At 46.0% G+C, this 288,358-nt stretch overlaps 1 protein-coding gene across 1 annotated transcript; it reads left to right on the forward strand.

Moving 5' to 3' along the window:
• Nucleotides 1-59,317: 59,317 nt before the first annotated feature.
• Nucleotides 59,318-215,705, forward strand: LOC144755784 (26S proteasome regulatory subunit 8). Its single transcript, XM_078645025.1, has 12 exons — nucleotides 59,318-59,520; nucleotides 93,756-93,827; nucleotides 122,348-122,417; nucleotides 123,399-123,496; nucleotides 126,512-126,568; nucleotides 132,064-132,294; nucleotides 147,391-147,517; nucleotides 148,300-148,490; nucleotides 164,602-164,700; nucleotides 176,394-176,504; nucleotides 204,663-204,749; nucleotides 215,538-215,705. Exons 1-12 carry the CDS (start codon nucleotides 59,323-59,325, stop codon nucleotides 215,589-215,591), a joined length of 1,395 nt encoding a protein of 464 aa, XP_078501151.1. The 5' UTR covers nucleotides 59,318-59,322; the 3' UTR covers nucleotides 215,592-215,705.
• Nucleotides 215,706-288,358: the final 72,653 nt, after the last annotated feature.

The raw sequence follows: 288,358 nt of genomic DNA on the forward strand, positions 1-288,358 counted from the left end.
GACAAGCATATGCCAGGCACGCGGTGCCTCAAGACCTAATGTTAGTAATTCTTGCGCATGCGTGAGTGTTTTCCCTCTCAAACAGGTTAGTCACGTTGTTATCTACGTAATTTTGGTTTGCACGTGCGCAAAATCGTTTCCCAGTTCAAAGCGGGTTTTATTCGCGTTGCATTTTATTCTTCGTTACTCAAGCATGCATAAAGCTCACTTCCCATATGTAGAGGTTGTGCGTATATTAATTTCCTCTTGTTTACTATTTATAACAATTAGTACTGTTAATGAGGGATTTCTCCGAACAAGTTTAGTTTTCTTGAATCCTTGCTCCATCAATCCCCCCTCTGATGGCATTTTAGAGCCATCATAAAATACCCATCATTACCAAGTGCCAACTTTATTATTTAATCTTGGTATCTACGTTGTTCTCTATGCATTCTTTATTTTTCTCCTTCTTTCCTAGTTCTTTCTTTCTATCATATAGATTTTCTTTCATTTCTTCTAACTCGATTTCTTCCCTGTTGCTCTTTCTTCCCATCCTTTTATTCTTTGTTTCAATCATCAATCCAGTTCTCAATTTTCCCTTGCAACACTTATAGGTCATTATTACCATCAAAATTACTAATGCTATTGAAAGTACAGGAATTAATATTTTCCCTGATCAGCTACACTCAAAAGTTGAAAACCAGCTACCTATAGTGGAAACACTTTTACTGAGTCTTTCCCAAACACCGTCAACCTCCAGTTGGGTCAAATCTTTATGAATCCTTGTAATATTCTGGATATATCCCTCAATGCCTTTACTTTTGTCTGGGATATATGTACAGCAGTGTTGAACTTCCAACATGCCACAGACTCCCCCCTCTTTTGCCAATAAACTATCAAGGGCAAATCTATTTTGTAAAACCATAGATCTGATTACAACCATTTTGGTATTAACCATTCAGAACCCGCCAGCAGTAACTGTTGATAAACGATCAACTACTTTTGATAATTGACGTATTTTATGTGCGTTCAATACGACTCCAACTGACGGTATCAGTACACCAAATATGTCACCCACTATTTTAGAAAAACTTGCTCTTTTACTTCTTTTTAGCCCTTTACTTATTACATCCATTTCATTGTTCTTAGTTATGTGATATATCTTCGGGAATACAATGCCAAAATAACAACTACCATACCATCATGCAGGCAACCTATAATAGGCTTGTTTACCACACAAGTAATAGATACTGGGAAAAACAGGATCCGTTCCACCTTTTAGTCCACAACCCCCCATTATTAAGAAGGTATGTTCACATTCACTAGTTCCAATGAAAATACTATTATATTCTGTTTTTAGTCTATGTTGACAGAAATTCCCCAATTTTGACAAGTCTAGGGATATTGCAGCATGAGTCTCGCCTTTCTTATAATCCCCCCCTGAGTAGTCCATGGCGGTACATTTGATTTCTGTTCAACAGCCTTCTTTTGGAAATCCTGACTTCTTTCCTATATTAAATTTAGAAAATCTTTCTCTTCATCACGCGAAAGACATGTTAAGTTATTTCCATGAGCATGTGTTATATCTATGGAATTTTGTTATTAGGAACAATTCACCCACAAACTCTGCATCTTTACTACTAAGCACTGGATTCAAGTTTCTCCGAATAGGGATTTCTGAAAAGACCAAATCCATATTTGAATAATAGTATTGTAACTTGCCTGTAACATAGAACAAACTAGACACAACACTACAGGACACAGCATAAGTCAATGACAGATGGTGATATGTCACATCTTCTGAGACAGAAGGCGGTAGGTTCATGCAGACATAACAGTCATTCACGTCCATAGTATTAACATATTGATAAAGAAGTTTAGTAAATATATTTAATGACAAATCACTATTCGATTTGTCATGATGATACATGCTTTTATACATTTGTTCTAAAACTGTTGTAGTAGTTTTCCTAATCACTGCATTCAATCTTTCTCTAGTATTTGAGTTATTTTGATTGTTAGTCACCATTAGAACAGGTATCACATCAGTTAACAATAACCACATCAATATTAGTGTTCTAATACTACATATACAACATTTAACACATCTCCGTTTCAAATTAGAATTCGGATGTTCAGTCACTTTCACTTCTGCCATTTTTAGTATCTAAATTCTTTTTTTTTAAATAATGTATATATAAAATCTTTGTGTGATCCCACACTTCAAAAGCTCTTAGCTTTTAATCAGCCCTTTATTCTTTGGATCTTTTCTTCTCGCTGTTTGGTAATTTCTCAATGAATCCACCTTTGTGCAAAAGTCTCTTCTTAAGGTGGTCTCAATTCCCTTTCATCAGATCCTTCAACAGTCTCACTGTCTGGTTCTCTATTTAGATCAACCCTCACTCTTTTTGACAACCTTTAGGATCTTCTTGATTGCTCCTGCTCAACCTGACTTGACACCTCATATACTTGTTCTAATTCTTTCCCTGTTTTTCTTTTTAGAAAGTATCTCAGTCTTTTTACTTCACTAGGCCAGTGATCACCCTTTCTAACCCTTTTTTTCTGTACTGCCTTTTCACCTATTTCAAGTGTCCTTTTATTTTCTCTTTCTTTTGGTTGGACTTGTTCTTCTAGTCTTTGCTCACTCTGTTTTGGTCTTTCAAGCTCTGGCTCTTCCTCGGCCTCTACAGCAGTTTCTTCAGTCCTAGTACCTGGTGCCGACTTTACTTGGTTCAATCAATCAAGAAATTTGTCAATGCATTCTTCAGAGTCTGTTTCTCTGATTTCTTTAACTTCACAACGTTCAGCTTCTGGTTGTTTTCTTTGTTGTCGTTCAGGTGGACTTGGGACTTTTTGGGTATGACTGGCATGGATCCAATTTGGCAAGCCAGCACACTTCACTGCTGTTGTTGTGACCAATATGATTTGATGAGGTCCTTTCCACCTGGGTTCCAAACACGATTTCCTTGTTTGCTTCTTCGCCACAACACAGTCTCAAGAACACAAATCATGAACTTGATTCGGCTGTGCTGTGGTTGCATCTTCTGCAACCTGGTGAGACACAGAATGTACCAGATCATCTAGTCCTTTACAATAGTCAAACACTAGATCATCAGTCATATTCATCAATTTGTTTCCAGGTACAAATGCTTGTCTCATTGCTCTTCCCATGAGGATCTCATGTGGCCTTAATCCTGTTCTTCGGTCAGGAATGATTCTAGGCCATTTCAGTGAAGTGGATGCACACACTGTCCCAAATCTGGATTTTATTGTCGGAAGACAGAAAGGTACGAACTTCCTGCTAGTGGACTAGTAAGACCACTGTATGTGTACTCTAGGTGGGAAAGAAGAGGGGAAATCCTCCTTGGGAACTAAAACCCTCACACACTCAGTAAGCTAGGTGTCATGCTTCATCATCTGGGTTCTGCTCCTCGTCGAGCAGGCGCTGCAATGCCCAACGGGCACCCATAAAGGGGCTCTTTATCGGAGATATTTTGTTCCTTGTCGTATAGGTGCCGTGGGTGTGAGGGGCCTAGGGTGCTGCAGATGTAGGACATGAAGGTTAAAATGGGTTAGGGAACCCTTAGTGATAACTTTATTCTGATGGGAACGCACCCTGGTTAAAAGGATAAGAGGGGGGCAACTGTTTTGTTCATAAAGTGACAAAAGTTTCGCTCAATCCGCATAAGGTCAACATGTTTCTCGCCTATATAAGTCACAGGTGTGATCAGGTGGCGATTCCTCAGGACCGCATATAAAACAAACTATCTACAGTGAAAGGTATTGTGCAAATCTACCTACCCATTGTTCTGCCAGTGGGAGGTTTCCATGGAAAATGGCAATCAACCTAGAGTAACAAAAACAATATCATAACTGTGAGAGAAAGCATTATCTCCAAAGGTTTCTTCAATGTTGTGGACTTATACACACAATCTTGCAGGCTTTCTAAATAAAATAAAGCAGAGTGAGTGCTCAGTGCACATCCTTCGTGATCTCATTCAGTAAAATAAGGTGATAGTCACCGTGGTAGTCAGCAATGGTGGGCTCACCTTGTCTCAGTTGTTTGTTCTACCATATCAGTAGGCAGCGGAGTGTGAGACACTCAAATGTAGTGTCCTGTTCTGAGGAGGTATAGAGAACGCATATAAGCGGTGTGTATGCGTAGCTTAACATATGGTACTTTTCAAACATACATCAGGTAAAGCGGAAGCGGTTAGGATGGTTGTGCTTTACCGTCACAGTCTTGTAACAGGGGCCGCTAGTGAGTTACAACAGACCAGTGGGGCGTTGAAAACCGGGAAGTGGCTCTACATGCAACATCCATTGGTAGAGGCAGTCGCTAGGAGCAGTGCAAACCTCGCCAGTGGGGACATGCAGCATGAGTGCCTCCCTCCATGGATTTCAGCCTTCCTTAATGTGGTGTGCCTCCCTTCCCACTCACTACGCAGGCTCATGTTGATAGTTCAGTAGTCACCCCATATCTCTACCCGGCTAGCCCTTACCTTGAGAAGAGTTACCGGTACGAGGTCAAGCTTGCATGACGCATACTTACCAGCTCCCTTGGTGAGCTCGCTGTCTGACCTACCCAGTTCGCTGCCGCCAGGAAGGTACTATGCCGCGTAGGAGCCAGTGTGAAGTACCTGCCGTCACGAAATGGGCAGATAGGTTGCAGCTGCGGAGCTACGGAGATCACACGGTACTTGGGACATGATCTTGTTCTTAGTGTAGCTGTGGTGGCCATCTTATGATGTAGTTATGACAGATCGTGTCTGTACTGTATCTGAGTGCGCTAAAGTATCAATTATCCAAAAAAGTGACCAGAACCTACTTGATCGTGTATATGTGTAGGTCGCGTTGGCTGCGCATATGGTTCAAGTTGGCTGTGGCAGTGGAGCTATGGAGATCACGCTATGGTGGATTTTATTGAGCCATTGAGCTGCACAACCACTCCAGAGGCTTCTGGTCAATAGGCACAATGTAATTTCTGCTCAATTTTGAAAGCTGTACAAATTAATTTGATTACCTCAATATTAAAATGAGGTCCTCTATCTGATTCCAAAGTGACTGGAAATCCAAATCTTGGAATGAGCTCTCTGAACAGTAATTTGGCAACTGTGAGACTGTCATTCCTCTTTGAAGGATAAGCTTCTACCCATTGAGAAAACAGACACTCAGTGACAAGGACATACTTCAAACCGTTGCATGGTGGCACCTCAATGAAGTCAAGTTGCAATCTTGTGAATGGGGCCTCTGCTTTTCCAATTTTTCCCCAACTGACAGCTGTCTTCCTACCTGGGTTTTGCTGTTAGCAGGACAAACACCTCTGGCAGAGACTCGCTGCGATTACCCTAAACTTGGGATTATACCATGTTTGTCTGAAATGTCTAATCATGGCATCCCACCCAATGTGTGTAGTTCCATGATATACCCTAGCCATTTGTGACAATAAACTATCTGGCATTATTGGTCTACCATCTGGACACACCCACACTTCATCGTCCGCTCTTCTTTTGCAACCTGATTTGATCCAGTGTTCCTTCTCTTTTGCGCCCGCCTCATCCTGTAACTGTCTAACTTTGCCCCATGTTTCAAAATGTTTGGAGAGAATACAGAACGCAGCAGCCCTTATTCTTTTGGCACTCCCGAAATCTTGTTCTGTGTCTAAATTTCTATCTAAACTTCATTGTTTGCCAGTGGAAAAAAGAATTGAGTTCAAAACACTATGTGTGGCCCACAGAATTCTTGGGCCACCGGGACTTGCTGATCTACTAGCCTTTTATGTTCCTCTGCGTTCTTTACGCTCAGCTGACCAAGGGCCAGTTTGCATTCCTTGAATCTTAAGAGCCCGAGCTGGTGGCTGCTCTTTTAGAATGCTCGCAGCCAGGCTGTGGAATTCACTTCCAGCCTCCTACAGAGGGATTCAGAATCACCTTACTTTTCGCAGAGCCATAAAGACCTGGCTCTTCCCAGCCTAAACTCCCTTCCACCTTTAAAGTCTCTAGTCTTTGGTTGCGCTGGGACGCCCCTTTCCTGGGGCAGCCATGCGCATTACAAATCCGACAATAATAACAAAAGCAGAGAAAAACATTAGTTGGCAATTGGTAACTTCTTTTTCCATCCCTCTATCCACAAACATTGTATTTCAAGCACAAAATTGTGCAACTTGGTCAGCGTACCGATTACCCAGTGTCACATAATCATTTTCTGACTTATGTGCGGCACATTTGACCACTGCAATTTCTTTTGGCAATTGCAATGATTCCAATAGTTCTTTAACATTTTTGCCATTTCTGAGGGGAGAGCCTGAAGAAGTCAGAAATCCCCTCTGTCGCCACAATTGGCCAAAGTCATGCACAACCCCAAAACCATATTGACTATCCGTAAATATGGTTACTCTCAATTTCCTCCCAATTTTGCATGCTTTGGTTAAAGTGAACAATTCGGCTATTTGTGCAGACTTGACGCCTCTTAGACAAGAAGCTTCTAGGATACCTGACACAGTAAACACAGCATAAGCAGACATCAATTCTCTGTTCTCCCTTCTCAAGCATGACCCATCAACAAACAAGTGAACTGAAGATATTCCCCTGAATGAGAATGATTAGGAGAAGCCAAAAAGGGGTCAAGGGAAAAACAATACCACAATACAAATATATATGAAGAATTCTTACAATTTATTGAAACATACAAATGTTAAAAGGAGAGTGGTCCCAAAGATTGGAGTCCACTCAGCAAAAAAAAAACAATAAAAGGGAAGTTTCAATTTCGGCCAGCAGGATTGAATCACAAAGACAGAAAAAACAGTAAGACATAAAATGTGTACAATACTTATTGTATATTCGGACTCTATTGTATACACCTAAGCTATATGTACTATGATACAATATATCAGCGAAGATGTTGAGATCCTGAATTATACTGTGTGTAGCGTCGACGCGTTTCGGTGGTTTTCCAAATTACTGTCCACCTTTATCAAGACACCTTTTGGTTTCTGTCATGGTGTAGGGGTCTATATAATTGCCCGATAGGAGTGAACATACAATAAGGTTTGATGAGTGCATAATCTTAAACATTTGTCATACATAATACAGTTAAATGCTTGACTTTTGACAACTGTTACAAAGCTATACATGTAGATGATAGACTGTTGTAGTAACTTCTATGTAACCAGGCTTGCTGCTCTCGGTGAAACATTCTAAACTGAAAACAATTTAAGATGAAAGAACAATTTGAAGAGCTTTTGCAAATGCTCTTGCCATGTTTTGATCCGTAGATCTACCCTCCTAATACATGCATGCATACGTGTGCAAAAGTCAACTTAGTTCACAATTCCTTACAGGGTGACTATTCACACTTTTTTGACCGTCTGCTTTGTTCTCAGATCCCTCTAGTGGGTGGCCTGGTGTTTGATTGTTTATAGTTTCTTTAGCCAGTTGTCTATAAGGGGGGCTGTTTATCCTGGCCACTGAGCTAAAGAAGTCTCTACCTCGGTCTAGTTTTTTGGGGAGGTGGGAAGGAAGGTTTGTCACGAATTTTGACAGATGAAGGTATATACCAGATTGACGAGTCTAAAACACTCAGGTCTATCGTCTCAATTGTATATAACCAAAAGGGGGGATTTACCTTGAAGTCCGTGTGTTTAAGTTATATTTCTATATTATTCAATTTTTGAAAGCCAATTCTGTTGAGTTGTTTCTCTGGATAATATATCCAATTTCATACTCCTGTAAATCACAAATATGTGACAAGCTTTACACTGATATAAGTAGTGGTTTTTCAATCTCGTTTTTACTAAAGATTATATAGGTATTATAGACAGAGGTTGGACATACCTGTAAGTAAGGTACCTAGGCATATGATGAGTTCAGAGTTGTTGTGCCAAAAATCTGTATTACTGGTCGTCTTTACATAGTTAAAATCCAGAGGCGCCTAAGTCTTGTCCTTGCAGGATTAGATTCCGTTTCTCTAAACAAAGTATATAAAGATCAAATGTGGGTCAGTTGGAAACAATGTTATTGGGGAGTTGCTGGTCTGAGTGGCCATCGAATTATATACGCTTACCTAATGTTCCGCTAAGGACTGCTCACTTCTCTGGGTATATTCAATATTAAAATTGTAGAACCAGAGGCATTAGCACCATGTCCTCGTGTTATGTGGTTCTAAGAGTCAGAGAGGGAGAGAAAAAAGGGTCTGACGGTTAGAGAAACCCTGTTTGGTTCAATCACCGTTGTAGTCTATCCTCCTATCCTAATGCTGGCGCTTACCTGTTGTTTTACGATGGACTGCCTGCTTCTCTGGTTCTGCGGGAAATGCCCGGTTACAGAGAGCGCCGTCCTTAAATACTCCATCTCGTGTCTGATTCGTCCGAAAATTACCTAGTCGGGTTGATCCTAGTCGAAGCCTCTAGATTAGCATACTAGGGCTTGAGTTGTTGTGTCACTATTGGTGGGATTCTTAATGGTGTTATCTGATTGGCTTAGGGCAGAGTGTCAAAAGGATTGGGTCATATGACAGAGAGGTGGGTCTTATCCCAGGGAAAAAGTGTATGTGGAGGTCCTAAAGGCAACCTGTTTTATTTTTCTGATTGTTTTATTCTCGCGGATGTTTCTGCATTCACCGTGGATATGTTTCCAGACTATGTAAGACTTCCTCTATCAGTATATGTTGTATGGTTATGGCCATACAGTTGTATGTGCCTAGTTTGGGACCTATATAAGGGTGTTGGAGTCTAGAGATTGCGTGAGTCCGTGCGTGATCAGGCTATGGAAATTCTACAGGGCGAGTGTCATAGTCTTTAGTCAGCTATCTTCTAATACTCTTAAATGGAGTGAAGTTGGTTTAGAGTTTGATAATTCATGGGAGAAAAATAGCTCAGGCGATAGTATGATGACTCTTGTGTACTTATGATATCTTGCATGTTTACTTGGGGATGGACGCTGGTACGTGGCATAGTGATAGTTAATGGATATTGAGCACAGGTGACCAGGAATAATATTCATCTAACTAAAGTTAAGTGCCATTTTAAAGAGGGAATGTCTCTAGATATGTATATGGTGATTAGCGTGTAGAGTTATAAGGACAGGGTGGCAACTATGGGCTTATAAACTCGGGCAATCTAGATACATTTTGTCCAGTCCTCCCTGGTATTTAAACCTTTGAGGATGGTATTCAAGAAACAGAAATACCACTGTTCCCTGGTTTTTCTCAATTTGTCAGTGTCTCCGCCTCGTCTGGTAGTTCTTATCTTCTCTAGAACGAACCAGCGTAGGTCATCACAAGTGTGATTTTTTTTTTGCAGAGTTTTATATAGCGCGAACTAGAACCGAACCGAATCAGTTATCAGAGCGCTTTACATAGCACCAGTTACGTTACATGAGGACACACTTTCATTTTTAGGCACGGGATGATTAAGTGATTTGCCCAGAATCACAAGGGGTTTTTGGCGTCGTTACCGAGACTCGAACCAAGTTCCCCAGGTCCGAGGTCGAGCGCCTTAGACCTTGATTCTCCTGTTTGAAGTGTTCTGTTAAGGGCGCATTGCTTTTGTTTGTGCGGATGGCAGATTTATGCTCTAGGACTGAGTCTAAGTTCCCTACTGGTTTCCCCCACATAACCAAGGTTGCAGGGGCAGATCAGTAGGTACACAAGATTTTGGCTCCTGCAGTTGTTGAATGTCCTAGGGGTTAGAGTTTTGCCATTAAATTCCAGACTACTGCCTGTAATGCTGTAAATGGGTTTCATGATTGAAATTAATGATGCGCCAGTTCCTGTTAATAATGTTCTTAATTTGATTACTCAGGTGTGAGAGCAGTTACCCCAGAGACCCCAACCTCAGATTCACAGGCCACCAAAGTAACTCCAGGGTGGAATTTCTAGATATAGCCATTAAAGAAGAGGAGGGTTTCTTGAAAGTTGAACTTTTCACCAAACCAACGGACAAGAACTCACTCCTCCACTATTCGAGCAAAGCACAAAGGGACAATGTGCCTTTTGGAGAATTCCTTAGATTGAGACGTAACTGCTCGAACCTTGAAGATTTCTATAGACACTCCGAGAATACAACAAAAAAACTCAAGGAGAGAGGCTATCCCCATAACTTAATAAAAACTCTCTCAAACGGGAAAGATTTTACGACCGAGACAGTCTTCTCGATCAAAACAAAACACACAAGAAAAATGATCCAGACAAAATAGTCTTTGTAACCCAGTTCTCACCCCTGAGTAATCAAATTAAGAACATTATTAACAGGAACTGGCGCATCATTAATTTCAATCATGAAACCCAACTTAACAAACCTCTGTTTTCTTACCGCAGAAATAAAACCCTACGCAACAGCCTTGTTCACACATATATACCACCTACTGAAACACAACGAACCCTGACAGGGCCAATAGCCTCAGGCAACCACACATGTGGGACCTGCTCGATATGCCAGCACTGCATTACAGGCAGTAGTCTGGAATTTAATGGCAAAACTCTAACCCCTAGGACATTCAACAACTGCAGGAGCCAAAATCTGGTGTACCTACTGATCTGCCCCTGCAACCTTGGTTATGTGGGGGAAACCAGTAGGGAACTTAGACTCAGAGTCCTAGAGCATAAATCTGCCATCCGCACAAACAAAAGCAATGCGCCCTTAATAGAACACTTCAAACAGGAGAATCACACTTGTGATGACCTACGCTGGTTCGTTCTAGAGAAGATAAGAACTACCAGACGAGGCGGAGACACTGACAAATTGAGAAAAACCAGGGAACAGTGGTATTTCTGTTTCTTGAATACCATCCTCAAAGGTTTAAATACCAGGGAGGACTGGACAAAATGTATCTAGATTGCCCGAGTTTATAAGCCCATAGTTGCCACCCTGTCCTTATAACTCTACACGCTAATCACCATATACATATCTAGAGACATTCCCTCTTTAAAATGGCACTTAACTTTAGTTAGATGAATCTTATTCCTGGTCACCTGTGCTCAATATCCATTAACTATCACTATGCCACGTACCAGCGTCCATCCCCAAGTAAACATGCAAGATATCATAAGTACACAAGAGTCATCATACTATCGCCTGAGCTATTTTTCTCCCATGAATTATCAAACTCTAAACCAACTTCACTCCATTTAAGAGTATTAGAAGATAGCTGACTAAAGACTATGACACTCGCCCTGTAGAATTTCCATAGCCTGATCACGCACGGACTCACGCAATCTCTAGACTCCAACACCCTTATATAGGTCCCAAACTAGGCACATACAACTGTATGGCCATAACCATACAACATATACTGATAGAGGAAGTCTTACATAGTCTAGAAACATATCCACGGTGAATGCAGAAACATCCGCGAGAATAAAACAATCAGAAAAATAAAACAGGTTGCCTTTAGGACCTCCACATACACTTTTTCCCTGTGATAAGACCCACCTCTCTGTCATATGACCCAATTCTTTTGACACTCTGCCCTAAGCCAATCAGATAACACCATTAAGAATCCCACCAATAGTGACGCAACAACTCAAGCCCTAGTATGCTAATCTAGAGGCTTCGACTAGGATCAACCCGATTGGGTAATTTTCGGACGAATCAGACACGAGATGGAGTATTTAAGGACGGCGCTCTCTGTCACCGGGCCTTTCCCGCAGAACCAGAGAAGCAGGCAGTCCATCGTAAAACAACAGGTAAGCGCCAGCATTAGGATAGGAGAATAGACTACAACGGTGATTGAACCAAACAGGGTTTCTCTAACCTTCAGACCCTTTTTTCTCTCCCTCTCTGACTCTTAGAACCACATAACACGAGGACATGGTGCTAATGCCTCTGGTTCTACAATTTTAATATTGAATATACCCAGAGAAGTGAGCAGTCCTTAGCGGAACATTAGGTAAGCGTATATAATTCGATGGCCACTCAGACCAGCAACTCCCCAATAACATTGTTTCCAACTGACCCACATTTGATCTTTATATACTTTGTTTAGAGAAACGGAATCTAATCCTGCAAGGACAAGACTTAGGCGCCTCTGGATTTTAACTATGTAAAGACGACCAGTAGTACAGATTTTAGGCACAACAACTCTGAACTCATCATATGCCTAGGTACCTTACTTACAGGTATGTCCAACCTCTGTCTATAATACCTATATAATCTTTAGTAAAAACGAGATTGAAAAACCACTACTTATATCAGTGTAAAGCTTGTCACATATTTGTGATTTACAGGAGTATGAAATTGGATATATTATCCAGAGAAACAACTCAACAGAATTGGCTTTCAGAAATTGAATAGTATAGAAATATAACTTAAACACACGGACTTCAAGGTAAATCCCCCCTTTTGGTTATATACAATTGAGACAATAGATCTGAGTGTTTTAGACTTGTCAATCTGGTATATACCTTCATCTGTCAAAATTCGTGACAAACCTTCCTTCCCACCTCCCCAAAAAACTAGACCGAGGTAGAGACTTCTTTAGCTCAGTGGCGAGGATAAACAGCCCCCCTTATAGACAACTGGCTAAAGAAACTATAAACAATCAAACACCAGGCCACCCACTAGAGGGATCTGAGAACAAAGCAGACGGTCAAAAAAGTGTGAATAGTCACCCTGTAAGGAATTGTGAACTAAGTTGACTTTTGCACACATATGCATGCATGTATTAGGAGGGTAGATCTACGGATCAAAACATGGCAAGAGCATTTGCAAAAGCTCTTCAAATTGTTCTTTCATCTTAAATTGCTTTCAGTTTAGAATGTTTCACCGAGAGCAGCAAGCCTGGTTACATAGAAGTTACTACAACAGTCTATCATCTACATGTATAGCTTTGTAACAGTTGTCAAAAGTCAAGCATTTAACTGTATTATGTATGACAAATGTTTAAGATTATGCACTCATCAAACCTTATTGTATGTTCACTCCTCTAGGGCAATTATATAGACCCCTACACCACGACAGAAACCAAAAGGTGTCTTGATAAAGGTGGACAGTAATTTGGAAAACCACCGAAACGCGTCGACGCTACACACAGTATAATTCAGGATCTCGACATCTTCGCTGATATATTGTATCATAGTACATATAGCTTAGGTGTATACAATAGAGCCCGAATATACAATAAGTATTGTACAAATTTTATGTCTTACTGTTTTTTCTGTCTTTGTGATTCAATCTTGCTGGCCGAAATTGAAACATCCCTTTTATTGTCTTATTTTTGCTGAGTGGACTCCAATCTTTGGGACCACTCTCCTTTTAACATTTGTATGATTCAATAAATTGTAAGAATTCTTCATATATATTTGTATTGTGGTATTGTTTTTCCCTTGACCCCTTTTTGGCTTCTCCTAATCATTCTCATTCAGGGGAATATCTTCAGTTCACTGGTTAGACAACCCTATTTCCCTTGATGTTTAGTTAAGGGGTACCTCTCATATTTACCCCCATCAACAAACAATACAAAGTCTGGCTCTTCTAAGGGGACGTCAATTATGTCAGGTCTGGGCTTTGTACACATGTCTGTCACATCCAAACAATCATGATCAACTTCCTCTTTCACTTCTTCACAATAGGAATCGGGTAACAAGGTTGCTGGATTCATCATGGTGTATCTTGTCACACTTACATTCTCAGCACCCAATATTACTCTTTCATACTTAGTCAGACGATTACGGGTCAAATGTTGAGTATGAGTTCTTGTTAAAAGGATTTCGACAGAATGTGGCACATACACCTTTATAGGATGTCCCATGGCAATTGATTCACTCGGTTCCAGACTCACACAAGTAGCAGCTACTGTTTTTAAGCAGCCAGCTAATGCCGCAGCCACTGGATCCAAAGTAACAAAAAAGTATGCTACAGGACGTCGGGACAATCCGTGTCGCTGTGTTAACACTGAAAGCGCACAACCTTCCCTTTCACAACAGAACAAAGCAAACTCTTTCGTATAATCTGGCATTCCCAATGCTGTTACTTGACACTAGCAACTTCTAATTTTTCTGAATGCTTCTTCACTTTCATTATCCCACTCAATTGGATCCATCACATCCTTTCATGTCAACATTATTAAAAGTTTTGCAATCAGTGAGAATCCACTGATCAATTGATGACAGTATCTAACCACTCCTAAAAACATTTGTACTTCTTTCTTAGTTTTGGGCAGACTCATTTGTGTTCCTTCTGACGTCATTTTTCTGACTCCTCTTTCTATCTTGTATCCTAAATATTGAACTTCTTTTTGGCAAAACTGTAATTTTTCTGGTGACACCTGTGTCCACCTTCTGCTAAATGTAATGTAATGTAATTAAGCATTTATAACGCGCAGCAATCGCTCCAAGGAGCATCTAGGCGCCCTATAAAGATCCAGAGATGTAGGAAACAGGTGGGTGGTAGGTGAAGACTCATCCCACTGTTACACTAGGGCTCTAGCGCAAGTGTCCTGTAGCTTAAAAACCCAGGTTTTAAGACCCTTTCTGAAGTCTTTTTCCTTGTCTAATGCACGTAGAGAAGGGGGGAGAGTATTCCAAGCTTTAGCTCCAAGTACTGGGAGTGATTTGCCGCCTCTCGTGCTAAGTCTGACAGTGGGGACCGACAACAGGTTAGCACTGGACGATCGCAGATTGCGTGTGGGGTGGTATCTAGCAAATTTCCTCTGTAAATATTTTGGTCCTAGGGCGTGGATGGCTCTAAAGGTAATTATCAGTATTTTGAAAAGGACCCTCTTGGTTATTGGTAACCAATGCAGTATATTTAGTGCCGATGTTGCAGAGGATTTCTTAGGCCATTTGAGAACTAGCCAGGCTGCTGCATTTTGCACCATTTGAAGCTTATGGGTGGTATTTTTAGTAGTTCCTGCATATAGACTATTGCAATAGTCTAACCTCGATGTTACTAAGGCAACTGTTACAGTTTTTCTGGCCTCCAATGGAAGTAGGTCAAAAAACTTCCTGAGTCCTTTGATGATAGCAAAGCAGGTCCCTGCAACCTTCAGGGCTTGCTGCTTAAAAGACAGATTGCTGTCGAACGTAATCCCTAGGTTCCGTGCTGACTCAGTTGTGTGAGGCGGAAATTCAGCCTTTTCCGGCTAAAGCTATTGTGTCCATGACACAAGCTTCTCGTGTCTTTGATGCCACTAATAGGTCATCAATGTACTGAACCAATACCGAATTTCCTGGCATAACCAAAGTATTCAAAAAAATATATCAGAATTTGATTGAAAATCGAGGGACTCTCTGTGTATTCCCTTGAGGAACTCGGCACCATGCCAAAACACAGTCTCTGAACCAGAACGCAAAAAGATATTGGCTATCCGGATGCAATGGAATCGAAAAGAACGCTTGGCACAAATCAATCACGGTGTACCAATGGGCATCCCACGGTATCTGATAAAGAATCACTGCTGGGTTTGGTACTACTGGACAACAGGGTACTACTATTTTATTATTTTTCCTCAAATCTTGACCTGTTGTATATTTTCCACTAGGCGTTTTAAGTCCCATGATTGGCGAATTACAAAGACTGCCCAATATTTCTTTTTGAATAACCTGTTCAATCATTTGATCAATTACTGAGGCAACTCCTGCCTTTACTTCAGGACTCATTATGTATTGGGCTGTGTTTGGATATATCGAACCTTCTTTTACCACGATTTTAACTGGGTCCACCTTTGCCATTAGACTAATTTCTTTTCCTGTGAAATCCCACACATCTGACCTCACTGTGGTTTTCAATTCATCAGTTAAATCGTTTTCAGTAAGAAGTGAAAACATCTCATCCACTTCTGTTCCTTGTTTTGCTAACATCATTTTGAAAGCAACATCTTCATCAGGTGTTTGGAAAGCAACACCATCAGGCGTACAGAAGAGTGTACAGTTCATCTTACATAGCAAGTCCCTACCTAACAGGTTCACAGGACTTGAATCACATACCACAAATCGATGCATGTCTCTGAAATTACCAATGTTTACTTCTATTGGTTTTGTGACTGGGGTCCATATTTGCTTATTTGAGACTCCTACAACTTGGATAGTTTCTCCCAAGAGGGGTAAGTTTGGAATTTCTGCTGCTCTCACAGTAGAACACTAGAAAAGTGATATAATTTCCTTCAACCTTTCCATCAACAAATGGACCTGACTGCTCTACCGCCAAAGATGCCCCAGGGCACGCACTCTTCCTCCCACCTCAGGCACTGTCATTGGGACATCTCTGAATCACTCTCATTACTTTGCATCCAATATTGTAGAACCGTTGGTGTATTTTTACCACTTTCTAACATGAAATCTGGTGTTCCCACTGTATCTCTGCACCTGATCGCTCACATTGTTGGGCATAGGGGCTTGTGGCACCAGCAACTGAGGAGTAACTACCTGTTGCTGTTGTTGTTGTCTCACAACCACCTCATTCTGCATCTGTGGATTCAAAATGTGATTTACCCCATTATTCTGTTGAATATTTCTACACTCAATCTTCCAATGTCCAAGCTTTCTGCATCCATGACAAGGATATTTATTGTTTGCTTCATCTCTACTCATTCGTCCTTTTCCCCTATTTCCATTTGATACCTGACTATTCAGATTTTGCCCATTCATCTGGTTATCATTTTGAGAACCAGAAGTTGCCTCTTGGTGTTCTGCCAACTTCACTTGTTCCCACATCATTTTCTCTTTTAATCTTTTGTGCTTTGCATCAATGTCATCACAACAATACTTCGCATACTTCAAAATGTCGTCAATCGGCTTACTTTGCCAGCAAAGCATATGCTGCTGAACCATCTGACTAATTTCTGATCTTAATCCATACACAAACCTATATACAAAATGTCCCATATCTTTGTCACCAATGTTCTCAAATCCACTATATTGCTTAAACACCTGTAGCAACCTTTCGTAGTATGCATGTACTGACTCCTTGGGTTCTTGAGTTGTTCTGTCTATCTTAACCCAATCTTTAGGGGTAATATTCCCTTTTAGAAAGGTAATCACTTGAATATATTTCTTCATTACTTCCTCTGAAGGTGCCCCTGTCTTTGCGTCTCTAGGATACTCTTCAGTTGGCCAATAAACTGTAATTTAACATTCTGTCCACAAATCAGTGGGTACCAGTAAATCAAACAGGCCATCCAAATCTTTCAACAAAACTTTTGAAACCTTTATAAATCTCTCTACCTGCTTATACCATTCAATTGGTTTCTCTCTCAATCTAGGGAAGTCATTCGTAAAGGACAAAATATCCTGTCTACTCCATGGAACAAGAACATATCCACCACCAGGAACTTCTCTCATCGGACACATTCTTTTAGCCTTTTCTGCTTCCCTTAACGGGAATGTAGATACTTCTTTTGTAGCTGCTTTACCTTTCTTTTTTGCCCATCTACATCTCCATCGATCTACGTCTCCCCATTGTTTCAAAATGTGCATTAATTCTTTTATTTGCACTCTCCTTCCTCACACATTCAAACTTTCAAAATCCTTCTCAGTAAATTCTGATCTATGGGGTTTTTGTAATATTTTAGATCTTTCAACATCTATTCCAAATTCTAAAGCCGCTTCCACTATCTTCTCGTGAAGATTCTGTGTTCTCCAAGTTATACATTTGCACAAAGACAACAATTCTTCATCTCCATATGTAGCTAATCTGTCTGGACTTATCGTACCAATAATCATTTCTTCAAAATCCACTCTCAACTTGCTTACATCTATAGTTTTTGGTTGAGACGGGGTCCCGGTAGATCTATACAAAAATGATACCGACTTATGGGCCCCGATCCTGGCTAGAGTTTTTAATTTTACTTTTCAGAATGGTCCTCTGCCATCATGGCGCGAATCATTGATAGTTCCAATATTTAAACAAGCATTTGCAATGCATAAGGTCTCGCATTAGGAAAGTTTGAGCTATTGGTATTGTAAATGACACATTTTTTATATATGTGTTGGTTTTGAAAATAGCAAAAATAATAGCTTTGTCATTTACAATGCCAATAGTTATAACTTGTGACACCTATAGCATTTGTAATGCAATATGTGTTGTATTCACGTGACTTAGATGTATTGATATTACAAATAACAATGGCTTTGAATTTTTTAAATAATTAATACTTAAATAAAAGTTTTGTAATTTATAATAGCAATAGCTTAAACTTTTGAAAATAACTTTTGTGAAGAATATGTTCAGTGTATTTTATTGTGACGAAAATCCAAGAACAGAAGTGAAATACTAACCTCTTTTTGTGACATTTGTAATAAAGCTTGAAACATTGAGAGATCATATTTGACCCAGTTGTTGTTGAATGGTTGCACAGATTGATGCTGTGGTGGCGCTGAGTGATGTTGTGGTAGCGACTAGTGATGCTGTGGCATTCAATGATCCTGTGGTAGCGCATAGTGATGTTGTTGTGCCCCTTAGTGATGCTGTGGTTGTGCTGAGTGATGCTGTGGTGATGCGATAGATAGAGTGAGTGGGATAGATGGATAGAGTGAGGGCGATAGATAGATAGAGGGAGGGCGATAGATAGGAGTGAGGGCGATAGATAGATAGAGGGAGGGCGATAGATAGGAGTGAGGGCGATAGATAGATAGAGGGAGGGCGATAGATAGGAGTGAGGGCGATAGATAGATAGAGGGAGGGCGATAGATAGGAGTGAGGGCGATAGATAGATAGAGGGAGGGCGATAGATAGGAGTGAGGGCGATAGATAGCTAGACAGATAGATAGAGTGATGGCGATCAGTACCTAAATAAATAGATAGAGTGATGGCGATCAGTATCTAAATAAATAGATAGAGTGATGGCGATCAGTATCTAAATAAATAGATAGAGTGATGGCGATCAGTATCTAAATAAATAGATAGAATGAGGGCGATAGATAGATAGATAGAGTGAGGGCGATAGGTAGATAGATAGAGTGAGGGCGATAGATAGATAGCGTGAGGGTGTTAGATAGAGTGAGGGTGTTAGATAGAGTGAGGGTGTTAGATAGAGTGAGGGTGTTAGATAGAGTGAGGGTGTTAGATAGAGTGAGGGTGTTAGATAGAGTGAGGCCGATAGATAGAGTGAGGGCGATAGATAGATAGTGTGAGGGCGATAGATAGATAGTGTGAGGGCAATAGCAAGATAGATAGAGTGAGGGCAATAGCAAGATAGAGTGAGGGCGATAGATAGAGTGAGGGCGATAGAGTGAGGGCAATAGCAAGATAGAGTGAGGGCGATAGATAGAGTGAGGGCGATAGATAGAGTGAGGGCGATAGATAGAGTGAGGGCGATAGATAGAGTGAGGGCGATAGATAGAGTGAGGGCGATAGATAGAGTGAGGGCGATAGATAGAGTGAGGGCGATAGATAGATAGTGAGGGCAATAGCAAGATAGATAGAGTGAGGGCAATAGCAAGATAGAGTGAGGGCGATAGATAGAGTGAGGGCGATAGATAGAGTGAGGGCGATAGATAGAGTGAGGGCGATAGATAGAGTGAGGGCGATAGATAGAGTGAGGGCGATAGATAGAGTGAGGGCGATAGATAGAGTGAGGGCGATAGATAGATAGTGAGGGCAATAGCAAGATAGATAGAGTGAGGGCAATAGCAAGATAGAGTGAGGGCGATAGATAGAGTGAGGGCGATAGATAGAGTGAGGGCGATAGATAGAGTGAGGGCGATAGATAGAGTGAGGGCGATAGATAGAGTGAGGGCGATAGATAGAGTGAGGCCGATAGATAGAGTGAGGCCGATAGATAGAGTGAGGCCGATAGATAGAGTGAGGCCGATAGATAGAGTGAGGCCGATAGATAGAGTGAGGCCGATAGATAGAGTGAGGCCGATAGATAGAGTGAGGGCGATAGATAGAGTGAGGGCAATAGCAAGATAGAGTGAGGGCGATAGATAGAGTGAGGGCGATAGATAGAGTGAGGGCGATAGATAGAGTGAGGGCGATAGATAGAGTGAGGGCGATAGATAGAGTGAGGGCGATAGATAGAGTGAGGGCGATAGATAGATAGTGAGGGCAATAGCAAGATAGATAGAGTGAGGGCAATAGCAAGATAGAGTGAGGGCGATAGATAGAGTGAGGGCGATAGATAGAGTGAGGGCGATAGATAGAGTGAGAGCGATAGATAGAGTGAGGGCGATAGATAGAGTGAGGGCGATAGATAGAGTGAGGGCGATAGATAGAGTGAGGGCGATAGATAGAGTGAGGGCGATAGATAGAGTGAGGGCGATAGATAGAGTGAGGGCGATAGATAGAGTGAGGCCGATAGATAGAGTGAGGGCGATAGATAGAGTGAGGGCAATAGCAAGATAGAGTGAGGGCGATAGATAGAGTGAGGGCGATAGATAGAGTGAGGGCGATAGATAGAGTGAGGGCGATAGATAGATAGTGAGGGCAATAGCAAGATAGATAGAGTGAGGGCAATAGCAAGATAGAGTGAGGGCGATAGATAGAGTGAGGGCGATAGATAGAGTGAGGGCGATAGATAGAGTGAGGGCGATAGATAGAGTGAGGGCGATAGATAGAGTGAGGGCGATAGATAGAGTGAGGGCGATAGATAGAGTGAGGGCGATAGATAGAGTGAGGGCGATAGATAGAGTGAGGGCGATAGAGTGAGGGCGATAGATAGAGTGAGGCCGATAGATAGAGTGAGGCCGATAGATAGAGTGAGGCCGATAGATAGAGTGAGGCCGATAGATAGAGTGAGGCCGATAAAGTGAGGCCGATAGATTGATAGATTGATAGATAGAGTGAGGGCGATAGATAGAGTGAGGGCGATAGATAGATAGAGTGAGGGCGATAGATAGATAGAGTGAGGGCGATAGATAGATAGAGTGAGGGCGATAGATAGAGTGAGGGCGATAGATAGATAGAGTGAGGGCGATAGATAGATAGAGTGAGGGCGATAGATAGATAGAGTGAGGGCGATAGATAGAGTGAGGGCGATAGATAGAGTGAGGGCGATAGATAGAGTGAGGGCTATAGATAGAGTGAGGGCGATAGATAGAGTGAGGGCGATAGATAGTGTGAGGGCGATAGAGTGAAGGCGATTAGATAGATAGAGTGAGGGCGATAGATAGACAGATAGAGTGAGGGCGATAGATAGATAGACAGATAGAGTGAGGGCGATAGATAGATAGATAGTTGTGTGTGGTTGTGGTTGTGTGTGCGTGGTTGTGTGTGTGTGGTGTGTGTTATGCTTTGTTTTGCTATGTTTTGTTATGCTATGCTATGTTTTGTTGTGTTTGGTATGCTATGCTATGCTAGGCTATGATATGTTTTGTTTTGTTATGCTATGTTTTGTTTTGTTATGCTGTGTTTTGTTAAGCTATGCTGTGTTTTGTTATGTTATGCTATGTTTTGTTGTGTTTTGTTAAGCTATGCTAGGTTAGGCTATGCTATGCTTGGTTAGGCTATTCTATGCTTGGTTAGGCTATGCTCTATGCTTGGTTAGGCTATGCTCTATGCTTGGTTAGGCTATGCTCTATGCTTGGTTAGGCTATGCTCTATGCTTGGTTAGGCTATGCTCTATGCTTGGTTAGGCTATGCTCTATGCTTGGTTAGGCTATGCTCTATGCTTGGTTAGGCTATGCTCTATGCTTGGTTAGGCTATGCTCTATGCTTGGTTAGGCTATGCTCTATGCTTGGTTAGGCTATGCTCTATGCTTGGTTAGGCTATGCTCTGTGCTTGGTTAGGCTATGCTCTGTGCTTGGTTAGGTTATGCTCTGTACTTGGTTAGGTTATGCTCTGTGCTTGGTTAGGTTATGCTCTATGCTTGGTTAGGTTATGCTCTATGCTTGGTTAGGTTATGCTCTATGCTTGGTTAGGTTAGGTTATGCGCTATGCTTGGTTAGGTTAGGTTATGCGCTATGCTTGGTTAGGTTATGCGCTATGCTTGGTTAGGTTAGATTATGCGCTATGCTTGGTTAGGTTAGGTTATGCGCTATGCTTGGTTAGGTTAGGTTATGCGCTATGCTTGGTTAGGTTAGGTTATGCGCTATGCTTGGTTAGGTTATGCGCTATGCGCTATGTTATGCGCTATGCGCTATGGTATACGCTATGTTATGCGCTATGTTATGCGCTATGCGCTATGTTATGCGCTATGCGCTATGTTATGCGCTATGTTTACCGACGCTCCCAAATTGAATGGCAACAGGGTGCCTGCAAAAATGTTTGCAGATGACACCCTGCTGCTATCTAAAACCCCTATGGGGATACAGAGGATCCTCGACTCATTTGTGACCTTCTGCACTGACAGGGGGTTGGAAATTAACGCGACCAAAACAAAGTTCATGGTTTTGAACCCGAGCCAAAAACTGCGGCCGAACCCGATTCTAGGAGCAGTACGGCTCGAGAGAGTATCCACCTTTGAATATCTTGGTGTGACTCTTAACGAAACCATGTCCTGGGGATCCCATCAGAATAGGGCAAACCTTAAATTGACACAAACTACCGGGGGTATTGCCCGGATGATGATTGGTTCTTCATACCGCCCGCTGGGGCCACTAATCCAGATATATATGGCCCAGGCCAGGGGAGCGACATTGTACGGGGCTGAACTTTGGGGACACACATCATGCCGCAGTCTGTCACTAACAGAGAATAATTTTATTAGGCAGATAGCGGCACTCCCGCCCAGCACCCCGCTCCTTCCCCTAAGGCTTGACCTAGGTCTACGACCAATAGCCGAAGAAATAGGTCTGAGACCCATAGCCTTCTGGCGCAGGCTGTGGAGTAATAACAATCTTGCTGCCTACAGGGCAGAGTTGCTGGAATTATTGACCCATCCAAAAGCGCTCCGCATCCCGTGGATAAAACACATCCAAAACATTTGCATGGAACTAGGGCTATCCGACTTATGGTATGATCCAGCCAGCGCCGCAATAAATATCTCCAAAAGATCTCTGGCTAATGCATACTTTGAACAAAAACGAGCAAAGGCCTTAGACAGCCAGGCCAAAGGGTCACTATCATCGGCATTTGTACAAAGCAAGGACCTATATAGGTTTGAGGGGGTCCTGGATGCCATTTCCCCAGTGTTGGCCAGAAAGCTCTTCCTCCAATGGAGATACGGTACGCTGCCATTTCGATCATTTACTAGCTCCTGGTCGTCACCCCCTTCCACTAAGCAGTGTCCGGCCTGTGATGCCACGGAGGAAACTGATCTACATGTGGCTTTTTTCTGTCCAGCCTATAAGGTTGCAAGGAAATATTGGCTGTTGCCACTGATAAGAAATATGGGCTGCAGGGAATATGCACCAATGTACAGGATTTTAAAATCTGATGTTTCAGGCCCAATTGTGTTTGCTCTGGCTAAATACCTTACTAATGTCTGGCATACTCGCAATCGCATTTTAAAGACCCTGGTTTCCCCCTAATTTTAAGACTCATAGCTTTTAATGCATTTTAGTATATTATTCCAATGTTTTATATTGTAAATGCATTGATTCTTATTTTGTACATGTGTATTGTGTATCTTTTATGGCCAAATGGCCGAAATAAAGATTGGAAGAAGATATGCGCTATGTTATGCGCTATGTTATGCGCTATGCGATGCGCTATGTTATGCGCTATGCGCTATGTTATGCGCTATGCTTTGTTATGCGCTATGCTATGCGCTATGCTATGCGCTACGCTATGCGCTATGTTATGCGCTATGTTATGCGCTATGTTATGCGCTATGCTATGCGCTATGTTATGCGCTATGTTATGCGCTATGCTATGCGCTATGTGCTATGTTATGCGCTATGTTATGCGCTATGTTATGCGCTATGTTATGCGCTATGCGCTATGTTATGCGCTATGCGCTATGTTATGCGCTATGCGCTATGTTATGCGCTATGTTGTGCGCTATGTTGTGCGCTATGTTATGCGCTAGGTTATGCGCTATGCTATGCGCTATGTTATGCGCTATGTTATGTGCTATGCGCTGCGCTATGTTATGCGCTATGTTATGTTATGCGCTATGTTATGCGCTATGCGCAATGTTATGCGCTATGCGCTATGTTATGCGATATGCGCTATGTTATGCGCTATGTTATGCGCTATGCGCTATGTTATGCGCTATGCTATGCGCTATGTTATGCACTATGTTATGCGCTATGTTATGCGCTATGCGCTATGTTGTGCGCTATGTTATGCACTATGTTATGCGCTATGCTATGCGCTATGTTATGCGCTATGCGCTATGTTATGCGCTATGTTATGCGCTATGCGCTATGCGCTATGTTATGCGCTATGCACTATGTTATGCGCTTTGTTATGCGCTATGTTATGCGCTATGCTATGCGCGATGTTATGCGCTATGTTATGCGCTATGTTGTGCGCTATGTTGTGCGCTATGTTATGCGCTATGTTGTGCGCTATGTTATGCGCTATGTTATGCGCTATGCGCTATGCTATGCGCTATGTTATGCGCTATGCTATGCGCTATGCTATGCGCTATGCTATGCGCTATGTTATGCGCTATGTTATGTGCTATGCGCTGCGCTATGTTATGCGCTATGTTATGCGCTATGCGCTATGTTATGCGCTATGTTATGCGCTATGTTATGCGCTATGCGCTATGTTATGCGCTATGTTATGTGCTATGCGCTATGTTATGCGCTATGCGTTGTTATGCGCTATGTTATGCGCTATGTTGTGCGCTATGTTATGCGCTATGTTATGCACTATGCTATGCGCTATGTTATGCACTATGTTATGCACTATGTTATGCACTATGCTATGCGCTATGTTATGCGCTATGTTATGCGCTATGTTATGCGCTATGTTATGCGCTATGCACTATGTTATGCGCTATGCGCTATGTGTTGCGCTATGTTATGCGCTATGCGCTATGCTATGCGCTATGTTATGCGCTATGTTATGCGCTATGCTATGTGCTATGCTATGCGCTATGCTATGCACTATGTTATGCGCTATGCTATGCGCTATGCGCTGCGCTATGTTATGCGCTATGTTATGCGCTATGTTATGCGCTATGCTATGCGCTATGCGCTGCGCTATGTTATGCGCTATGTTATGCGCTATGCTATGTGCTATGTGCTATGTTATGCGCTATGCTATGCGCTATGTTATGCGCTATGTTATGCGCTATGTTATGCGCTATGTTATGCGCTATGCTATGCGCTATGTTATGCGCTATGTTATGCGCTATGTGCTATGTTATGCGCTATGCTATGCGCTATGTTATGCGCTATGCTATGCGCTATGTTATGCGCTATGTTATGCGCTATGCTATGCGCTATGTTATGCGCTATGTTATGCACTATGCGCTATGTTATGCGCTATGCTATGCGCTATGTTATGCGCTATGCGCTATGTTATGCGCTATGATATGCGCTATGTTATGCGCTATGTTATGCGCTATGTTATGCGCTATGTTATGCGCTATGTTATGCGCTATGTTATGCGCTATGTTATGCGCTATGTTATGCGCTATGCGCTATGTTATGCGCTATGCTATGCGCTGCGCTATGTTATGCGCTATGCTATGCGCTGCGCTATGTTATGCGCTATGCAATGCGCTATGCAATGCGCTGTTATGCGCTATGTTATGCGCTATGTTATGCGCTATGTTATGCACTATGTTATGCGCTATGTTATGCGCTATGTTATGCACTATGTTATGCGCTATGTTGTGCGCTGTTATGCGCTATGTTGTGCGCTATGTTATGCGCTATGTTATGCGCTATGCTATGCGCTATGCTATGCGCTATGCGCTATGTTATGCGCTGTGTTATGCGCTATGTTATGCGCTTTGTTATGCGCTATGTTATGCGCTATGCTATGCGCGATGTTATGCGCTATGTTATGCGCTATGTTATGCGCTATGTTATGCGCTATGTTATGCGCTATGCGCTATGTTGTGCGCTATGTTATGCGCTATGTTATGCGCTATGCGCTATGTTGTGCGCTGTTATGCGCTATGTTATGCGCTATTCGCTATGCTATGCGCTATGTTATGCGCTATGTTATGCGCTATGTTATGCGCTATGTTATGTGCTATGCGCTGCGCTATGTTATGCGCTATGCGCTATGTTATGCGCTATGCGCTATGTTATGCGCTATGTCATGCGCTATGCTATGTGCTATGCTATGCGCTATGCTATGCGCTATGCTATGCGCTATGCTATGCGCTATATGCTGTGCTATGTTATGCGCTATGTTATGCGCTATGTTATGCACTATGCTATGCGCTATGTTATGCGCTATGTTATGCGCTATGCTATGCGCTATGTGCTATGTTATGCGCTATGCTATGCGCTATGTTATGCGCTATGCTATACGCTATGCGCTATGTTATGCACTATGTTATGCGCTATGTTATGCGCTATGCTATGCGCTATGCTATGCGCTATGCGCTATGTTATGCGCTGTGCTATGCGCTATGTTATGCGCTATGTTATGCGCTTTGTTATGCGCTATGCTATGCGCGATGTTATGCGCTATGTTATGCGCTATGTTATGCGCTATGTTATGCGCTATGCGCTATGTTGTGCGCTATGTTATGCGCTATGTTATGCGCTATGCGCTATGTTGTGCGCTGTTATGCGCTATGTTATGCGCTATTCGCTATGCTATGCGCTATGTTATGCGCTATGTTATGCGCTATGTTATGCGCTATGTTATGTGCTATGCGCTGCGCTATGTTATGCGCTATGCGCTATGTTATGCGCTATGCGCTATGTTATGCGCTATGTCATGCGCTATGCTATGTGCTATGCTATGCGCTATGCTATGCGCTATGCTATGCGCTATGCTATGCGCTATGCGCTGTGCTATGTTATGCGCTATGTTATGCGCTATGTTATGCGCTATGATATGCGCTATGATATGCGCTATGTTATGCGCTATGCTATGCGCTATGCGCTATGTTATGCGCTATGCGCTATGTTATGCGCTATGCGCTATGTTATGCGCTATGTTATGCGCTATGTTATGCGCTATGTTATGCGCTATGCGCTGCGCTATGTTATGCGCTATGCTATACGCTATGCAATGCGCTATGCAATGCGCTATGTTATGCGCTATGTTATGCGCTATGCTATGCGCTATGTTATGCGCTATGTTATGCGCTATGTTATGCGCTATGCTATGCGCTATGCTATGCGCTATGTTCTGCGCTATGCGCTATGTTATGCGCTATGTTATGCGCTATGCGCTATGTGTTGCGCTATGTTATGCGCTATGCGCTATGTTATGCGCTATGTTATGCTGTGTTTTGCTATCCTATGCTTTGCTGTGTTTTGCTATCCTATGCTTTGCTGTGTTTTGCTATCCTATGCTTTGCTGTGTTTTGCTATCCTATGCTTTGCTGTGTTTTGCTATCCTATGCTTTGCTGTGTTATGCTTTGTTGTGTTTTGTTATGCTATGTTTTGTTGTTTTACTATGATATGCTATGCTTTGCTATGCTATGTTTTGTTTTGCTATCCTATGCTTTGTTTTGCTATGTTTTGTTGTGTTATGTTATGCTATGCTATGCTATGTTTTGTTTTGTTATGCTATTCTATGTTTTGCTATGCTATACTATTCTATATTTTGCTATGCTATGTTTTAAGTTATGTTATGCTATGTTTTGCTATGCTATCCTATGCTTTGTTTTGCTATGTTTTGTTATGTTCTGCTGTTTTGTTGTGTTATGTTATGCTATGCTATGGTTTGTTTTACTATGCTATGTTTTGTTTTGCTATTCTTTGTTATGTTATGCTATGGTTTGTTTTGTTATGCTATTCTATGTTATGCTATGGTTTGTTTTGTTATGCTATTCTATGTTTTGCTGTGTTATGCTATGTTTTGTTATGTTCTGCTGTTTTGTTATGCTATGTTTTGTTATGCTATGATTTGTTATGCTATGATTTGTTATGCTATGGTTTGTTCTGCTATGGTTTGTTGTGTTATGTTATGCTATGTTTTGTTGTTTTACTATGATATGCTATGTTTTGCTTTGCTATGTTTTGTTTTGCTATCCTATGCTTTGCTATGTTTTGTTATGATCTGCTGTTTTGTTCTGCTGTTTTGTTGTGTTATGTTATGCTATGCTTTGTTTTACTATGATATGTTTTGTTTTGCTATTCTTTGTTATGTTATGCTATGGTTTGTTTTGTTTTACTATGCTATGTTTTGTTTTGCTATTCTTTGTTATGTTATGCTATGGTTTGTTTTGTTATGCTATTCTGTGTTTTGCTGTGTTATGCTATGTTTTGCTATGCTATGTTTTGTTATGCTATGTTTTGTTATGCTATGTTTTGTTATGCTATGATTTGTTATGCTATGTTTTGTTATGCTATGTTTTGTTCTGCTATGTTTTGTTGTGTTATGTTATGCTATGTTTTGTTGTTTTACTATGATATGCTTTATTTTGCTATGCTTTGTTTTGTTATGCTATGGTGTTTTGTTATGCTATGCTTTGTTGTGTTTTGCTATGCTATGTGTTGTTGTGTTTTGCTATCCTATGCTTTGTTTTGTTATGCTGTGCTTTTGCTATCCTATGCTTTTGTTTGTTATGCTATGCTATGCTGTGTTTCGTTATGCTATGCTATGTTTTGTTATGCTATGCTGGTAAGGGTATGTGAGGGGGTGTGTGTGAGTGTGTGTGAGGGTGAGTGAGGGGGTGAGGGAGGGTGAGGGGGTGTGAGGGTGAGGGGGTGTGAGGGTGAGGGTGTGTGAGGGTGAGGGGGTGTGAGGGTGAGGGAGGGTGAGGGTGAGGGAGGGTGAGGGTGAGGGGGTGTGAGGGTGAGGGTGTGAGAGTGCGTGAGGGTGAGTGAGGGTGTGTGAGGGTGGGTGAGGGTGTGTGAGGGTATGTGAGGGGTGTGAGGGTGAGAGTGTGTGAGGGTGAGTGTGTGAGGGTGAGTGTGTGAGGGTGAGTGTGTGAGGGTGAGAGTGTGTGAGGGTGAGGGGGGGTGAGGGGGTGTGAGGGGTGTGAGGGTGAGGGGTGTGAGGGTGAGGGGGGTGAGGGGTGTGAGGGTGAGGAGGGTGAGGGGTGTGAGGGGTGTGAGGGGGTGTGAGGGTGAGGCAGTGTGAGGGTGAGGGGGTGTGAGGGTGAGGGGGTGTGAGGGTGAGGGGGTGAGTGAGGGTGAGGGGGTGTGAAGGTGAGGGGGTGTGAGGGTGTGAGGGGGTGTGAGGGGGTGTGAGGGTGAGAGGGTGAGTGAGGGTGTGTGAGTGAGGTGGTGTGAGGGTGAGGAGGTGTGTGAGGGGTCAGGGGGTGTGAGGGGGTGAGGGCGAGTGAGGGGGGTGAGGGCATGAGGATGAGTGTCTCCAATGAATGTCGCAGCTTCGCCTTCTTTGAAAATGTTCAGTGCTGCAAATAGAGCATGCCGCCCTAATTATCACAACATGAGGCCCCAAAGTGATAATAATCACAGCATGCAGAGAGGCGCCCCACGCTGCTGGAGCACTCAACTGTGCATTAATTATAGTTGAGTGCTCCAGCAGCCTGAGGCACCTGTTGACATGCTGTGGTAAGTGGGTCTCATGCTGTGATAAGTGTTGCGGTGCCTGAGGAAGTGGAGACTCCTGCTGGGATAATTGGTCTTGTGGGCCTCAGGAAGTAGAGTTTCATGCTGGGATAATTGGTCTGGCGGTGCTTGCGGTGCCTGAGGTCCAACAAACGTGCACAAGCTGCTCAAGCTTGAAGCACGTTCACAGACCTGGGTCGGCTCGTGCCCAGGTCTGTATCAGGCTCGTTCACAGCTGTTACTCCCTTGACAGGGATGAAGGCGGCTATAAGTCTCGTTGGCGGCAGCGCTTCGTGCTGCAACGCCAGCGAGACCTAAAAAGGGGACAGACTTAGCTGCCATCCTATTTCACTTCTGGACAGCACTATTAAAGTTTTTGGACGGGTCATTTTAAATAGGCTTCAAACATGGGCGGATGAAAACAAGATAATCAGCGATTTACAATACTGGTTCCGGAAAGGGCTTAGTACAACTGACCAGTGTTTGAACCTATATATTTTAACAGAGAAATACACAAAGGCCTTTTGATATAGCTAGGGGCGTATGACAAGGCTGCGTGCTGGCCCCATTCCTCGTCACACTTTATATTAACGATGTGGAGAAAACTCTTTTGAAGGAATGTAGGGATTTGCCTATGGCAGGAGATAGATCAGTGCTCGCATACGTTGTACACTGATGATGCTGTCCTGATGGCCCGAACCCCACTGGCCATGCAAGCCCTAGTTCCCTCCTTTGCAAATTTTATGAACTGACTAAATTTAAAGATAAATTGCTCAAAAACTTTCACCATGAACTGCGGTGGTGGCACAAATAAAAAGAGGAAAACAGTTTTTATTGGCACGACCCCAGTTGATTTTACTCCAGCTTTTTCCTATTTAGGAGTCTTGTTCGATTACACTGGCAATTGGAATATTACCATCAAGACAAGAAAACTGTTGTATTGTAAAGCCGTAACGGCTTCAAAATATTTTAGTCATAAAATGGGCAGGAAGCCTATAGGGGAAATGCTAACTGTGTATAAGGCCACTTGTCTATCAATATTGACTTATGGCGCGGGCTTGTGGGGGTATGCCAATGTGACATGTCTACAGGTGGTAGAAAATCTTTTTATGAAATACCTTCTGGCTGTCCCGAAAAGTGTATCCACGTACGCTTGCCATATAGAACTTGGGGAACCATATCTAGTAGATATTATAAGAACTGCCCCAATATTGTTATGGCACAGAGTTTGGACAACTGACGAATGTGGTCTAAATCGTCTGATTTTAAATAATGTGTTAGGCTTAGAAAAGAAGGGCAAAATTTGTTGGTTGTCGTACGTGAAATTTTTTTCGAGGATCTGGGAACCTAATATTATTTTAACGACCCAACCTCTCTAAGCAATATCTCAAGGAAAGGTTTGAAAGAAAAGTGTATGGCATTCTTACACGAACGCAGAGCACAATTAGAAATGAAAAAGAAAACTGTAGTTGCGCATGCACAAACAGTTATTTCTAATAAAATGCAGCCATATGTCAAACTCCAATTGAGCGATTACGAGACGTTTTTATTAACTCGTTTTAGGTTTAACTTATTGTTTCGGTTATTTAGGATATGAAGGACTGGTCAAAACACCTGATCAAATGTCCTTGTGATAACTTGTCAGAGCAATCAGACATGCAAATTCTTTTCTTTTGTAAATTTTACATTAAGCCTAGATGAAGATTGGTCATTCCCCTATTGAAGATTATGGAGGTAAACCGCTGTCGCCCTGACTTTTTAGCTGTACAGAAATTGGATAATATTTTAACCGATTTATTTATTTTTCTCGTTTTTAAACAATTCTTTTAAATTACGAAAAACAATGGTAACCTGAATTATAATGTACTGTATATGAAATTATGCTGAACTGTCTCTGGAATTATGTAGAAATTTATTTGGTATTATGACAAAATGTTTATGTATTTATGACAATTCGACAATGGTGCTCATGATGAATGTATTAATTGAATGTGATTTTATCTGAACTTTTATGGTTATTGAGTTTTAATAATCGAATAAAGAATTTGAATGAATGGTTGACATTTCTTCTTTTCTAATTCTTTTGCCCATTCTTCTAGATCTTTGGGTGAAAATGCAGTAGAATTTGTTAGCATTCAGTTGTTGCTCAGAGACCACAGAGAGGTGTTGTCATGGTCACAGGCTTCTGGTATCTAACTTGCTCTTGCTTCTGCAAGGTGTGTGTCCGATGAAAGAGACACTTTAAGCTCAGAGACTATCCTGCTGAACACAACTGTCAGAAGCTCAGGGAGCCAGTCCATGGAAGACAGTGACCAGATCTGTGCCATGCTCTAAAAACAGGAGAGAGAGGGATTTCCAACCACGCTATTTTTTCTTCATGCAAGCTATTTTGGGATTGAATAAACATTTCTGTCTGCAAAAACGAATTAAATATTATAATTGTTCCTACTAGATCTGGCACATTATCTGATATAATAGGGTTTTAACAGAATGTCATAGCTGCATGGTATGATCCTTGCCTTTGGCCTATGAATGCAAACTAAATAAACATGTAGAACACATAGTTGAATATATTATCGGATAGATTTTGGCTTATTGGCATAGTTAGCTCTCGGCATGGATACTGAGCATACTTACATGGCACAATTTTCTCTAAGTATCTGTATCATTGAAGACATTAATATTTACAATGTATTAAATGGTGAGTGTTATTGCTTTTACCATATGGCATGATTATTGTTAATAATGACCCACATATGTTTCTAGCCCTACTAGCATAAGACTGGGCCAGCGTAAGGGTGGTGCAACTGGTGCCACCGCACCGGGTGCTGGCTTCCTGGGGACGCCATTTATTATGTTTATTATTATGTTTTAATGCACCTGCTGCCGCTTTCCTTTCCTCCAGCAATTACCAGCCCTCACAAAAATGTCAAGTTAACTCCTGTGATTAATGTTGTTCCGGGAGAAAGATTGGAGTTTTGTATATTGTTTTGACTTGTGTGAAGGTATTGCAGAGTGTTAATATACCTGCTGCAAAGAACGTGTACCGTGTAGATTACATAGTGCATATAATGTAAATAGATCAGCAGGTTACTGCTTTTAAAAGAGACATCCTTTTGTTACTTGCCATTTATAATTTAAAACCCTAATATAGACAGTGAGTTGTTAACTTTCATCATGGAGCTGCATACACACTGCAAAGCATACTTTAGAGCATAGATTAATTTAGCAAAAAGGGTTAATTTGGTTAGAAATCGATTCTTATTAATAAAGAAAACTCCCAACTATGCTGTTTCTTTTTCCACATTGTGCTTGTTCTTCTCCACACCAAGCACTCCTAAAATAAACGTCCTACCAGTAAGGATGACATGTGACTCCTACACTTTTAGTCATTTGGCTTATGTAACATTTCCTATAAGTTGATTTACACACACATGTTTGATTGTCTCTGTGTAATGTGTGTGTGATGCAAAGTGCTCTGACATCCTTTACTGGTTTGAGTGGCGCTATATAACTAATTCAATGCATCTGAAAGAGAGTGGTTATGGAGACTTGGTCACTGTTAAAGGGTGCTAGTGAGAGAATCCGTGGTGGAGGTGGTCACTGAGAGGTGCGCCAACTAACATTGTCGCACTGGGCGCCACCAGCGCTAAAGCCGGCCCTGGCATAAGCATTCAGAGCTCTGCAGCATTATGTTGGCCACTTCCAAAATGTATCTCATTATATGAGCATATCTGGTTCGTTCTGCTTTCAATAACCTGTCACTCACATTGTCACACAAAAGGCATTGAAGAGTCACACATAAGCACACTGACGGCCCTTCCAAGTGCGCATCTCACATTATAATAATGCATTTCCGGTAATTTTCACACATTATCGTAATGCCTGATATTGTTATGCCAAAGACCCATGTCCTGCAGTGCAATAAAACTGTGTAGTACCAGTTTCTCAATTTGCTGGGATGGATGGATAAAAGCTGAGCTTCAAGTACTGTTTATCCAGAGCCACACGACGGCGTTGGTGTACAATGGGGTTCTTAATATATTATGATGTGGAAATATCCTGCTGTCATAGAAGCTCATATCTAAGCCAAACGAACTTCAGAGAGTTGAAGACCGAAACACAAAACCACACACCTGCCTAATTAATGTAAAAAAACATAGTATAAACAGATGTGGATGTCCAGCCGCAAAATAAAGCTTCTAATTACAGGCCAAAAACTTGGTCAGTCTAAACTGCCGTAAAAGAGGGGCCTAATTGGAGAACTATACAGGTAGAAGATCCCTGCTGGGGACGCTCTCATATCCTGTAGTCCACCTCCAGCCCCCTGTCACAGAGAGCTAGGACAGACTATGTCAATTGATCATAGTCTGATCATGCTATTAATTTGATTTATTGCCAGTCAGGGAGTAGCTGGCTGGCTAATGCATGGAATCTGTTTAATTTATTGTTTCTCTGCCTCGCCGCCCAGCAACAGTTGTCTGGCCTAGGCTGTGGGCTGTGCCATCCTACTACTAAGCGTGGGTGACATTTTACTGTTCACAAGGAAGTGTCACTCATAGTCGTTGAAAGTCACTGATAATTACATCTAAAGTATGAAAATGTCACACATAAGCAATCTGAAACCTTGGCAGCTATGCACTGAAATATAGAAATGTCTCACATTTGCAATCTGAAAACTTGGCAGCTATGTTAATGGAATTCAAAATTTGCAAACATTTGTGACAAGAAATTACAATTCTGTTAAGGACACGGTTGCAAGGATTATGGTTCTCTATTCTGTACTACTTTAAAACATTACATATCCCATGATACTCTATAATAACATGATCAACCATAGAGTAGGTGCCCTATATAACACCTTTCTCACATAAATGTATCCTCTTTCTTTGTAAAGATCTCAGAAAAACAGTTAATGCAATTCAAAATTATCCAACGTCAGAAACATCCAGAATCAGGATCCTGTAACGAGAGGAGGCCCTTTCTCAGGCACAGTCAAGGTAAGGCCCAATGTGGGTCTGCTTCATAACTCTGACCATCGGGAACAGAAGAACATCCAGAAGTCGATCTGACCTCTCCATTGAGAACCATGTCTTCGCCCAAAGCCCCGGAAGCTCCGCAACTACAGCAATCATTTTCCATCAGAACCTGATGAAGGCAAAAGCAAGCCATAAAACTGATTTCACCAACATGTCACGAAGCCAGGACATTCAAATTAGGGGGGAACATTAGGAAACAGATCAATTGCATACAAGAACTGTACAACACATTATACATTGGATGGGATAATCCTTGCCTCTGTGTACTTAAAGAATTGAAAATTCTTGTCACAAATGTTTGCAAATTTTGAATTCTATGTCAAGACCGTAGGCTCCAATTATGCTTGTTTAAAGCTTAACCACCAACACAGAAGCTACATCAACAATGGGATTACAATAGAATGTTTTAAACGTAGACTCTGCCGACCAGTTGCCCGCTTTCAAAATATCAGAGAGTAGAACCCAAGGCAAAAGATTTTTAAGCCATTGCACCACATCCTGAATTTCCCCCAAACACAGACACATCAATGCCTGCTTCTCCCATAAGCCAACGCACCCATCTCGCCAGCGTAGCCAGGGTCATTGGACGAGAGGGTTTCTGCAATGTGATCAACAATTGTCCTTTTATGTCAAAACGAAACTCTGAAGGACTCACCTCATACGCCTTCAAACATTGTACCACGGGCAGTTTTGGATTATCCGGAAATGCAGGATAAGTAATTGAATCAGTATTGCAATTGGTGTGTCTAGAAATGGCCAAAGGGACCCCTTCAGGGGAAAAGGTGCACCCTGCCAAATCCAATGCATGGACGTTAGAGACTCTCTTACATGAAACAAGACAAAGCAGTATGATAAGCTTGGCTGACAGCTGCTTCTGCGACAGATACTTATTGCTTGGCCACGACTCCAAGAATCGTAGGACAACTGAGACATCCCACAACACTGAGTACTCAGGAAAAGGCGGACAGACTATCCTGATGCCCCTCGAAGCTTGCACACAATAGGATGCTCCCCAATCGGTTTACCATTCACTGGAGCGTGTCCTGCCGAAATGGCCGATCTAAATTTATTAATCGTTCTGTATGCCATACCTGCTGATAAAAGGGAAGACAGAAAATTAATCGCCAAAGAGTAATGTGCTCCAACAGGATCAGCATCCCATTCACGGCACCAGCTACCCCAACGTTTCTAAGTGGAGGAATATCGTTTGTGGGTGTTAGTGGTCCAGGCCTGATTGATGAATTTTTGTTGCCTCTCGCGAAAGACCTGGGACATTCCATCTGTCCCAGGAATCCCTCAAAGCTACGAGGGAGAGGTGGCTTGACAAGATCAATCGATGTGGAAGTCCCCCTGGATAAGGAATGAGATTCCAACAAAAGGGAATCAGGATTGGGAAGGCACAAGTTAATTCCAGGAGAACTGGGAACCAGGCTTGCGCTCTCCAAAAGGGCGTTTCTAACAATCGTTCCACTCGTTGATGTCGTACTTGTGCCAACACTCTGGGAATCAAATTCAAATTCAAATTCAAAAAATAGCTTTATTCGATTTTTGCAAATGAAAATCATAAAAGCACAGTTAATACATCATAAAATTGAGTTCAAAGCTTAAACATTAAAGCAAGGAAAGAAAAATCTTTAAACTGTTCAAAAGGTGACTATCAAAGATCAGAAAAATAGTCAATTCATGGACGCTCTGCACCTTACTGCAAATTTCAAGAAACTGGCAGCTGCAGTAATCGTAAGTTCATCCTCAAGCATGGATAACTTGAGTAAGGCTGGCCTGCACTCTGGGAATCATCAAGAACGGGGGAAATGCATAACACAGCTTTGGTGCCCAGTCTTGAAGAAAGGCATCCGTCGCCAGGGCTTCTGGGTCTTGGCGCGCACTGAAGAAGACTGGGATCTGCCGATTCAGAGGTGAGGTAAACAGATCTATCATGCAAGGGCCCCAAAGATGATTCAATACATGGAAAAATGTTGGTTGAAGTCTCCAGTCGCTGAAATCCCTCAGATGTCGGGACTGCCAATCCGCCACTGTTTTGCTCTGGCCTGGAAGATATTCTGCCACCAATGAGATCCGATGCTGAAGGCAAAAGTGCCAAAAATCTTTGGCAATCTCCACCAGAATGTGAGATTTCGTCCCCCCCAGGTTGTTCACATAGCTAACCGCTGAGACATTGTCCATGCGCAGCAGGATGCAGCAATCCGTCTTCACCAGTGAGAGACTGCGAATGGCAAAGGAGCCCACCAGGAGCTCCAAGCAACTGATGTCTAGAGAGAGTTTGTCTTGAGACGGGCAGCCCCCCGTGGAAACTGGGCTGCACCTGGCTCCTCAACACCACCTCTGGCATCTGACTCTATCACAATTTCTGAAGTGGAGCCAAAGATCGCTCTGCCATTCCAGGCCTCCATGTGATCCAACCACCACAACATCTCTGACCTCGCTTCCTAGGAGAGAAAAATCTGTTCGGCATAGCAGAGGCCTTGCCTGTGATGCCGAATGTTGAGTATCTGCAGCGCACAAGTGTGAAGGGGGTGCAGGAAAAATGGCATGTATCGAAGAGGCTAGCAACTCCACTACCAAGGGAATCGATCGCAATGATACAGTCTGACTGCTCAGAATCGATCTCAACTCCTTCTTGATATTCTTGACCTTCTGAGGAGGAAGAATCAGGTAGCATTTGAGAGAGACTATCTGAAATCCCAGAAACTCTATGCTTTGGGCCAGGGTCAGAACCGGTTTCTGTGCGTTCACAATGAAACCCAATTGCCGGAGCAGGGAGATCGACCTTTCCAGGTGAGTGACCACTAGATGAGGGGATTGTGCCATGATGATGATGTCATTGAGGTAAACAATTAACTGGACACCCCAAGCCCTCAACGACTCTATTACCGGGCGTAGGAGCTTGTGAAGCACCACAGAATGGAGGTCAGGCCAAAGGGGAGGACTTTGTATTTATAGCAGACGTCTTGCCACATAAACTGCAGAAGGCGTCAGAGGGTCGGGAAAATGGAGTCGGAAAGATACTTGCCCTTCAGATCCAGCCGGCCCATCCAATCTCCCTGTCGGATATCATCCTGCAACAGATGGATGCCCTCCATCTTGAAGTGATCGTATACCACCCAGCCATTGAATTCCTTTAGATTTAGTACCAATCATGAGCCACTCCCTTTCTTCTCCATCAGGAAGACACAACTGAGAAACCCACGAGGGTGAGGGTCTATACTTACCAATGCCCCTATTTGTAGGAGGGCCTGAACCTCGGAGGAGATCAAATCTTGCTCATGACGGAAAAAAGGAATTACGGGGGAAACAGCTTTCTGGGACACATGTACAGTTCTAGTTTGTAGCCCTGCACAGTCTCTAGGACCCAAGTATCCTGCGTGATCGCTTGCCAAGCCTACAGAAAAAATATAATCCTGCCCCCCGCACCACTTTTGAACGAAGAATCAGTCTTACCTGTGGTTACTATTTATAAGGACAAGGGAACCCAAAGGCAATAAACTAGGGACTTTGGGCAGAGTAATTGTTACTAAAGACAGAGGTCCCTAGAAACGAAAATTGGTAATCAAATTAACATACACTAGATAGTCAGTAAGCTCTTTGTCCAGCCCGACAGAGTTGATTTAAGAAATGTAGGAGATAACAAAATTATTATCAATAAGTGGGCACAACCTGTGACCCACACGAACAGGGAAAACAAAACAACAATAGGAAAAAGGAAATTCAGGCAAAAAGAGGAAGAGTCTGTTTCCTAGTAGTCAGTAGGCAGACTTGATTGCATATAAGTACCATTGCACATCACAATCAGAATTTTTATAACATATGGTACATTATTGTCGACGTTTCGGTCCCCTAACTGAGATATATGGGACCATCATCAGGACAGTAGTATTAAAGCATGCCTGTCTTGAATGCATATGAATCCGTTAGAGCGGGTAAATTGCACTTCCTCGAGGAGGAAGCCGGTCAGCGATCACCGCTGCAGGACGCCGACCGGCTTCCTCCTCGAGTATCAACTCGATTCAGCCCCTTCTCGCTATAAGCGACGGCTTTTTTATCATTGAAATTTGGGATTCACAACCAGCGTATATCGACCATAATTGCTTTTGGTATACCGCTCCCACACTTCCGACAGGACCGTTTGAAACCTAATTGCATCCTTGGAGTGCAATTTACCCGCTCTAACATCGACAATAATATACCATATGTTATAAAATTCTGATTGTGATGTGCAATGGTACTTATATGCAATCAAGTCTGTCTACTGACTACTAGGAAACAGACTCTTCCTCTTTTTGCCTGAATTTCCTTTTTCCTATTGTTGTTTTATTTTCCCTGTTCGTGTGGGTCACAGGTTGTGCCCACTTATTGATAATAATTTTGTTATCTCCTACATTCATTAAATTAACTCTGTCCGGCTGGACAAAGAGCATACTGACTATCTAGTGTATGTTAATTTGATTACCAATTTTCGTTACCTGTGGTTACAGCATCCTGAATGGCTCCTTGGGATCCTCCATAGCGACCCTTCTTGAAGCGGTTTCGGTTGGCCCAGTGGGAGAGTTAGAAGGTGGGATTGTTTGGGTCCTGATACCCTCCCCGCTGTTGTCGATAATAACCCCTCTGAGGGCTCTGCTGGTACCCACGGTTGAACTGACTCCCTCTAATTCATCCGGCCCTGCCAAAAAACACTCTGAACACCTTATGAAGGGATCCCTGAACTTTATCCAGGTTGCTGAAGTTAGCAACGAACCTTGAGAGCTCCTAAAAGGACTGGCCGAACAATAACCCCTGTGCCATTGGACCTGCTTCCGAGGATGTTAGCTCGGTGTCTTTGGGGTCTAGTTTTAGCAGAATTGACCTTCATCTCTCGCTGGACATGGCACAGTTGACATTGCCCAAGTGACAGACTGCACGCTGTGCCCACCCTTTGAGCTTTTCAGGATCAATGGCCGTGGCCGATTTCTTCCCACGGAATCCTAGCTCCAGGATTTTTGTTAGAGGCCCAGACATATCCAGTAGCTTGTCTTGGCAGGATTGCCAGGCCCTGTTAATCCCTTTTTTGGGTCTTTCGTGAATTTTTTCAGATATCTGACTAGGGTAGGGTCTTCCTCGGGGGTCTCTGCGACTTTCTCCGGTAAATCAGGTCTGGGACACTCAGAGCAAAGCCTCGCCCGCACATCTTTATCGAAGGCCTGGACATAGTCTGCCACCTCCTGAGGCGGCAGCCAGGCTGAGGATTTGGGATGCATAATATGGGCAGGTTCAAACGTGAGCAGCTTCGGTTATGGGTGGGGCTTGGCGTGGCGCATTTTGTGTTTACACTTGCTGGGTCCAGGGGCCTCCTCCTGGTCTGAATCGTGGTTAGATTAAGATGTAGTTTGATCCTCCTGCAAGGGGTCTAGTACTAAAGGTTCACAAGGGGTGCAATATGCGTGTTCAGAGGCCAGTGAATCGGCCAGTTTCATACAGTCTGCAGCATGGGGGTCCTTGGGGAACTTGCTACTGGGCTTAGTCCTCACGGGAGGGTTTGGCATCCACCCTTGTTGCTCTGCGTACCCACAGAGGTGGCGTTTTAGGGGCCCGATGGCTTTAACCTGTGCCCTGTTTACTGAGTGTTGTACACCAATATCTAGTGCCTTAACCAATTCTTGCTCCAATGACTCAGTAGGGTCATCGTAGTAAAAATCTTCCTCGTAATATTCCGCCATTATACTTGGTGCTACCAAGTGCAGAAAGACATTCCCAGGTGGAAGATATAGTCAAACCAGCCCCACGGAGGGTTAATACAGAGGGAGCAGTTAATATATACACCTAAAGTATGCAAGAATTATTTACCAGAATATAATTGTGGATGGAGTGCCTGCATACACTGCTCTTGGCCAAGCCTGTCACAATTTTCCAACCCTGTGCCAGTTCTAGCTACAGGGCATCAGCAGGGAGCAGTCACACGGATCAGGGACCAGGACCAGTTTATACGCGTCTCTGTGAGCATTCAGTTTTAAGCCTCTTGGGACTTGAGGCATTTAAAATGGCTGCCGTGCATGCGCGGGGCTGCCCATCGTGTGGGAGTAATAATCAAAGAGGACCGCATGTCAGGCAGACGCACGGCCTAGCGCCCAAACTTCCAGCTCCCCGCTGGGAGGCTAATCGCTCCCTTGTAGTCACTCAGCACGGGCCTGCGCCGTGTACAATTAACGCTGAAGGGTTGCGCTGAATCTACACCACAGAAGATTTAACAAAAAAAATCAACATATGCATAAATGAGAGAGCGCCATTTACAGTGAAAGTTGTAGGGGTGCATCATATGTACAAGTAGTCAGCACCCGAATATATAGAGGACTTTTAATCATGTTTAGATGCAGTGGAGGATAGAGAACTAGATGAATTGCGAATCCACACTTGTTGTTTAACATAGAGATGTTGCTGAAATGAAATCTTTCACTAATGAGATGTGTGTTTAAACGAGCACTATTGTGCATATAGAGGCTGCTTATTGAAATGTGTAACGGTGTTTTTATATACTCAATAATTAGCTTAAAGTAGAAAATGCATTTGCTGTCAAGGTTGGAGGCCTAGTGAACCAAGAGAATTGCTCATGTAAGACGTTGGGCCTATAAACCAAGCAGAGGCCTAGTTCATGGAAATGGTGCAGGCCTGTGTGAAAATGTATTGCTTAAACATTTTAACCGTAGAAATGCTTTATGAAAGAGGCTTTTAGAAAATGTTGCAACATTATTAGACTGTGAGCCTATTTGCGTGTATTTCTTTGCAGGTGCATCACCAAGTATACTGTAGAGTAGAAGGGCCCATTGTGTAAGAGTGTTAGAAATGCTAGACTCAGACATGGAGGGGTAGACCAGGAATTCAAAGAAGCAACTTGAAGCGATGAAGAGTCTGGGACCCAAGGACGTCTGCGTGGACAAGGATGGACAAGTGCCATAGCGGAAAATTTTGAAAGTTAATACCTTCGAGAGGGGCGTACCTGAAGGCGTGTCATTCACATTGTGGGGTTTCGTATTAGGGACAGCACCCCGAGGGTGGATGCAGGGCAGATGAGCTGAGGAGCTAGAGAGAGCGGTTGTTTGGGCAAGGAGTTTAGCTGCGAATGAGGAGACTCTAGTCTGAGAGAGAATGTGGGCGAACTTCTTTGAGAAGTCACCACGGCTGACACCTTTTGGTTAGGTTGGGCTATTGTTGAGTAGGGATTTCACTTAGTATAGTGTAGGGACAGATTAATCTGAATTTATGTCTATTATCCTGATGAGTACCAGAACCCAGGTTATAGCAATCTTGTTTAGTCTGATGATTCTGGAATTGATTCTCGTATTATTCATCAGCCGCCTGAGACTTTTCCGTAGGATTATGTTTGTATTAGTGCCTATTTATCTTTTGAACCTCTTGCTGAGGTGTTTGTATCTTCAGTTGTTTTTGGTTATGTAATAAACCTTTAAACTCAGTCCTTAGTCAGTGGTTCTTTGGGGAAGGCAACTGGAAACCTTGGAAATTGAATTGACTCAATGCAAAGAGATTACTTAATTCACTCTATGACATGTAAAAAGGTTCAGTCGACCTGTGACGGGATTCTGGAGAATGGTAAGCAGACTCTAGAGGAAATTTCCCGCCTTTCCAGTTGGTAGCAGAGTAGGATGGTTTACCTTCTGGAGTGAGGGTAATCTAGAAGTAGGTTGAGATTTCCCCGAGGCCCATAGAGAACCAATGAAGAGTGTCCAGAGAGTCACGGACGGAGGATGGCGTTCCAAAGAAACTGACGGAGAGTGACAGTGCGGCAGAAAGCAGCAGGTCGGAGGAGAGTGAGTATGAAAAGGGTCATGCGTCGTTAGATTACGGTTATGTTGTGTTGTTGTGTTGTGATGTCTTGCGGAGTTGAATGCCTGTAGTGTGAAAGGATCAGGTTGTGAGCGCGCGCAACCGGAGAAAATCTTAAACAAAGGGAGTTTAAGTGGTTCAGGTGTATCGAACACCCAAAGTAATTGTCGACCATTGTTAAGGGGGTCATGAGGTACCATTGATCGCCCGAAGGACCGAGATAGGGGGAACGAATGTGTGAGTGCGTGGGTAACGGACGCTGGTCGGAAGTTGCCGTGTGTTTGTAACCTATCAGTTGAGGTGATTGTCCGGTCGTTGGTGGACAGACATTTGCCAGTTCGGTGACAATTACAGTTAGACTGTGGACGTACAGTCAAGAAAGTGGTTGCTTGGTCGGAAGTGATCATTTTCAGAGTATGATTGGGATGCATGCGTGACCGGGAGACGAGCGGAGAGAGGAGGGGAGATGCTGCAAAACGGAGGCGAGTGACGTCAGAATGGGCCGCGCTGGGATAGGGTGGTTAGTGTGAAGGCGCGCTGGGATTGGAGATTGTCATCAGGAAGTAAAACGAGCGCTGTAAACAAGGAAACGTTGTGGGTTTCATCATGAAATGTTTTAAAGTGTTGCGGAATTGTTTCAAAGGTGAAAAGATGATAGAACCTCGGGGTGGGGAGGAGGCTCCACCCGAGGATACTCCAGCTTATTATATGGCAACAAATGTTGGGTTACATACCATATTGTGGCTTGATAACTGGTGTAAGATGACAGACGGAAACGAAGAATTGACATTTCCTAAATACGGAACGTTTAGACTAGAAGTGTTGTATCAGCTGAAAGCGATTATGGCTGTGTTGCGACCTTTGCCCAGACCAACACAGTTTGAAGCGCTAAATGCATGGATCAGGGCAGCCCATGACAGGAACAGAGATAGGCGACAAAAAAGAGTGAAACGATCAGTTAGGGCGGTTCAAGATGCGAGATGGGATGCCATGGCCAAGAGGTGGAGGGTACAGACCATTGAAGGGGATAGGTTGTACCCGTTGCTGGAAAGCACAGGGGACGCACAGAGGAAAAGTACGGAGGATGAGGACAGTGAGACAGACGACAGCCTGATAGAGAGGTTGTTGTCAGAGAGACCACCTCCATACAATCCTGAGTTGGAGGGAACGCCAACATCAGCAAAGAAATGGGAAGTCTCTGACGGGGATGGTGGGGTTCAAAAGGTGAGTGGGCTGAGTACCTCAGGGGACAAGTTTTGCCAGCGGAGGGAGAAAAGGCACCTCCACCTTCCCCAGTGACGAGAGTAGTAGGGAGATTTACAGTACAAAAAGTTCGGGTTGAAGAGGGTGTAAACTCTCAGAAACTGCCAGATGCCCTTACAGTACCTGTTACCATAGGTCCCATAGTATCAGTGTACAATCCCGAACAGAGCCGAGGCGAGGATCCACCACCAAGAGAGAGTGAGAGATGCGTCAGTGAGGACAGGGGTAATGTGGCGGATGGATGGAGGCAATTACCGAGGCCAGTAGAGAGGAGCACCCCTTTGGTAGCATCGGCAGACTCCTCAGAAAACCAGGGGGGTTGGAGGGGACCGATGGACCTGAGGGGACCGCGGCCGAGATCGATGAGAGAATTAAGGCCAGATTTGAGGACTTGGGAAACCATTGTGGACACTCAGAGCGACAGATCGAGGAATGTGTTTGGGTCTGGGAATGAGGAGAATAGGATGGAGTCTCACTGTGCACCTAGCGAAAGCAGGCAGGAATGGGAACGAGGAAGTATGGGGAGCAAGGGGATGTCCCACCACACTTCCGGCGACCGTAGACAGGAGTGGGACTGCGAGGGTTGGGAGAACAGGAGGGTTCCCCCTAACACACCTGAAGAGAAAAGGAGAGAGAGTCAGGATTGTGGCGGAAGGGACTTCAAGGAAACTTCTAACCAAGGCACATTGTTATGTTATGTTATGTTAATGGGTGACTTATATAGCGCACGGCTACTCCAAGGAGTGTCCCGGCGCTTTCTGACCCATTACTGAAAAAGAAGAAGGATAACAGACATAACAGTATTATTGTTTGAAAAGCCACGTTTTCAGGGCCTTTCTAAAGGAAAACAAATTGGAAATGTGGCGGAGACCAACGGGAAGAGAGTTCCATAGTCTGGGGGCATGATGTTTAAAGGAACGTCCACCAATTCTGGCTTTCTTAATGGGAGGCACCTTTGCCAAGCCAAGATTTTCTGACCGGAGAGATCTGGTGGGCTTGTAAAAGGAAAGCCGTTTCCTAATGTAAGAAGCCCCTACCAGATGGAGTGCCTTGTGGGCCAGTGTAAGGGCTTTGAATATGATTCGTTTTTTAATCGGAAGCCAGTGCAGGGAGACTAGCAACTCAGAGGCTCTGGCTTGCCGGGGTAGGCCGAAGATGGCTCTAGCCGCAGAGTTTTGCACAACCTGGAGTTTGTGCAAAAGATAATCCGGCAAGCCCAGGTAGAGGATGTTAGAATAGTCAAGCCTGGAACAAATCAGAGCTTGTACTGTCAACTTCCTATGGGCAGCGGGGAGCATAGGAAGGAATTTACGAATCATTTTTAGCAGACCAAAACAGGTACCTGTGAGGCCTTGGCATTGAGGGCGGCAATAAAGGCAAGAAGGTTAGACGTGTTGAGACTAAAATCGGAAGTGGAGGAAATAGTGGAAGGTACACTGCCGCTAGAAAGGATTGAACTTTACGAACCAGATGAGCTGTTGTTTGTGGCGAAAGATGTTACTCGGAGGGCTAGGACAGCTCATGAGAAACTCTCTGAATTAGCAAACAAGTATACTGTCCATTTGACAAAGACAAAAGCACTGCAGGGTGGCCACAGGTTACAGTACTCAGACCAAGATCTCGAAGAAAAGAGGGTGATCGGGCTAAAAACTCACATCAGGGAGCTGATTGTGTGAATACGAACATGGTCCCAGTTGGAGAAATGGGAGGAAAGGTGGTCAAAGAAAAAGACTGTTAGACGGAGTGGTATTGAGACATCCCCGGGAGGAGGGTTGATGCATGCAGAAGCGTACCCCTTGCGGGAGGTGGCTCATGGGGGATATGTACATGTACCCTGGAGCAGGGGAGATCTGGCTGCCTTTACGAACACCTTTCCAAAGTTGCGTGAGAGTCCAGTGGAATGGTACAAACAGGTAGAGAGGTTCGTTAAAATATCAAAGGTACTGTGGATTGATTTAAACACACTGTTTGACATTGTGGTTCCAGGAGATCTGTGGATAGCATGTAAGGTTAGTGTTGAATGGCCCACGGCTGAGCCATAACGAGATGCTGCCACCAATGGACCGTCACCCAGGGTGATGGCAAAGTACGAGCAAGCGATCACATGGTTGAAGACCAAGGTACCACCACAGGACATAGATTGGGTGAAAATAGACCGGACTAGACAAGAACCAAAGGAGACAGTACATGAATATTATGAGCGATTATTGCAGATTTTTAAACAGTACAGTGGGTTAGACGTGATGGACCCAAAGGACATGGGACAGTTCGTATCCAAGTTTGTTCTGGGATTAAGGCGTGATGTCTGTCTCATGATACAGCAACATTTAATCTGTTGGCAAAACAAACCTCTGGATGAGATCTTGAGGTACGCGAGGTACTGCAGTGACGAAATAGATTCAAAGACAAGGAAGCTTAAGGATAAACTGATGTTAGTACAGATGCAAGCGGGAGGACAGGGTCAGTCAGGCAATGGCACATTGGGGAGGAAATCAGGTGGACAGAAAAGGGACAACGAGGAAGGTCCGAGACCCAGGATAGATATAGCGACCCTGAAAAAAACGACCAAGTGCCATCAATGTCATGAGGTCGGCCATTGGAGACGCGAGTGTCCCCATAACCCTGACAATCAGGTACAGGAGGAAGAGGAGGAGGAAGTTCAAGCCCCTCCGGTACGGAAGGTAACAGTGACAAAGTTCCAGACGACAAAAGGGGGGACTTCTGCCCCTAGGGCTCCAGTTCCCCAGCCGCCGAAGATTTCAGCAGGGAACAAGGTTTACAAGCAGATGCCTTTCATAGTCGACGGGGACGAGTGCTATTACTTTGACCCCGTGACAGGACGATACCTGAGTGGGGAGGAGGATTGTACCCTTGGGGCAGTTCTAGAGGTAGATCAGAGGGGACCATTCGTGGAAGCCGATGTGGACGGACACCCTACCACCTTTTTGGTTGATACTGGTGCTTCACGGTCTACTGTGCGGTCCGCAGTTGTCCCCAATTTGCCCCTGTCAGGACAGACTATCCAAGTGGTAGGAGTTGCGAACAGAAGAATGACAAACTCCCTGACTGAGCCAGTCCCAGTGAAGATCGGAAGTTTTAGAGACAGACACCAGTTTGTGGGGTGTGATTCCAGCCCCGTATGTCAGCTGGGAAGAGATCTTTTGTGTAAACTCAATTGCACCATCTATTGTACCCCCAAGGGAGTAGAGTTACAGACTAACGATAACGATGCTGACTTTAAGGTTGCAAACACGCATGTGTGCATTGAATTGTACCCTGCTATAACAGTGGAGGAACTCCCTTGGGATTTGAGAGATTTGGTCTCACCGGAGGTGTGGGATTTTACAGGAGAGGAGATCGGATTGATCAAAGGAGTAGAGCCAGTCAGAATTCAAGTAAGACTGAATGCCGAATTCCCGAGAACACCCCAGTACAAGTTGACACCGGAAACACTTGCAGGTATAAAAACCGTGATTGAGTCCATGATTAGACAGGGAATCCTGAAGGAGGTTATGGGCAGTCCCTGTAACTCTCCGATAATGGGTTTGCAGAAGCCAAGTGGGAAGTTCAGGATTGTGCAGGATTTACGAAAGGTTAACAACATAGTTGTTCCATGCTGTCCAGTGGTACCGAATCCATCAGTGATACTGTTTCAGATACCGTTCCAAGCTGAATGGTTTTCTGTGATTGATTTGTGTCAGGCTTTCTTTTCCATCCCATTGCATGAGGAGAGCCAATTTCTTTTTGCGTTCAAAATAGAGAGCCGCGTCTTAACATGGTGCCGTATCCCCCAAGGGTATACAGAGAGCCCATCGATCTTTAATCAGTTGCTGAAAAGGAATCTTGAGAGTCTGGTACTGCCGCAGAATTCCGTTCTCGTACAGTACAAAGACGACCTCCTTGTTGCGTCAGACACCGAAGATACTTGTAGGATTGACACCATTGCCTTGCTGAACCATTTGGCAGAAAATGGACACAAGGTATCCCCCAACAAGTTACAATACTGCCTACCTGAAGTGCAGTATCTGGGTCACAGAATAGAGAAGGGAAAGAGGAAAGTGTCGCCTGACAGGATTGAGACGATCATGAAGATGACAGTGCCCTCGACTCAAAGAGAGGTTAGAATGTTCCTAGGCATGGTTGGATATTGCCGACAATGGATTGCTAACTTCTCCCTGAAAGCGAAACCATTGCAGAAACTGACGCACAAGGACGTGAGTGATCCGGTACCATGGGACACAGATTGTATGATGGCTTTTCTTGAGTTGAGAGAGGACTTATGTCGTGCTCCGGCTCTGGGAATGCCCGATTACACCAAATCGTTTGCATTGTTCTGCTGTGAAAGAGAGGGGTGTGCTTTGGCAGTCTTAGTGCAGGATCATGGAGGAGTCCGTAGACCAGTTGCTTACTTTTCGGCTACCTTAGATCCAGTAGCCGCAGCGTTGCCCGGATGTCTCAAATCCGTTGCTGCAACAGGTGTCAGCATTGAAAGGTGTGAAAGCATTGTGATGGGATATCCACTGACAGTACATGTGCCTCACTCTGTGGAATTGTTGATGACCAGGACCAAGACGCAGCACTTAACCAACAACAGGCTCACACGCTACGAGCAGGTTATACTTGCTGCGGAGAATGTGACTCTCAGGAGGTGCTCTGTCTTGAATCCTGCCACCTTGTTGCCATTACCAAATGATATAGAAGATGATTGGGAAGACCATGATTGTCTTGATGTGACTGAACTATGCACCAAACCTAGACCAGATATTGTCGATGAGCCATTGACGGACCCTGATGAAATTTATTTTGTAGATGGCTCATGTGTAAGAGACAATACTGGTCAGTTGAGAGCAGCGTTTGCTGTCTGCACTATTTCTGGAATTATTGAAGCAGCCTGCCTGGAAGGAGTACACTCCGCGCAGGTGGCTGAGATAGTTGCATTAACGCGTGCCTGTCTGGCAGCCAATGGGATTCGGATCACCATATTCACTGACAGTCAATATGGATTTGGGGTGGTTCATGACTTCGGACAGTTGTGGTCTCAAAGGGGTTACATGACATCATCGGGTTCCCCAATAAGAAATGGAGAATTCATTAGTTTACTGCTGGAGGCTTTGCAAGGTCCAGCAGCGATAGCAGTGGTAAAGTGCACAGCTCATACCAAGGGCAATGATTTTGTGTTCATGGGGAATCGCTATGCTGATGAAGTCGCACGTTATTGTGCAGAGCAGGGTTACTCCTTTACTGAAAAAACTGTTGAAGGACCAAAGGAAAGAACTGAGTTGAGCATGATGCTTGAGGTGGCTGACACATGGGAGGATTTGAAGAACATGCAGGGCCAGGCGTCAGATTATGAGAAAAGGGTGTGGGAATCTGCTGGTTGTGTCAAGGGAGATTTGGACATGTGGGTTTCGGCAGATGGAAGAGCGGTGCTGCCGAATGAGCTGGTGAGTTCAATGGCACGACAGATACATGGTCCTGTGCATCTGGGAAGAGACGCGATGATGCATGTGTTCAGGCAAACGTGGTACAATCCCAAATTTAGACAGGCTGCGGAAGCAGTATGTCAGAGATGTGTGACATGTCAACAGATGAATGTGGGGAAAAGAACACCAGTTACATTGAGTCACATCGGAAGGTCTGGTGAACCTTTCTATAGGATGCAACTGGATTTCATTGAGATGCCGAGGTGCAACAGACTGAGGTATGTCTTGGTGATAGTGTGTGTGTTCTCTAGATGTGTTGAGGCATATCCCACTCGTAGGTGTGACACACTCACAGTAGCAAAACTATTGTTGAGGGAGCTAGTGCCACGATTCGGGGTTCCGACCTCTTTGGAATCGGACAGAGGAAAGCACTTTAATAGCGAAGTTGTGAAGATGCTCTGCTCTGCCCTGAACATCGATCAGAGACTGCATTGTAGCTACTGTCCAGAGGCTTCTGGCATAGTGGAGCAAGTAAACGGAACTTTGAAAGCCCGAATGGCAAAAGTGTGCTCATCCACATCCCTGAAGTGGTCTGATGCATTGCCGTTGGTACTGATGAGTATGCGTAGTACCCCAGACAGGAGGACGGGGCTCTCACCTCATGAAGTACTGATGGGGAGGGCTATGAGACTGCCATCTATTCCTACAACTGCCTTGCTGAATATCACAGATGATCTGATTCTTGATTACTGCAGGGGACTTTCTGATGTCATCCGTTCTGTGTCTCTTCAGGTGCAGGCTGCTGAAATCCCAGCTTCTAGCGACCTTTGTCACGACCTGTGTCCGGGTGACTGGGTCCTGGTGCGGAAGCACGTCAGGAAGAGCTGCTTGGATGTGCGCTGGAGAGGACCTTTCCAAGTTATTTTGGTGACAACAACTGCTGTGAAGTGTGGTGGATTGCCAAACTAGATCCATGCTTATCACACCCGACGTGTCAGGATTCGCCGCCCGATCGCGCCTACCACACTCGGAAACTACATTTCCCATGAGCCGGCGGAGTCCCGCAGGAAGTACATCTAGGAAACAGACGCGCTTCCGGTTGCGCGTTATTCTGGATTTTGTTCAGCACTCGGCGTGAGAGCGGCCGCTCTGCACGCCCGCCTTTCGTGTCTCCTGTTGGCCCCCTCCCCTAAGGCTCCGTGGGGAGAACTTCAACATTCTGTCCCTGCAGTAGACAGACAACAGCGCCCGCAGGTATTGCCGTTCTCTTCTCTCCGGCCGCACATGCGGTCAGCTGTTTGCTTTCCTGTTTCGAGAGCTCGGGGAAGTACTGTGTCTGTGGCTCACAGATCATAGCGTTGCTGATACTTTCTTGGCTAATTGGGTGTGGCGGAACACAGTGGCGGTCGAAACCACATGTTACCGTACACCCTGGTATTGTTTTGGTACTGAGAAAGCGGGGCGCTGTAGTGAGGACAACTACGCGTCTCTGTTATAAACTGGGTATTTACAAGGAACTAAGGAGCTGGGCATGTAGTGAGGAAACTACAGGTTACCCCAGTTCTCATTGTGCGGTCATCCATTGGGTGTATTGTTGACAGAATTCATTGGTGGTCGCAACTACGTTTTTCTGTTTGGCATTATTCAAGCATACTCTGTTGGGTCATTATTTAGAGAGCGGAGTGTTGTAGTTTTTGCTTCCTACACACTACCGTATCCCTCTTACTTTGTATTGGAGCAAACATCCTTACTTTGGATACCTTGGACACCCCTTGTACATTGAGTCCTCTGACAAGTCTGTGGTATGTTGTGAGTGGTGGGTTAGGTGTCTCAGTACAGTGTGTGTGTGTCTGGTAAGACAGGACTGTTTTCATTTACCATATGTCTATGTGTTCCTTAGGCCTTCCTCACAGATTGTGGCAGAAGGGTTGTAGTTATTTCCTATCCAAGGTCGGGTTTTCTTTCTGCTCAGGTACTTACCTATTTTCATGTTTTATTAGTGAGACTATATGAGAGTAGTACTGCATGCTAGTAAGCACTTAACTGATGTCTGTCTTGTCTTTTATTACAGGCGTCCTTTCCCTGCTGACCCTACCTTTACCCATCCCACATTTTTTTATTTTAGTTTGTTATTTTTCTCCCTCGCCTAATGGCTCGAACACCCTGTGTTTACACTTCAGGGTGTTGGTGACATTTGGAGGTGGAACCATACTTGCAGCGACTGGATCCCGTGGAGTAAACCTGACACGACGAGTCCCAGCACCTATGGAGGGAACAGCTCCTCTCGTAGATAAAAATAATAACGAAGAAGAGGATTCATCAGAGGGGACAAGTCAAGCTGTGGGGGTGCCGGTGGAAGTTGGGGACTCCCCTGATCAGGCAGGAAACGACCACGACAACAGTGACACTGAATCTGCCTCGGAAAGGGGAAGTGGCGACGAAGGTGATCTGAGCACAGAGGAAGCTGACAGTGGAGAAGAACTGGGTGTGCAAACGAGAAGCAGGAGAGCAAGAAGTGCAGAGGCCCGTTGGCCTGAGAGGCGGAGGCGAATGAATGTGAGATTGGCTTCCGAAAGAGATCTTGCCCCTGTGTCCGAAGAATCAGACCCGGAAGAAGGAGAACAAGCACCAGAGCAAGGGCGTCCGAGAAGATCGAGGAGGGTGAGAGTACCTTGTGGAAGATACGCCACTCCTGAGTGGACCTACCCTTTTACAAATGCCAGGTGTACTGAGATCCGGGAGGGTGAGGTCAGTGGCGGTGACCAGCACAATCCCCAATGTTAAGCTGGAAGTGATACTGTTGGTACCTGGACTTGAAATCGAAGGGGTACTGACACTCACCATTCCTAATTCCCCTCTCCTAAGCAAGATATGTGATTTACTCCTGGATAGACTGATTTTTCCTGCCTTTGGTCCTGATGTTCCATCTTATGATGCTGTTGTGCTCCGCATGGAACTTTTAGACTATGTGTTGCAGGCAATCGGAGCAAGTATCATCATTGATTATTAAAGACTTGTAAAGACTTTGAAAAGACTTTGTAAATAGCTGTTGAACTAACCTAGAGCCGAGTGGAAGAAGAAGAAATTTAGGGACTTTCCACAGAGGACGGAGATGGGTTAGGGTTGTCTGTTACTGAAGAAAAAAAGAAGAACTGAAACTGGGGTTTCTGCTTTCAAACGTGGTTCAAGAGACTCAAATAACGAAGAAAGAGACTTTGGGTGCTTTCTGAGAACGTACTACTTTGTGCTGAAACCATGGCGTCTGGAAACCCGAATCGTAGAGCTAAGTGCATAGTAGGCACCCTTTTAGGAGGAGTGATTATCCTTATAGCTATAGTAGTTTTAGTTTCCTATTTTGCACCACACGAACAGGTACAGAAGGCTGATGGGACACCGACACCTACCTCCCCTAGCCAGAAGGAAGACAGAGCAAGGGCAGAGAAGGCTTTGCTGGCTGCAGAAAGTCGTAGGCTACATGCAGATCTGTCTAAGGGAAATTTTGGACAGAATGCGTATGCAAAGCTGTTGGATGAATACATTGATGCGATGGATGCGAAGGACTGTTATGTGTGTATGCAACTCCCAGCTTCAGTAGATGAGGGTATTAGATACCATCACCTTCCATTGACATATGGAATTTCATGTAGTTTGCTGCTTAGCATATTTTATGGGCGAAATCATTTTGAATATTTCTTTTCGAATTATGATGCAGTGTTACCAGAAGTCCCTAATTATAAGCACTTGAACAAGTGGGATTATAAGTCAGAGGACAGACTTGGATATTTTTTCATCCCCACACAAGAGTTAGACACCCCGTATGCACACCGACACAATTTGACCTGCTTGTTGTCCGAGACAGAGAAGAAGTTCATCGAGCAAGTAGAAGACAAGTACACGAAGCAAAAACAGTTGCGAGATTCAGGGCAAGGAAAAGTAGATTGGACCGAAGAAGAGAAGCAGCATAGGTCAAGAGGGAGTTATGGTCCAATAGCTTCAGATGCGGTTCAGAAAGGGAAGTTGTGCCTTCACCGACCACAGACATATTATGAAAACGTATATGTGGGTCATACTACATGTGAACACACCTTCACATTGGAGTATTACACAAAAGATTTCCTGAAGAGCGTGGTGCAGGTGATCCCTACTGTGTATTTTGTCTGCGGAAAGAATGCGTATGTGAGATTGCCAGAGAAATGGTATGGAACATGCTACCTAGCAATTATTTTCCCCAAGATTTATCACACTGAGGATTTTGCACTTTTAGAGGGAGGGCCCCAAAGGAGGGTGAAGTGAGGGGAAAGTGCTGGAGCAATTGTGGGAGATGTGTTTGGAGCAGCGATACCTATGTTGGGAGTCATTTTGAATGACATAAAGATACGACGATTGGCTACTGTAGTGGATGAACTGTCAATGAATACAGCTAAGTCATTAGTGTTGGTTGAGGGTGAGATGTTGTCGATCAGGACAATGGTTTTACAGAACAGACTTGCTTTAGACGTCATCTTAACGAAAGAGGGTGGAGTCTGTAAGCGTTTGAAGGTTCAGGAATGTTGCACCTATATACCAGACAATTCTAAAGATCTGGAGACATATATAAGCAACATTACTGCAATCCATTATGAAATTGAGGATTTAACTCAAGAGAATGCGTGGGAGACGGTTGGCAAGGGATTTGGAAAAGTTGGAAACTGGTTTGCAAATTTAGGGAAGGGTTTCCTTGGGTTTGTACTGAAACCCCTCATCATAGCAGTGGCGTGTGTGATTGCTTTGTGGGGTTTAGTGAGGATGTACAAATGGTATAAGTCAACTAAATTGGCGAGATCAATGGGAGCGCAAGAGATGCGAATGGAGAGGCTGCAAGACAATCAATACCGCAGTTTGAGAGCATTGGAGATGCTCAAGAGGGGGAAAATGGCCACAAGCACTGTTTGACTAGGTCCTTACCCTGAGGATGATGTAAGGGTGATGACACGGGTCATCAAAGGGGGGGACTGAGAGAGCGCCATTTACAGTGAAAGTTGTAGGGGTGCATCATATGTACAAGTAGTCAGCACCCGAATATATAGAGGACTTTTAATCATGTTTAGATGCAATGGAGGATAGAGAACTAGATGAATTGCGAATCCACACTTGTTGTTTAACATAGAGATGTTGCTGAAATGAAATCTTTCACTAATGAGATGTGTGTTTAAACGAGCACTATTGTGCATATAGAGGCTGCTTATTGAAATGTGTAACGGTGTTTTTATATACTCAATAATTAGCTTAAAGTAGAAAATGCATTTGCTGTCAAGGTTGGAGGCCTAGTGAACCAAGATAATTGCTCATGTAAGACGTTGGGCCTGTGGAATTTTAGTTTGTGTACTAAACATTATCTACGCCATCTTGCAGACTCACGTATGAGCATACACGACAGCCATTTTAGGTACCATGGTCTCCCTGTTCACGATCGCCCCGTCAGCACACTTCCCTGACCTTGCAAGCCTTCCCCGCGCACCCTGGCTGCCCCCGCACTCGCATGCACAAGTCATGAACCCTCCCCTCCCATGACTCTGTCTCAGGGAATCGCACCCCGCGCCTGACCAACACCTCCTTTCCGTCCATGAATACCTCTCCTTTGATGACCCCTTCCTCTGAGCCTGAACGTCAGCACGGACCGCTGGTCATCCTTTAGCCCGAGGATACAGTTTATTGCCCATTACTGTATGCACTCGCCTTTCCTGAAAGGAGCCACTATTGATCACGACCTCCCCATCCCCTGAGATTTGATCAGGCGCACACATTCCAAAGGAATCGGCAGAACACTCAGCTGCGTGATAGCCCCCTCCCAATCATATGAGGGGAAAGGGCCCCTACTGTTGTCATGTGTTGGAAGGGGCCGGAACTGGGGGGGTGCCGGTGATGTCGTTCTCATGCTCTACAATGTCCCTGTTGTAATAAAGGACGTTCACATGTCTAAAACCAGTGTATAAAAGACCAGGTCTCAGAGAGGCTGAGAGAGCACCTCGAGACGATACCTTGTTGTCTGATCTGATGTGTTCTACTCCGTCGGAATAAACTTGTTTCCTGTCTTCCTGTCTCCAGCGCCTGCCTCTTTATTGAATAACTTCGTATGGTATTAGAGGCGTTTAACGCCGAGCAAATTTAACTTAGGAAACATCTACTGAAATCGCCTAACCATTTTGAATTGATCTTTATCAGGCCTATAAACCAAGCAGAGGCCTAGTTCATGGAAATGGTGCAGGCCTGTGCGAAAATGTATTGCTTAAACATTTTAACCGTAGAAATGCTTTATGAAAGAGGCTTTTAGAAAATGTTGCAACATTATTAGACTGTGAGCCTATTTGCGTGTATTTCTTTGCAGGTGCATCACCAAGTATACTGTAGAGTAGAAGGGCCCATTGTGTAAGAGTGTTAGAAATGCTAGACTCAGATATGGAGGAGTAGACCAGGAATTCAAAGAAGCAACTTGAAGCGATGAAGAGTCTGGGACCCAAGGACGTCTGCGTGGACAAGGATGGACAAATGCCATAGCGGAAAATTTCGAAAGTTAACACCTTCAAGAGGGGCGTACCTGAAGGCGTGTCATTCACATTGTGGGGTTTCCTATTAGGGACAGCACCCCGAGGGTGGAAGCAGGGCAGATGAGCTGAGGAGCTAGAGAGAGCGGTTGTTTGGGCAAGGAGTTTAGCTGCGAATGAGGAGACTCTAGTCTGAGAGAGAATGTGGGCGAACTTCTTTGAGAAGTCACCACGGCTGACACCTTTTGGTTAGGTTGGGCTATTGTTGAGTAGGGATGTCACTTAGTATAGTGTAGGGACAGATTAATCTGAATTTATGTCTATTATCCTGATGAGTACCAGAACCCAGGTTATAGCAATCTTGTTTAGTCTGATGATTCTGGAATTGATTCTCGTATTATTCATCAGCCGCCTGAGACTTTTCCGTAGGATTATGTTTGTATTAGTGCCTGTTTATCTTTTGAACCTCTTTCTGAGGTGTTTGTATCTTCAGTTGTTTTTGGTTATGTAATAAACCTTTAAACTCAGTCCTTAGTCAGTGGTTCTTTGGGGAAGGCAATTGGAAACCTTGGAAATTGAATTGACTCAATGCAAATAGATTACTTAATTCACTCTATGACAGGTAAAAAGGTTCAGTCAACCTGTGACGGGATTCTGGAGAATGGTAAGCAGACTCTAGAGGAAATTTCCCGCCTTTCCATAAACATAAATAATCCCTTAACCCCTTCGGGGCTGATGACGAGCTAAGCTCGTCATGAGCGTAACCTGCGCTACGCTGACGTAACGCGGTATTTTGAAAAACGCAGCTCGCAGCGGGAAAACCGCTAGCGCGCAGCGGGAAAACCGCTAGCGCGCATGCGATTAAAGAACAGCCTTAACCCCTCCGCTGCGCCGAACGTTCCGCTGTGGTGCAGAACGTTCTATTGCGCGTGCGGTGCCGGAACGTTCAGCGGACGTGCGCAGCACTACCAAGGTAGTGCACGTGACGTCCGCTGAACGTGCGCTGCACGGAAGGGGTTATACAACACTATAAAGGCATCACACAACAATGCTATAAGGGTACTAAAGTTGAAGTGCACTTAACTGGGTGTGAAGCAGCAAAGAAAGGTGTTAGGGTTCCTACTCTATGGCTGATCACATGAAAATAGAGTATCATGGGATATGTAGTGTTTTTTTCAAAGTTTATTGTGATTGGCTGCTGAAAAATAAAAGTGGTAAAAAACAGAGATAATCAGAGCCTCCGGTCTGACGTAGAATTGAAAATTCTTGGTGCGAATGCTAGTACATTTTTCCCTCTGCCTTCTTGTTGCAGTACATCATGCACTTTTCTTGGAAATGGAATGCTGCCATTTTTTATTGACTGAAAGCAACACATTGCGATTACCACAATCAACATTATTGTATAATACTGATAGAGCAAGATTTCGCATATTACGCGACTTGCTTAAAATCAAGAACCTCGAATAACTTATAATCCTATAATTCAACCTGTACGTCTTACTAATTTCCCTTTATTTTTGATGTGCGTGTATCTTAGTGACGCTTGCCTATGTGTTTTACTAATACGAATAACCCTTGTTCCTAAAATGGCCGCCGCTTAATGGGTTTCTTCTGCGCATGCGTTAGTCACACTCACGTGACGTGACGTAGTTGCAGTTCTGGTGGGAAACTGTGCGCCTGCGTACTTGCTTCTAAAATGGCTGTCTGTGTCCTAACGTGGTGAAGCTTGCGCAGATGCTTTCGTGTTATTGTCTGTTTGCACTAATTTCAATGCCTTAATATATTTTTCAATTTAAAGAGTATAGAGTAGCTATTCATGGTACACAATGAATTCATTTATTTCTATGTTTTAATTTGTTTTCGCTTACTTTTCATGTACCGCGGTATTGAGGGTCTGATGTGATGCTCAAGACTCCATATTGAGATGATGTTCTGCGCATGACAGTTTTCTACCGGTGGCAGTGACAGAGTGCCAACTGAAGGTCCCTGCCAAGACGTGCCTGGGAAGATGCACCTTCACCCAGCCGGAGAAACTGAAATGTACTACATTAGCAACAAATGTATTTCTTTCTATTGTATTCTGTAGAATAGGTCATGGGAACCCCAAAATCACTAGGCGGTCCCATAAAATGCAAATGTGAGCTTGTAGACGTAAATTGTGATTGGTGTGTTAACCTATCCTACTTGGGGACCAATCGAAATTGGGGATTCTGACACTTGCAACATTTGGGGGGTGGTACACTGACCCGAAAACAGTATAACTAGCCTAGGTTTAGCTAGAGAAATTGTCCGACTTGTCTCAATAGCTGACCTGTCACTGACCCAACGCACTCAATAGGTGACTGAATATAGAGCGCTGCGGAGCACTCTGTCCGAATTTGACCATAGACTCAAAGGTTTTACTAAACCTTAAGTGCTGGCGGAGCACTTTGCTGGGGAGTTCGCTAACCCAATCGGGGTTCTGACTGATAGCTGCAGAGAGGGTGGAGCGCAGGCGTTGCTTCCGAACTGCGGGTGCTGGTCGTGCCTTGGTGGTCCTGTCCTGATCCTAATCTGGTTTTCCTGTCCTGTCCTGGGGTGTCCATTCTGCACCTGCTGTCCCATTGATGACTGTCCTTCCTTGGGGTATTTTCCTGTCCTTGACTGATCCGTGGCCAGGGTTGGTTTTCACACCATTCTAGGTAAATGTATAGTGCTGAAACTCTATACTGCACCTTCTATTTTTCTGTCTTTGCTTCAATAAAGACATTCCTTTGCATACATTAATTTTCCATGCTTTCCGCAATCTACTATATGAAAAGTAAATGCATTTATTTCCATAGCATGTTCCTATGTTTCCCTACCTTTTAGAGCACATTCTCTCCATACTGTTTTGAATTATAGATGTGGTTTATAATTTTCTCCTGCAAGCTGACTTGAAGTAATGTTGCTAGAACTATAGCGTGTTCCAATGTTCCCCCTCCTATAGATGTATAGGATCTCCAAACTTTTTACTTTACCCTTGACGTATATCCCAGTAGCAAAACTCTAGTATGTGCTTTAGTTGCCCATTTGTAGTTATTCATTCTTGAATTTCATTTCTGAAAACTGTTTAGCATGTTCCCTGTTCTCACCTCACATTAGATTTATAAATGCATTGCTCTGATTTTCTTTTTATATGGTTATGTGCTGTTTATTTTTCTGATTATAGACTGCCTTCTGGTTGAAAAAATTGTATGCTTTTCGTATTCTGAATTCTAGATAAACCTTTAAAACTTCCCAGTCGTCTGTGGTCATTTTATGAATATCAAAGAAATATAAAGTTGGTATTGAGTTGCCTGCTTTTCTTTTACAGCTAGCTCCCTGATCCATTGTGGTCATAGGTACCCGTAGCGGTGGATTGGTAAGTCGGGTACACTAGAATTACATAGGAAGGAACCCAGGGTTACTGGTAGTAGAGAGTAAGGTCACCCGATTAATGTATATGATTTAATTGGAGAAAAGTACATGGGCCTGGTACGTGTATGGTGAAAGTATTGGCCGGGTGACCTGCGATCTCTATCAATACCAATGGAGTAAAAAAAATAATGTTTACATATTTCAGCAAATTATGATAAACGTAAACACCTTAAAACTAAAAAACACTTTCCTTATATTCAATCCAATGCTAAATTCACGTTAAAATGTCTTACTTGCCGTCTCATACGACGCGTGAGTGATACTGATGTTAGTCTGATATAAAAAAATGCTCCCACTTCAAAGATGGCCGCCGCTGTTACCTACCTTAGGCAGGCGTTTCGTAACTTTGGTCTTTCTTTTGTTTTCATCATTTACCCATTGTGTTTGAGCTGGGCTGGGCATGCGTGGTTTGTGCGATTTATGTTGCCTTCCAAATGTATACGGCGCTGTCACCTCTCACCGGAAGCCATCGCAAATTAAAGGAGACGCTCTACAATATTCTTACGCATGCTCTATGATTCTGCCGGAAATCGGCTGTTCTGTGTTCAAGATGGCTCCTCCCGGGGAGTACAAGATGACGATGGAGGGGCCAGAGCAGGTATGAAGGCAGGAGGTTTTATCTGACGCGGTAGTGTGCAAGTATTCACAGCTTCGTCCTCTTCGACATTTCTACCTGTCCCAAACCCCGAGTGAATACGAGCCCGGGATGCTTAGGCCGGGCCTTGCTTAGTGACTAGGACGTGGGAACGATGAGACAGCACTCTGTGATGGAGCTGGGGTTCTGAGGTGCCAAGTCACTCGAGGCTACTTAGCATATCTATTTTGAACAGTGATAGAAAAATGTTGAGTTTTAAATAAAAGATTGGCGACAACCCCGGCGCCATGTTCATGCCAGTGATAAGTAGGATTGAAGTTTTTCAATACAGCAACAATTGTGAACGTAGTAATCAACCTGCCACGGTTAAATTGAGACCGCATAAAATATTCTAGGCAAATCAGGAGGTGCCAGAACTATTACAATTTAATTTTGTGTGATGGAAAAAATGCCCAGTAAAATACAAAGGCACTCGATGTTGATTCATTATATACGTTCTGAAATGAACATGTTTATTCTGTGATATTGTTTGTATCCTAATGCTACTGTTTTCCGGGATAGTATAGGATGGAGATGGAACGAATTTTTATTTGTTTGAAATGTATGTTGCACTGAACAGTTATACTTACTAGATAATACTGCTGTCCTCAACACTTGCGCTTGTTCGTTTGGATTTCCGGATGTACATGTTTTTGTTGAGTTGTTGCTACTAATCTAACGCAGGCTCTGATCTACATTGTTATGGTTTCGTAGCCGACGAGAGAGGAAATTGCTTCTTATAAAGTGTCCGAGAAGTAGGGTGTATGTTTACGAAGATTTTGGATGTTTGACACATACTTTAAGTAAATTATTAGTCCAAAGGCTTTTATAGGATTTCTATAATTTTCTATATGGAATAGCGATTATGGTGGCGGCCGCAAGCTTTGATTTGACTAAGATGAAAAATATTTAAGTCTCCCAGTTTTCTGGTTTTACAGATTTTTACAGATGTTACAGACAGAAAAATATATATTTTCCTGTCTATTGATTTTTAAATATCGAAAAATGCAGAAATAGATTTTTCTTCTAGACGGTTCTCTCTACTGTCAATAATGCATGCTAAGTCAATAGCTGTGCAGGCTAACAGGTAGAGGATTATAACAAAATGGCAAAAGATTTCCTAATGGTGTTTACATAACTAGCAGTGGAGCTGTTCTATAATGCAAATTATTTCAGATGACCATTGTACTGTAAATAGCTCAAATTAATTGGACATTTAAACATAAGACAATCATAGGTTAAATAAACGTGGAAATATACCCTTTGTAGCTTCATTTTTAACATTAAACACAAAATAAAAATGCATAAATACAGATAAGTCCTATGTGTAAACATAATATTTTCATGTTTTTGTAACTTAAGTCTACTGAATGAATCCATGTGACATGACTGACAGTCTATCACAAGTAAAAGGGTGTTTACATTTGCTGATGGTATGTATGGCTTCTGGATGGTTCTGAATATTTGTAATTGTACATATTCTGGCTATCAGATTCTTCAAATTCTGCATTCGGGCATTTTTTTTATTTTTATTCCTAGTGTACATTTTAATTCATTTCAACACATTATTACCAGAGTTCTCGTCACTTTCATCTGGGGATATGGTTGGTATTTGGACTATCTTCTAGAAGATTATAGGTTGATGCTATGAACCACAGCTGTATTTTGGGGTAAGAACAAGTCTTTGAGTAGAATTTGCATTCTTTTTGCCTCTCCTGTGAGTTGTATTTTTTTTAAAGCAACTGGAGTGACGGTGCTCAGGTTTTGCACCATTTTACACTGGGATTTCAGGTGGAGGACACTCCTATCTAGTGTTCACAGGGTTATGTGCTCTGCGAGAACTTGGTAACAAAATGTAACTTAGTAGGTTGTGATATGTTATGAGGTGAGAGAACATACTTAATGCTGCATTTATTCAACATACTTGAGCTATGTGTTTCCACATGGGTTGTGTGTTAATCTGTCCAGGTCTTTTTAGGTCGAAGTCTACCAGAAATTGCAACTGCCTGTTTGCAAAGACAAATTGGGGACATTTTGAAAGCTGACCTAGAAATGTAGTCCTCCTATTGCCTACCATTGGCTTTGTGTTTTGTCACTCACAATTGTTTTCCTTCTATTCAGTGGCTTTGTTTGTTTTAGCTCGTCCAGCTTGTCTTTCCAATGGATTATAGCCCATTTACCACCTCTCTGAATTGCTCTTGCAATTCTATCGCCAGTGCTCCCTTTTCAGGAACTCTTATCTTTTCGTGAAGCGCCCCAGGAGAGTGCTTGTGATTCCAGCTGCTTCCCTTTTATTCTCCCGCCCCCTCCCCCCTATATTCGTGTCCCTCTCAAATGCCTGTGAGGGCCTCTCACTGGGCACCGTGCTCACTGCACTACTCAAGGCAAGAGGTTGCAGTTTGAGAAATAAAATATACACCAGGTTTCAAACATTACTCCAGGTGGGAAAATAACTCTTATTCCCACCAACAGGAGGCCATGTGGTGTAAAGTGTGAGTGTTGCTCCCTGTGTCAACATAGTGCTGTAGTGTAGTTCCTATATTCCCAATAGGCTCTGCGCATTGGAATAATATATCCTATAGATGTGACGTAGGACTTATGTTTACTAGGTCGCTATCGAATTTATTAGACTTAATTGTGAGTGCCAGCTAGCTCAGAGGTCACTAGAAACTTTCTCAAGTTCACAAGAAGGGATTTCGTTTCTGACAACCGCATAAACATGACAACTTTGTTTCCCCAAGATGAAACTGATCTTCAGAGTCGTGGAAACGATGGATAGATATTTTACTCACTCAATCGTGCATGCTTCGTTTCACCAGAGGTGCAGAGAAATATATAGACGGGCGTTTTCAATAAAAATATTTATTGAACAGTCTTCTTTCTCAAGCATAAGAAATGAACTGCTACAATCGTAAAACTGGTTGCAAAATATATTGCATACAGTAAAAAGAGTAGAATAAAATAATACTGTAAGTGCATTGTATGGTTCCTAGACCATAGATAAATACATACATTAATAACAAAGGCTAAAAAGTACTCCGCTGGTGCTTCTAAAATACGCCTACCCCGGTGTACCTAACCTAAGCTTAGTACGAGGGAAGAAGTGAGTGAAGTGTAGCATAAATTTAGTGTTCTTTGCCAAGAATCTATCCAAGATTTCTCTTAGGGTCTAATCAGCTCCATACCTTGGTTTAGAATGAAGAAGGTCAATCTCAGGACTCGATTTCCCAGCAACCCCCAAAGGGCAGCTTGGAAACACTGGAGCTGGATTTCTCGGCAGGGGAAAATACAGCGTCTCTCTGTGCATCTGCTGGAGGGTCGACTTCCTTCAGCACTTGCAGTAGCAGGGCGCGTCGGGCAAGTAGATAGAACTACTCCAAACCACCGTTTGTATGCTATGGCAAGTGTGGGCATATTTATACCTTGAATGTTCCGAGTTTGACGTAAAGGTGGACATAATAACGCCATCAAAGAGTCTCAGTTCTTTGAAAACTCCATGAGTTCTTGGACAAGTCGGTATTCGAGCAAGGGGAAGTCCCTAGCTGCTGAAGCAGAGTTTTCCAAGAAATCGCTGTAGATATTCGGAACTAGTGGAAGTAGCCCTGCCGTATTTGGACTGCATGAGCTATGTCTAAATATGGTCATGATTATTATGCCTATATAAGAATATGGTGATAGATACCTATATAAGGGCATGAATCTGGAAAATTACAATAGGGTCCTAAAATGTTATTCAACAGTGCTGGCTCATTGGTGGCTGTGACACGTGCTGTTGAACATGTTGTTTATTGCAGATTTCAGTTGTTTCCGTTGTGTTATTGCACTTGCTGACATTTAAAAATTCGAAATAATGCTTTAGGTAGGGACTCTGAGAATAGATAGCTGCAGAACAAGTTGATTTTAACTGCTACAACATTTAACTCACAAACACAGCCTCTTAAAATTAACAGAGTTCTGAGCATCCTTTGAGAATTTTTCGGAGTGGGCACTGCCCATCTTACTTTTGTTCAAGCAATCTGTGAACGAAAGAGGGTTAGCAGAGGTCCAGTGCTCATCAAAGCTTTCCACAGAGAGGCAGTAATGCTGCAGGTGGAGGCAGACCCAGCCATCTGCGACAATGATCTACTGGGGCACCCTGTGAGATTAACTTGGATGGAGGCTGAGGAAGAATTCCACAGAGAGGGTAGGACCAACCACAGCATTGGTAGGGTGGAGGGAGACGAGAAATAAGATGTTACATTGTCACAATGTACAGATTTGTGGCTGATGCACACATTGGAATTGACAATTCAAAAAGTTCTATCAACTTTTTTTTAATAAGTCAAATTATAAAATAGACATCTGCTAAACTAAAAGGATAGCATATCTTTTTAGTTATTGTTGACACGCGTGCAGTGAGCTGTGTAATGATTGAGTCAAACACAGCAGACAAGTCTAACAGATCAAGGCAGCTCACCCTCTCTGACCTAAAGCCCAGAAAAGTTAATCCATCACTGCCACAAGTGCTAATTCAGCCCTGTGAAAGGGTCTAACATCATATTGCACTAGATAAAAAATGTAGTGAGTAATTAAAATAAACATTGTCAAAACCAGTCTGTCTGGGCTTTGCCCACCAGCCTTTTGACTTTGTTAGCGCTTGTTTTATATTGACATCGTTTTTATGAAACATTTTTGTGGGAGCTGGCGATATTAAAAAATAAATAGTAGTCTATGGCTCTGAGGAAACTTCTTTGTGTACGGGAGTGCTGCTTGTGAGAGGGCATAATGTCACTTGCAGAGAAATTAGACAGTTGCTGGAGTAGATTGCCCCATGCTGTATGCTACAGTAGATCAATAGTCAAACAATGTAGAGCATTAGCTGAAAAGACTCTAATAATATAGCCTATATATAACTCACAGTGTCATAACACATCTTTCTATGAAAGTGGTTTTGTCACTGTGTGTTCAGAAACCTCTCTTTTGTGGCAGAGTTTTGTGCATTAAGTATTTCTGTGTGTCTCTGAAAGTGGATTGACTGTCTGGATCTGAGAGGTGAGAGGAGCTGGGGGAGGTCTTGACCCAAGGGAGGGGTTGAGACGGCACCAGGCTGACCTGCATCTGGAGAGTAGGCGAGGAGAAGCCCAGAGAGGTGAAGAGGCCTGGCCTGCTGCTGTAAAACAAGTGACCCGTTGCCTGCTGAGTGATTAAGGATCCAGACCCCCAGTATCAAAGGGAGAAAGGTGGCACTGGGAGGGAGAGACCCAGAACTGATTTAGGGAGGGTCAGGAACCCCTAAGCACAACAAACTTCAGACATTAAGGGGTATAACCATGAGAGCTGAAACCCCTGAACGTTGGAATGAAACAAATTGATTGACACTGAAAAGGCTTGGACCCATTTTGTTATCAAGAGGAACCTCTGCTAAGGAAGGAGCAACTGAAGAGACTGCTGGGGAAAGACCAATCCTTGCTTCGTGATCTGGGGCTGGTCTGCAGTTTGCTGTTCTAACCAAGGAAGAGGCTGTTGGGACTGTGATTGGAAGCGCTGGGTCTCCCTGCTTGACGGAGACTGTCCTTTGTGCTGTGTCTTGTAACCCCAATTGCCAGAGGTGAGCCGGCTCCCTGTTTGGAAATACAGGAACATAAAAGTTCCCGGAGTACTTTCAAGCAATGCGGTGGGCGTGTGTTGTGGCAGCTTGAGACCCTCGGAAGGTGTGACCTGTGATGTTGGACACGCAGAGAAGTGAGACTCGGACGCGCTTGGTGCGTGTCGTTGTGCACTGCAGCCGCTGGTGAAGAGCACCTGGTGAGCGTGCGCACCTAAGCTGGATTGAGATTCTGATGCGTACCGTGCGTGTCATGGTGCACCGCAGGAGCTGGTGAGGAGCTCATGGTTGGTGTGTGCATCGGCGGTGGAGTGAGTCTCGGACGCGCAGGGTGCGTGTCGTGGTGCACAGGAAACATTGGTGAGGAGCGCTTGACTAACTTGTGCATCGGAAGTGAAGTGAGTCTCAGATGCGCAGGGTGCGTGTCGGGGTGCATCGAAGGCGTTGGTGAAGAGCACCTAGATATCGGAGCACTGGAGTTGGTCTCAGTGAAGCATTGTGCGTGCTTTGGTGCAACCTTGGACTGTGGCGGTGATTGGCCGATAATCGTGTGCACAGAAAGTTAGTCTCTGTAGCGCGGTGTGCTTGTCTAGGGGCCAACTGAGACCGCAAGAGGGAGTGCCTGGTGAGCGTACACTTGGAGTAGACGTGAAGTCCCATCAGCGTTGTGTGTGTGGCTTCGTGCCAGAAGAGACCCGGAGGGTGCTGTGGTGAATGTGCACCCGGAATAAAAATATTCTCAGGGGCATGGGGTATGTGTGCCCTGAGACCTTCCTAACAGTCGGCAGCCTGGGAGGAGCTGAGCTGCCAGGCCCAGCCGCTGAGGCCCATTGAGAAAGTTCCACACGGGAGTCCCAGTTTGAGGGGGAAGGAGGAGAGGAGAGTGGGATCGCACCCCCGGGTAACTTGGATTACTGTGGGGGGCGGGCTCGGAGGGACACTCTCTCGGCCTCTCAGTCCTTTTGACAACATGAGTCTTTGCTTCGGCTCAGAGTTGGGCCCGTACTGACAAAAGGATTCGCAGTACATGGGCCAGAGTAATAAGCTGTACTCTGTGTCATCGTTGAACCGTGTGGGGGGGGGGGGGCAACTGTTATCGAAGAGGTGGGGAGGTACCGGACGACTCTGAGGAACACAGGTAAGGAGGACAGGATCGGGAACTATCAGAAACAGGCCACCCATGGAGTCACTCCCTTATTACTCCTGGCTATCAACGGGCCTGGTTAAAACGAGTGTTACAGCAAACAAATGATGGACGGAATGCCGACAATGCAAACATTCTCCCCCAGTCAAAAGATCTGGGTTAAGTCAATCGTTCTTTTGCCAACTACGCCACTCCAATTTGGACCCAGCCATATGCAAATCAGTCTTGACCCTGTGTCTCATGGGAACAGTCCTGACCGAACTGCCAGGCCAGGTCTTCCCTTGGCTAGAAACAAGCATCCTGGGACTGGTTTCAGGGCACACCACCCTTCTTCAGCCAGGCTAGCTTGAATCCAGTGGCACAGCGAAACAATGGATTTAGGCCCAGACCTCTGTACTGGGGTGAATGTATGACATTGTTCTGCATTCTGTCCATCAATTGTTCTTTTTGTATTTGTCACCCCGAGTGGGACGGGTATGCTCAGACTTGAGTACCGTGCTCTCCATGTCACTGGAGTCAAGCTATCATGGCTGATGAGGGCTGAAAGCCCGAAACCGGTCCTAGGATGCTTGTTTCCAGTCCAGGGAGGACCTGGCCGGGCAGTTCGGGCTGGACTGTTCCCATGGGGCGCAGGGTCTAGACTGATTTGCATATAGCTGGGCCAAACTGGAGTGGAGTAGTGTGGCTCACTGGTTAGAGGCGGCAGACCCGGAAGCAGTAGTCGGCCCGGGACCAGGGTTCGATTTCCCGATGCGGCAGGGTCGTGGACCAGGGTCAGCGGACTCGATAATTCTCTCCTCAGTGCCTACTCTAACCAGAGGTCCCACTCGGCAACTCTGGGCATTAGCTTGCCTAATCTCCACAACGGCCCCATCAACGCCGGGGATGCCTGGCTCCACCTTGGGGATTCCCAGCAGGGACCATCCCAAAGGGAAAGCCAGGACGGGTTCCCCAGCGGTATACAGCGCCAGGACGCCGACTGGCAACAGTGCGCTTTACAAGTATACACATTACATTACAAACTCAAATGGCCTCCACAGTGGCGTTGCTATATACTAAGCCAACGGCTCGTATACGCCTGAATGGCGCCCTCACAGAGGCGTTCTCCCTGTCCAGAGGCACGAGACAAGGGTGCCCCTTGTCCCCCTTGTTGTTCATTTTAGCGATGGACCCCTTGGTCCGTCAATTCCAGGACAACCACAGCTTCCGGGGCCTACAGTTTCGCACGGGTCCTCTGCTTGCATCGTTGTATGCGGATGATCTAATACTCTATGTCCGTGATCCGGCCGAAAACTTGGCACCATTATTAGCGGAAATCACGCGGTTTGGCACCTACTCCGGGCTGCGCAAGAACTGGCGCAAATCCCTCATTTTCCCGCTGACCGCCGCCACCACGCCCTGGGAATGCGAGTACCCATTGGAGTGGTGTGATGAATCGGTGAAATACTTGGGTATTCACGTCCATCTTAACACAGTGGACATTATTTGGCTCAACTATGGCAGAGCACTGGATTTCTTGGAGGATAACATTGCAAAATGGCTCCGGCTTCCGCTTTCAATGGTGGGACGCATTGCCATCGTGAAAATGATGGTACTGCCCCGGTTTTTGTATTTATTTAATAATATTCCAATACCTCTGACAAATTTTTTTTTCGTGCAGCTGCGAACATTACTGCTACGGTTGATATGGGGCAACAAAACCACTCGAGTTGCGTGGCATGTTTTGACCCTGCCCTACGAGAGGGGTGGCCTGGTTGTACCTGATTTTTATCGGTATTTTTTGGCGGCACAAGGTTCCTTCGCTTACCCATGGTTCCACCCAGATGCGCGCATACTATTCTTGAAACCAGAGACGGACCTGGTGTTACCCCACTCCTTGGCTTCACTGCTCCCGAGAGGGTTCCCACGCGACCCCCAGGATATCCAAACGGTATCTTCCACATGCTGGGCCTGGGAGAAAATCCGGAGGTTACTTAAACTTGATATACTATACTCCTCCCCCTCCCTAATGCACACTGGCTTCCGATCACTGGCGAGGCAGTGGTACGTACTACACTCTCTAAGTTCGGCTTACACACGGTTGGAGACCTATTCCCAGACGGACATGCCTTTAGTTTGACGGAGGACCCCCGGTTCCAGGACCGTACTTTTATGGACTCCTTTGTCCTGTCCCGACTGCGATCCTTACTGCGAGCCACATTTCCCACCTTCCCACTGGCTCCAGAGGAGGCGCAACCTCTGACTACAGTCATTCAACATCCATCAGGGGCACACATGGTTACTAAGATATACAGACTTAGCTTAGCGGCTACTCCTGCAGCAGACGCGAAGGTCCGCCTGGCTTGGGAAAAAGATCTGGGGAAACAAATCACAGATGAAGAGTGGGCTCGGTGTTGTGCTGTAACCAAGTCAGTGTCACTGAACACCCGGCACAAGCTCATTCATTTCAAATTCCTGAGGCGTTTGTACCACACCCCTGCTCTGGCCCACAGAATAGACCCCTCCCGCTCCCCTATTTGCCCGAAATGTAAAACTACAGAGGCTGATTTTGCTCATCTATCATGGACCTGCCCCCGACTGCAAGACTACTGGCTACAGGTACACAGCACATTTGGTAAAATACTGGGCGTCCCCCTAACTCCGACCCCCGAAATTGCTTTGTTAGGCTTCGTGACGAACTTCCCACCAGCGGTTCGCAGACTTGCGACGCTGGGCTTCTTATTAGCTAAGCGCGAGGTGGCCTTACTTTGGTGCTCCGCAAGAAGCCCGATGGTGCAATACTGGTTAAAGAGCTTGGCCTCCTGCAATGTCAACTGTGTAGAGTACTCCTCCACCATCCCTACATCGTCTAGACCCTTAGATATATGGGGGCCGTACCGCACATACATTGCTAAACTCGCAGCTGAGCACCAGGCGCAATTGGACAATCAACTGTATCCGGAGGGAGTGGGTTAGCTTGTGCTGATGGTACAACTTATGCGCTGCTGCTGAACACTATCTGCTGGGGCCGGGTGGGAAGGTTATTGAATCCGGGGCTATTTCATGGCTGTGATACACTGTTGAGGATATCCCCAATCCCTTTGGACTTCGCATTTGTTCATACGCCGAAGGCTGTCAATCAGGGTGTTTTGTACTGCAAGATGGGGTGTATTGTTTCCATTGCTGATGGTTTGTGTATGATGCTTCTGAAAATGAAAAATAAAGTTTAAAAATAAAAAATAAAAAAAAAAATGGCATGGTGAGCAAATAAACTATGGATTTAGGCCCAGATCTCTGTACTGGGGTGAATACATGACATTGTTCTGCATTCTGTCCATCAATTATTCTTTTTGCACTGGTTAAAACGCGTCTGGTGACCGAGGGTATGGGGTATACATGTCCTCTGCTACAGACTGCTCCTCCTACATTGCACAGACTCAACTAACAAAATTACTGGAGCAAACTGCAGCACGACTAGAAGCGAACATAACGGACTGGAGATTATGGAGGCGGTAGGGAGGCTTGTAGGAGAAGGCCCCCGACCAAGATATGTACATACCCGCCTTTTATAAGCTATATGAGGAGCTTTTATCCTCCGTTGGGGCACGGTTGTATAATTCCTGTAGCTCCCTGGGAGTGATCACAGAATCCATGCATACAGCAATCGTCCTATTGGCCTATATCCCTACTCAATCTAGATGCAAGATCTTCACAGGGATCCTAGTGCATAGACTAGGGCAGTATATTCCTGGGTTGGGAACCCCAACCGGCCCGGGTTTATACCTGGACGTACCTTTTGGAGACATCGAGCGCCTTTTCCACAGCGGTCTTGGAGCATGGTACCCGCAACCGCAGAAGAACTCTGAGGGGCCTCTGCAGGACCCCTGCCACCAAAGGCTCTCTTAAGACTCGAACACAGCAGCTGAGCAAACTGACTGCTACGGAAAGGTCTCCGGGGATTTGGTGTCCACGTACCTCTGTATGGCTATGTGGATCCTGGCGTCTAGGAGCCACTATGCAGTTAGGCGCCAGCCGAGCCACAGGTGTCCTGAGCCAATGTGCAGCCATGATTCCAGGGTAGAGAGGTCTTAAAGACCTCCGGAATATATATATTTGTCCTGCATCATATGGGATTCCGAGGCGGGTATAAGGAAATAGTCCAGCCAAGAAAAGACCCCATGATCCCAGGAGTAGAAGGTGTAACCTAGCTCTCCTATATACTTCTGTGTAAGTGGTGGTGGTGGTGGTGGTGGTGGGGGGGTGAGGGGGTAGGGAGGCTGAGGAGATTGATGCTAGTCAGTGCAGTGGTAAGCCTGTGAAAACCAGAGATTGCGATATAGCGACCAAGGTTGTCTCGCCAAATCCTGTCCACTAACACAGGACAGCGGCGATGTTTTAAAATGGCTGTCCACGCAACCCATCTTGCAAAGCCAGTGTGGAACACCTACGAGTATCTCATGCAGGTGAGGAAGGATCAGAGTCCAGCGAATGAGTCTCTTGCAGAAGAAGCACGTCTGGCAAGTAATGCTTGTCTCGCTGAAGCACTGCGCCTCTCATAATGGGGTCTAGGATGCACTTCACATTTCAGGACAGCAGACCAGCCACGCTGGGCCCGCCAGCGCCAACCTGTTGGGACATTGAGTGCACCGTAACGGTAAGTACGGAGAAGTGGTGAACCAGATACTAGGTCAGTCTTGTCTGCATATAACTGTGTCTAGAGTAGTTGCAGTGACAAGAAAACAAAACCATACCCAAAATCCCACATAACTCTTAAACATGTTGTACCTGTCATGGAATAAACTAGGAACTGCCACCGACTGGGCAACCACACCCCAACTTTGTTTCCTTGTACCATTTCCCTTGTAACTATACACGAAAAACAAGAAAGATAAGAAAAGGGGAAAAAGTGCATGTGGTCAGCCATTCATCTTTCTGCTCCAGTAACAAGGTGATTGATCGTTCCTTGGTAGGCTCAAGAGCATAGTGTGTCAGGGGGCTGAGGTAGACAATGCGGCTCAAGAAGGGAAAGCCCTGTCATGCATTATATCTGGGTCCAATGACTGTTAACGACAGGGCCCCAGAGAGTCTGCCACACCAGTTGCCGAATGACGCCTCCTCCTCCTTGTGTTCCAGAAATGGCGTGGTAACTGTCCCCATCTCCGGCTCTGCCTGCAGCATCGGAAGTCGAGCTAGGCCCAGCATGCCTGGTAAGGAGTCTCCAGCCATGTCCAAGCCACTTTCAGTGTTTCGAAAAAGACTTATTTGCTGTATTACTTTCAGCCGTGCAGTAAAAATTGTCATGTATTTAATCTGAAGGGCTCGTAGCTTCTGTTTGACAGACATATAGGTGTGTCTCTAATGTTGAACTTTGAGCGTGTAGTCAGAGAAGACCTCTATGTGTCCTGATTTCCACACCAGATTTTCCTGCAGCCTGGAGGTCCTAAGAATATTGTTGTGGTCGGCAAAGTTAAAAATAGTAGCAAGTATAGAGTGCAGCGAGGCCCCTAGTGATGGTCTCCGCACCAGGAACCTATGTGCCCTTTCCACCACTAAGCATCGAGACAGCGCCTCGCTCGGCCCCCATGAGGTCAACCGGGTAGTTACGAATTGAGTGGGGAGTCTTCCCTCAGTGCCCTATGGTACCGTTGCCAGTGGCCTTATGTGTCCTCTACCCACGACTCGAGGTAATGCACAGTTTTTTTGAATGCCTGAAATAGTATTTTGGAATGTATGGAGCATGCATTCTGTTGCAGATATTCGACACTCAACCTCTGCTACACTCGGTCGTATTGTGACCGTCGTGCTTAAGCAGAGAGAGGTCTATTTTTAGCCCAACAATTGTCCTCTTGCAGAATAGGGGCTAAAGGATCAATAGGAGCCGGCATGGCCGCCACCCAGGACTCTTTGTCAGCAGTCCCAGCTAGCCATGTGTACGTATCGATGTGACCCTGTAAAGTCTGGGCCTCAGGTTGTTTGTTTTCCCATGTTGTGTCCAGTGTGCACCTAGGCAGCAAGGGTCCTCAGACCTCAATTGGCCTCTCCCACAACGTCTGCAAGAGGGGTGAGAAGTGAGCAAGACCCTCACCGCACTGAAATTCTCTATTGTAGCTTTTCATTGCGTCTGGTGTGGGTGACCATGGTTTAGCACCTCTGAATCACTCTTGGTGGTAGAGGGGGGGGGGAGGTGTCTGGCCCCCAAGGGCTTCTTTCACTGCAAGATCACTCCACAGCCCCCCTATTCACCCCTCCACCCCCCCCCCCACTTCCCAGCCCTAGCTGTATTCCTCTGACCAGGGCCGACACCCACTGCAACCCCAGGGACACCAGTCTCGGCAGCAGTCTGGGGAAGTGGGGTGGGGTGAGTTAACCTTCGAGTCCCACACAACCGCAAACCTCATTTCTGGAGCCACGGACCGGCCAGACTGGCATCAAGGAAAACACTTGATCTTGATTGCACCTTGCGTTAATGGGCCCTTCCAGCATCTTAATGCACAGTACACAGTTCTCGGCAGGACCAGTCTTGGGGGTGGGGGGGGGGGCCTTCCAAGTGCTGCCTCCCGATCTGAGCCCAGGGCTGACACCTGCTAGTTAGTTCCTCTCAGCTGTGGTAGGCCCTCTTCATCTCAACCCCCCCACCATCACCGGGATGGATTCCGGACCACTTTAGAGAGATCTCAGTTCCCCACTGGTTCCCAAATTTGGTCAGCACGGTCTGCCAAATCCTCCCTGCTGCCCGGGGATGGACCAGTGCAAGCTCCCAATCTGGCCCTCATTGCCCTGAGTTATCCCATGCCGCATCTCTCCTCTTTGTGCTGCGGATTCTTCAGCGGTACTGCCACGGGGTCCCAAGGCCACTAGTATCTACCAGCCCATCAAAATGCCTGATGGGTGCAGAACGGTGGCGCAGCTCGAGGAAGAGCGGCTGCCATTTTTGGTGTCCTGACCACACTGCTAACAAGTTGATTTTATAGCTGCCCCACCCCGGAACTAAATTTCTAAATATTGGTGCTCTGGGAATCTGGTGGCCGTTGAAGAACCACATACATCTCTTTGTCAACTTTCTTCCAAAAGCCAATATATTAGATTTCACAGCACTATCAGCCAGTAAATCTTGCTTCCACGATACCTTGCTTTTCACTATGATGATAGAAACAGTTGGATGGCAAAATTGATCTGTATCCGCAATAATTCCAGGACAAGATGCTAGCAGGCAGGTATACTTTTGGTTCTAGACGTTGAAGGTTGGTGAAAGGGAAGAGTATTGTCAGATGGTTTAAAGTGTGAAGAGTTATGTGGAAGTTTATTGATTGAGATAATGTAATAGATTGTGGCTCGTAATTGCAGGTGAAACAGAATATACTGTTGCTTTCATAATTAGATTGTGGCAGTGTGGAGGAGAGAATAGGAAGAAAGTGCAGCATGGTGGAGTTGGAAAAGAGTACCTGCCATTTCACAGGGTTGGGACCAGAGGTAAATTGGATAGGAGAGCTAGGGACAGATGAGTGATCGACCTTTTTTGTGTAGAGGAAGCCAGGGTAAAATGGTAAGGGAAGTTTAGAAATGTTAAGAGTGATTTGTCTAGGTTAGGTTTACAGGGAGCGCAGCATGATTAGCTGTTCCCCCATAACGCTGCACCATAACAAGTTCCTGAAAAGCAGTTGCCCCTATAAAGAGTCAAGATTTCCCTGATTGGCTGTTCCCCAATTTGTTTTGAGAGTCTAAAAATGGGCTCCGTTAACCGTAAAAATGTATTTTGCAGGAATCGATGTGTGCTCCTCAGTGGCCCTTAGATGTAAATAGCAGGCCCAGGTACGATAATGAATGTGTTTCTGCAATGGGCACCCTATTGACATGGTGTGTTAGAGTCTTAGGTTTCCTTTCTAAATCTTTCTAAAGGATAATAGATTCTTGGTGGAGCGCAGCAAAGGAGGGTGCAAGTTCCATAACTGCGCGGCCTGCACCAAAACAGCCTTTTTGAATTAGGGAACAATAAGCAGAGTGCCACATGCCAAGAGGAGCATACGTGTCCAACCTGTATGATTGGTGAGGAGAGATGAGAGAGGACCGCAAGGGAGTGAGAATTCGATCGAAGAGGGCAGGGGTGAGGAGAATTGTGAAGTGCCGAAGAGAAGTGTGGACACGCAAGAAGTGAGTGAGAGCCAAAGGTGAGGGCTTCTATTAGAACAAGCATTTACAATGCAATGGTTTTGCCTTTGTTAAAGTTAGAGCTATTGGCATTGCTCTTGACACTCTGAAGCTCCACTCTGAAGCTCCACTCTGCACTCTAATCTCCACTCTGCACTCTGAAGCTCCACTCTGCACTCTGAAGCTCCACTCTGCACTCTGAAGCTGCACTCTGAAGCTCCACTCTGAAGCTCCACTCTGAAGCTCCACTCTGAAGCTGCACTCTGAAGCTCCACTCTGAAGCTCCACTCTGAAGCTCCACTCTGAAGCTCCACTCTGAAGCTCCACTCTGAAGCTCCACTCTGAAGCTCCACTCTGAAGCTCCACTCTGAAGCTCCACTCTGAAGCTCCACTCTGAAGCTCCACTCTGAAGCTCCACTCTGAAGCTCCACTCTGAAGCTCCACTCTGAAGCTCCACTCTGAAGCTCCACTCTGAAGCTCCACTCTGAAGCTCCACTCTGAAGCTCCACTCTGAAGCTCCACTCTGAAGCTCCACTCTGAAGCTCCACTCTGCACTCTGAAGCTCCACTCTGCACTCTGAAGCTCCACTCTGCACTCTGAAGCTCCACTCTGCACTCTGAAGCTCCACTCTGCACTCTGAAGCTGCACTCTGAAGCTCCACTCTGAAGCTCCACTCTGAAGCTCCACTCTGATGCTCCACTCTGATGCTCCACTCTGATGCTCCACTCTGATGCTCCACTCTGATGCTCCACTCTGATGCTCCACTCTGATGCTCCACTCTGATGCTCCACTCTGATGCTCCACTCTGATGCTCCACTCTGATGCTCCACTCTGATGCTCCACTCTGATGCTCCACTCTGATGCTCCACTCTGATGCTCCACTCTGATGCTCCACTCTGATGCTCCACTCTGATGCTCCACTCTGAAGCTCCACTCTGAAGCTCCACTCTGAAGCTCCACTCTGAAGCTCCACTCTGAAGCTCCACTCTGCACTCTGAAGCTCCACTCTGCACTCTGAAGCTCCACTCTGCACTCTGAAGCTCCACTCTGCACTCTGAAGCTCCACTCTGCACTCTGAAGCTCCACTCTGAAGCTCCACTCTGCACTCTGAAGCTCCACTCTGCACTCTGAAGCTCCACTCTGAAGCTCCACTCTGCACTCTGAAGCTCCACTCTGAATCTGCACTCTGAAGCTCCACTCTGCACTCTGAAGCTCCACTCTGAATCTGCACTCTGAAGCTCCACTCTGCACTCTGAAGCTCCACTCTGAATCTGCACTCTGAAGCTCCACTCTGAATCTGCACTCTGATGCTCCACTCTGAATCTGCACTCTGAAGCTCCACTCTGCACTCTGAATCTGCACTCTGAAGCTCCACTCTGCACTCTGAATCTGCACTCTGCAGCTCCACTCTGAATCTGCAGCTCCACTCTGCACTCTGAAGCTCCACTCTGAAGCTCCACTCTGAAGCTCCACTCTGAAGCTCCACTCTGAAGCTCCACTCTGAAGCTCCACTCTGAAGCTCCACTCTGAAGCTCCACTCTGAAGCTCCACTCTGAAGCTCCACTCTGAAGCTCCACTCTGAAGCTCCACTCTGAAGCTCCACTCTGCACTCTGAAGCTCCACTCTGCACTCTGAAGCTCCACTCTGCACTCTGAATCTGCACTCTGAAGCTCCACTCTGAAGCTCCACTCTGAAGCTCCACTCTGAAGCTCCACTCTGAAGCTCCACTCTGAAGCTCCACTCTGAAGCTCCACTCTGCACTCTGAAGCTCCACTCTGAAGCTCCACTCTGCACTCTGAAGCTCCACTCTGAAGCTCCACTCTGCACTCTGAAGCTCCACTCTGAAGCTCCACTCTGCACTCTGAAGCTCCACTCTGAATCTGCACTCTGAAGCTCCACTCTGCACTCTGAAGCTCCACTCTGAAGCTCCACTCTGCACTCTGAAGCTCCACTCTGAAGCTCCACTCTGCACTCTGAAGCTCCACTCTGAATCTGCACTCTGAAGCTCCACTCTGCACTCTGAAGCTCCACTCTGAAGCTCCACTCTGAAGCTCCACTCTGAAGCTCCACTCTGAAGCTCCACTCTGAAGCTCCACTCTGAAGCTCCACTCTGAAGCTCCACTCTGAAGCTCCACTCTGAAGCTCCACTCTGAAGCTCCACTCTGAAGCTCCACTCTGAAGCTCCACTCTGAAGCTCCACTCTGAAGCTCCACTCTGCACTCTGAAGCTCCACTCTGAAGCTCCACTCTGCACTCTGAAGCTCCACTCTGAAGCTCCACTCTGAAGCTCCACTCTGAAGCTCCACTCTGAAGCTCCACTCTGAAGCTCCACTCTGAAGCTCCACTCTGAAGCTCCACTCTGAAGCTCCACTCTGAAGCTCCACTCTGCACTCTGAAGCTCCACTCTGAAGCTCCACTCTGCACTCTGAAGCTCCACTCTGAAGCTCCACTCTGCACTCTGAAGCTCCACTCTGAAGCTCCACTCTGAAGCTCCACTCTGAAGCTCCACTCTGAAGCTCCACTCTGAAGCTCCACTCTGAAGCTCCACTCTGAAGCTCCACTCTGCACTCTGAAGCTCCACTCTGAAGCTCCACTCTGCACTCTGAAGCTCCACTCTGCACTCTGAAGCTCCACTCTGAAGCTCCACTCTGCACTCTGAAGCTCCACTCTGCACTCTGAAGCTCCACTCTGAAGCTCCACTCTGCACTCTGAAGCTCCACTCTGCACTCTGAAGCTCCACTCTGAAGCTCCACTCTGCACTCTGAAGCTCCACTCTGAATCTGCACTCTGAAGCTCCACTCTGAAGCTCCACTCTGAAGCTCCACTCTGAATCTGCACTCTGAAGCTCCACTCTGAAGCTCCACTCTGAAGCTCCACTCTGAAGCTCCACTCTGAAGCTCCACTCTGAAGCTCCACTCTGAAGCTCCACTCTGAAGCTCCACTCTGAAGCTCCACTCTGAAGCTCCACTCTGAAGCTCCACTCTGAAGCTCCACTCTGAAGCTCCACTCTGAAGCTCCACTCTGAAGCTCCACTCTGAAGCTCCACTCTGAAGCTCCACTCTGCACTCTGAAGCTCCACTCTGAATCTGCACTCTGAAGCTCCACTCTGCACTCTGAAGCTCCACTCTGCACTCTGAAGCTCCACTCTGAAGCTCCACTCTGCACTCTGAAGATCCACTCTGCACTCTGAAGCTCCACTCTGCACTCTGAAGATCCACTCTGCACTCTGAAGCTCCACTCTGCACTCTGAAGCTCCACTCTGCACTCTGAAGCTCCACTCTGAAGCTCCACTCTGAAGCTCCACTCTGAAGCTCCACTCTGAAGCTCCACTCTGAAGCTCCACTCTGAAGCTCCACTCTGAAGCTCCACTCTGAAGCTCCACTCTGAAGCTCCACTCTGAAGCTCCACTCTGAAGCTCCACTCTGAAGCTCCACTCTGAAGCTCCACTCTGAAGCTCCACTCTGAAGCTCCACTCTGAAGCTCCACTCTGAAGCTCCACTCTGCACTCTGAAGCTCCACTCTGCACTCTGAAGCTCCACTCTGAAGCTCCACTCTGCACTCTGAAGCTCCACTCTGAATCTGCACTCTGAAGCTCCACTCTGCACTCTGAAGCTCCACTCTGCACTCTGAAGCTCCACTCTGAATCTGCACTCTGAAGCTCCACTCTGCACTCTGAAGCTCCACTCTGCACTCTGAAGCTCCACTCTGAAGCTCCACTCTGAAGCTCCACTCTGAAGCTCCACTCTGAAGCTCCACTCTGCACTCTGAAGCTCCACTCTGAAGCTCCACTCTGAAGCTCCACTCTGAAGCTCCACTCTGAAGCTCCACTCTGAAGCTCCACTCTGAAGCTCCACTCTGAAGCTCCACTCTGAAGCTCCACTCTGAAGCTCCACTCTCCACTCTCCACTCTGAAGCTCCACTCTGAATCTCCACTCTGAAGCTCCACTCTGAAGCTCCACTCTGAAGCTCCACTCTGAAGCTCCACTCTGAAGCTCCACTCTGAAGCTCCACTCTGAAGCTCCACTCTGAAGCTCCACTCTGAAGCTCCACTCTGCACTCTGAAGCTCCACTCTGAAGCTCCACTCTGAAGCTCCACTCTGAAGCTCCACTCTGAAGCTCCACTCTGAAGCTCCACTCTGAAGCTCCACTCTGAAGCTCCACTCTGAAGCTCCACTCTGAAGCTCCACTCTGAAGCTCCACTCTGCACTCTGATGCTCCACTCTGCACTCTGATGCTCCACTCTGAAGCTCCACTCTGAAGCTCCACTCTGAAGCTCCACTCTGAAGCTCCACTCTGAAGCTCCACTCTGAAGCTCCACTCTGAAGCTCCACTCTGAAGCTCCACTCTGAAGCTCCACTCTGAAGCTCCACTCTGAAGCTCCACTCTGAAGCTCCACTCTGAAGCTCCACTCTGAAGCTCCACTCTGAAGCTCCACTCTGCACTCTGAAGCTCCACTCTGAAGCTCCACTCTGAAGCTCCACTCTGCACTCTGAAGCTCCACTCTGCACTCTGAAGCTCCACTCTGCACTCTGAAGCTCCACTCTGCACTCTGAAGCTCCACTCTGCACTCTGAAGCTCCACTCTGAAGCTCCACTCTGCACTCTGAAGCTCCACTCTGAATCTGCACTCTGAAGCTCCACTCTGCACTCTGAAGCTCCACTCTGAATCTGCACTCTGAAGCTCCACTCTGCACTCTGAAGCTCCACTCTGAAGCTCCACTCTGAAGCTCCACTCTGAAGCTCCACTCTGAAGCTCCACTCTGAAGCTCCACTCTGAAGCTCCACTCTGAAGCTCCACTCTGAAGCTCCACTCTGCACTCTGAATCTGCACTCTGAAGCTCCACTCTGCACTCTGAAGCTCCACTCTGAATCTGCACTCTGAAGCTCCACTCTGCACTCTGAAGCTCCACTCTGCACTCTGAATCTGCACTCTGAAGCTCCACTCTGCACTCTGAAGCTCCACTCTGCACTCTGAAGCTCCACTCTGAATCTGCACTCTGAAGCTCCACTCTGCACTCTGAAGCTCCACTCTGCACTCTGAAGCTCCACTCTGAATCTGCACTCTGAAGCTCCACTCTGCACTCTGAAGCTCCACTCTGCACTCTGAAGCTCCACTCTGCACTCTGAAGCTCCACTCTGCACTCTGATGCTCCACTCTGAAGCTCCACTCTGAAGCTCCACTCTGAAGCTCCACTCTGAAGCTCCACTCTGAAGCTCCACTCTGAAGCTCCACTCTGAAGCTCCACTCTGAAGCTCCACTCTGCACTCTGAAGCTCCACTCTGCACTCTGAAGCTCCACTCTGCACTCTGAAGCTCCACTCTGAAGCTCCACTCTGCACTCTGAAGCTCCACTCTGAATCTGCACTCTGAAGCTCCACTCTGCACTCTGAAGCTCCACTCTGAATCTGCACTCTGAAGCTCCACTCTGCACTCTGAAGCTCCACTCTGAAGCTCCACTCTGAAGCTCCACTCTGCACTCTGAAGCTCCACTCTGAAGCTCCACTCTGAAGCTCCACTCTGAAGCTCCACTCTGAAGCTCCACTCTGAAGCTCCACTCTGAAGCTCCACTCTGAAGCTCCACTCTGAAGCTCCACTCTGAAGCTCCACTCTGAAGCTCCACTCTGCACTCTGAAGCTCCACTCTGAAGCTCCACTCTGCACTCTGAAGCTCCACTCTGCACTCTGAAGCTCCACTCTGAAGCTCCACTCTGAAGCTCCACTCTGAAGCTCCACTCTGAAGCTCCACTCTGAAGCTCCACTCTGAAGCTCCACTCTGAAGCTCCACTCTGAAGCTCCACTCTGAAGCTCCACTCTGAAGCTCCACTCTGAAGCTCCACTCTGAAGCTCCACTCTGAAGCTCCACTCTGAAGCTCCACTCTGAAGCTCCACTCTGAAGCTCCACTCTGAAGCTCCGCTCTGAATCTGCACTCTGAAGCTCCACTCTGCACTCTGAAGCTCCACTCTGCACTCTGAAGCTCCACTCTGCACTCTGAAGCTCCACTCTGAAGCTCCACTCTGAAGCTCCACTCTGAAGCTCCACTCTGAAGCTCCACTCTGAAGCTCCACTCTGAAGCTCCACTCTGAAGCTCCACTCTGAAGCTCCACTCTGAAGCTCCACTCTGAAGCTCCACTCTGAAGCTCCACTCTGAAGCTCCACTCTGAAGCTCCACTCTGAAGCTCCACTCTGAAGCTCCACTCTGAAGCTCCACTCTGAAGCTCCACTCTGAAGCTCCACTCTGCACTCTGAATCTGCACTCTGAAGCTCCACTCTGCACTCTGAAGCTCCACTCTGCACTCTGAAGCTCCACTCTGAATCTGCACTCTGAAGCTCCACTCTGCACTCTGAAGCTCCACTCTGAATCTGCACTCTGAAGCTCCACTCTGCACTCTGAAGCTCCACTCTGCACTCTGATGCTCCACTCTGAAGCTCCACTCTGAAGCTCCACTCTGAAGCTCCACTCTGAAGCTCCACTCTGAAGCTCCACTCTGAAGCTCCACTCTGAAGCTCCACTCTGAAGCTCCACTCTGAAGCTCCACTCTGAAGCTCCACTCTGAAGCTCCACTCTGAAGCTCCACTCTGAAGCTCCACTCTGCACTCTGAAGCTCCACTCTGCACTCTGAAGCTCCACTCTGCACTCTGAAGCTCCACTCTGCACTCTGAAGCTCCACTCTGCACTCTGAAGCTCCACTCTGCACTCTGAAGCTCCACTCTGCACTCTGAAGCTCCACTCTGAAGCTCCACTCTGCACTCTGAAGCTCCACTCTGAATCTGCACTCTGAAGCTCCACTCTGCACTCTGAAGCTCCACTCTGCACTCTGAATCTGCACTCTGAAGCTCCACTCTGCACTCTGAAGCTCCACTCTGAATCTGCACTCTGATGCTCCACTCTGAATCTGCACTCTGAAGCTCCACTCTGAAGCTCCACTCTGCACTCTGAAGCTCCACTCTGAATCTGCACTCTGATGCTCCACTCTGAATCTGCACTCTGAAGCTCCACTCTGCACTCTGAATCTGCACTCTGAAGCTCCACTCTGCACTCTGAATCTGCACTCTGCAGCTCCACTCTGCACTCTGAAGCTCCACTCTGCAGCTCCACTCTGCACTCTGAAGCTCCACTCTGCACTCTGAATCTCCACTCTGAATCTCCACTCTGAATCTCCACTCTGAAGCTCCACTCTGAAGCTCCACTCTGAAGCTCCACTCTGAAGCTCCACTCTGAAGCTCCACTCTGAAGCTCCACTCTGCACTCTGAAGCTCCACTCTGAAGCTCCACTCTGCACTCTGAAGCTCCACTCTGAAGCTCCACTCTGCACTCTGAAGCTCCACTCTGAAGCTCCACTCTGCACTCTGAAGCTCCACTCTGAAGCTCCACTCTGCACTCTGAAGCTCCACTCTGAAGCTCCACTCTGCACTCTGAAGCTCCACTCTGAAGCTCCACTCTGCACTCTGAAGCTCCACTCTGAAGCTCCACTCTGCACTCTGAAGCTCCACTCTGAATCTGCACTCTGAAGCTCCACTCTGCACTCTGAAGCTGCACTCTGAAGCTCCACTCTGAAGCTCCACTCTGCACTCTGAAGCTGCACTCTGAAGCTCCACTCTGAAGCTCCACTCTGAAGCTCCACTCTGAAGCTCCACTCTGAAGCTCCACTCTGAAGCTCCACTCTGAAGCTCCACTCTGAAGCTCCACTCTGAAGCTCCACTCTGAAGCTCCACTCTGAAGCTCCACTCTGCACTCTGAAGCTCCACTCTGCACTCTGAAGCTCCACTCTGCACTCTGAAGCTCCACTCTGCACTCTGAAGCTCCACTCTGAAGCTCCACTCTGCACTCTGAAGCTCCACTCTGCACTCTGAAGCTCCACTCTGAAGCTCCACTCTGCACTCTGAAGCTCCACTCTGAAGCTCCACTCTGCACTCTGAAGCTCCACTCTGAAGCTCCACTCTGCACTCTGAAGCTCCACTCTGAAGCTCCACTCTGCACTCTGAAGCTCCACTCTGCACTCTGAAGCTCCACTCTGAAGCTCCACTCTGCACTCTGAAGCTCCACTCTGAAGCTCCACTCTGCACTCTGAAGCTCCACTCTGAAGCTCCACTCTGAAGCTCCACTCTGAAGCTCCACTCTGAAGCTCCACTCTGCACTCTGAAGCTCCACTCTGAAGCTCCACTCTGCACTCTGAAGCTCCACTCTGAAGCTCCACTCTGCACTCTGAAGCTCCACTCTGCACTCTGAAGCTCCACTCTGAAGCTCCACTCTGCACTCTGAAGCTCCACTCTGAAGCTCCACTCTGCACTCTGAAGCTCCACTCTGCACTCTGAAGCTCCACTCTGAAGCTCCACTCTGCACTCTGAAGCTCCACTCTGAATCTGCACTCTGAAGCTCCACTCTGAATCTGCACTCTGAAGCTCCACTCTGCACTCTGAAGCTCCACTCTGAATCTGCACTCTGAAGCTCCACTCTGAAGCTCCACTCTGAAGCTCCACTCTGAAGCTCCACTCTGAAGCTCCACTCTGAAGCTCCACTCTGAAGCTCCACTCTGAAGCTCCACTCTGAAGCTCCACTCTGAAGCTCCACTCTGAAGCTCCACTCTGAAGCTCCACTCTGCACTCTGAAGCTCCACTCTGAAGCTCCACTCTGAAGCTCCACTCTGAAGCTCCACTCTGAAGCTCCACTCTGCACTCTGAAGCTCCACTCTGAAGCTCCACTCTGAAGCTCCACTCTGAAGCTCCACTCTGAAGCTCCACTCTGAAGCTCCACTCTGAAGCTCCACTCTGAAGCTCCACTCTGAAGCTCCACTCTGCACTCTGAAGCTCCACTCTGAAGCTCCACTCTGCACTCTGAAGCTCCACTCTGAATCTGCACTCTGAAGCTCCACTCTGCACTCTGAAGCTCCACTCTGAAGCTCCACTCTGAAGCTCCACTCTGCACTCTGAAGCTCCACTCTGAAGCTCCACTCTGCACTCTGAAGCTCCACTCTGAAGCTCCACTCTGCACTCTGAAGCTCCACTCTGAAGCTCCACTCTGAAGCTCCACTCTGAAGCTCCACTCTGAAGCTCCACTCTGCACTCTGAAGCTCCACTCTGAAGCTCCACTCTGAAGCTCCACTCTGAAGCTCCACTCTGAAGCTCCACTCTGAAGCTCCACTCTGAAGCTCCACTCTGCACTCTGAAGCTCCACTCTGAAGCTCCACTCTGCACTCTGAAGCTCCACTCTGAATCTGCACTCTGAAGCTCCACTCTGCACTCTGAAGCTCCACTCTGAATCTGCACTCTGAAGCTCCACTCTGCACTCTGAAGCTCCACTCTGAATCTGCACTCTGAAGCTCCACTCTGCACTCTGAAGCTCCACTCTGAATCTGCACTCTGAAGCTCCACTCTGCACTCTGAAGCTCCACTCTGCACTCTGAAGCTCCACTCTGAAGCTCCACTCTGCACTCTGAAGCTCCACTCTGAAGCTCCACTCTGAAGCTCCACTCTGAAGCTCCACTCTGAAGCTCCACTCTGCACTCTGAAGCTCCACTCTGAAGCTCCACTCTGAAGCTCCACTCTGCACTCTGAAGCTCCACTCTGAAGCTCCACTCTGCACTCTGAAGCTCCACTCTGAAGCTCCACTCTGCACTCTGAAGCTCCACTCTGAAGCTCCACTCTGAAGCTCCACTCTGAAGCTCCACTCTGAAGCTCCACTCTGAAGCTCCACTCTGAAGCTCCACTCTGAAGCTCCACTCTGAAGCTCCACTCTGAAGCTCCACTCTGCACTCTGAAGCTCCACTCTGAAGCTCCACTCTGCACTCTGAAGCTCCACTCTGAAGCTCCACTCTGCACTCTGAAGCTCCACTGAAGCTACACACCGCGCAGGGCAGCTCTGGATGCTGATGCGAGAGGCCAGCTGGGAGGCGCGCTGCTCGTCTTCCTGCTCGTGCTGACTCGGAGAGAAAACTTGTTTTCATTGGGAGAGCGGCCTTCAAAGACCCGGTCACTGCGCCTCTCCGAGTGTTTAGCTTGGGATAAAATGGGCGCAGTGTTGTGGTGATGACAGTAGAGCAAGGGAGGTGCCGGCAATGCCGGACCAGACTCGGGGGCGTTCCCGGCGTCGCGTGACGTCGGCAAAAGGCAAAGAATGTCAGGAACGCCCCCGTGTCTGGTCCGGCATTGACGGACAGGCCCCTCGTCCAATGGCAAGGCTCCGTTTACGGAGCCAGCCAATCAATGACGAGGGCCGACCCAAAGCACCCTACAGTTCTCAACAGGATTTCGCCTGCGCGAAAAGCTGCGCAGAGCGCAGCTTTCGCTAGGCAAAACCTAAAAAGGGAAATATATGCAATTGTGGTTGTCAAGTGGTATGCTAAGTAGCCACAAATAAAAGTGGTTGAAAGTACCAAGACAGATGTTTTTGGAGGATGTTTTCTGTGTTTTCGGTAGGGAAGACCTGCCCGGCTATTTGATTTCACTTAATGGGCTGAACTTCAACACTCTGAAGCTCCACTCTGAAGCTCCACTCTGAAGCTCCACTCTGAAGCTCCACTCTGATGCTCCACTCTGATGCTCCACTCTGATGCTCCACTCTGATGCTCCACTCTGATGCTCCACTCTGATGCTCCACTCTGATGCTCCACTCTGATGCTCCACTCTGAAGCTCCACTCTGAAGCTCCACTCTGAAGCTCCACTCTGAAGCTCCACTCTGAAGCTCCACTCTGAAGCTCCACTCTGAAGCTCCACTCTGAAGCTCCACTCTGAAGCTCCACTCTGCACTCTGAAGCTCCACTCTGCACTCTGAAGCTCCACTCTGAAGCTCCACTCTGAAGCTCCACTCTGAAGCTCCACTCTGCACTCTGAAGCTCCACTCTGAATCTGCACTCTGAAGCTCCACTCTGCACTCTGAAGCTCCACTCTGAATCTGCACTCTGAAGCTCCACTCTGAAGCTCCACTCTGCACTCTGAAGCTCCACTCTGCACTCTGAATCTGCACTCTGAAGCTCCACTCTGCACTCTGAATCTGCACTCTGCAGCTCCACTCTGAATCTGCAGCTCCACTCTGCACTCTGAAGCTCCACTCTGAATCTCCACTCTGAAGCTCCACTCTGAAGCTCCACTCTGAAGCTCCACTCTGAAGCTCCACTCTGAAGCTCCACTCTGAAGCTCCACTCTGAATCTCCACTCTGAAGCTCCACTCTGAATCTCCACTCTGCACTCTGAAGCTCCACTCTGAAGCTCCACTCTGCACTCTGAAGCTCCACTCTGAAGCTCCACTCTGCACTCTGAAGCTCCACTCTGAAGCTCCACTCTGCACTCTGAAGCTCCACTCTGAAGCTCCACTCTGCACTCTGAAGCTCCACTCTGAAGCTCCACTCTGCACTCTGAAGCTCCACTCTGCACTCTGAAGCTCCACTCTGCACTCTGAAGCTCCACTCTGAAGCTCCACTCTGAAGCTCCACTCTGAAGCTCCACTCTGAAGCTCCACTCTGAAGCTCCACTCTGAAGCTCCACTCTGAAGCTCCACTCTGAAGCTCCACTCTGAAGCTCCACTCTGCACTCTGAAGCTCCACTCTGCACTCTGAAGCTCCACTCTGAATCTGCACTCTGAAGCTCCACTCTGCACTCTGAAGCTCCACTCTGAAGCTCCACTCTGCACTCTGAAGCTCCACTCTGAAGCTCCACTCTGAAGCTCCACTCTGCACTCTGAAGCTCCACTCTGAAGCTCCACTCTGCACTCTGAAGCTCCACTCTGAAGCTCCACTCTGAAGCTCCACTCTGCACTCTGAAGCTCCACTCTGAAGCTCCACTCTGAAGCTCCACTCTGCACTCTGAAGCTCCACTCTGAAGCTCCACTCTGCACTCTGAAGCTCCACTCTGAAGCTCCACTCTGCACTCTGAAGCTCCACTCTGAAGCTCCACTCTGCACTCTGAAGCTCCACTCTGAAGCTCCACTCTGCACTCTGAAGCTCCACTCTGAATCTGCACTCTGAAGCTCCACTCTGCACTCTGAAGCTCCACTCTGAAGCTCCACTCTGCACTCTGAAGCTCCACTCTGAAGCTCCACTCTGCACTCTGAAGCTCCACTCTGCACTCTGAAGCTCCACTCTGAAGCTCCACTCTGAAGCTCCACTCTGAAGCTCCACTCTGAAGCTCCACTCTGAAGCTCCACTCTGAAGCTCCACTCTGCACTCTGAAGCTCCACTCTGAAGCTCCACTCTGCACTCTGAAGCTCCACTCTGAAGCTCCACTCTGCACTCTGAAGCTCCACTCTGCACTCTGAAGCTCCACTCTGAAGCTCCACTCTGCACTCTGAAGCTCCACTCTGCACTCTGAAGCTCCACTCTGAAGCTCCACTCTGCACTCTGAAGCTCCACTCTGAAGCTCCACTCTGCACTCTGAAGCTCCACTCTGAATCTGCACTCTGAAGCTCCACTCTGCACTCTGAAGCTCCACTCTGAATCTGCACTCTGAAGCTCCACTCTGAATCTGCACTCTGAATCTGCACTCTGAATCTGCACTCTGAAGCTCCACTCTGAAGCTCCACTCTGAAGCTCCACTCTGAAGCTCCACTCTGAAGCTCCACTCTGAAGCTCCACTCTGAAGCTCCACTCTGAAGCTCCACTCTGAAGCTCCACTCTGAAGCTCCACTCTGAAGCTCCACTCTGAAGCTCCACTCTGAAGCTCCACTCTGCACTCTGAAGCTCCACTCTGCACTCTGAAGCTCCACTCTGCACTCTGAAGCTCCACTCTGCACTCTGAAGCTCCACTCTGCACTCTGAAGCTCCACTCTGCACTCTGAAGCTCCACTCTGCACTCTGAAGCTCCACTCTGAAGCTCCACTCTGAAGCTCCACTCTGAAGCTCCACTCTGAAGCTCCACTCTGAAGCTCCACTCTGAAGCTCCACTCTGCACTCTGAAGCTCCACTCTGAAGCTCCACTCTGAAGCTCCACTCTGAAGCTCCACTCTGAAGCTCCACTCTGCACTCTGAAGCTCCACTCTGAAGCTCCACTCTGCACTCTGAAGCTCCACTCTGAAGCTCCACTCTGCACTCTGAAGCTCCACTCTGAATCTGCACTCTGAAGCTCCACTCTGCACTCTGAAGCTCCACTCTGAAGCTCCACTCTGCACTCTGAAGCTCCACTCTGAATCTGCACTCTGAAGCTCCACTCTGCACTCTGAAGCTCCACTCTGAATCTGCACTCTGACGCTCCACTCTGCACTCTGACGCTCCACTCTGCACTCTGAAGCTCCACTCTGAAGCTCCACTCTGAAGCTCCACTCTGCACTCTGAAGCTCCACTCTGCACTCTGAAGCTCCACTCTGAAGCTCCACTCTGCACTCTGAAGCTCCACTCTGCACTCTGAAGCTCCACTCTGAAGCTCCACTCTGCACTCTGAAGCTCCACTCTGAAGCTCCACTCTGAAGCTCCACTCTGAAGCTCCACTCTGAAGCTCCACTCTGCACTCTGAAGCTCCACTCTGAAGCTCCACTCTGCACTCTGAAGCTCCACTCTGAAGCTCCACTCTGCACTCTGAAGCTCCACTCTGAAGCTCCACTCTGCACTCTGAAGCTCCACTCTGCACTCTGAAGCTCCACTCTGCACTCTGAAGCTCCACTCTGCACTCTGAAGCTCCACTCTGAAGCTCCACTCTGCACTCTGAAGCTCCACTCTGCACTCTGAAGCTCCACTCTGAAGCTCCACTCTGCACTCTGAAGCTCCACTCTGAATCTGCACTCTGAAGCTCCACTCTGCACTCTGAAGCTCCACTCTGAATCTGCACTCTGAAGCTCCACTCTGCACTCTGAAGCTCCACTCTGAAGCTCCACTCTGCACTCTGAAGCTCCACTCTGAAGCTCCACTCTGAAGCTCCACTCTGCACTCTGAAGCTCCACTCTGAAGCTCCACTCTGAAGCTCCACTCTGCACTCTGAAGCTCCACTCTGAAGCTCCACTCTGAAGCTCCACTCTGCACTCTGAAGCTCCACTCTGAAGCTCCACTCTGAAGCTCCACTCTGCACTCTGAAGCTCCACTCTGAAGCTCCACTCTGCACTCTGAAGCTCCACTCTGAAGCTCCACTCTGAAGCTCCACTCTGAAGCTCCACTCTGAAGCTCCACTCTGCACTCTGAAGCTCCACTCTGAAGCTCCACTCTGAAGCTCCACTCTGAAGCTCCACTCTGAAGCTCCACTCTGAAGCTCCACTCTGAAGCTCCACTCTGAAGCTCCACTCTGAAGCTCCACTCTGCACTCTGAAGCTCCACTCTGAAGCTCCACTCTGCACTCTGAAGCTCCACTGAAGCTACACACCGCGCAGGGCAGCTCTGGATGCTGATGCGAGAGGCCAGCTGGGAGGCGCGCTGCTCGTCTTCCTGCTCGTGCTGACTCGGAGAGAAAACTTGTTTTCATTGGGAGAGCGGCCTTCAAAGACCCGGTCACTGCGCCTCTCCGAGTGTTTAGCTTGGGATAAAATGGGCGCAGTGTTGTGGTGATGACAGTAGAGCAAGGGAGGTGCCGGCAATGCCGGACCAGACTCGGGGGCGTTCCCGGCGTCGCGTGACGTCGGCAAAAGGCAAAGAATGTCAGGAACGCCCCCGTGTCTGGTCCGGCATTGACGGACAGGCCCCTCGTCCAATGGCAAGGCTCCGTTTACGGAGCCAGCCAATCAATGACGAGGGCCGACCCAAAGCACCCTACAGTTCTCAACAGGATTTCGCCTGCGCGAAAAGCTGCGCAGAGCGCAGCTTTCGCTAGGCAAAACCTAAAAAAAGGGGAGATCTGAAAGATGAATGGGGGGACTGGAGAGGTGTAAGATACAAATAGGCAAAAATTTAAATGGAGAGATGCGGTGAATGAGAAGTGCTGAGGGGCACAGGAGGTGACGGGGCCAGACAGGCCATGAGATAAATGTGAGAGACTGTTAGAGATGAGGGCAGTGAAAAGACAGAATAGCAAGAGGTGATTAAAGGTGAAGTGAGAGGTTGAATGGGGAAAGTTCAGTAGTTGTAAAAAGGGGTGAAAGAAATGGCCTGCAAAGTGAGGGATTCGGGGTTTCCTAGAGGAGAGCGGGATGGAAGGGAGGGGGTGAGAGGAAAGCTGCATGGGTAAACTGCTTAACTGCACAAAACCGCCAGGGTTTTAAGGGACCCCTGCTTCTCCCTGCCAGGTCCAGATGAGCTTCTAATGTGGCAGCACGTATTCCTGCGGAGTGGAAGGCCCTTCACAAAGGTTGACTAGAAATCTTTCTGATGTCAATTGCTGTATTTTTGTTATAAACTGGTACTGATGGGGTGAAATCTTTCCTCGGTGGTACTGTGTGTAATAAATGTCAAAATAATGAAGCCAGGCTACCCCAAAATACGTGGCATCGCATAATTTAAATTTTCTTCCCACACAATTTAGTCAAGTCTGTCGCATAATTTAGCCCTCACCTGCCTCATAATTCCAGTAGCCCTGCCTACAGGTTTAGAAATTTTTGTCATGAGTGGGTGCTTGCACCTCAATGTTGGCAGGGGGGTCTCGGCATCCTAATGTTTGAAGACCTCTGCCCTAGGGTCTCATGGGGCTCATAGGATGTAACTGAAACCAAGGTGGCAAGTCCTCCTTTGGCCCTTTCCTTCCGAGAAGGGGTTGCTGGAGGTAGAAACCGAATGGAAGGCGTCCGTGTGCCAGGTTTCTTGTAACAAGATTATTCAACAGTTTTTAATAGATTCAAGCCGTCATTCATCTTGTTTTTTATGCAGGCTATATTCCATGTAGCGACAATCAGGTTTGTTTATGGTAACAACTTATTTAATTTGGTTTCTTGATTGATTTGGGCTTGTGTAGGCTTTCCGTTGTTGTTCTTGCCTGATCGATGACAATTGTGTGCTCTGTGTCCTTTTGTTGTCAATCAAGGTCGCTACATCTTCTGATGTGTAAGAATCTATTTCTCAAAGGGAGGGGGGAGTATGTCGATCAGCTAGTTTAGGCCCCATCATCAGAATAGGTGATGTGCTCAGTGCCAGGTTTGTAAAAATACCCCAATGGGACTGTGATCATATTGTCAACTTGATGATTATGGGGCAGTATACATCTATAATAGAGTTAGCTGATTAATGCTTTTACCATCACTGGTGAGCGAAAAGTGACAACACAATCCCCTTGACAGCGTTTACTAGAGTTCCAACCCCACTTTACTCTTCTTACCATAATAATGTTCTGAAAAAGGGAGTTACAGCTACAATTGCTGTTCTTAGTAAACAACCTTGTTCTTCAGGTCACCCCATGTATCTTTTGCCATATCTGTCAACTGTGGCACATATTTCAAAGAGATTGTATATGGAGTTGCCTGGGAAGGAAAATGTAGAGACTCCTGGTAGTTTCTTTTTGGAATGGAAGTAGTGGTACATGTATCATTATTATTAGTTGATGTTTTGACCTTGTCCTTAATAGAGGAAACAGAAGGCCAGTTGTGTGTAACTCTTCTCTCTCACTTGGCAAGCGGCTGCTGGATCTAATATGGTAACATTAGTGGCTACATGTTGGCAATGTCTGATAACCGAGCCGCTGGTTGAAACCTTAGGATCGGTTGCACTGAAGATTTTAACAGGTAGTAATAGATCCACAATGAGTTTTACAATCTGGGCAACCTCGCTTTTAATCGTATTTGTCTCTGACATTAATCTCCTTTCGATAGTGTCAATCTTGCTCTGAAGTTTATTGAATAAAGTTTCCATATTTTTTGAATGGTTAGATGTTCCCCATAGTGGGTTTTTTTAGGTTTCAGCTTTTTTGTCTGTTTAATAGGTTCATTGTTGTCGTGTTCTGAGGTTGCTTGTTCTTCTTGGCCAGGGGAGATATCCTATCTGTATTATTTGATAAGACTGATCCCTCCAGTGGAGAGGTCGAAACACTTGGCGCTCTTTTTGTATTCTGCCGAATCGGTGTAGTACCCTTAGTAGAGTTATTGTTATTTTATCCAGGCTCCAATGCTACTATATCAGACCTGGTATCTTTCATAACTACATTTAAGGCTGTCTTAGTGTCCGCTAAGCGCTCCTCTGCATTAACAATTTCATTATTAATTAGCCCCATCGCAGTATTTAGATAATTATGGGATCACTTTTTCTGGTAGAGTTATGGTTCTCGCCCACAGATTTAGAGGTTCGCTTCAGTTTTCCCATTTGTATAGGTGATACTACAGTAATGTGGCACTGCTTAGCAATGAATGAAGCATAATCTTCTTACCGTGGTTCTAGACTTGAGACCAAGGGGTGGCCCAGCCCGGCCTCGTCCAGCCGAGCAGTTTAATAACGCGCCTGGGGGGGGGGGGGGGGGGCATGCTGGCATGGTTGGCGGCGGCTGCTGCAACGGATGCTAGGGCTTGTGGTCCTGCCCTCTGCCTCTCTCATGCTTGGTGTATCCCTCTCTGTGAGAGCCCGAGCAGGTTAATAATTCGCCTGCGGGCGCGGAAATGCTGGTGTGGTTGGCGGCTACTGGTGCAAATGGTGCTGGGGCTTGTGGTTCTGCCCTCTGCCTCTCTCGTGCTGTGTGTCCCACATGGTGGGAGCCTTGAGCAGGTTAATAATGCACCTCCGGGGGCGGAAATGATGGCATGATTGGCAGTGTCTGCCGCAACTGGTGCTGTGGCTTGTGGTCCTGCCCTCTGCCTCTCTCGTGCTCATGTTATATGGTTAATTTTTATTGATTACTCCTAGCTTTGTGTGTTGGAACATTTAAATAGGCTCTGAACTTTCAAAAGATAACTGTGCTGAAGAATAAACATTACAGATAAATAGGATATTTTGCACCCCTTAGGTTGTTACGCACTCTGGGTGCAATAGCATACCCAAAGTCATTACTGAGCATCAGTATATTTTTTTATTAAACTGTGTAGGACCCTTCTGGTGATGTGGAGGACATGAAAACATGAACTGGAAAACGCATTGATCTCGGCCGTTATGGAGAAATCTTGATCCAGGAAGACCCCCAATTATTTAATTTTCTTCTACGGAGCAGGAAAGCAGCCCACAATAGAGCAGAGTCCCATCAGGCATTGATAAGACCCATCTGTACCCACAGCACCGCTGTGACCCCGAGGTCGCCGCTGCGCAGACTAACCCGACTGCGTTCCCTCCTGTTATTTCTTGCCTCGTACTTACGACCCCGAACTACCCTTGACTGGGTTGGAAATATCACCGGTCCTTGGATTCTGAGCCACGCCATTTCAGCCCTGATGAGTCACAGGTACCGCCCTGTTGATAAAACACGTGTCGGTTGGCGTTGTAAAATCTGAAGAAAAGATCTACATAAAGCTAACGTGTTGTTTTTACCATATCACCGGTGTCAATCGACCTTGTCTTTTACTGTTGTGTTATCAGAACTGTTGACTATACGTGTGGCCAGTACCTGTTGTGTATTTGTATGGTGCCAAGGCCTCTCCCGCCTGGCTCTTCAAAGAGGTTTTAGGGTTCCCCTCTATACTGGCAGCACCGTCCCATTATTTTCACGATCATATCCATCGCCCCCCACTACATACTGCACTGCTTGAGCGCCCCAGTCCTGCCGACCACAAAACCCACAGCTGACCGCATATTTGATAAGAAAGTTATTGCCTCTGCTTGGCTGGGTGGCTGATAACCACTTTTTTCCGGACTGGAAGGATATTCTTCCTTTCAAGCAGGATGATAAGCTGAAAATTGTTGGTGTACAACATCGTTTTACATCCAAAGAATTGAAGTAGTGATTTCAATATAGTGTCAGTATTTTGACTGACACTATATTGTAGCAAAAACGGCAGAAAGGTCCTGTAGAATGACTCTTCTCTTATCCCCCTCTTCTCTTATCCCCACCGTTAAGGATGGCTCTGATGTTACTCACCATTTGCGAGCAAAGTTTCCATCCCACTTCCTACCTGACCCCTTAACTGCCAGAAGATCTGAGATTAGTTGTTAAAGTATGGTTTCAAGGGGAACTTATTAAAAATATAGTTTAAAGGCTAGCTAGATAAAAAGCATGTTAAAACTGTTTGTATCATGTTTAATAAAAATGTTAGGGCTCATGGCTCATTTTCAGTGTACTAAAACGGAAATTGAATAAATAGAGAAGCCCATGAGAATGAGTGTGTTTTAGAATTTCACAGTGCTGTGTTCTAGCGGAAGCTGTTACCTCCACATCCATTATTTATAGACCCAAAATGCAAAGGATGAAAGCCACAAAGTACAGGAAACATGTAAAAAGGATTATAAATGCATATTTTCTAAAATTGATGTTCTTCATTAGACGAGCACAATAAATCGCAAGGCCTCGTAATATAGTATTACATTGAGTACTAAGGCATTTCAAATGAAATGAGTTTTCTCTGTCAAATCCTCACAATTCTTTTTTTGCTTATTTTTTTTAGATGGATATGGATGAAACAAAAGGTGGAACTGGCCTCCGCCAATATTATCTATCTAAAATTGAAGATCTCCAGGTAATTCTGTTGTATGAATATTGCTACTATGTATAATAAAGTGTAATACATTTATACTTGTTTATTATGTACTTTGAGTGACAGTTTCTACAAAGCACAAAAATATGCTCTTCATTCTGTGTAGGTCTGCTTTAGGGTGAAAAATGATGGAATTAAATTAGCAGCATCTCAGCACTTTTCTTAATCCCATTCCTAGCCGCCTTCTCATTTAGATTGTGAAAACAATTAGAGCTCAAATCAAAAGTCCTAAAACTGCTAGCACAGGTTAATTATCCTTTTAAATGATTCGGGTAGCCTACTTAAGAAAAGATTTCAATGTTGGTTGAATATTGAAATAAAATCAGACTTCAGCCAAATGAAATTGGGCTTTGGGGCAGCCTTATTGGAGTACTTCTTTCACTGTCCTGCTTTTAAAGAATCAGTATATAGTATCCACTTACTGGGCAGTGCTTCTATTGCAGTGCATGAGGTGCATTCAAAAATAGCAGCAGATACCATTGAAGAATGCTGAATTCATCTGGAATATAAGGCTTTCCGCCAATAAAAGCAATAAATCCTGTGTGATAATCATGTACTTGAATAATGGTGTCCGCAACTACATAAACTGTTTTTTGACATTATTTTTTTGTAGTGTCATGATTTACGAAAACGATTCTAGTTTCTTTACATACTGATTTGGATGATAGTTTTCAGGGTTCATTCCTGCTCTCCAGTGCACATCCTAACCGGTGATTGTAGCTCACTTAGTCTTCATGCTTTATGGCTTAACTCTGTTTTTATTATCAAACCCTCAAAACAGATTGCATTGCATAACTTCAGAATTAAGAAATTCAGTGAACATCAGCACAAGCGTGACGTATTTCAATGACTGTAAAGGGAAAACAATGACCCCCACAACATCCCTCCTCAGTACCATTAACTATTCAGTGATCAATCTCTCTGGTTCTGCGTGTGGATCATTCGTTGGGTATCCCCATCTCATTCATCCTGAGTTGAGTCTGTGAGTCTTAATTGTCGTGAGTAGCGGGAAAATGTCAACTCTCTGAATTCATGGGAAAGCAATGCTAAGAAGGACCGCTTAGAGGTACTAAATGTGTCCCTCGGGCGGGTTAGCGCAAGGGTGAGTTCCCATCCCCAAGACACCCCACAAACGATGCAGCCAAATCAGGTGTGTCGGTGTGGTGACCGACCCCCTCAGAGCGAGAGAATGGTCTGGTGGGCAGCGCCTAATGAGATTCCTATTTGACAACCTCTACTGGATGCTAGGGGGTAAGTTCAGGGGTTCGGAAGGCCCAGTTTTGTGTATGACGAAAGCCTAGGGATCTGCGTTGAAAGGTGGGTATCTGTCATTTAGGACTGAGTTCCAGAACGTAGTTATTTTGGGACATTTCCAGAGTATGTGGGTAAGTGTGCCCTTCGCCCCGCATTGCCGCCAGCATTCGTGGCTACGAGCCGGGTTGCCCCGGTGGAGCCGAATCGAAGTTGGGTACCAGTAGGAGGTGATTTTCACAGCTGTCTCTGTACCTAGTGTATTGGAGGCAGTATGCCGCTCTCTATAGTATACATCTTTCCATTCTGTCTGAGAAAGCTGGCCTCCCAATTCTGCTTCCCAACGGCGTTGAGCTGGGCTTTTGTCTTCAGTCTGTATGGGTCGCAGAAAAACATATAACTCTGAGATGAGGCGTTTATCTGAGCGTTTGCTCAAGAGCCATTTCTCGTAGGGAGTCCATGCACGCTCCACTCCACGTCTCATTGATGGGTGCATTAGCCAGTGTCTAATCTGAAGATATCTGAAACGTTCTTCCTCTGGGATGGCGTATTCCTTCTGAAGGAGGTTAAATGGTATGGGGCCTTCCAGATCAAAGAAATGACCAGCTGCCTTGCAGACAGTCCCCCTCCGCACTCGAAAGAACGGCTCCATCCCTGGTTTGAAGGCTGGGTTGTCAACAACTGGTGTCAGAGGTGACGGAAGGGTAGTTTGCTGCCCCCTGCGCATACATCCGTCCCACACTTTTAGAAGTGAGCTTGTGACTGGAGAAATTTAAAGTCTGGAGGCTCTGTGCTGATGCTGTAGGAATAGGACTATCTCTAAGGAGGTCCCCGCTGTAGCCCTGTCCATGAAGAACCAATGTTTCTCTGACTCTGAACTAGACCATTCGACTAAGTATCGAAGTTGGGCCACCTAAAGTATTGGAGAAGGCAAGGTATTCAAAGTCCTCCCTCCGCAGTCTGGAGCCAGCTATGTTTCTTTACCCGCCCAAACAAAGCATTGAAGGGCAGCCTGCATGGTCGATATTATACCTATTGGAGGAGTTAAAGTCCGAGCTTGAAAGAGAAAAAGTATTCGAGATAGAGTAGTTATCTTCAAGGCCGCGAAGTACCAGTAGCGAAAGTGGGTAAAGTTGCCATTGTTCCAATTCGGTGCACACCTGCGTCGCCAAATCTCTGTAGTTGAAGGCATTCATGCGCCCCAGGGTTGGACAGAGCTGGACTTCCAAATATGGAATGGACTCTGACCCCCAGCCGTCTGTATAGGATGGTTTTAAGATCTCAACTGTTGCCAGAGGAACTGAGATGTTGAGGCCTGTGACTTATGAATGTTCATGCGAAACCCGGAAGCCACCTCAAACTCCTCCATCTTTCTTAGGAAGTGAGGCAAGCTCTCTTGCAGTCGTCGAGCATGACCATTATGTCATCTGCATACAGGCTAATCCAGTGCTCCTCCTCTCCAAGGGGAATTCCTTTGATGCCCAGATGACCTGTCACTCGCTGTGCAAAGGGTTCTATGTATATAGCAAAGAGTTGAGACCGTGGGCATCCCTGTCTAGTATCCCGACGTATGTGGAAACTTTCAGAGCTATGTCCGTTCACCCTTACCAAAGCCACTAGAGTCCGAAGTGAGCCAGTGTCGCTTCCAGAAAGGGCAAGTGGACCCGGTCGAACACTTTCTCAACGTCAACTGAGAGTAGCATGCTGGACCCCTTCCTGCAGGCGTTTATTGTTATCCGGCATTGCCTCTGCGGCACAAACCCTGCCTGATCTGGGCCTATCAGACCCTGCTCAAAGGGATTCAGACGGGCAGCCAGGATTTCCGTAAATAGCTTTATGTTCGCGTTCAAAAGCGAGATGGGGCAGAAATTAACGCAAAAGCGTATATCGTTTCCAGGTTTGGGAATTACCACTATTGCTGCTTTCTGCTTTGAGTGCGGCAGGAAAGATGAGTGCGCAATATCATTAAAAAACCAAGTGAGAATTGGAGCTAGGTCTGGACATTAGGCTTTATAGAACCCTGAGGAGAAACAGCCTGACCCGCGGATTTCAGAGTTTTCTGTCTAGAAATAGCAGAAATGACTTCTTCACTGCGAATGGGGTCATCGAGGGAGGCCGCATGAGCTGCAGCCAGGTGAGATGTCTCCGCTGAGATGGTGGGAGGGGACTTCCTACGGGGATGACTGCTCCGAGTAGAGAGCAGCATGGAAATCCCTGAAGTGCGCCGCTATCTGGGCGTTGCCTTTTATCACTTCTCCCTCTCCTGAGAGGAGAGAGTCCACTCTAGCTGTCTGTCTCTGAGCTGGAAGTTTGGTTGTGTGGAGCCTTCCACATTTATTCCCATGTACATAGGAGTGTTTTAGGTAGGGAAGCGAGTATCCAGCCTTATCCAGGTCTAGGCTCGCCAGTTGTTTTCGTGTGACCTCTAACTGGCGCCATATCCTGGGAGCTCCTGTGCAATGGTGTATTTGTTCTAGTTATCGTACTTGCTCCTGGAGTTCAGCCCTCTTTGCCCTACGTTGTAGATTTTCATCAGCAGAGATTGCTATGATCTACCCCCTAATGACCGCCTTTAAGACTTCCATAGAGTAGATGTAGAGATGTCAGGCATGTCAATAAGTTGAATATAATCGCGTATCGCTTTTTGAATATGCATGGCCACCTTTGGTATTTGCAAAAGAGTCTCCCGGAGTCTCCATTGTCGCCTCATTACCCTGTGTTTGGGGTCATGCAGCTCCATTATTAGCGCTGAGTGGTCAGAGAGAGACCTGGGCTGGATCTCAACAGACAGGGTAAGTTGCAGTATGTCTTGAGTCCCCAGAAATTAGTCCATGCGGGCATGTGAAAAAGATATAGTCCCGAGTTTGGGAATGTAGGCCATTCCATAGGTAGTCAGCCAGTCTAGTCCCGCATCTGTTACAAGCCTGTCAGCTCCCGCCATGTGTTACGAGCCAATTCCTCAGTGGAGCCCAGATTTGAAGCCCTCTTTTCCGAGATTGGCTACCTTTCTGGGCATAAACAGCCCCTTCTATGTGATGAACTGAGATTAGTCAGCCCAACCATTGATTAAATGATGGAGTGGCTGAGTCGAGCCAGGCTGTCGCCAAGCACAGTCTGAGTGATACAATGGTAAGGAACAAAAAGTGGGATTGGACCAAGAAGAGGGGATTCCTGTTTCTGACCCCTAATAAAATCAATTGGGAATTGACCTCAATCCGCAATTTCAGTTTGGCCTCAAAGAAATGAGTTATATAATTCCTCAAATTCCCTAGACCCGGACAATCTGCCAACATTTGAGCCAGGTCTGCCCCAAACACCTGGCAATGTGAACAGTTTGTGCCGGAGATTCCACCCCATTTACTAATTTTAGCCATTGTAATATATAGGTTAAACCAGGTTTTATAAGGTTGTATCTGTAGGTTAGCAGATAAAAGCATTAATCAAGCTAGTTCCAGAGAGGCGAGACTGTTCCCCCTCTGTCGTTTGTAGTGCCCCCTGCCATCGGGTAGTGTGCTTCTCAATATCTTCCCCCATCCTATCATTTAAAAATTTAGAAATAATTCCAATCGAAGGCTTACTTATAATTAACAGATCCAAAAGATCGACCCTATTAAATCCCTCCCCCTTTTCTTCCCTACAAAGTCCCTGATTTGCAGAAATTTAAAGAACTCATTATTCCTAAAAGAAACCTATATTCTTCAAGCCTCTGTAGTCTGGGGGTGCTCCTCGGCCACGTACCTGCATCCACTGATCGCCACTCTCGCAGTTGCCCTCCTTCTGTCCCTCACTGTATGCTAGCCCACCTGGCTCAATTGCCCCTGCTGTATCGTAGCTCTCACCTCTCTCTCCAGGTGGCTCTTCTGAGTGCTGATTGCCCGTCTGGCCCGTCCCAGGGGCCAGAGAGTGTCAGTAGGGTCCCATGAGTATGCCCAGTATCCAATGCTGAGGGCCTCCCAAATGTCGCGGGCCCTGCTGCCAATTGCGTTGTAGTCCTCCACTGCTAGTTCATCCCACTCTAGAGCTAGGCCTCACCAGGTTCTGGGCCCTGCTGCACCTGCAGGCTCCATTGTGTCCGTCCCCAATGCAGCCCGTTTGTCCACTGCGGATCGGGCCCTCCTCGATGTCTTCAGGGTCCCTGGACCTCTAGGACCACAAATACCCCCTTTGGGTGTGCCGAGGCCGGAGCGGAGTGACCGTATTTTGCTCCACTTACTCCACCATCTTGGCCACACCCCCTAGTCTTCATGCTTTAAAAGTTGGTTTGTTGGTGCACATCTGTAATGTGGCCAGCAGGATGGCTTCACATGACAAAGTACCTTGGATGGAGAAGAGCGCTGTCTTCGAGGGTACAATGAGTCAGTTCTGATTCATACAGTCGGGTCTATGCGTCAGTCGAGCCTTTCAGTTGGGACTTACAATCTGCTTTGCTATGAAGTCTAACTGTGGATCGGTGCTGCCCCATCATCGAGCTGCGCAGCAATGTCTTTGGATTGCCACAGCGTTGAAGGGCACCATGTCTGGTCCGATCGGTGCGGTGGTGACAATACATTGGTTTTGTAGCAAAACAGCTGCAGAAACCACTTCTGAGTACCAGGGCTGGAGGGGCACCTCAGGCAAGCGTAGGACTCTCAGATGGCAGTCAAGCAGCACCAGCAGCGTTGCAAGTAGTCTTTTATGACCAAGACTTCAGAAAACAGGAGGCAAGACCTTAAAGTCACCAGGTTCAAGTGAAATGGGTCCAGTCCTTGTCTTCAGCAGGAAAGAGATCAGCAGGAACAGCTCAGCACCACAGTGAAGCAGTTCCTTGGAACAGTCAGTCAAGCAAAATGGCACTCCTTGTTGCACATCAGTCCTTACACCCAGCAGAGTTCTTCAAAGCTCCAGTAGTGTACTGCCTTAGTTGGGTCAATTCCCCAGCACTTCTACTCAAATGTTCCTTTGAAGTGGGGTGACTTCAAAGCAGATCCTTGAAGTCTATAGGTACCCTTTCATCCCAGGCCTGTCTGTCCGGCTATCTGTGAAGGGTTAACCAGCCCTTTGTGTGGGACACAGGATACTGCCTATTCAGATGTAATTGTCAACTCACCCTTCCTGCCCAGGGAGAGCTATCAGAATGTAGATGAATGCAGATGAGTTCTGTCACACTTTCCCGTTTTGTGTGTGTGGCTTTCTAGAGGGAATGCACAAAGTCTGTCCCCCATCCCAGACTGGTTATAGAGACAGGCTGCAAGGCCTACGAAACAGTAACATATTACTTCAGTTTGGGGTGTTAGGGTTATAGGAAGTAATGGCACCTGACTAATTCTGCATGTAATTATTTGGATTTCATCTTAGTACGGTGCAAAAGGTAGGGTGAAAAACCCTAAAACCCCTAAATGCTGTATACCAGAGTCCTATGCACACTTTATGAATATTTTAAGAAGCAAGTGATTCGAGCACAAATGTCAAAGATATCCGTTTCTTGTCTTTAATGTAATCAAAACACCAAGAGCATCCAGCCAACACGTGTTTTATCACAACGGGAAATATCCCTCGACTTCTTCATGGCTGTACTTCGTGTGCGTGTTCTCTCCAATGATCACTCCGCCGGTTATAATTCCGGCCCCGCTGGCCAATTATAAAGTCTTCTCAGTATTCTCAATCAAAATGCATGGTATATTCCAAAATTTGGAACAGAGAACACGCCCAGTGCCTATATAGACTACGGGGTGCTTGCTTGCGGTCAGAAGTTATTGTGCAGCAAGGAATGATTCGGCACGGTCTAGTGAAGAATTACCACAATATAGGTTTTAGCAAAACAATGGATTTAGGCCCAGATCTCTGTACTGGGGTACATGTATATGACATTGTTCTGCATTCTGTCCATCAATTGTTCTTTTTGCAGGCCCCCTAGTAGCATTTACATTACAGGCCCAAGGTATATGGTATACCACTTTACAAGGGACATGTAAGTAAACTAAATATGCCAAACAACGTGTACACCAATGTCCCCATGTTAGGGGAGAAGCGCATGCCCTTTAGATCTGGTTAGCAGTGGTAAAACACGCTAGACTCCTATGGCCAATGTGAGAAAGTGGCACTATATATACTGGACCAGAATAAGGTACAGTGTGTATAGAGTCCACAAACCCCAGAGGTATAACAGAGGTTAAAGCCAGGTGTGACCTTACTCTCTAAAGTGGTAGCTTGGTCGAGCAGTAAGGCAGTACCAGAGGACAGTGTAAAGCATTTGTTGTACACACTCAGTCAGCAAAAGGTTTCACACACTCAGACTGAACTCCAGGCCAATTGTTTTTTTTTATCAAAGATATCGTTGTTTTATTTCTAGAACCAACAGGTATCAAAATATACTGTTCTCAATATGAGAGGTCTCCGATGAGTGCTTTGCAGAAAGGTAATTAACTTTGTAAACACAATAGGTACAGGGGTTGCAGTAGGCAACACAATTCTACACACAATTTAGCATTGAGCTCAATAGATTTTCCTATATAAACACAGTTGATTACTTTGTAGATTACTTTGGTAGTTCCAGGACTGGCTCCTAGATTCAGTCCTGGGGTCTAAGCTGAAAACAGTTAATCAAAAACGTTTTAGGTATTGCAGTGATTTTTCAGGAATATAAAGCTATTTTAAAAGTTCGCACTTAGAAACTTTTCAACAGAAATCTGGCAATGTTATCCAATGGGAGAAAATTCAGCTTGCAGGTAAAGTACGATCTTGTTACTTTGGTAATCCAGTACGGGGCTCCTGGGTCCAGCACTGGGGTCTCTTTCCACCTTGTTGATGAGGTTTGGGGACCAGAACCACTGGGCTAGCCCAGGGGCTCTCAGAGGGTTCAATCACCCCTAGCTCTAGCATCTTGCTGACCTCGGCTCTGATGCTTTCCTTGACTTGGTCTGATTGTCGATAGATTTTGTTTTTGACAGGGTTACTGTCACCAGTGTCCACATCATGGGTAATCCATTTGGTCAGACTAGGGGTCAAGCAAAAGATGCTAGCAAACTGTTGCGAGACTTGCTTGCAGTCAGTCTGCTGTTGGGGAGAGAGGGTGTCTGAAAAGACTACTCCATCCACTGACCCATCTTTTGGGCTGGAAGAGAGGAGATCAGGGAGAGGTTCACTCTCTGCTTCCTGTTCCTTATCAGTCACCATCAGCATGGTGAGGTCAGCCCTGTCATTGTAGAGTTTAAGGCGGTTGACATGATTAACTCTTTTGGGTGTCCTGCTGGTGCTTAGGTCCACTAAGTAAGTGACCTCACTCTTTCTCCGGGATAGGGTAAGGGCCACTCCATCCGTCTTGGAGAGCCCTTCGTGCCACTGGCTCCAAAACCCACACCTGTTGTCCAGGTTGAAATTCAACCATGGCAGCTTTTTGGTCATGCCAGTGCTCTGCAGCTCCTGGCTGGCCTCAAGATTCTTGGATGCCTTGTCCATGTTCTCAGCCATTCTGGACCTTAGGCCGAGCACATAGTCCAAAATGTCTTGCTTGGGTTCTTGGAGAGGCCTCTCCCAACCCTCTTTCACCAGACAAAGTGGTCCCCTTACAAGTTGACCAAACAGAAGTTCAAAGGGTGAAAACCCCACTCCTTTCTGTGGCACTTCCCTATAAGCGAAAAGCAGGCATGGCAGCAGGACGTCCCATCTCCTTTTAAGTTTTTCAAGGAGTCCCATGATCCTACCTTTCAATGTCTTGTTGAATCTCTCAGCAAGGCCATTGGTTTGTGGGTGGTATGGGGTAGTAAACTTGTACTGCACACCACACTCCTTCCATATGTGTTTCAGGTAAGCAGACATGAAGTTGGAACCTCTGTCTGAAACCACTCCTTAGCGAACCCTACTCAGGTGAAGACACCCAGGATGGCCTTGGCTACCGCAGGAGCTGTAGTAACCATAAGGGGAATTGCTTCAGGGTACCTAGTAGCATGATCCACTACTTCAAGAATGAATTTGTTCCCTGAGGCTGTGGAAGGTTCAAGTGGACCCACAATGTCCACCCCTACCCTTTAAAAGGGTACCCCCACCACTGGTAGTGGTATCAGAGGGGCCTTTGGTTTGCCACCTGTCTTGCAACTGGCCTGGCAGGTAACACAGGAATCACAAATTCCTTCACCTTTTGGTTCATCTGGGTCCAGTAGAAGTGGCTAACTAGGCTTTCCCAAGTTTTGGTCTGCTCCAGATGTCCAGCTAGAGTGATGTCATGAGCTAAAGTTAGGAGGAACTCCCCATACTTCTGTGGCACTACCACCCTTCTGGTAGCTCCAGGATTGGGGTTTCTTGCCACAGCATACAGTAATCCCTCTTCCCAATAAGCTCTGTGGGTACCACTGACCTCTCCCTGTGCTTCTGAAACAGCTTGCTGCCTCAGGCTTTCAAGAGTGGGGCAGTCTCGCTGACCCTGGCATAGCTCTTCTTGCTTTTTCTCTTGGTTGGTTGGGCCATACTTTCAGGCTCCAAACCTACTTGTTCACCCTTCTTTTTACTCTGTTCTCTGGTTTGCACACACACCAGTCTAGGGATACCCAGCATGGCTGCATGGGTTACTTGCTCAACCTCAGCCCAGGCTGAGGTTTTCAGGTCATTTCCAAGCAGACAGTCATTGTGGAGAGACAACTACCAGTTTCAGGCCAGTAACCTCCCCCAACCTAATATCACCATAGCCATAGGGCGTTGGGTGGTAATGCTGTCCGCATTGGTGACTGGGTAAGTTTTCCCAATCAAGTATTGCTCTGGGGAAACCAGCATTTCCTTTACTATAGTGATACTGGCACCTGTATCCCTCAGGGCTTCTACTCTAGTAACATTAATGGAGGGGTATTGCAAATACTTTTTACAGTTGGGTGGCCAACCAGCTACAGTTGCAAACTCCATTTCCCCCAAGGAGACTAGACTAGCTTGATTGTATTCTCAGATTTGCTCTGGCACTCCTCTGATCCCATCTATAGATTCACTTTCCCTGGTGTAGCTGTATTGGGTGCCTTAGCAGCTTTATTGTAGGGTCAGTTTTTGTCTACAGTTAAATGTCCCAACTTTTTTCAGTTGTTGCAATAGGCCTTGTTAGGATCAAAGTTCTTTCCCCTATAGGGCTGAGGCACATAGGGAGTAGTTTGGGACCCACCCACCTGTACAGGTTTTTGGGGCCCTTTGGAAGACTCAGACTTTTATCTTGGGGATTCTCACCACCTTTCCCCTGGGGAGGTTTTGTAACCACCTTTTGGTCACCCCCAGTGGCTGTCCTGGTCACCCTAGTCTTGACCCAATGGTCTGCCTTCTTTCCCAATTCTTGAGCAAAAATTAGACCTAGGTCTACCAAATAGCGATGCAACTTTTCATTTGTGCAATTACTCAAAATGTGTTCCTTCATAAACAAATTATAAAGTCCAGTTAACCAACCATCCAGTGTCCTTACTGAGTAGTCCACAAAATCTATCCAGGATTGGGTCTGGGTTTTGTGAGCCCCCCTGAACCTAATTATGTACTCCTCAGTAGTGAGTTCAAATCCCTCAATCGGAGTTTTCTTCATGAGGTCATAAGACCCTGCATCTGGCCCAGAGAGGGTCAGAAGCCGGTCTCTGCAGTTACCAGAGAATAGTTCCCACAGGAGTGCCCCCCAGAGAGGTTTCTTTAGTCTTCGGATATCACAAGCCCTCTCTAAGGCTGTGAACCACTTTGTGATATCATCACCTTCCTCAAATTTAGTTACAATCCCTTTGGGGATTTTAGGATCATAAGATTGCTCTTTATCCTTATTATTGGTATTGCTGCCACCAGAGATGGGGGCTAAGCCCATCTCTTTCTTTCCTTTCTTTTTCTAGAGCCAGGAGTCTGGACTCTAGGTCTAATCTCTTGGCCAACTTTACTAGAAAGTTGTTCTCTTCATTGGGACTCTCCCCAATGTGTTCTCTGGGGCCTAGTCCATCTGTGTGGTACCCAGGCTCCCAGAAGCTGACTCTTGGAGTTAAGGGTGTAGAGACCCTTACTTCCCTAGAGATGGGGGGGGATTGGTACTATCATCCTCCTCCTCCTCCTCCTCTGACCTGGTATCACCCTGTTCAGATGGGTGGTCTTTTGCCTACTCAGCCAGGAGCTCCTGGAGCCCTTGTTTGGTTGATGCAGGCCCATGACTCTATTTTTAAGTTTACATAGGGACCTCAATTCCTTGAAATTCAAGTGCAAGTAAGGTGTTAGATCGAGCTCCTCAACCAGGTCCATGTTATAGCTGAGTTCTGTTGAGACATTCTAACCTGACAGTTCTAACCCTCTACCCTAAGTATAGTGACTCTTATTTTTCATAAATTCTAATGGGACTTAAGCAAGGTCCTACTAGACTTTTAGTATTTTGGAAAAAAACCAATTTCAGAATTCTAAAGGCAATTTATGAGTTCTGTCGTGTGATCAGATGGTAACCAAGTAGTCCAACAAATGCAAGTTAGTACCCCACCGCTGATCCACCAATGTGATAAAGTGTCTCTATATATACTGGACCAGAATAAGGTACAGTGTGTATAGAGTCCACAAACCCCAGAGGTATAACAGAGGTTAAAGCCAGGTGTGACCTTACTCTCTAAAGTGGTAGCTTGGTCGAGCAGTAAGGCAGTCAGAGAGGACAGTGTAAAGAATGTGTTGTACACAGTCAGCAAAAGGTTTCACACACTCAAAAACTGAACTCCAGGCCAATTGTTTTTAAATCAAAGATATAGTTGTTTTATTTCTAGAACCAACCGGTATCAAAATATACTGTTCTCAATAGGAGAGATCTCAGATGAGAGCTTTGCTGACTATCTCATCGCTGCTGTGAGAGGTCGCTCCCCTGGCTCCCTGCGTGTACTGGTATCGTTGTGTTGCGCTTGGGATCTGCATTTGTATCTTGTAACGTTATATCTGCACTGTGACTCTCTCGGTGGGCTGCGCTTGAGATCTGGCATTTTAACCTGCTGCGCGTTTATTGCACTTTGACTGCTGGGACGTTAAACATTAAAGTCTGCCTCACACCTTCATATTACAATTAACTGCTGCGCACTCACTCTCATTGTGCCTTCGTTTACTCTTCTCTGGCGCTTTGCTGATAGTGCTTGACCATCCGCCGCCATTTCGTCGTTGTTGTTGTTTTCACGGCAAGACCGTCCTTTAGAGCACGCCCCGCCTCCCAGCTGAGCCTCCCTCGCCCCTCCCCTTCCACCCACTTATGTCAGATGCTCTTGCGCGCAGCGTTCACGCGCAGCGACCGCGCCCCAGTCGCGCCAACGGTGCGCCAAAGGTAAGCCCATCTACGCCCGTCCGCGCCTGGACCGCGCCCAGCGCCCGTCCCCCTGCTCTATGCCGCTCCCAACCCCCCAGAGTAACTTATGATGCCGCTACTCTCCTCGCCCTCAACGCCGGACGCACCCCACTATGCTGCGAAGCTACCCCAGGACGTACTCACGGCCCATTCTCCTGCCTCTCCTGTAAGTTCAACTGCGTCAGGACCCTCACCAAACACACTTCCTCCACACACAGCTCCGAACCCAACGACTTGAAATGCATCCTACTGAACACCCGCTCGGTCCACAGACATGCAACCGAACTCTGGGACCTAATCGACACTGCGTCACCTGACATCGCCTTCCTTACTGAAACATGGATGAATGCATCTTCTGCCCCCGACATCGCCATAGCCATACCGGACACTTACAAGATCATTCGAAAAGACCGCACCAATAAAAAAAACTGGAGGAGGCATCGCCATCGTCCATAGAAACACCATCAAAATTACAACCAGCTCTGACGTAAATCTTGCAACCGCCACTTTCAGATCCACACCGACCCCAGGACTACACTTGGAGGAACACTCATTTACAGGCCCCCAGGCACCCGATCCCAATTCAGTGACGACATCACTGACTTCGTCAGCCCGCACGCCCTCGCCTCCGAGAACTACATTCTTCTAGGAGACCTCAACTACCACCTTGACAACATTCACGACAACAACACCACCACCCTTCTGGACAACCTGTCCAATCTCGGACTCAAACAACTTGTTGACACCCCCACTCACATAGCCGGACACACGCTCGACCCTATCTTCACCTCCAGCAAGCACATCTCCTTCGATCATACTACAGCCCTCCACTGGACGGATCATAGCTGTGTTCACTTCAGATACAAAACAACCCTGACCCACAACCGTCTACAACCCATTCCCCGAAGAAAATGGAACAAAATCTCCACCGAACAACTCCTCACATCACTCAGCCAAAACATTCCCACCCTGGCAACGGACCCAGACCTAGCGGCCACCAACCTTAGGCAATGGATTACCCACAGTGCGGACGAACTAGCACCCCTGAAAAAACACCAGTCGAAATCATCCAGCAAAAAAGCTCCCTGGTTCAATGATGACCTTAAAAAATCCAAGAAGACATGCCGCACCCTGCAGAAGAATTGGAGAAAAGAACCAACCTCAGACAACATGGACTCCCTCAAGACAGCCACCCGCAAACACCACCAACTGATCCGATCCGCTAAGAAATCAGCACTTAAGAACCGTCTCGACAACAATTCTCATAACAGCAAGGAACTCTTCAATATCGTCAAAGAATTCACCAACCCTCCCGCAGCATCCAACGACATCACTAACTCCCAAGACCTCTGCGATGCGCTATCCTCCTTCTTCTACAACAAAATTGCCGACATCCACAACAGCTTCAAGAATACTCCCAATGACCAACTCACCCCACCCACTTCAGATCCCACCCCTCCAACTAACTACCTCAACTCCTGGAACCCAATCACCATTGAAGACACCATTCGCCTCATGAACTCAATTCACTCTGGCTCACCTTCTGACCCCTGCCCCCACTTCATCTTCAACAAAGCTGACTCCATCATCGCTCCCGAACTCCGCGATGTCATCAACTGCTCCTTCGACTCCGCCACCTTTCCAGAAATATGGAAACACGCCGAACTCAGCGCCCTTCTGAAAAAACCAACAGCAGACCCCTCCGATCTGAAAAACTACCGACCCATTTCCCTACTCCCTTTCCCGGCCAAAGTCCTCGAGAAAGCCGTCAATAGCCAACTAGCTGCCTTCCTTGAATCCAACAACTCCCTGGATCCCTCACAGAACGGCTTTCGAGCCAAACACAGCACCGAAACCGCCCTCATTGCAGCGACCGACGACATCCGAGCACTCCTGGATAACGGTGAAACAGTGGCCCTCATTCTACTCGACCTCTCCGCCGCCTTCGACACTGTCTGTCACAACACCCTCATACAACGCCTCAACAACATCGGCATACAAGGAAAAGCCCTGGACTGGATCATCTCATTCCTAGCCGGGAGAACACAGAGAGTCCGACTCCCCCCATTCTACTCAGAGCCCACCGAAGTCATCTGCGGCGTACCTCAAGGCTCCTCACTCAGTCCCACCCTCTTCAACGTCTACATGAGTCCCCTCGCCTCCATCGCACGTCAACACAACCTCAACATCATCTCCTACGCCGACGACACCCAGCTAATCCTTTCCCTCACCAAAGACCCCAACACCGCCAAAAACAACCTTCACGAAGGTATGAAAGAAGTAGCCGAATGGATGAAACCGAGCCGCTTAAAACTCAACTCAGACAAGACGGAGGTGCTCATCCTAGGATCCTCCCCCTCAGCTTGGGACGACTCCTGGTGGCCTTCCGCTTTGGGATCTGCGCCCACACCCACAGACCATGCACGTAACCTTGGCTTCATTCTAGACTCCTCCCTCTCAATGTCCAGACAAGTCAACGCCGTATCGTCCTCCTGCTTCAACGTCCTTCGCATTCTCAAAAAGATCTTCCGCTGGATCCCCCTCAAAACAAGAGACTGTCACCCGTGCACTGGTCACGAGTCGACTAGACTATGGCAACACACTCTACGCCGGAATCACAACAAAATTGCAGAAAAAACTCCAGCGCATCCAAAACGCATCAGCGAGACTCATATTAGACATTCCGCGCCAAGAGCACATCACCGATCACTTAAAAAACCTCCACTGGCTTCCCGTCAACAAAAGAATTACTTTCCGCCTTCTTACCCACGCACACAAGTCCCTTTATAATCTAGGACCAGAATGCCTCAACACCCGACTGTCCTTCTACTATCCCACCCGCCAACTAAGATCATCCAATCAAGCCCTCGCCGCAGTCCCGCGCATCCGAAAAACCACCATGGGTGGCAGATCCTTCTCCTTCATGGCTGCCAAGACCTGGAACTCACTCCCCACCCACCTCCGCCTTACTCAGAATCACATCTCCTTCAGAAAAGAACTGAAAACATGGCTATTCGATAAAAAGTAAACCCCTCCCTCCAGCGCCTTGAGACCCTCTGGGTGAGTAGTGCGCTTTACAAATGCCTGAACTTGAACGGCAATAAACATTGTAAAAACAATAGGTACAGGGGTTGCAGTAGGCAACACAATTCTACACACAATTTAGCATTGAGCTCAATGGATTTTCCTATATAAACACAGTTGATTACTTTGTAGATTACTTTGTTAGTTCCAGGACTGGCTCCTAGATTCAACCCTGGGGTCTAAGCTGAAAACAGTTAAGCAAAAACATTATAGGTATTGCAGTGATTGTTCAGGAATATAAAGCTATTTTACAAGCTCACACTTAGTAACTTTTCAACAGAAATCTGGCAATGTTATCCAATGGGAGAAAATTCAGCTTGCATGTAATGTACGATCTCTGTACTTTGGTAATCCATTACTGGGCTCCTGGGTCCAGCACTGGGGTCTCCACTTAAAACAGGTAATTTCGTTTCAGTATTTTGTATGATTTTTAAAGAATATTTCAAGTTTTCAAAAGTAGACACTTCGAAGAAATTTCATAGAAAAGCAGTCAATGGGTTCCTATGGAGAAAATTCAGATTACTAGTAAACACTGTAAGGTTTACTTTTGCGGTTCAGTACTGGGCTACAAGGTACAGTACTAGCTTCTCTCCTGATCACAGGTGAGTAATTCGGAATTCGGTTGATTTTATATGACTATTTTAAGTTTCCAAAACTTCACACTTAGAAATTTTTTCGAGTCAAACCAGTCAGTTATCCAATGGCAGATAAGGGAGTTACCGGTTTCCAGGTGAGTACTCGACTGGTGAAGTTGTGGTTCTGGGCATAGACTCAGGGGTCCCCCAGGGTCAGGTAGGTACAGTTGGTTCACCCTCCGGGGCGGCCGGGTGCAGACGTAGTTAGGCCCAATGTTATCCAATGAGGGACAGGGGCCCTCCGGTTGGTGGATGCTGGCTAACAGGCCACGCGGCTGTGGGAGCTGGGCTCCTGTTCACTTGCGCAGGGCAAAGGGGGAAGCAGGATAGGGCAACAGTGGCACAGCCAGCGGTACTCTGGCGGCTGGGTGCAGGGTGCTTTTGAGCTGTCGGGCGCTCAATGTTATCCAATGGGAAAGAAAAAGGGAACAAAGGCTGCAGGCTCGGGGGCGCAGACTCTCCAAGGGCAACCAGTAATTCGAGAGGTAAGTTGGGATCTTGGAGCACAGGTAGGTACCCCAAAGGGAGGCACAGGGGGCTGTAGGGCACCAGGTGTCGGGGCATCTTTGGGTGTTGGAAAAGCTTACCCTCAGGTGGTCGCGGTTGGGTTGGTCCCTGGTTCGGAGTCTGCAGGCGTCATATGGTTCGTCGAGGAGGGTCTTTGGGCACTGGACTTCAGGTCCCAGTCGCCGGGGGGACGTCCTTGTGGTGTTGGATATCTCTGGCACGGGCCGGGCTCGACGGGTGCAGAGTGAACTGGTCCGGAGCTTCCTGGCTGGCACCATGCAGGTTGTTGCAGCAGAGCCTCTGCTGATGGGAGTCCCAGTCTTTAAGAGGGTCAAGGCAGGCAGGTCCTCTGGGTGTCCCAAGGTTGCTGTCCTCCGGAGTCGCCGGGATTTAGGTAGGAGCAGGTTCCAGGATCGACAGGCCGGTAGGGCTGGGGCCAAGTCAGTTGTTGTCGTCCAGTTGTTAGCAGCTGTGCGGCGGGTCTCCTTCCTCTTGGTCTTCTTTTCTTATCTGGATCTGAGGAGGAAGGTTCAGGGAACCCCCTAAATACTGAATTTAGCGGCGTTCAATCAATCAATCAAGGACATTTATAGAGCGCACTACTTACCCGGAGGGTCTCAAGGCGCTTGGGGGGGAGGGGGGTGCTGCTACTGCTCGAACAGCCAGGTCTTCATCTTCTTCCTGAAGGAGAGGTGGTCTTGGGTCAGGCGGAGGTCGGGAGGGAGGGAGTTCCAGGTCTTGGCGGCCAGGTAGGAGAAGGACCTTCCTCCTGTTGTCGTTCTTCGGATGCGGGGGACGGCGGCGAGGGCGTGACTGGCTGATCGGAGGTGGCGTTTGGGAGCGTAGAAGTTGATGCGGTTGTTGAGGTAGCTCGGGCCTTGATCGTGTAGGGCTTTGTGTGCGTGGGTGAGGAGACGGAAGGTGATTCTCTTGTTGACGGGGAGCCAGTGCAGGTCTCTCAGATGTCCGGAGATGTGGCTGCGTAGGGGGATATCGAGGATGAGTCTGGCTGAGGCGTTCTGGATCCGCTGGAGTCTCTTCTGGAGCTTGGCGGTGGTTCCGGCGTAGAGGGCATTGCCGTAGTCCAGTCGGCTGGTGACGAGGGCCTGGGTGACCGTCTTCCTGGTCTCGGTGGGGATCCACCGGAAGATCTTCCGTAGCATGCGCAGGATGTTGAAGCATGACGAGGAGACGGCGTTGACTTGTCTGGTCATGGAGAGGGAGGAGTCCAGGATGAAGCCCAGGTTGCGTGCGTGGTCTGTCGGTGTGGGTGCGGTGCCCAGGGCGGGGGGCCACCAGGAGTCGTCCCAGGCGGAGGGCGAGGAGCCCAGGATGAGGACTTCCGTCTTGTCTGAGTTCAGTTTCAGGCGGCTGGTCGTCATCCACTCGGCTACATCTTTCATCCCTTCGTGAAGGTTGGCTCTGGCAGCGGCGGGGTCGTTGGTCAGGGAGAGGATCAGCTGGGTGTCATCGGCGTAGGAGATGATGTTCAGGTTGTGTTGGCGTGCGATGGGCGCGAGGGGGCTCATGTAGACGTTGAAGAGGGTGGGGCTCAGCGAGGATCCTTGAGGGACGCCACAGATGACTTCGGTGGCCTCTGACTTGTACGGTGGTAGACGGACTCTCTGTGTTCTTCCGTCGAGGAAGGAGATGATCCATTCCAGTGCCTTCTCCTGAATTCCGACGTTGCTGAGGCGCTGCACTAGGGTGCGGTGGCAGACAGTGTCGAATGCCGCGGAGAGGTCTAGGAGGATGAGGGCCGCTGTTTCTCCGTTGTCCATCAGGGCTCGGATGTCATCGGTGGCAGCGATGAGGGCGGTCTCGGTGCTGTGGTTGGCTCGGAAGCCCGACTGTGAGGGGTCGAGGGATCCATTCGTCTCAAGGAAGGTGGCCAGCTGTTTGTTGACGGTCTTCTCGATGACTTTGGCTGGAAACGGGAGGAGCGAGATGGGGCGGTAATTCTTGAGTTCGGTGGGGTCCGCTGTTGGTTTCTTTAGTAGAGCGCTGAGTTCGGCGTGCTTCCAGCTCTCCGGGAAGGTGGCGGTGTCGAAGGAGGTGTTGATGATGTCCCGCAGGTGGGGTGCGATGACAGCGTCGGCCTTGTTGAAGACGTGGTGAGGGCAGGGGTCGGTCGGAGATCCGGAGTGGATGGAGTTCATCATGCGGATGGTGTCATCGGTGCTGATCGGAGTCCAGGCGCGGAGGGTGGTGGTGGGCGGCGTTGTTTTGGGCGTTGTGTGCGATGGTTGAATGCTGAAGCTGTTGTGTATGTCCGCGATCTTGTTGTGGAAGTAGGAGGCGAGGGAGTTGCAGAGGTCTTGCGATGGGGTGATGTCGTTGTTTCCGGCGTTGGGGTTGGAGAGCTCTTTCACGATGTTGAAGAGTTCCTTGCAGTTGTGTGCGTTGTTGTCCAGCCGGTCCTTGAATGCAGTTTTCTTGGTGGCGCGGATCAGTTGGTGGTGCTTCCGGGTGGCAAGCTTGAGGGTGGTCATGTTGTCCGGTGTTGGTTCCCTTCTCCAGACTTTCTCGAGGGCTCGGCAGTTCTTCTTGGAGCTCTTGAGTTCGTCGGTGAACCATGGGGCTTTCTTGCTGCCGGGTCTGCTGGGTGGGGTCCTCAGAGGGGCGAGTTCGTCCGCGCAGTTGCTGATCCACTTCGTGAGGTTGTCGGCGGCCTGGCTGGGGTTCGCTGAGCTGGCGGGAGGGTGCTGACTCAGGGAAGCGGCGAGCTGGTCGGCTGTGATCTTGTTCCAGCTTCTTCGGGCAACCTGTTGCTGGTGGTGGTGGATCGTCGTTCTTCTGAAGGTGAAGTGGACGCAGCTGTGGTCCGTCCAGTGGAGTCCTGTGGCGTGGCTGAAGGCGATGTCTTTGCTGGATGAGAAGACGGCGTCGAGTGTGTGTCCGGCGAGGTGGGTGGGGGTGGTCACCAGTTGCTTGAGTCCGAGGTTTTCCAGCAGGGTGGTGGTGTTGCGGTCGTCGTTGTTCTCCAGGTGGAAGTTGAGGTCCCCGAGGAGGATGTAGTCGGCTGAGGGGAGGGCGAGCGGGCTGATGAAGTCGGCGATGTCCTCGCTGAATTGTGTGCGTGGTCCCGGGGGTCTGTAGATGAGGGTGCCGCGGAGGGTGGTCTTGGGGTTGACGTGGATCTGGAAGTGCAGGTGTTCGGCGGGTGCGATGGTATCGTCGGTGTTGGTCGTGATGCGGATGGTGTTCCTGTGAATGATGGCGATGCCTCCTCCTGTCTGGTTGACGCGGTCTCTCCGGATGATCTTGTAGCCGTCCGGGATGGCGATGGCGATGTCGGGCGCTGAGGAGGCGTTCATCCAGGTTTCCGTGAGGAAGGCGACGTCTGGGTCTGTGGTGTCGAGCAGGTTCCAGAGCTCGACGGCGTGTCTGTGGACCGAGCGGGTGTTGAGCAGGATGCACTTCAGGTGGTTGCTGCTGGTGTTCTGCTTGGTGGATGCTGGTGCAGTGCAGGTCCGGATGCAGGAGAACTTGCAGGACTGGCAGATGAAGGGTCCGTGGGTGCGTCTCGGGGTGGCTCGGTAGCATCCAGGGGTTCGGCCGGCGTTGAGTGCGTTGAGGGTGGCGGCGTCGTACGTCCGGCGGGTGGGCTGGGGTCTGCGGGGGCCAGGGGTCCTGGCACTGGGCGCGGTCCAGGCGCAGACGTTACAGGTAGGGCAAGGACAGTGACCAATAGGTCCCTGTCCTGGGGTGGGTACACCCCCTAGCATGCTCCTCCCCTGTGGGAGGGGGGCAGGAGCCTGGCTGTGATTGGGCAGGGCTCCCCATCTTCAAGATGGCCAGAGCCCGGGGTCGTGCTTCACCTCGTCTCCCCCACCTGAGGGGTGGGGTTGGCACAGGCTGGCACCCCCCCCCCCTTCCTGACGTAGTTTTTCCTGCCAGAGTGAGGGTCAGGACTGGTGGGGGCCAGTTGCTGGGTACAGCAAATGGTCTGGAGAAGCTCACAGAGGCGGCATGCCTTTGAAGCTTCCCCCTACCCATCCTGGGGAAGGAGACCTAGCACCTCGCCCAGGATATGCATTGTTGCAGGCCCAGGAGAGCATGGGGCTTTCCACCCAGGGGTCCAGCAACATGTCTGCTGTGTGGCAGCTTCTGCAGCCACTCAGCCCTGACGTGGATTGTATGTTATGTTTTCAGGGGGCATCTCTAAGATGCCCTCTGGTGCATTTTACATTAAATCCCACACTGGCATCAGTGCGGATTTAATGTGCTTAGAAGTTTGGTACCAAACTTGTCAGTCTTCAGTGTAGCCATTATGGTGCTGTGGAGTACGTAATGACAACCTCCCAGCACCATATACTCTTAATGGCATCACTGTGGAGAAGTGTGGCTCACCGGTTAGAGGAGGCAGACCCGGACGCAGAGGTCAGACCCGGGACCAGGGTTCAATTCCCGACACGGCAGGGTCTTGAGCTCAAAATTTTCACGAACTCGATAATTCTCGTCTCGGCGCCTACTCGAATCATGGGTTCACACTCTGCATCTCTGGGCAATAGCTTGCTTAATCTCCACGATGGCCCCACTGCGATGGGATGCCTGGCTTTCACCTTGGGGATGCCCAGTTAGGGGTTATCTCGCAGAGAAAAGCCAGGACGGGTTCCCAAAGCAAGCGCCTTGAGACCTTACGGTGAAAGGCGCTATATAAGAACGTATGATTTACGATTTATTTACTGCACGTACAGTGCCCAGGAATGGCACTGGGTACTGTAGGGGCACAGAGCTCATGCACTCGTGCCCACACCTCTGCCATAGGGCACCCAGCTAGAGGGGTGACTGAAGTATGCTAGGGAAGCGGGCTATGTGGGCGTGTGTGGGTGTCAGGGTACAGGGCCCCTGAGGGTGGCACAATAAGTGCTGCAGTCCTCAGGGGTCTTCTCTGATCACCATGCCTTGGGTACCTAAGGTATCATTTACTAAAGGCTGGCAGGTGGCCAGAGATGCCAATTGGGTTTTAGTTTCAACACAGTTTTAGGGAAGGCACACAGGCCCTGGGTACCTGGTTGGCAGGAACCCAGGGCACACTCAGTCAAAAGCACATCAGCAGTTAATAAAAAAGTGGGGGCATACCAATGCAAGAAAGATGGCACTTTCTCACAGCCAACAAAAAGATGCAGCAAAGGCGGAGGAGGAAGGCAAAAAGTTTGGGGTGACCCTTCAGAAAGAGCTATTTTCCAACATATACTTGCCAGATGCACAGGCTGGAATCTTCTGTTTTGGGCTTTGTAGCAGTCTTGTTAGACTTGGCCCTTGTGGCAGGTCCACCCCTAAACTTTTAGCTTTTGAATGTGACCTGGTGATGGTGATTTTTGCTTTCTACACACTTTTACTGTGTCCCAGTGAAAAGTGCATGCGAACTCTGAGTGCATGTGGTGAGCTAGGCCTGCCCTCCCATAGGAATGTATGGGGAATGTATGTGTCCCTGGTAATTCCTGATGCGTGGGGTATGCAGGCTCGAGTCTGGTATGTGCGGACTTGTGTGATTGAATGCTGCGCAATGATGCATGCGGTGTGCATGTGTCTAGTATGGAAGTGCCACTTCTAGAAGTGTGCCTGTCTGTGCAGTTAGTGTGCTGGCGTGTGATTGGCTGGTGAGCCTGGCTCCAGGAGTCTGGGTGGGTCTGCCCGGTGGTGAGTGTTGAGATTAGCATGCTGATGGCTGGGGTTGGAGTGCACCTGGGTCCTGAATAGGGCTGGGCTTTCCCCACACAATGCTGGCTCCACCCCCTGTGGTGCGACTGATGACCCTAGCCCTGCCAGTAAATAGAGTGAGGGGCTGAGCGCCTTGGGTGTTGTTGCTGGGTGCGCACGCAAACACTTAACTCACATTGCCTCCGAGTTTAGCCTTACTACTCGTGCTACCTTACCAAGGGGGTGAGCAGGGGTTATCTTGGCATGTAACTCCCTTGCCCTGATGTGGAAGTGGTGGTCTCTGACTGACTTTGGCGCAAGCCCTGGCCAGCCAGGGATCCCATTTCTAACAAGTCTGATCTGCTGACAGTGCTATATACACACTGTAACATGGCAGTTCACATGGTGATACAAGTTTACATCATAACCTCCTAGAGACCCTCATCCTTAAACAAAACACTTTGTTTCTCTGTTGACATGCCTTCTCTGCCTTAACAAGTACTACTTAAGATATCAGATTGTTCAAAGTTATTGTTTGACCTCAAATTTGCCAGAAAATGTTGTTGCAAGGAATGATGCAGGTTTATTACATAGGCTTGCAAATGTTGTATGGTTGGTTACTAATAGAATTCCCTGTCAACGACTCCTCAGTATTTGGGTAGTAAAAGTGTCCAATATTATAGTAACACAATAACCACTACATTGGCAGTCCAACACAACAATATGACTGCAGAACAACAAAACCTCAACACAACAACTCAAACACAAGAGTGTAACACAGCGGAACGAAACCCCATGATTATCATTTTAAATTTTTTTTTAAAAAAGACATACCGATTAGGGCCAGAATGGCACTTTGTTGCCATACAGCCCTTTATCTCCGGTTGGAGTGACTTAACTGCATGTTAAATTGGTGCAATGTCATAAGGCGGCCCGCAAAAATCCTTATTTAGTGCATAGGCCTAGCCATGGTAATCCAAGGGGCCAGAAACTGCTCTATGACCAGACTGCGCCGAACATAAAGCAGTGGTGGTAGCATGCCGAGTGTTGTGAATTACCTGGCTGAGCCTTTTTCTTGTTTCAGAGAAGAGTGCTCTCTAGTGGATAGTTTGGCACTTAAGTGTGACCAAGGGTCTGCTACTTATTTCTTGAGCAATGCCAATTGGTCGATGCTAGGGTTGAGAGGTGGGTCCGTAGTTTGTGTCCTTAAAGGTGAGAATGTTCTAGGTAAAGTACGCCCCTTTTGTCTTTTCCTAATTGCAGCTTCAGGGAGGCTTAGAACAGCCAGATACAGAGATCTCACACTTAATTATGCACTTGTTTTGGTTACTTCACTTTGGAGCAAGCCTCATTACTAGCTGCTGTGAGAGCGAACACCTTGCACACAGCTGCTTCCCCAGTACAACAGCCAGAAAACGACATTTGAAAAGGAACAACAAAAAATCGGTTTCAAAACCTTAAGACAGTAGATCCTTGTCCTTTATCTGGAAAATGTGCATAAAGGGGGACCCGAATCTACCCAGTCTGTTCCAGTTCCAAATTCTTCTTGACCAAGGGAGTGATTCACAGAGTACTTGAAGTGCTGCTGTGGAACAAGGGCTAGTGTATGCATGACATCCTGTCTCCCAGAGATCAGGTGACCTCACCTGAAGTCTGCACAACTTGGTAGGTTAGCTGAGTCTGTCTGGAAACTAATGGTTTGTCTGCCTGCTCGGAGAGGAATGAAGAGTGTCTGGTCGTGCAGGAGAAGCCCAGCACTTTTTCGGCTGGAGGAGGTACCAGAAGCAGCTGGCCGCCATTGAGAGTGAAGCCAGAGCTGATCCTTTGATGTGAGGGGTCTCCCATTCTAGTTCCTGTGGTACTCGATCGCAAAAGCAACCTCATGCCCTCTGACAGCCCTGTGGTGTGCCCTAGGGCCTTTCATTGATAAACCTCATGAAGGAAGCCTCTGTTGTTGCCGATGTGGAAGTGCTGTTCTCGGCTCTGAGGCCACAACTACCGTCGATGAGCACCCATCTGAAACCAGCTAGAAGGCTGCAGCCGCTGAGGATCGGTGCCTGCCAAGCAGGCGTATCACGCTACTCCATCGCCAGTGGTTTCAGTGCAGAGCGAGGCCACCACTGTGATCCTTTATCCCCGGAGCCAAAGCTGAAGATGTGGATCCAAGGAGCACACCATTTAGTGCAGCACAAGCTGTCATTTCTTTGAGCAGGTAAAGCAGAATCGAAAAGTGAAAGACTGAACTTATCTTGCAGTGGTAAATCTGTCCTGAGAACACTAGCTGTTGCCTGTATGACCTATTTTGGCAAGAACGGTGTACCGATTTACAAATTATCCTATGGGGTAATCACTAGTGAGCTGCATTTGTATAAATCACCGTAGACATTGCGAGAGCTTTCTAGAATGGGGATAAGACACCTTATTGGGTGTATGGCTGAACTAGGAATCGTAGCTGAGATCGCAAATCTGAAGCTGAGCCCCAGTTCAACTTTGTAGTATTTCTTTTTACTGCGATGCTAAAGCACTTTCGTTTTACTAAGATCAGCAATGACCTGGACACTACGTTATTGTGTCTGTTTGACTGTTGAGTTCTGAGCTGCCCCTCACCCCCCCACCCACTCTACCACCCTTAGAAGCCTTTGACTGCTCACCCTCCCCACCATGAGAATTAAGTGCAGAAAGCATGTACCTGACCCAGTTCTCTGTGCCTAAGTAGGACAGGTCCCAGAAAAACTGTGTCAAATTATCTCAACAGCCACACTTGTGGCCCAGGAACTCCTGCTTTGTGGCCCCTAAAGTGGGGTCTGTCCACACCAACATCAGGACAAAACATTTGAGCTCAGCCACTCCATGCAAAAGCACAGCAAATCGTATATACACTTGCCAGTGAACAATGCACTCCCTCGCTCACCTTTTCATCCATCTGTTCGCATTATCATTCACTGAATCGTTGACTCGTTCTCGCTTTCACCCATCTACACTATCTGACTTGCACACTATCAGTAAAGAATGTTTTTCACTTTTGCCTTTGGCAAAGTTAATTTTTAAATTGGCTGTAAGAGATTGCTTTTCTCTCTAACCCTTTGACATAGACATGCATCTACCGAAGCAGATACCCAAACAATAGCCGCTGTAGAAATAACTAACTGGTTTTGCTTCCCTGAACAAAAAAGCCCATCTACAAAGAAGACCTACCAGTAAACTAAATCCTTGACGATTTCAGTTGTGGTGGCCTATGCTTTTATGAGCGGCATACCTTGCAAAACACTAGAACTAGTGATTTAGGGAGAAATATCTGTTCATCAATTAAGTCCTAAAAATGCCACGTTTTCATTATTGCGGTCTAGTGTTGTTATTAAACCATCCACATGGGGTCACCAGAACTCCATATTTCATCAATGAAAATAATAGTTTTTCACCTGTGTCCTATTACCGGAATCTATTTTGTTTAATTCTGTTAATTCTTGCTTAAGTAGAATACTCTTAATATACTGCTGTTAAGGGAAAGTAATTTAACTCGGTAATGGTGTGTTTTCCAAGATCCAAACTGGTAATTGTTTGAATTTAACTTAAGAACTTGCTTTGGTAATCAATGTTTTATTTAACGTATGAGTTCCATCTACACCATGGGTACTCACAAACTTTCTCTCGGGGGCCAAATTTTCAGTGTGGTTTGTGTCCAAGGGCCGCACCGGTGGGGGCGGGGTCAGTGGGGAAGGGGGCGGGGCTAGAGCAACAAAAAAAACTGCGACCATGAGGTTGATCACAGGTCCCTGCAGCGGACACCTTCGTCCACTGAGCCACCAGACCCGGCATACACACATCTCTCTCTCTGTCTCCCTCCCTCTCTTTCACCCTCTCCCTCCCTCTCTCTCTCTCTCTCCCTCCCTCTCTCTCCCTCTGTCTCTCTGTCTTCCTCTGTCTCACTCACTCTGACTCTTACTCCCTCTCACTTCCTCTCACTCCCTCTCTCCATCTCTCCCTCTGTCTCACTCACTCTGACTGTCTCTCTCCCTCTGTCTCACTCACTCTGACTGTCTCTGTCTCTCTCTCTCTCTCTCTCTGTCTCCCTCCCTCACTCTGTTTCCCTCTCCCTCACTCTGTTTCCCTCTCCCTCACTCTGTTTCCCTCTCCCTCACTCTGTTTCCCTCTCCCTCACTCTGTTTCCCTCTCCCTCACTCTGTTTCCCTCTCCCTCACTCTATTTCCCTTTCCCTCACTCTATTTCCCTCTCCCTCACTCTATTTCTCTCTCCCTCACTCTATTTCTCTCTCCCTCACTCTGTCTCCCTCTCTCTCCTTCCCTCTCCCTCATTCCCTCATTCCCTCTGTCTCCCTCTCTCTCCTTCCCTCTCCCTCCCTCCCTCGCTCTCCCTCTGTCTCTCTCCCTTTGCCTCCCTACTTTTCCCCCTCCCTCCCTTTGTCTCCCTCCCTCCATCTGCCTCCCTTTCCCTCCCTCCCTCTCCCTCCCTTCATATGGTCTTGGTACTCTGGGGTGCCTTGTAATATCCTTTTAATGCAAATCACAGGGTACTTTATTTCTTATAATACATGGTGACTCCATCACCCTTCCCACACACTGCTTAAAGTCCTTGGGTTGTTGCACTTTCATATGAAATCGATAGTATGTTTGCTGACCTGATGAATAAAAGTCGGACCTGTACCACAAAATTAAACACACCAAAGGGCAGTTAGACTTTTTTGCAAAAAGATATTGGAATCAGTTTAATACATGTCAGATTTTTTTAAAATGTTGTAGTGCAGAATTCAGAAGCAATATGCATGGCCAGAAACAGAGATGATATATTTTTCTACAATTTCCTAATGCATGCATGCAAAAAATATATATATGTTGCCATAAATGTCTCCGTTCTACAGATCATCGTTCATTCAGAAAATGCGAGGGTTCGTTTTTGAATGTTTAAATTGCAGCTTTAATGATGCTCCATGTCCTCCCTTTCACCTTTGCCGCTGGCTCTGGCATCAGGCGTGATGATGTCAGAGCTCAGCTGTAATAAGGCATTACAGTTGATCAGCTATGTCCGTTCTTTTTCACAGGCGACTAGAGATGTCACAAGTCGCCTACCGTATGGAAATCAGAGACACGCTTTAATAAAGGGATTCCAGTCTCTCCTATATTATCAATGCCCTTTTAATGCTATACTAATGTTGGACAAAATGAGCGTGCGTTATCCACTCCCTCCCCCTCCCACTCCCCCCTCTGAAATCTGCTCAACATAAATAAAGTGCAGGTTCTGAAATGCGGCTCCCTCCCCCCCCTCCCTCTGTCTCCTCACCCTCGCTGTGTGTGCCCGGGCTGTGACAGCTTCCAGGCGCAGGCCCACACACACAGCCGCACCCGAGCTCTTGACAGATCTTTAATAGACCATTGGCATGTTAATGAGGCCTTGATCACCTCTCCGCGCCCCTGCAGTCTCACTCGGACTATCGCGGAAATCGCCCGGGCCCCACAGAGCAGCAGAGTTGCCGAGTGGCGCTCTGGTTGCAGAGCAGACACACACTTTGAGAAAAAAAAAACTCGGGTACGATATCTGCTAGGTCCGCGGGCCGCCAGGGAAGGCTTGCCGGGCCGCCAGCGGCCCGCGGGCCGTACTATGAGTACCCCTGATCTACACCCTACTCAGTTGTGGCACTGCAAAATAAAATAAACACAGTAAAGGGCAACTACGGTTAAAATTAAACAGACCTAAACTAGGAATAGATACTGTGTGTACATTAAAAGCAACCAAATACTGAATAAACGAATTAGTGGATTTATAAAGCGCACAGCTAATCCGAGGAGTGTCTTGGCGCTACAGACTCAGTTGCAAGATATATTAGCAGACTAAAGTCAGAGTTTAAATACATTATCTAGAAAATCCAATTAAACCAATATTTTCAGGGGGGGGTTTCTCCAGAAAATGATCAAGGAATCTTTCTGTCCCAATGTCATTGATTATGGAAGTGATTTCCACAACATCATAGTTAAACCTGTACACAGTTGTTTCATAGATTAGACTGTTCATCTTAGTTTGCTGTTAAGATGTCGAGATTCTTGTTCTGAATTCTGTTAATGATAATTTTCTGATGCCTTACCTCCTAACAGCTGGTTGTCAATGATAAGAGTCAAAATCTTCGCCGGTTACAAGCGCAACGAAATGAACTTAATGCCAAAGGTACAATGATATTTCATTTTTTTCAAAAATCTCGGGGCCATATGTATCAAAGGCGTTTTGCCTATTCTGTCTCTATGGGAAAATGTTTTCGTACATGTGGGCCATCATTTTGAAAGTTTTGAGTTAAAACACATGCATGTAGCTTACCTCTGTTATCTGGCCTAATATCCTTTACTGTGCAGGTTCCAAAAGGTTTAAGAGCCTTTTAGTTTAGGTAACACTTAAAAAAATAAAAGCACTAATATCAAGTATTTGAACAGCTTGGGTTCACCTTGCCCTTGAAACGGTTGTCTACACGCTTTGTGGTTATTTTAACCCCTTCGATGCGGATGACAAAGACAGTTCGTCATGGGCGTTACCTGCGCTACGCGCATGACGAGCTGGCTTTGTCACAAACCGCGTTTTTTTTAATTTCAGCGCACAGCGGGGAAACCCGCTAGCGCGCATGCGGTTAAGACGCTTAACAGTTTTGTGTTATACCGTTGAATTAGGTGTTCGGTGCACATGGTATTGCTTGGCTATAACCAATTTCATTTTTAATTTCCATCCAAAATTAACTTCATACCATGACTATTGATTGACCTGGCTGGCAAGACGTAATTAGAGCAAAAAGTGTGCACTGCCAAACAACTGTCCTATTCCTTTGATTCACTAGTGGTTGAAACCTAAAACCTAGCCACCCCCATAACACCTGTTATCGTTTCTGGTAAGCTATACTCTTGCCATAATCTCGCATGTTACCTGACCTCCATCCTAACCTGACCTCCATTCTAAATGTAGGTTCCTACTCTCCCTAGGTAGAGTCTTTCACTTTGGAGGTACTTCTCCAAGAAGAAAACTTTAATTTGGACTTTTTTCCTGGATCTTGCAATGCAGCTATTAGTCGGAATTGAATCTTCAACAAATTCATTACCTGCAAAGCTCTAAACCATTCAGAGTGGTGCCTATGGTCTAAGAATTGTTGTGTGTTTTCTCATTTAGTGCGCCTGTTGCGAGAGGAGCTTCAACTTCTTCAGGAACAGGGATCCTATGTTGGTGAAGTGGTGCGAGCCATGGACAAGAAGAAAGTTCTGGTGAAGGTATGAAGGGCTGAAGGCACTCGCATGCATTTGATTGGACACGAAGTGTGGCCTGTGGTTTGTAGATCTCGAGTACAGACAACTTTATCAGTCTATTGTTGAAGAGCTATTGTCTCCAATATGCATTGAGCCAGCGCTTTGCTCTTCCCAGCTTTTTGTTCAGTAGCTTTACTCTCTGTTACTTGTTTGTCTCGCTTCTGGAGCATGTCTTCTTTAACACGTATTTGATCAAATGACTTGTGGCCTTCCGCATCTTAGATTCAGGTTACTACTTTTTTGCTTTTAGCACCCCATGAGAGTGTATGTGTTTTCTTGCACTCTGAATTCTCTGTAACCTGCTACCGCCTTCGCACACCTACTCCTACTATACCCATTCTCCTTGTTCTTCCACCCGCAGCTCATCTGTCCCTTGCTTCCCCTCAAAGCTCAGCATTTTTATTTATTAAAGAAACCCTTCCTCCCCTTTTGTTCTCAATGGCCATCTCGTCCTGCATTTTTTTATTTACATTTTTTATTACTAGTTTAGTTTGTCCAAGCAGGTACAATTTGCTAATGGGCTACTCATTTGTCAAAACGTACTTTTGCAATCCTAGTTTTCTTTTTTTTTTCTTTCTTTCTCCGATCCAAGGGTGTCAATCATGTTGAAATAGTAAACTAAAAGAAAGAAATTGCTGCCCTGTCAGACCTATGCACGGTGACTCCTTAATACAACATCACATCGATTTAGCAATTCTAAGACCATAGGCACCACTCTGAATGGTTTAGAGCTTTGCAGGTAATGATTTAGCAGTAGCGTCATGATGGATATAGGCATTCTTGATTATGTACGCCCATGTATACATCATCACACTTAAATAAAACAAATGTGATGTCTGCATTGGAAGCATTCCTGTTTTTTTTCTTTTTGCTGATTCTAAACCGAAAAATGTCCAATTGCTTTGCATTGGCAAAAGGCAAGCTCAGTTAGTGTTGTCAATGCTTGTTGTTAATGTCCCAGTGGCAACTCAAGCTTGAAAGTTTGGTTTAAGGAGAGCGTTGCAAGCCTATTTTTTTTAACTATACCTTTCTCATTTTGATTTTTAGTAGTACAGACTATCAGCAAAAGATTTCAGACCTTTTATTTAATTATGAAGAGCCTATGTGTCATCCGGCATCAACCAATAGTACTGGAAGCATTGCTGTATGTAACTTATTGCTGCTTGATGTACTGTTGCTCACATACTGCTGCGACGAACAATATAATTGGCTAAACCTTTTTTTTTTTTTTTTTTATTCTGACAAAATACTATATTGTTCCTTGGTATGTATTGCGGCGGAATATCAGACTGCTGTTTTCACATTATTTGGGTTTCACTTGGCAAAGTACCTATTAATTTTGTATTTCACATTAAGCATTTGCTCATCAACCTCCTCCTTTGACATCCTCCCACGGAATTTTGCTGACACTGTCAGATAGGCCGCCTCTATGTTTTAGACATCAAACATTTGCTGTGCCAATTCAGGCACAGAAAGGGCACGCTACTGTTGGCTGGCACAACTGGTTAGCGGGGCAAACCCTAGAATGAAAAAGTGCTAGTTCAGCACCTTCTGTGTAGTGACCTTTGTCCCAATTATTTCTAGCACTCCTCTGACCAAAGGCCGTTGTTGGGTTCAAAGATCTGGCCAGACGGTCCCGATCTGACAGAATCCTTTGTGCCAGGCTAGATGGACCAAGAATGCTCTGGGGACATACTTGTTACTCTCACCCTGGGCACAAGAAAATTGCTGGATCTCCAGCTCTGGCAATTCAAACGCGACCATTTGATTATTCTATTACACTCAGGGAGGAGAGTGATACCCAAGGCAGCACAGATAACACAGTTAAGCTGACAGGCTGTGCACATCCCAAACTTTGAAGTGACATACTTGTTACCACATACTTTGTAATAGACATTGATTCGCTTAAGCTGGAAGTCGCGGTCTCCATGATAGCTAGCAGTCAGATCGAGACCATGTTTGTGACTAATCACTTCCGAGAACTTGATTCCAATCTGGTTGCCGCACTGGATGTCCTGGAGATGCACTATCTCTAGAGCATAACTCTAGTCTGGTTGTTGGGAATGCTCCTTACTGTTTCGAAAGCAAGTGCTGCTCTGGTATGTATAAGAATGGCTTAAAGATTGCAGCTTCCAGTGAAAAAGCTTAATTTGATTTATTTCTATTTTAGGAGTTAAGAAAAAATGATATAAATGCTTGGAAGCATAGGTAGCTCGTCCTTACTGAGCCATTTTGATGGTACTGTATTACATTTGCTCAGTATTTCCTTTGAAATTCTTGTTTTCTATATTCAACTGGTGGTGACTTAAAATATTCTGATATGGAGTTCAATTTGCAATGAATAAAAATCAGTATATAAATTGAATTAATGCTTCTAATTATCAAAGACAGGAGTCTAAGGTGCTCACAAGGAATGCTGTCAAATCTCCACTTTACTAGGAGTGAAATGGGTGGATGGGGCACAGAGGATGAGCAAGTGGGAAAGAGAACTGGGACAGAGATTGCAGGAGGAAAGTTTCACAGCAGTGGAGCAATCGCTAGACGACCATACCTGATCAACAGTGTTTAGGCCTCGAGGAGGGACAGAGGAGGGATCCCACAGAAGGAGGCATATGGGTAGTGGGAGGGGAACGTGGGGCAGTGCATAAGAGTTGAGGTAAAGGGTAGCTGTGCAGGTACATTTATGCAGAAGGGCAAACCGGGTTTGTAGAGCTACAGTGCCAGAACCAGTTAGGGTGCGAATAGGTTCTGCTGAGACAAATACCAGGAGGGGAAGGATGCCCAGATAAAAGGACACCAAGGTGGAGTCGGATACTAATCGTTGGAAAGGTACAGCTAGTTAACATACAGATCAATTATAAGATGTCTTTAGACTTGTAAGTAAAAATGTTTTAGCTACATTTATTTGAATATGAATGGTTTTCGTTGGCCTCAAATGCAGGATATTATAACACTAAATGATTCCTCCTCTTCCTCTAGGTTCACCCTGAGGGAAAGTTTGTGGTGGATGTTGACAAAAACATTGACATCAATGATGTAAGTAAAGTTACTCCTCAACATTTTGATTTGTGATTTGTTTAATAGTGCACGTTTGTATTTTTTATAGTTGCTACCATCGTGGCAGAAAATGGGTATTGTTCAATTTTGGTTCTGAATTTTGGCATGTAAGTGACGGTGGTATAGCTAATGAATGGATAAAACCGTGTTAGGTTATCAACTTTGAAGGAAAGCTATTCTTGTAGATACATAAATATGATTGAGAAAAGTGATAACCTTCTTATGGTATTACAACTTTCTTTCCATTCATTATAATATTATTTGGAACTTTATTGAAGTTAAATTGATCGCAGTACTTATGCCATTCAATTACTACTAATAATCATGTCCATATTCCCCAAAACATTCTTTCAGTCCAAAATAAGTACCATTCACCTAAAAACATCTAAATGTTGTGTCTAATGGTCAATCTGTATTGTTCTTGTTGCTACTTTCAGTGCATATTTTAGTGCCCATTATATGCAAACAGGAATCCTTAGTACGTTTGTAGGACTGTTATAATAAAGTGGTATGTAAGTGGTAATATCAATAAAAGTTTGCCATGCTCTTAATATCCAAGAACAGTTTTCGTTTAAGTTCATTATTAGCCCATGTGGTGTTTTTTTTTGGGGGGGGGGGTTGCTTTCCGCAACCCACTAGGTATTGATTCCAGTGTTATTGCCTTTTGAATAGGGCACATTCCTCCTTTGGTATGTCTTTGTAGTGCTTGCAGCAGTTTAGCAACTTTCCACGTGGTTGGTTCCAGAGTTCCCATTGCTTACCAGAGTCTTGTTTGTGTAGCCAGCTGGTAATGCCTCCAAGTAGGGATCCAGCCAACACGTGCTCCGTGCTTCAAAAGTGTAATATTACAGTCAGCAGACTAGCTTGAAGATCTCCGGCAATTTACTTCAGCACATAACTCCAGAGTTGTATGTGGCTTGCTTACGATTCTGTACTCTATCATGTGTTTACTCATTTCTGGTTTGTTTAACATAGTCTTAGGAAGAAGGGCAGAATAAAACTGGTACAGGTGCTTCTTTGGGATGACATTGTGCTGAGTGGTGTATCATATCTTGGAGTTTTGGACGTTGAAGCAGCTGGTTTGTTAGAAAGTTCAATGTGTAGTAGTAGTACTGTCAGTAGACAACTACATGGGTTTTATTTCATTTATGGATCAAGCTAGCTTCCTTGCGCTCCATGTCCTAACACTCGGTGAAAAATATGCTTGATAACCAGGGCAGCAGTATAGAAATGCATTTTATTTTAAAGAGATGTTTGATTATGTGAAAGTTTTAATTAACGTAAGTTCGAACACCTAAATGACTAAGCAGTTAACATTCTCCTGACTGTAAATTAAAAGCTGTTTTCAAGACTTGAACATTGTTTGACATAGGTCTTCTCAGTGTTATGCTGTTTATAATTTGATTTTTTCTGTTTTACTTTTCCCATTTTTCATGCATGCTGCCTGTATTGTGCTATCTGTTCTGTTAAAAGCCTTCACATAGAATGAGTATCTATTTTAATTGGAGATCTGTTGCTGTGTAACCAGTTTAGTTTTGCACTTACCGTTGAATGGCTCTTTATTGTTGACAAACGATTTGTTTGGGGGGAGAGTTTATGCAAGCTTGAATTATGAACAGATGTTGCCCAGAGGAGGGATATTTAAGAAGTTATCATTTTTGCTTATGTTAAAGCAGTGGAAAATGAATTGCTTCATTTATCTTCATTGGTTATTTTTTTTAGCACAGCCTCTTCTGTCTATACCATTTTTGCTTACTGTTTGTTCGTAATGAGATGTGAAAATAAAACCCACATGAAAAATAGGAAGTTTATAGTACGAGAAGGGCCATTTAGTTTTCCTCACTGTTGGTATCCAGTTATAAGGAAGACTTTTCAAACTTATTGTTTTAATGCTGAGAACTCATTGGCAAATAGACACCCCGATTCTCTGTTTGTCAATGTGAAATAGCTTAGCTTTTCTTGTAGAGCCTTGATTTGCCCTAAGCTATGTCACATGTATATGAGTATATATATATATATATATATATATATATATATATATATATATATATATATATATATATATATATATATTATATATATATATCACAGGGCCCACCCTAATATAGATCCCACTCAGTTGAGTCAAGTCCCTCCTTCCGCAACTGACTCTCAGTTGGTAATGTAGCATTAGCAATCAAGGCTCCCTCGAAGGGAAGTGTCCATACAGATCAGTGAATTCAACTCAACGTGCATGCAGCGCACATAATACATCCATGTGCAGTCAAATGCTGATTTTGTATGAGAAGTATCTTAATTCTTATACTACACATGCAAAGGTAAAGGGCCTTCAATAAGCAATAACATAGTCCCCCTTCAGGTAGGCACCCTAGTAGTTGTGTCCCCTGACCCCTTGACCCCCCTCCCCCCCCCCGCTCCTAAGTTCCCATGTAACAGTAGTGTTATTTCCACCCCTCGCACGTGGCAACATTCAAGGAATGCAAACTACTAGACCCCGTTTGTGGTCTTCCCCCCCTCTTTCCCTCGGTCAATAAGGTGACTGTAGTCACTTAGAGTTCAAGTAGGACTGTGAAAACTAAAGTCTGTATATCCCCCGGGGCCTGAAAGGCCAAGTCCTCAACTTACCTGCTCTGGCAGTACGAACCTTGGGCTCAGACTTCCCTATTTATAGCTCTTTTCAGGCACAAAATTGGTTTATGGTCGGACCCTTAAAAATTTTATGTAGAGATTCTGCTTCTTTGATATTGAAATCTCTGCCCTTCATCTTTCCTTCTGAAAGATATCTGTCACAGCAGACAGGACTCCGAAACTGATTAACCCACAACAAGGTTCATGGAAGTGAGATCACACCTGGATCTGAGCCACATGTATCTGTGTATCAAAGGTTAAAGGTTGATCCCGGGCCCTCATCCCAACCCTTTCTGATTCCCTTATCTTATCTTCCTGAGAGGTTTTCAGGCCCTTTCCTTGTGATCTATCACTGAATCAAGAGCCCTTTGAAATGCCCAGGTTGCATCCTTATTGACAAAAAAAGCTTCCATCCAACCCAGAACCTTCCAAAGTATGCCCACCTCAACCAGTCTAGGGAGGGGCAGAGGATTCATTGATAGTCTCAGTATTATTGGAAGAGAAGGATGCGATAAGACGCTCAAGCTTCTCATTAAAATAAATCTGCTAATTCCAAGCAGAATGTTTGAGACGCCGAACCCACTGTGGAGATGGTTTCTGGGTCAACCAACATTTTATAGATGGAAAACACCTCCTTTGTAGGGCCTTTCGCTTTAACAATAGTTTGCTGGTAGTAATTTGTCTGCCCCTTTTTAAAAACTACTTTATAATGTTTGAATGCGTGTTTAGAAGTATGCTTCTTTTTGGTACTATAGTTGCTTGCATTTCCTCTTGACCACATTCAGTTCAGCCATATACCATGGCGCTGACAAGATAGAGCGTTGAGAGTTTAAACTTTTAGTATGTGGGATCATATTTAATGCATTAGTAAGCGTTATATGCTTCCACATAAGTATTAATATATTCATGAGATATAGGCACTGACTTCCTCAGTTGGTCCGGGTCTACTGTAGACCAAAGACGATATGTAACTATAGTCGGTGTTTTTATAACCACCTGCCCCTTCTTGCAAATGATACAAAAAAATAACCTTATGTTCAGTCCCTGACAGCTCCTGTATGGAGGCGTTACGCTTCTGCTTTCTCACCCGCATATATATGGTCTCAAATGTGTTCCAGCCACATACGTGGGCTCGTATATACTGGGGCATATTCAAAATTACTAAATTTGCACATCTCTGAGGCAGCCTTATTTGAATCGACTGCAGTCTGCAAATTAAAGTGTTCCAGAAAATTGGCATTGCTAGCCTTAAGATGGACCATAGCTGTGGCTTCTTGAATAGAAGCTATGAAACTCCCTCCTTGGTCCCACAGGTCTGTATATAAGCATTGCCTTGATTTGATTCCTTGGAATTTGTTTGAATATTTAGGGGTTGAAACTCTGTGTATAATAGTTTGTTCACTGCCCAAGGTGAAACAACCTATTCCTTTTTAGGTCTCGCGACCTATCGATGCGCGCATGCGCATCGAGCGGAGCGAGAATTCAAGTGGCGAAAACATCATGAAACCACCAGCTTTTTGCTGACGTTTTCATGGCGTTTTCATGCAGTTCATGTGAACCACGTGTTCAAACATGAACGCGCATCAGCCTCCCTCCATTTGCCGCAGAGCACATCAAAGGGCTTCGCCCAGCGTGCGCTCTGCGGCTTCTCGGCTTCTCCTCCCCTAATTAGTCATTTTCGCCGCTCCCCTGCCCGCCGTGTCGCATTTCTCCTCCCCCTCCCCTTCTCTGCCTTCTGCCTTCCTTTCCCGGCGCACGCATTTTTTTTTTTTTTTTTTTTACAAGCCAAGCCGGCGGTAAAAGGAGGTTTTTTTTTTTTTTGCCGAGTTTTATATAGCGCGAACTAGACCCGAACGGAATCGGGTATCAGAGCGCTTTACATATTTTCCTTCTTTGCTTTCCTTTCTTTAGAGTCCCCTCCTTGCAGCTCTGGAGCAGTTTAGGGTTAAACATCATCCAAGCAAGCAGTGTGACGTAGCATGTTCCCTCTTTCCCTCACTCCAATTCCCTAAAGTATTCCCCCCCATGCCCTGTCATTCCCTCTTCAATTGTGTTGCAGCGCTTTAAACGTCTTAAACGCAATAAGCACTATACAAGCCAATACATTACATAAAGTGACATCCTCCCCTCGCCACTTCTGTGTACCTTTCCCCTTCAGATGCAGCGCTTTGACCCTATCTGCATGTGGCATAAGCACTATCTATGCAAACTGCTGACCTATTACATCGGGTTTTCCGGTTCCCTCTCTCTAATTCCTTTTCTCCTTCCACTTGTTTCTCCTCACCTTTACTGCTTCCTTAAAGTACTAAGTTGCACTATAAATGTAGGGCAACTTTACTGTCGTATAATAAGCAGCCAACGTGACATAACTTCCAGGTTCCTTTCTTCGATCTCTCCGGCTCCCTCCTGTTTCCACTCCTTCCCTTGCTTGCCCCCGCTCTGCGCATGCGCCAGCTGTTTGCAAGCGTTTATTAACAAAAGGAAAACATAGTCTGGGAATCACAGAGGCGGGTAACAGGGGGTCCTCAAGCATTGGCGTTGCCAATAGGTCTCGTTTGTGGGACCTTATAAGTATTTAGTTTTGAAGCACAATATCCGATTATGCAACAAGGATATTGTGCTGCAAAACTAAATACTTATAAGGTCCCACAAATGCGAGACCTATTGGCAATGCCAATGCTTGTTTTTTTTTTTTTTTTTTTTTTTTTAATGAAGCACTGCGTTGCTTCCCTCATGCCAGCCTACACAATTTCCCGGTATTAATCTGAGGATGTGTATCTTATATTTTTTACATACTTATTTTAGTGCTGTAGAATACTAACATCTGTTTTATTTTTTTTAAATAGGTAACCCCAAACTGCCGCGTTGCCCTGAGGAATGACAGTTACACACTTCACAAAATTCTTCCAAATAAAGTGGATCCTCTGGTGTCCTTGATGATGGTTGAAAAGGTTCCAGACTCCACTTATGAAATGATTGGTGGTCTAGACAAGCAAATTAAAGAAATAAAGGAAGTAATTGAACTTCCTGTCAAGCACCCTGAACTGTTTGAAGCATTGGGAATTGCTCAACCAAAGGTACACTCATGCTAAATTACCATATTTATCATTGTTTTACTTAAAATACCATACTGGAGGGAAAGATCTAAATCTGGTGTTCTACTAAATCTAGGTGGTATCGATAATTGAAATGCTAGTTAAGGTCATCAGTGCTTGTGTGTAATGCATTATATGTAGTTGAGCAAAAGGGTTTGCTTGTGCTTACCCCTGAGGCGGAAGCCGGGGGTTCTCTTCCCTCTTTCCTTTGTTTATCCGCTATTCACAAGTACTGGCAGAATACTTTTAAAATTTGTTAAATATTTTAGATAGCTCGTTTTTACTTTTGCCTGTACCTCGGATCCCTCGGTGCAAGATTCAAGTTGCGCCGAGGCCCCTCATCCCACTTCCTGACCGGTACAGCCGAGCTTGGGGCTGACGCCGGCAGGATAGAACGGGCGCCATCTTGGGGAACTATTTGGGTTGCGGTCCAGTAGTTGGACGCTTCCCGCCCGCCCGAACGCTATTTAGCCACGAAGCCTCAGGTGGGGCGCAGATTTGCTTGTGCTCACCCCTGAGGCGGAAGCCGGGGGTTCTCTTCCCTCTTTCCTTTGTTTGTCCGCTATTTACAAGTACTGGCAGAATACTTTTAAAAATTTGTAAAATATTTTAGATAGCTCGTTTTTACTTTTGCCTGTACCTCGGATCCCTCGGTGCAAGATTCAAGTTGCGCCGAGGCCCCTCATCCCACTTCCTGACCGGTACAGCCGAGCTTGGGGCTGACGCCGGCAGGATAGAACGGGCGCCATCTTGGGGGAACTATTTGGGTTGCGGTCCAGTAGTTGGACGCTTCCCACCCGCCTCACACGGGATAAAATGATGACACCTTCCCGTCCGCGCAGCGGGCGGGCGCAGCGGGCGCGCCAAAGGCAAGCCCGTCTGCGCCCGTCTGCAGCAGACCGGGGCACGGGCCAGTACCCCTGCCCTTTTTACCCCTATTGATGATTCCAAGGAACTTCTCAGATATACTAGGGAGGATTTGCTTGCTCTTCGCCCCTATGTGGGGGATGGCTGCCTGCACACGGTGGCTATGGACTCCCCACTGCCACAATGTGCGGGTTGCAATTATTCCACGAGGGAAGGGAGGAAGGATCAAGCAACACCTACAAAATTGAAGCTGACACTGCTAAATTGTCGTTCCCTTAAAAAACATAAACTAGAGATATATGATCTGGTTCTGGAGGGAGATCTTGATGTGCTCCTACTCGCAGAGACCTGGTTAGATGATGCCTCCACTCCCGAAACCCTGGAAGCAGTCCCTGCTGGCTACAGCCTAGTCAGAATTGACAGAGTAGGGCAAATAGGCGGGGGAATAGCAATAATTTATAAAAGCAATCTTCACTGCACCCAAGAAAAGATTTCGCTGCCTAATTGCGAAAGTGGCTTCTTTACGCTAAAATTCAACCCTAAAAACATTATCAACGGGATCCTTCTATACCGGCCTCCAGGCAAAACCTCTCAGTTCTGCAATCAACTAACAGAGCTGATAACCCAATATTCTCTCCGCTACAAAAAATTCCTTGTTTTGGGGGATTTCAATTTACATTTTGACAATCCCAATTGTAAGGAGGCACAGGAGGTGGTGGAAGCTCTGGAGTCGCGGTCACTTAAACTCCAATCGACTGCCCCGTCACATCAACGTGGTCATCTTCTCGACCCCGTTTTTGCCAACTGGGAAGGATTAAAGATTGCCATACCATTGCAAATTATCTGGTCAGATCATTTTGTCATCCCTTTCAATGTGGAGATTGGCCCGCAGGACGATAATTGGAACCAAACCGTACCCACGAAATTTAGAAACTGGAAGAAGTTCACACAGGAAAACTTCAGAAGTGCCCTTCTTAATGACTCACCCCCTCCCACTGACAACTTGCTTAAAGCATGGGATAACTATGAAGAATGGGTGTCGAGGGCGTTAGACACAGTAGCACCTTGGTCTCTAAAAGCCCCCGTCAGGAAAGTGAAAACCGCCCCTTGGTTCTCTAGTGAACTCAAAGAAGCCAAAGCCAAATGTAAAAAGGCCGAGCGAAGTTGGCGGAAAAACTATAATCTAGTTGAGAGGCTGAACTATAAGAAAGAATTAAATATTTATCATAAACTTGTTAGATCAGCCAAAGGCGCTCACGTCAAAGGTCGTATTGAATCTGCTAAAAATCCTACTAAAGAACTCTTTATGATTTACAAAGAGCTTACAACCCCTTCCAGACTTGAGGCCCAAGACACCTACACCAATAAATTATGCAATGACATCGCAGATTTTTTCACAAAAAAAGTAGATTTAATACATGCCACCTTTACAGCTACCACACCCATCAATGAGGTGGGAGTGAGAAGCGCCTCCGATACCAAGACCCATTTGACTCCATTTTTCGTTCCTGAGAGAGCTGACCTGCTCACTATCATTAATAGCATTAAGTCTGGCTCCCCCCTGGATGTGATTGCCCCCAATCGCTGTAAGGAAGTAATTGACTGTTTGATCGAGCAGATTGATCACCTGATCACTCTGTCCTTCCAGGAATGTCATGTGCCTGACGCTTGGAAGACAGCACAAGTAATACCTCTGAAAAAAAAGCAAACATACAGATTTCCCAGCTACAGAATCTCCGCCCTATCTCCCTTCTCCCCTTCTGCGGAAAAATTGTGGAGAAGATAGTAAATAGCCAACTGATGAAATTTGTGGAGGAAAACTCTCTACTCCACTCCACTCAGTCAGGGTTTAGAGCAGGCCACTCTACCGAGTCGGCGGTCCTCTTCACCACAGAACGTTTGAAACAACTTGCAGATGGGGGACAGACCGCAGCGTTGGTTCTGTTAGATCTCAGTGCAGCATTTGACACCGTGCTGCACTCAACGCTGCTGTCTCGCCTCTCTGATCTGGGAGTGGTAGGACCAGCCCTGGAGTGGATAGGATCCTTTCTTGAAAACAGAAGTTTTCAGGTGCACTGTCCTCCTTACAAATCGTCTCTCCGCAAATTGAGACACAGGGTTCCACAGGGCTCAAGTCTGAGCCCTACGCTATTCAATTTATATATGGAACCACTAGCCCAATTGGTGGAAACTTTTGGTGTGGATATCGTCACATACGCTGACGATACCCAACTGATAATTAATCTCTCCAACAACCAGGCGGAGGACGCCACCAATTTCTCCAACTGTATGCGATCAGTAGCAGATTGGATGAATAATACCTGTCTTCGCCTCAATAGCGACAAGACTGAGCTATTGATGGTAGGCAAGCCCTCCTCTACCTGGTCGCAGGCCTGGTGGCCTATCGATCTAGGAGTAGTTCCCCGCCCAGCACTCTCTATTAAGAACCTGGGAATATGGCTGGATGCGGACCTTTCCTTCAAGCAACAGATCAGCAAAATTACGGGCAAATGTTTTGGAATACTAAAAACACTCCGTAAAGTTCTTGATCTGCTTCCTATTAGTGCCAGGAAGACTCTTGTTCATGCCCTGGTGACTCCACATCTGGACTACGGCAATGCCCTCCTTTTAGGATTGAGCAGGAAAGGCTTATACCAACGACAATGTGTCCAAAATGCTGCCGTCCGCATGGTACTTAATCTCCCGCGCAGGGCATCCGGCAAAACAGCTCTACAAAAACTTCATTGGCTCCCCATTGAGGAGCGCATTAAGTTTAAAGCCCTCTGCTTCGCCCACCGCATTGCACATGGCAAAGGGCCAAGGTACCTGCGCAACCTTCTGGCCATACATCGCCCCTCCCGGGACCTTAGATCTGCTGGAACAATGTTGTTTCAAATCCCTCGTGTGCGCAGGAGCAGGATGGGAGGCAGCTCCTTCCGCTTTCTTGCGAGCAAGCACTGGAATAATCTCCCGCTCAACCTGCGCATGGAGCCCTCAGAAACATTATTCAGATCTAAACTAAAAACCTACCTTTTTCCAAGGGAATAACTGAGTCTGTAGCCTGGGGGCAGACTATTCCCCAGTTCTCGGCCTCTTCAGGGAGCTATAGCATTTCTTAGCGCAGGGACACACTGTTTTTAGTGTAACCATGCGCTCTATAAGTGGTTTTATTATTAGGGTTTAGGTTTCAAAGGGAAAGGTCATTTGTTTATTAAAGGTTAAGTAAACCTCTGCACCAAAAAGGCAACATGTTCAATTAATATCTAGAGAGACGGCCTGGCCCATGCGGTTAGTGCAACAGGACTTTGTATTGTATTTCTGTAACCGATTCATTGTTGAAGGGCTAAAGCCCTTTGTATACACTGACCTATAGTTCTGTGGTGCATGGATGGGAGAAGTGTTGATAGCTGTGTTATCTAGTAGATTTGATTATTTGTGTTGTGCATGATCCTCAGAGAGTGTATTCCGAACTTGGCAAAGCTGCATGTGAGCAAGGTTTATACTTGTGAAAGAAGATGAAGTGTGAGGATAGGCTTGTAGGTAGCAGCTACTAACAAGTTAAGCTTGTGGCCTGAGTCTTGATTATGCATTTGATTGTTTAATGATCTGATTTTCTCAGACCGTTTATTCTATAATGTGCATCTCTGTATTGAGAATTAGCCACCTCCAATGCAGGTGTTATGGTAAGTAGAAACTAATTACAGTGGGCAGTTCTTGATTTCAGGTTTCTGCTTTTTATTTTTTGCAAAGTCTATGGTATTTATTGTAGAAAGCTGTGTCTTGTCCCAGAGATCAACAGATGTGCAGTGCACAGGTCTTAAAACGATATTCTTCCGACGACTGCTAACCAGCGTATGTTTTGAAGCCAGCTGTAGCATGGCTGTGTTTAAATTGAGAACTTTCTAATGTTGTGCTCTGTATTTTTGCAGTTTGCTAATTGATTTACTAGTAAGTCCAATGCAAAGTTAATTTGCATAAGCCAGACTTAATATTGCCAGAGCCAATGATGCCTGTTTTCTTTTTTAGAGCAGTATTTAGCAGTAGATGTGTTGTCAAAATATCGGAATGAGACTGTAATCACTCTGAAAGATTTTCACTTTAGTCGAAATAGTTAATGGCTGTCCCATTTCCTAGAACCAAGAAAATCTTGGGTTATAGTTTTGTCAAGATCCACATTAGTATTTCTGTTTTCGAGACGATGAGTTTGAGATTATTCTTTAATATCCTTTGTTCCCAGTCAAAGTCTATTAACTAGCAGCTGGTGTAGGACACTTGATTTTGTTGCAGAACACCACTCGCTTCTGAAGTTGCCCAGCAGTCCTGAATTCACCTCTGCCAGATGTTGGCCCCTGGTTGTGAGGAGCACCTTTATGCACTGGGGCCAGCTTATCTACCAGCTCTGCACCCTGTCCGCTTGGCCAATGACTAACCAGCTGTGTTCCCTTGTCCAGAAGGTCCTTGCAACCTTAGCCCCTGTTTGTGTAGCCTGTTTTTAGAGTGCCCTCTCTTCCTCGTAACACTCCAGCTACCAACTCCACCTGCTCTCGGCGGAATTCAGGATACTCCGGACGAACAGTTGGTGGACCATTGGAGCTTTGCTTCCTGCTACTTTAAACCCGGAAGTTGAACCCATACAACTGTCTGTGCTGTATGCTTTACCTTCCTGCTATTTCCTCATATAGGGTTGTATGGTGCGTAATTGTACTCAACTTTGAACTATTTGCTATCTTTTGAAACTTCATAAGACATACAGTACTGGCCTCTGAATGTAGTTGTTGGTTGTGTGTGTGTGTGTATGTGTGTTTATAAATATATATATATATATATATATATATATATATATATATATATTAGTGTAGAGTGTGTGTACTATATACAAATAATTATTTTTCTAAATTAGTCTCTATTTATTCTTTAACTGTTTGCCTCATTTATTGCTTATGTGAGTACAACAAATGCTTAGCACTACCCGCTAATAAAATTAACTACTCTCCCAGACTACCACAAATAGAGCGTTAGTATTGGCTATGTCATCAAATTGGGGACTCGCTGGACTCTGAACAGCGTACTCTTCTTTTTTTACTGCACTATATAGAGAGCTAGCTTCCTACAGCTGGTGGTCACCAATACCTAATGACCGGTTTGTCAGCAGTAGAGCAGCACCGCATTATTTAACACACAGACCCCAAAGGTCGTCCCAGGTAGACATTAGTTCTGATTTTAATCTGCATCTATTCTGCTAGTTTTACAGTAGATTGTGAGCAATATATGTTGATATATTTCTGAAGGCTGTACATTCTTTAGACCTTTTTGGTTGGGCATGTAGCCTCTGAGATGCTTTGAGCCTAGTATCTTTTTTAACCCTTTCGCTGCTAAACCCCCCCCCCCCCCCCTCCTAAGCTCCCTGTAACATTTTGTCCACATAAGGTATGTATGCCAAATTTGCGCCCTTTCCTTCCAACATCATAGGGATTTTAAAGGTACCCACGGTTAGTGAGTTCCCCTGAAGGAGACATAGAAATAAGCTAAAATACATCTCAAGTTTGTATTTTTTAGGAAAAATGGGAAAAACTGCTTCAGAAGAAAGCATCTGTTTTTTCACCCTGCAAATGGTATCAATAAAAAGTTTGTGATGCTAAAAATAATCATCTTCCCAGCTTTCATGGACAAGCAGACGTTTGTCAGAAAACCACATTGTTTTAAAGTTTTGGCATTTTATTCGGACATAGCCTATTTTTGCTATTTTTTGTGCTTTCAACCTCCTTCCAGTTAGTGGCAGAAATGGGTGTGAAAGCAAAAATGGTTCCCGGACAGCTATACATTTCTGAAAAGTTGACAAAATTCTGAATTCAGCAAGGGGTAATTTGTGTAGATCCTTCAAGGTTTTTTTTTTTTAATAGAAACTACCAGTTGAAAATAGGAAAAATTGAAAATGAGTTGGAAAAAAACAGCCATTTTTGCCAACGTTTTCACCTGTAACTTCCAAGTATGACAGAAGTTTGAAAGCAATATACCTTTAAATCCGCTGGGCCCTTCTGGTTGTGGACTTGCAGGTTCACCAAGAACACGAAGAACCCAGAGCCAATAACTGAGCAGCATCTTACCGTGGTTTTTCATTGTGCACCGGTTATATAGCAATTAATTTGGTGAAATATAAAAAGTGAAAAATAGGTATCAAAGACACTTGCGTATTTCCGAAATAGGAACAAAATGTAAAGTTATAAACAGTAGCCATTTGCCCATTTCCGAAATTGTGGCTACCCATACGAGCCTGCGAATTGTAGGACATTTTTCAAAGTGACTTCTTTTTTAAACATTGTCTTACATTGGGTAGGCAGAAAAGCATAGAAAGTCAATAGGTAATAATAGCTGCTCCTCAATTCTGAGTTCCCATAAGTCTCTCGATAAAAATGGTACCTCACTTGTGTGGGTAGCCCTAGTGCCCGCGGCAGGGTACAACCCAAAACGCAATGTAGACCCACCACATTTTTACAGTGTAAACTGACCTTTTTTTCACAATGTACCTAACTGTGGATTTTGAATCCTCGCTCTTCCGACATCTTGGGAAATCTACCAAAACTATACATGTTTATAACTAGACACCCAGAGGAATCCAGGAAGGGGTGACTTGTGTGGCTCTCACCAGGTTCTGTAACCGAGAACCCCCTGCAAACCTCAAACTTTATAAAAAAAACAAAAAAGGAAGTTCTGGAGTTTGCGTGGGTCCACAAAATTCCACCTTCCCAGCATACCCCAGGTCTTCCGTTGAAAATGATACCTCTACGTGTGTATGGCTTCTGTTATTGCTTGGAGATCTCACATTAATTAGTAGTCCTGTTATGTGGTTGGTTGTCACATTTGGGCAACAATCTTGTTTGGTTGAGCCCTGTTAGACTATGGTCTTCTGGAAAGTAGAAATTATCGGCTTCACTATTGAATTCTGTATGGTGCGCATTTAGTCATGTCTCTGGTATGGCAAATCGCATCTTTTCTGATTGAGACTGGTGTAGTTCTGTGATGGGAAAAGGGGCACAATTGGGTGGTATATGAGCAAATATTTGAGCTGAATAGCAATCCTGAAAATGTAACAAGATTTAGAGTCCCAAAAACACACAACTGTAAGCTGTCCTTGACGAGCTCTGTTGCAATGCAAATGTAAAATGTAGTGGAGGTTCTGTTATACCGAAGAAGGCCTTCCTTCCAATTATTTCATGTCGGCGAGTGAGAAGAGCCCCAGAAATAAACTGAAGCTTTACATTAATACAACTATCAATCCTTTGCACATGCTCAGGATATTGAATTTAGAGAAAGCAAAGCAGAGTAGCAAGTGCTAGCGGAGTCTTTAGACCCATAAAAGCAGCAGAAAGGCCACGTGAGGGAGTCCTGCTTAGGTTCGCATGAGTGGATGCATGGTGCAACAAGCATTTACAATGCAATGGTTTTACCTTTGTTAAAGTTAGAGCTATTGGCATTGCTCTTGACATTTTTTTTATTTATGTTTTTTTTAACATAAATAAATGGCATTGTCATTTACAATAGCAGGGCAGGGCACAGGGAAGGGGGGCGAGGAGAGACGAAGGAGAGCTGCGGGCTCAGGGAAGGGGGGGCGAGGAGAGACGAAGGAGAGCTGCGGGCTCTTGTTGTAATGCTTGCATGGATGAGTTGGTGGATGCATGGATGGGTGTATGGATAGATGCATGGACTGGTGGATGGGTGGATGGATAGATGCATATATACAGCCAATCCCTCAACAATTTATGCAATCCACCAACCCATCCAACCAACAACCCATCCATGCATCCACCCATACATCATGCATACATCCATCCATCATGCATCCATCCACCCACTGTGTCCCACTCCGACCCCTCTAAATATAACTCATTTTTTCTGTATATAGAGATGACTGTATTCACTAGTATATGCAGTAGACCTTTCTACTCTAACATTCCTATGTGACTCTTGCAGTACATCTATTCATATCCCTTCCATATGTATATAGAAATATAACGAGAATCAACAGTCTCTTCTTTGTGTGACTACATCTAGTACATTTCAATTGTTTTCCAGTTTGTATCTTTTACTTAACGCATGTAAATCAAAGTCCTTAGGTTTGGCAACTGGTTCTTATGTAAACCGCCCTGACACCTTCGGGTAAAGTTTACGCTACATAAAATCACATTGAATAAAACTTTACCCCACAAATGCAACCATTTATTTATTTATTTACAAATTTGTACCGCGCTAGGAATCGACTCCCGAAGGAGTATCTCCGCGCCTTTTAGCACCTTCAGCGAACAAAAGAGACACTAGCTGTGTATTGTCCTAACCTCGGAGTGGAATTTTATTTCTGAAAGAGAGAGGTTTTCAATTTTTTCCTAAAAGGAAGGCGTTCCCTGCACTGTCTGATAGATAAGGGAAGGCCATTCCACAATGTTGGACCTGCCACAGATAAAGCTCTAGACCCCTGTCTTGCCTTCCTAGCCATAGGTACGCATAACAGAGCCTGTTCGCTAGACCTGAGAGATCGTGTGGGAACATACGGGATGAATTTGTTGGCCAAATAGGCCGGGCCTTTCCCAGTGAGACATTTGTGCCTAGGCTTACATTTTACGGCCTCGAAGCACACAGAGAAGGGACAGTTTACTAAGTCGAGGCTTTGTAGGGTGCATGGCAGGGGACAGTTTTAGGCGCCAAGGGAGGGTAGGGAGCAGAGTCCGAGTACTTCACGGAGGTAGGGGGCAGTTTTGTATTGTTCAGGGCAGGGGGCTGCGGTACTTTTTGGAGCATGGCCTTATTTTAAAGGGTCAGTTCAGGTGGAGGAACGGCACAAAACACGAGGCAGACAGAGGGCAGAAGGACACAAAAACGAGGGGAAACAATTATAACAGAGGGCAGATTGGCCCAAAAAAAACAGGCAGAGGGAAGAAGGACACAAAAACGAGGGGGGGGGGGGGATGATTGTAACGGAGGCCAGAATGGCACAAATCACGAGGCAGACAGGGCAGAAGGACTCAGCAAGAGTTCTAAACACACAAAGCTATTGAGGCTTTCATCAAGTTACAGGAACCCCCATCCATACACCACTGCCAAGCACAGAAAAGCAGCTAATAGAAGGTAGAACTGGTGGCAGAAGGCTAGATGTCATTCTTGCTGATAAGTACTCGAGCACGAGCTCTGCTGTGTGCAGGGTGAACCCCCGAAGTTACTGGGGGCAACAGCACCTCTAAGGGAGCCCCTCTGAAGTCCTCCATTAAACGGGTAGAGCTGCTTTGATGCATCGGGATACTGCTCCCCAAACTGCCAGCCTTGACTACCTTGTTATTCTAATAATTCGACATTTAAATGTTATCATTTAAATGATGTCAATTCCTCGCCATTGAGGTTAAAGGTTGTGTGACATCACTCCTTGTCTTGTAAAATGTTAATTCATTCTAACTTCTGAGAACTTTCTAAAATGAAGAACAAAGGGGTGCCTGACAGAGAATATGAAGAGGGGGGGCTGAAACGCAGCAGGTCTGTACTGAGAAAGAGAAGGGAGGGGATGCAGACAGGAAAGAGGACGGGAAAACAATAGAGGAGGAGCGGGAGTCGCTGATTCAAGGCTGGGTTTAGAGGACTCCAGGGCACGAACCTACTAGATGCCATAAACCATGGGCCAGGGCGGGTTTTGGGGCTATGGGAGGGGGCCCTTTTGAGGAGGTGTCAGAGCTGGGAGTCCTTCATAGGTAATGCAGCAGAAGCTCCGGCGAATGCATGATACGCACATAAACCAATGTATTCTTCTGAACACACTCTTCAATAGAAAAGAATTCTGGGAGGAGCCGCAGTGGGTGCTATGAAGCCGACCCAACGCACACTGATGTACATGATTTATTGTTTGGGTTGAGTCCGATAGCAGCACGACATGTTGATACACTTGGATCTACGGGAGTTCGTATACAGATTCAGTAGACGGACTATATGTAAAATATGAATCTAATGCAGGCTGAAAATGATTTGAGCTCATATTTTTGAGGAATGAGAAGGAACCATAATGGACTGTAGGGATAAAAATTAGTCAAAACAAATTGATATGACAAAGCATTCGATTTGTATTTAAAAAACACACACAAACAAATTAGGCCTCATTATGGGTGCAAACGTGCAGTGGCATTAAGACACAGTAAAGCATTCAGTGACTAGGTGGTGGGGGAGGTCTCAGCGCATCTGGTCCTGGGTCGAAAGGTGCAAACAGTAAGTGGGGTAAGTAGCCTTACCCAGCACTGTGTGAAATGCACGAGGGATGGAGGTCACAGGGGTAGTGGAGGGGACAGCAGCGCTGTTCACCCCGGTGGGGCTGAAACTGAAACCAAACGCCACCATTTTAGGACTTGGTGCACTGAATGTTGAACGGATCGGAGGCTGTGTCCGGCTGGTTACACATAGCTCTGCCGCGAGCACTTAAGACAACGCAAGTCTTGGGTGGGAATTCACAGGCTGGGCTGCTGCGTCCCAAGGTCATTTGGCGCCTAAAGCATTGGAGCCCTCCTCTCAGAGCTACTTTCACAGTCTCTGCCCTGGATGGGCATGCCCTCGGATGCCGACTGTTCTCTGTCTGAGTCTTTCTACTTTAGCTACGCGACCGCTCTGTCTCCTGGGGCAGTGCTGCCCCCTTCCCCCCAGCACTGGTAAATTGCACTAATGACAGCCCTACTGACTACATTCAGCCATTCACGCTGCAGCTTCTGCCCATGCTCAGCACTGGGCGCCTAAACCACTGGGTGCTAAAGTAAAGCACCTCTCTTTGACCATCTGTCCCCCTATTCACAACAGGGCAGCGCTGCATTTCTTAAAAGGCGAATGCTGTGTTCACCTATGTAACCCCTGGAAAGTACCCCCCATCTCCCACCCCCAGGGAGGCTTTAGGGTCACGGAAGGTACACATGAGGCCATGTTTGCAGTAATTGCTTCCACTACCCCTGCACACAGCACATGGACCAGCTTTGCCTTTCACAAAGCCTGGTGGGAAGATGCCTGTGTACAGGTGTACCGAGTCAGCAGAATTCGACCTTAAGACGCGGCTGAGACTCAGCAGCTCACCTTCGCAGTACCTAGGAAAAGAGAGAAATAGTGAGAAATGGAGAGAGAGGGGAGCCGAGAATAAAAAGAGAGGAAGGGGAGAAGGACGGAGAGCGAAAGGGGAGAGAGAAAAAGAGAGGGAATGAGAATAATAAACCGAGAGAGACGAGGATAGAGGAGAGAGAATGCGGGGGACAAAGAGTGGGAGGGAGAATGAGAAAAAAGCGAGATAGCACGGGATTGGGAGGGGGTTTGGGGTAGAGTCAGGAGTTCAAAATGCTTGGCGCCTTTTCTAGAGGTGAGGGGGCAGGACTCATTCCAAGCAGATGACGCCAGGAGCTGGCTTCACACCAACTCTAAAGGCACACTCAAGATGAAGCCACTGACAAATGTCTGGTGATGCCGAGCGAACAAAAGCAACAGAAAGCCAACATCTGGGCACTGGAGCTACTCACCAGACTGGCAATGCCTGCTACAACCCCACAACAGCGCTGGCACGTTCCCTCTGCCATCAGCTCTTGGATAAAACAGCATTGATAGACAAAAAACATGAAGCAAGGGCCACCCCTTCATCTGGGGAAGACACGACCTGGTCTGTTTCTGTATGTGTACGATTTTAAGATGTAGTTTACCATCATTCTGTGCATCCGTCAGACGGCAATGGCGCCCCGTTCGCACAATACGACACAAAACAGCAAGAATTGTACACAAAGCAACACACGCACAGCAGGGTATGTGAGAGGAAAGGTGCCGTGTTATGTACAGTGGGATACCGCAGCGAGTACAATGCTGCAGTCAGCTGTTCCTCACAAAAGCAGCCGCCATAATCTGTTTGGGTTTCAAGGACCCCGTTCTGCATGTAAATGGGATAATAATCTGGGGTGAATCCAGGGATTGTGCGCAGTGAGGAAGCGTGTTTCACTGGCCTTGGTGCCCGCCATGAGTGATTGATCGGATTCACAGCACAGAACACGACACGAAGGGAGCCATCACGGGCCAGTCCCTGGCAGGGGAGAATCGCAGATGAGAGAGGAGAAGCGCCTAAGATCTGAAACTGCGTCTGCAGGGGAGCGTGTAAAACAAGCATCTCAATATATTGCCAAACAAGGCACTCACCGGGTCGCTTAATTTTTCATCTGGATTTAAATGCATCGAAAGCTATATGTTGGCAGCGAACAAAACCTTAGTACAAAATATTTACGAAAGTTAGTTTATCACCTTTACTCCTCAAACACACAAATCAGGTGCTTAACACAAACATAGCACATTGAACTCCATGGGGTTCTGCCTAATACAGTAATAACTACAAATGATGTCCAGATATTTAGGGTTCACGAAATGCAAATTAGAAAAATAAGGTGAACACCTTTGGCCAAGTATTTGCCTGTCAAATGGTTACCCTGTTGTTACCCGCTTGTTTCACTTCACTTCCTTCCACTTCCCTACCCCCACATTAATACGTCCTCCCCTAAATTCCCCTCACTTTCCTTCACTGCCACACCCTTTGCTTACATCCCTGTTTCTGCATCACCCCGTTTTCTTCTTCTCTGCCTTGTATCCCTTCCCTCCATGAAGCAAGATCCACTATACCTACGCCTTCCTTCCTGCCCCTCCTACGCCATTTTACAGCCCTTCTAGCGCTGTCTTACCTCTCAAGCTCGCCCACCACATCGGCCGCCGCCTTTTCAAATGACCCTCCTCCGGCGTTTTCTCACCTGTGTTGTTGCTCAGCCCTATTGAATTCCTCGGCGAATTCTCTCGAAGCTCAGTAACGCCCCTCTCCGGTTTCCCTCCTGGTCATTGGTGAATTTCACACCAAAGAAACAAAAAGAGGACACACGGCGCGAACCCTTGAAGACGGTAACAAAATAGAACGGGCATCTTGGAAGGGCGCGCGGTAAAATAATTGTTGACATTATCAGTAAGAGGAAAATACGTTCTTCCCTAGACTGTCAACAATTTTGTATCGCTATCACAGTTCTCTTTTAACGTTAAATAAAATAATAATATTTCAAAAAGAAAAAACGCACGTTATTCAGCTAAACGATGATTTGTTTTCTTGTTTAAAAATTGTATGCTCGGTTCGTATTCCTTATTGAACTCGTTGCTTCAATTTTAAATTGTACACAAGGATGAAAAAAGTATCCTCGTAATCCTTATTATTCAGGACGAGGCTGCGACGTAAACAATGTAAACGAGCAGTAAGGCGGGTGCCGGCTCAATGCCGGACCAGATTCGGGGGCGTTCCCGAGAACAGGCTTTTGGCTGACGTCACCAAAAGGGAAAAATTCTCGGGAACGCCCCCGAATCTGGTCTGGGATTGACAGACAGAGCCCTCTACCAATGGCTAGCCTCCATTTATGGAGCTAGCCAATGGGAAGAGGGGGCGGATACCCGACCCCACATAGAGATATCATTAGATTTTGCTAGCGCATGCGTACTTCGTACGCATTGCCAGCAAAACCTAAAAAGAGAGCAACAAGAGTGAGGGTGACTGTAGCAGTAGATCGCAAATGATGCACAGTATTTAAATCCTCATTGGGACCAACTAATTTAGAGACTAATTGGTGGATAAAGCTAAAAGACCACATACGTTGAACCAGATCCACATTGCTAACACAGGTGTAGGCCTGCAGCTCATGCATTTTAATTGTACCACAGAGTGTAGCGCTCCTGCTCATGCAAAATACAACTCAAGAAAGATATTGGGAGCCATAATTGTGACATGCGCAGTAACTAAAATGGTCGCCTAGTTGCACAGCTCTTTTTGTTTGTTTGCTTGATTTGACAGCTAATATTCCGAGCCCTGAAAGTCTTGTCACAAAGTAAATATTAAATATAGAGACTCCATTCATTATTAATTTGGCCATTTGCAGTCGCATTATTGTCGTGGAGAAATGCTTGCCCAGCCACGCTACAGTTAAAAGTAAAGTTACGTTCTGAAACTCTTAGTGCTTAGAATGCAACATGTTTATTCTGAAGCTTGTACATATGTTAAGGAGATGCTGGTAATGTGATTATTAGTGATGCAATTTATTTTTTGGAGTAACGAAATAGCGCAATGAGCTAGCTAAATAAGCACATAATTGAACTTCCCTTCAAGCTGTTTTGTCCAATTTAACAATATAAATGTAACTATTACAATTTCAGGGTGTTTTATTGTATGGACCCCCCGGAACAGGAAAAACCCTTCTTGCTCGAGCAGTGGCTCATCACACAGACTGCACCTTTATCAGAGTTTCTGGGTCAGAACTGGTGCAGAAATTCATTGGCGAAGGTAGGCTTTGAAAGAACATAGTTTTTGGATGCTCTTAGGGTATTAATATTGAATAAACACGCTTCTGAGTGTCATTGTTTGCAAGTTCCTTCTGTTAACTATGTCAGCAGAATTAATCAGCATTTATCTTCACTTGTTAGCTAAGTCCCCAGGGTGAAAAAAATATCTCCAGCTAAAAGTGAACATTTTGTAGGTTTTATTAAAAAAGCTTAGGAAATCACGAAGCCAAGTCCAACAGTTTTCGGCACACATGCACCTAATTCCTAAACTCTATTAATTTCCTACGTTGTGGTAAAGGACACAACCCTTAAGGACTAAGAATTTAAGAGTTCCATTGTTCAGGTCATGATCTCCACATCTTTAGAAAATATTCTATTTAATATCTCTTATGACGAGTTGAATAATCCCGTGTTTCTTATTGTTTTTAATAAAATTGAAATTTCAGATGTAATGCACCAATTTTCCTTGCTTACTGGTGTTTAGAACATGATTTATTTTCCTAATTTCCTTCTGTTTTCGACTTTTTCCTTGCTTTCTTTAGCTAGCAAATGGTCAATGACACATCCAATAGGTCTATCTTATTTTAGGTGTTTGTGTTATTTGTTTTAAAGTGTGTGTACGAGTGTTGCATAATTCTCATAGTCCTTTTTTAACCGTTCTGCTAAACCTGGTTAGCTCAGCCCTATAATTTCAATGTATGTATTGAAGGCTTGTAGTTTTCGATCTCATTTCTCTTTGTCTTATGTTAGGTCTTTTTAAACATTATTTATTCTTATTCCTAGGGGCTCGTATGGTGCGCGAACTGTTTGTGATGGCCAGAGAGCATGCACCTTCAATTATTTTCATGGATGAAATAGACTCCATAGGCTCGTCTCGACTGGAAGGCGGATCTGGTGGGGACAGTGAAGTACAAAGGACCATGCTTGAGCTGCTTAACCAGCTAGATGGATTTGAAGCTACTAAAAATATCAAGGTGTGTTATATTATGGTTGAATGTTAATTTCACAGTATTCTTGTAAATGTAATGTAAATGTATGTATACTTGTAAAGCGCACTATCGCCTTTCAGGCATCCTTGTGCTGTATACCGCTGTGGAACCCTTCCTGGCTTTCCCTGTGAGATGCCCCCTACTGGGCACCCCCAAGGTGAAGCCAGGCATCCTAGCGCTTTCGGGGCCATTGTGGAGATTAAGCAAGCTATTGCCCAGAGTTGCAGAGTGGGACCCATGATTAGAGTAGGCACCGAGGCGAGAATTATCGAGTCTGTCGACATTGAGCCCAAGACCCTGCCGCGTCGGGAATTGAACCCTGGTCCCGGCCCAGACCTCTGCCTCAGGGTCTGCCGCTCTAATCGGTGAGCCACACTTCTCCACTTAAGACTTGAGCAGTGGGTTCTTGGTTTCGTTGGAGTACTATCAAACTAGGAGCAGATATGGGTTACAATCTTCAGTTTGTGTTATGAGCTAGTGTTTGTTCAGTGTGTGATAAGAGGCGCCTTCATGCTTTAATTAAACTTTTTTTTTTGAAACTTTTTATTGAATTTAAACACAAGGAAACAAAGAAACAAAACAAGACAAGGCATTACAATAGAAATGTGTCACCATTCGGCCCGAGGGGGGGGTACAGAATTAAATCAGATATCATTGCAAACAATAAATCGGGGGGAGGGGGGGGAAAGGAAACCAGAAGTACACAAAACATCTATATTCCTGCGGAGGAAACATCAGGTTGGGGGGAAGATAAATCAGTATTACATTCCGATATGGGGGGAGCACATATATCTCCACGGTACGTGTTCCACTGAGTCCAAACTTTCCCCCATTTGCCAGGCCTGCCACGGGAAACATAAACAGTTTTTTCTCGAAACATGCACCAATCCATGTTTTGTTTCCACACCAGGACTGTCGGAGGCCTCTGAGCGCCCCATAGCTGGGCAATGTCACGCTTGGCAACCATGTTACCCAAGGTCGCCCATCGAAGCTGCGCCAGGTTGTAGTCATTCGGCTCCCAGACATTCAACAAGCACCTCCGCGCTTCAGGCATTAGTCGCACACCTGTGACCTCACTCATTACATCATGCACTCGATTCCAATAGCGCAGCACAGCAGGACATTCCCAAATAATATGGAGAAATGTGGCCACCATACCGCAGCCACGCCTGCACAATCCATCCGCCGAGAACCCCATTCGCACAAGACGCGGACCAGTTACATACACCCTATGCAGAATTTTGAGTTGGACAAACCGAAGGCGTGCCAGGATAGCCACCTCTTTCGGGGAAGAGATCGCGGCCTGCCAGTCTTCATCATCGAGTTCCAGACCATCATTGGTCCACAACCCTCGAAGGCCATCCAATAGATCAATCCTGGTATTAATAAATTTTTTATAGATGAGCGAGATCGTGCTATCAGGGACATACCCATCCAGTATCCGATCTTCAAGCGGGGATGCTTCCGGCACGTCCGAGCCTAGGGGAAAGACAGACAAGATTGCGTGCCGGACTTGCGCATATCTAAAGGATTCTTTGTCATTCAGCCCATACTCAACATTCAATTCCTCAAACGTCTTGACCCTACCCTTGATCCACACATCATCGACCCTGCTGATCCCAATCATGTCCCACCGATCGAATCCCTTCGACTGCCAAAGGGAGCCAAGTTTTTCCGAAGCATAGAGTGGAGTAGCACGGGTCAGCCTGTCAGCCCAGCCCGTGGCCGCCGTAGCCCGATACCACACCTGCACCGCTGTTTTAGTGGGGCCCGTAAGAGATCCGCCGGCTGACTTCGCGTATAAAGCCCTGTTGTAATCCCCACCGGGTAGTAACCATTTATCCATCGCAAAGGCCGGGTTTAGTGAATGAGCATAGGTGCAGTGGTTGATGGCCCCTAATTGAGAGGCCCAATAATAGCGACAGATGTCTGGGAGTGCGATGCCGCCATCGTACCAAGGGAGCGTGAGCTTCGAAAGGGCAATACGAGAACGGCCCCCCCATATCAATAGTCGCTGTAAACTTTCAATCTCCCGGAAATAACCGGCTGGCACGGCGTCAAGCGTGTTTTGAAGCGCATAAAGAAATCGGGGAAGCGACATCTTAAACAACGCCGCTCTTCCCAAAGGAGAGAGAGGGAGTTTTCTCCACTTCTCTATATCAGCCCGAAGGCGTCGGAGAGGGGGCAACAAATTGTGCTCATAACGAAGCGTGGGGTCTAGGGTGATAAAGATTCCCAGATACTTGAATCCCTCAAGCACCACCGAAATAGGACATCCACGTGGTAAGTTACAAGAGTATATCATCTGCATACAGAGATATACGGTCTTCAAATTCCGGAGACCATCTAATACCTTTCAAGGATGGTTCCCATCTCAACCAAGCCGCCAGTGGCTCCAAAGCAAGGGCAAACAAAAGTGGGGACAGAGGACAGCCCTGACGCGTACCCCTGCCAAGCGCAAAGGAGGTCGAAACACGCCCATTCACCACTACCTGGGCTAAAGGGTCAGCATAAAGCAACTGTACCCAACGAACAAAGGTGGGCCCAAAACCGAATTTAGAGAGGACCGCCCAAAGATAAGGACATTCAAGCGTATCAAACGCCATGGTGGCGTCTAGAGATGCCAAGACGGCCGACTCCCGCAGAGTCCCCGCTCGCGCAAGGACGCCATGCAGACGCCGAAGATTAAGTGCCGTATTGCGATGTGGTATAAATCCGGACTGGTCCGGGTGAACAAGATCACCTATAACAGACACCAAACGAGTAGCAAGAACTTTGGCCAGGATTTTGGGTTCAGCATTAATCAGAGAAATGGGTCTGAAAGATTCGCAGCGTTCACGTGGCTTTCCCTCCTTATGGATAACCACTATGGAAGCCAATCTCTGATCGGGAGGAAGAGACCCTTTCTCCAGTGATTCCAAGAACATCGATCGCAGATACGGCGCCAGTACATCCGGACGGAGCTTGTAAAGCTCGATGGGGAGTCCATTAGGGCCCGAGGCCTTCCCGGAGCGAATCGAGCGGATAGCGGTCGCAATTTCATCAACCGTGGGCGGGGCTTCCAGCAGATCCCGCTCCGGGTCAGACAAGCATGGCAGCGAGATATCGCGTAGAAGCAAGTGGGAGTCCTGCTCAGGTCTATCTGACACAGGGGAGTACACCACCCGAAAATAATCGGCAAACCGCGCAACGATTCCAGCAGGGTCAGTGATACTGTCACCATTCAAATCGACTGACAGGAACAACTCGACTCGCGCATTCTCTCCTATCCAACCAAGCAAGCAATTTCCCAGCCTTATCTCCCACATCATACAGACGCCCCTGCTGTTCACGACCCATCTCCTTCGCTGCGTCAGTCACTAGTGCTCTATATTCATGCTGTTTCAGATCCAACAAGTGCAGCCTCTCAGGGGAAACCCCAGAGTCCAATTCTCCCTCAAGAATGGTAAGTTCAGTCTCAAGACGGACAACCTCCTCACGCCTACATCTCTTAACATTGCCAATCGATGAGAGGGCCTGTCCCCGAATGACAGCTTTATACGCCTCCCACAAGGAGACAGAAGAGGATACTGAACCCACATTTTCCGCAAAATAATGATCGATTGCTTTAAGTAGTTCCAGTCTAATCTTAGGATCACGGAGGTACCATGGGTTGATCGGGGCAACCCAACCTTCCGATCCCAGACGTGCATTCACAACCAACCATAGTGGGGAGTGATCTGAAATACCCCTGGCAAGATGTTTCACCTCACCTATGAGGGAGGCCTGGGAGGAGGGCATCAAAACATAATCCAATCTCGAAAGGCTGCCATGTGCCCCAGAGTGAAAAGTATACTGCTGTTGCCCAGGATGATGTAAGCGCCAGCAATCGGTCAGCCCCAGCGCCTCCAGGAAGTCCCCCAGCCAGGATTGAGACTTAGCGAGTACACGGGGAGGGTAACGATCATACATCCCAGACACCACTGAGTTGAAATCCCCCCCTACTACAAGCAAACCCTCGGGGACTCCCAGGATCACTTTTCCCAGATCAGCATAGGTCGTAGTTTGAAGGCCTGGGGGTATGTAGACCGAGAGCAAAGTAATCACCCTCCCCTCCCAGCGCCCTACAATGGCGGCGTATCGCCCCCTATCATCAAGTATGATGTCGTCAACGGCAAGAGGGAGGGAGGTCCGAACCAGAATGCCCACCCTTCTGGAGCCTGAAGTGAAACCTGAGTGTGCCGTGAGACGGTAGCCACGCCTATTCATGGCGTGGTACGTATTACCAAGCAAGTGCGTTTCTTGAAGCAAAACAACATCAGCAGACAAGCGTCGTAGCAACTGTAAAACCACCCCCGTTTAATTCTGTCACCCAACCCATTTACGTTCCAACACAGTATACGTAGTCCCCTATCCCCCATCCCAGAATCCATCCCAGGTCCCCCCCCACACCAGCCGCGACACTGCAACACAGAAGATCAACAGCACTATGCCTTGAATAAAACAGAGAAACACAAACCGAAACCCTCCAACCCCCCAAAACAACATCATACCCCCCACCCGCACCCCTGCGTAAGACTCGAGAGCCACCCCAACTTGCAGTGTGCCTGTCGCCCTAACATACAACTAATCTACGAAAAGAACCCCAGAGGAGGAAGACTCACCCGACTCCCACCCACACCCCATTAAGACAACACAGTAGCGAACAATAGTAGCATAGCATCAAACCACTGCCGAAAGTCAATACGTTGGTCCAGGAGCCGCTGCTCTCCCTATTCCTGCACCATCGGGCCACCCTCCGCTCCACCGGAGTGTTCCGAATGATCAAATTGCCCTCGTCCCGGGGGCAACGAGTCCAACCAGTCACCAGCCGCTCCAGGATGGTCAAAGAAAAATGTTCTATCATTGTAGACCACACGCAACCGAGCCGGGAAAAGCATGGCATATTTCATGTCTCTGTCCCTCAGTCTCTTCTTCACCCCCTGAAATCCCAATCGCTGCTTCTGAACCTGTTGGGTGAAGTCCGGGTAGAAGCTGACCGCGGCGTTTTCATATTCCGTAGGGCCTGATGTGCGGGAAGCCTGCAGGATCGCATCTCTGTCGCGAAAGTTAAAGATCCGCGCAATGATGGGGCGCGGAGAAGCTCCCAGCTTGGGCGGGCCACCCGGGATTCGGTGGGCCCGTTCCACTGCAAAAAACTTGCTCAGTCCCTTGGGCGCTAGATGATTCAGGACAAGGTCCTCCACCAGTAGGTCCACTGCTGACGATTCCGTCTTCTCCGGGACACCGACCAACCGGACGTTGTTCCGTCGTGCGCGGCCTTCAAAATCGTCCAAGCGTCGAGAGAGGTGGTCACGGGCGGATCTCAGATTACCGACCTCCGTCTGTAATTAAGAGACGTCAGCGACAAGACTAGATGTCTTCAGGTCAAGGGATTTGACCTTCTCATTAGTCTTTGCGAGGTCCGCCCTAATCAGGGTAACATCTATAGCAACCGTGTCCAGCTTGTGGGTCAGGGCCTCATACTGTTGTCCCAGCGCGGCCTTCATCCCAGCAATGGCGCCCATGACGTCTTTCAACGACGGATCTTCACCCAGCAGGGATTCATCCCCAAAGTTGGCCGGGGGTTTGGTTATGCCACTCGGAGAGCCCTTTGTGAGGGTATAACGATCCATAACGTTGGACTGCACAGGACCTCCCCGAGTTGCCGGTCTGGTATTGCGTCTCTCCACCTCGGGCTTGGTGGCCATTTTAGGTCGTGCGCCCCGGAGGGTATTCTGAGACCTGGTAAAAATGGCTACACTCGATGCGCCCGCAACAAATCGGAGAATAGGTCGAGGGCCAGCCACTAATCAAGAGCAGTGAAAGTCCGGATCGCCAAACGATAACTTGGTAGTAGAAAGAAGCAGGAGACCAAGGCGACCAAGGCAAAGTCAATGAGGGCAGATCACCAGAATCGAAACCGAAAGCAGAAGACCGGGCAAGGGAGACTCGCATGGGCCGATGTTATTCAATTACCACCCGGCTGGCAGAAGAAGCAAGCCCGGGGCAAGACCATGGAGCAGGCCAAAAATGATCAAAAGTCCATATCTGCGGTTTCCGGGGGCCAAATCGTAATTCGGAAACGGATAAATGATCAGCAAGGTCTCGTCCACAAAAGCCCGTCGTCTAAATCAGGATAAGGTGCAGGATGATCGGTGGAGGTGGCGAAGGTCCGTTAGCTCTGAGCTCACGCGACCATCTTGGGTGCGCGCTAAGCTCCTCCTTTAATTAAACTTTTAATGATCTTCCAGTGTGTAAAAGTCACTCAATGAAGTACATATGTGCAAGATTTTCTATTGTAATTAGTACAATCATGGAAGACGACCATGTTCTAGAACAGTGAATCACTCCATGTGTACACGAGTCAAGAAGCTTCATCCAAATCTATGGATAGTTAAGTTTGGAGGGGAGGTGTGAAACTGAAGATTCTTAACATGTAGAATAGATTTAAAGTTGGATTTGGGGAAAAAAACAAGGAGTCCCTATTTTGTATTCACCAGCAGTGCGGTGAACAAATGTTTAATCCTACTTTAACGTAGCTCCACTGAAGATTTAACTTCACAGAATCCTAAAGGTGTGTGGTAAGTTTGTAATGAGGTGACATTTTTGATAAATCATAGAAAGAAGTTGTGGTAGGTCACCTCAATTCAAACTGACCAACCATGACTTTCTCTTCCTGTTATAAAACAAAATTCTTATTAACTGATGTAGAAGGTAAATGACTATTTGGCTATGAAGTGCTGTAAAAAGATTGTAGTATTTTATATCGTAATATCTTTTTGACATTCATCTACTACCCTAATAGTCCTAACCGCAGTTAAATCTAGAATCCTGTCACAATTTGCACACCGAAATTTTCTTTCATTATATTTTAAACTTAAATGTCAGTGATCATTAAGAAGCCTTGTGTGAAAAAGTACAAGCTACTGCCTTCCAAATCAGATTAGATCATTTGAATCAGATGCAGCTAACGAAGTGCTCATGATTGATTGATCATGAGGAATTTATACTACCTGTATATACAATTCGAAACTTTTCTCATCATGGTCTTAAGCATTCGGGCTTGTGGTAACTCATACCTAAATTAAAGAAAATTGTGATGGTTTCAGAGAAAGAATTGCTGTTTTTTTATCAGAAGGGTTATAAAGTTATTTCTAAACAATACGAAGTCCGTCATTCCACAGTGAAAACATAGTTTATAAATTCATACATTTTAAGATGGTTGCCCATCATCGCGATTTGGGGCGGGGTTGCATCCCAGGGAATTTACCACAAGATCAGACCATATTAGTGATCCTAGAGAGGGAAACTATTCTACCAATCCTGTCAACGAGATTTCATAATTCTGTTAGGAAAATACTAAATATGTATGCCTTTTGTGAAAGGGTAGCCAAGAGGTAACACTTTCTCTTCAAAAAGAACTCTGCTGCACCACTTAGGCCTGGAAAATATACCTAGCGTAATCCAAAGACTACTGAAACAAACATTGCATATCACCTCAAGAACCTGATGCCAGCATTCAAAAGGTTATGGAGGAGGGCTAAAGATTTGGACTTGTTACAGCCACAAGACCTGGACACCTCTCAACGTCCACCATGAAGTTCCATCTACACAAGTGCATTGTAGAGGAAAATGCAAGGACATCTGCTCACCAGCTGAAGCTTAGATGAAAGTGTTTAATTTAGCAGAACCGTGATCCAAAATGCCCCAATAAATCTGTCACTGAAAATCAGGATTTTGGAACAGTCAAGTCAAAGCTTGTAGTGAGGCCTTAGGAGAAATGCAGGTAAACTGATACTTCAAACATGACCAGGTTTAACTAGTTTCCTAAGGAGGACTGAGCCTTGCTTCCTTCTATGCAGTACGAGACTGAACAATTTACAAGAAAAGTTGCTTCTGATAAAAGAAGGGTACCGCCGCTTACTGAATCATGGACTCGACTACTGAATGTTGGCAGATTTTTTTCTTTTCTTAATAATGACAACCTTACATTTGTGTTTTGTTACTTGTCAAATTGATGTGTCTGCTTTTAAGATTTGGTGAGGACGGCCAGGCATGTTTTAATATGTAACGCTGTGGAGCTTTCAGAGGGAGTGTTTTTGATATGACATTAAAATGAGAAACAAGGGGCATTTCTCTTACAGATTATTTGGAAAATGGTATGATATAAAAAAGTTTAATTAATTCAACCTTCGGACATCATTTCCTGAAAAGGATGTAGACTTACTGTCAAGGGCAGTGGATGGGGGATGTGCATACTTCACACTTTGAGGTTTGGCCTAGAGTCTGCTTTAGTTGTCAAGCTAGCGTCATGTTTCCAAAAACATATTTCATACATATAAATACATAGGTACATACATATCTTTGGGCTGCCTTCTTCATCCAAGTGTCATTCACATTTTGATTTGGCCAACCACATCATACAGCATGAGTCGGCACACCAGCACTAGACATTTGTCTTGCACCTTAAATGACGACATTTAGCCTCATCACATATGCACAGCGTTCTGCAAAGGACTGGTGTGCCTGAGCTGCTGGGGCAGTTCATATTTTTTTTATATTATTGCCAATGTTTTGTGTATTACATGTTAGCAAAAAATTAACATGACATGCTTTCCAGTGCTGGACCGATTAGCTTTTCCAATGCTTGTTGTTTTAATTATTCCTTCCATGCATGTATTTTTTACTGTAAATGGTAAACTTGAAAACCACTACATGTGTTCCAAAAGAATATGATTTATAACCATCATCCGTCTGTAAGGTCCCTCTATTGGTTCACATTTTTACAGTCCATTTGTAGTCTAGTCTATAAAATAGCTAAATATTATGCAAAATATCGTGGTTGACTGTTCAGTGTTAAATTGAAACGTTATGTTCGAGGCATATGAGCTGCAGATAGTACACTTAGCATTAGATCGCCACCTGGTGTTGGGCTCGGGTGATTGCATGTTGTTGTCTTCTTGGAAGAAGTCTTTGTAGTCACGAGATAGGTGACTCCACCCTTGGACAATAGTGCGCATGGGCATCGGCTCCATACTTAGATTGGTTTTTTCCGCCACTGGGTTTGGATGAAAGTTTTCCAAGCCGGCTAGAAATAGACTTTTCAAGCAATTCGAAGCGCAAAAATACTTCCCAAAACTCTCCAAACTACTCTCGATATCGACTAACATAGTTTCGACTCAATCAGCTAGATTCCGGTCGTCGACATGGACCGATGGGCCTATCCACGCCGTGAGGCCTACACCACATGGAAAGGACGCCATTCAAGAAATGCCCCGGGTGTGGAGAAAAGTTTCCACACAGTGACCACCACGAGGTCTGTAACCTGTGCTTATCGCCAGAATGCAACGAATCCAGCTGTACAGCCTGCATGTCCTTTCAATCCAAGAAAACCATCCAAGGACGGAGGGCCCGTCGACACGACATGCAGAGATAAGCTCCGGAACCGGTGGATATCTTCGAGGAGGTTCCGCTCGTTCCCAAAGAAGATTCCGATGATCTCCAGATCGTATCAGAGGCAGACGACTCAGATGGCTCCATACCATCGGGTCAGTGAGTACTACTGCCCCTGCACCACACACAGCACCCAGATCGAAGGCAAAGGTCAACACTCTGCCTCCGGGGCCCAGTCGAGACCGAAAATACACTTCGACAGCCCCGCCATCGAGCACGGCTCATAAGAAAATAATTAAGCCTTCCAGTAGTTCGTTTACGAGCAAGCCGCATGTGCCAATCCCACCAGCTCCCTCGGCACCGAAACCGAAAGAAGTCTCTGCTCCGAAACAGTCGACTTCTAAAGACAAGGGTATGAAAGATTCCGGAAGGAAAGAACCTACAAACGCTCCTTCTCAGGAATAGCGCCTAGGATCTCGAACTCACTCCCGCCTGAAACCAGGCTCATCTCCTCCACTCTTCTCTTTAAGAAAGAAGTTAAAGCTATCCTCATGGCCAAATACACTTGAACTGATATTTTTGATCTTTCAAGACTCTGCGCCGATTTGTACTACCTGTTTGATCCCTTTGCACATGTGTTTTATCTGTATTATCGACCTACCTGAGTGTTCATGCTCCCTCTTATTTGTACTACTTGCATTGATGACCTACCTTCCTAACCATGCTCCCTCCTTTACCCACCCTACCTATCACTTACCCCTTGCCTGTGTAAAGCGCTCTGTTATCTGCAAAGATCTTGTTCGCGCTATATAAAACTTTCAAAATAAATAAAATGAAGCCAGCGTCCGATGCCTCGAAGCCGACGAGACCAGCTTCCACTCCGAAGACACCGTCTTCGGTGCCGAAACCGACAAGGCCTGATTCCGATACGCGAAAGCCCTCGAAACAGCCTACCACACCGAAAACCACACCTTCGGTGCCGAAAACTACGAAAAAGGACACTGCAACCACTCCTAAGGCTAAAGACAAGCAGCAACCTCGTCCAGTACAGAAAAAATCGACGACAAAGGTTCCACAAGGAGAAGAACTCCTCCAGCCAGATCCTCTCCAAAAGAAGATCTACATTGACCCAAAGACAGGTCAGGTGTCCACTACACCACACAAGAAGACGAAGGCAGATGACACACCCACACCTGTGGTTCCTGCCAAGAAGAAAGACTCTGCCACATCCCCAATGCACCCTTCTTCACCAATACTTCCTTCTCCTTTATCTCCTGCTCCCCTTAACATTTCACCACAAATGTCTCCTTCTCATTCTCCTTTGTTACCTCCACAATCACCTGAAAATGATGATGAGTATAGTTTAGGAGGAGGGATAGACACAGATGAGCCTTTCCCAGACCCTACACATGATACCGACTGGGAGTACCCAAACCCACAGGATATACCAGACATTCCTGACCCACAGTCATACCCATCAAAACCTTCTCCCCCAGAAGATAACATTGGCTTTGGGCACCTATTGAACACAGCTGCCATGTACCATAAGGTCACTATGCATTCTGATGAGGCAGAGGAGGATTTTCTGTTAGACACATTCGAATAATCGCAAAGATCTGTTTAAATTCTTCCCATGATCAAAGGGTTCATCAAACATGCTACGGAAGTTTTTAAACACCCTGTACGTACTAGGATTTTAAACCCTAGAATTGAGAAAAAATATAGGCCTGCACCTACAGATCCTACCTACATTAAGGGACAACTACCATTAGATTAATTAGTTGTATCATATGCTAAGAAGAGAGCAAACTCACAAACTTCAGCTAAAGCACCCCCACCTGACAAAGAATCCAAGGTCATAGATGCCTCTGTTAAAATAGTTGCGCAAGCTACCAACATATGGCGTATAGCTAATACACAAGCCCTACTTTCCCGGTATGATAGGGCTCATTATGACCAGTTAGAGAAACTGCTAGAACATCTACCTGACCAATATAGGACACATGCAAATGATCTTATGTAGGAAGGCAAGCTCATCTCAAATGCCTCAATCAAGTGCACACTAGATGTAGCAGATACTGCATCCTGCATCTAGAGCTGTAAATACCAGTGTCGTACTTAGAAGACCTGCGTGGCTACGCATTTCAAGGTTTAAACAGGAAGTCCAAACTACCATTTTAAACCAACCATTTAATCAAAACCAAATGTTTGGACCTGAAGTAGACACAACACTTGAAAAAATAAAGGATACAGACACCGCCAAATCTATGGGGGTTCTACAGTCCACACAAACTAGAGGTTCCTTTCGTCGCTCCTTTTATAGAGGGGGCTCCAAACAAACCGGTGCAGATAATACAACATCCTTCAAATCTAACACACAAACATCCTCTAACAAGGGATACTTTAGAGGAGGATATAGAGGAAATAACAACAAAGGAAGAGGTCGTGGTAACAACAGTAATCGAACCTCTTCCGCCTCAAACCCGTGACTTTCCACTGCTCCCCCAACAGCATTCCACTCCTGTGGGGGAAGATTAACGCAATTCATGCCTGTCTGGAACTCCATCACATCAGACAAGTGGGTAAGACAGATTATCCAGTATGGCTACTGCCCAGAACTTACAGCAACCCCTCCACACATACAACCCAGACAGCGTCCAATGTCTGCAGAACACCTTACTCTACTCAAACAAGAAGTCCTGTCACTTCTACAAAAGGACGCAATACAATTGGTTCCTTTACAAGAACAAGGAATAGGGGTTTACTCGCTGTACTTTCTAATTCCCAAGAAGGACGGGACACTAAGACCAATTCTCGACCTCTGGCCCCTCAACCATTACATTGTCAGATCACTTTCATATGATCACTTTGCAACAAGTGCTCCCACTGCTGCGACAGGGCAATTTTCTCACAACACTAGACCTAAAGGACGCCTATTTACACATTCCTATACCTCCTGCTCACAGGAAGTATCTAAGGTTTGTACTGGAAGGACAACATTATCAGTTAAAGGTCCTTCCGTTCGGAGTGACAACGGCACCACGAGTATTCACAAAGTGCTTAGCAGTAGTAACAGCACATCTCAGAAGACAACAAATACATGTCTTCCCTTATCTGGACAACTGGCTCATAAAAGCAAAATCATTCAACCAGTGTGTTCAACACACATCAGACAATTCAAACATTGCACGACTTAGGGTTCACAATCAACGACACCAAGTCGCATCTGCAACCCTCTCATATGCCTCAGTATCTAGACACATCTACAGCTCAAGCGTATCCCAGTCCAGCTAGGATACGGAGCATTCAAGCCTTAGTCACAGTCTTTCAACAGCAACACTCTCTGTAAGCCAGAGTGTTCATGAGAATAATAGGCATGATGACATCTTGCATCTTTATAGTGCCATATGCAAGACTGCAAATGCGTCCGTTACAGGAATGCCTAGCACAACAGTGGAACCAGGCTCAAGGTCAACTAACAGACCTGGTGTTGGTACACAGCCGCACACATCGCTCTCTGCAGTGGTGGAACACCAAAAACTTGACAAAAGAGCGGCCGTTCCTCGAACCTGTTCCACAACTGATGCTCACAGCAGACGCATCCCTCACAGGATGGGGAGCCCATCTCCTACATCACACAACTCAAGGACAATGGAACAGTCCACAAAAATTGTTCCATATCAACCATCTAGAGCTGCTAGCAATATTCTTAGGACTAAAAACATTACAAGTACAGAACAAAACTGTCTTGATCCGGACGGACAACATGACAGCCATGTATTATATACAAAAACAAGGAGGGACACACACTCTACCACTGTCCCAGCTTGCACAAGATATTTGGAGATGGGCCATTCCACAAAACATATATCTGTTGGCAGAGCACCTTCCAGGAATTCACAATCAGATAGCAGATTTGTTGAGTCGGCAGACACAACAAATTCACGAATGGGAAATACATCCACAGGTTCTTCAACCATTCTTTCGCAAGTGGGGTCATCCAGACCTAGATCTGTTCGCCACACAAGAAAACGCAAAATGCCCAACCTTCGCCGCCAGGTTTCCACACCCGCAGTCCAAGGGCAATGCAATATAGATAAACTAGTCGGGCAGATTTGTGTATGCTTTTCCACTAATACCACTAGTAGTACGCAAGCTCAGACAAGTCTCTCAAACTAATCCTAGTAGCTCCCACATGGGCACGCCAACCGTGGTTCACCACACTACTAGAACTGTCTCTAGTTCTACACCAAAAGCTACAACTGACTCCATCACTGCTAACACAGAATCATGGAGACATCAGACATCCAGACCCAAATCAACTGAATTTGGCGATCTGGCTCCTGAAGTCTTGGAGTTTGATTATCTTAACCTACCACCAGACTGTATGAACATTATTAAAGAGGCCAGGAGACCTACTACCAGAGCTTGCTATGCGGCTAAATGTAAGATGTTTGCCATTTACTGCAACAATAACCAAATTGATCCCCTGGATGCTTCCATCCAGAATATCATTTGTTACCTTTTACATTTACAAAGGTGTAACTTAGCATATTCATCCATACGCTTACATCTTGCAGCAATTGCAGCATATATACAAAATAGACAACATTTGTCTCTTCAGAGTGCCTGCAATTAAAGCATTTATGGAAGGATTAAAGAGAATCATTCCTCCCAGGTTGCCACCTTCTCCAGTATGGAACCTAAACATTGTTCTTACAAGACTCATTGGACCCCCTTTCGAGCCTTTACATAAATGTGAACTACAATTCCTTACATGGAAAACTGATTTTCTTATTGCTATTACCTCCCTTAGAAGAGTAAGTGAGATACAAGCATTTACAATACAAGAACCCTTTTTACAACTACATCGTAACAAAGTGGTCTTACGAACTAATCCAAAATTCCTTCCAAAAGTCATAACTCCTTTTCATTTAAACCAATCTGTCGAGTTACCTGTGTTTTTCCAAAACCCAGACTCTGTGGCAGAAAGGGCTCTACACACATTAGATATTAAAAGAGCTCTTCTCTACTATATAGATAGAACTAAGTCTATTAGAAAAACAAAACCACTGTTCGTGTCTTTCTCTCCACCGCACAAAGGCAACCCCATCTCTAAAGGTGGAATTGCAAGGTGGATTGTAAAATGTATACAAATAAGCTAACAAAAAGCAAAACGTACATTCACAGTTCCTCCTAGAGCGCACTCACGCAAACTAGGAGCCTCTATGGCTTTCTTAGGAAACATCCCCCTAGAGGACATATGCAAAGCAGCAACATGGTCTATAACATGCACCTTCACTAAACATGACTGTGTTGATGTGCAAGCCAAGCAGCAAGCTGCAGTAGGCCAAGCTGTACTCTGCTCTCTTTTTCAAACAACTGCAACCGATACAGGTGACCACCGCTAGGGGAGACACTGCTGCACAATCGATGCTAAGTGTACTCTCTGCAGCTCATATGCCTCGAACGGAAACTGCTACTTACCAGTATGCATCTGTTCTTGGCATGTAGAGCTGCAGAGTAGTACATGCCCTCCTGCCTCCCCGGGACCTGTATCTGTTTCAGTTTATCTTGCTTAGATGCACACGCATGGACATCTTTTCTTTACTTCTACTAACTCCATCATGGCGAAAAACACTTTAAGGATAGAGCCCATGCGCACTATTGTCCAAGGGGGGAGTCGCCTATCTCGTGACTACAAAGACTTCTTCCAAGAAGACAACAACATGCAATCATCTGAGCCCAACACCAGGTGGCGATCTAATGCGAAGTGTACTACTCTACAGCTCTACATGCCAAGAACAGATGCATACTGGTAAGTAGCATTTTCCTTATGAATGTAGCGTGTCTTCTAGTTAAGCCACATTGATTTATGTTGATTACTGGATTGACATTTAGCTTGTTAAATTTAATTTCTCTATCTGGCTTGTTGTGGTCCATCGGGTGAGCAATTGTCTTGCCATATACAATTAGATGGTACGTAAACACTGACTGTATTTTGAGGCAATTTGCAAATGTTTTTTTTTTTTTACTCTGCTCTCTTGATTCAGCATCATGTGAAAGCAAAAAAAAAAGGTTAAACTGCAGGTGGTGCAACAGTGGAGGAATCTTTAAGTGCTGGTGTATTTCAGGTCTTTCTTTTGAACATAAAAGTGAATATCATTTGTTTCTATTTGATGCTACTTGAAATGTTTCCAACATTTACATAATAAAGTGTTTTTTAAAGTTATTGGTCACGAAATACACTAGTAATATATAAGGAAAGGTTAATCTAGCAAAGTTCTATTACTGATAAAGTACTGTTACCATTTCTTTTCTTCGCCCTCCCCAATGTTTCTTTTGCTCTTGAAAAGTTTTTTTTTACCATAGAGATGGCACATGTGAAACTAATTAAACAGTGGACATACACCACTTTTGTCTGTTAAGGTGTAGTGTCAAAATCACTATAAGATTAGTTTTCTAAGAGAAACATGCTTACCATGCTCCAATTCTAACTTACAGCTATCAGTTTAAGCAAGAAAAACATACTTAACTATTGGAAAGACCAGTAAGCATGCATTAAAGGTCGGTTTGATACATTCAGTATTTTAGCTTACTAGAGAAATACAGCTATATAAAATCTACATTCACATTGCATCGTTGCTGCAATTCTGTGTTAATCTTTTTTATTGACTTGCAGGTGATCATGGCCACTAACAGAATTGATATTTTGGATTCAGCGTTGCTACGGCCAGGGCGAATTGACCGAAAGATTGAGTTCCCACCTCCAAATGAAGAGGTACCATATAATTTATTAATATTTATTGCAGATTATTTGGGTTCATGTGAGAAGGTGCTGACTTAGTTTCTTTTGATGCCTTTATAAGCAGCAGCAAGCAGAACCGAACTTTGATCTTTATGTAGGATTAAGTTTCTACATAGAATGAGTAAACCGTTTTTGATACATCAGGCATGTTATGTGACATTCTAGTTAAGTAGACTCTTCTAGCCCTACTCCAAGGTTGAGGGGTCATCCCTGGTACCGTATTGGAGTGGTATGGTACCCTGTTATTAAACTGTCATGCTTCTCCAGTACCCAGTCTTCTCAGAAGAGCTCATAACTAACAGTCATGGCAAAGAAACCTAATGAAGTGTTCATTGTTAAATCTGGAGGAGATAAAGCTTAAACTCTCTCTCCAAACTCGTGCACTAAATTAAAATAAGAATACATACATATATAGTGACTTTGGTTCAGTCCTCTTCATCCATTATTACAGGTAGTCTTTTTCAGCTTGGATCCTCCCACAGCTCATTATACAGAGAAGGGTGGTGGATCAGCCCCTCTCATTGGTTTTGTTGCCAGTGTCCTTCACATTGTGTATCAGTGCCCGAGCACAACTACTCTATCTGAGTAGCCTGCAAAATGAGTGGCTGCATTTTGTCACTTTATTTCCAAGTCCTCATTGTACAGAGGCAAACATCAGGAATGAGTCTGTAGCCACCTCTACACACCAGCTTTCCGTGGCGCTGTTGTGTGAAGCTGGACTTAGGAATACGGCCTTGCAAATGAAGGTTGATTCGAAAAACATTTTTAAAAAAGCAACTTTGGTACCATATTAGAATTATTACTCCAGTATTGGAACTTTCATAGATTCCCATTGCTTGTATCATTCCCCGTCGTCGGAATGGGAGCCTCGGTAATAATATATATATATATATATATATATATATATATATATATATATATATATATACACCTAGGTAAATACACCCTAGTAGGTACAAAAAAGTAAAAAATAGGCCTAGGCCTCATTATATTTTGTAGCCTATAGGTGTCCTTATGTAAAAAGACCCAAAGTCACCTTATCAACCAATCAGATAAGCCTCACCCTGTGGAACCTTCCTGAGAAAGCTCAGAACCTCAGATTTTCTACCGCATCGTTGGTGACAGGGAGTCTCCTTAGAGCTCTGCTCTAACTTCTACTTTGAGGTATTATTTAGACTGTTTTTTGACAGGATTTGGTCAAAATTTAACAATGGCTGATAAGGAAAAGAAGAGCTTATTCAAGCCTTGTGCCACTTGTGGCAAAAAACGACTTTATATGGAGGATAAACACAAAGACTGTATATATTGTTTATACCCTGATCATAAAGCAGAGGATTGTAAGATATGCAGGGTGATGTCTGTTAAGACCCTTCGTGATCGTGAAGGAAGTTTACTTATTTGGCTTAGGAAGTTGGAAAAGAAGGATGTTGTGGTATCCAGTGATGAGGAGGATGCCAGGTCAACGTCTTCTAAAACGTCTCTACAGAGGGGTAGATCATCTGTGGAGGTATCATCTGAGCCCCCCTCAAAGGCTGTGCGTGGGACCTCTGATAGGTCTGGCAAGCCAGAGCCTGGCGAATCTCCTCACGGAAGTGTAAAGGAGAGGGAAAGGCAGGCACTTCAGGTGCAGAAGGCAAAACTTGATGATGGCTCGGCCGGGCCTTCACATCAGGGTAAAGTTTAAGTCCTTCAAGAAGCCAACTGTGATAGTCTCAACAGTGGGCAAAGAAGGCTCTAAGGCCTCTTTAGTGACTTTGTCTCCTCATCCGTCGACGAGTCATCCAGCGACGACGAAGACGTCGACGAGGACTTCGACGACGAAGACTGGAGCGACGACAGCGTCGACGATAACTACGTCAACGGTTACCACCTCGTCGACGAAGACAATTCCGTCGACGATGACAATCTCGTCGACGATTGCAATCTCGACGATGATGACGAGCCCGTCGACGGTGACGGTCCCGTCGACGGTGAAGATAATCCCGTCGACAGCCTCGTCGACGATGGCAATACAGCCTAGGGATTTGGTGGACTCTTTTATGACGCCGTCGACGCCAGGTGCAAGGGAAAGCACCAGGAAAAGGAGGATAACTCCGGAGATGACTTCACCTAGAAAGGTGGATTCATTACCCCCAGCCCTATTATTGGACGAAGAGGACTACTCCGAGGAGGAGAATGAGATGTATGGAGATGCACATAGCCCATCACAGTTGAATCTTAAATACCATGATTCTGACCAAGATGAGGGATATTATTATCGGCAAGAACCGTGACAGCAAGATCAAGTTGCATACCAGGAAACCCAGGGACAGCAGGGCACGGTTACTATGCCTATGAGTCTGCTGACAGACTTAAGAGCTATGCTGGAAGTATATAGAAGCAGACAGGGGTCGCAGCCAGTGGAAGGTCAAGTGCCAGTTCAGCCACAGGTTGTGGCGACTCAGTCTGTACCTCCGTCACATGTGGATGAAGAGAGGGAATATACTAGGCATACACCGCACCGGGATGACACCTCGGATGAGGATGGAGCAGGCGACAACCAGGATCAGAACCCGCATAGTGAATGGAACCAATATATTATTCCGGATCCGGCTTCTCCGGTGCCTGACCCGATAGATTCACCTCCGGCGGAGGTGGGTGGTTTCTTCAGCTTGATGGAGAGAGCCACGGCACGCTTTAAACTAACCATGCCTTCAACATCTACGGATTGTTTTTTGTATGATTTTAAAGAGGCTTACCGTAAGGCAGTGCGTTCGATTCCCATTGTAGAACATATATGGGAGGAGGGAAAGAAGGTGATGCAGGCCCCGGCAACGGTCATTCCAACCTTACCACGCCTAGAAAAGAAGTATAAAGCTCCTGATGACAGTCCCGCCTGCTTGATTGGACAACCTCGACCAGACTCAGTCATATCACAGGCAGCTCAGAAAAAATCGCGAAATCCTTCGGCCACCCTCGCAACTCCACCAGACAAGGAGGGTAGAAGGTTAGACAACGCTGGGAAGCGTTTTTCATCAATGGCTAGCTTGCTGGTCCGGGCGGCCAATGCCCTGGCAATTCTAGCAAGATACGATCGTCAGATGTGGAGTGATATTGCGGCCTATGTAAACCTACTGGCGGATGACCCTAAGGCTGAAGCACAAAAGCTTCTGGAGGAGGGCCAACGCTCTTCTTCAGAAATGATTGTGCGATGGACATTGCAACCACTTCTTTCCGTGCTCTGGGTAGCGCGGCTGTTCTTAGACGGCAGGGGTGGCTACGAGCTACTCCCGACCAGAGATTCAAAATAAGATTCTGGACTTACCCTTTGGGGACATGTTATTTGGAAAACATATCGATGACACACTGCAAGGAATAAAAAAGGACACAGACGGCTAGGGCTCTTGGTACCTTACAATATAGGAAAACACTGTTCCGTGGGGCAAGAGGTAGAGGCTTCACTTCGACAAGAGGTGGTTATCAACAGCAAAGGTACTCACAGCAGTCGCAGTCGTACAGGCCTCAGTATGGCAATCAGTATTATCAGCGGCAGTCACAATCTCAGTCGTTCTCTCGTCAGAACTCTCGTGGACGTCAAGGACGTCAATAGCGGCCTCCTGACTCTGCCAACTGTTCCTCCGCTCCATGGTTCCCCAGTGGGCGGCAGGATAACTCAACATCTGAGCAGCTGGGAGGAAATAACATCGGATCAGTGGGTATTGAACATCGTACGACACGGGCATACGTTAGAATTCCAGGAATTACCACCTACAAGAGCTGCCCATGCCACTACTTCAACACATATAAACATTCTGCAATTGGAAGTTCAAGAAATACTTCGGAAAGGGGCGATCCAAAGTGTTCCCCTATCTCAAAGAGGAGAAGGTTTCTATTCAAGATTTTTTCTGATCCGCAAAACAAAGGAAAAGTGGCGTCTGATCCTGGATTTGAGGGAGCTCAACACCTATCTCCTGAAACTGTCGTTTCGGATGATTTCGCTCCAGGACATTTTGCGCCTCTTAAATCCAGGCGACTTCATGGCTATGTTAGACCTGGAAGATGCCTATTTTCATATACCAATCCACCCAGCTCACAGACGTTTCCTTCGCTTCATAGTAGGCAAGAGTCACTTCCAGTTTATGGTGCTCCCATTTGGATTAAAGTCCGCACCCCGGATATTCACAAAGGTGCTGGCACCGGTAGCAGCGTTTCTGAGAAGACAGTCGTTGGAAGTATTTCCGTACTTAGACGACTGGCTGCTGAAGGCACCCAGTTTCCAAGCAGCGACAGAGGCGGTGGAGACATGTTTAAGTCTCTTAATTCGGCTGGGTTTACAACTCAACAGGGAAAAATCGGTTCTTCAACCGGCGGGTACGGTGAAGTTCCTGGGAGCAATACTCTATACTCAGGTGTGCAAGGCCTTCTCTTCGGAAGAGAGACAAGTGAAACTCAGGTCTGCAGCCGCTCGGTTGCAAAGGAGAAGTTGGATGACAGTCAGGATGTACAAATCTCTGCTAGGGTCGATTTCATCCTGTATTCAATTGATTCCGCACTGCAGGCTGCGAATGCGCCCCTTGCAAGAGGAATTAGACCTTCAGTGGAAGCAGGTGGAAGGGTCTTTCAACGACAGGGTAACTGTCACTCAGCAGATGAAACAGACGGTTTCATGGTGGATGAAAAAATCTCACCTCTCGGTGGGTCTCAGTTTCAGAGCGGCGCCGGCTCCTCGCGTCATTACAACAGACGCCTCCCTTCAGGATTGGGGAGCGGTCATGCAAGATCTCCAAGTCAGTGGACACTGGATGCCAAAAGAACGTCGCTTGCATATCAATGTTCTGGAGCTAAGATCTATTCGATTGGCAATGTTGGCTTTCCTTCCAAAGATCTCAAATTCTGCCATCCTAGTGCGTACGGACAACACCACCGCAGTCAACAAGCAGGGAGGCACGAGATCGCCACTGCTTTCTCAGGAAGCCCAGCTGTTATGGGAGTGGGCAATTTCACAGAACATCATGCTGGTGGCGGAACACCTTCCGGGAGTATACAACACGAAAGCAGATACGTTAAGCCGCCTGAGGGCAGTCTCGCACGAGTGGGAATTGGACAATACAGTGGTCAAGGACATCTTCTCCCGCTGGGGGACCCCAGCGATCGACCTGTTTGCCACTCCAATGAACAAGAAATGCCGGTGTTACGCAAGCAGGGAACACCATCGAGGTTCGCTGGGGAATGCCCTTTTGATGTCTTGGTCCGGCGCATTTGTTTACGCCTTTCCGCCATTTCCCCTGATTCCTCGAGTCCTCAAGAAGCTCAAGATGGACAAGTGCAGGATGATACTGATAGCGCCCCCCTGGGCTCGCCAGTTCTGGTTCACGGAGTTGCTTCTTCTGTCAGAGGAACAGCCCATTCATCTTCACTCCAACCAGACGCTTCTATCAATGTCCAACGGCCAGGTTCTCCACCCGAACCCGAGCTCGCTTCAATTGACAGCATGGCTCCTGAACACAGAGAGTATAAGGATCTAGACATTCCGGAGGAATGCAGGAACATCTTGGGACAAGCACGAGCTCCTAGCACTAATAAAACATATAGAGCGAAATGGAAAAGGTTTTATTTATGGTGCCAGAGAGAAGGACTACATCCATTCTCATCAGCCCCGCATCAACTCTTGCCATACATTCTTTCTTTGGCAAAGGCAGGTCTGGCTCATGCTTCCATCAAGGTCCACTTGGCGGCTATTTCCAGGTATAGAAGAACAAGATCTGGTCCTTCTCTGTTATCAGCAAGAGTGATAAAGCAGTTTCTGAAAGGACTCTTTAGAGTGTTTCCACCAGTTCGGCCTCCACCTCCGGTTTGGCATCTGAATGTGGTCCTGGCTCAACTGATGAGATCGCCATTTGAGCCGATACATAAGGTGGATTTGAAGTTCCTGTCATGGAAAATGGCGCTTCTTCTGGCACTCACCTCGGCAAGGAGAGTGGGAGAACTTCAGGCTTTAACTATCAAGGAACCTTTCTTGCAGTTCAAAAATGATACCTTGATCCTCCGAATGAACCCCAAGTTCATTCCGAAGGTACCGACAGACTTTCATCTTAATGAACCGGTGGTTCTGAATTCCTTTTTTCCTCGGCCTTCAACCCAGGCTGAGAGGACACTTCATTCTCTGGACGTTCAGAGATGTTTGAAATTCTATCTTCAACGCACAGCTGGATTTCGGAAGACGCCCCAGCTGTTTGTCGCTTTTGGAGCCCCAAGGAAATGGTTTCCTTTGTCAAAGCAGGGAATTTCCAGATGGATATCGAGTGCGATCCGTTTCTGCCACCAGGCGGCAGGCAAGCCGTTGGAAGGACAGGTGAAGGCGCACTCCACAAGATCGATCTCATCGTCTACAGCACTGTTTGCGGGAGTATCGATAAAGGATATTTGCAGAGCGGCCATCTGGAGCAGTACTCACTCATTCACGAGACACTACTGCCTTGAGGCGGCTGCTAAGGGGGATTCGGCTGTTGGTCAAGCAGTCCTGAGAAATCTCTTCCAGTAAGAGGTGAGCTTTCCTCTCTTCCCTCCTTCCTGTTTTTTCTCACATTTCGTTGATTATGTTATGGTTACTGATTGATTATTATGATGTGTTATATCATTGGTTGATAATAGCTTTGTAACTATGCACGAAATGTTTGAGGCATGCTAACTGCTATCTACTCTGATACAAGCAATGGGAATCTATGAAAGTTCCAATACTGGAGTAAGAAACGAGTTACTTACCTGTAACTTTAGTTCTCCAGTATTGGTAACTTTCATAGATTCCCATGCGCCCATCCACCTCCCCTGGGAAAGCTCACTCCTGGAATAGGTTCTGAGCTTTCTCAGGAAGGTTCCATAGGGTGAGGCTTATCTGATTGGTTGATAAGGTGACTTTGGGTCTTTTTACATAAGGACACCTATAGGCTACAAATATGCATGAAGAACTATCGGTACACTTAGGTTGATATATGCTTGCATTAATTGGTTATGATAGCCATTGTATACATACTGACTGTAAAGTTATCCTTTTCTACTACAAATTCATGAAACTAGAATTACTGTCTTGATTATCCGTAACTTTTCTGCAATTTTTCATGAACTTTTCTTGAACATTTAGATTTTATTATATAGTTTGAATAGGTGGACGTCATGTTTATATATGTAAAGCTGTTATTTTGCATTAGCCCATCCAGGGCGAGATTGTGCTTAAGTGTGGTTTGGCATTTCAGAAGCACTAGGATTATAATTTTCCAATATATGGATCTCTATGCATATTTATAATCTGCACAGGAATATAATTCTGAATAGCGCTAAACAGCATACCATTTAGCGTATGACATACAATTGTGCTATTATCTGAATTGCTGCCACATTTTGATTTGACATTTCGATGCCCATTCAGGGCATCATCAGCTGTCTTTTTTGTACCATGGTTATGACTATGGTAACTCCATTTGAGTTTGACAATTATTTATTTGCAATTAATTGATTGTGATAATTGTTTCAGATCTGGGATAACTGTTCTAGATCTGTTTTCATTACTACATCTTGTGCATTTCAATTGTATTCATGAACTTCGCGCTGTATATTTTGTACCATCTTAAGATGGCGACCATGTGTATACTATAGTCCTACCTTGGTTTTGGTTATTATGTATGACGTCCTTTTAAATAGACGCGCGCCTCGGCTCTCTGTACAATTTGATAAAGCCCTAAGGCGAAACGCGTCGTTGCTGTTTGTTCCCCGAATAAATTTCTGAGAGGAACAGTCCCCCTGCGAGTGCTACTTTCTTTATGGATTATTTATCCTAGGATGGTTTGTAGCTGGATTTAATTACGGGCACACCCCCGTTGTGTGTGCACCCGCTCACGAGTGCAGTCGGTTGGTGTTTGGAAGCTGTGAGATATAGATATATAGATATATAGATATATAGATATATAGATATAGATATATAGATATATATATATATATATATATATATATATATATATATATATATATATATATATATATATATATATATATATATATATATATATATATATATATACATACATACATACATACATACATACATACATACATACATACATACATACATACATACATACATACATACATACATACATACATACATACATACCGAGGCTCCCATTCCGACGACGGGGAATGATACAAGCAATGGGAATCTATGAAAGTTACCAATACTGGAGAACTAAAGTTACAGGTAAGTAACTTGTTTCTTACGTGGGCTTAGGCTTAAACTAAAATGGCCAATATCATTCCAAATACTCTTGTGGGAGGAGAGAGTGTGTCAGGTTTTCACGGCATTCGACGTCCCCTTTGACCCGGAAGCACTCCGTGTAGCAGCCAGCCTCCGCCGCACACCACTCGTTTTATCGTCGGTTTCGGCATTGTCCGTTCAAGTGTATCCATATTCATAATCAAGTTTAGCAATCGCGGAGGCGTTGGCGCGACATTATCGGAAACTAGATCAAGTATTCACTCCTTGAGGAATTATCCTTAACATCGGCTCGGTATTTATAGTAATACCGCACTTTAAGTAACTTCTTTATATCAACGTAGAAGATTTGCATTCATCCCGTTTATACGGGACACGTCGATTTTCATTGTGAAAATTTATGAATTACCTTTCCAAATGCGAGATCCATTTTGTACTGCATAAAACGACAATATTTTGATGCCTTGTAAGACGTACCTATAATAACTGAGTGTTCCTTGTCCTGAAGAAGGCGCTGGTCGCCGAAACGCGCGTCGATAAAACACTCCTTTTGTTTTATGACCAAACACTCCTCTTGTTTTATTTTTGTCTTTAATATTTTGTACTGATGGAATTGCTTCTTTATGTTAATATAAAAAAAAAATTAGAATCCTATACATCTATAAACTGTGCATGGTGTCTATGCATTTTTACTTCTTGTGACTTTTTATTAAATACATTTTTAAATTGTGTGTATTAATAATAAAACACTGTGTTCTCCACTCTGAAATTGGTCCTGTGCCCTCCATTATTATTTTGACAAACATTTATTGCCGCCTGGGTTGTTACTCTCACAAGGTTTGCTTTTAAATTACATTGTGCAGAATTTGAGATCTTTCACCCCAGTATTCTTTAATGGGTTTAAGCCCACCCTATGATAGCTGCCATAATGTTGTTGAACTGTTATTGGAGGAGACAGCGAGCACCAGGCTCAAACTGAAACTCAAGCGAGTAGGATGGTTTAAGCCGCCAGCCAAGCCCAGAAGCACTAGATCAGCATGCTGGGTGGACCCTGATTGAGCTGCACCTGGCCCTCCTTGTTAGATGTGATGAAATAAGTCATACCTTTGGGTATGAGGTGTCAGAGCAGTGTTGTACATTGTTGTCGCTGCGAACGTTAATACTGAGGAACGATGTAACAAGCATATTTTAAAGGTATCTGTCTCCTCCCCGGTCTCATTTTGCGTTCTAAATCTCTGATAGTCCCTTGATCATACTAAAATACAATGCAGGCTCCTGCTTATGTTTTCTTTCAATGTCCCACAATGGAAACATTTGTAACTTTATCTTGCTACTTTAGTATCTGAACAGCATTAGCCTTAGATAGAAATTAATTGTAAAAATACTTCCATTGCGTTGTCCTGTAACGCTCCTTGTACTGCTTAGGGTTTATACCTCTACTTTTGCGAGTTGATACAGTTGGTACAAAATAACTTGAAGAATCTATTCAGTGTATAAGGGGGATGGGTCATTGTTTTTCCAGATGCCTGCATTATTCACCTAGAAGCTTCTTTAAGTTTAGACCTGAAATCAGAGTAACTTTCCCTCATATTGGCTCACATAGCCAAATCAAGCATTGTAGATGCTTGTTTTCAGTATGACTGTGAAAATCCAGACTATCATGGGGTAGAAGAAGGATTGTGGAATTGGGGAACGACTCTAGGTGGATTATCCTTGCTGAGTTCATCTGGTATGACAGTCATGGAATTTTCCCTCTGCATCATACACTTCCATTTCTACTGCCTCCTGAATATTTATTCTTCATAATGCCTGCTTGGTAAAAACCTGGCTACTGAAGGCAAAGGTGTGCTTGTAGGAAATACTTCACCAGCCACCCATCACATATTGGTTTGAATAGTGGAATTCCATAGGCATTTGGGTCTTACATGCTATAGCAAATTTGCTGTAATGACTTAGCAAAGGAGGGTGCTAAGTAGTCGTCTTCATCCTGCATGGCATGTCTCCCACAGAAAGATACTCTGTCAAATTTGTGTATTGTTGACTTCCTTGTCTTCCTGGTTTCTTCTCTCTCATGTGATAGGTTGTGATCCTCTAGAATAAGTTCCATGTTTTCCTTAACTGGAGAGATCTCGTGACACCCGCAGGTATATTGTAATCTGCCCTTCCTTGGAGGAAGTAAGAACTGCTGGCACCAAGGTTCATGTCTGAGTGAGCAAAGGCTGTTGAAGACTTGTGGAGATTGCATATACATAGAACAGTAGTCAATGGGCATAGGCTTCAGTAGATTGTGGTTGTCAACCGAGGGCATCTGCCAGCTTGTCAGTGAAGAACCAGTTAAATATAGAAAAGTTAGCCAACCGGATAATGATTTATTTCTCGACTTGGAGGTGAATAAGGATTTTTGCACCTTTTGCACTGTGCATGCATAGAAGTCTGTTGGAGTCAATAGGGGCCAGTTTAACTGGTGGTTGAGAATAATTTGATGGCCTAGGTTCGGCCAATACTATTCATACTTTTAGCCCCATTTTTTGCTTTGACATTTTGCCCCCTCACAAAAAGCTTTCCCAGAGTAGGTAGCTGTACTCTTTTTTTAATGATTCCTCACCAGAGGATGAAGAACAAATATTAGTTGAAGCAAAATTCCAAATCTTCTACCTGTCCAAAGTTTTTTTGTAATTGTGGCATAGTACTCTTGAACATGGTTCTGGGAACCACAATATATTAGTTTTATGTACAGATTGTCACTAAATCTTTTTTATGGTTGCAAGTTTTAATCCTAAAGTAATTTTCAGAATTTTTCACCATGGCAGGCAAAAAAAAACATTCTCTTGACTTCATGCCAAAATCCCAAAGCATGTAAAGTGCGCAGTAGAGAAGGAAGTGGGGAGATCAATGGTTCCAGAGAGAGAGTAACCCGCCCCAAGTAGCAAACACAGCGATAGGTGACGTTTTCCTCTACAAAACACAAGCTCTTTCCACATACTTGGTAATATTTAACGTGCATCTGAAAATCTTAAACCTGGTCAGGACAGTCCGCCTATTTGGCCAGATAAATGGCCCGAACAAGTAGTTGTATGGACTTTGTAGGTTAAGGAATTTATTTTGTTAATGCTTTTTTCAATGACGAGTTCCAGCCTTAAGAGGGATGATTTACATTTCATTTAAATCTACAAAAAATCCAGTGCTGTACAAGTGAATTATAGCTAATGGTGCCTTATCATGGCATAAAACCCTGATTTTGTTTTTTATTAACTATCACGCCCTCTCAAGGCTGCTTCGTACCTTACTTCCTCAGTAACCAGTATAAACCAAGCAGTTGAGAAGAAATGCTTGACATTGCTCTGCCTATAGTTAGGATTTTGTTCCCCTTTTCTCTGGCAATATAGTGTTTGTGAGTTATATTTTTAATGTATTTAATTTGTAGGCACGTCTGGATATTTTAAAGATTCATTCAAGAAAAATGAACCTGACCAGGGGTATAAACTTGCGTAAAATTGCAGAACTCATGCCAGGAGCTTCTGGAGCAGAGGTTAAGGTAAGCAGTAAATGCCTATTTCCTTTTCCTTTTATCTGCAATATGTAGAACCATTTTCCATTTTATCCTGCTTTTGTAAACTATCCCACACAATCACAGATTTTGTGATTGTTATCTGTGTGCCATATTCTAATAATGTGTAGCTAAATTTGGCAGTCGTATGTGATATATTTAAGTTCAAACGATGTCAACGTCAGTAATCTACGGTGGATAGTTTGACTGCTAGTATCCGTGCTTTGGTTCCGTACATGTTATACCTAGAAAATAGTGTACTTGCAAATCTGAATTTGAACGTAATTGTGTGAATATGTAATACTGCTTTTTTGTTAGTAGTGCTTTGTACATTTGTAGCAGAAATTAATTCTGACTTAACTTGAAATTGCAGCCTTTTTATTTAGTGCTTACTAGATGCACGTGACTTGAAAATTCATATATACAATATAACACTATATATATTTTCAATATTTAGCACACCTAAATTAATGTTTACAAACCTCTTTAGTTTTTTCCTATACTGGTATTCAGAACTTAGTGTGTAATCTAAGATAAGTAGAGGGTTGCAATTTTTGTTTTAAAGTCTAGCCTGAGGCAGTGCATGGCATGGACTGGCTGTCGTTTGTGTCCGCATTGCCCCAGCGCCACAGAAGGTGGGTGATTTAAATAGCGACCGATGCGAAAGGAATGTAATTGCTCTCAGACTCCATTTTGCCTGACCTCACAATGGCCAATGGGCACTAGCAGCGAAGCACTTCATCAACAGTTTATATAGACACCTGTGGTCTCAAGGAGCATTACATGGAGCGCAGCATGAGGAACACTGCTTTTATCCCCCACTCGTCTGCTAAGCTCTCTACAGAATAAGTGTGCAAGGGCGGATATATGTTTGGACGCCCCATGCCTCATGCTTCTGTCATAAGATGGCAGTGACTGCGAACCTGCGCTGATGCCTTCTATTCTCATCCTCATTTAGCCTCTAGATAAGCGGCCGCACAGCACGCTGCATCAAGGTGGCCACTCGCCCAGCTCCTGATCTCCCGACAGCATACAGACGGTGGGGTATGTAGACGGTCCCAGGAGGCGAATTCGCAGCTTGCAAACCACAAGAACCACATCGGATATGACAGCGCCATCTTACCTTCTCGGGCTTCTCGCCTCACCACACATGCCCTAACAGGAACGCAGCAGGAGTTCTCCATCTGCCGCCTGCATGTATTCAGCCCGCACTAACCCTGAACTATACACGTGATGCTTACAACCAGTCTCCAGCGTGGTTTACATCCACTATTCCACGACATCGCAGCATAGTGGAACATCCCTAAGCGACCCTAAGCAGCCTTAAGATAACCATACGTGTTTGAAGCCTGCCTGTTTGTGAGCTGTTGTTGTCATTCCACCTTTGCTGGTTTGCTGGTTCACGGATCCTACTGGGTCTTGCAACACTAAGTTAACGTCCATGCATGGGGCCGACGGTGATCTGCCTGTAGACTGTTGTGCTAAGCTGATTCTCACTGCACCCACACCAGGATAGAGAAGGCGTGTTCCTACCAGATACTCTGCCGGTCTTGTCATCCTGCCTGCATCACTTGTTCATAGCTCACAGCAAATAATGGTCCACTAAATGCTAGCTAGTGCTTCATGATCTCTAAGCAGCTCTGCATACCAGACTAATCAATCTAACTGACAGCCCACTCGTACCTGCTGTTCTGTAGTAGGGGATCTCTGTGTATAGTCATAATCTAGTGAATAGTCCCGCCCATGTGCGTGGACCCCGGAGCAATTAAAAACGATCTCTTAGAGTGTCGAAAAATGCAGAAATGCACAGACACTTAAGAGAATTTAAAGACAGATAATGCAGCCTAAAAGGCTACACTGTCCAGTACTTCAACTAGAAATTCCACCATAAAAATCCACAAAACAGCACAGCCTGTACAGATTTCCCTTGCTGAAACAGCAAAACCCTCTGGAATGATAGAGAGGAGGACCTGGACAGACAAGCCCCATAGGCTGCCATTATGTGGCTCCGAACAGGATACTGTGCCTTTAAGAGAACTTTCCAGAACTTCACAGTATCCCAGAATGCACTGCAGGTCCCAGTTACTTTCAGTTCTTTTTTCCGGCTCCTGCAAGCAGGACCCTGGAGCATTGAGCTCTCCCTTTTCAAGGGTTTTGTTGGTGTTTTTCACTAAAATTCGATTTGAGTACATTCTAAGTACTTTTGGACTTTTCTTCTTGGTTTGTTGCACTCTTTTTTTTGTCAAATGTGCCTTCTTTATTTGACAAATGCCCGGAGTGCTCCAGGAAGATGGCCAAGTCAGACCCCCATGAGGTGTGTATCCTCTGCCTGCCCTCTTCCCATGTTCCAGAGGAGTGTGAGATCTGTAAAGGCTTCTCTGGCAGGACCCTGAAGGACAGAATGAAGATCAGACTTCAGGGCCTCGAGGAAAGAAGGCTGAAGGCGCAAGGTGGGTCTGAAGGGGCTTCTTCTGCCCATGCTGAGGCCTCTGGGGGGGCTCCCCAGGGGTAGGAAGTCCAGCAAACGTCCACAGTCTCCGTCTGGTTCGGTGGCACTGACCACGACGTCGAGAGGAAGGTCGATGGCCAGTTCCCGGTCTCCCCAGGGCTCTGGGTCGAGGGACGTGCACAGGCCGCCGTCGAACCCTGTGACGATTTCATCGTCGTCGTCCTCGACTGATCGGCGTCGAAGGGCCCGGCGTCGGCGCTCGCCGTCGAGGCGACGCCGCTGATCACCGTCGGCGACCAGGACATCATCGTCGTAGAGGGGCTCCTCGGCGTCGAGGCCGCCGTCGAAGCAGAAGAGATCGCCGTCGAGGCAGAAGAGATCTCCGGCGAGGAAGAAGTCGCCGTCGAGGCGGAGAAGATCGCCGTCGAGGCGCTCGAAGAGGTCTAGGTCGCCGTCGAGGCACAAGCGATCGCCATCGAGGCATAAAGGATCGTCGTCGAGATGGTCGGGGTCGACGTCGAGGCATAGAAGCCGTTCGACGCCGAAGAATGGAAGACGGTCGACGCCGAAGGGGCGCTCGACGTCGAGGGACCTGCGTTCGACGTCTGGCCATCATTCTTCGACGTCGAGGGGTCGTGCTGCCAGGCCTAGGACTGTGGGGGGCTCCCCTCAGTCCGGGAAGGATGGCGGTTCACCGGGATCGGTGTACTCGGAGGTGTATACTCCTAAGAAGTCTGTTACACCCTCCTCCTCCTCTCCGTTGCCTAGAGGTCCACATCCGAGGGCTCCAACCCCTCCTCCGTTACCTCCTCTGCCTCCGCTTCCAACAGGACCACAGACCCCTGTGCCTGGCAAGCCTCCTCCGGTTCCACCGAGGTCGGTCTCGTTGCCCAGGCTTCCGACTCCTCCCAAGAAGACTCCGAAGTCTAAGGAACCGCCTAAACCCAAGACGTCCGCCCCGGGGAAACGGTAGAACGTCCAAGGCCCAGGAGATCGAGGTCTCGCTCCAGGAGGAGAGACAGATCAAGGAGCAGAGACAGGTCCTCACTAGATCCAGACATCGCCATAGGAGGCATAGGTCCAGGTCCCGTTCGACCTCTAGGACCCGTTCCTACTCACCTACTTTGTCAGACTCCCCGGAGACTAGGGTGTCTCCAATCGATGACATCGGTACGTTCCAGGAGGTTCTCCTGAGGGGGGCTGCGAAGCTGGGTATCACGGTGACAGCTCCTACACCTACGACGTCCGTGATATTCGAGACTTTGCACAAGAAACATCTGTCTCGCCCTCTACTGCCGTTGGTGCCAGGACTGGTTGAGCCTGCGGAAGAGCTTTTTCTTACGCCTGCGGTGGTAAAAGCCGCACCCTCCAGACTTCTGAAGAAGTACAGGGCACCTGACTCGGACCCGGCCTTCCTAAGGATGGATCCAGTACCCGATTCAGTGATAGTGACGGCGGCCAGGAAGCTGCATTCTACCTCCCCGTCCTCCACCGTGCCTCCGGATAAGGAGAGCCGCTGGATTGATTCGGCTGGCAGTAAGGCGTGTGGGACTTCTTCCACGACGATGAAGGCTTCCAGCGACTCGGCGTTACTGGGGCGGTACGACCGTGCGCTGTGGGATTCCATGGAACAGTTCGCGGACCTTGTCCCGCGTGACAGGAAAGAGGACTTCATGGAAATCGTCAAAGAAGGGATGCTGGTCTCGAACCAGGCCATCAGTGCTGCGGCGGATATCTCCCTGTTGGCCGCACATGGATACTGCCACGGTATCAATCAGAGACGCCATGCTTGGCTCCAGCTGACGTCGCTCAAGCCTGAAGCGCAACAGCGAGTGGCCAATCTGCCGTTTTCCGGCGAGACTCTTTTCGGGAAACATGCAGATGACGAAATGGCCAGAATGAAGGCCGAGGCTGAAACCCTGACGGCTGTGGGCTTGGAGAAGCCCAAAGACAAGAAGCCCTACCGCCAGTTCCAACGACGGTTCGGCTCACAGGGTAGAGAAAAGGACAGTCTTCTGGGCAACAGCAGCAGCAATTCAGAAGACCCTTCCAAAAACGTTCCTACCGCGAACAAGGGCCCGGCCGGGTCTCGGCCCTGAGCGGTTACTTCCCCTTCATCCGTTACCCGCTCCGGTGGGGGGAAGCGTTCAATTTTTTCTGGCAGAGTGGAGAAAAATTACTCAGGACAAGTGGGTGCTGAATATTGTTTGCAATGGATACAGTCTTCGGTTCATCAGCCCTCCTCCATCGATTCCTCCGGTCAGCTCGCAGTATCAGCTGCGCGAGCTCCAGGCGGAGGCAGATATCCTGTTAAGGAAAAGGGCGATAGAAGATGTACCTCTGTCTCAAAGAGGAAGAGGTCTGTACTCCCGGTTCTTTCTGGTCCGCAAGAAAGACGAGAACGAGTTCAGGCCCATTCTGGACTTGCGACAGGCAAACAAGTGGATTCGCAGAGAAAAATTTCGCATGCTGTCGTTGCATCAGATTTATCCTCAGCTGCAACAGGGAGACTGGCTGTGCGCCATAGACCTACAGGATGCATACTTCCATGTGCCCATTGCACACAAACACAGGAAGTTCCTGCGATTTCAAGTCGGCACCAATCACTATCAGTACACGGTACTTCCGTTCGGGCTGAAGTCTGCGCCCAGGACGTTCTCGAAGTGCATGGAAGTGGTAGCGGCACACCTGAGGAAGAACAAGGTGTTTGTCTACCCGTACCTGGACGATTGGTTGATCAAGGCCTCCTCCTTCTCGGAAGCTCAAGCACATTTCCAGAAGACGTGCGTTCTTTTGAACAAGCTGGGGTTGCACATCAACATGTCCAAGTCTGTCCCGACTCCGGTCCAGTGCATCCAGTACTTGGGAGCCTCCATCGATACGCTGTAAGCAAGCGTGTCTCCTTCGGAAGAGCGACGTTTATCACTCCTTCGGAAGGCTCAGGCTCTCATGTCCACTCCATCCACGACAGTGAGGACGGTGTCTTCTCTGCTGGGATCGATGGCCTCTTGTATCTTCCTGACGCCACATCTGCGGCTGCACATGAGACCGCTGCAGGAGTGCTTGGAAGATCAGTGGGACCAGAGGAGAGTATCTTGGGACGACAAGATACGACTGTCTCTACATGCTCTTCACTCTCTGAAGTGGTGGTGTTCAGCGGAGAATCTCCTCAGAGGGGTTCCCTTCCACAAGGACATTCCCACACAGACTATCGTGACGAATGCTTCTCTCCTGGGATGGGGAGCGCACTCCGGAGACCTACAGATTCAAGGGACGTGGTCCCCGACGGAGTCCACGTACCACATCAATTTCCTGGAACTCAGGCTGTTCACTTGGCACTGAAGGCTTTTCAACCGTCCTTCCGGACCAATTCTCTGCTTGTACAGACGGACAATACGACCACGATGTATTACCTCAACAAGCAGGGGGGCTCGAGATTGCGCACTCTGTCGCAGGAGGCGCAGGCGCTCTGGCATTGGCTTCTGGCTCGAGGACTCTCGATAACGGCCACTCATCTGCCAGGTGTGCAGAATGTTCAGGCAGACGAGCTGAGCAGACTGATTCAGGAAAACCACGAATGGGTCATAAACGACGAAGTACTAGGAGAAGTCTTCGCAAGATGGGGAACTCCAGACGTGGATCTGTTCGCCACCGCCGAAAACAGCAAATGCCGAGACTTCGCCTCCAGGTACTACCAACCAGGGACACTGGGGAATGCGTTATGGATCAACTGGTCGAACAGCTTTCTGTGCGCTTTTCCACCCATTCCTCTGATCCCAGCGGTTCTCCTCAAGCTGTCCCAATCCAGGGCGAGGATGATTCTGATTGTCCCGGAATGGCCCAGACAGTGGTGGTTCACGGACCTGCTTCACCGGTCTCTCCTTCCTCACATGAAGCTGCCGTGCAGGCCGGACCTTCTCACGAAGTTCGGGGGGCGGATGTTGCACCCCAACCTCTTGTCTTTGAGTTTGGCGGCATGGCTCCTGAAATAGTGCAATATGGCCATCTGAATCTCCCAGAGGATTGTATGGACATACTGAAGGAGGCTAAGCGACCTTCCACTAGGACTTCTTATGCTTACAAGTGGAAGAGGTTTTGCATCTGGTGCAAGTCTAAGAACTATGACCCTACGACATGCAAGGAAGATGTCATCCTTCCATATCTACTACATCTGGCGCAGTCGGGCCTTAATGTCCATTCCATTAAGGTTCATCTGGCTGCTTTGACTGCCTACAGGAAATGCCCTTCACAGACTTCCTTCTTCCAGATCCCTGTGATCAAAGATTTTCTGGAAGGCTTGAAGAAAGTATTCCCTCCTGTCAGGCTTCCTTCGCCTTCGTGGGACTTGAATGTGGTGCTGTCCAGGTTGATGAAGGAGCCTTTTGAACCTATTCATAAGGCTTCATTGCAGCACCTGTCCTGGAAGGCGGCGTTCCTCGTGGCCATTACATCGGCCCGCAGGGTGAGTGAAATTCAGGCGTTGTGTTGCCAAGAACCTTACACTGTGTTTCATGCTGCTAAGGTTGTTATGCGTACTCACCCTAAGTTTCTTCCCAAGGTTATTTCTGATTTTCATATCAACCAGACTATAACTTTACCTACGTTCTTTCAGAATCCTTCATCTCCAGCGGAACGGTCTTTGCATTCCCTGGATGTTAGGAGGATGCTGAAATTTTATCTGGATAAAACCCAAAATATCCGTAGGTCAGACCAATTGTTAATCAATTATTGATCAGTCAGGACGGGTCTTGCTACTTCTAAACAGTCCATCTCTAGGTGGATTGTGTCCTGCATACAATTGTGTTACCTAAAAGCTAATAAGACATTAGGGGGCAAACCTAAGGCTCATTCCAGCAGGGTAAAGCTGCCACGACGGCTTTGCTTCGTAATGTGCCTATTGCAGAAATCTGCAAGGCAGCCACTTGGAAGTCGGTTCATACCTTTGCTAAGCATTACTGCCTGGACGCTGATGCCAGGGCAGACGCTCAGGTTGGGCAGGCTTCGCTGTGAAATCTGTTCGCACAATAGTGGTGTTATTTCTCGTTTCTCCACCGCCGCTTTGGTGTGGGGATGGGCTTGCCATTCTATTCACTAGATTAGGACTATACACAGAGATCCCTTACTACAGAAGGAGTAGTTTCTGTCCTGTAACTCCAGTTCTGTAGTAGGGGTATCTCTGTTATAGTCATAAGCGCCCGCCCTCCTCCCCGGTGGAGAGAGATATTCATGTACGGAATGCTACAGGTCTGGCGTGTTACGCCTTCAAAAAGAACTGAAAGTAACTGGGACCTGCAGTGCATTCTGGGATAGTGTGAAGTTCTGGAAAGTTCTCTTAAAGGCACAGTATCCTGTTCTGAGCCACATAATGGCAGCCTATGGGGCTTGTCTGTCCAGGTCCTCCTCTCTATCATTCCAGAGGGTTTTGCTGTTTCAGCAAGGGAAATCTGTACAGGCTGTGCTGTTTTGTGGATTTTTATGGTGGAATTTCTAGTTGAAGTACTGGGCAGTGTAGCCTTTTAGGCTGCATTATCTGTCTTTAAATTCTCTCTTAAGTGTCTGTGCATTTCTGCTTTTTTCGACACTCTAAGAGATTATTTTTGATTGCTCCGGGGTCCTCGCACATGGGCGGGACTATTCACTAGATTATGACTATAACAGAGATACCCCTACTACAGAACTGGAGTTACAGGACAGAAACTACTCCTTACTCGCCATAGCTCTGGAGTAATACTCTGCACCATGTTCCTGCGCTCCGATCACATCACATCCACTGAAGCAAACTCCTGAAACAGAGCGTGTTTCAACAGATCTTGTGCTGACAGCAAGAGGTTGCCGGAGTATAATAGAGAGCAAGTGAGCGAGATAACGAGGCCACCATAGAGTTCTCACAATTGAGCCCAAACAAATCCGAGCACTCATGCATCCGCCTACACCCTGCCGGACAATGGCAGATAGAGAAAGCAGAACGAATAACAAGAAAGTACACCCAGAACCGTCACCTTCAGAATCTCCAATCAAAGCCAGGTCAGACCTGACCAGCACTATGGACATGATCTTAAAAAAGCTAGCAGAAGTCCATGATTTGGCTAAATCGATTAAAAGCAACACATATACTATGCAGCTAGAACTTACGGCGACCTTACAACGCCCAAGCGACGTGGAAGATAGAACCTCCCAATCCTCTAAAATCATAAAGCATCTCCAGAGCACTGCAAACTATCTCAAAAGACAAAACGCCGAATTGGAAGATCGTAACAGAGAGGGAACATGCGTATCTTTGGCGTTCCGGAGAACTCAGAAGGATGCGGGGTCATGTGCAGCCTTCCTTGAAGCCTGGATACCAATGATCACGGGGATTACATTCCAACATGGCCTGGAGCTCGACAGAGCACATAGAATTCCACGTTCAGTGTCCAGGGGAGGAAAAGCCCTCGACCCTTGATCTGCAAGCCACTCTGGTACCAACATGTTGAGGCCATTTTGCAGTTCGCCAGGAAAAACCACCGCGTCACCCGGGAAGAATATTCACCCAAGACTACTGTAAGGAAACCATTGAAACGAGAAAAGGATTCCTTCTTCTGAGGGATAAACTGAAGGCGAAATGTATTACATTTTCCTTTGCAGGTCCATTGAAGTTCAAAATCATCGAAAATGGCAGACCACATCTCTTTTCAAGCCCTCAGGAACGTGCACGCCATCTAGAAGATTCTCCACCACAGAGTATGGACCTGACCAGCAGTTCATCCAACAAGAGGAAAACTGAGATCTAGGACTCTTCTATCCCCTGAACTGCCTGGTCAAGTACTCCACTGGTTTTGTTGACTGTTTTAGCCTATTGGCTTCCTTCTAGCCAGATGGCTTCTATAGTATTTTCTGTTTACAAAATGTTGCCATTGACAAGCCTGCTTCACGGCATTATATGTCCCTGTAGGGGCAGCTTGCTAGAACTCTCTAGGTCTCCCTAGACTCTGTTTTAGAACGCCTCTTTGGGCTCTGTGGTTTGATGGTTATATACTTCCACTACAACTTCACCGTTTGCCAAGTTCGAACCTAGCCAAATCTGTTTTAAAGCGTATGCTAGTTCATGTGCTTGAAATTACCTATGTTCCTTGACAGTACCACACCTAAGCGGTGGGTAGGGAGGGAGGGGAGGTATGAGGGAGCAAGGGAGTGGGAGGGAGGGGTGGGGAGAGTTGGGGGGGTTGAGGATAAATGTATTAATGGTTGTTTCCCTTTTATTTGTTGCTCCTTATTTTTTGCTGACAATACCTCTTCTGTAGCATCACACGAGTCATACACTGCAGGCTCCTATTCAGACATCAAAGTCCACAAATAACTAGTCCCATAATTAGCTGCGGTCACTATGCAGTGGGTGACACTCAAAGGCTTACTTAGTCTTCCCAATTTATAATTACCATTACGACACCCACCCTCCTAGCGATCAAAACCCTCTAGAGGGATCAAACTAAATCCCTATTAGAAAATCTCAACATAGTTTCTCTGAACGTCAAGGGCCTCAACCATCCAGTGAAACGAAGAAAGTTCTTTGACTACTTAGTAAAATCAAAAGGGGACGTCATCCTACTCCCAGAGACTAAGCTATCAGAGGAAGATATGGGTTTTATAAATCTAAACTGGGTTTCACACACTTTATGCTCCTCGACTGTCCACAAGAAAAGAGGGGTGATCACCCTAATCTCAAAGAAATCCAACATCTCCATTACCTCACACACTCATGACGCAGACGGCAGGCAATTAATTACCCACATGTTGAGAGACGAGGACCCCATCCATGTGGTAAATATATATGGTCTTACCTCTGACGACCCAGACTTTGGGGAATCTGTCCTTTAGTGAGAACATACCGCAAGATGAACTCTTGATTGTAGATGGTGACTTCAATCTCCCATTAGACCCCCTTAATAGACCGCCAATCCAAACGCCATCCCGCTCTCATGAGTCGCTCACTCGCATTTGGTCCAAATTTAACCTAAGAGATTCCTGGCGTTTCCAACACCCCGATGGAAGGGACTACACATTTTATTCGGCTCCACATAATTCTTACTCCAGAATTGACTTTATTCTAATCTCTAGCACCTTCACTCATTTTATAGAAGAAACGGACATAGCACCTAAACTAGTTTCTGACCACTCTTGCATTAGTACTAAACTCGTAGACTCTCACTCTATATTACCCCCAAAGCGCTGGTGCTTCAATGAGAAAATACTGACCGATCCTGAGAACAAACGACAAATAGAGAACGCTATCCGGGAGTATATCACAATAAATGCTTCCCCAGATACGAACACCTCCGTCGTTTGGGATGCTCTTAAAGCTACGATTAGGGGCGTCATTATAGGCATTAGAGCGCGGACCAATAACATTTTTTACTCTGAACTTGACACACTTGAAAAAGATATCAAGGCTCCAGAAATCGCCCCTTCAGCTAACCTAGACAGCAAACCCTCTCTGGACCAGCTTATTAAAAAGAAATACGAATATAATACGATTGTGAGTAGACACGCCGGAGTATGGATCAATAAGTTCAAAGCGCTTAAATTGTGTGAGGAGAATATAGCAGGGAAACTGCTTGCGTCCTTCCTCAAACATAGACCGAAACAATTCACCATATCTTCAATTAACGACTCCGCCAATAATATCCACACCAAACAAGACAAAATATTGGTCTCCTTTCAAGCCTTCTATGAGGACCTCTACAAGAACAAGCTGACATACGAGCCGGAAGCATGTACTAAATAATTGGACGCTCTAAACGTCCCTAAGCTCTCAGAAGAGGGCAGTTCTACACTAGGGTCCCCCTTCACAGACAAACCTCTTCCTCTATTAATATCTCTCAAAAGCACAAAGCCCCTGGCCCAGATGGCTTTTCGGCAAGTTTTTACAAGGCGTTTGATAAATCTCTTAGCCCCATACTATTAAAGTTATTCAACTCAATTGCTACCACAGGTAGTGTCTCTGATTCAATGGGTGAAGCCACTATAATCGTTATCCCGAAGGAGGGTAAAGACCCCCTCTTAACAAAAAACTATTGCCCTATCTCACTCATAAAACATGGATTGCAAAATCTATGCAAAAATCTTGGCCAACAGACTCAATACTATTCTCCAGAAACTGATCAGCAACTCTCAAGTCTGCTTTCTTAAATACCGCATGTCCAATGATAACACAAGACTTCTGTGCCGTATCCTAGAGAAAGCTAAAATAACATCCATCCCCTCTGTTGCCATCACCCTAGATGCAGAAAAAGCATTCAACGGGGTGTCTTGGTCCTTCTTAAAACACTGTATGCGAGCTTTCAGCCTGGGGAAGTCCTACACTGACATGGTAATGGCCCTTTACTCTTCTCCATCTGCCCGGATCGCCATAAATGGTACCCTGTCTGACACATTTCGATTAGAGCAGGGCCCAAGGCAGGGCTGCCCCCTCTCGCCAGCATTGTTTCTCCTGGCCCTCGAACCACTCATAACGGATATAAAGCGAAACTAAGACATTGCGGGAGTGAGCTTCGGTGATACACGGGTTAAACTGGCGGCATACATGGATGATATCCTGGTGGTTACAGAGAACCCAGAGACCTCAATTAGGGCTCTCATGTCTACCATAGAGATACTCTACCCACTCTGGGTACAAACTGAACAGGGACAAATCCGAGGTCAAGCCCCTAAACATCCCTGGCACCAGAGACATGCTAGGAAATTCTGGTCTCTCATGGCAGACCGGCTTCATGAAGTACCCAGGTATTGAATTTGGCAGCACCCTTCTCGAGACCCTTCAACACAACGAGCCCATCACGTTAGGAAAAATTAAATTACAACTAGTCGGCTGGTCCCCCGCTTTATAACCTGGTGGGGAAGGGTCGAGACCATTAAAATGATGATCTGCCCCCTAGTGAATTATCTCATTACAATGCTCCCTCTCACCTTGTCCCACGACTTTCACCACAAATTAAACGTGTTACTTTCCAAGTTCCAATGGAAAGGGAAAAAGGCAAGGATTAGTATAAGAAAACCCCGCCTTGATAAATCTTTAGATGGGGTCAATTTAGCGGACTTCAAATTCTACCAGACGGCCTTCCTTGCCAAGCAAGGTTCCTACTGGCTTTCACCCCTGTGTGGCTAGCCGTAGAGAAAGCTCTTTTTAGAAACCTCGCTCCAATGGCTGCCCTAACTGCTAATCCTAGTACGGCCACTTGCTCAAAATCCATCTTCCAGAATACGAAAATCGCCTTGTTGAAAATTGATAAACTCCTACAAAGAAGTAGAAGACATTCTAACTGGGAATCGCAATTGTATAATCGCGTACTACTCTACAAAGGGAAGACGCTACCCAATCAACTATGGATTAAAAAGGGTAACTTCTTCCCGCACCAACTGCTTGGAGACTCTTATCCCCTCTCCTTCAAGGAACTCCCATCCAAATATGACTTAGACTCGATGGAGTTTTACAACTTTTTGAGTATTAAGGCAGCGATCTCTAAAGCAAAATTATCCACAAAACCTCCCTCTCTTCCGAAATATCTAGTTAATCTCAATAAGCTTGGCCACCAGGTCTCCTGGCTTTACAAGCTACTGCGCCCGCAACACTTCAATCTGAATAAACATCTCACACAGTCCTGAGAATCTCACTCCTCTTTACCAATTTCAGATTTGGATCAGTCCAAAACCTGGGAAACGACTACAAGACACAAAATAAGTCCTACACTCTCCCAGACAAAGCTTTGGCTTCTCCATAAAGCCTTCTGGACCCCGGCGCGTCTCTTCTCACACAACATTAGGGAAAATGCAACTTGCTGGAATTGTAACAACAAGGTTGGAGATTTGGAACACCTCTTACTCCAATGTGTATGCATTGTACCCTTTTGGGACCAAATCTTCCCCTTTCTCTCTGTCTTCCCTTTCTCTCCCACCAGGGAGCTATCCACCTTGGTATTTGGGTTTCTAAGAGCCGACTCTCACAAAGATAATGATACTGCCCTACTAGACTTACTCCTCACTGCCGCTGTAAAGACTGTTCTTAATAACTGGAAGGACACTCGCAAAGCCTCTTTTAAATGTTGGTTAAATTGGGTTACTAACCTAAGAGGGGCTGATAACATTTGACTTCAAAACACTCCATGGAGCCCTCCTCACAGACAAATGTGGGACACTCTTGATAACTACTTCAGCGCACACAAACCCCGTGAACTTTCCACCTACTCCTCCGTCTCCAGCTAAACACGACCTTACACGTTCTCTGCCGACCCCAGCTCATCATGCCCCTACACGCTCTCTACGTGCTAAACCAATAAGTCCATCAACTTCAATGAATGTGAACTCCTACAGGTCACTGTACTTGTGTTGATGCTACCTATGCAATGAATACGATTAATGTCATGCAGCTTTTTTCTTTCTGTTTGTTACATGTTTCCATATTGATCTCCTAAGGTCTATTATCGCCCATGCATTTATTTCTACAGTCAGTCGTCGCCATTCTTATTGTACCCATCATTGGTTCCTATGTTTTTCTTATTGTATGTACGTCTTTTGTGTTCTTTTTGGAAACGACCAATAAAAACTTTTTAAATCGAAAACTTAACAAGCATTTGGAATTCGAATTGGTCTCACATTTGCTTGAGTAAGAGGTTTTGGCGTTGTAAATGACGATGTCTTTTTCTCATGTGTTAGGAGTGTATGAATGTGGTGTGCATTGGAATTATGTAGGTTGGAATGGAATTGTTAGTTGTGGAATAGTGTGGCATGCTGTGCAGTGGAATTGTGGCTAGGTATTATGTGGTGTATATAGTGTATTGGGTTTCTGTATGGAGAGAATTGTGTGGAATGGTATTTTGTTTTGTGTCGTGTTATGTAGTGGTGTTTAATTATGTGGAGTGCTGTTAAATTTTGTTGCATGATTTGGTATTGTGTGATGTGGTTTGGATGTATGTGGTAGTTGTGGAATTGTGTTGAGTGGAGTTAAGTAGCATGGTGTGGAATTTTCTAGATTGTAATGATGTGGTATTGAGTGCACTGGGATTATATGGAGTGGGATTGTGTGTTATGGAGTGTCCTTAAATAAATGGTATTGTTTGGAATGGTATGTAGTGGAGTTTAATTGTGTAGTGTGCTGTTGAATTTTGTGGCATGAGGTGGAGTTCTGTGGGTCAGACTGGATTTATGTGGTGTTGTGTAATTTTGTTGAGTTTTATTATGTGGTTTAGTGTGTAATTATGTGGTGTGGAGTTGAATGGTGTGGCATGGAACTGTGTGGATAATTTTGCCTTTTTGGTGATGAAAAAACCCAAACAAATAGGTGGAGCTAAGCTCAAGATTTGTGTCTTAGGGTATTAAAACAAAAAAATCTACTTTCAAACGGTTGAAGACTTTAGACAATCATACAGGGAGAAATGTATCTGTCTGTAATATCCATTACAAAAACTCACTGACTATCATGTCAAATCACAACCGGGTATTCTGTCTGCTTTTTAGGGCTCGGCTGAACGCGCAGAAGCGCGTCTCCGCCGAGAACCCTATTGTGGCCGTGTCTGCTTCCCAGGAGACAATCCTGGCCACGCGCATGGCGATTTGAAACTGGCACGCGCGCTGTGGCCGAGCGCTGTCTCCTGTGAAGCTCGAATCACCACACACGCATGCGCATACACACAGACACAAGCGCCCACGCACGCACGCACATACATACTGACACCCCCCACACATACACACATACACATACACACACATACACATACACAAGTGCACCAAGACTCCCCCCTCCCCTCCCCGCCGCCGTCACCGTCGCACACATACATACACACACGAGCATACACACACGAGTGCACCAAGCCCCCCCAGCCCTTTTGAACTTACCTGGCCAATCTCGGGGGACTCTGCTCTCCGCACGCGGCGCACAACCTCCTGCTGGCGCGGACCCGGGGCGCTCTACCGCTCACAGGAGCCCCGGGCGCGAGACGCATGGACTCTGCCTGCCTCCTTTTCCGGTCCGGACGCGGCCCCGCCTCCGTCACAGGCGACCTTGCCTGACTTCCGTTTTTCCGCTTCTTGTTTTTCACTGCCGTTCATGCCCAGAGCACTAGATAAAGGTAAAAACTTTAAATAGCTAATGTGGCCAGTCAAGGCAAGTGAGCTGCAGCAGTCCATGGCTTGGCTTTTCAGTCAGTAGATCCTCGAGCCACGCTGATCAAGCCACTTCACATCAGGGATGAAGTTAATGTGTTAAACTTGTTTCGAATTTTGGGAAAATATATTTTTTTAAAAATACAGAAAATATCTAACTACATAGGCTCGTTAGGAGCCGTGTTATTATGCCGCAATGAAAGGTTGGTGTAACAAAGACTGTGGGTCTGTATATTCACTGAGCACGATTCTGTCACCTTCATTGGACCCCCGATCACTTACCCAGACTTGGCTGAGTTTACAAATGTCCTATCAAAACATTCTGAACACCTATCTGTACATAAAGGGACACCTGAACTCACTCCGAGCACCTGTACATTCTCTGGTAAGTTAACCATTATCTCGCGGTGACCTCATTGTTCAGGGGAAAGTCTTTTTTGTTGTTGTTGTAACTGTAGACTTGCATAACTTCATTTTTTTTAAATTGCGCAGTAAATCTTGGCGAGTATTTATTTTTCCATGCCTCTGTGACTTTCTGAGAACACAGTAGCTGACCTGCCCTGTTTTCTGGTCTTTACTTGCGGATTTTTCCTGGAATGAAATCTTGTGTTTGGCATGCAGGGCACACGCGGTTCTGACCCGGGAAGAGATTGCGGGCTCATATGCCGAGTTCAGTGCGGTCTTGGAGTGTGTGTGCTAAGTCTCTGCTCGGCTCTCACAGCTGGAGCTTCGGGACTGGCATCCAGTTCATTCTGTTCTAGACTTGCCTTTAATAACATCGAGTTAATCCAAGAAAAACCAATTCTCCGTATTTTACCATCGCTGCCATAGCGACATTGGTTCTGAGGTTGTTTTTTTGCTGCCGCCATGGTTCAGACGGTCGAGCGACTTACCTAGACTAAATCACCTATTTCGTCTCCCTATTCAATTGCCTTGTAAACTTGCAAGTTGCGTTGTCTGATGGACCTCTCTGAGAAAATCAGAAATTAATTTCAGATGGTTTACTATTCTAGTAGATGTATGTGGGAGAGAAACTCTTGAGCAGACCAATAGCCATAGGTATAGAGTGTTCAAATGGTTCATATTTTCTCTCCACGTTTTAGGAAACACATTTGGCCTTGGTGTGGAGGAGTGTGGCTCATTGGTTAGAGCGGCAGACCCTGATGCAGAGTTCTGGCCAGTAACAATGCTAATAGCTCTAACTTTTGCAATGCCGAGACCGTTGCATTGTAAATGCTTGTTCTTCATGTAAATATGCCTATTGCTCTGCATAAATGCAATACGCTTACAAATGCTATAGGTCTTGCATTTTTTTTAGTTTGAGCTATTGGCTTTGTAAATGTTAATGTCTTTTACCCTTATATTATGGAGTGGATGCATGTATTTTGAGTAGAATTGTGTGTGGGACTGGAATTATTAGTTGTGGAATTGTGGCATGTAAATGTAAATGTAGTTGAGCTTATATAGCGCACAGCTACCCGCAGTGGGTGTCCCGGCGCTTGCTTAGGGAACCCTTCCTGGTATTCCCCTGTGAGATAGCAGGGTATCCACAAGGTGAAAGTCAGGCATCCCGCCACGAGGGGCCGTTGTGGAGATTAAGCAAGCTATTGCCCAGAGTCGCAGAGTGTGAACCCGTGAGTCGAGGAGGCACCTGTGTAATGTGGAATGAATTTGTGTAGTGTACATATGTGGCATAAAAGGCACCATAGACTGTGACCCTTTGATCTTATTTTCATGGATCTTGCACCCTTTATATCACCAATTTCCAGAGAACAAAAAAACAGATGAATGTTAGTAGCAGTGACTGTTGCATTACATTTAAGTTGTACACTTTTTTCCTCCCTTAGAAAACAGTTTGCGGGACTCATTTGTTTTTTGTGAACGGAGGAGACTGCTAATAAACCTAATGTGATGTAATAAAAAGCCCTACACCACAAATGATACTGCTTAATAATATATTTCCGGCGAGCTCCTGTGCACACACACGCACTCTGTGAAGGGATGCGTCTGATGTTCTGAACCGGTTCCATGCTGATGATGGAACCGCTCCGTCATCAGCCGCGGTGGCGCTGTGCTGATGACTGAGCGGTTCCGTCATGGCCCGCCCGACGCTCCTGCGCGGCGTTGATTTCGCGCCTGCGTGGCGAGTTCTATTAAGCAGGCGGGGCCATGACGGAACCGCTCCGTCATGAGCACAGCTCAACCGCGGCTGGTGACAGAGCGGTTCCGTCACCAGCATGCGCCCGCCACGCGGCCCTCCCCGCCCCCTTAGCGCTGCGGCGGAATAGCTGCCACAGCGATGTGGTTAACAACTGCTGTCTGCAGAAGGCAACTGCGCCATTTACTACCATGCAAGAGGCAATTACTGAAAGTGAACAAAATGATTTTGGTATGCAGGACAAAATACCTTTTGACAAAAACCTGTATCTGTCCAAGTGCTTAATTAGTATAAATAAATACATACATGAATAAATAAAATGCCGTTTGCCCAAATAGTGCATAGTAAGGCCGTATCACTCTCAGTACTGGTGCCATCCTCCCTTTTGAGGCTATAAATCAAACATCTGGATATGTATACTACTTCTCATTTAGATGACACTTCAAGTAGGGATAGTCAATATTTTCACTTTCTATCTCCATCTAAGGGTGCAAGATGTAACAGAATCCCTAAAAGCTGTTGCATCGGGTATGTCTCAAAGAGCAATACATCAGCTGTGCCAATGCATAAAAAAATATACTGCAGGAGATTTCCTTTATTTATTTGTTGCACTCTATACTATTTCTATATACCATTTTAAGATAAGAGACCGAAGCCAGATCAGGCAGGCAGTTGCCTGAATCAGAGAGTGGAAGTCTCACCACTAACGTGCTGCCGCCATGAGCGAAGTGCCCCAGACAGGCACCACTGCTACTGGGAATGGGGCAGGCATGCACTACTCCTGTGGTACAGGATGCAATTGTACGTAAGGAATGGCTGCCAAATGAAGGGTTCCCAGCTTGTTTAATCCTCCTTTTGGTAGGTCTCGCCTGAGCCAGTGCATTTGTTGCTCTGCGAGACATTTAGTATGTGGGCTTTTTAAAGTCCTACCAAAAGCTGGCTGGCCTAGAGCGTGTGATTACGCACACAATGACGAGCAGAGGTGCTATCTGGCTTTCCTCTCTCGTCATGATGCGTGCACATTGCACACCACTCGCCAGCCTGCTTTCACTTTTGCCTCTCAGTCTTGCCTGCTCGAGCTTTAATGCTCCTCCCCCTGCCCCACCACATAGCACGTCTCGCGGCCGCGCATCTTTTTGTTGCTTGTTATTTAACCGATGGTCATGTCCTGTTGGAGCAACACTTGAGGCATTCATCACTTACACATGAGGCGCCCATGTTATTATCGCCTACTTAACAGCTATTGTTTCTGCTCAATAATAAACAGTATCCACTTTTCACCCTATTAACGAGGAACAAAGGCTGTGCACGAAATGGAAAACATTGGTATCAGACAAAAGGAAACATTGCGCAGTCTCCGTACCCGGGTCATTTCGCTCCGTAACGGAGACAATTTGAACTCTGGAGAGCTACTCCGGTCTGAAATTCAAACCGCGGGGCCAGTGACAGGGCATGGCATCACTCACTGTCAGCCCCTGGGCCGCGAATAGTTGCCTACGCGCCAGTGTGCGAGTGCACATGTCTGGACCCCTCCTGCAGTCAGGCATGGCTAAAGGCTGCTTGGGAAATCCTGAGCAGACCTGTACTCCTCGCGCCCTCGAGGTCACCGCTGGGCCTATCTTAACATGCTGGCGAACGCAAGCAAGTTCGCATAACAAGATGTAAACTTGCTGTGGGGATGTAACCTCTTGAGCTCAGGTCAAAGTTCTGTATAAATTACACAATGAAGGTAAATGTGTGGTTTTTTTCCCATTGCAGTGGGCAATGTTATTGGCGTGTTAGCGGTCTGCAGAGGGTGACATTTAATAAAACATGAGCACACTGTAAAACTTCGGGCACAGAATATTTATACTAGGAAACAGCGCTCAGCCTAAAGTCATACACGTTAAACGCTTCTCTCCATTTCATAGGCTTCATAAGAGGCGCGTGTTTCAGTAATGACACCTCCAGAGAATGAGTGTGACTCTGAAGTCACAAAAGACTTCTTACACCTCTGCCATTCGGAACAACCCCGCTCGCCGCTGCAGCTAGTACTGAGGAGCCAAGCTGCAAAAGTGCGCGCGACGCCATCTCACTTTCACCCAAGCTTCCTGGTGATCGGATGTTCCCTCAGAGGCTGGCTCCAGCGTCTTATCCCCTTTCAATGTTACACCGAGACACATAGTCCAGCCGCAGGTCTCGCCTTTCCCCTGAAGCTTGATGACTCCGGGCCTTGGTTCCGAGAGGTCAGCTACACATGCCCGCCAGGCTGTTATCGTTTCATGCCCTGATTTCTCACCAACGAAAGCATTTTACTCCACTAGGTCCGGTTTATAGGGGAGACTACAGTTTTTTTTAAGCCGAAAACTACACTATTTTAGCTGTCTCCCGCCTGAAATTACATCTGTTTCAATAGTTCATGGGGGAAATACATTCTCCCGATGTTTGTTTCACAATCTTCCACTTCTCCGTTCTAAATTGTTGGCGTGTATGCTTTGAGCAGGGTCAGAAAGGCTCAAGCCAGGCTACATTAGTTCATTGCTGATGAGTTAAATACATCACTTTCAATCTCTGTGCTGGTGTTCACAGGTTTCCGTAAGGTCGAATCCAATATTTTCTCGTTAGTTCTGATTTGGCAAGTAGGGGGAAGCCTGCACCAAGGTGTGCTCCTCTGAAACAGGCATTTGACATCTATGCCCTGTTTAGGGAAGCGTTGGAGCCTCCTTTGAAGTGACCAGAGTTCAGGGAATGTTAAAGCTGGAAGACTGCAGACAAAACATATTATCATGTTTATTTATTGCGTATAAAATTATTCGACGTTTCTAAGGACCATGCTACGTCACCGCCCTATTGCCTAGGTTACATGAATTACAAACCGAAGTACAACCGGGATCTGACAGAATAAACTGCTTTTATGCAGGGCATTTACATTTCAAATGCCACATGTTCTCAACAAATCTACAAATCAATAAAAATTAGTGCCTGGCACGTCATGAAGTAGTACAACTTCAAAGAAAGCAAACCATGACCGCGGATTATGTTTTGCAAAGCAGAGTAAAAAAGAAAGTTGAACAATTCCCTCAGATAACACTTGTTTGCATATAAAGGGATTATCTCCGGCCTCATTGCCCAACAAAGCCTTGGCTGCTTCACTGAGCTGCGAAGAGATGCCCTCGAAGTCGGAGGAATGTGGCAGTGAAATGCTGATGCGAGGTGACCATTGACTGAGGTCAGCTTTGTCCCATGCCGAGATCACTCACTTTTAAATTATTAGCCGCCTAGCCCTGGGTTTCTGGTAAGAAATGATAACGGTCGCCTACAAGTGAGTCTCACATTTCGCCGTCTATAAAAATGCAAATACCAAGTAATTCTGTAACCTTTATTTATTAACACAAGTACACTCAAACTCCAATTGCAGAATCTATCAGCGTTCTTTTATAAGTGCACAATACCCTTAGCTCTGAATGCAAGTCACCACAGTAGTTTTTTAATTGCTCTCTGTAGAACTGGGATTTCTGGTTAGCTAAGGCGTACGCCAAAGCCAGGTAGAAACCACCATTCTAGTCAGGGCAAGGGAGTCGCACGCCAAGATAACCTCTGCTCACCCCCTTGGTAGCTTGGCACGAGCAGACAGGCTTATCCTGGAGGCAATGTGTAAAGCATTTGCGCACGCACACAACAGCAACAACATCTTAGGCACATCACAAAAGGAACTCCACACAAGGTTATATAAGAATAACTTCTGTATTGTCAAAACACATCAGATAGAAATCACACATGTATATTGTGCCAACTGGCACGGGCAATATTCACAAGGGATTATGTACAAGACAGGGCCACCTGGACCACTGTCCGGAATCAGCACTTTTAGAACTAGAGATACTGTTAGAAATAGCACTTTGTAGAACTTAGAATAAGTGTAGCACAAAAGAACAATTATAGGTCACAACCAGTAACTACTGGTAAAGGTAGGTACACACTACGCAATACTAATAACCATAGGCCTAGATCACGCATGGACACATAACCTCTCTAGTATAAACTCTACTAGGCAAAACACAACCACCTAAGAATAAAATACACTTAGGGGCATAAGCAAGAACACATTACACATGATACATCACAACATTCAGAGGTGTAGGGAAGGAAAACACATGATGCATAAACATACATTCAACGGTGTAAGAACAAGGAAAAACACATGATGCATAAAACATTGAGGTGTAAGAACAAGGAAAAACACATGATGCATAAAAACATTCAGGGGTGCCAGAACACAACTCAATAGTGCAAAAACAAATGATGCCTAAAAACATTCAGAGGTGCAGGAAAAACAACACAATTGCACAAAAATTACATAAGCCACCACCTGTGGCAGTCCCTAGGCCAACTGGCCTTGTTCGGGCTAGGACGCCCTGTGTCCCAATGTCAGGGGCCTAAATGTGGCAGCTGCCCACTAAGTGCTGGGCAGCTGTAGCAATAATGAGGGGGCCAACGTGGGAGCCTCACAGGCTCTGAACAAAGGACGGGGCCCCAGGGGCCTCTCGTGGCTCAAACACAATGTGGGCTGCCCAGGCGTTGGAGTCCCCCCTCTGGGGACTCGGGAGGAATGTGCCCGGGATGTTTTGAGGAGCCTCAAGGGCTCTGAAACTGCTAAATGCCCCCTAGAGCCCTCGTGGCTCTAAACAACTGTGGGGCCATGGAGCCGCTCATGGCTCTAACTACAAATGCCCCTTGAGCCTCGAAAGCTCTGAAGAAAAATGCGGCGTCGTTGGAGCCCCCCTCTCTGCGGGCTCAAGATCACGGAAATGGCCCCGGAGCCTCTCTGGGCTCTTAAAACAAATGGGCCGGGCTGAGCCTCTCTGGCTCGAGAATGCCCACTGCCCCCAAGAGCCTCTGAGGCTCGTAAATCAATATCGGCCGGATGGAGCCTCTCCGGGCTCCAGTAACGCAGTGCCCCCGGAGGTCGCTTTGCTGGGAGGGGAAGGGCGGACACCGGCAATGAGTCCCGACGCCCCCTTCTCCTCTAAACCACCCGCACTCACTGGCTCACTGCTCTGGTCGCGCTGGGCTGTGGAGGCGGGGTAGGCTTCCGGCTTTGCTTTTTGAGCCTCTCTGGCTCCCACTCACGTCGGACTCCTCTGCAAGCGGGCCGTGGCTCTGCCTGTACACAGGGCTCTTCACTCGCGCCCGACCACGCTGGTCTCTCGGCTCCGCTTCTTCCTGCTTCCACCGGAGCACTTCCAGGTTGCCCCTACACCCCGCCCACGTCGGCCACCGGCTGCCTGACTTCCTAGATGGCTGCACAGGCCGCGGCGGTTTCTCCTCAGGGCAAAACGAGGGCGTAAAACATATGTTACGGCCTTGATGAATCCAGTGCTCTCAAGCGCTAGGGGCCCAGGAACAGCGCTCCCAAGCGCTACAGCAATAATACGCTCCCTAGCGCTAGAACCATAAAATAAAACGCTCATAGCGCTATATGTGAAAATAAAGCGCTTCTAAGCGCTATGAACAAAATAAGGCGCGCTAGGGGTGAAAGAAAAGCGCTCTCAGCGCTAGTGCAAAGAACAAGCACTCCCAGGCGCTTAGAGAAGGAATCCAGGGCCCCCAGGCGCTAGAGGAGCCAACAATCCAGCAAAGTGCTTCAGGGGTCATGGGGCTGCAGTAATCCAGGGGCTGGGCAGGGCCCAGGGACGCAAGCCTTCCCCTGGGCCCCAGCAGCAACATGCCCCTGGTAGGATTGAAGTTGGGAACAAGAACATTTTGTAAGGGGACACAGTCCCTTTTTATACAGCAAAAACCTTTGTCTAAAGGTGCAAGGTGGGGGGAAAACCAGGCGCAGCTGGTTTGGGAGCACCCTGGATGTGCTCAGCCCTTCATTATATTCACTGGCAGGACAGGGTCATCAGTCGCACCACAGGGGGCGGAGCCAGCATTGTGGCAGGCAGGCACAGCCCTATTCACTCCCAGGTGCTATCACCTCCCACCACTCTAGTTGCAGATGCAGTCATTCAACCAAGGGCTGACTGACAACCTCCTGGGGGCTCCCCAGCCCCTGTCACCCTCAAACCAGACAGTCAATCCACAAGCAGGCCCAGGCACCCTCCTGGAGCCAGGCTCCAGCCAATCACGTGCCAGCAGACTCACTACACACGCACACCCATGTCTAGAAGTGGCACTTCCACACTAGACTCATTCATGCCACATACATCATTACGCAGCATTCAATCTCACAAGTTCGCACATACCAAACTCGACCCTGCACTCCCCACACATCAGGAACTACCTGGTTCACACATATTCCCCATGCATTCCTATGGGAGGGCAGGTCGCTCACCACACATACACAGAGAGCTCACGCACTTTACACTGTACCACAGTGAAAGTGTGCAAAGGCCTAAAATCACCAACACCAGGTTCCAGAAACAGGCTAGGAAAAAGCTAAAAGTTTCGGGGTGAACCTGCCAAAAAGGGCCAGGTCCAACACTCTCTCAATACCACGAATTTTACAATATTTAGAATCAAAAGATTTAAATTCTGTGTTTGAAGATAAATATATAATGTACTCTAGATGGAAGTCAATGTCAGTTATTTTTAAATAAATGAGCACTGCATTCTAAATACAAGTACAAGTACAGTGGCACCGCTTTTTAAATGAACTTGGAAATGAGTAAATTCAAGTCACTTTGCAGTTTCTTAAAAGTCAACACAGTGCAGTAAATGTATCTTGTTTCCTAATTAACCAAAGTGGATGCAGTTCCAACTCAACTATGCGGACCATTTTACCGTTACACTTGTTTCTGTTCTGGAAGTTAAAAAAAAAAAGTAAACCTGGGCTCTGCTCTTACTTACCTCTGTGGATGTCTTTTCATCTCTTCCCTCCCTGCCTCGAGGAGGTCACGTCACGTGCAGTGCCCATTCTGAACAGCACCCCGAGCGCTCGAGGCCACAGCTCTTGTACAAGCATTTGCAATGCAATAGGTCTCGCATTTACGCGAGTTTGAGCTATTGACATTGCAAATAACAGTGCCTTTTTATTTGGGTGTACCAATAGCTTAAACAAAGAATACCTGGTTCATGTATTTCGCCGCTATTTATTTTGTGCGGGAAAAGAAACAACGACCATAAGGTTCATATGTTTAGTGTATACAATTTACATTTTTTTGACGCATATAGAAAGTACACGTTCATTTCTTGTCTGAGAATCAATACACCTAACATCCACCCAGAGCATATTTTGATCAAGTGAAAAATAAATTAATAATGCAATGTGACAATTTTATGCAGTGTGACAATTTTACACAAACAATATACAAAATTCAACCAATTATTCCAAAAAATTACACCAGCAGGACATTTCCATAAACCAAAGAACTCCATTAACCTGACACTAGGTAATTATCACGGAGCTACTTTAGGCTACATGGACAATTCTTCTTAGCCCCTACCGGGTGCATAAACCATTGTACACCCTAATTCTGAATGCCCTATGTGGCAGATATATTGAAAGGGCCAACGCGTTTCTAATCCCTGCGTTGACTCGCGGGATTATCATCAGGGCACTGGGGCACGGTGTAACCTAGAAAGTGAAATTAAATGAACTAATTAAAATCTAGACCCAACTCCTCTTCCCCATCTTTTTTGTTTTATTCTGAAGTGAGAAAGTTATGTACCTGAGGTTCTCTAAATCGCTTCACGGAGATGAAAATGGCTTTTACCTCTTCCAGGCAGGATCTAAAACTGTCCAGGACATGCCTGTTAAGTTACAGGACACTGTATATTGTGTAATTTTAAGTAACTGTTTTAAATGTTAGCATAAAACACTTACGTTTTAGATAAACAGATAGGAGGACGCCAAAGGCACTCTGTTACTTATGTAGCTAATGTGGCTTCCAGCTACTTAGTTCGTACTTCACCAATTAGTTTTTTTTCGATCTGCCATAAACAAACAATGCACCCCCAGTTACACAACTCTCTAATGCTGTATGGTTAAAGTAATCCGAACGCATTAGACCAAAGAATACACTTACTGTTAGGTTTTCACAAGCGTGTTCAGGCGTATTTAGAAGACTTGCAATCACCGCCGTTGATCTGTGCGCAATGGATAACCCCAGACAAGAAAAGAAAAGAAACGGAACAGAGAGAAGCAATCGTTATTTCTCTCTGCCGCGTGCAATGTTAAAACATCCTCGCAATGATTACTGAAAGCCAGGATTGTTCTAAGATCCACTTAATTCTTTTCCGAAGCGGTATTCAATTCCAATAGAGCTCCATCGTGACGATTTAGGAGTCTGCCACCACACTAAACGTTGCTAATATGAGGCCACAGGCCGGAAGTTGGCATGTTTTCTTTGGTGATGTATTGTGGGGCATATGGTTTTACAAAACACGATGCTTGACGCTCAAATTGCTACGTACAGTGAGTTTCTTTCCTTATCACATCAGTGTAACATTTAACATTTTACACAAGTCTTAAAGATTGCACTACACGCTGCAAATATCATTTAATAAATGTATTTAATTGCATGGCCTCCCTTTAAATCATTCCCAGAAAAGCAACGTTTTTTAAAGGACACTGACAAAAGGTAATCAGAAGCTGAAAGTGGGCTGTAAGCCCCCTGACTGAGACTAGCATGTCGAGAGCTGGTGTTTGCGCTGCCTAGACTCGACATAAAAAGCGTTGACATGGCCAGTTTTTAAATTTTTTATTTTCTACCAAACATGCTGCACAGCAGCTTGCCTGCTGTACAACATAGTTACAAAACCATTGTCGTAGCCAAATAGCTCTGTTATTTGGCTTTGTCTATTTTCCTTTTTTTTAAGCTATACTGTGCAACTGTCGGTTAGTATGGATGAAAGTAAAAATGGGGGGGAAAGCACTATGCTTACTGCTATACTAATAACAAAAACACTGACCAAGACAATAGATCTCGCAGAGGCAAGACTTATTACACTGATTCCTTTGTATTGGTGTTACATTGGTCTTGGACTCTCTTTGGGCATTCTAAAACAGAAAGTACCTGCTTAGAGTTGGTTGACTTTTCTGCCTATTCAAGGGCGGTTTACTCATTCCGAATTAAAATTGGGCAGGCCTTCAATCTTAAAACAGGTTTATATGAATAATATTGCATCTGCTCTTCGTAGTCTGTTATATTTTTTAATTCAGGCACACTTTTCAATAAGCTAGTATTCAGTATTGCTATAACACCTTGACACAAACGAAACCTTTTCAATAAAGTTGGTGAGAAGCATCACTAGTTAAGAATAGCTGAACAACAAGAGAAATGCGTATCTGACATTTTTAACAGGAAAGAGACAACTTATTAAGAAACCCTTTTATGTAATGTGAATGTTTAGTAATGTGCTCTGCATTGTATTGCTGCTCATAACTATTGAATTACAATTCAGCCCTCACATCTGTTTCGGTGAAAACGTACACACTGTTCCAGGTCCTGAAAGTTGAAGGCTCTCATGAGAAATTACAGTACTTCACACTTAGCTTAGGCAGACTATTTCTTGGCAGTGTGCTCTTTCGAGGTCCTTTAAGGACACAGTAGTTTAAGAACCATACAGAAGTTGGAATTTTGCCTTCTGAATAACATTCAACACTTGATAAATTCACTACGATGATAATTCTGTTGTTTACCTCAGATCATTCTATTTAATAGCAACGTTGTCAGCTTGGTTTTACCAACTATGCTACGATTACCTACTTTTATAGTGAAAAGTGAAACAAAATCATTCATCCTCCTGAAGTGATGTTTGCGTTCAATGCAGAGGTTTACCTTTCAAGGACCTGGTAATTGTATGGCTGATTGGTTCATTTTATCCTGAACTACGATGTGTTTCTTTTGGGTTTGTACACAGTGAGGAACACTTTACACTTAGCAAGTATGTACATTTGGAGCCTAACAGATTTATGGACTCTACAGACTTTATTTTCTAACTTTGGCATCAAGAGATTCTGAGATGGAAATGATCTTGATGCATTTGTTAATTTCGTATCAATTCCTCTGCAATCAGTGCCTGTCCGAAGGCACCAGTACAAATAGGTCCCTTCATCTCTTATCAAATCAATTGTGATGCATTTTAGTTTGACTTTCATAAATCATTTTCCATACGGAAGGTCACAAATTGACTGGATATGTTTTTATTATTGATTGCCTAAAAAGTGCAATATACTCTAACACACTTGTTTTACTAATTGATTTATTTGAGGTTAAGCTGGTATTTTGTCCGCACACATTTGCCCCTCGCCTTCCACCTCCCCCAGCAGTAAGACAAACCAGCCCTGCCATAATAGCTTTCACTTGTGGTCTTTCAGTGATTGCGCAAAATGTTTTTTGTATTTAAAAAAAAAATGAACCGCATTCTGTCTTGAACTGATACCATATGCAATTCCGTTTTTAAAACATTTATTTATTTTCAGGGTGTCTGCACTGAAGCTGGTATGTATGCATTGAGAGAGAGGAGAGTGCACGTGACGCAAGAAGATTTCGAGATGGCTGTAGCCAAGGTAATTCACATCATAATGCTCCGTGTGGGATTTGAAATGTTAATCTAGATTCTACATTGACCCTTTGTTAATGTATGGATGGAGATAGTTTTGTCTGGCCTCTAGACGATCTGCAGAGAGAATAGCAAAAGCTTATTCTTCCTCAGCCATTGGTTGTAACTCCATATAGTGTATAGAGTCTTATGATCTTTACCAGTATACATTCCGGTCAAAAGCAACAGTTCTACAAGTTCACTAAAGGAGGGGCGCAATGGCATATTAACCTACATTATGCACGTTTAGCTAGATGGAACTTGCTGCTCATCAATTGATTTTTGTACCTCCTCCACCTTGTTACATGCATCTATATCTGCCCCGGTCCATTCTGCTCTTCTTTGCACCGTCTCCATCTCACCTACCCCATGTTCAGGATGAATGACTGTCTAATCCTCTATTTTAGAGGCCATCAGACGTGAGCAGGAATCATGCTAATTAACTAGTTACCTTGTTTAATGCTCTTTCTGGTAGATACTCCTATCTAACTTCAGATGCGTCACCTTTTTTGAATATTCCCTTGCATCAAACTGAATTGGTAAATCTTTAGTAGTATCCCTGGGCACATGTAGGCAGCGTCATGTGACCTAGCCCTGACGTTGGTCTGCTCTGTGTCACCCATGCATACTGAAGTCAGTTGCTTTCTAAACCATCTGCATCCCCAGATGCAAAGCCCACCAGCAAATTGACTGTGACCATTGTGCAGATCTCTAGACTTTGGAACCTTTTAGATGTAAAAATAATCTAGTTCACAGAACGTGGAGACAGGGGGGTTGAAGCATAATCTGCAGTTAGATATATCTACCAAAAAGAGCATTACAGAAGGTAAGTAATTTGACTTATAACTGCAGATACCTCCCCTTTTAAATAAATACCAAAGCAGTATGTCCAGGTAGTGGGTATGTGAACTGATTCAAACCAAAAAGTCCTGCAGGACAGAGAGGACAACTGCCCAAATGTACCCGGCTATCTAGACAGTAGTGCATTCCGAACGCGTAGAGTGATGCCCATGCAGTAGCCTGGCAAATATCCATAACAGGCACTATGTATGCCAACGCTATTGAAAGCTTCTACCATAGCCACTGAGAGGCGAAACTGCTGGCATAGCCGACAGGCCCACAGGGTGCACTGTGGTCTGACTGTCCTTGAAGAGCTCCAGGACTGAGCCTGCCTTCTCGCCAAAAGGGCAAGAGCCATCAAAGGCATGTCCTTCAAAGTGGACTGGGCATCCCCATAGCAGCCGAATGGTGTCATCCAGGTGTGTTGCTTGAGGGCCAAACAGGTGTTTATTACCCAACCACTGGAATCTGTAGTGTCCTACCAACAGCGAATCATAAACTTAGCTGCATTGCAACCATCTTGAATGGCTTGCGCAAGGTTGGAGGACCAGAGCCACAAAGGTTGCGGTGTAGTTACCCAACAGGCATTAACTGATCGAAATGCTCAACTGGTGGATGCGATCATGCACTTTTCAAACGATTCAATACACTTATATTCTCTACACAGTGGTGTGGTAGGAAAGGCATTGGGATTTATTCGACATGTAGATGCCTGTACGACCAAACTTTCCGGTGCCTAGCGCTGCGTCAGGAAGGCTTGGTCGCCGCAAACTGGACAATGATGTTTTCCTATCTGCCTATTGACAGGAAGGCCGAACAAAGCTTTGCACAAAACCCAAGAAGAGGGTCTGCGAGGGTTTCATTAAATGGCAGAAGAGGTTCTGCTGCAGTTTGCCCTGGCTGAAGCACCTCAGTGAGGAAATTTGTTTTCACGTCCATAGTGGGCAACTGAAGGTCACGAGGATCAGCTTCCCTTTGCAACTCCATTGCAAAAAATGCAATGTCCTCTTTGGTTGGCTCTGATCGAGAAACAAGCCCAGTGTCCGGCAAAGTATCCACTCCGCTGGCATCTTCAAGATCCTGATACCAGTTGTCACTGGGATAGTGGTGTGATAATTCACCCCCTGCATAATAAAAATCAGTCCGTTCCAAACAAATTTGACTTGATCCCTTCCATGAGGTAGGAGCAGTGTATCGGCGTTAGAAGGATTGCCCAAGGGCTGTGGCCCAGTTGGTCAGGGTTGAGGGCGAAACACGCCTACTTTGAGTTCAAAAGCACTAAAGGAAGCACTTCATCTGGCATTGATGCACCACAGTGTGGCATGGATTGGTGTGCCAAAGTCTGATTCAGCACCAAACTATGGTGCAGCACACACAGCTGGTCTAGAGGATCCAGCTTCCACCGCAGGCGATGCGCCAGCAGGATTCCAGGTGGATGTCCTCACAGTTCCTTGGGGCCCAAAGGCACGGTAGTGGGAGCCTCTGGCAAGCCAGTGAGCCACAGCATGGCATCACAGATTTCTTTGATTATCTGCAGCATTGTAACCCGCTCTGGAAATTCAGAGTGCCTCTGGAGAAGGGTAGGAATCGAATCCAAAGAGTAATGACTTCGGGAGAAAGTCCAGGAAACACTTTGACACCCTTGTGCTTGAGTACAAGAGTGGTAGGAAGAAGCAGAGATTTTAAATGTGTGTTCTTGGGCTGATCCAAAGACTTTGAAAGTGATCATCTGTTGAGGGAACGACTTCGAGGATGGGACCTTCCCTTCACCTAGTCACAGTGTGGAGGTTGTTTTTGAGGCGGTGATTTTTCACTTTTACACTAGTATTGAAGAAGAAATTGAGAAAATAGCCTGGTCAAGGGATAGCTCCGGATCGGTGTCTGATGCCACAGAAAGAAACGTACTGATGTCATCACACATGGGTGGTACTACTATGCTGCTCTGCTTGTCACTTCTGGAGCGGGATGACATCAGCACAGAGAAGCACGATGCCACCAACTGACTCGCAGGGAGACTGCTAAAGTTTTTCCGGATCTCGTCTGACACCAACCGAAATATTAAGTAGGTGATCGAAGGGGGATCGGGGGGGGGGGGGGGTTGATTATTAATTAGGTGAGGTATCAGCGGCTAGAGGTGTCTATCAGAAATATGGCTCTAACACACACAATCACAAATACACTTAGTGTATCCAAAGGGATCAATGTATTCTCCTAGTTGCACTACAGGTTACAGTTAAATTAAGATTTAGCAGTATTTTAAAAAAAAAATGAGTTGTGTAGAGATTTGCATATTGTACAATGCACCCACAAATGTACCATTTTCAGAAATGTTAAAAATAAATTCCATACACAGCAGTCTTTACATTGGAGTTTTTGAAACCAGTCTGTTTCACTGTAGTTTTAAGGTAAAATAATTATTGGTTTGTGTTATGGATACAGAACAATATTTGGCCTGTCAGGGCAAATAATCCCCACTTTTGTAATCGTCATCGCGTTTATGGAACTTTATCCTGTAAAAGCATGGACAGAACTAGATTAAGATTTATTTTCAATTTAAAAAAAAAAAAATCGTATCATTCTTTTTATTAACATTTCAAAATATAAAACATTGTAGGTCACAGTATTGTAGCATATGCGATTTAGAAACCAGGACGCATTCTTTATATAGGCATTTTCATCAAGGGTATTAATGCGGTGCATCTTGTTGCCTCGGTCTGTACATTTCTCTGTTGTCCCCTTCCAGTTCGGTTCATTTATGTTCACATTTGAGCAAGCACATACTTTGGAGGCAGGGAGTGCATAAATAATATGGCTACAAGAGATACTTTCTTAACATCTTTGGTTAAACCGTTACAAGTAGGCCACATAAAAAGGTTTCTTATTCAGCACATAACTTATTCTCAAGTTGAAGAGATTCTATTTCTCTACCAAGCTTATTTTCTTGGACTTGTCTTAGTCTTATTTTTTGGAGATATCTTCTTGCATTGCCAATTTGTCTTGTACTTCAGTTAATCACTTGTTTGATGAAAGTTCAGTTAAATGTCTAGAAACTACCCACAGGGCATGTTCTCATAAACAGTGCGTTTGATTAATAGTATTCTTTCCAGAGTATATATACCTATATTTATGCTCAAAACCAAAGTTTATTAAATATATTCACTGCATGCTAGAATTCATTGAAAGGTTTCTGTAATGGCTCATCACCATCCAAGAAAACTAAATTGATACTTTTTCTCAATGAACTTCTATAAAGTGTTCAAAACATGCACCCTTGATTTCTGATTGAAAGCATCTTTGTATTTAAAGACCTTTTCCTAGGCTAGACTTTCACAGGTCAGAGTAAATTTGGAGGTTCTCATACTCCTTTTCTTGAACTGCTTCCCATTGTTGGCATAGAGCCCTCAAATCCATTTTTTTAAACAGTAATGTTAATACAAACTCATTTAACGTTGCCTCAGCTTAAGTGTTAGTTTTCAAATGCAATTCTTCTGTAAAGACGGTGTCACCTGAGCTGTGCTCTTCAGCTTAATTTTTTTTATTACAACTGATGTCCTTTGGTGTTACTGCAGAATTAAGTCCACGCACACCTAGCTCCAGGATGTACAAATGTTTCTTTCTTTCCATTTTTTTGTGGGTAGGCAGATGAGGGTCTAAGTTCTAGGCCTCTGACACTGCTGTCGTTCAAACCACTTTCTGGTGTAAGGTCATGAAAACATTGTGGCCCAACCCCACACAGTGTAATTTTCTGCCTCTGCATCACTCTACAAGGGCGCCCAAACAATGGCTGAGGACCATGGGGAAGTATACTCTGAAAAAACAAGGGTCCTTAGCTTATCAAAATCAGTAAGAACTCAATAATATAGGCCATAATAGGAGACTATATTTGCCTCTGCCCAGCCGGGCAGGGTATTTATTTCAAAAGATAGGAACGTGGTATCTGGTTTAGAAGGCACAATCCTGTACCAAACTTTGAGACAAACAAACATATAAGAGAGAAGGTTACACAGGCAAATTTGAGCACATTCACTGTCCTCACAAGCAGCAGACGGATTGGACATTGTATCCAAGTCTACAGACTCCCAATCTAACGGAGCCTCCGGCTTCTCGAGATAAATATCCGAAGAACCGGTTTGAACCTTGGCTATCCCCACTATTTTGATGCAAAGGAATCCCCGAGAAGTAATCCGGCCCTCAGAGCAGATTCATTCCGCCTGAACACCGACTACTTGCAAATAGCTTAAAGGTCTCTTAAAAACAACCACCCCGCCTCTACCATCAGTGCAGATGGCAAGACGTGTCCCTCGGTCTCAATTGAATTAATCCAAATCGGGGTGGATTCAAAAACAATCCAGGCAGGCAAATGCTGTCATAATCTTAGTCCTGAGGATGAACCCAACCTATTAGAGCAAAAGGGATCGAAACGTCGACTGTTGCAAACACTTTCACAGCTTAGCTATTATGTTTTAACTTGCTGCGTTTAGTGTTTTTTTTTCTTCTTTTTTTTTCAAAAACCTTTATTGTACCTTTCAAGTTACACCTCTATAGGCTAGAAACCCATCCGGGCTGACCGCCAGCACAGTACAGTAGCATTGTCAGCATGCAGTAATAACCAATGCGAATCTTATTGTCTTTTTTCCACAGTACATTATCACCGCCTCAGAGAAAGGTACAGCTATTCCATTATTCAGTCACAGTGTGGTTTTTGGTTTTTCCTTTTTTGCAAAAACAAGAACATAACAAGAAAACCATAAAGAAGCACATTATATTCGTACAATATTGGTACTTGGGTTCCACGACCACTTAGGGACGATCCCCCCTTGTACTTATTCCCTGTCTTGAACCTCCACCCATCCCCTAGACCTAATATCAGGTGTGTGCTGGACCTCCCAGGTATCTTCCCCATGGTGACGCCACCACTCTGACGCCCAGGACAAGTCCGGTGTGTGTCCATGCAATCTAAGTTCCGTGGACCCTCTCCCTCGTGTGTTCCAAGTGGCCCCCTTATCCCGCATCCTCATCATCTTTAGACTTGTCCTGCTCCTCCTCTGCTAAGGGATCACAAATCTCCCCTCTGTATATGTTCCACTTGGAGCAAATTTTGTTCCATTTCCCCGGGCACGCCCTATTGGAGAATACTGCTCGCTCCGTCACCATGACCCTATCCATGTTGAGGCCCCACTGTGTCGCCGCTGGTGCATCGGCTGAGCCCCATTTCTGTGCTATGTCTCGTTTGGCCACTATTAAGCCCACTGTGACCCATGTTCGGTTATGTCTAGAGACGTCGGTCGCCTCCCAGATATTTAGGAGACACCGGGGGCAATACTTGAGATTTAATCACTGAGTTAAAAGTGGCCAAACATTGCTCAAATTTGCCTGTGTAACCTTCTCTCTTATAGGTTTGTTTGTCTCAAAGTTTGGTACAGGATTGTGCCTTCTAAACCAGATACCACGTTCCTATCTTTTGAAATAAATACCCTGCCCGGCTGGGCAGAGGCAAATATAGTCTCCTATTATGGCCTATATTATTGAGTTCTTACTGATTTTGATAAGCTAAGGACCCTTGTTTTTTCAGAGTATACTTCCCCATGGTCCTCAGCCATTGTTTGGGCGTCCTTGTTATAAATAAATAATCTGCATCACTCTAGGCAGAACTGTGAAATATCCTGAAATCTTTTAGCCAGCATATTTAGATAGGTAGAGGAATCAATTTAGACTCTCCCGTATCGCATTCCAAATTCACAAAGAAAAGTTTTTAGAGGAAAACCGCACCATTTGAAAGAAATTAGGAAACAGCACATTTTCCAAGAAGACTCTTTTTACCTTATCTTTAAATCCCTCTACTCCGACCTCCAAGATGCAGACGTTTGGTTTGCTTGAGACGCCCTGACATAATGCAAGAAATCAATAATGGCACAACTGACTGAGCTGTCATCATCAATCGCATCCACCATGCCATTGATAACTACATCTTTTTCCTTGGCTATCAAGTCATCCTTCAGTTATGGTGGCATCTTCAAAAAAAAACTTTAATGGTAGTAACAACTAGTGCACTTGTCAGATGTTTCAAAGATATCCCCTATTTTTCTTCAGCCTTTACATGTCACTTAAAAGATAATGACGTTACCATAGAATGGATCTGGTACACCAGTCACTCGGCAGTTTGGTGACTAGTGGCGTGCTACAAAGGTGAAGAACCTAGCTGAAGGCCTTATCAACATTGGAAAAACTAGACAGTATATGCCCCTCCAATGTACAAGTGGCAGCAGACTTTATAAATTGAGTAGAAGATACTATTGACGATTTATATACCAGATTTCCTCCAAGAGGTCCATAGGCAGTTGCAAGCACTATAACCTCCACCACTGCCTCCTTTGTTAGCAGATTCCTGCTTCTGCAGAATCCACATCGGTCCTGACAGCTCCTTGTAATAAATGGGTGGCTCCCTTGTCCATGGAAGAAAAAAGAGGAGGAGACGGAGAGGATGACAGTGACAACAAAGAGGAAGATAATGGGAGAAATAACAATCCAGATCAGGACCCAACTAATAAATGTTCCATTTATAATGCCTCTTGTCATGGAGGGATACTCGATCATGCACCATTCTATAATCTAAAAGAATATCCTACAACTTTGAACTGCACAGGCCTGTGGCTGATAAAGTTTAATTCCAAAGACAAATCAAGGCAGTCAGATCTATCCCTTTTTAGACCATCTGTGGAAAAAAGGATATTTTATTTGTGAGCTATCTGGCTAGGTACACCACTGATTTCTCCCACCTGGATCAGAAATACATTGACCCACACATCTCTGGCATGCCTATTTAATCTGGGGGAGCTGAACCCGTGATTTCAGCTGCTTCCCAAGGTTGGTCCACAGCCCCGCATCTCATGCTACACTGGCAAAGTGAAAGATTACACCATTGGCAAAACAATTTAATGGCATAATATTGAGCCTTTCCCAGGCAAATTAGCAGACCAATGTAGAGGTCAGGTTAACTTAACATTAGGAGTGAGGCTATCTTTCTCAGTGCTTTAGTCGCAAGTAAATAACTTTTTCATCCTCTTCCTGTGGTGTGTTGGTGTGAAGGCTTCCATTCAAGGTGGCCAGAAACCTATTGAACCCTAGTCATTTTGATCTTGTTGTCCTGTGCATAATTAACAGTTGACGCTTGAGGCTTTCAGACTCTTCAGACTTCATGCTAAATTCACTAGAGCTAATAAAACATGGTCTTTCCAGGGGCATGAATCAATTGTATGGATTTTCCTGGCAACCACAAGGTCTGCTCTGCATGCCTTCTTGAAAGCATTTGCCAATGAATGTATCTTTCCTCAAAGATGTAGCCTTTGACCAGTAACTCCCCGCAGCCCCTTGAGACCCTCACGGGTGAGTATTGCGCTCCACATATCCCTGATTGATTAATTAATATTTCATTTATCTTTAAAATAAAATACACCCTTTTTCACATCCTGAGAACTGAGATGTCTTAAGATTCTAAGGAATGTAGTCTTGCAGCTTTAATTGTATGAAAATAGATTAAAATGGTGTGACCCAGCTTAGAACTATCAAGGCTGATCAACAGCAGCATCAAATCAGTTGTTTACAACAAAACATGTGAAATTACATGCTGGGGAGGAAAACTATTCTCTTTTACCTGAAAAATTAAAGACTTCTACACTGAAAAAACAAATCAAAAAACCATTTATGGGAGGAGGAGCTACGCTAGCAACCAAGATGGCCGCGTAGGCTCCCGGCTCCGTCGACCTCCGTCGTCTGCGGATAAATCCTGTAATTAATCCTGAATTCGCGCCCGACTCCCGTGTGTCTGAATCGTTGCTAAGCCTAGGGGTGCAATCCCGGAGATTTTATCGACTCGATTGACGAAGCTACGGCGGGTTTCATTTTCGGCCTAACCCAGCGTGTGGGCCGGGGTCTCGAGTGCTGACCCAGCCGGGTTTTCTGTTGAATAACATCGGCCGCGGGATCTGGGCGGAGTCCGGTCTTATCGAAGTGGAGTTTATCCTGGCCGATCCTGATGGTGGTCCTGGGTTCCGGTTGATACTAAAAGGACGGCGACAAGAAGTGTCTGCGACTGTGGGCGGGGGTCCAGGTCCCGGAGACCCTGCTGCGTTCCCCGGGGTCGACGGGTGGGATCCTCGATCGCGGCGGCGGGGTAAAGATTGCTAAATCAACTGGTCGCCCGCTGTTTGCGTCCGCCCCGCTCCTGCCTGTTCCCCCGGAGTAGCCGGCCTCCGGTGTTGAAGATCTGCTTTGTCATCGGGCGAGTGGAGATGGATCGGACAGAGTGTGTGCCGTCACTGAGGACTGTTATGGCCGCCATCGGGGGCGCTTCATTCGCAGTTGGAGGCCATTTTCCACAAACTGGTCGTAACGATTGAGACTGTGTGTTCGAGACCGGACTCCGGCCCTCTGCCAGACCTGAAACAAACGGTGTCTCCCGCGAAGCTTGTTTTAACCCGAAAAGAGGACCCCGAACAGAAACTAGAACTGGTGCCCTTTGTCAGAGCGCGAGCAAAAATGTACGAGCTTGGATCTCCTGAACTTTTAGCACACTCTACAGTGCCACCGCTGTGATGGACCCATTCGATCTTTTACTCCTGGAGAACTCCTTCAGTACTTTCTGGATTGACTTTCGTATGGTTGGTGGATTTCGAGAACTAACATTTTTGATCCTCTCCAGCTGCATTGGTCTCAACCTTCTAAAACGCTTTGACTCTCCTGCTAATATGGCCGTTCTACCGGGTGGAATTCGTACGATGGATCGGAAGGGCCAGGGATGAGTTTGACTGTCTTGCTCCGATACAAAGACTTCATTTGATACGGGACTTGCTGCCTATATTGATCCGGGAGTTGGGTGGGGGTTTTTCCAACTTCCCCGATCTGTTTGATTACTTATTTTCTTCTTAACCGTTTTGTATGATGGTAGGGGTCGTTCGCTTTTGGCGGGGGGAGAGGAGACCGGGAGCCTGTATAACATTTCCTCCTCCACTTTTTTCCTACTTTTAGGGCTTAGTTTATTGGGCGACAGGCACGCTGCTAGTGGGGTTAGGCCGTAGCCATCTGCTGGGGTGCAGGGTGGGGGGGGATGTTTTTTTTTTTTGTTTCTATGGCCTTTTCTTCTTTCCCTTTTCCTTTTTACAAGAGATGTGGGAGAATTATCCAGAGTTGCTCTGTTTTTCATATCCGGGTGTCATGTCTTTTGATTTTAATTATCCTGATTTGCGGGTGGACAGGCTCTGAAGACTTCGGCCTCTCGGGTTGCGTAATGTGATGTTCTTGCTCCTGTTATATACCTGCAGTGTTGACGTCACAGATACATTTGCTTGTTCACCGCTGTAATGTGTTCTGTTGTACGATACCCGATATGGTTATTTTTTCCTCTTGTTTTTCTTCAATAATAAAAATATATTTAAAAAAAAACATTTATGGATAGAATGCATGTATGAAAGAAATACTTTAATATGTGATGATTCACTATACTTTTGAGGTTTAAAATAGTCCACATGTGTTGCCAGGCAAGCACTCCGTAGGCGGTGGAAAGATAAACTAAATGACCAGTAGCCTGAAGTGAGGGAGAAATACTCCTAGGTAGAGCCAAAGGGAAGAATATACGTTTTTTTAAAGAATTGATAAATCATGCAGACAGATGCGATGTCAAGCCAGATCTAAAACAATGACTGTGTCTTATGTGTTCAAGTTATCTCAGGCGATGACCCAGGTGAATATTGCAGTTGATCTGTAAATAAGCAGATCATTACATAGTGTTTCACTCTAAATAATTTACAAACTCTTTATTGAAAGTTTTTCTCCCTACTGTGTTATAGTTTTGACTTTAATTATGTTGTACCACACATCACTCAAAACAGCTGATTTTAAAATTGTCTTTTCTCTCTTGCAGGTGATGCAGAAGGATAGCGAAAAGAATATGTCTATCAAAAAGCTCTGGAAATAAGCACAATGGACTTGGATTGCTTCATGAAAGTATTCGGCTGTCTAGTTTTTTTTGTCCAGTTTAAAATGTCCTTGGTTAGAACTGTTTTTTTCTTTAATAAACAAAATCACTGATCAAGTGTTTACTTTATTATGATCTGGCTTAGCCTCACTGTAGGAAGCTGCCTCTGTATATGGTATGCCACTAGGTGGTTATACCGTGCAGAGTCCCGAGGTTCCCCAAAAGTGTACAGAGCTCAATGTAAAACCCAAAGTGCTCTATTAGTGGTAGTGTGGGAAAGCAGCCTTGGCCTAACACAGGAGTGTAAGACCTTTATTTCACAACCTTGACCAGTAATGGACACATGACTCAAAAAGGAGATTCCCACCAATTTCAGAAAAATATGCTTTGTACTTTATTTTAAGACCGTGATGTTTGCAATAAGGTAAGTGTTTTTTAAACTAAAAATACTTTTTACTTTCTGAACAGTTCAGTGTTATCCTTTAGTTGAAAGCAAGGGTAAGGTGAGTACCAAAACTGCACCACAAGCGACACAGGGCCGGCCAGGTACAGAGGTCAAAACCGAATTTGGCCCTATGCGTTTCCATTTAGACGGGTGCTTGAAGCCACTCTGTTTGCAGGTACATAGATCGGTAGCAGCGGCCACGCTTTGGGGACTAGGACCAACACTGGGAGGGCACAAAGCAGTACCAAACATACACTACCAGCGGCGGGTGCAGGGTGCAATTTCAGCATCTGGCACCCAATGCGTTTCAATGGGGATTATTTTTTTGGGAAACGGGCTGGATGCATTGAACCGGAGGGTGCAGGCTGAAAGCCAGCGACCGCTCGGGTAAGTTGGAATGTTGGAAGCCACAGGGGCACCGCTGTTCAAGCTCACCAAAGCCCAGGGGCTGTGGGTGCCTTTAGATGTTGGATTTCTTCTAACCATGCTGGTTGCGGTCAATGGGGCCCTTCGGATTCACTCTACAGGCGCCATCATGGAGGTCCGCCAATGCTGGATTCAAGGTCTGGATCGCTAGGGATACTTCACTGGTCAGGTGAACCACTCAGACTCTGTCTGTAGGCATCAGGTGCAGAGTGGGCAGGGCTCTCTGTTTCACATGGCACAGAAGTACTTTGATTTCTTCTGGACAGGAGTACTTGGGATTGATTTCTTCTGGGCAAGGCAATAGTCCTCCCTGAGTTTTTTCAAAGGACGTTGGCTGCACGACAGGTCGCCTTTTAGTTTCAGTCTCTCGAAGCTGGAGACAGACCGGTAGGGTTGGAGACAAGGCACTCGTCTTCAGGCTTCTCTGCAGGGTCAACTTCTGGGATGTCTTCTTTCTTCTTAGGGCATCGCAGACCTAGCTTTGAAGTCTGGGGGAGCCACCTAAAAACTAAATTTAGGGGCATTTTAGGGGAGTAGCAGGTAGGGCTAAAAGGTGGCTACACCCTCAGTTACGCCATCCTCCTGTGGGAGGGGGCATAGACCTAGCCCTGATTGAAAGGGTCTCCCCATCTTCAAGATGGCAGGACTGAAAGATATACTTCACCTCGCCTCTCCCACCTTATGGGTGGAGTTGGCAGAGGTGGGCACACCGCCAACTCCTAGGTTTTCCCACCTAAAGTGGGGATGTGAACCGTGGGAAGCTATCTGCTGCTAGCAGCAGAGGCTGGGGGTCGCATTACAAAGGTGGCCGGCCATTAAAGCTTTTCCTTCAAGCAGTGGCCCAACCTGGGGGACACCCCACCTCTCCCCAGGATGGGCATGGATTCTGCTCCCAGTGAGCAGAGGCTCTCCATACAGGGGTCCAGAAACATGTCTGTGTATGACAGGCTGCGTAAAGCCAGCCAATGACCACACCAAGGTTGATATGTTTTCAGGGGGCACCTCTGAGGTGCCCTCCGATTACATGGTGTAATAAATCTCAGTGGGAATTTATTAAAAGGAATTGTTTGGTACCAAACACTCCTGGTTTCAGTGAAGCCATTATGGAGCTGGAGAACTTGAATTGTTGAGTTTCCAGCCCATGTACTCCTCATCACTTCCCTGGCACTTACAATATTAAAGAATTGACTTAAGTATTTTAGGAGCATACCAACTCGTGCAGGTATGCTCTCACCTGTGGTGTAGTGCACCCTGCCTTAGGTCTGTAAGGCCTGCTGGAATGGTGACTTACTTATACCATCAGGCAGTGCTGCCTTGCATGGCACCCAGGTTGCCACGTAGACTGTTTTTCACCCCACAGGGGTGCATGCAAGTGCAGTGTTGTGGTCCTAGTGAGGGGGCCCTTTTCAGCTCCCAGGGCCTAGATAACAGAGTTACACTTACTAGGGACTTGCATGGGGGCAGAAGTACCAATTGTAGATATGTTTTAGGAAAAGAAGCACTTGCACAGGGGACCTGGTTGGCAGGCATCCTGTGCACTACAATCCAAACCACATCACAACCATACCAAAGGTGTGGCTAACAATGTTAACCATGTCAAAAGAGGCACTGTCTCACATGACCCCCCACACCCTCCTTTTTCAAAATGAAAGGATGCAACTAACCTTCCCCCGGAGAGTCTTCATCTTTTAAGTGGAAGAACCTGGAAAGGGCATCTGAATTGGCATGGGCAGTCCCAGGTCAGTGTTCCACTGTAAGTCAATTCCCTGTAGGGATGTGGCCCACCATAGCAGTTTGAGATTTTCACCTTTGCATCTGTTGCAACCACCTGAGTGGCTTGTCTGTCTGAACTAGGAAGTGAGTGCCAAACAGGTATGGCCTCATTTTCTTTAGGGCCCAGACCACAGCAAAGGCTTCCTTGCCCCAGTATTGGAACTTTCATAGATTCCCCTGCTTTTGTATCATTCCCCGTCGTCTGAATGGGAGTCTCGGTAACAAAATAACATAGCAGAAGGTACAAAAGAGAAAGAAAAAGGACTAGGCCTCATTCCCTTTTGTAGCATATCCGCCTTTTTTTTTTTTTAAAAGAGACCAAACTTAGGCATCAGACAATCAGAAGAGCCTCACCCTATAGAATCCTCCTGAAGGAACCTCAGAGCCTCAGATTTTCTACCGCACGTTGTGCTTAGGGAGTCTCCTTTGACCTCTGCTCAAACTCTTCTCTTCAGAAGTTTTCTTCAGGATTTCTCTTTCAGGATTGTTAGCTGTTCCTTCCAGGATGTCTGAAAAGGAAAAGTGGCAAGAAAAGGCTTTTTGTGGAGGATAAGCATAAGGATTGCATCTACTGCCTCTATCCTGACCATAAGGCTGCGGACTGCAAGATCTGCCGCACCTTTTCCACCAAGACCCTCCGTGGTCGAGAGGGTAGGCTTCTGACCTAGCTCCAGAAGTTGAGGTCCATAAAGAACACAGTCTCCAGTGAAAGTGAGGACTCTTCATCTGCGTCATCTTCTAGAAGGTGAGTCAAAAGGGGTAGGGTTTCCCCTTCTCCTTCTGTGGAGCGTTCTTCTAAGGCCTCAAAAAAGACCCCCAGAGAGTCTGAGAGGCAAGGTCTAGGCGAATCTCATCACCATGGTGAAAAGGAGAGGGTAGGACCATCTACGCCTTCTGTGGGGATGAAGACTGATCAAGCCTTCAAAAAGCCCTCTTCCCAGTCTTCTGGAAAATCTGACAGAAGTACCAAGTCGTTGACGATGAAGGCGACGACGAAGGCCTTGTCGAATGAATTGAAGCCTGCACTTAAAATGGTACAGTCAATGGGACAATCGACGAAGGACTCGTCGACAGTGATACCAGTGTCGACGAAAGCGCCGACGACGGCAGCGACGCCGACGGGGATGTCAACGACTACAACGCCGAGTGGGGTGACGACGGCAGTGACGTCGAAGGGTTCGTCGACGGTGGTGACTACGACGGTGTCGTCGAGGGTTCGACGACAACATTGGCGACGGCAGGAGCATCGACGGTCTCGTCGTCGACTGCATCGACGACGCCCATCTCGTCGTCGAGTGTTCTTTCGTCGACAACGCTTATTCCGTCGACGGCGGCAATACTGACAACTCCATTGTCGACGATTTTGTCGTCTGAAAAGAGGATTACCATCACTATGACAAGGATCACACCGGACATGACATCTCCTAGGAGAGTTACCCCCTTGCCTCACGCTCTGCTTTTAGAGGAGGATGACTGAGTCAGAAGATGAACAGGACTCGTATGGCTATGCGAATAGTGCTTCCCAGCTTCTGGTCAAATGTATTTTCACGTACCAATTCACCCGGCACACAAGGTTTCTACGATTCACAGTAGCCAAGAGCCTCTTTCAATTCAGGGTTTTACCCTTTGGACTTCGCTCAGCTCCGAGAATTTTCACGAGGTGCTGGCACCAGTAGCTGCATTTCTACGGAAGAATCATTTGCAGTTCTGTAGTAGGGGATCTCTGTGTATAGTCATAATCTAGTGAATAGTCCCGCCCATGTGCGTGGACCCCAGAGCAATCAAAAATAATCTCTTGGAGTGTCGAAAAATGCAGAAATGCACAGACACTTAAGAGAGAATTTAAAGACAGATAATGCAGCCTAAAAAAATCAACCAAAAAAAATCCACAAAAAAGCAAAGTCTGTACAGATTTCCCTTGCTTAACAGCAAAAACCCTCTGGAATGATAGAGGAGGAGGACCTGGACAGACAAGCCCCATAGGCTGCCATTATGTGTCTCAGAACAGGATACTTTCCCGAACTTCACAGTATCCCAGAATGCACTGCAGGTCCCAGTTACTTTCTTTTTTCCGGCTCCTGCAAGCAGGACCCTGGAGCATTGAGCTCTCCCTTTTCAAGGGTTTATTGGTGTTTTTTCACTGTAAGATCGATTTTAGTACTTTCTAAGTACTTTTAGGCTTTTCTTCTTGGTTTTTTGCACTCTTTTGATGTCAAATATGCCTGCATTATTTGACAAATGCTCGGAGTGCTCCAGGAAGAAGGCAAAGTCAGACCCTCATGAGGTGTGTATCCTCTGCCTGCCTTCTTCCCATGTTCCAGAGGAGTGTGAGATCTGTCAAGGCTTCTCTGGCAGGACCCTGAAGGACAGAATGAAGATCAGACTTCAGGCCCTTGAGGAAAGGAGGCTGAAGGCACAAGGTGGGTCTGGAGGGGCTTCATCTGCCCATGCTGAGGCCTCTGGGGGGGCTCCCCAGGGGCAGGAAGTCCAGCAAACGTCCACAGTATCCGTCTGGGTCGGTTGCACTGACCACGACGTCGAGCGGAAGGTCCACGGCCAGCTCCCGGTCTCCCCAGGGCTCTGGGTCGAGAAAACGTCGAGGGACTTACACAGGCCGCCGTCGAACCCTGTGACGATTTCATTGTTGTCGTCTTCGACGTCGAGTGATCGGCGTCGACGGGCCCGGCGTCGGCGCTCGCCGTCGAGGCGTCATCGCCGTCGACGAACAGGACATCGTCGTCTAGGTGATCCTCGTCATCTAGGCCGCCGTCGAAGCGGAAGAGGTCGCCGTCAAAGCAGAAGAGATCTCCGGCGAGGAAGAAGTCGCCGTCGAGGCGGTCGAGGTCGCCGTCGAGGCGGTCGAGGTCGCTGTCGATGTCGCCGTCGAGGCGGACAAGGTCGCCGTCGAAGAGGTCGCCGTCGAGGCGCAACAGATCACCGTCGAGACATAAAGGATCATCGTCGGGCTCGACGTCGACGCATGGAAGCCGTTCGACGCCGAAGCATAGAAGACGGTCAACGCCGAAGGGGTGCTCGATGTCGAGGGACCCACGTTTGACGCCTGGTCGCCGTTCTTCGGCGTCAAGGGGTCGTGCTGACAGGCCCAGGACTGTGGGGGGATCCCCTCAGTCCGGAAAGGATGGCGGGTCACCGGGATCGGTGTACTCAGAGGTGTATACCCCGAAGAAGGCTGTTCCACCTCCTCCTCCGTTGCCTGGAGGTCTACCTCCGAGGGTTCCCACCCCTCCTCCGTCGCCTCCTCTGCCTCCACTTCCTACAAGGCCTAGGACCCCTGTGCCAGACAAGCCGCCACCGGTTCCACCGAGGTCGGTCTCGTTGCCCAGGCTTCCGACTCCTCCCAAGAAGACTCCTAAGTCTAAGGAACCACCCAAGCCTAAGTCGTCCGCCCCGGGGAAACCGGCAGAACGTCCCAGACCTAGGAGGTCAAGGTCGCGCTCCAGACGAAGAGAGAGGTCGAGGAGCAGACACAGGTCCTCCACCAGATCTAGACATCGCCACAGGAGGCACAGGTCCAGGTCCCGTACAGCATCATCTAGGACCCGTTCCTATTCGCCTACTCTATCGGATTCTCCTGAGGCTAGGGTGTCCCCGGTCGATGACATTGGCACGTTCCAGGAGGTGCTCCTGAGGGGGGCTGCGAAGTTGGGTATCACGGTGACTGCTCCTACACCTACGACGTCCGTGATATTCGAGACGCTTCACAAGAAGCACCTGTCTCGCCCTCTTCTGCCGTTGGTCCCGGGACTGGTCGAACCGGCGGAAGTGCTGTTCCTTACACCGGCGGTGGTGAAGGCTGCTCCCTCGAGACTCCTGAAAAAGTACTGTGCTCCTGACTCGGACCCGGCCTTCCTACGTGTGGATCCGGTACCCGATTCGGCGATAGTGACGGCGGCCAGGAAGTTGCATTCTACCTCCCCATCCTCCACAGTGCCTCCGGATAAAGAGAGCCGCTGGATTGATTCGGCTGGTAGGAAAGTCTGTGGGACTTCTTCCACCACTATGAAAGCCTCCAGCGATTCGGCTTTGTTGGGGCGGTACAACCGAGCGCTATGGGACTCCATGGAATGAAGGCCGAGGCTGAAACCCTGACGGCTGTGGGTCTGGAGAAACCCAAGGACAAAAAGCCCTACCGCCAGTTCCAACGGCGGTTCGGCTCGCAGGGGAAAGGAAGAGGACAGTCTTCGGGGCAACAGCAGCAGCAACAACAGCAGCAGTTCCGAAGACCCTTCCAAAAACGTCAGAGGGGTAGAGGTGGACAGCAGTCCTCTACCGCGAACAAGGGCCCGGCCGGGTCTCGACCCTGAGCGGTTACTTCCCCTTCATCCGTTACCCGCTCCGGTGGGGGGAAGCATTCCATTTTTTCTGGCAGAGTGGAGAAAAATTACTCCGGACAAGTGGGTGCTGAATATTGTTTGCAATGGATACAGTCTTCGGTTCACCAGCCCGCCTCCATCGATTCCTCCGGTCAGCTCGCAGTATCAGCTGCGCGAGCTCCAGGCGGAGGCCGATATCCTGTTAAGGAAAAGGGCGATAGAAGACGTACCTCTGTCTCAAAGAGGAAGAGGTCTGTACTCCCGGTTCTTTCTGGTCCGCAAGAAGGACAAGAACTAGTTCAGGCCCATTCTGGACTTGCGACAGGCAAACAAGTGGATTCGCAGAGAAAAGTTTCGCATGCTGTCGTTGCTTCAGATTTATCCTCAGCTGCAACAGGGGGACTGGCTTTGCGCCATAGACCTACAGGATACAAACTTCCATGTGCCCATTGCACACAAACTCAGGAAGTTCCTGCGATTTCAAGTAGGTACCAATCACTATCAGTACACGGTTCTTCCGTTCGGGCTGAAGTCTGGGCCCAGGACGTTCTCGAAGTGCATGGCAGTTGTAGCGGCACACCTACGGAAGAACAAGGTGTTTGTCTACCCGTACCTGGACGATTGGTTGATCAAGGCCTCCTCCTTCTCGGAAGCTCAAGCACATTTCCAGAAGACGTGCGTTCTTTTGAACAAGCTGGGGTTGCACATCAACATGTCCAAGTCTGTCCAGACTCCGGTCCAGTGCATTCAGTACTTTGGAGCCTCCATCAATACGCTGTCTGCAAGCGTGTCTCCTTCGGAGGAACGATGATTATCACTCCTTCGGAAGGCTCAGGCTCTCATGTCCACTCCATCTACGACAGTGAGGACGGTGTCTTCTCTACTGGGATCGATGGCCTCTTGTATCTTCCTGACGCCACATGCGCGGCTGCACATGAGACCGCTGCAGGAGTGCTTGGAGGATCAGTGGGACCAGAGGAGAGGATCTTGGGACGACAAAATACGACTGTCTCTACATGCTCTTCAGTCTCTGAAGTGGTGGTGTTCAGCGGAGAATCTCCTCAGAGGGGTTCCCTTCCACAAGGACATTCCCACTCAGACTATCGTGACGGATGCTTCTCTCCAGGGATGGGGAGCGCACTCCGGAGACTTGCATATTCAAGGGACGTGGTCCCCGACGGAGTCCACGTACCACATCAATTTCCTGGAACTCAGAGCTGTTCACTTGGCACTGAAGGCCTTTCATCCGTCCTTCCAGACCAACTCTCTGCTTGTACAGACGGACAACACGACAACGATATATTATCTCAACAAGCTGGGGGGCTCGAGATCCCGCACTCTGTCGCAGGAGGCGCAGGCGATCTGGCAATGGCTTCTGGCCGGAGGACTGTCGATAACTGCCACCCATCTGCCAGGTGTGCAGAATGATCAGGCAGACGAACTGAGCAGACTGATTCAGGAAAATCACGAATGGGTCATAAACGACGAAGTACTAGGAGAAGTCTTCGCAAGGTGGGGAACTCCAGACGTAGATCTGTTCGCCACCGCCGAAAACAGAAAATGCCGAGACGTCGCCTCCAGGTACTACCAGCCGGGGACGCTGGGGAACGCGTTATGGATCAACTGGTCGAACAGCTTTCTGTACGCTTTTCCACCTATTCCCCTGATCCAGACGGTTCTCATCAAGCTGTCCCAATCCAGGGCGAGGATGATTCTGATTGCCCTGGAATGGCCCAGACAGTGGTGGTTCACCGGTCTCTCCTTCCTCACATGAAGCTGCCGTGCAGGCCGGACCTTCTCACGAAGTTCGGGGGGCGGATGGTGCACCCCAACCTCTCGTCTTTGAGTTTGGCGGCATGGCTCCTGAAATAGTGCAATATGGCCATCTGAATCTCCCAGAGGATTGTATGGACATACTGAAGGAGGCTAAGCGACCTTCCACTAGGACTTCTTATGCTTACAAGTGGAAGAGGTTTTGCATCTGGTGCAAGCCCAAGAACTATGACCCTACGACCTGCAAGGAGGATGTCATCCTTCCATATCTACTACATCTGGCGCAGTCTGGCCTTAATGTCCATTCCATTAAGGTTCATCTGGCTGCTTTGACTGCCTACAGGAAATGCCCTTCACAGACTTCCTTCTTCCAGATCCCTGTGATCAAAGATTTTCTGGAAGGCTTGAAGAAAGTATTCCCTCCTCTCAGGCTTCCTTCGCCTTCGTGGGACTTGAATGTGGTGCTGTCCAGGTTGATGAAGGAGCCTTTTGAACCTATTCATAAGGCTTCGTTGCAGCACCTGTCCTGGAAGGCGGCGTTCCTCGTGGCCATTACATCGGCCCGCAGGGTGAGTGAAATTCAGGCGTTGTGTTGCCAAGCACCTTATACTGTATTTCATGCTGCTAAGGTTGTTACGCGTACTCACCCTAAGTTTCTTCCCAAGGTTATTTCTGATTTTCATATCAACCAGACTATAACTTTACCTACGTTCTTTCAGAGTCCTTCATCTCCAGCGGAAAGGTCTTTGCATTCCCTGGATGTTAGGAGGGTGCTGAAATTTTATCTGGATAAAACCAAAGATATTCGTAGGTCAGACCAATTGTTCATCAATTATGGATCAGTCAGGACGGGTCTTGCTACCTCTAAACAGTCCATCTCGAGGTGGATTGTGTCCTGCATACAATTGTGTTACCAAAAAGCTAATAAGACCTTAGGGGGCAAACCTAAGGCTCATTCCACCAGGGGCAAAGCTGCCACGACGGCTTTGCTTCATAACGTGCCTATTGCTGAAATCTGCAAGGCGGCCACTTGGAAGTCAGTTCATACCTTTGCTAAGCATTACTGCCTGGACTCTGATGCCAGGGCAGACTTCGCTGTGAAATCTGTTCGCACAATAGTGGTGTTATTTCTCTTTTCTCCACCGCCGCTTTGGTGTGGGGATGGGCTTGTCATTCTATTCACTAGATTATGACTATACACAGAGATCCCTTACTACAGAAGGAGTAGTTTCTGTCCTGTAACTCCAGTTCTGTAGTAGGGGTATCTCTGCTATAGTCATAAGCGCCCGCCCTCCTCCCCGGTGGAGAGAGAGATTCATGTACGGAATGCTACAGGTCTGGCGTGTTGCGCCTTCAAAAAGAACTGAAAGTAACTGGGACCTGCAGTGCATTCTGGGATACTGTGAAGTTCGGGAAAGTTCTCTTAAAGGCACAGTATCTTGTTCTGAGACACATAATGGCAGCTTATGGGGCTTGTCTGTCCAGGTCCTCCTCTCTATCATTCCAGAGGGTTTTTGCTATTAAGCAAGGGAAATCTGTACAGACTTTGCTGTTTTGTGGATTTTTTTGGTGGAATTTCTAGTTGAAGTACTGGACAGTGTAGCCTTTTTCAGGCTGCATTATCTGTCTTTAAATTCTCTCTTAAGTGTCTGTGCATTTCTGCTTTTTTCGACACTCTAAGAGATTATTTTTGATTGCTCCGGGGTCCTCGCACATGGGCGGGACTATTCACTAGATTATGACTATAACAGAGATACCCCTACTACAGAACTGGAGTTACAGGACAGAAACTACTCCTTCTTCCCTTACCTGGACGATTGGTTGCTGAAGGCTCCGTCCAGGGAGGCTGCGAGGGAAGCGGTCAACACGTGCACAAACCTCTTCCGGAATTTGGGTCTCACTCTAAACAGGGAAAATTCATCTCTGGTTCCGTCAAAGACAGCACGCTTCCTGGGAGCCATCTTGGACTCCAATCTCATGAAGGCATTCCCAACCTTGGAGAGAAGAGCAAAGCTGCAAACCATGGCGCTAGACTTACGAAGATGAAGGTGTCTTTCAGTATGCCGTTACAAATTCCTTTCTGGGGGTAATCTCTTCATGCATTCCTCTGATTCCACTCTGCAGATTGAGGATGCGTCCTCTTCAAGAGCAACTGGACATCCAGTGGAGACAGGTTCACGGGTCGTTCGACGACAAGGTGACCATCACCTCGGCAATGAAAAAAGCTGCTGTATGGTGGACTCGGCAGGAGAACTTGTCCCAAGGTCTATCCTTCGTAAGCGATCCATCTCCTCAGGTTGTGACAATGGATGAGTCATTGGACGGTTGGGGAGCAGTACTGCAGGAGCTGCATGTCAGTGGGCATTGGTCTTCTCAGACTCGTCGGCTCCACATCACTCTCTTGGAGCTCAGGGCAATCAAACTGGCTCTTCAGGCTTTTCTCCTTCGTCTAAGAGGTTCAAAAGTTCTCATCCGGACGGACAACACCATGGCCATGCATTACGTGAACATAGAAGGGGAACCATGTCTCTTCCATTGTATCGGGAAGCTCAAGAAATCTGGGAATGGGTGATCCAACATGGGATTTCGCTACAGGCGGAGCACCTGCCAGGAGTTTTAAACGAAAATGCCGACAGACTAAGCAGGTCATCCTCAGTCAGTCACGAGTGAGAACTGAACCAACAAGTTCTGGACGAGGTCTTCCGACAGGGGGGGAAGCCTGCGATAGATCTATTTGCCACACAGACCAACAAGAAATGCCGGTCTTATGCAAGCAGGCTTCACCTACGAGAGTCATTGGGGAATGCGCTTTCGATAGCCTGGTCAGGGACATTTGTCTACGCCCTTCACCCCATTCCACTGATCCCGAGGCTTATCATGAAGATCAAGGTGGAACCATGCAGGATGATCTTGATAGCCCCTGCTTGGGCGAGACAGTTCTGGTTCACAGAACTCCACCTGTTGTCGCTGGTTTCTCCACTCCCTTTGCGGACGATTCCAGATCTCCTCACAATATCCGAAGGGCAAGTTTGGCATCCGGATCCAGCGTCATTGCACCTGACAGCATGGCTCCTGAGCAGCGAGAGTTTATGAACCTTCCCATCTCCAAAGAAATAAAGGAAATTCTCTCCCAGGCTAGAGCTCCTTCCACTAACAAGACTTACCGTCTCAAATTGAAAAGATTTTGCATTTGGTGCAAGACAGAGGATGTTGACCCCTTCTCTTCACAACCTCATCAACTTCTGCCTTATCTTTTGTCCCTGGCTAAGTCTGGGCTGGCCCATTCATCCATAAAAGTTCATTTTGCAGCGATTTCCAGATACAGACGTTCAGCGTCTGGTCCTTCTCTTTGGTCTTCCAGGATAATAAAACAGTTTCTTAAAGGTTTATTTCGTGTCTACTCCCCCCGGTGAGGCCTCTGCCTCCTACCTGGCAATTGAATTTGGTCCTTACACAGCTCATGAAGGGACCCTTTGAACCAATACATCGATCAGATCTGAAATTCCTTTCATGGAAGTTGGCTCTCCTTCTTGCCCTCACATCAGCAACACGAGTTGGGGAATTGCATGCGCTCACGATCCAAGAGCCTTTTCTCCAATTCAAAAGAAACACTGTGATTTTACGGACTAATCCAAAATTTATACCCAAGGTGCCCTCGGACTTCCACTTGAATGAGCCTGTTATTCTTAAAGCTTTCTTTCCGCACCCCTCTTCACCAGCGGAGATGTCGCTACATTCTCTGTATGTACAAAGGTGCTTAAAGTTTTACTTGGATCGCACCAAAGGATTCCGTAAATCCTCCCAATTATTTATTGCTTTTGGTGGTCCTCAGAAGGGCCTCCCTCTTTCCAAACAAGGGATTGCAAGGTGGATTACGAGTGCCATTCTACATTGCCATAATTCAGCTGGAAAGCCGCTGACCAGCAGAGTTAGAGCACATTCCACAAGATCGGTGGCTTCTTCAACGGCACTCTTTGCTGGAGTGCTCATTAAGGACATTTGCAGAGCTACGACTTGGAGCAGCGTGCACACCTTTACAAAGCATTACTGCTTGGATTCCTTGCAACAGGAAGATACAGCTGTAGGCCAAGTGGTCCTGAGGAACCTCTTCCACTGATTGATGAGCTTTCCTTTCTATCCCACCTTCCTTTTATTCTGCACATTTTGGTTCTCATGTGATAATGGCTATTGCAATGTTTATTTATGCCATAAAATGTGCTTATGGCTGACTGCTTGCTACTCTGATACAAAAGCATGGGAATCTATGAAAGTTCCAATACTGGGGCAAGAAAACAAGTTACTTACCTGTAACTGACTGTGGTTCCCCCCAGTATTAGTAACTTTCATAGATTCCCATGCGCCCACCCACCTCCCCAAGGAAAGCTCAGTCTTCAGCAGATATGGTGACTGTTACACAACGGCTACGAAAATCTGAGGCTCTGAGGTTCCTTCAGGAGGGTTCTATGGGGTGAGGCTCTTCTGATTGGCTGATGCCTAAGTTTGGTCTCTTTTACACAAAGAGGCTGATATGCTACAAAAGGGAATGAGGCCTAGTCCTTTTTCTTTCTCTTTTGTACCTACTGCAATGTTATTTTGTTACCGAGACTCCCATTCCGACGACGGGGAATGATACAAAAGCATGGGAATCTATGAAAGTTACCAATACTGGGGAACCACAGTTACAGGTAAGTAACTTGTTTTCATCTCTATGGCGCTCCAACGCTGCTGTCATGGGAGTAGTCCCCTACTTATGTAAGCAACAGTTTCTTCATGTCCTTTCTTATTTGGTTTGACTAGGACTGCACCTATCCCATGCTCGGAGGCATGTGTCTGTACAAGGAACTGCTTGGAGCAATTACGAGCTTTCCGGACTGGTGCAGAGCACACTGCATTCTTCAGAGTGTCAAAAGCCTTTTGACAACTCACTGTTTACTATAACTTAACATGTGTATTTGTAAAGCGCACGTTCACCCCAAACGGGGTATCTTGGTGCTGAATAACAGATGTTTATTGTCATCTGACTATGGACCCATAATCCTTCGCAAACCTGATGAGATACTCATTCAAGCCAAGGAATGCCCTGACTTGGGTCTGGGTTTTTGGAGCTTCTCAGTCCAGAATTGTCTGGATCTTGGATTGGAGTGGCTGAACTTTGCCTCAACCAACCAGATGGTCGAAGTATATAGACTTTCCCTACCCGGCACTTGCTTGCCTTGATAGCGAGGCCTGCATTCCTCAGAACCTCAATGACCTTTCCAAGTAGATCAGGTGATACTGCCAGGTGGATCTATAGACCGCAAGATCGTTTAGATAAACTGCATTATAGCATTCCAGTCCAGCAAGGGATTTTGTTAAGCAAACTCTGGAAGGTGGCAGAGGCATTCTTTAATCCAAAGGGCATCACAGTGAACTGGAATTGCTCATTTAGAGTGGAGAATGAAGCGGTTCCTTTTGCTCCAGGGGTCAGGACTATCGGACAATACCCTGAAGTGATATCCAAGGTACTCCGATAGTTAGCTGCCCTTAACCTGTTAAGTGACTCATCTGCCCTAGGAATGGAATGTGCATCAGTCTTGGTCACAGCATTGAGGACCCAATAGTCAACACAAAACCACATTTATTTCTTTTCAACCTTGGATTGAGATTTGGGAACTTAGACATCTGGGTTGGCCTCGGGGCTCACTGAGGTTTTAATGACTCCCAATTCCAGCATCTTGCTTACTTCAGCTTGGATGCTCTTTCTGACATGATCAGACTGCCTGTAAATTGTTTGAGATGCATATTGTCACCAGTGTCCACATCATGGGTACACCAGCTAGTCTGACCAGAGGTCAGAGAGAAGAGCTCAGCGTACTGACTTAGGACTTGCCTGTAGTCCTGTTGGTCAGTGAGGGTGCCTGATAAGACCACTCCATCAACAGACCCATCTTTGTGATTCCCAGAGAGGAGACCAGGGAAATGTTCTCTCTAAGCTTCCTGTCCCTTACATGTAACTATGAGCATGGTCACAGCAGCTCTGTCATACTAGGTCTTCAGGTGGTTGACATGTATCACCCATTTGGGATGCTTGCAACTACAAAGGTCCACTAGAAAGGTGACCTCTGCTTTTCTTTCAAGTACATGGAAGAGCCCGCTCCACTTATCTTGGAGGGCCTTAGGGGGACACAGGCTCAAATACCCATGCCTACTGCCCTAGTGTCAGTTCTTCCAAAGCAGACTTTTGGTCACAGCACTGCTTTTGAAGCTCTTGGCTGGCCTGAAGGTTTTGGTTTGCTTTCTCTATGTACTTAGCCATCCTGGAACGAAGGCCAAGCACAAAGTCCATTTTGTCTTGTTTATGCTCTTTGAGAGGCTTCTCCCATCCTTCCCTGACAATACTGAGAGGACCTCTATCAGGGTGCCCCAACAGCAGTTCAAAAGGTGAGAACCCCTACACCCTTCTGTGGCACTTTCCTTTGGGCAAAAAGCAGACCTGGAAGTAGGGCATCTGATCCCAGTCTGAGTTTTTCAGGGAGCCCGCAAGTGATGCTTTTTAATGTCTGGTAAATCTCCCTACTGGGCCATTGGTTTGTGGGTGGTATGGTGTGGTGAACCTGCAATTCATTCCACACTCCCCCAACATGTTTTAAGTATCCAGACAGTTTGTACCTCTGTCTGATACCACCTCCTTGGGGAAATCAACCTTGGTAAAGACACCAAGGGGGTCTTTTGTCACCAGGGAAGCAGTGGTGGCCCTTAGGGGAATAGCTTTGGGATGCCTAATGGCATGATCCATTTCCACCCGAATATATTTGTTCCTTGAGGCTGTTGGAGGGTCCATGGGGCCAACAATGTCGACCCTCATCATTTCAAATGGTACCCCAAACGCTGGAATTAAAGGGGCCTTCCGGTGTTGTCCTACATTGCCACTGGCTTGGCAGGTGACACAGGACTGACACAAGTCTTTCACCTTCTGAGACATACCCGGCCAATAGAAGTGATTGATTATCCTGACCAGGGTACCCAGCTAAAGTGACTTCACTGGACAGGTGAGCTACTCAGACTCTTCTGAGTCGTGCCGGGGCATCGGGTGCAGAGTGGGCAAGACTCTGGGTTCCAGATGTCACAGCAGTCCCTGGAGTTGATTTCTTTTGGACAGGTCCGCTGTCCACTGAAAATAGGAGTCTTTGTTGAATGTAGCATTTCTCCCAGGGTTTTCAGAGGTTGCTAGCTCTAAGACAGTTTGCCTTTTGGTCGCATGCTCTTTGTAGCTGGAGGCATGCCCGTAGGGCTGGGGCCAAGGCAGCCGTCCTCTTCAGACTTCTCTGCAGGGTTGGCTTCCAGGATTTGACCTTTCTTCTTTGGTCATTGCAGATCTAGTTTTCAGGTCTGGGGGAGCTACATAAGTACAAACTTTAGGGGCATTTTAGGGGAGAAGCAGGTGGGGCCAATGGGCACCTTACCTGAGGTGACTACACTCTCAAATATGCCACTTGCCTGTGAGAGGGGGCATGGACTTAGCTCATATTGGAGGGGTCTCCCCATCCTCAAGATGGCTGGTACTGAAAGATGTACTTCATCTCTCCTCTCTCACCTTAGGGGTGGAGTTGGCAGAGGTGGGCACACCTCCTATTCTTCTGGGTATTCTCGCCGAAAGTGAGGGTGTAAACCAGGGGGCTGCCATCTGCTGCTAGCAGCAGAAGCTGAGGGTCACGTTACAAAGGCAGCTGGCCTTTGAAGCTTCCTCTTCGAGCACTGGCCCATCCTGGGGGAGGAGGTGTGACACTTCTGCCCAGGAAATGGATTGTTTCTGGTTTCCGAGAGCAGGGATTCTCTATACAGGGGTCCAGAAACATGTCTGTGTGTGGCAGGCTGGTTAAAGCCAGTCAGCGACAACACTGGGTTGGTAGGTTTTCAAGGGGCACCTCTGAAGTGCCCTCGGAGTACATGGTGTAATAAATCTCAGTGGGAATGTATTAGAAGGAGTTCTTTAGTACCAAACACTCCTGGTTTCAGTTAAGCCATTAATCTGCTGGGGAACTCAAGGTTCGAGGCATGTGAGCTGTAGATCACATGCTTTGCATACTCCTGCCATCTAGTGTTGGGTCCGGATGTTTGCAAGTTGTTTTCCTTCAAAGAAGTCTTTCCAGTCACGAGGTAGGTGACTCCTCCGTTCAGTGAGGGTACGCATGTGCATCTACTCCATTGTTATATATTTTTTTCTACCCTGGGTGTTTGGTCGTGTATTGCTGCGTTCCACTTGAAAATCATTTCTTTGTGTTCCCCTTGGTGTGCAATCCACTCTACCCGCGGCGGTACTGTTTTTGAACGCATAATCCTACTTCTCCGCGTATCGTATCTGTCAATGAAAACATCTACTTGGAAGATTTTCGGAATGCCGTCCGGCCACTTCGAGGTCGATAGAACAGACTCCTTTTAAATTCTGCCCTCAGTGTTGCACAAAGTATACGTGCACCGACTGGCACGAAGTCTGTAACTTGTCCTGGTCTCCAGGGAACAAGGAAGAGAACTGTGACGCGTGTATATCGTTTCAAACAAAGAAAACTCTGTGATCCTCTGGCTTGACGTCGTGAGATGCAAAGCCAAAATGTCGAATACACGCCAGATCTCTTCGGCAAAGGATCCGAGCAAGATTTCAACGCACAAGGGGCCGAGAAAGAACTAGAAGAACTTGTCTCCATCCCGGAATCTTACTCTCAGTCAGAAGGAGACTTGCCGCAAGGTAAACGTCCCGTGAGCACCGAGCGCCCCTTAACCCAAAATCCACCTCGGCCAAAACAAAAGGCTTCGGTCCCACCCCCGCTTTCGGGCCATGGTCAGCACCGACACGATGTTTCTGACGGCCAACCCTCCGGCTCAGCATCAAAACACGTCTTCCAGCTTGGGATCGAGTCGGCCAAAAACTGGCACCGAGCATAAACATTCAGGCTCGAAGCAAAGTCCGCTTCAGAGATACCGGAATCGACACATACTGGGCGCATCGAGGACATGGAGGAGTATGTTGAGAAACTACTATTGGCGTCTGTTGGTTCTGATGCTTTCTCTTCCCTTTTATAGTAGAAAGGGCGCATCATTCCCTTGGGAAGTGACCAGTGCCGGGTGCACCTCCGTGTCCTATTATCGCGAGGCTGCTGAATTACCGGGATAGAGATGTGGCCCTTAGAGCAGCGAGGAACAATCATTCATTGTCCTATGATTGGAACACCTCCATATATCCAGACTTTACACCTATGTGGATTTGGGTGTCTTTTGGCAGACCACCAAATGTGTCGGGGTCACCCTGTAGTCCACTGGGGTCCGGAATACCAACTGAGGCCAACACTGGAGCCAGAGAGAAAGGATATTTATTACAATCTCATGAGAAGGAGAGGTCATCAACAACAGACACCAATAGCTGTCTGAGGAGGCAGTCTGTTAGAATGGTCTTACTTCACTTCTTATATACTCTTTATCCTGCCCCAGGCATGTAAGGGCGTTGTACCAATCCCACATTATTACATTCCTAAACAAATGGAAAATCTGGAGGGTCAGCAGGTGAGTAGCCTTTGGGGTTTTAGCAGGATATGGGCAAAACATAATTACATAGTTCACAGAGGTTAATCTGATTTAGATGGCACGGCAGGGCATAGCATGATTACATGTCAAACAAAGGTCAATCTGATAAGCACAGGTAACGGTGAGGACCCTGTAGGGTGTAGGCAAAAGGCATGTTTATTACAATGGAGTCCACATATATTTAGCTGTTTACCACTGGAGGGCACAGGTGAGGTATGATTACACAGCAAGCACGGATAGGCCTGTTGATGGACGCCTGCAGGGCGCAATGTACAGGGTGAGGACGATCAGCATCTAAGAAATACCCTGCCTGACTGGTTGAGCACGAGCTGGTCAATCAGTGTAAGGCCAAAGCATGATCCGAGTCTCCGTGCAGGAATGCATCAGGTCATAAGTTTGAGCTTCAAAGTATTCGTGATACGGAAAGAAAGTCAGTCACAAGGGCACAAACACAAAAATGGTGGAGTGAGATGGCAAGACAATAGACCCACTTTTCCACACCTATGGTACAAGAGGAGAGGCGCAAATTCTTGGAGGTGAAGAGAAAGCTACGAGCCACGCAAATTGACTATGCCCTCCTGTATCCTGCGAGACTGAGAGTGACACATCAAGGAAAGCAAAGCTTTTACACAAACCCACAGCAGGCGGAGGATTTTCTTCGAACAGTGCGGCGCGCGAACAGGGGAGCAGGAGGCACAGCGGGGGCGAGACAGGGAAGACTAAGAGGAGGCGATGGAGTGATGAATGCTTCATCCTATCTATGGACGTTGGGTTTGTTTCCTTGTGAACTGATATACTGTACGAACTGAACTGTTCGGCGGGAGGTGAGACCTTTCCAATTGGTTATGTGCATGTATGATGTTATAGCCTGGGACCCGCTCCCCCAGGCCCTGGTCTGCTACATCACCTTGGGTGGGCCTGTGGGGAGTGATGGACATGCGTAGCGGTCTGGTTTTGTACCCCAATGGGTATTCACCCACACTGGTTCATTGTTTCAGAGGGGCAGAAGACTCGGTGGGATGGTTGATGGGGGTGATTGAAGGAGGGGGTGGTGGGCTTCGGATTCTGGCAAGATTGGGTTGCTTCAGTGGGAGGGAGGAGGGTTGGGTCTCAGTTTGTGTGTTGGGCTGGTTGTGGGGGGGTGGGTGGTGGTTCCTTGTGGGGCGGTGCACATGAATGTCATTCTTTCTTTGCGTAGAGTTCATACAGGACTACAGCTTAAATTGGAGTTGGAACAAGTTTGCATGTAACATGGTCATTGATGCTATATGGGCATTGAGACTGGGGATGGGGGAGAGCCGAGGAAGGGAGGATTTTTGGGATGTTAACTGTTTAGGTTTATGCAGCCTACTGCTGTGAATGAGTTTAATATCCTTACGTGGAATGTGAGAGGGTTGGGGGATCCGCGCAAGAAGCGCCAAGTGTTGTCGTACTTAAACAGGCATCAGATCCAAATGGCTTTCCATCAGGAGACGCACTTTGGCCAGCAGACCAGCATCACTTTTGCTAGTGCGTGGGCGGCACACAGGGTATTTTCCTCCTACTCGTATGCAAGAGGCGGCGCAGTTTTGATAAAAAAAGGCACGCCGTTCACGTTGGCTGGGTCGAGGTGTGACACGCAGGGGAGATATTGTGTGCTGTGAGGGAGGCTGGGGCTGGACTCGTTCACGTTCGCCTCCTGTTATGGACCCAATGTAGATGATCCGCAGTTCTTCAGGGTTGTGGGCCCACATTGTAGACATTGGGTCTCGTCATATAATTTGGGGGGTGATTTCAATGTTACACAGTACCCGGATGTGGATAGATCGCACCCTACTCCCCATCATTACATTAAGGCCCATGCTATGTTACATGACACACTTATGGAGTACGAGTTAGTAGATGCCTAGAGGCATTTCCATCCCACTGCAAGAGAGGGTACTCACTTCACTGCTCATGCAGCATCGTGGGTGCCGTTAGACTATTTTTTCCTCTCAGCGGGACTGTGCCCTGTGGTCGCGGGGTTGCGACACATGGCCAGAACTTACTCGGACCATGCCCCTGTGAGACTTACCCTAGCTGCGAAGGATTTTAGGCCGTCAAGGGTAGGTTGGAGATTGCAGCCCACTCTGTTGCTGGACACTGTGTTCCAGGAAGAGCTGAGAGGAGGTCGTTGAATTTTTTGAGCGAAAGAAGGATTCTGTTGACAGTGTTGAGACAGTATGGGAGGCATTCAAGGTGACTTTGAGGGGATTTTGTATAGCAAAGGGGTCTGGCGTGCTTAAGGGTATTCTGAACACTTTGAGGGCGCTTGAAACTGAACTCCAGTCCCTGGAGGAGGCGCTGGCTCTTGGCCCAGATGTGGGTCTTCAATTGAAGCTCAGGGAAAAAGTGACGGAATATTCGAAGGTAGCATGTAGAGAGTCTCAGTTTCGTGGGCGTTACTGGGTTGCCCGTCGTTATGGCGAAGGAGAGCAGCCAGGCAAAGCTCTAGCGGAGACGGTGCGCAGAGTGCGAGGCTCTAATGTGGTGATAGAGCTGGAAGGGTTGGATGGGCTGTTGTATAGGGACACTACTAATATATTGAACGCCTTCACGGCGCATTATTCTAAATTATATACTACAACAAGGACAGGAGGGCTAGGTCTGGATGACTATTTGGGCGATGTGACCCTGGGATGGTTGAGCGATGCGCAGCGACAGTTCTTGAGCACCCCGTTCGAATTGGATGAGGTCAGGGAGGCAATCATGCATATGCAATCTGGGAAAGCCACAGGCTCAGATGGCATACCAGTAGAATTTTATAAGACCTATGTAGACTTGATGGCCCCCATTTTGCGGGAGGTGTATGAGGATGCGCTGGAAGTGGGACATGTCCCTCTCTCTGAGAGAGGCCCTCATCACCTCGCTTCTAAAACCGGGCAAGCCGCCGCAGCAATGTGACTCTTACAGGCCCCTGTCCTTGCTTAATAGCAATGTGAAAATACTTGCCAAACTTATTGCCACGCGGCTTAGCCTCCTCATGGAAAACCTAATCTTACTGGATCAATCTGGGTTTGTGCCCGGAAGGGCAACTTCACATAACCTCCGGACCTTATTCACGGTCATGGATAATGTCATCGGAATTGCCTTTGGCTGCTATTTTTTTGGACGCAACAAAGGCTTTTGACTCCATCGAATGGGATTGTGTTTGGAGTGATGGGACGTATGGAATTCCCTCCCATCTTTCTATCCTGGATAAAATTGTTATACTGTTCACCGGTAGCTAAAGTAGCCGTTAATGGTAAGATATCCCAGGGTTTTTCAGTTAGAGGGGCACGCGGCAAGGCTGCCCTTTGTCGCCATTACTTTTTGCCATTGCTGTGGAGCCCTTGGCGGCGAGGTTACGGCAGCACCATAGGGACAAAGCGCTGAGGTGTAATATGAGACAAATTTTAATATCCCTATATGCGGATGATATTACGCTCCATATTCGGGACCCCCAACAAAATGTGAACCTGATCCTTCGGGAATTTATAACGTTTGGCAGGCTCTCTGGAGTTCAAATAAATTGGAATAAGTCGTCTCTCTTTCCCCTTACCGATGTGACGACTAGGTTCCCCCTAGACTTCCCGATTGAGTGGTGTGCTGATGAGTTGAGATATCTGGGGATTTGTGTCACAAGAGATAGAAATGAGCTTATGCGCTTGAATTACGGGACAACTATGGTCTGCATTTCGGATAACATATCACGCTGGATCTCTCTCCCACTGTCTATGGCGGGTAGAGCGTCTCTGATTAAGATGGTGATCTTGCCCCAACTGCTTTATTTGTTTCTGAATATCCCATTTCATCCGGGACCTTATTTTTTCAAACAATTGCAGTCTGAATTATCGCGGTTGGTGTGGGGAGGCAAGAGCCCGAGGCTCCAGTGGAGGGTTCTAACTCGCCCATATTCAAAAGGTGGATTTGGCATACCCGATTTTGAATTATATTACTATAGCGCGCAGGCGCACTAAGCTTTTTATTGGGTGTGTCAACCGAGGTATTTGTCGCAAGTGGCGGCGGAGCACTGGCTCGCCTTGCTGGTCCCAATTGATGGTGCATTGTATACTACGCGCCCTGGCAGGGACAGGGCGCCTACCACCGTCTCCTGCAGGGTTAGCGCTTGGTCTCGCATAAGTAAGATGTTGGAAGCACCTATGCTTTACTCCCCGCTTCTAGTGCTGGTGTACCATCCAGCTATGCCCCTTTTACAGGAGGTTCTTTTTCAAAAGTTTTTGGAGCGCGTGCGGGTCAGGACGTGGGGAGACTTGTATCACTAGGGGAAATTTCGTACCCTAGAACAGTTGTTTCATGATGATCATCAGACGCCACTTGATGTCTTCCTTTACGTGCGGCTCTGGCAGGGGCTCCGCTCTGTTACCTCTGATTTCCCCAACGAGCCTGAGGCCCTGGTACCACTGCAGCTGATACTCCAGGGCGCCACTGCCAAGAAACTGATATCGGCAATCTACAAATCGGTACACACGCACAGAGCAGAACCAGTTGTGCTGGTGAAAACGCGGTGGGACCAGGAACTGGGCATGGAATTGACAGACAGGCAGTGGGAATTCTGCTCGCAGCAGACTGAACGGATCTCGGCGAGTAGTCGCCTTCGAATGATTCACTATAAATTCCTGCACAGGTTATACTATACTCCTGCCCGCTTGTGCAGGTACAAACTAAGGGGTTTGGACATGTGTGACAGATGTCACGCATCTGGTGCTGATTTTTTTACACCTTGCATGGGAATGTGCTGGGGTTCAGACATACTGGCTACAAGTGCTCACGGCGCTGTCCAAGATGATAAACACACACTTGGAACCCTCCCGGGTCCTTGCTCTATTGGGGTACGTTGAAACGATACAGGCGGCACACCGCAAATTTGTGGCTTTGGCGCTACTACCACCACCTAAGAGGAGAGTGGCATGTAGATGGGGCAGAGGGAGAGCGCCTAAATTCAAGGTATGGATTGATGATTTAATCTATTGTCAGGAACGACTTGCAACTTATGACGAGTTATTGCCTGTAACTTCTAGGTCTAGTGATATATGGGCACCGGTGCGGTGTGATTTGTCGGGTAGCACTGGTCCTGACCCTTGGGGCGATGGGAACTGAGCATGTGGCTTGAGTAGTGGTGGCCCGCTACACTAGGATATGATGTGCTGTGATGATGTGTTTGTATTACTTTGAACTGTGCTTTCTAGTCAAGCCCCGCCACCTGTGTATACCCTTTGTTGGAGTTCAGATGCGGCTGTTATAAGATTTATGTACCATCAGTGCTCCAGTAGACAACTGCTCAATGTGTAACCTGTTCCCCAGAGTAATTTTCAAAGATGTGTGTTCCTGTGACTCTGATTGAGTATGAATACTGTATTGTGAAAAATGGACTGTGTATGACAACATGTGTACCACGTTGTGTTTGAGAAAACTTATGAAAATAAAGTTTAAAAAAATAAATAAAAATGCTTCAGAGCTGAAACCCTTGACGCCAAAGACTAAGCCTTCTTCAGCACCGAAACCTTCGGCGTCAAAGTGATTCCACCTCGTCACCGAAATCTTCTGCGTCAAAACCTAAACCTAAGCCGCCTAAGCAGCAGGCTCCACATTTCGATGCCCCAACACAAAAGGGATCATGCATAAATCCTGATACAGGACGTGTTCTTACAAAGTCACCTCAGAAACAGAAACCTGAGTCACAAGAAGAACCTTTCTTTATTAATTTCAAGAGGAAGAATGTGGATACTAACCCGTCCCCTCTTTTACCAGGTTCCCCTACACCAACCTCTCTACATTTCCGTCATTTGATTACACCAACTAACTCTCCACCACCACCACCTGATGATGAGGATGATGGGGATCAGAGGGACAATTTAGTACTGATAGATCCCTGGAAAGACTAACGTATAAATTCACTTACAGATAACGACCCAGATCTTTACCCTCCAAAGCCGTCTCCTCCTGATGACAATGTAGCACATATAGAGTTACTCACTAGAGCTGCACAATATCATGGGGTGCAGTTACACAAGGAATCTTTTGGGGAATATTTCCTATATGTAACACTCAGTACCACACATAGGACTAGTCATACTCTGCCTATGCTTAAAGGCATGATGAGACATGCTGATGACTTCTTCAAAGATCCAGTACGGGCTCGCATTCTCACCCAAAGAACTGATAAAAATATCATGTTGCTCTTTCAGATCCATTCTTATTAAAGGTCAGCTACCACTAGACTCTTTGGTAGTCTCTAATGCCCGTACAAGAGCCATGTCACAGACCACTGGTTTTGCTCCCCCTCCAAACAAGGAGTCAAAACTATTAGACGCCTCTGGTAAACGGGTAGCTGCCCAAGCAGTAAACCATTGGCAAATTGCCAACACCCAGGACCTACTAGCCAGTGTTGAGACTGCACACTGGGACGAAATGGGGCAGTTGCTGCAACACATCCCAGATGAATACAAAGCAAATGTCCAAGATCTAGTCCAGGAAGGAAAGCTCATATCCAATTTCTCAATAAGATGCGCTTTACTGCTGCAGACACCGCAGCCTGAGAGGTTACCACTAGTGTGTTACTAAGAAGACCTGCATGGTTAAGGATTCAACACATCCCAGATGAATACAAAGCAAATGTCCAATATCTAGTCCAGGAAGGAAAGCTCATATCCAATTTCTCAATAAGATGCGCTTTACTGCTGCAGACACCGCAGCTAGAGAGGTTAACACTAGTGTGTTACTAAGAAGACCTGGTTTCAAACCAGAAGTGCAACAGCCTATTTTAAATACTCCTTTTGACGAGGAGCATCTATTCGGGCCCGAAGTGGATAAATCATTAGGAAAGATGAAAAAGAACACAGAGGTAGCCAAGTCTATGGGAGCTTGACAGTCTACTTATAATCATGGCTCCTTTCGTCGCTCCTTCTACCTTGGGGGCTCCAAAAATATGTCCTCAGACAATACTGCCACCTCTTATAAAAGCACCAACCAAGAGGTCTATTTAGTGGAGGATATAGAGGTAATAACAAATGTTGAGGCAATGGTTCCGCACCGCTTAATTCCCCCTCCCCCAACAAGCAGTGACTTGCCCACACTTCCCCCCCGATCATCTAACACCTGTCGGGGGATGTCTTCTGCAATTCCTCCCCATTTGGCAGTCCATCACCATAGACAAATGGGTCTTAGGAATTATCCAATATGGTTATTGCGTGGAGCGTACCAATAATCCTCCAAACATACCACCATGTTCTCACAAAATGTTGCCACAACATTTACATATATTTAAGCAAGAACTACGGTCTCTCCTCTTCAAAGGAGCAATAGAACCTGTGCCATTATAACATTAAGGGACAGGTGTGTACTCCCTGTAATTTCTCATTCATAAAAAGGACGACTCCTTGAGACCCATTCTAGACCTCAGAGAACTCTGTGGAACAAGTCGCAGGGTCAGTTGATCGATCTAGTGTTGGTGGATCGCTGCATCCATCGCTCTATGCAGTGGTGGAACCCACAAAATGTATCCAGAGGGTTGCATTTTCCTGACTCTGTTCCACAGACCGTGCTAACAGCAAACGTATCGCTTACTGGTTGGGGTGCTCACCTACACACTCACACAATACAAGGCTTGTGGACTCTAAAATACAAGAACCTTCATAAATCACCTAGAGCTACTAGCTGTGTTTCTAGCGCTCCAAGCCTTTCAACCTCATCTGATAAGCAAAACGATCCTAGGCTGCATAGACAACATGACAGCTATGTATTATATACAAAAGCGGAGAGGGGGACACTCTGTCACGCATAGCACAAGCCATTTGGAAATTGGCCATACATCACAAAATGTATCTCCTATCCGAACATCTTCCAGGAGTAAACAATCAGATTACAGACCACCTCAGCAGACAGACAGCAAATCCAAGAGTGGGAACTTCATCCACAGGTCTTCTTCCCTACTCTCAGGAATGGGGGGTTTCCACACATAGATCTGTACGCCACAGCTCAAAAATGCAAAATGCCAAAGCTTCACCTCCAGGTTCTGACACCTGCTCTCCCAAGGCAATGCCCTATGGATGAACTTGTCAGGGATCTTTGTTTATGCTTCTCCACCTCTCCCACTCATTCCGCTGGTTATTAAGAAGCTCAGTCAAACATACCTCAAACGTATTCTCATATCTCCCACAACCCTTGGTTCACCACCCTATTGGAGCTCTCAGTAGTTCCACACCAAAAGCTGCATCTCAACTCCAGTCTCCTTACTCAGAACCGTGGAGAAATCAGGCATCCTAATCCCAAGGAATTCAACATAGAGATTTGGCTGCTGAGGTCATAGTTTGGTTATGTACAATTACCACCTGACTGTATGAACATCCTAAAGGAGGCTAGGAAATCTACTACTAGGGCATGTTATGCAGCAAAATGGAAACTATTTGTTATCTATTGTACCAATAACAATATCAATCCCCTTGATGCCTCAGTGCAAAACATAATTTATTACCTCTTACACCAATCTGGACTAGCCTAGACATCTATTTGATTGCATTTAGCAGCAGTAACTGCATATTTACAAAACAGAAAACATGTATCTCTATTCAGAGTACCAGTGATGAAGGCCTTTATGGAAGGACTAAAAAGAGTGATACCACCAAGGGTTCCACCTACACCAGTATGGAACTTAACCCCTTCGCTGCTAGGCCTCCCGAACCCTTCCCGTGCCACTCCTTTTTTGGCTATTTGAGGTAGTTTGCGCTTAGGCCCCTGTAACTTTTTGACTACTAAAGGTATCCACGCCAAATTTGCGTCCTTTTCTTCCAACATCACAGGGATTCTAAAGGTACCCAGGGATTGTGGATTCTTCTGGCGGACCCACAAATTAGCCCAAATACAACTAGATATATATTTAAATGGGAAAAAAGGGCTCTAGATAAGAGCGTTTGTTTTTTTTCCCTGCAAATGGTATGAAAAATGGAGTTGTGGTGCTGAAATCACCATCTTCCCAGCTTTCAGGGACGAGCAGACTTTTGTCAGAAAACCAACATGTTTTACACAGTTTTAGCATTTTTCTGGGACATAGCCTATTTTTGCTATTGTTCGTGCTTTCAACCTACTTCGAGTTAATGGTACAAATGGGTATGAAAGCAATAATGGATGCTGGAAACCTATATATTTTGGAGAAGTAGACAAAATTCTGAATTCAGCAAGGGGTCAGTTGTGCAGATCCTTCAAGGGTTTCGTATTGAAACTAACAGTTGAAAATAGAAATAATTGAAAATGAGTTTTAAAAAAACAGCCATCTGTGCCAACGTTTTCACTTGTGAAAGAGGTGTGGCACCGCGGCTAGGGCGACTGACTCCGCAATCTGGGGATCACGGTTCGATCCCCGGCACCGGTGGCAGATTAGCCCAGCACCATGTGACTCTGGGCAATAGCCTGCTTAATCTTCCCGAAGGACCCCAGCGCCTAGAGACTCTTACGGGTGATTGTGCTCTTTACAAATGTGGATTATTATTATTATTATATTATTACTTGTAACTTCTACTAAGTATAACAGATGTTTGAAACCAATATGCCATTACATCTGCTGGAACCTTCTAGTTTTGGGGATATATAGGACTTGTAGGTTCACCAAGAACCCGAGGAACCCAGAGCCAATAACTGAGCAGCGTCTTGCAATGGTTTTAAAATATAGAGTTTAGAAACTGGGAGTACCCATACTAGCATAAGAATTGTAGGTCATTTTTCAAAATGACTTCTTTTTTACACATTGTCTTTCATTTGGAAGGCAGAAATGCATCGAATGTCAATAGGTAATTACACTTGCTCTACAATTCTGTGTTACCCTAAGTCTCCCGATAATAATGGTACCTCACTTGTGTGGGTTGGCCTTATGCCCACGACCGAAAACAGCTCAAAACGCAACGTAGAGACACCGCATTTTCACAGTGAAAAATGACTCTTTTTTGCAAAGTGCCTAGCTGTAGTTTTTTTTAACCCTAGCTCTGCCGGCACCTAGGGAATTCTAGCAAACCTTACATTTTTTAAAACTAGATGCCCAGGGGAATCCTGGATGGGGGGCCTTGACTGACTCTCACCAGGTTCTGTTACCCAGAATCCCCTGCAAACCTAAAAATGTGTCACAAAAAACACATTTTCCTCACTTTTCTGTGGTGGAACGTTCTGGAATCTGCGTTGGTCTACAAAATTTCACCCACCCCGCGTTCCCCAAAGTTGTCTCAGAACAATGTTACCTCACTTGTGTAGGTAGGCCTAGTGCCGGCGACAGGAAACGGCCCTAAATGCAAGATGGAGACACCACATTTTCACAGTGAAAAATGACTCTTTTTTTTTTTTTTCTTCAAAGTACCTAGCTGTAGTTTATGAACCCTAGCTCTGCCGGCACCTCGGGAAACCTAGCAAACCTATAAATTTTTAAAAACTAGACACCCGGGGGATGCCATGGAGGTATGGCTTGCGTGGAGCCCCCTATGTTTTCTTACCCAGAATCCTCTGCAAACCTCAAATTTAGCTAAAAGAAATCACTTTTTCCACACATTTTTGTGTGGGAAAGCTGTGGCATCACTGGGCTGAAAACAAATGTCTTACCACCCATCGTTCCCCTGGGTCTCCCTATAAGAATGGTGCCACACTCGTGTGGGAGGCCCAAGTACCCGCGACAGGCCAGGGCTCAAAACGTATTGAGGCAACATCAAAATTGCCTATCACAAAACGACCTGGTTTTGCAAGGGGATCACCTGGGTTTTTGCTCCCGTGCTCGACAGCCAGCTAGGGAAACCTACCAATCCAACACATTTCTGAAAACTAGACACCAGGGGATGCCATGGAGGTATGGCTTGTGTGGATCCCTCAACGTTTTCTTACCCAGAATCCCCTGCAAACCTCAAATTTAGCTGGAAAAAAAAATCACTTTTTCCACACATTTGTGTGGGAAATTTGTGGCATGGCCAAGCACCAGTCAACGCACACCGCCAGTCTACGCGCACCGCCAGCCAAGCGCAAGTCCATGCACACTATCAGCCAAGCTCCAGTCCACACACACAGCCACACAAGCGCCAGTCAACGCACACCGCCAGCCAAGCGCCAGTCCACACACACCGCCAGCCAAGTGCCAGTCCACGCACACTGCAAGCCAAGCACCAGTCCCCACACACCGCCAGCCAAGCGCATGTCCACGCACACCACCAGCAAAGCGCCAGTCTACGCACACTGCCAGTCCACACACCGTCATCACATATCATATGCAGGAAAAAAAAACACAAACCAATTGGCAATAGATACAAGCCTTTAACTACAAGCACAACAGCTCTAACTGAATACAACACACTTTTGCCAACCATGAAATCTGAACAAAAATATAAAACAATACAGACCTGTCACTTTACTTCTATGCTCATGGTTGTAACCAAAAACTCTGTTGTGTGTGGTACAATTTAAAACATGTGGGCGCACACAGCCCAGGATTAGAAGGGCAATTGGGGGCAGTGCATACGACTCTCCTTCCGCACACCTCTTCGCGCAACACTCTACATTTTTTAGCGGGAAAGTCTTTTTTTTAGCCGTGGGAGGATGGTGATCAGGAAAGTGGCGATCTTTCAATCTAGTTATGTAGTCTGACTCACTCCAATGTAATCCGATTGATTTGTGTGAAAAGAGTGGATGGTGCTGGTGGGTTAATCCTTCTGAGTGAAAGGAGTGATTATCAATGATGAGTTGCGCGATCCTCGACAAAATAGGGGCATGCCCCACTCGCACTCAGATATGACATGTAATCAAGTTAACAAATGTTCCAGCAACGATATTTCAAATCAAATTTCGTTTATGGAGATTAATTTGAAACTTTTTAATAGGCTTCTTTTCTTATAATCCTTTCATCTTCACGATGGGGAAAATACAATCTCGACACAATATACTGTGCACCTGGTTACCCAATGCATTACGGGCTGCAGCCCTTCGTCGGGGGCAAAATATCTGTAATTTTTAAAGGAAACATTAGGTCAGTCGCCACAAATGACCTTAAATCAGTGTGTTCACTGAAGTTAATGTGCAAAGCTTGCGTGATACTGTTGTGCTTTTTAACGAAAAGGTGACCACAGCGAGAAGCGGTGAAAACCAATTAAAGGAAGTGGAAATTCTAAGCACCATTTTCAAGACGAACGCTTTCGGTCAACTGATATCTTCACAGTGAGTATTTGTTATTAACCCAAACAGATGTGACCTTAAAGCTGCACACCTGCTCCCAGTGTCGTAGTGACTTTACCAGTTGTTAATATCATGCATCCGATTCTCATAAACGGCTGTGGTGAAGATTAATACTGTGTTCCCGATGTTAAAATATGTGAACACTAAGTTGGTAAATATGCAATTACCCAGTTTATATATTGTGTGGATTTTTTCTAAAAAATAAATAATTCACATAGACCGACCTAAGTAAAGAAAATGTGAACACATGTTTAGTGAAAACATCATATCCCTAATGGTTATGAGTAGTGAACTTGTGAAGAACAAGGTGTTTAATTGGAGAAATAGTTGGAGGTGAGTATTCCTAACTGTCACGGCCATTACCGCCTCACAGCTCTATCCTAAGGAGTAAGTCAAGGTATTAAGTGGGGCATTCTAGTAGCGCTGTGTTTTAAGAAAACAAGTCATTATAATATCGAGCCTCTTACCCAAGGTGATCGCGAGGCGGCTTTAACGCATGTGTTTGGTGCATCCGCATATAGAGATCGCAAGATAATGAGCGCCATACGCCAAGGTGTCACGTAATGTATTAAAATGGAAGAATTCGTAGTTTTCAATGGTGCATATCCCAATGTGTCCCATGGTGTCTGGAAATAAAGAATTTTATTATTTTTAAACGGTGCATGCCCCAATGTTAATAAATGGTTTATCAGCAGAATATCTCATATTAAAGTGCAAAACATTCTACCAAAAGTGGCTCCCAAGACAAAACAAAATTTAACGTAAGTAACATAATGATGCTCATATTTCTACTACTTATAGATCTTCTGGTGTTCCACATGTTATAAATATGAATAAACGATGACGCTGTTCCTCAATGCTCAAAGCTGTAAAATGAAAACCATTCTGAATGTGAATGAACATAATATACATAAATGCATTATAACAATGCCAAGTGTCCACGTATCGATGAATGTCTTAACAACCAATGTCTCAAAGAAAACCGCTAAATTAAAGTTTCTCATTCAGTCCCTTGGGGTTTTCGGTATTGCAAAATGTTTCCAATGAGTTTATTGCTGTAAGAGATGCTTCATGTTATCGCGTCCCTGAATGGGTGTAACTAGTTCTAAAACACCGAAACGTAGTTGGCTGATGTTATGCTTGAGGGTATTAAAGTGAACCTCCACTGGTGACTTCTGGTTTCCTTTTCATATGTTGCTTTTATGTTTGTTTATGCGTATCCTCATTTTGCGTTCAGTTTTGCCAACATAAGCTAATCCACAAGGACATTTTAACAAATATATTAAATTTTCATTGTTACAAGTTGCTGTGACTTTCAATTTAATTCGAATTCCATTGTGAGGGTGTCTGATGGTGTTTCCTTTTATGACCAGCCCTTTTGGGTAACCTTTACAGATACAGCGGGTTGTGCCACAAGCAACAGTGTCCACTTTTAACAATTCATGAACAATGGCATAGCAGTGTAAAAGTTATCTACATGTAAATGGTGACCTTTTGTTAAAAAGTCCTCTGCTCAGTTCCCACACAATTTTCTCTGCAACTCCAAAAGTGGACGGACAACCAGGGGGCTCAATACTGGAATCCCTACCAGTGTAGACTCTGAAATTTTAGACATATCCAGTACTACTCTCAGACAGCATATACATCTTAATTCCATAGCGTGCCCTCTTGCTAGGAATGTACTGCCTAAAAACCAATCGACCATTGAACAGGACCAAAGACTCATCCACCTCTATTTCTTTCCTGGGCACATAGATCTCTGAAAATCGATCAACTAAGTGATCAAGGACAGACCGAATCTTAAAAAGACTGTCGCAATCAGAGTGATCGTGGGGCAACGCAAAAGCATTATCCACAAAATGCAAAATCCGAAGAAGCAGCAAATACCGATTACGACTCATGCTTGCAGGAAATATAGCTGTTGCCATCAAGGGATTAGTAGACTAATATGAAGACAGATTCCTTCCTAATCAGGCCCATCAAAAAAGTTAAACCCAAGAACTTCAGCTCATCCAGATTTGTAGGAGTCCACCGGCTAGCTCTAGAGTGGGGATTAAGCCTGGCACTGTTGTCACTCAAATACTGTTCAGCATACAAGTTAGTCTGCTCAACAATCTCAGCCAAAAATACATTGTCCAAAAACAACTGAGAGAAATTTATAGTCACAATTCACTTTACGCCCTGCAACACCATTAAAGACAGGCAGCACCGGCTGCACCAGCTGCACCATGTTTGGGTCAACTCATAGTCCAGCACTTCCAATGGGAAGCGTCACAGACTCAGGCTGCAATCGAGATGCCTCTTGCTGCACTATCGGCACATCAGTGTCCTCCTCTAAAACAGGCACTTCACCCGCACCGGGAGTAGCTTCATCATGAGATGACTCCATGTGGAGAGAAAACTCACTGCCTGAGTCTTCGCCTCCCTCCTCTGCCTCAGATGCAGATTCAGTCTCATAATCATGGCCAGAAGAAGACTCTAAAAGCATCCCAACAACCTGTGGAGCGGTCATCCTGCGGCTAGCCATAATCCTTAGTTATACAAGTAACTTGACAAATAAGTCAACAGTACAAGCATATAGCAGTAGTAAGGCAACGTCTATCAATACAAAGCACACAAAGACCTATAAACTGTAAAACAATACCACTCACTTGCCAGAGGCAGCAAGACTCCCCTGCACCTACTCTGCACAGACTCCGCAAGCACCAATATCCCACTAAAAAAGAAAACACAAAATTGATTATACAAAAAACAACACAATACACATTGTGCAAAAATACAAGGGAAATGGCACAGACATTCATACAAAATCTAAATCGGCTTCTAATATTACAAAATTTAAAAAAAACACATTAACGAAGGTCACATTTATAGTAAAACATATAAAAAAAAGTTTCCTTACCAAACACTTGAGACTGAACTGCAGCTCTACCAGTGCCGAAACCCCAAGCACTATTTAAAACAAAGCTTTGCCCTAAAATGAACAGGAGAAAACAAAATGTTACGATCACAAATAATAGCACACAAACCATCAGCTGAACACACAAAATGTCCCCGGGGGCACATACACGGCCTATGGGGGCATAAACAGCCAGAATATTCACCCCCAAAAAGGGCCACTTCCCAAAACATTTTGCATCATAAACAATAAAATCCCTGGTGGTATAGCAGCTTTTTCCCCCTTTAGGCCCTAAAAATATATGGCCGATCTACCCCCAATGGGGGCAGAAAAGGCCAAAACAGTCATCTCCAAAAGGGGGTGACCCTTGCCCAAGGGGCCACTCCCCAAAACATATGTATATACATATGTATGTTCATACACAAAAAGAAAGTCCTGGTAGTTTAGAGGCTTCTAACCCCCCTCGGGGGCAGATGGGCCTTAAAAATAGAAAGCCAATCTGCAAATTACCAAAACATTCATGCCCAAAAGGGGAGCAATTATTGACCAAGGGATTGCTCCCCATATTAACCAAAAATGAATCCCTAGCATATAGTGGGTTTCAACCCCCCCCCCCCCCCCCACCCCTCAGGAGCTAGATCAGCAGGAAAAATGGCTGTTCTAGCCCCAGGGGGGGCAAAACATGGATGTAAAACAAGACCCCCCCCCCCCCATGGGAGTGACCTTTGGCCAAGGGGTCATTCCTAAAATGCACACAAATAAATTCCCTGGTGCCTAGTGGGTTTCTGCCCTCCCCCTGGGGGGTTGATTGTCCTAAATCGTCCGAATCCGCTCCCGGGGGGATAGGGGCGAAACATGGTTAAAGAAATCACCCCCATGGGAGTGACCCTTGACCAAGGGGTCGCTCCCAAAGTGTGCAATATTATAGTCCCTGGTTCCTAGTGGGTTTCGGCCCCCCCAGGGAGGCTGATTGGTCTAAAAATTGCCAAATCGGTTCCAGAGGGGGCCGAAACATGGATATCTATGCCCCCCCAGGGGAGAAACACTTGCCTAAGGGGTCGCTCCCCCAACAAACCCCAAAAAATCCCTGGTGGTACAGTGGGTGGATTCCTGCTCCACAATCGCAGGCCTCACCTGCGATCGTGGAGCAGGAATCCATTAGAAACAGGCACAGGGGGAAAGAAAAAACTCTTTCCTTTCTTCCTTTACCCAAACCCCCCCCCCTCCCGAGAGAAGGACCCAACTTTGAATGCCCTCTATCCTAGACATGCTGGAAACAAATGGCCTATGATGACATCGGATTGCCGAGGGAGGGGTTGGGGAAGTTAGCGGAAGCGCTTCTGCTGCCTTCCCCAGTGGGGGCATGTAGGAGTGCGGCCCATGGAGGGAGAGCCAGCGCCTCCCCCGTGGGCCAGTGCCAGGACGTAATGGTTACGTTCTCGGCACAGCTCTACTGAAGACGTGACCATTACGTCCTCGGCACCGAAGGGGTTAAACATAGTCCTTACAAGGCTGATGGGTCTACCTTTTGAACCAATGCACAGGTGTCCATTACAGTTTCTCTCTTGGAAGGTTGCTTTTCTTATCCCAATCACTTCCTTAAGGGGAGTTTGTGTACTTCAGGCACTAACTTTACAAGAACCTTTCTTTCAACTCCATAAAGACAAAGTGGTTCTTCGTGCCAATCCCAAATTTCTACCTAAAGTCGTTTCTGCTTTTTACATCAATCAATCAGTTGAGTTACCCATGTTCTTTCCTCAACCTGATTCTGTAGCAGAACGAGCTCTACACACATTAGATGTTAGAAGAGCTCTACTATATTATGTGGAAAGAACAACACATTTTTGCAAGATAAAACTGTTGCTTTTTTGCCACCACACAAAGGCAATCCTATGTCTAAATCAGGCAATGCAAGATGGATTGTCAAATGTATCCAAACATGTTATGGGAAAGCGAAAAGAACCTTGACAATACCCCATAGGGCGCATTCCACCCGCAAAATAGGGGCTACTATGGCCTTCTTAGGGAATATTCCCTTAGCTGACATTTGTAAGGCAGCAACATGTTCTACACCGCACACATTCACAAAACATTATTGTGTAGATTTGTTAGCGAGGCAACAAGCTAATGTAGGCCAAGCAGTACTTAAAACCATTTTTCAAACAACTGCAACAGCTACAGGTTAGCCACTGCTTTGGGAGTTACTGCTGTATGTCTATGCAAAGCATGTGATGTACAGCTTACATGCCTCGAATGGATAATGTTACTTACCCAGTAAGTATCTGTTCTTCGCATGTAGAGCTGTAGATTCACATGCGCCCACTCACCTCCCTGGGTACCTATACCTATTTGCAGTTCTTCATATTTACATACATACGCATGGACATCTCTATTCTACCTTTACTAACTCCATTCACACCCTCTGCGGGGAAAACAATATAAAAATAGAGTTGATGTCCATGTGTACTATCACAGAAAGGAGGAGTCACCTATCTCATGACTGGAAAGACTTAATTGAAGAAAAACAACTTGCAAACATCCAGACCCAACACTAGATGGCAGGAGTATGCAAAGCATGTGAATCTACAGCTCTACATGCCAAGAACAGATGCTTACGGGTATGTAACATTATTCTTGTCGCGTTTCCAGCCCATGACTTCCCTGGTACTTATAATATTTAAGAATTTCGTTAAGTTGTGTAGGGGCATACTCATGTAGATACGCCCTCAAGTGTGGTGCAATGCACCATGCCTTAAGGCTGTAAGGCCTGCCAGAGGGGTGACTTATCTATACCTTCAGGCAGTGCTGGCTGGCATGGCACCCAGTGCCATGTCGACTTGTTTTTCACCTCACAGGGGCATGCAAGCTACAAGGGCAGTGGCATGGTCCTACTGAGGAGGTCCAGGGGACTCTCTTCAGCTTCTCTTACTAGAGACATACAGGGGATCAGAAGTACCAATTGTGGATATGTTTTAGGGAAGAAGCTCTGGCACAGGGGACCTAGTTGGGAGGGACTCTGCTCTACAATCAAATCCACATCATAACCAGGCAGAAGTTGGGGCTAACCATGTCAAAAGAGGCACACTGACCATAAATAACTAGTCGCCAGATATTTAGGCTCTGCTATATGCTGGGAGCCAGAAGTACTTTTTGATTGGACAGAGGTTGTGTGCTTCCACAAAAGAGTGCTTGACCTCCATGCAGCTTTGACCATTTTGTTGATTATTCCAGCAGACTGACCTTGAACTTTCAGGGGCACGCACAAAATTGCACAAAATTGCACTGATATTAAAGTGGACTATATCGTTTTTGTTGTTTTCTTCCAGCAGCACAGATGGGAACAGAGTAGCCATTAACTTGCATGGATATTTAGGTCCGACTTGACTGTGTGGCTGCCACCTGGCCTTTTAACCTACACCTATATTATTCTGTGTTCGGTTCTTTGCTTCAACACAAATACATATCCACCCCCATGCTATCTACTTGTAATGCTTCACTTTACCATCCAATATTCTTTTAAAGCCAGACCTATTGCTGTTGCCATGGCTCGTTCTTTCTGGGACAAACACTTTTTTTCTACATATGTTAGGTTAATGGATACACTTTAGAGTCCTCATATAGACAAAGCTCCAGAAGGAATCCAAAATGCTTTAAGCAGTTCAACAACACACTGCTACAATCGTGGCAACCACGGATCAACCCAAAGTCGGTGTTGGCATGGATGCAGCAATTAAAGGTGCCACCAGTGAGGTGATGTCATCTCTATTATGTGTACCCACAATTTACAGGAAAACCTGTTAAGTCACCTTCCATATCCTCATGTTTTAGAATTTGAATGGAACTACCAGAGAGGGTGGCTGCCAATACTATCCCTTCTATACCTACAAAGACCGTATGCACACCACTGTTTTGCTAGCTTTGATAGTTTTTGTTCTATGCCTATCAACTCTTCCACCATGGAAGAGGTCACTTGATAATGTAGAAATCAAATGAGTTTCTGCTCTCTTGGGGATTCTTATTTTGAGTCACTTTTTAGGTCGAGCCTAGGCAGCGTGCCCACGCAGTCTGCAAGACCTGATGTATGAACAATATGGGTTTCAAATAAGCCCATCGATTGCCATTGGTGCTTTTTTGTGTCAAGCGGAAATGCTGCCTTTTTATTGGTGCATTGTCCCTCCGAGGTGATTTCACTCATTGTTCAATTTGATTGGCTATCGCAACGCGTTCATTCTTTCTCCTGCCACAGCGTGTGATGGCCCCTTCTCCTGTCACAGTCTAGTCCCTTGTGACGCATTCTCTGTTCCTCCTGGTCAGCCACCACCCCTGTCTCGGGCTTAATCTGCCTCCTCCCTCAGCTGCCTCAGGCGGTCGCAGTCTCTTCTCTCTGTCGCCTTAAGGTCTCCGTCCTTTTGCCTCTTAAAGGCAAACCTGCCTCTGAAGGCCACTGCCCCTCCCCGACTTGCTCTTTCAGTGCTGGCATCTTTCTTCCTCCAGTTATGATGCCCCCCTCGTTTCAGAACAACATATTCTCGACTCTGAAACTTGCAAGAAACGGGGGTAATACCTAAAGCGGCAGTCAAGCTCGCTCTACAAGGTACCGGGTGCACTTACCTGCTGTGGTCACTGTCCCCCTCAGTGCAGCTCCGCGATTTGGCAGACCCTTAGCCTGCTCTTTGCCGTGCCTCACTTGACATTAACACTGTTCACATTCCCTAAGGAGCGCTTCTTAACATATGGCTACAGTGCTCTCTGTCTGCTCCAGTGCCCTACTCTCCTGGAGGCCATATGCAGTCAGCTGCTCCTGTATCCCTCACTTCCCATGTGTCGTAAGATTCCGAGGTGAGTATCTACCCTGACCGGTGTAATGTCGCGATACTGCATGTTAACAGTCTAGTGTATCGCGCACGTAGACGTGCGCATACGCGGTGTCGTACGGACGCCGCGTACTGAATAAATAAAGGAGGCGTGGCCCCAGGAGTTAGTCCGGGACCACGCAGAGTGACTAAATGGTGTCCCGGGTCCCTTATTGCCGCGGCGTATATTACACCAGCGCCCGCACTAATTAGAGACCCGACAATGGCGACGAGGCAGTAGAAGACCCCACGCTGTGCTCTGACGGCCGCTCCTGCATGCCCGCCGGAGTGCCGATGCTCAATCTGCGCCCAGCGCCCCGAATGTGGTCTGCCCAGCTGAGCTCCCCGCCCCGGCCACGGAAGTTGGCGGGCGACGCCCCACAACGCTGATGACCCCGCGTGAGTGTGCTCATTACAGGGGGCGTACTTTGCTGTGTGCACCCCGGGGGAAACACTTTTAGCCTGGACTGGCAGCATGTACAAAAGAGGCGCTCAGCATCCGCGTATGTTTGGGGGAGACACTCGCTCCATAAGCGGACACAGGAGGATCCCTGTCGCCGGAGGTGGCCCTGTTTTCGCCATTTGTCACGACACAAGCCCTACCCAGAGACCTATTGACGTGTCCTCTCAAGTGGGTGTCGTTTCCTGGCGACCGCAGCGTCTGTGCCCTACCTCCAGTTCACGAAGGGTTCCCACGTGCCAAGATGGCGGCCATTCCCCCCCACTGAGCCGCTTGTGGTCGATGGTGCACCTGCTTCCCTAGCGCCAAGATGGAAAGACTGGACGGAACGGCTACAATTCTATTTCGAAGGTGCTGGAACGGCGAGGGAACGGCGCAGGGCACTTCTTCTTCATCTAGGAGGGAAGGATATCCACAGAATTTACAAGACCCTAGTAGAAGCTACGCCGCACGCCTACGTCACGCTCCTCAATGCGCTCAACGCACATTTTGAACCCATGGCCAGCAAGGATTATGAACGTTTCATATTCCGGCAAGCGCGACAGGAGGCGGAAGAGTCACTAGACGCGTTCCACGGCAGGCTGAAAGAACTCGCCAGCACCTATGGTTTCAGGGACGAACAAGAGGAGATACGTGGCCAAATAATTCAAGGGTGCTACTCTTCCAATTTGCGAGTCAAAATTCTCCAAGAGGATGGAAAACCGCTAGCTGACATCCTAAAACTGGGCCGCTCCAAAGAGCTATCGCAGGCGAGAGCATCTCATATGGAGGCAGCACTCCATAGACCGGTGAAAGCAGAACAAGTCAACACGGCTGAGCAAGTGAATGTTGTCCGGCCAAAGCAGCGACAATTTGGAGGACGAAAGCAGCAAGAACGCAGAAGAGAATGTGGATATTGCGGAGGCACGCCCCACCGCGCTCAAGACTGCCCAGCGCGCGGGAAGAAATGCGGCGCATGTGGACGCATGAACCACTTCGCATCAGTCTGCAGGTCCTCCAAACAAAAACCAGAGGCGGCCCACGCAATCAGAGAAAACCCAGATAGCGAAGACATGGACGATGATTCCAGCAACTACACGGTCCACTACGTATTTGCCATCAATCAGGCACAAAGGAAGAAGAGACGCCTCCCAAAATGCCGCATAAGGTTGAACCAACAAGAAGTGAGGGCTACCATCGACACGGGAGCCTCGATTGAACTCATGGCGGCAGACGTGTACAACCAACTGCGGGACAAACCCACTCTCAGGACAGCAAAAATCCACGTCTTCGCCTATGGGCAAAAGACTCCAATCCCGCTGATCGGATGCTTCCAAACGGAGCTATGACATTAAGACAGGAAGGTCCCGACGACCGTCTACGTAACCAAAGAAGGCAGCGGCATGCTCCTCAGCGGACGGGCGGCGGAAGAACTCCAACTGATCTTCGCGATGGCCGTACTGGAAGAGAAATTGGACGCAATCCTCGACGAATTTGAAGACGCCTTTCAAGGTATTGGGTGTCTAAAGGGAAAGGAGGTTTCCCTCCACATAGACCCGTCCATTCAACCGGTCGCCCTCAGACATCGTAGGATAGCTTTCCACCTCAGAAAAAAAGTGGAAGAAGAACTCTAGGCCCTCGAGAAACGAGGCATTATCGAGAAGGTCAGCGGGCCCACCCCGTGGGTATCGCCAATCGTGGTGGCGCGAAAACCCAAACAGCCAGGACAAGTCCGCATATGTGTCGACATGCGCCTGCCCAACGCGGCAGTCAAGAGGGAGCAGCACTTAACGCCCACCATTGATGATATCCTGGGAGAATTAAACGGCGCAAAGTGTTTTTCCAAGATGGATCTGCGGTCCGGCTATCATCCGTTGCCCCTACACCCAGACTCCAGGTATATCACCACCTTCTCTACCCACGTGGGCCTCAGGCGTTATCGACGTCTCAACTTCGGTATCTCCAGCGCAGCCGAAGTCTTCCAAAACACCATCAGGGAAGTGTTGAGTGGACTCCCAGGGGTTTTGAACGTCAGTGACGACCTGCTCATATATGCAAACACCGTCGAGGAGCACCACCAAAGGTTGAAAGGGGTATTGCAGAGACTCAAAGACTCAGGCCTAACGCTGCACAGGGAGAAATGCCAATTTCTTCAGAATAAGATCAGCTTCTTCGGATATACTTTCTCCGACCAAGGGATCGCCCCTGACCCTGACAAAGTCAAAGATGTGCAAGCAGCCCCAGCCCGGACGAACATATCAGAAGTACGAAGCTTCCTGGGCATGGTAAACTTCTGTGGGAGGTTCATCCCAGATCTATCCAACCTCACCAGGCCCCTCAGGGACTCACCAAGTCGACTACCGCCTGGCAGTGGGGCGATGAACAGAGCGCGGCGTTCCATAACACCAAGGCCGCATTGTCAGCGGAAAAGACCCTGTCGTACTTCGACCCGGCAAAACCGACCAACATCGCAGTCGACGCCAGCCCTTATGGCCTGGGAGCGGTCCTGACACAGCGTCAAAGAGAGGAAGACTGGGCGCCCATTGCATACGCCAGCAGATCATTGACCGAAACGGAGCAGCGGTACTCCCAGATTGAGAGGGAGGCCATTGCAATCCACTGGGCCTGCAGACATTTCCATGTATATGTGTATGGACATCCATTTACCGTCTCCACGGATCACAAGCCACTACTCCCTCTGTTTCGAGGGTCGGTCTCCAAACCACCACCCCGAATATAGAAGTGGATCCTGCAACTACAGGAGTATGATTACCAACTGGAGTTCAAACCGGGGGCGACAAACCCCGCCGACTACCTCTCTAGACACCCCCGAGCAGCAACGAAGGGAGAAGAAAAAGATGCAGAGGAGACGGAGGAATACGTCAAAGCGGTAATGGAGCGGTCAAGGCCGCTACCCATGAGCATAGACATGATAATTGAAGCGACCCGCAATGATGAGGTCCTCCAGCTAGCGGTGAACGCCCTGCAAGCCAACGCCTGGAGGGCTCTTCAAGAGTCACTAAGCAAAAGGACACCACAGGCAAGAAGCGCCCTGGAAGCACTACTAAGAGTACGGGAAGAATTTTCCGTGGACAATCAAGGGTGCTTATTGAGAAGGCCCCGAATTGTGATGCCAACAAGCCTAACACAACAAGCCATCGAACTCGCTCATCGGGGGCACCAAGGCATGGTAAAGACCAAGAGCAGACTTCGTGCAAAAGTATGGTTCCCGGACATGGACACCAAAATAGAACGCTTGTAAACAACAAGGGTTCCCTGTTAGAACAAATGACAATCAACCCCTAGGTCAGGGAATAAATCTGTGGAAAAAACTACCTAGGCAGTATTTCTAAAATATAAAACAATATTGTAAGGACCAACACTAGATTTGAACAGTTTCTAAGTAGTAACAAAGTTTATTACAGTCACATAAAAAAAAATACATGTATCTTACATCAATAGCTAAAAATATACCTTCCATAGAAAGTACACATACATAAATTATATCATAAAAATTCGTGAACATGAACGAATAAGTTGTGTGCCGACACGTTTCGGCGACCAGCGCCTTTCTCAAGACAGTTTACAACTTTCTGAAAATAAAAACAATAATCAATATATAGTTTATGGTCAATCATTATAGTTTTAACTAGACATTGATGGAATATTTAAAAACAGCATATATACACAATATATTCTCTAAACTCGAAAGAACTGTTCAACCAGCTAGGTCCTAAGATAATGTAAGTACAACTGGTAATCTGAAAAAATAGCATAACATGCATGACATAACATAACATAACCTCTATTGTAGCTTTCTACTGTGAGGCTCATTACTAAGGTCTTTGGATGGCTTAAGACATGAATGATACATCATATGACTGTTACATGCGCTAATATTTGATGGACATTGTTAAACATTGTTACTTGTTTATAGCGCAAGCTGATCTGCGACTAAGTTATTCTTTTGCAAAGTCAGGATTGATCTTTTAATCATAATTTGCATGCTTATATGCGCATCTATTGTGTGATAAATAAGATAATGGCTATAGATTAAATTCGAGAAAAACAGATGAGAAAAAAGAGAGGAAAAATAAAAGAAAATAGAGTGAAAAAAACAACACGCGAGACTTAATGATGCTCATAGTAGAGACTGCCAAAGAACTAGCATCAGACATTAAAAAAGAAATAGAAACATTAGAAGAAGCCATCAAACAACTTGGTAATCTAGAAGAGACCATGAAAAAATTAGAAGATCTTAATAAAGAAGTAGAATCATTTGTTAGCTATTTAGAGAAACGTAAAAATGACAAACTCACTAAAGAGAATAGATTTTATTCAATAGAACTGGCCTATCCATATCTTAGACCTGATTTTTATAAGCAAAATCACTATATGGATACTAATAGGAACCAACAACAGAGGGTAAATAATTTTTCTGCCTCATCTGAATCAGGTGGAGAAGGAGAAGATGCTTTTTATGAGTCAGACAGTAATTACAATTCTGCTCAAGCTAAACGTAACCAAAATCAGACTCCTTTTTTAGGCAACCGCGGTGGTCGCCGCGGCCGATCCAGAGTGAGGTTCCAAACTCAAAGCAGAGGAGGGTACAAACCCCAGCATCATTATCAACAGGACCCCCAGAATCAATATCAACAGCAGGAACCTCAGTTTGTCAGAGAGACAAGAAACAGGCAGTACTGGAAACCGGGAATGTAATTCCCATATTTAATCTTTCTAGTACCCCTCTAAATGAATCTAGTGTCAGTCTCTTATCAAAAGGATTGTCATTTGTACCCCATTGCGGCACTAATGTTTTTGAATTATACAGCGATATAATATCTTTTTTTAGGAAAATCCGATTAAAAAAGTATTTCCAAAATGAATTAGTTGACTCACTACCTGTAGAACCAGCCACTCTTAGACTCCCATCTACATTCAGCCCATCCCTAGATCAGATAGGACCAGAGGTAGCGGCTTTTGAATTAGTCGTTCTCAAAAAATTGGAAAAAACACTTCGTTTTATCCCAAAACCAATTTATAATATGGACAAATTGGAACATGCTGCTCTTCATGATCTTGCCTCAGATACATCCATCACAATCAAGAGTTGTGATAAGGTAGGGGGCATAGCAGTCCTAGATTCTAAAGTATATGAGCTTAATATGCTTAAAATGTTGGAAGACCAAACATTTTATCAATCAGAAAGGCATAATCCCATCAACAAAATAACTAAAGATATTCGCTTAATAACCACCCAGGCTTTAGAAAATGGAGATATAAACGCTAAAGAGTTTGACTATCTAAATACCAATGCAGGTAAGACTGCCTGCATTTATGGTCAACCGAAGATCCACAAAGATGAAAAAAATCCCCCATACAGACCGATCGTGTCAACGATTGGCACACCCACTGAGGGACTCTCTAAATATGTGGACACCTTTCTATACCCTTTCATACCTAATGTTCCATCTTACATTAAAGATACTGGTGCCATGATTAACAAAGTAGAGAGTATTAATTTTAACCTGTCCAGAGATCTCCTTGTCACGTTAGACATTGAGTCTCTCTACAGTAACATTCCTATTAGAGAAGCTTTGTTATCAGTGGAATGGTTTATTGACCTCTACTCTGTACCCTGCCCAAAGACCTTTTTGCTGCAATGCCTCCATATGGTTCTCACAGAGAACATATTTGAGTTCGGACAAAAACTATACCGCCAAACCAAAGGAGTCAGCATGGGGGCTTCAGTGGCACCCTCTGTAGCAAATATCTACATGGCTGAATTTGAGGCTAGACATATTCATAATGAAGTAGCGCCCTTTTTCGAGTCAATCTCCCATTGGTCCAGATACATAGACGATATTTTCTTCGTCTGGACTGATGGGAGACCAGCCCTAGATGACTTCTTAGCATGGCTTAATGCTTGTGATCCTAATCTTAAATTCACTTCTCACATCAGTTCTGAGAAGCTGGAATTCTTGGATATTTGGATTTTTCATGAGGAAGGAAAACTGAAAGTAGATCTTTTTGTAAAACCGACGGCCAGGAACACTCTCCTGCATTTTCGTAGTTTCCATCCTAGGAATCAGAGACAAAGCATCCCCTTCTCTCAATTTTTGAGAGTGAGGAGGAACTGCACCAATCTCCAAGATTTTGATATACAGGCAGCAGAGATGAAACTGAAATTTTTAAACCGAGGCTATCCACATAGATTAGTGCGAGATTCGTACAAGAGAGCCCGGTATTATGATAGAGATTGTTTGTTAAGATCTAAACCAACAACAGAAGCCAACAAATTAGTATGTATCACACGGCATTCCACAGTAGATGCTAAAGTGAAACAAGTAATTAACTCCTCATGGCATATTTTAAATAGTAATGGAACAACTAAACTGGAAAAACCTTTGTTTGCCCATAGGCGAAACAAAAATATTAAAGATTACATTGTCCATTCGAGAATGAAAAACTCTGGAGATTCTCAACATTTAGCACAGAAATCTCTGACAGGAGACAACCCTGTAAAGGGCACCTTCCCTTGTTCTAGTTGTAAATCTTGTGCTAATATCCATGAAGGAGTAACATTTACTCACAATGGATATACGACTAGTGCCAAAGGGATGTTCAATTGCAGAACTTCAAACGTTATATACTTTTTGGAATGCCCATGCCCGCTGGGGTACGTGGGCGAAACATCTCGTGCAATTCAGACACGATTGACTGAACATCGCTCTGCGGTGAGAACTAAAAAAACAACAGCACCAATTGTGAAGCATTTTCTAGACCATGGCCATGGTCCTAATGACTTCACGTGGCGCATACTAGAAAAAATTAACATAAGTGATGACAAAGGAGGTGAAGCAATACGTAAGAAGCGTGAAGTCTTCTGGATTTTTTCTCTTAATACATTCCGAGAGGGGCTAAACAGCGAAATTCCATGGGAAAATGCGATTTTTTAAATACATAGCGACAAAATAACATACAGATAAGGGGCCACATAAATAGATGCCTTCCTGTTACGAGCTTATAATCGGTTGTTATAATGTGAGAACAAAATTTCCCATTCCGTTGTCGTTATTGCCCCATATTTAGTTATTTTCCAGACTGGCGATTAGCGCTTTAAATATATTTTTAATATAGCAGATCATGACTGACTATTTACATTGAATAGTAGCTGAAGCAACAGCCAAGCCGGCTACTTCTAGTCTAAGTAAACACTAAAGTAGTCTTTCTTCGAGCTTCATTATTCTTAGCCGCGTCAGGATCAGCATAATTACACTCACAGGTGTACACTTAAATACGCGCGCGCAATCGGCCCGACCCCGATTTCATCAAGGAACTTGACCGAGTAAGACGTCCGCCTCCACGCGGTTTCCATCCAAGAAACCATAGGTATGTACGCTACAGATGCCGGCTTATTAAATATCTCTCGCTTTGACTTAGAAGTCAAATGCTCCGGTTATTTAAAATTTCCCGCTCTGACTTAGTAGTTAAGCGTCCTACTCTAGCTTAGAAAAAACAGACGCTCTGTTGTGAACCACACGTGTTTACTATTTCATCATTTTGTTATCCGGCAGGATCCCACCGAGTTGCATCTATCGTCTCAACTCTTTTTTCCTCATCGTGCGACACCGTCGAGATTTAAAGAGCCGACATTAGAGGTATGCAACGCTTAATTAATATTCAGAGACGAAGAGAGGACAAATGTTAACGATAGTCATATAGTGTACAGAACAGTAATTAGGCATTTGTTTTATTTATTCAGGCTTGGAATTGAGCACGGCCACTAAGCAGTATATTGAGCATCAGACGTAAAACAAAAACGTCCGTGATTTCACAAACCACCCGGTAAGAATGTAGAAGGGAGTATCAGACAAGTTATCGCCCTTCCTTAAAATCAATCTTCTGAATCCTCGTATTTTACTTATCGCATTTCAGATATCGCTGGTATCTTCAAGCTTTAGAATTACAATTAGATTGTGGAGGTGTCGCAATTCAAGAGCTCCGTGTGCAGGTAAGGAGTCGACCTAGGAGCATATAGTTTCCCAGTAGCTCTTATTGTTCATGCTCAACAGCACTTTTTGCATTTTCATACAGGAAGTCCGTGATTCCTGGTAATAAAGACCCAATCAGCCATATTGCTGAAGTACTCGAATACCCGTCTCTGATATTAGAACTGCAAACTTAGTTTATTAGGTTAGTTACTTTCTTCCTGATCATAACGATCTTCCAGTAATAAAATAACTAGCGCTAGCCGTGATACCTTGCAATATTAAAAACTATCTGTTTCTATTAAAAATTACAGAATCACTCTCAAACAGAAGTGGTAATTCAGTTTTAAGAATCACATGGATCCCCACAGTGCTGAAATTCTAACCACTGTGTCGTGAATCGTTGTGTCTAGTTCACTTTTGTGTTAGGTAAGTGTAACCAAATCTGTACATATTTAATTCTGTAATTCAAAAAATTAATTTGCACATCAGTATAAATAGCGACATGAGTTGTCTGTTCCTATTAATACTAGAACTGTTCGTATCACTTACAAAATAGGGATCCCCTAGTGTTCGGGTCTTTTAAACAGTAATGAAGAGTAGTACTGCCACAACACATGTAGCACTGGACCAAGAGAGCTGTTCTTGTTGTTTTTTTCACTCTATTTTCTTTTATTTTTCCTCTCTTTTTTCTCATCTGTTTTTCTCGAATTTAATCTATAGCCATTATCTTATTTATCACACAATAGATGCGCATATAAGCATGCAAATTATGATTAAAAGATCAATCCTGACTTTGCAAAAGAATAACTTAGTCGCAGATCAGCTTGCGCTATAAACAAGTAACAATGTTTAACAATGTCCATCAAATATTAGCGCATGTAACAGTCATATGATGTATCATTCATGTCTTAAGCCATCCAAAGACCTTAGTAATGAGCCTAACAGTAGAAAGCTACAATAGAGGTTATGTTATGTTATGTCATGCATGTTATGCTATTTTTTCAGATTACCAGTTGTACTTACATTATCTTAGGACCTAGCTGGTTGAACAGTTCTTTCGAGTTTAGAGAATATATTGTGTATATATGCTATTTTTAAATATTCCATCAATGTCTAGTTAAAACTATAATGATTGACCATAAACTATATATTGATTATTGTTTTTATTTTCAGAAAGTTGTAAACTGTCTTGAGAAAGGCGCTGGTCGCCGAAACGCGTCGACACACAACTTATTCGTTCATGTTCACGAATTTTTATGATATAATTTATGTATGTGTACTTTCTATGGAAGGTATATTTTTAGCTATTGATGTAAGATACATGTATTTTTTTTATGTGACTGTAATAAACTTTGTTACTACTTAGAAACTGTTCAAATCTAGTGTTGGTCCTTACAATATTGTTTTATATTTTAGAAATACTGCCTAGGTAGTTTTTTCCACAGACACCAAAATAGAACGGACTGTCAAAGAATGCCAATGGTGCCAAGCGGCAGGACAACCCGACTGCCCACCCCTGGTCATCACCGAGGACAACCCGCGCGGACCCTGGGAGCGCGTGAGCGCAGATTTCGGACACCTGCCGGATGGAAGACACATGCTTGTCATCATTGATGATTTCACTAAGTATCCCGAAGTATAAATCGTGACAACACTCGCTGCCAAAGAAGTCATAGCAAAATTTGAGAAAGCCATCGCCACTCACGGCATCTTCCAGTGGGTTAAGACCGACAACAGACCTCCTTTCCAGGGACAAGAATTCGCTGACTATCTCGCCGAATGGGGGATCCAACATCGGAAAGTGACGCACCGATGGCCTCAAGCAAACAGAGAGGTTGAGAGATTTATGCGAACTCTTAATAAAGTCATCCGGATTGCCCATGCGGAAGGGGCCCCATTAGAGAAGGCGATCTACTCTTTTCTCAGGGAATACCGGCTCACGCCACATCGCACGACGGAAGCCGCACCCGGCCCATCAGCAATGGGAAGGATAGTCCGAGACACCATCCCCAATCATCATACCTGGACTCCAAGTGTCACAAACGCAGAGAGAACACTGTTCAACCGAAGGAAGTCAAATGACTATGCCAGCTTCCGACGGAGGGCCAAGGAACCGTCCATAAATGAAAGAGATCACGTCTACGTGAAGGACAGATATCCGGGAAGTAAGTTCAGACTCCCATTTGAGCCCCGGCCTTGGACAGTCACGCGCCGCACCGGCACCATGGTGACGGCCCAGCGAGGAGGAGAGACTGTCACATGCAACGTCTCTTTCTTCAAAAGAGCATCCAGTCCAACAGAAGATCACTTTTGCCAAGGACCCAGCCAAGACTCGCCCAACCGGCCAGAAGAGAATCATAGTCCACTCGGAAGTGAAAGCAGCACCAGGAGTGAAATCTCAGCAGCCAGTCCCGTTGCTGCGGAAACACCAAGAACCGTCAGTCCTCAGCCACCCATGGGAGCCCAATCCTCTGGAATCCGACATCAAGAAACCCCCAAGAGAGTGTTATTCCGGGGAGAAGCCGCAGGCTATGGGTTGAGAAGAAATCCAGCCCCGTCTTCACAACTGGCGGACTTTGCCGTGGGCTGAGTACAGACTTCTGAGCCACGAGACTGGTAACCGGCCGGATGGCCCCCATCATTCTTTGTCACAAATGTTTTACCTTTTGACTGTGAGGTATCTGGATATTTTGTTGTTCAATTAAAGGTTGAAAGGAATGTAATGTCGCGATACTGCATGTTAGCAGTCTAGTGTATCGCGCACGTAGACGTGCGCATACGCGGTGTCGTACGGACGCCGCGTACTGAATAAATAAAGATGGCGTGGCCCCAGGAGTTAGTCTGGGACCACGCGGAGTGACTAAATGGTGTCCCGGGTCCCTTATTGCCGTGGCGTATATTACACCAGCGCCCGCGCTAATTAGAGACCCGACAACCGGGAAGAATAGCAGGCATGCTCGGGAAGCAACACTTATAGGCTGCTGTGGTGCATGTACACAGTTTGTGGCAACAATGTTCAACATTGTTCTCTCATATAAGTCCCAGTTCACGTGCTGAAACCCACATACTCGTCGGGAGTGGGAGAATTCCGCTGGAGTTTGTTTTTTCTTCTTCTGAAAAAAACATTTTCCTTTCCATTTGATCGGCACGGTCCCATTACAACGTGGTCACTTTATTTACCTAACCTCGTCACTAGTCCCTCTTCTCTGCGTATAGCCTTCGATCTGGCTTCATGACTATCAGGTCTCTTCAGTGGCGGATGCTCCCCGCCTCTGTGTCTGTGAGTATTATTATTTGAATGCGCTATATTTCAGCAGAAAGCTGCTTTTATTATTTCTTTGGTCAATCATATTTTTTAATGGGTGCGTTCTTATTTCCTGGTCTTTTTACTCAAACCAAATTAATTTTTATTTGTATGTATCTGATTAAACATAGGGAGTATAAGTCCACTGATATTTTTTTCCCCCCTGAAAAAAACATTTACCTTTCTACTTGTTCGACACGGTCCCATTACATTGTGGTCCCTTTATGTACCTAACTCCATTCACTTTCCTTCTCTCTGCCTATAGCCTTTAATCTGGTTTTCTGATCTCTTCAATGGCGATGCTCACGGCTCGGTGTCTGTGAGTATTGGGGAAAGGATCGTCATTTTGAATTACTTTTAAGTAGCAAAAACATTTATTGTCGTTCTTCAGGCAGGTGCCCAACTGAATTTCTTTTTTTAGGGCTGTATTTAAACACCCGTGTGAGATTATGTGAGTATGAAGAAGAAAGTGCAACATTTCATCTTGAAAGAAAGCTGGCACAAGAAGTGAAGCTCGTTTAAAGTGCACACAAAATAATGATATCATCATTAAGGTATCGCCACCATTACTTCAATGAGCTGTATTTCAGACAAGTGCCTTATATTTTTTTTTTTTTACTTTTTTAGATTCAGTGGTCTATTGCTAATCAAAGTTTTAGGCAGGGCGTCTTATGCAATCTCTTGCTCTCACAGAGCCACTGGGGTCCTAGCTAGACTGTATTCTAGCTAGACTGTATTAAAATAGTTTATAAAGATTAATGGAGTATCAGTAGTACAGATAAAGAAACGTATTTTACTATTTAAATGTGAGGATTTCTGACCTGCTGCAATAGATGAAACCCCACCAGTTAAAATGTAAAGCTTTGCTGATGACTTTCTGCCAACATTGTGTCCAAATAGTTCTCCTAGTTGTGCTACATGGCCATATATCCATGTAGTGTTTGGTGACACTGGAATTCCATTTGACGAGAGCAATGGCAAGTATGTTCATGTCTGCAACGTGAAATACAAATGTTGGGCATTCCGCAATGGCAAGTATGTTCATGTCTGCAACGTGAAATACAAATGTTGGGCATTCCTTAGCTGGTGCCTCACGCTGCTCTTCTCACTTTGTCCTTGTGTCTCACGCTGCTCTTCTACTTCCTTTCTGTCCTTGTGCCTCACGCTGCTCTTCTCCTTCCTCTCTGTCCTTGTGCCTCACGCTGCTCTTCTCTTTACTCTATGTCCTTGTGCCTGGTGCTGCTCTTCTCCTTACTCTCTGTCCTTGTGCCTGATGAAGTTCTTCTCACTCTCTGTCCTTCAGCATCACGCTGCTCTTCTCACTCTCATTCTTTGTACCTCAAGCTGCACTTTATCTTAGTATGGCACCAGCGCCTTTCTTTCGTTATGCACGGCGTGGTTCGTCCATCTATTTTTATTGATTTTGAATAGACTTTAACATATGTTTACTCAGCGCTGCCCCCGTTTCACGAGCGCCGTGCTTTCTCGACTTGTTCTGATTTCTTTTTTTATTTCCCCCTTCATTTGAGTGAGGCAGCAATAGGTCTAGGCTCCTGCTCAGCGCAACACAACCTGAGCAGTAATTGAGCACCAACTCAGCTCCATCTCTGCATCAGCGCAGCATCACCTCAGCACAGAACCAACTCGCCACCACCTGAGCACCACCACAGCACCGCCTCATCAGTGCAGCACCGCCTCGTCATCAGTGCAGCACCGCCTCGTCATCAGTGCAGCACCGCCTCGTCATCAGTGCAGCACCGCCTCAGCATAAGCGCAGCACTGCTTCAGCGCAGCACTGCCTCAGCTTCAGCGCAGTAATGCCTCGGCGCAGCACTGCCTCAGCTTCAGCACAGCACTGCCTCAGCTTCAGCGCAGCTCTGCCTCAGCTTCAGTGCAGCACTGCCTCCACATCATCGGAGCACCGCCTCCACATCAGTGCACCAGCACAACCCCACCTCAGCAACAGCACAGCACCAGCACAAGCCCACCTCAGCAGCAATTCAGTACCAACACAGCACCCCTTAAGCATCAGCACAGCACCACTTAAGTATCAGCACAGCATAATCTCAGCACAGCACCAACTCAGCACCACCTGAGCACCAATGCTGCACCACAGTATCCCTCAGCACTACCTCAACATCACCTCTGCATCAGCACACAACCACCTCCGCATCACCCAAGTATCATTCAGTGTCACCTGAGCATCACCTCCGCACTAGCACACCACCACCTCAGCATCACTCAGCACTATCTCAGTCTGCCCCTGGAATCTGTTGATTCTCCCCTAGTGTATGTCCCCTGCTCGTGTTGTACTTCAGGTATTATTTCCCAACCTCCACTCTTCTGTGGTCTTATTGGCTATATCCAAGGTAACAAAAATGCTTAGCACTTTATTATATGTTTTTAGCATGCTGTACTGCGGCCCAATGCTCCACAACATAGCTTAAAGACATTGGCAAAGCCAATAGCTCGGGCTAAACGCTTATAGAGTCCCAAAAGGGAAACCTATTGGCTATGCCAATGCTTGTTCACTGAAGCAATTGATGGACCGAATGGCATCCCTCTGGAATTTTTTAGGACATTTCGGCAGTCACTCCTGCAAGATATCATAACCCTATTTCAGTCTGCTCAAAGGGGCTCTATCCCTGACTCCTGGCAAAAGACCACCATAGTAATATTTTAAAAAAAAGATAAGCCTGAGCTGAATCCTTCTTATAGACCAATTTCACTTATCAATTGTAACAGCAAGATCTATTCTAAAATATTGGCTTCTCGATTAGGAAAAGTTATCACTCCTCTGGTGTCAATTCACCAGCATGGATTCATCCCGGGAAGGGATACCACTGATCATGTGAGGCGTGTTATTGCCCTTCTGGATTGGTCTCGGGCAATGAAGTCTACGCTAGTAGAGTGATCCTGTTAGATGCTGAGAAAGTGTTCGACAGGGTCTCCTGGCAGTTTTTGTATGTCCTGCAATGAAAGGCGATCTGCACTGAATTTACTCAAGCAGTTAAGGCTCTCTATTTATCCCCGGAAGCTGTCATTCGCATTTCTGTACAGCAGTCGAGATCATTTAGTATCAGCAGAGGTACCCGGCATTATACATCAATCTGTTTCTCAATAAATTAGATTTGACTATGAATATTAATCCAATCAGAGTTCATAATATGGAGTATAGACAGCCACCTCTCGTACGGGGCGTTACACCGGGCTTTGATGTCAGGCAGAGGAGGGGCAGGGTGGGGGGGTTGTAAAATGCGGGATATGGACGATGTCAGGTAAGTACCGAAAAAAAAACGAATTTCTTTTTTCGGTACTTACCTGACATCGTCTATATCCCGCATTTTACAACCCCGTCACCGCCTGGTGTCACGCCCTGCACGAGCCGTGGCTGAGTATAGAACATTGGCATATGCTCCCGAAATTGTGATACTTACTAGTGATGTTCCCTTAGCGCTCCCAGCAGTGAGGACTTTGGCAGAACAGTTTGGCATTTTTTTAAGCTACAAATTAAATGTGGATAAAACCCAGATCCTTCATTCTCACATAGCATGCTCCCTGCAGACCTTCCAATTGTCTCTGAAGAAACCTATTTGGGGATTAAGATCACAGCGGCAGGAGACCAAATTCCTGAATTGAATATTGTAACAATGATGGATACTGTTAATAGGAAATTTGAGAGGTTAGATCATTTACATCTCTCTTTACATGGGCGAAGTAATGTCCTAAAAATGTTGATCCTTCCCAAATTTTAGTTTTTAGGACTGTTCCTCTTGAGTTTTCTACGTCTTGCCTAGCAAGGGTAGAGAGGATTTGCTCCAGATTCCTTTGGGGGTACCGTAGACCAAGAAAGGCGGTAAAATGGATGACTCTTCCGAGACATCGGGGAGGGTGGGCAGTGCCTCACTTTCTCTTATATTATTGGGCATCCATGTTACAACATATGGGGATCCTTTTAGTTGGGGCCAAGGCTGGAATTCCGATGACTATCAGACCAACCATATATAAAATAGGGCTGGGGAACAAAGCTAATAGTTGTCTGGTTAGGATATTAGAACCTAGCTACTATAAAAAGACTACATTTAAAGTATTTAAAGCTGATTATTCGGTTTGGAGACAAATTTGGCGTAAATTGAAGATCTAAAATTTAAATGTATATACTCAATTCTCGGCCTCCCGTATCCTTCCACCAATCTTTCAGGATCATACTACATTTAGATGGGGGAGTAATGGAGTTTCTCTTTCGGGTGATTTGTTTGATAGAGGCCACCTTGTATCATTCATGAATCTACAGGAAAAATTTGGTCTATGTAAACGATTTTTTAAAATACTTACTGGTTCGTAGTTTTTTAGGGAGAAGCATGCTCTGATCAGATCTAAGTTTTGACAAGATATGTTTAATAGAAATAATATGGAAGAAATTCTCCAATAGGGAAAATGTATCAACATTTACTGGAGCTCTCCCTGAGGATATTTGCACTCTGAATGCAAAATAGGAAAGCAAGTTGGGAAAGATAGGAATAAATATTGAGGAGTAATTGGATTTATCATATTAGATTTTAATAACTGGAAGTCTTAGAAGCCAACATTTTATGTCTGTTTTTAATCTTTATTATACTCCAGAAAAGATTGTTAAGTGGGGAGGTTTGAGGGGGGTGGGGGAGAATGTAATAGGTGTGGGCTGCAGGTAACCGATTGTATTCATATGTATTTTTTCCTGCCCTTGGCTGGGTACTTTTTTGCAGGAAGTCGAATCTTTTTTGGTTACTATCTTAGGGATTTCAATAACCATTACGGCCGATCTTTTAATTTTGGGTTTGGGATATAATATGGAAGGGAATGCAAAGCCGAGATCTACGATTGGATTTTTGTATATTGCAATCGCTATTGTTCACTTATGTGTTACTTCCCAATGGATAAGTCCTGATCCCCCTACGTTTATCAATTGGCGATCAAGGATGTCGGCTATCTATATTATAGAATCCTCAATATATAAATTGAGAGGACGAAGAAAGAAGGTATTGGGATGTAAAATTTGAGCTCGTATCACGAAATTACTGCAGTAAGCCTTGGAAATGTTTAATAACATATTGTACTTATTCTATGAGCATTTCTTCCGATGTGTAACAACCTTTTTCATATAGGAGGGACAGTGGATTTTGATCAAATATCTGGCTTAAAATGAGAAATTTGTCGTGTATCTGTCTTTTATTTTTCTATTTCAAGCGTGCAGTTGTGTTTTTTGTGTATTGCTTCTTGACAAATGCTCCATGACTTGTAACATTGACATTTTTTCTTATAAAATGGGGATGAAATCAATAAAAAATTAAATTAAAAAAAGAAGCTATTGTGGATATGCTTTTGTGACATGAAGAATATCAAATTTAGCCCAACAAACTGCAGGTTTGGCAGTCTGCCCAAACGGACAGCATTGATTCGACTGGATTTGTGCTTTAGGTTTACGGATGCCTACATTTATATCAGGTGGTGTATCAGAGCTTCTCATCAATGACTACTTCAGGATTTGCAGATAGACCTGCTACACTATCTGGGTCATGGTCTCAGTGTGGAGAAGTCAACACTAAAGCCAACACAATGTAATCAATATTTGAGAGCAAAAGGCAATTGTAAAAATGACTCTTTCACACAAGCTCTTTAAATTCGGCAGAAGTGCTGTGACCTTCCTCCTACCCACTATCCCTCAGTCAGACGAGATTGTCTCCTTTGGGCTGCATGTCATGCATCACTGTAGTAGGGCGCTAGGTGTCATATGCTACCTGCAGGAGTACGTGGAGAACCTGTCTTGCCCGAAGTCTGGTTATAAGAATGAAAAGGGAAGTTTTCCAACGCTTTTCAGTAACTTTAGGAATGGTGCTGGGATACAGAACTACTTTTGTGTTGTCCGGTAACTTCCCAAACTCTGTGACCGATTCATTGAATGTCTGCAAGGAGCTCACATGGATTATCTCCAGGCCCCTTGATTGTGTTCCTTAATGAAGACGAAATATAATTGTTGTTATTGATCATGGAGAAATGAAGTTCCCTTGGTGGAAAATTATATGAATACCGGGCCTCAACGTTCCCAGCAAAGAAAAGGAAGTGTTAGCCCATATGCAAGATCATACACAGTTCTGAATGCAACCATGGCACATGTAAAATATGTATTTATAAATATCTTTATTAAAAATCGATAATGTATGCAATTAAAAACCTCAATGAAAATTGTTACAATCACACTGAAGGTCAAATTGATATACCATAAAAAAATATATTTAACATATACATGAGAAAGACCATATTTCACTAAGGAGCTCAATGTAAAATCGTTGTACGGAGATTCCAAAAAGGAGAAAAACATGTACCTAAATATCTCAAAACAATTTAACAGAGAGACACAGACACACAGTACACTTTTGTCATTTGATAACACATCCGAGTTCAATAATTTGAGCACTAATCCTAGATACAATTTGTCTTTCTTATCTGTAGGATTAGCAATTCCCACGGATTGTGTTGAAATCAGCGTTGATACATTGTTTGTGCGCACTCCCCGTTCTTGAGTTGTGTTCTCAAGATCCTCGGTATGTCTGATTTTTAGACCTGCTACCTTCTTTTTTTGGTGAATTGAGTTTTCTTGTTTTTTGGAACGTGTTGATCGTCTTTGGACTTTACGCGTTCTTCTTTTGTTCTGACCTTCCTCTTCTTTCGGATTTCTGTGATAAAGTCTGAAAGGTACGATAGGAACGCGTATCAGTATCTTGATATCCATCCAGTTTCCTCAAATAAACCCTATTCCTGAGGTTATATCTCTTTTCAGAAGGCTCCTTTTGAGGAGTCCTACCCCTGGATTGAGAACGCTTCTCTTTTAGAAGTTTGTTTAGTCTTCTCCCACTTCTTTTTAGGAAGAGTGAGAGTGTTTTTAATAAAGACCTTTTCAGGACTTTAAGTCAGCTGGGGTTTCACTGGTTTACCACCCAAACTGTCTCTACCTAGTTCTACATAGGATTTTTCAATTATCCTGGCTAGTTCTTGTGGTTGCTCAGTTATATCAAATTCTCTTATCTTTTGGCGGATCGCCACGGATGATGCTTCACCTTTAATATTAGCTAATATTATTGTTGAGACCTGTTTGAACTCTTTCAGTAATTTCATACCTAGATTTAAAGCAGGTTCGGCCCCGTATTAATTTTGAATCTGTTTCAGGACATCTGGTATTACCGCCATAGATGGAACACCATGTGTTTTGGTGTATATTGCAGCAAATACTGTACCCCAAGTGTCGCAGACCTCCAGGTGTGGTGCAATCCCCATTGGTAAACAGAGTGTTAAAATTCTGTGTTTCTCATGAGGGGTAGTATCAGGAAATATTGCCTCGATTTGAGTAATTTTTTATAGCTATCCAGAATGGAATGTGTTCCCTTTTTGCGGGTAATTTACCAATGACTGATTCTATAGTCTGTGGTGTGATTTTATTTGTGTTCTCCTGGTAAGGGGTGTGTTGTGGAATCCTTGTAGGAGGTTGGACTGTTAGTCTGCATGACATATTGAACCAATTGTCTATGCATTTTTGTTAGTTGTTTTAGTTGAACTAATAGTTCCGCATCTGACATTTCTTCAATGACAGGATGTGGTGTATTGCTGGCTAATACCAGCCATGTTGCTCCTGGTCTACCTAGTGGACCTAGCCTGGTAATGTGAATTTGATGTTGTAGGGCGCCTTTAAACCAGAGCGCATGCTCTTGGTAACTTAGTGGAATTTCAATATTGTTAGAACTGGGGGTCTCTAGTTGGCAGAGGTAGGTACCACTGTCCAAATAGGGACCCTTGCTTCTAGTCAAGATAAGGAGGAAACACTCTTAGATAACCTCTGCTCACCCTCTGGGTAGCTTGGCACGAGCATGCAAGGCTTATCAAAGGCAATGTGTAAAGAATTTGTACCAACACTCCCAGTAACCCAGTGAAAACACCACAAACTGACTCCACAACAGTTTAGAAAAATAAAGGTATTTAATCTAAACTACACAAGACCAAAATGACAAAAATCCAACATACACAGTTCAAGAATATGGTTTCAAAAGAGTTCTTACATTTGCGATAAAATAATCCACAGTTGCATGAAAAGTTTACAGTTGCGTCACGTTTAGCCAACAGTACCTTTAAATGCGACAAAGTTCCAAAACAGAAACTGGAGCGGTGGCAAACAAGCAATGCTTCACTCCTGAGACCTTGGGGAGGCGATGCGACAGCCCCGCTGGATGTTGCGGACGTGATGCTGTGACTCCGGTCTGTATGGGGAGGGATGCGATACCTTGTATGGATTCCGGTGCGGAGGTTCCGTAGTGAAAGAAGCTTGCAAAGGCACGATGCGATGATCTTTGGAGTTGCGACAATCTCCGGGGCGACGATGCGCGGACCAGCGGTGATATTCCTCTCACAGCTCCTCGATGCGATAGCTCTGCGACGACACTTGCAGCGACGTGATACGGTCCGCAAGCAAGCGGTGCGACGATCTCACCCAGCGATGAAAGGCTCTGGAACAACACTCGCAGCTAGGGTAATCTTCCCGCACTGGTCTGGTGCATCCCACAAATGAAGGATGCGATGATTCTGGCAGCGGCACCAGGCGCTGCGACGATCTCGGCCTTCGTAGTGGCGGGAATTCCCTTGAACTGTCTGGGATGCGCTCCGCAAGCGGGCGATGCGAAAAAACTTGCAGAAAGTCTTTAAAAGCTTGGTTTCCAGCTTCCCAACACAGGTATAACTTCCAGAGGCACCACAACTTGCCCAAGCACTCTGGGAAGGACATAACTCTCTCAGCAGAGTTTAGGGAAGCTGGGGGGGGGTGGGGAGTCCTTTTGTTCCCGAGACTTCTTAACAGGGAGCCAGCTCTTCTCAGGCCCTTGGAGATTCCTTCAAGCAAGGGGACACTGCACCAAAAGCAAAGTCCTTCCCCTCTCCTTGGCAGCAAAGCAACAGCAGGTTAGTCCAGCAGAGCAACAGCAGGACAGTCTTCCTTCTTCAGTTTCAGCTTTCTCCTTGGCAAAGGTTCCTTCTTAATTCCAGGATGATCTAATTTTCTGTAGTTAGTGGTCCTGTACTTATATACCTAAAAGTCTTTGATCCCTTTGTGCAGGAGGGCTCGGAGTCCGGTCTGAAACCAGTTCTGGGTGTTCCTTGAGCACTTTGTTTTCCTGGCTTCTCCTTTCCTTTGAGAGTGAGGTGTTGTATTTCTATCTAGGACCCTAATTGGATATTCCTAATTTATGCCCTTATATGACTATAATAAACAATATCCTTATAAAGGCATAAGAATCATATCCATATTTAGTCGTAGCCCATGCAGTCCAAATTAAGCAAGGCTACTTCCCCAGACTCCTAGAGAGCACAACGCGTTCTTTAAACAAAGCAAACCTCCAGCAACCTGGGAAATCCCCATTGCTTCTGTTTTGATTTGTCCTAGAACTCCTGCGAGCACTGAAAGAACGGCCAGTTCTTAGTGACATCTTTATTGACGTCTTATGTCCAACCTTACGTCAAACCCGGCACCTTTCAGGTATAAATATACCAACGTTGCCTTAAGCAAACACACAGTGGTTTGGAGCAGAGCGGCTATCTACTTGCCCGAAAGCCCAGCTGATGCGAGAGCCCACGGCCGCCGCCCCTCCCTTTTGACGCACTGAGAGAGACGCTGTCTTTTTCTCCAGCCGAGAAATCCAGCTCCGGTGTTTCCAGATACCCTTGCGGGTTACTGGGATATCGAGTCCTGAGAGAGAGATGCCAGACCTCCTGCATTCTATTACCCAGGTACGGAGCTGACTAAACCCTTAAAGAGAATTCTCGACTCAGATTCTTGGCAAACCCAACTTAACTTAAACTGCTACTTACTTACTCCTTCCCACGTATTAGGCTTAGGTCAGGTACACCGGGGTAGGCGTATTTAGAAGCACCAGTTGAGTAAGTTAGTCAATGTATATATGTATGGATATATTTTATCTATTCTAAAGTATCATATGGCTAAGAAAACATATCAATGTTTTTACAGTATTATTTCATAATACTCCTTTTACTGTACGCACTTTACTTTACTATAAGTATTGCAATTGTGGCAATTCATTTCTCTTGCATGAGAAAGAAGACTGCTCAATAAATAACACCTTTTATTGAAAACGCCCGTCTCTCTATTTCTCTGCACTCTGGTGAAACTAAGTATGCACAATTGACTGAGTGAAATAGCTGTCTATTGTTTTCACACGACTCTAGAGATACACTCTTATTCTGAGGGAGCAAGTTGTCATGTTTTATGGCTGTCAGAAGCTAATCCCTTCTTGTCTATCCAGGGAAGTTAAACACCTCCTTGTTTATTCGAGAAAGTTTCTAGTGACCTCTGAGCTAGCTGGCTGTCAGTAGAGACCTAAATGACCTCAGTCCTACGTCTAAACTGCTGTTTATATTATTCCAATGCGCAGAGCCTATTGGGAATATAGGAACTACACTACAGAGGGGCAGGGTCGTCAGCCGCCCAGCAGGATGTGGTAAATAAATAAATAATACCCTATTTTTGACTAGACTTATAGCATAACAGATAGCTCAATAAATAAGAGTCAAGATTCGAGGTAGTAGGAGTTTCTGCAGGTTTATTACAGCATAAGGACAGGATCAGGACAACCTGCATAGGAACAGAATGACAGGGCCCAGCAGGACAACTGGGGCCCAACAGGGGAAAAGAGGCCCAGCAGCTGCTGGGGCTAGGTCTGGGATGAGCGCGCTAACATTCAATAACAAAACACAGGCATATATACATAGCGCGAACACATAGCATTACATTGCAGTAGGCGTAGCAGTGGGTGGAGCAGAAGGCGTGACGCGTAGCAGTCGCGAAAGATAACAGTAAAAAGAGGTGTAACTGGGCGTATACGTAGACATGTGGTGCAAACGTAACAGAATATGTCATGAATGGGCGGAAACATAGGAGGGGGCTACCTAAGGAGCCGGGACCTCTAACCTAATGGTGCGCGAAAACTAGCAATGACGTGTTACGAGGAGAAGCTGGGGGCTATGAACTCTGTGTTAGGAGCAGAGACTAGAGTCTGGAGGGTCGGAGCGACATGTACCTAAACCCTATCTGGTATCTGATGTTTAGGGAACATGTTGATATAAACTAGAAGTCATGAGGGGAAAAGCTAACTTGATTCTAAGACTGGACCATGCATTATTCTACATGAAGTGCGTGATGAAGAATACTAAATGACCATTAATACAGTATTTCTCTAACGTGGAGACGAGAAGGCTAGACAATGACGGAAACTATTGATGCAGTTCAGTAGCTTAGGAATGCAGAGGAGGAGGACCGAACTGATAGCTGGAACTATAACATACTTTTGGCAGACTCAGAGGCAGAGCCAAGCTGCACCGGGCACTGCGAGGCAGGAAGTAAGTGAAGGGTCGAGGATACAGGTGGGGGCTGTATCGCTCCTCAGCGAGGCTTTCAGGAGACAGGAGCTGAATCTGTGGTCCGGGCCCTTTTGAGGCCTGGAAACGGGGACTTTATAATGGAATAACGTGCACACTGAGAAACGTGGCAACATAACTTTACATAGGCCTAATATTCGTAGTATTCACGAGGACTGGAAAATGACATACCAGAGGTGGACACAACTGTAATTGCGTCTTTAATCGGACATGGGGAATAACATATGCATATTGGTCATGCACACATAACATATGATGGATGAGGCGTAGGGACACAGAACATGGCAAAATTTACTTTTCCACATTCCCTCCTTGTCACTACGTTTCCATCAGGAAACATCAATTTTCATGATACCATCTATCATTTCATACAGTACCATTTGCTCGTCTCGAATTGTCTTGGAACGGGATTTAGAACGGGGCTTGGGACTAGGAATACAAGAGGTAGCACACATGCTGCAAATCGCAGGGCCACATTGTATACAGAGGCAGCAGCTAAATATGATCGCTACTGCAATACCTAGAAAAGACAGGACTTTCCATCCCCATGCGGAAATTATATTCCAGAACCAACCGGACCATGTCCAGGTGCCTGGATCTTGATGTAACAGATGGGCAATTTTATGGAGTCTGGTTATAGCTGAATAAACAGACGGCGCGTTATTTGGAATGAAAATGCAGCAACTAGATCCGATGACTCTACAGGCCCCGCCCCTATCGGCCAGTATGACGTCAAGGACGAGACGATTTTGCAAAACGACAAATCTCATAGCAGATTGTTCTTCGGTTAGGTTACCTAGAGCAGAGGCAGTCTCATTTACTACAGCTTCAAGGGTTCTTGTTAACCTACGGATTAGCTTACTATTCTGGACAGGTCCTACAAAGAAGAAGAAACCTTTATTGAAATCTGTATACTGTTCTAGAGTAGTTTCAGTATAATCGACAATTGGGGACTCCCTTCTATGTCTAATGTGTACTAGATGTGTGTTTCTGTGATAATCAGATGGGGCTAGAAAAACAGGTGGCAGTAGGAAGGCAATGTAACAGGTTCCCTCCCAATCGAGGGGCAGACGGACATATGCAGTTTGACCACAAATAAAATAAGAATGACGTGAAGCTTTGAAAATAGATTTCCCACTGTCACTATACTGGATAACAGTAGTACATTCACTATGACCTACATGTACGGAACCATAACTACGGACACATAATTCGCCTTTGACAGGTAGTACTGAAATAGCAGGTAAGTCTGGAGTAGTATCAGACTGAACATTCAGGACCATGAAATTCGACGAATAATTACCTAAATTATATACTTCATTTTCTAGATCTAAACCTGTTCTGTGGGGGAAACCTTTCTTGTCTGGAAAACATGTACTGTTAAGAAAAGACATATCTGTTGAGGATGACGTTAACGTGGACCATGCTCCACACGAACCATTGTGTGAGAATGGATAAGGAAAGAGTGGCAGAACTCCCTTCGGTGTCTGGAAAGGGGGGAGTCGACCACACACCCAACAATTAGTGGCATTGCTGGTCTGGTGTGAATAATGTAACATACGGATGAATGTGTTGTTGCGCATAGCGAGGCGGTAAGAATATTCGTGAGGAGGCAGATCACTAAACGTGTGCTCTACTGTAGCATTAGTAGACATATTTACATGAGGAACTGGTAAATACAGGAAAAATGCGTAGCTGGTGCAGGAAATCATTATGCTGAGAAACAATATGAAACTTAGAAAAACGATACATTGAAGTGAACTTCGACTGACTCTCTCACTATGGGGGTCTATTTTATACATGTCAGAAACAGTCTAACCGTTTCACCTAGGGGAGGACTTATACAATCAAACTGACTGACTTATTTTACTAGACCTGAGCTTTAACTTATACTCCTGTTGCGGAGTTTTCTCTACCAAGGGAGGGGTTGTAATAATGTCTTGTGCGGGACAGTCCTTTAAAACAATGTTCTGGCAATCTTTCGAATCCTGGCAATCCTTGGAAATGTTCTTGGAGACTGATTTCAATCCATTGAAAAGTTTTACATGAGAGAGGTGGACCCACCCCTTCCTGCCTTCCAACTTGACGGCAGTTCGGGTGGTCAAGAGGACCTGGCGTGGCTCCTTCCAACGTGGTTCCAGCGGACTTGATCTGTCGAAATTTCGGACCATCACAAGGGAGCCTGGAACGATCTCGTGCGGTGCCACCTCGGTATTGTCTGGAAATGCGGCGGCAACCTGTGAACGACATGAGTTGAGGGCAGACATCAAGGAAGCTAGGTAATCTGTCAGCATATTACATGAAACATCGGTAATACTTCGGGGTCTAGGAGTACCCCACATGTTAGGGGGGCGGCCGAATACGACCTCATACGGGGACAGACCTGATCTGGAATGTGCGACCATGCGCATATAAAACAAAGCGACTGGCAGAGCTATTAACCAGTCCACACCTTTGTCTTTACAGACTTTTGCAATACGGATTTTCAGAGTCTGATTATGTCTCTCTACGAGACCGGCTGCTTCAGGATGGCGTACACAATGGAACTTCCACTGGTACCCTAACAAAAGGGAAACGTGCTTCATTAACTCTGAGGAGAATGGCTGACCGTTATCAGAATATACGACTCTAGGGAGTCCATATCTAGGGAAAAATTCACGAACCAACTGCTTGGCAGTGGTCGCGGCTGTGTAATCTGGGACTGGATATGCCTCTGTCCACCTGGACAAAGCGCATACAACTACAAGGACATACTTGAAACCTCGACATCGCTCCATTTGAATATAATCCATCTGGAGGACCTCAAAAGGGTGGTCAGGGGGCTGGAAACCACCTTGTTCCACCGGGACACTTTTACCTGGGTTAAACTGACAACATATCATACAGGTGCGGACTTTCTGCTTGGCTGCAGCTCGTAAATGCTTGTTGAACCAAATGTTCTGGATACTGTCTAACATAGCTTTTTCTCCTAAATGTGCTGGACTATGTGCGGTATTGATAATGACTTGAACCATAGAATCGGGGAGAAACCATGTGGCTCTACCCTTCGTTAACCATCCTTGATCTGTCTGGACCCCTCCTTGTTCAGACCATTTCTTGATTTCTTCGGGAGTAGCATGTAACTGGATATCTATGACATCTTGCGTAGGGTCCTTAACTGTCATGCATGTAGTCGGATCCGGAGTATATGTCATGTTATCTGGAATGTCTGGAGTCTGTGCTGTAAGCTTGGCTGTGCGATCTGCTAGATCATTACCTTGGGAAATAATGTCAGTGACTTTCGTATGTGCTTTGCATTTCATGATAGCAATAGATGTCGGTAAATGTATGGCATCTAACAGGGCTTGAATAAGGAGACCATGCTGAATCTTGGTTCCATGAGAAGTCATGAAACCTCTCTCCTGCCAGAGCACTCCGAAGTCGTGTACAACTCCGAATGCGTAACGTGAATCTGTGTAAACATTAACTTTCAGGTTCTTGGCGTGTATACAGGCTTGTGTCAGAGCGACTAGCTCTGCTGCTTGAGCGGACAGGGTGTCAATACGGTGTGTTTCAATAACTTCAGTGTCAGTAGTCACTGCATACGCGGCGACTAGTTCTCCTGTACTAGTTCTCATACATGAACCATCCACATAAAGTGTCAGGTCAGGATCTGGTAACGGAATGTCTGTCAGGTCTTGTCTTGGCTTTGTCGTAATGTTAACTACTTCCACACAATCATGTGGGTCTGGATTTGAATTAACTGATGGTAACAGTGTAGCAGGATTCAGGACGTTGCAGCGTCTAATTTCTATATGTGGCTGGAACAGTGTCAATTCATAACCTGTTAAACGTGCAATTGTCAAGTGCTGAGTTTGTGTTCGGTTTAAAAGAACTTCTACTGAATGTGGGACTTGTACAATCAGGGAATGTCCTAAAACTATGGAATCACTTTGTCTGATAGCTAGTGCTGTGGCTGCAACTGACTTGAGGCACGCAGGCAACGCCTGGGCGACTGGATCTAATGTGCTCGAAAAATAAGCACAGGGCTTGTATTGTCCTGCTTGATCTTGTGTAAGAACAGATAATGCTGTACCTTCGCGTTCAGTAACGAAAAGTGTAAAAGGCTTACTGTAGTTCGGTGTAGCTAGAACTGGAGCTTGACATAGGGCTTTCTTTAACTCGTTGAAACTAAGTGTATGGTCAGATGTCCAAGGGAGGACAGTCGATACGGCTGCCTCCTGTGTCGTTAACTGTATCAGTGGCTTGGCTAGAAATGCATACTGGGGAATCCATTGTCTACAATAAGAAGTAAGGCCGATAAAGGCACGTACCTCCTTCTGGGTTCTGGGCTGGGGAAGACTCGCTATTAACTGGATACGGTCTGGTGTCAACTGCCTACCCCTCTTGGACAGCAAGTGTCCTAAGTATACCACTTGCTGGACACAGAATTGAAGCTTCGAAGGTGACACCTTGTGCCCCATCTTGGCTAAAAAATACAGGACTGTAAGGGATGCTCGCTCACAGGCGCGTTCAGAACGGGCTGTGATCAGTAGATCATCGACATACTGGAGCAGGGCAGTGTCAGTTGGCATGTGAATGTTGTCTAGTTGTCTCTTGAGTGCCTGACTGTAAATACTAGGACTTTCTGTGAAACCTTGAGGAGCGCGTGTGAACATATAGCTCCTTCCATTTAAACAAAATCCGAAAAGAAACTGGCTGTCTGGATGAATTGGAACACTGAAAAATGCATTCTTGAGATCTATGACAGTGAAAAACATGGCTTCGGAATCAATGGCTGTTAACAGGGAAGAAATATCTGGGACAACTGGGTACTGAGGAATAATACATTTATTAAGCTCTCGTAAATCAATCACTAATCGATATACTGGGGGTGCATTCGGATCAGTACGTTTCATGACTGGAATGATCGGAGAATTACATACATTGGAGTCAGTTTCTACAACTACTCCTTGAGCCATGAGCTCGTCAATAATTTTGGATAAGGCTGCTACAGCCTCAGGTGGCAATCTGTACTGTCTGATTCGTGGTAACACTACACCTGGCTTGAGAGTCACACGATGGGGTGTGATTTGCATGTAACCTACATCAGTTGGACCTTGCGCCCATAAATGCTGCGGTACTTTAGACAATCTTGAATCAAAATCTCGTAATACATAGTGACCCTTAAAGTCACGTAGGAACAGACGTATTCCCTCTGGGGAACAGCAAATAACTGCACCTAATTCTTTCAGTGTCTTAATGCCTAATAGGTTTTCTGGACATGACTTAGTAAGTAACAGATCAGTAGTACGGGACAATGGACCTACTTCTAGAGTGACTGGCTTTGATATCTCGTTAACTATTGGTTTTCCTGAAAATCCAAGGGAAACATTTCTTGAGCCTGAGAGCGGAGCCCCTGGAACTTCGGCGTGACTAATTGTGGTCCTACTTGCCCCTGTATCGATCAAAAACTTTCTGTCTTTCCCTAATACTTGACTGTGAACATAGGGACCTTCTTGATCTACAGGTATCTCGATGAGAGGCAAACCTACCTCCCTCTCTAGGCTGTTTCATGAATATGGCTGGTACTCTGGATACTCTGTCTGAGCATACTGGTACATCTGCGATGTAACGTGCTGTGTTGCAGCAATAGGCTGCGGTGCGGGAACTGTCTGTTGTGCATTCTGTGGCTGAGGAATCTGTGAAACTTGTTCTTGTCTCGGCGGACGTGGTCTTTCTTTAGTCTTACCAGTAGCTATATTATGTTTCAGAACTGCACACTCGTTTATAAAATGACCTGGCTGTTTACAATAATTGCAGTTCCCTCTAACGGGAGCTGCAGGATGACTGGCTTGATTCGGACCCCTCTTCTGACTGTCTTGAGGAACAGATTGTGCAACTAGCACTTTCATTTTTGTGTCTTTCATACGTTTTCTCTCGTGTTCTTGCTCTTCTCTGATTCTATTCTGGTGATACTGGAGCATCTGGAGCATCTGGGACGGGGTATTCGCTTGCCAGGTGCTTTCGACTTTCAAAACTCGATTTTTAATTTGCGGACTTGAATTCTCGACTAATTTGGTGACGAAAAGATGAGGGTATGACTCACTACTTGTCTTGAGACCACTATTAATACTAAAACATTTTTCAAATCTAGAATAAAAATCACTAATATCTTCATCTTGTTTCTGTTTACAGGCTGAGATTGCATCCCAGTCTTCTTTTCTCGTTGTTAATAATCTGGGTAAAACTTGAATCAATAATTCTGGTAATTCTTTACATTTATCTCCAAGACCGGTACCTGGTACTCGTGCCTTGTCTTCAGCTTCTAGAGCTGTCCAATCGATCTTTTTCTCTCCCACCTCCCATTCTTTTTCCTTTAACTTTTCATACACCCCTGCGGGTAACAGGACCTTTAACATTTTAATGATATCTGGGTAAGTGTATTCTCCCATACGGAGCATGTCTTTTAATTCTCTATGGAACCCTGCTGGATCTTTGTCATGACAGGGTATTAATTTCTTCATTTCAAGAAGTTCCATCTTTGATATTGGAGTGTATACAAACACTCGTTGCATTACGCCACCCGCCCCTTGGACTGGGTGGACTTCTCGTAACGGATTCTGTCTGTCTATGTAGAATGGTTTACTTTCTGGGGGTGAGACATGAACAAAATGCGGGTTCAGGAACATTCTATACTTGTGGCGCTGTTCTAGAATGACACTAATTAAATCGGTACCTAGACCTCTCCATCTATACTGGAGTAACTCGTTCAGGATATCGTGCAACGGACCTGGATCAGAATGTTGACCCTCATACAGAGTAATGAGGTGCTGAATCATATACATACCCACCAATCGTTGCTCGGCTGGGGGCAGTTTCAGAAACATTTGTGCCACTATTTCGTCTGGAAAAGTGGTAGAATCAGTAATCCATCGGACTGCTGATCGGGCTAGTTCTTGTTCATGCATAGTACTTAATTCACTGTAACCGACTCGTGATTTCAGTATGTGATCGGTAGCTTGAAATACTTGTTCTAGGGAACCTTGTTCTGGTGCTGGATGATGAAAAATAGACTTGTGTTCTAGGCGTAAATGGCGATCTGGAAATCTAGATTTTCCTACATACGCTATTCTGGCGGGATTCTCGTCCTCTTCTTCAGGATCAGAGATACTTTCTTTCTCGCTTACTTGTGCTGCTTTACGCTGTTCGTGTAACCTTATTATTTCTTTACGAATTTTCTTGTACATACTCTCCATGGCACCGACGGTCTTGTGCTTACCCTCGGCTATATTATCACTCCACCTTGTCAGGATTCTCATTTCGGCGGGATCTTTAGACGGGTAATCTTGTTCTCTTATTAGACAATTGATCAGGAACTTTAATATCATGAGCTGGATCTCGGCTTTCCTTTGAGACATAATCTCGCCAATACTTTCTGGATCATCCCCTGTACGGATGAAACGATATATTCTGTCTAGATCTTCTTTCATATTCGGCAGGGTGACTAGATACTCGGTCACTCTCCTTACACGTACGGAATATAAAACCATGTTATACTCGCCTGGGACTGGATCATAGACACATTCGCCAAGGGCTTGTCTGATTTCTGTGACAGACTTATTACTTTTAGGAGTACGCTGTGATGCTTGGGCATGTAATTCGAGTGCTGATAAACGCTTGTGTGGCGGCGGGGTTTGAGGAAGACCTCCTCCCGCGGCCCCTAAACTGGAATCGTCGACTGACATTCTTCGTCCTGGCAGAGTCGGTAATTGTAACGTGGGCTGGACTTGTATGGCGGACTGGACCGGGGGAGCTGTTAAGGGCACCCCGGTGTCTGGAGGAGCAGGAAGTGCCTGATTTACAGGGACTGGCGGAGCGCGAACAGGATTTGCATATTCTGGGACTGTGTCGTCCAAGTAGGACGAAATAAAAATATCAGCTGCGGTCTGTTTGTGACGTAGCTTGGTCGGAACTAATGGTGGCGGGAAATTACTGGGTGCCTCTGGGGTCGCTTTTGGCAAACCTTCGGCAAGAAGAGGATACATACCCTTAATAAGGGCATGCCTCTGTCTGTCTGACTGTTCGGCTTTGACTTGTTCACCTATCTCGATTAATTCTCTTTCTTGGGCTCGTTCCTGGGATTCTCTACTTAATTCTGACTTTCTGACTTCCTTTTCCGTTCTTCTATGCGCTTCCTTACGCCATAACTCGATGGCATCTTTCTGTGACTGTCTGGCTTTCTTTTTCCATAATGCCTCTTCTACTCGCATGATACATTCGGCATCCCATGTACCCGATACGGGCCATCTATACTTTTCTTCTAACTGTTTGGTATACTCTACCCATAAATCTAGATACAATATGGCGCTTATGCCATGTTTCTGATACATAAAGTGACCTGGACTGTCCCTAGGCGGGACAGGAACTGCTTCCTCTAATAAACCTTTTCTAGTTTTTAACTGACGTAACTTGGAAAATATAGGCATGACTGAACTGTAATCTGGACACAATACAATACACAATAAAAACACGAAATCACATCGCACTCATACCACAACAGTAAAATACATGAAGAACATTATAAATAACAGTTCGAACAGAATATTACCTGGAATACTGAGAACAGAAATAGAACAGATTTTCTCGAGAACGGAACAGACTAGAGTTACTGGATGCACTGCTGTAACAGTACGGAACATACCGGTCCCATAAAGGGACACATCAAGACCCGTATCCACCTAGGTGAACACTTCGTTTGTGAGTCTGGGCACCACCAACCCACGGACCAGGAGTCAATTTAGATTGGTACTGTCTAGATACTACCCCAGCAATGGTACTCACCGGGCAGCACGGAACGGAAGGCCTCGGACTGGACTGGACGACGGACGACGAACTTCGGACTTCGGACTTCAGTTACAGGTGGGCCTCCGGATACCTCGGACCTTGGACTCTCGGCTTGGGCTCTGGTCGGGACTCGCCGCGTTCCTCCACCGTCTCGTTCGGATGCTGGACCGCCTCCTCCGTCTCCTCCGTGGGCCTGAGGGATACTTGAGCAGAAATATCTGCCCCTGCGCAGAAGAGTTCCGTCACGACTGCAGAGGGTCAGGGGGTCGGCGTGGCTTCACCGACGCGTGGGGAAAGGGCAAGTCCCTATTCGGGCGCCATTATGTGGTAAATAAATAAATAATACCCTATTTTTGACTAGACTTATAGCATAACAGATAGCTCAATAAATAAGAGTCAAGATTCGAGGTAGTAGGAGTTTCTGCAGGTTTATTACAGCATAAGGACAGGATCAGGACAACCTGCATAGGAACAGAATGACAGGGCCCAGCAGGACAACTGGGGCCCAACAGGGGAAAAGAGGCCCAGCAGCTGCTGGGGCTAGGTCTGGGATGAGCGCGCTAACATTCAATAACAAAACACAGGCATATATACATAGCGCGAACACATAGCATTACATTGCAGTAGGCGTAGCAGTGGGTGGAGCAGAAGGCGTGACGCGTAGCAGTCGCGAAAGATAACAGTAAAAAGAGGTGTAACTGGGCGTATACGTAGACATGTGGTGCAAACGTAACAGAATATGTCATGAATGGGCGGAAACATAGGAGGGGGCTACCTAAGGAGCCGGGACCTCTAACCTAATGGTGCGCGAAAACTAGCAATGACGTGTTACGAGGAGAAGCTGGGGGCTATGAACTCTGTGTTAGGAGCAGAGACTAGAGTCTGGAGGGTCGGAGCGACATGTACCTAAACCCTATCTGGTATCTGATGTTTAGGGAACATGTTGATATAAACTAGAAGTCATGAGGGGAAAAGCTAACTTGATTCTAAGACTGGACCATGCATTATTCTACATGAAGTGCGTGATGAAGAATACTAAATGACCATTAATACAGTATTTCTCTAACGTGGAGACGAGAAGGCTAGACAATGACGGAAACTATTGATGCAGTTCAGTAGCTTAGGAATGCAGAGGAGGAGGACCGAACTGATAGCTGGAACTATAACATACTTTTGGCAGACTCAGAGGCAGAGCCAAGCTGCACCGGGCACTGCGAGGCAGGAAGTAAGTGAAGGGTCGAGGATACAGGTGGGGGCTGTATCGCTCCTCAGCGAGGCTTTCAGGAGACAGGAGCTGAATCTGTGATCCGGGCCCTTTTGAGGCCTGGAAACGGGGACTTTATAATGGAATAACGTGCACACTGAGAAACGTGGCAACATAACTTTACATAGGCCTAATATTCGTAGTATTCACGAGGACTGGAAAATGACATACCAGAGGTGGACACAACTGTAATTGCGTCTTTAATCGGACATGGGGAATAACATATGCATATTGGTCATGCACACATAACATATGATGGATGAGGCGTAGGGACACAGAACATGGCAAAATTTACTTTTCCACAAGGAGGTGGAGCCAGCATTGTGGAAGGCAGGCACAGCCCTATTCAGGCCCAGGTGCTATCCCCTCCCACCACTCAAGATGCAGATGCAGTCATTCAGCCTAGGGCTGACTCAGCCAGCCACCTGGGGGCTCCCAGCCCCTGTCACTTTCCAACCAGACAGCCAATTCACAAACAGGCCAAGGCACACAGAAGGGTCAGACAAGAGAACAGCACTTTCTAAAAGTGCTGTTCTCAAACACAGGATTTAAAAACAACCTTTCCTAAAAGATGTGTTATTAAATTCTGAGTTCAGGGATACCAGACTTTTATGTCCTATCTTGCTCCTATGGGAAAATATGCTGGTAGCCACTGTAGCCAGCATCCCCCATGATAGCTTATGGGGCAAGATAGCCTTACAATAGTGAAAAACGAAAATGGCTGTAATTCACTACCAGAACATGTCACCTGCACAAGCTCTACCTTTCACATACACTGCACCCTGCCCAAGGGGGTACCTTGGGCCATCCATAGGGGTGACCAATGTGTACAGAAAGGGAAGGATTAGGCCTGGCCAGTGGGGACACTGACCAGGAGGACATGGCAGTTCACAGACTGCACACAGGCACTGCGGTGGCAGGCCTGAGACACCATTTTGAGCGACCCTTGACCTTCCTGTCTGCCATCACCCCAATGTCTCCTGCTGTCGCCGGTGTATTGAGGCTCTCCACCACCCGCAGGCTCCACCTGCGCCTCATCCCTGGTGGCCTTAGGTACGCTTCGCTTGCTTACCTGTTGCTTTGTGCCTGCTTTGTAACTGTCTGTGCCCCCTGCCCCCAGCTCGCCGCTCTGATTCTGTGCCCCCTTTTATTCTGTACCCCTCGCCGTTATTTTTACCCTTTGTGCCTCTGTGCCCCTTGATT

This window comes from Lissotriton helveticus, chromosome 5_1 (assembly GCF_964261635.1).
Source record: "Lissotriton helveticus chromosome 5_1, aLisHel1.1, whole genome shotgun sequence".
NCBI lineage: Eukaryota > Metazoa > Chordata > Amphibia > Caudata > Salamandridae > Lissotriton > Lissotriton helveticus.

What these genes read in the sequence shown, in the direction of transcription:
- LOC144755784 (XM_078645025.1), top strand. Translation starts at nt 59,323, where the DNA reads ATGCGTGGTTTGTGCGATTTATGTTGCCTTCCAAATGTATACGGCGCT. An exon ending in CTAAAATTGAAGATCTCCAG is followed by an intron (nt 93,828 to 122,347) that starts GTAATTCTGTTG and finishes ACCTCCTAACAG; the next exon opens with CTGGTTGTCAATGATAAGAG. An exon ending in AAGCTACTAAAAATATCAAG is followed by an intron (nt 148,491 to 164,601) that starts GTGTGTTATATT and finishes ATTGACTTGCAG; the next exon opens with GTGATCATGGCCACTAACAG.